Raw genomic sequence first — 288,358 nt, 5'->3', positions numbered from 1 at the left:
GATTATGATATGTGATGTTTCATCCAGGGACTACGGCATTTGGAAGCAGCCAACATCTCTGGGTGAGATACCAGGCAAAAACATGAGAGCAGAAACACAAACATCTGCATGTTATTCCCAGTAATCCCTTAATTAGGAATATTTTCTCCATTCCCGGTGCTATTGGTCTACCTGTTATGGGTAACTGTAGGAGAGCCTACAAAAGGAATACCAGGAAGAAATTGGATTAACTCAGAACAAGGGTTTATAAACGGTGTGACAGGCCATAAGCACTAAATGTAACAAAGCAAATCACAGATCAACAGGCAGTTTGTATTTAAAAAAAAGGTAAGTGGCATGATAAAAAAACATTGCAATGCTTTTTATTAAATCAAGGGAGATATTTACAAGAATTCAGGAAATAGCTTACCAGAACAGAACATCACAAGGCGCATCCGTTTCTCATATAAATAGTAGTCTTCAGTGTTTTCAATCGCAGTAAATATATATTCTGTACTTCTGATCTTGGCAAGCGGACAAAATGAAACAAACTGAAAATAACACTACGGGGAATGGTAAATGAGAAAATGATTACAGTACAAAAAACAATGTGAATAGGAAGACAAGTTTAAAGATGGTAGTGTAAGAAAGGGAGGAAAATAACACAAGGATGAGAATAAGTAAAATGATAGGCTGGAACATCTGGGAAGGTAAATACAAAGACAGAATGAGTTACATTTGAGCAGTCAAGCCAAACAAGGCAAGTTAAAGCAGTGAGAAACTAACCATTGGAAATGCCAGTTTAATGATCATGTGAACTCATCAAAGGAGCTACAGGAACGTTTGGCAACTTCACAATGAAGAGGAATAGAAAGAAATCAACATTCATTGCCGAATTTCAATATTTCATTTACTCAGAATGCAGTTATTTCACGTTTGGCACGTGTATTATTTAATGCAAAACAGTACTATGAATGTGCATTTTTCTGCACCCCAAATTTATTGTGTTTTGACCAAAATGAGGAAAAAACGAAATGACAGGCAAAGTGTTATGAATTTATAATGCCACATGGGGGTTCTGTTTCATTAATAAACCATTTTATTTTTTTTAAATATTATGTATCGTGTAAACACAGGCTCACCTGCCCTCCAAAATGGAACCCACATTTATTAAGGGTCTGCGCCGTGTCGAAGTCATGCAAAGCGAATCAAGCAAGGGTATTGTGTTCTGGGCCCCGGGTGCTGTTTGGGGCTAGGAGAATACTGCGTAGGCAGCACGATGCTTGATAGTAAATAGCACACGCACTCAAGTCAGGATCTAACGCAGACCCGCCCGTTTATTTATGGCGAAACCAAACAGGTGGCTTCGGCCGGGCTTTAATTCACAAATGTGACATCATTCTAGTGGGAAGCCAAACCATTTTTAAATAAGTTATTTAAACAATACAGAAGGGTAACCTGTGGGCAATGGTGCTACAGTTCCATATGAGATTTCTGGTGGCATTTAGTAAACTATCAGTCCATCCGCCAGAGGTTTATGTGTATGGTACACCTGCATGCATGTTACACCGACCCTCTTTTTTGTTTGCTGCATATGTTGACGTGTAACTAAACGCTCCTTTCTATTGCTGTTGAAGTTAGGTACTTTATAAGTTCTGCTATTTTTTCTTTAAGTTTTGAATTAAATATATACAAGACGGGTGTGTTAGGCAGGCACGCTTAAAATATAGAAACAAATTATCATCGTTAGGGAAGTATCCAAGGACTGACAAAAGGCAGGCAACAAAATGCCATTTTACACACAGTAAGCAGCAAGGTCAAACGAGGTTTGATGATTCACAAATTAAAAGTTCAAGATTGTAGTGTCCTTCGAGACACGTTCTAGTGTTCCGCAAGAAGCCAGACTTCCAGTCACTCCCTTGAGGGCTGGACACACTAAACCCACACACCAGGGTCGGATTGGGATCACAATTCGGCCGGGCACTGACGAAAAAAGTGGCCCACATTCAAGAGGCGTGGCCCATATTTAAGGGACGTGGCCCACATTCAAGGGGCGTGCCCTTTCATGAAACACTATTTGCACAGACAAGGAATGAAAGTTGGAGGATACTGTTCTTGCACAGGACACAGGGCAAAGGTGCCAATGGCCTACATGCTGAGCAACTAAAAAAATAGCAAGGCCCCTTTCAGTCACAAAATTATTCCAGCCCTCCAGCACAGGAGCACCTGAAAAGCAGCAAAGCCCCTGCTATTACTAACCTACTTAGCCCTCCCAAGACCTTCAGCTCAGGAGCACATGAACAGAGGTAAGGCCCCTGCAATTAGTAAATTAATCAGCCCTCCAGGCCTCGGGGAAAATGTCCTGGCAGGGGAGCATAAAACACAGCTTTCTGGGTCATCCAAGGTAGCCAGGTAGCCAGGGGGAGGCTGAGGTGAAGCTGGTGCATGGGAAGTGCCTTCCCAGTGTGTTCTGGCAGTTTGAGTGTTTACCATTTACTGTAGTATTACCCTTGTACCTGTGTATGGTACCCTTTTGTAACTTGCACACGTCACTTTTCTCTGGTATCACACTGTATGCTACCTCTCACTTTTGTTTGCTTTAGATACTTGCACAAGTGCCACCATTGCCTATGTAACGTTTGTTCTTGTGCTGGAGTGTCTGCCATTTATTGCAGTATTATACCCTAACTTGTACTTTGTACGCTTTTGTAACCTGCACACATATCACTTTTTCCTCCTGTAATGTACCGATTGCTACCTCATGTATTTTGGTTGCTCACTATTGTCACTTTTGATTCATGTAACTTAACGTTTGCTTTTGTAATTTGTCCACTTGTAATTTTTCTCCTCATGTGTTATTGCTGTTCCTTGTGTGAAGCGCTCTGACACCTTCGGGTAAAGTCCGCGCTATATAAAATTGCATAAATAAATAAATAAAATAAAAAAATTCCAAACATCACCTGGCCCCCACAGCAAGACCCATTCTTCCTCGTCCACTATGCCCTGAATGTGAAGGGCTGTGGGCGAGGTGCTAAGACTAACACCATTTCTGGGCTGCATGGGCGCCAGGGGGGCCGAGGTGAAAATGGCTCAAAGGCCTGAGAAACACCTGGCCCCCAGGGAGGCCAATTCTTGCAAACAATCACCGCTCCCCAGCCCAGCCTCAGCTTGATTGCTTGGCAGGGCAGGGGTGAAGGAGAGGCCACAGCTGACAATCGCTGTCCGGCCGCACAGCGAGGCTGCTTTCATTTTCTCTGTCTGTCTCGTGCCCTCCGTGGGCCGTTTCTTTTTCTCCCCTTCCCTAGTCCACTCTCTGTGGACTGGGACAGGGGAGAAAAAAACGTCCCACAGAGGGCACTGAGGCACCGGCCCTTCGGCCCATTCCCGAATGCCCGCCTTGCCAATCCGCCCCTGCCCACACACCCATCCATCACGGGTGTCACGAGTGACGTGACCCCGCTAATAAAGAGGCCCGGGTGTACGTGCTCGGGCCAGTTAGTGTACTCAACTATGCTGTGACACTCTCGGTCATTTACTAGTATGTGGGCCTGAGGCCCAACACCACATTGACGACGAGGCGGGAAACCTACCACGCATGCCTGTCACTTAACGCTCCCTCGTCCCTCGTAGGAGAGGAGTATGCGCTACCGGCCGCAGCTGCAGCGGGGGTCGGGCACCACGCCTGTGACACGGCCAACGCAGTACCCCGACACGGACAGCCGACCTAGGGAGACCAGCAAATCTCACGACATGGGGGGCTTGGGGGAGGGAGCCGACCGCAGGGAGGTCCCCTCCCCCGGGCGGTTTGGGAGGGCTGCGAGGGGTTTTCTAGAAATGGCTGGAATGTTCTGGCATTTGGGCTGGCCTAGTAGGACTGGCCAGCCCAATTATAAATATCCCTGTCCCCGCCTCCTAGCCACCATTTTAGGTTTGGTGACCTGGTGGCTAGGAGGGCTTTTAGCGTTTTTGTCATAGAGGGTATTGTGGTTTTGTGAGATAGTTTATTTAGGCTTTATTGTTAGGCTTATTGAATTAGCTTTTGTTCAATGGAGGATTCGCGAGTTGTCGAGGTGATGCGTCTGCTGGCTGAGGCAGGTCGCATGGATTTGCTGGCAGGAGGTGTGCAGGCGCGGCCCCAGCGCCAGGCTTCTGCTGGCGTGGTCGCTGCAGTTATGGCGTGCTCGTCGCCGAAGAAGAGACGCCCGAGCCAGGTAAGCGATAGGGGCCGGTCCCGTACGAGGAAGCCGGCCCCTCAGCGGCTGGCGCGTGTAGCTGCGGGTGAGGCGGAAGCTCCGGCGGTGCGCGGCGCTGCTGTTGAGGGCGGGAGGGGGACGCGCTTGTCTCCGGCGTCTCAGGTAGGAGTTGCGGTGGGGGCGGGGGGAGCTCCGAGCACGTTTGGCGCCATGGTGGTTCAGGCGCAGGTTGTGGGTGACGCGCTGTTTCCCCCCCCCGGTTTTGCAGTCGGGCGCGCTTTCTTTTTCGGGGCCTTTGACTGCAGGTGCCGCCTCGGCTGGAAGGCGGGGAAGGGGGGGCCGGGGAGGGACTAAGAAGCGCTCCGCTTCGGACCCGCTGGTCGAGCGGCACCCACAATTGAAAGAAGCGGTTGCTGCGCATGGAGCGCGTAGAGGCTCTGTGCAATTTGTGTTGCAAGGGGCAGGTCAGGAGCGTGTTCTGGATTCAGAGTGCTTTGTCGCCGAATCCCAGTTTTCGCATGAGGCCCCACCTAGGATTTTGTTAACCCCTTCAAGACAGGTTGGGTATGAGAGACATGCTGGGGAGAGGAGGGATTCTAGTTTTGTGGTGTCTCGTGCTGAATTGAGCTCTGGGGGCTTGGTGCCTTCTGGTGGTCAGGTATTTTGTGAACAGGATGCTGATGCTGGTATGGTGGATGTGGGGAGTAATGTGGGCAGCCCTTTATTGTTTTCCACGCCTGGTTCTTCAGTGGGCGATGTTTTGTCTGTGGGGGGGGGGGGTTCCAGGGGAGAGGGAGAATGGGCACAAATGGGTGAAGGGGGTTCTGTTTCTGTTGTGGCTTTGGAGCAAGAGGCTCCACGTTCAGGGGGTTTTGAGCCTGCTGTTTTACTAGGAGTGGATGACAGACTTCAGAGTGGAGGTAGGAGAGTGTCACTGGTGGGCCACGGAACCTTTCAACCTGATAGCAATTTCACAAGACCTGCATCTGGTGCAGGGTTGACAGTTCCTAGCATTGCAGTTGTGGATAATATGGGGGGGATTTGCCAACCTGGTGTACTGAGAGTAGGGGGTGTGGGCTCCCAGGGCACTCTGTTGGGGCGTGGAAGGGGTTTTGGACCAGTGAGTGGTGGGTTTCTGCAAGGACCTAGGGATGCAGTTCCACGTTTGACTGGTGATACAGGAGGCCCTTATTTTATGTGTGGTTCTCCTGGGTGGGAGCATTTTGGTGCGGCGGGTCTTGCGCAGCGGGGTTTTCAGAAGAATGTTGAGGGTCACGAATGGCATGCAAGGGCTCCTATGCAGACTTCTTCTTCAGCAGTGGCGGTGGATAATTTGGATTGCAGTGGGGATGAAGAGGTGATAGGTGGCTCTCCGGTTAGGGAGCGGCCTTTGAGGGGCTTTGTTAGAGGGCGCTCTGTGGATAGGTGTCCAGGGATGGTTGTTGGTTCTGATTTGCAGAGTACAAGGTCTGTTTCAGGTGCTGTATTCAGGGACCCTAGCACACCAGTCCAAACTTTTTCTTTTCAGGATAGGAATAGGTGCAGCGGTCCAGACTTGGCAGGGCGCGGTCCAGTCCACTTTCGCCAAGGAGAAGCGAGGAGAATGCCTAGCGCGGCCCTCTCTGTTCCACCGAGGGAACCCGCCGCGGCCAGCACACGAGGGTCTGGCGTGACCCCGCTGGCCCCAACGAGTAGCAGGTATAGGTGTCCTACCTTGCCGGCGGCTATGGAGCCGCAGAGTCAACGCAAGGGGAGCTACAGGCGTGTACAGTCTGCTCCCCCCCCTGGAGGTTCTTCAAAAACATTAAAATGTACCATGGTTGATACCGGGTTAGGTAAGACCCGTGGTGATGTGTTGCATACTGGTATTGATTCAGTGGTCCTAGACTATGACGAAGACAGTCCCGAGGAAGGTGAATTGCGGGACGTGGAGGGGGGGGGGGTGCCCTCTCATGTCTCTGATAGTGTTTTTCAGGCTCCAGTGGTTCAGAGTCAAGTGCCAGTGAGAAGGTCAGGGCGCCTCGCAGACAAGACACATTGACAGCGCCACGGGCGGAGCCATTGAGAGTGGTCTCTCTGTTGCCAGGTGAGCAGTTAGCTGCACAGGCCAAACCTACTATGGTGTCTGTGGGCACAGGAGATGAAACTGTTGTTGTTGTTGGTGAAGGGAGATTGTGCAAAGGTCGTTATGTGAAAGACACTGCTGTGGGCACTGATGCTGTTATGGAAGTCACAGGTAAAGTGGAGAGTGGTACTAACACTGGTGCTTCCAGTACGGTTAAAGAGCCTTTGGCCAGTAAAGAATTGAAAATCAAAAAGTTACCTTATATGGGGGTCACAAAGCCTTTGGGTGCTCATTTGATGTTAACGACAAAAGAACGTATTTGGAACGGTGAGTATGTGTAACTTCTTAAGCTGCTACACCGGGAAGTCCGGTCCAAAGAGGGGTCTAAGGAAGAGGAGTTTGAGTTGGCCAAACGTCCTAGAGTCCCCTTAAACATTGAAAACTGGACAGCTGCATTCCTTATCTATGCAAGTGTATACTGTGAAAAGTTTCCAGAGCGCAGCGTGTCTCTTTTTAAATACATGGATGTTATACGCAAGGCGCAGATTACTGGAGGGGGGTTTGCCTGGTCCCAATATGATGAGGAGTTTAGGGCCAGGATGGCGTGGGATCCGGAGGACAAATGGGGGGAGCTTGATCTTGACTTATGGCAGCATACCATGGGATCTGCGTCAGGGGGGAAGACTATTTTTACGGCAAGTGGATTTCCTTTAGTTTACCGGCCCTTTCAGGGCAAGCCCACCCGGGGAGGGGTGGGAGCTACTTCAACCACGCAGTCAGGGACTGGCACATGCTGGGAGTTTAACAAGGGATCTTGTACCAGAGAATATTGTAAGTTCAAGCATGAATGCTCTGGCTGTGGTAGGAGACACCCATTTTCCAGATGCTGGGATAACCAGCCAGCAGGCAGCCAACAGGGGAAACAGGCGAGTGCAGGTGGTTCAGGGACACCCCCACAGTTTTCAGGGGGTAGGGGAGCCAGAGGTTCTAAGGGTGTTGGGTCCAAGGGCTCATACACCGGTTAAGTTGGAGAGGTTGCGCCTTGCGCTTCAAGACTATGAGGATGAAGCAGTAAAGAAAAAATTGTTGGATGGTTTTGAATTTGGTTTCCGGCTGGGTTACATGGGCTCAAGGGAGAGGAGATGGTCTGCTAATTTAAAATCAGCATCTGAGCATGGCGCAGTGGTACAAGAAAAGCTAACTAAAGAGGTACATGAAGGAAGGATGGCTGGCCCTTTTCCTGATTGGCCGATCCTTAATTTAATTATATCACCTGTTGGAGTGGTCCTGAAGAAAGATCCGGGACAATTCAGGCTTATTCAGCACTTATCATGGCCAGAAGGGTCGTCTGTCAATGATTTTATTGACCCAGAGGCTGTTTCCGTCTCTTATTCCTCAGTTGACGTGGCCATGTCGCTTGTTGTGACCGCGGGCGCAGCTGCTGAGATGGCCAAGTGTGACATAAAGTCTGCTTTCCGGCTGTTGCCTGTCCACCCGGACGACTGGTGTCTCTTGGGTATTCATTTTGCAGGACAATGGTATGTGGACAAGGCTCTGCCGATGGGTTGCTCCATTTCATGTGCTCTTTTTGAGTGTTTTAGTACTTTTCTACAATGGTACTTTACTCAGCAGTCCTGTCACTCACTGGTAACGCACTACCTAGATGACTTTTTCTTTGTCGGATCCCCGGGCTCCACGGAGTGCCAGTCTGCTCTGGACACTTTCCAAGGGCTCATGGAGGATCTGGGAGTTCCTTTGGCTCCCGAGAAAACGATGGGTCCTGCCACTGTTTTGTCCTTTTTAGGTATTGAGATTGAGCAATGTGTGCTCGCCTGCCTGAGGATAAAAAAGTGAAAATGTTGGAGTTACTTGAGGCCATGTTATCAAAAAGGAAAGTGTTGGTGAAAGACGTTCAGGTGCTATTAGGCCATCTTAATTTTGCCTGTAGGGTGGTGAGAGCAGGCAGGACTTTTTGTAGAAGATTGGGCAGGGCTCTTGCAGGTCATCAGTTGCCTCACCATCGTGTTCGTTTGTCTGCTGGTGTCAAGGAGGATTTGAGAATGTGGAAATTTTTCCTTTATTCCTTTAATGGTGTTCCTTTGGTGCGGGACGTTGACTTCCAGTGGGATGTGCAAATGTTCTCGGATGCTGCTGGCAGTGATGGTTTTGGGCTGTATTGGAATGGAAGATGGTGTGCTGAACGTTGGCCGGATGAGTGGTTGAATGGCGGTCGCAGCATTACCTTTTTAGAGCTTTTCCCTTTGCTGGTGGCTTTGACCCTTTGGGGGAGGAATTGGCACACAAGAAGGTGCTTTTTCGTGTGGATAACATGGCTGTAGTGGAGATCGTTAACCGACAGTCTGCCAGGGATGAACAGGTATTGAAGCTCATGAGAGTCTTTGTGCTGGGTTGTTTGAAACACGACATTCATTTTCGTGCTTTGCACATCCCTGGTGTGGACAATGACATTGGGGATGCTCTTTCTTGTTCACAGTGGCGGAGATTCCGTGGACTGGCGAGGGACGCAGACAGAACACCGACCCCGATGCCGATTCATCTGTGGCACGAAGGCAAGGTCGGGTCGTACAACTGGTGGTAGGTTCTTTGTCTGTGTCTACGCGTTCTGCTTATTCCCTGGCCTGGAGGGAGTTTCTGGAATCCGGTGCTTCTAGGCGCGATGACGTTGTGCGTAGTTCTGAGGATGTGGTGAACTTCATTTTAGACCTCATGGATAGAGGGTTGACCAAGGTGACCATTGCGGGTAAATTGGCAGGGATAGCTTTCATGGGTAAGTTGTTGTGGGGTTACTCTCCGACAGCGGGGGAAATTGGCAGACGGATGCTTGAGGGTTGGTCCAGAGAGCAAGGGCATACTAGTAGACTCAGGGCTCCTTTATCTTGGCAGGTCCTGGCCAGGTTGATCACCATTCTACCTTCTGTTTGTTCAGCTGACTTTGAGTCATGTTTATTTTCAATGTTGATGGCATTCATGTTTTTTGGAGCTTTCAGGGTTTCGGAGTTGTTGGGTTCGAAATACAAGTGTGGCATATTTTGGCGGGATGTTTTTTGTTCAGATGAGGGGGTGCACGTATGGTTGGCCAGCTCTAAAACTGATCAGACGAAAAGAGGGAAAGGTGTGTGGTTGCAGGCGCGTGCTCCAAGGCTTACTTGCCCTTTACTGTTGGCGCGGCGCTGGCGTTCACTGTGTGGGGGTGGTGATGAGGCGCTTGTTTTTCAGCATATTGATGGCACCCCTGTGACAACATACCAATTCCGAATGGTTTTGCGCAAGGCTTTGCAGCACTTAGGCCTGGATGGGAACTTATATGGGACACATTCTTTCAGGATTGGTGCTGCAACTGAAGCTTTCAACAGAGGTTGGACTGACAGAGATATCATGAGATTGGGGCGTTGGTCTTCAAACTGTTTTCAGCGCTACGTGAGGAGTCCAGCGGAGGAGGTGCATGCGTCATCTTCCTTCCCATGAGCTCTAACTCTGTTTTCTTTTGTAGGATCGGTTGCTGGGCCTCGTTCTCCAGTGGTGACGGTCTGGATAGTTGGGCATTCCTTCGTGAAGTGGGCCCGAGTCCAGGCAGCACAGAGTTACTTTGGAGAGCTTCTTGGTTTTAACGCTCGTATGTTTAATGTTGTGTGGAAGGGGAAAGGTGGGATGCTCTGGAGAGAGTTAATCCCTTGTCTTAACAACAATATGGTGGGTGGGCTATGTCCTGATATTTTGGTCATCCATCTGGGGGAGAATGATCTCTGTGCTACCAAAGGTGTGGTGTTACTTCGAGCTATTAAGAGGGACTTGGGCCTTATTAAGGAGCTTTGGGCTGGGTGCCATGTCTTTTGGACTGAATTGATACCGCGTAGGATCTGGAGAGGGGCAGTCAACCCCAGGGCCGTTGACAGGGCCAGGAAGAAAGTAAACTCTGAAGTTTCTCGCTGCTGCCGTGGTCTTGGTTTTGGCAGAATTTCCCACAGGGAAATTAAATTCGAGACGGTGGAATTTTTCAGAGATGATGGTGTTCACTTGTCCAGAGTGGGAATGGACCTATACTTGTTAGAGTTACGTGAGGTTTTGGCGCGTTCGCTTGCTATGCAGCGTTAATATTGGTACGGTTCTGTTTCTAGTTTCCGTTTGGGGGGGCAGAAAGGGAGGCGGTGTAGTTTCTCCCCCCCCCCCCTACCTTTCTGGGTGGCGGGGTTCTGGTTGTATCGGTGCAGTTTATGGTAGATTGTTTGATGAGTATTGGATCGATGCTTTGATTGACAGGTTCAGGGGAATGTTGGTCATTGTTTGACCGTTCAGGTTTTGGGGGGTATTGGCAGGAGTGAAGGGTCAGGCAGGGTTTATGGTTATAGAGGGCCTGGATTTCAATATGTGATTGGGGTTTGATGAATAAAGGTTTTAAATGATGACGTAATGATTTAATTAATGACGTAATGTTTTATTGATGATGTGATGTTTATAATGTTGTTGTAATGTTGTAATGCTGTATTGTTGGGTGGGGTAGGGGCCAAAGAATGTTAGGGGGTGGGGGGCGGGGTTTGTAGTTAATTATTTATTTAGTGAGGTATAGTTTTGTAAGGCGTTGCCAAGGTTTTATATTTGTAATGTGCACCTGTTTCCTAATAAAGCGGCCTTTTACACACTCAGAACAATCTCGGTCTACTTTACTCCCACCTCTCGCCCTCCCTCCCAAGGGGGGCTTGGGGGAGGGAGCCGACCGCAGGGAGGTCCCCTCCCCCGGGCGGTTTGGGAGGGCTGCGAGGGGTTTTCTAGAAATGGCTGGAATGTTCTGGCATTTGGGCTGGCCTAGTAGGACTGGCCAGCCCAATTATAAATATCCCTGTCCCCGACTCCTAGCCACCATTTTAGGTTTGGTGACCTGGTGGCTAGGAGGGCTTTTAGCGTTTTTGTCCCTCCCTCCCTCCCATTTATTATCCCTCTTTTCTGGGTTTTTTGCTTCTCCATTTTGTTCAGCTAGGGTTTTTCTCTCTCCTTTTAAATTTTTATTTTTACTTTTTATTAAAGGCTGTTTTCTTGGATATAGATAGGTGTGCAGGGGTTTTTTCTTGTGTTTTGTATTGTCGCTAGGAACAGGTGCTGTGCGGGGTTCTGGTTGTATCGGTGCAGTTTATGGTAGATTGTTTGATGAGTATTGGATCGATGCTTTGATTGACAGGTTCAGGGGAATGTTGGTCATTGTTTGACCGTTCAGGTTTTGGGGGGTATTGGCAGGAGTGAAGGGTCAGGCAGGGTTTATGGTTATAGAGGGCCTGGATTTCAATATGTGATTGGGGTTTGATGAATAAAGGTTTTAAATGATGACGTAATGATTTAATTAATGACGTAATGTTTTATTGATGATGTGATGTTTATAATGTTGTTGTAATGTTGTAATGCTGTATTGTTGGGTGGGGGAGGGGCCAAAGAATGTTAGGGGAGGGGGTGGGGGGCGGGCTTTGTAGTTAATTATTTATTTAGTGAGGTATAGTTTTGTAAGGCGTTGCCAAGGTTTTATATTTGTAATGTGCACCTGTTTCCTAATAAAGCGGCCTTTTACACACTCAGAACAATCTCGGTCTACTTTACTCCCACCCCTCGCCCTCCCTCCCAAAGCAACCGTGAGTAACCCCGCTACCCTAGAGCGCGAGGCAGCTCTGCCGGCGGCGGTCCTGCAATCTGCCACAATAAAGAGAGGCACCGCAACAGCCCGGGCCTGCACACCCTACCGGCCCTGCAAGTGTTAACAGATGGCATGGTAACCGAGTCTATGCCGTGCCGATGGTGTTGACCATCTGGACAAGGCCCGCAGGAAGCACACCCTCGTCCACAGTGTGTAGCCAAGGCACACTAACAGCGCGAGCGTTGCAGCCGCCCGGCAAAGTGGGAAAGGGGGCCCTCGGCCCTGCAGCTGCGCCTACTCGTCCCGCAAGTGACCTGCGCACCAGTGCAATGCGGAGCCACCACAATCGCCGAGGCATCAGGAAGGAAGACCCGTCCACCAGGCGCTCCCGCCCCGGACTCATGCATGGCTGCGTCAACCACTCGGACACACCCGGACTGCGTGGGCTGCCTGCCCCCCTGACACGCATTGCCCTGCGCGATAACTCGTTGCCCCGAGGTAATGTCCAGCAAGTATCGCCAGCGGCGTGAGGGAGTAGTACCTAGGAGGCGATCTGTGAGTACGGGTACATCTGTGGGAACACTGTCTCCTGCTGTGCCTCCCTCCCTATCAGCAAACCCCCCAGCTGGCTGCTCGCTGCAGGATCAAAGAACAGAAACACCTACACTGCCCCAACAGGTCTCCGCGCAACGCGCCTCCTCACCGGCCTTCAGACGCCCGCGAGAGCGGCTCAGCAAGCAGCGTCTGGCCTCATCACAAAGTAGGGCGCCACCTGGTGGCCCGACGACGCGCCACACCAGCAGCACCGCAGTGATCGGTATTTCCCACGGGAGCTCGCAGCTCCGAGAGCAGAGACAACCATCCACGAGAAAGGACTACGGCACCTTGTGCACCACACTGTGGAAAGGACTGCTACAGGCATGCGCAAGCCCGAGCAAGTCGGCACAGCAGAAGGTATGAGCCTGGCAGCGTTACCTGCCCTGCTGAAGGGGCCTTAATACAGGAGACATAGTGTGACCACACACCTGAGGATCCAGTCTGCGTGCAACAGGTACACACCGTCTCTCTCTCGCCGCCTCCCAGAGCCAGCACACAAGGCTGATCAAGGTTGGGCTGCACAGAAATGCCCAGGACCCCTCCAGTCTTCCCAACTCCTCCACAGTGACCACCGACAGGCAGTCGCCACACAGAGCTGTACACCCTCTCGTTCAGGGTCCAAAGTCTGCAGAAATCAGGGCAAGCCACCGTGATGCCCGCAGCACCACCTAGCAGCTCCCAAGATGCAACACACAAAGGGGTAGACGGACTACCTGGCCCGAGAGGACAGCTGGCGCACCCAGCAACCGTCAATCCTAGCAGTACCGGAGGAGACACCCTGACACCACGCTGCCCCGCAGGGAGTGACAGGATCAATGAGAAGAATTGCGAAGTGCTCCAAGCAAGGGGATCTACACCAGTGCATCCAAGGTGCGGCCCAGCACACTAACTGCCCACCACAACCAGCAGCCGCACGGCACAGCATCCAGCTAACCACCCAGCGGCAGCAGCTAACAGATCCCGGAGTGTGCATCGCCACACCCAAAAAAATAAAAAGACTGCCTGCTCACACCCAGTTGCGGAGACAGACTGCACCAGGCACAGCAAGACGTGCCCTCAAAAAAGAATGCTCAGAGAGTTGACCTCTGCAACCTGCAAGTGAGAGCAGCAAGGACCCCTTCAAAGACAGCAAAGTCTCCAGGAAGCTGCCATACCTTAAGTCGCAAGGGAAACCAGTGCCAAGTGCGCACCACCGGTGGCTGCCTGGCTCTACCTCAAGCAAAAACACTACGACACAAGCCCCACTAGCAAGAGTGGACGGCCAGCCAAGACAGCAACGTCTTACAAGAGCTGCCCCGACAACAGCACAAGAAAGACTGGTGCAGAGCACGCACCACATGTGGATGTCCAATGCCACCCCCAGTGAAGAGGTCGCATCACCCGCCCCTACTGGTAAACAGACACAACCACCAACCACACCACAGGCACCCCAAGTGCCAGAAGGAAGCGCCCAAGAACGAGACAGAGCACGCAAAGCCAGAAGAGCGCAGATAGCCGCACCAGTGAACCTGACTGCACAGACAGCACCCAGAAGACCTCTCCACAAAGAAGCACTGCTGAATGCAGGTAGGAGAGCAACCACGTCTCCACCGCCCCAGAGAAGCCCGGCTGCAGGCCGAAGACCACACACGGGGTCCTCCCTCACACTGCCTCAAGACGGAGTCAGCCGCGACCCAAGATTGGCAAGAGAGGAGTCACACACCCCACGTGGCAGGCCGCCACAGCACCATGCGCTCCAACAAGCAGCGACACGAGAACGGACGTCATGTCGCCCAGCAAACAAGGAGCATGTCACAAAGTAACCAGTCCAGACAAGCACGCCGGAGCGAAGGCAGAAGCCGGCGCCATGACAGCGCCGCCTCGAGGTCCAAGCGCAACGCCCTCGAAGAAAAGAAGAAGAGTGACAGCCCTGTCACCCCGAAAACCGGATGAGCACAGGTGGGCTGAACAAACCAACAAAGCGAGAAGACCGAGGACTCACAGCAAGCCAAGAGCACACCCTGACACACCAGACAGCCACCAAGGCGGACCGACGTCCCTGGATACAGCCTCATGGGTGAACCCAAAGTAAGCCGCAGCCAGCGCCAACCGCGTCTCATCCTAATGCTTCCCCAGGTGACCGTCTGTCCCAAGCATCGTCAGTCTAAGTCAAGCGGCATCCCTGCCCCTGTCCGCAGCTGCCACGGGTGAAGATCAGCACCGAGTGTCCGTCCTCACACCGCCTCAAGATGGAGTCAGCAGTGGCCCCAAGCCAGGCAAGAGAAGATCCCCACACTCTACGTGTCAAGCCGGCACAGACACTCCACTTCAGCAAGGTGGCAGCACATGGCTGCCAAGTCCCTCCTGACATCCAATACTCCCAGCAAGTCACCACCACCTGTCATCCCGAGTCACCACATGGCTGGCAACAGCCATCACGCCAGCCATCAGCACCTGCGTCAAACAACACCACTCCCAGAACATCGGCAAACTGTAGTCCTGCACCATCGCCACACCAGCCGGCAAAAGAAACCAGAGGCCACCTGGGAACCTGGCCTACACTGGAACCGCAGCAGCGAGCGCAAGTCTTGGCCAAGACACATCCACCCGTGAGGGTTGTGCGTGCAACTAAGTAACGGCTCCTCAGCGGTCCAGCAGCTTCCCCCAGACGGCACACAAGCGGCCCCCAGTGCAGCCCTCCTACAGTCCCGCAGCAACCCCAACAACGGGCCTTCCCAGGCAGGAGAGCGGGAAGAGACGTTGCCCTACCGACAGGTTACCGGTCACAGCCAAGCAGTTTAACAAGGACAGTCGGCCCCGCAACACCTCTGTGAATTCTCACTTGGGACTCCATCCATGTTCACGATGCAACTCACTAAAAGGAACTGTTTAGAATTCACCACAGACCAGCACCGACGTCATTTCAATTGGAAGCCATGCAAGACAGCAAGACATGTCATCGTCAGCGAACCAACGGTCTGCAGAGGACGTCTCAGAGCCAGCGGTCGTGTCCTGAGCCCCTCAAGTTAAACTACGGGTGCCCGCGAGAAGGTTCTGCTGCAAGCAAAGCCACCAGCCCATGTCTGATGTTGTCCTGCCACCTGACTCGAGAAACTGATGGACCCTGTGGTATTTAGGTATCTGTTTGTTTATCCCCACAGGTTGGACTAACACTTTGTTTGTTTGTTCCTCAATAAAGTTATAGAGGAATGTAGGGTCCTGCAAGACACGTTCTAGTGTTCCGCAGGAAGCCGGACTTCCAGCCACTCCCTTGAGGGCTGGACACACTACACCCACACACCCATCCATCACGGGTGTCATGAGTGACGTGACCCCGCTAATTAAAAGGCCCAGGTGCACGTGCTCGGAGCCAGTTAGTGTACTCAACTATGCAGTGTCAGTCTCGGTAATTTACTAGTATGTGGGCCTGAGGCCCAACACCACAAATATTTGATCCTTTTTTTCTTGATAATAAAGTGCTTCTGATTCAGTCTGGTTTAAGCAAGCGAATGCACCTCGGCAAGTAGAGCAAACAAAAATATATTTTTGAAATCGTTTTCCCCAACAGTAAAACTCTCGTCCCTCTGGAAAGAAACACATTTGGATGTGCTGGAAAATAAACATAAAAGGTTTTCAAATTTACATTCGGACTTGCACAGGAACTGTGAGCAAACTCTTCTGTTTTTATAAGCAGCATAAATCTGTACGAGAAATGTAGGTAATGTATGCATGAAACTAGGGGAGATGCACGTGGATTAGCAAAAATAACGAGTTCATGCATAGATGCAAGCATAATTAATGCACGGTGGAAGTAACTCAAATTTCGATGAAACCTTTTATGAATCGGTTCCAATAATACTCATCTTTGTAAGCCCATTTCTTCCACTTAAATTCAGATGGGGTGAGGAGTAGAGGAATGCGACTAAGTGCCACTTCAGTATTTGTGCCAAACTAGGGCGTGGGCAAGGTTAGATACCATCGATTTTTACAAACAACAGATCTCATTCTACTCTGTGAAACAGCGGCATACAATACATGCCAACATATTAGAAGAGGAAAGTAGTTGATTTAAAAAAAAAAAAGAATCGAGAGAATGTTTTCCCCTATTGACTTCTATTGTAGGAGAGGTTATTTTATGCGGGAGACAGACAAATAAAGCCATTTTTGGCTACAAAAATCAGGAGTGTCCGTCCTGAATTGGGTATATTAAAATATATGTTGTAGCCCAAACCAGTAAAAACATGTGTAAGACAAGCAATGATTCACGTATTAGTCCTTTGTGACCTACTGTGACCTTTCAGAGACTTGAGCTGCTTTAAACATGAAGGTGGAACCTTGTAGAGATTGAGAATGCTGTTGTGTTGTGGGCCCTAGGCCCACATGCTAAGGAAGGACGGACGCAGACACAGGATCTGTAATCATTCAACTGGCCCGAGCACGTGCACCCGGGCCTATTTATTAGCCGGTCACGTCACTCATGACGCCGGTGGTGGATGGGTGTGTGTGCCCACTCCCATAGGGGCAGTGGTTATTAAACCAGTGCCTGTCGAGACACTAGAACGTGTCTCGCAGGACACAACATTCCTCCAAAACTTTAATGAAAATACAAACTCAATAGTTTAACCTGTAGGAATAACTAACAGTGAAATGTACACCACAGGGTCCATCAGTTTCTCGAGCCCGGCATCAGGAAGACAGTTGACAAGGGCTGGTTTGACTGTGGCAGGATGCTCTAAACAGATGTTCATCATTTAACCTGATCGGTTCAGGACACAAACTCTTGCTTGAAGATGTCATCTGCGCACTAGGAACGTGCCAGTGTAATCATGTCTTTTAGTCCCTCGTGACTTCCGTCCGCCGACCTGGATGATGGTATGTGGTGTGTAAAAATAGTTCATTTCCTGGGTGCGTCAAGATCACGGTGGGAGTCCATGGTGAAAGTTCACTGGATTGTTTCTAGATCGCCCGAAGTTTCTCTTAAGCTGTCTTGCTGTGTCCGGTGACCTGTCGGTGGGGCAATGTCTCTTTCAGCTCTCCCGCCTGGGGAGGCCCTTCTTCGGGCTTGCCACAGGACTGCTGGTATGCTGCGATTGGGGCTGCGTATGTGCCGGCTGGGGGCAGCTGCAAGCCACTGATGAGCAAGTAGCCAGTCTCTCACACAAACCTCAAGGTGTATGCGTCTTGGTCAGGACATGCTTTCTCTGCCGCAGTTCGGGTTAGCAGTTAGCCTCTGAGTTTTCTTATCGTCTGGTTTGGCACTAGTTTAGGATTCCACTCCAAGTATCTTCAAGACTGTGTTAGTGGATGCACTTGATGAGGGCTGGCATGGTAGCATTGCCAACCGTGTGTGGAATCAGGACAATGGCGGGTGACGACTTGCCTTGATGGGCGTAGGCGTCTAGTCTGGAGTTGATTGCCTGAGGCAGGGATTGGCTAGGTGCCTCCATGTCCTCTGGTGAGGTACTTGCATTCGTGAACATGGACTTCTTGGGCTGTTGGGACTTTGATGACAGAGAAGTGATGAATGTGCTGAGGAACGTACGACTTGAGACTCAGTTCGCGCAGGCTGTGCAGCTTACTCTCGGACTCCCGCTGTGCAGTTGCCAGTTCCTTCTCGGGTTATCCCCCTCTTCCCTTGCTGTCGCTGTGTCAGGACTCACTCCTGTTGTAGCTTGGGTTTTCTTCATTGTCCGGCCCTGCCACTCACGACTTCCTCTTCTGACCTCAGCTGGTTGTCCGATTCTTGGTGTAGACCCTCCGGTCACACTTCCACATTTCTTGCTGATTGGGGTGTCATGGACTTGGCACTGATGATCTAGCTGCCATTGAACCTGGACGACAGGTGGCGATGGTTAACTAAGAGAGGAAGTTTCTGGATGGACGTCGTAGCCATGTGACTGCCTCTTCTGAATCTTGTCTTGCACCTCTGGCATTTGCGGTCAGGTGCAGGGATGCCACTCGACTCTAACTGCCGACCATTGGGCTGGACGGTCTTACTGTGAAGCGATGGGAGCAACACGGTTTGCACGTGTGGCGGCTTATGTGTGGTTCTCCCTTAGTGCTGTCGGCATGGCCGTCAGTCCGCCGTGGTGGCTGTCTGGTGTCTTTGGAGGTGTTCTTGGCTTGTGGTTCTCCGAGTCCTTGTGCTCAACCTCTCGTTGTCTTTGACGCACCTGCGTTTTTCCAGCTCTTCTGGGTGACACGATTTCCACTCTTCTTCTCCGGGTGCAGTGACATACACCATGTTCTAACAAGGCCAACTGGCCTACTAACTTCAATGGTCTCCGGACCATAAAGGGCGAATCTTTAGTCGCTCTTCCCGGCTGCATGGCAAGCAGCCACTCATATCGGGTGCTCCTTCTTCAGGCAGCTTCTCAACGCTCCTACTCCGGGTGTTCCCTCACCAGGGAATGACTTCCACGGGCAGTGGTGAGCTGTGGCTGGCCACTTGTGGTGTACAACTCTCCTCTTGTCAGCCTTGTGTCACTGACGACTCCTGCGTGAGGCAGTGTGAGGGAGGACACTGTTCTGTGTTGAGCCCCTTCCGGGCTCTGTTGCTGTTGTGGAGATGTATAGGATCTCCCTGCTGGTTCCAGCAGTGCTTCTCTCCTTTGGAGAGATCTCTTTCCCTCCTGGGCGTTCCCCTCTACTGACAGTGTTCTGGGTGCACACGTCACACACTTCGGACTGTGTGCGCTTCGCCTTTCCCTCTTACGGCACTTGCCGTGACTGCTATCCGTCTTTGCAGTGGTGCTTGTTGACTGCCAGGGGCATATGAAGCTCTTCTCACGTGTGGTGGCGTTGGGCCGCCAATGATGGCTCACTTTCTACACCAGTCTTTTCTTGCACTTTTGGCAAGGGGTAGCCTTCCTTGAGCTGTTGCTTGATCAGTGATCACCTTGCTGAGACTGATTCTTGTTGGCGTGGCTACTGTGGACTTGTAGCCTCTCTTGTTTGGCTGGACGTAACCTGGCGGCGCCTGGGCAGGCTTTCTGTAGAGTGAGCAGTGCCTCTATGTCAACCTGACATGCAGTCCATGGGGCAGGTGGCACTATTCTGATCCGTCTATTGCTCTGACGTCGTGACCATTGCTCAGTGTTTCCCACTCTGTCCTCTCCTTGTGATTGGGCTGCGCAGTGACCAGTATAGTGGGTGTGGGCGCTTGTCGTTTTAGGTGCAGTGTTGTGTTACTTCATGCACTCAGTGTTGCTGCGCATGTGCTTGGCGCTGTGTTCCTGAACTCCTGGCGCCTAGCTGTGCATTATTTCTTCATCCTTAAAGCTGGGTAGTGGCTTGGCATTATGCTGCGTCGCTTTTGTGGGCACCTGGTAAACAATCAGGCTTGCCCTGTAACATTGGGTCTGGGAAGGTGCTCTTGTCTTGCTTTCTGCCTACTTGGTCTGTTTCCCCTCAAGGATTTAGCAGGCTGTTGCTTGGGCGTGTGACCACCACTTTTCTCTACCTCCCTAGACTTTCTTCTGCTGCTAGGAAACTGCTTTGAGTGCAGCAGGTATCTGGTGGAGATTGGTACAGCCTTGTGCATTCACCTATATATTGCGGTACTGCTGGGTGCTGGTGGTATTCTCTAACCTTTTTTTAAAGACGTGGATAACCTTATTCCCTGGCACTTATTCCAAGCTGCAGCAATTGGTTCCCTTTTCTTGCATGCTTGTCCATATTATTATTTTCCTTAGCCGCGGTAGCGCAAAACGGCCACTAGATGGCACTGCAGGGAAAACTATGACTGTCTGGACCCACGCTCGGTTCCCTGATGCTGCCGTTTGTCCTGTACTCTCTAGCTTTGATGGGGCAGAGGAAAGGAGGGCTGACTTCTTCTTTAGTGTGAGGACCCAGGGGCCAGGTTAGGCCTGCAGCGCCGCGCCGCCTATTAAGCGCAATAACGTGACACACACACTGTTGCTGCTCTGGTGTGGACCGGAAGTGCCGTGCCACCTCGGTCCCTTTATTTAAAGCTTTCTGGCCACGCCTGGCCAGAAAGTGATACATTGTGCGGAGTGCTTCCGGGGGCTCAACCTGAGACCCTCGGAGCACTAGAGCGCTACATTTAGAGCCCCAATGCCCACCGAGCTGCAGACACACCTGGACGTTCCTGGGCCTCAATGCACTGCACCAGCGGTCCACGTGGCTCCGCTGTCACTCTGCATACCGCTGTAAGTTTTCTCTCTCTTTTTTTTTAATTCTTCTTGGGGCCATACAGTCACACGAAATACACCTTCAGTGTTGGAGATCTTCAGTTCATATCTGTGTGGCGCCAGCCGCATACAGTCACTTAGCAGCCTCACTCACCATACGAGCTGCGCGGGGCTTGTGCTTCCGCTGCTGGCCAGCGGTGCCACACCTTGGGATTCCGGCCAACAAGGCAGCAGTAGTTGGAGCTGTGGATGGTGCTTCCACGGGGCTCGGTCAACCCTGTGATCACGGCCTGCAGCTACGGCGGCCTTTCCTCATATTCAGCCACACGTTGCTTGACGCTTCTGTTGGGACTCTGCTTCTCTTCTCTTTGCTTGCGCGGTCTTGGCAGGTCGATGGCATGGGTCACGCCACGGCTTTGCACCCTGCTTCTACTTTCGCCCGCACACAAGGTGATCGCCGAAGCCTCTTTCGCTCCACTCGCTGCGCTGGGTGGGGTTGGACCTGCTACCTGGGGACGGCGTAGCTTAGCTACAGGACAGGGTTTACTTTCTCCTCAGGGTTGAGATGGAGCGGGTCGCTGCTATGCTCTCTGTCCTCCCATCGCGACGCAGGCTCACCTTCCGGCTGATCAGCATTTCAGCTGCGCGGTGGGGTCCCGCTGACCTCTTCACCTCCTCCAGGCCTGGGGCTCTTCAGATGCCCCCTGCAGGCACTCCGGCGCGTTGCGCGCCTGCTCACCGGGGTGTGCCCTCACCACGGAAGCACTTTCCCCCCTTCTTGTGATGGCAGAGGCACAGCGTGTGGGTGCCAGTACACCCGCTGAGTGTGCGTCGTCCAATCACCGCTCGCCCAGGTCACGCAGGCATTAGGGGGCCCTGAACGGGGCCCGCTCCCCTCCCCCTCAGAGGATAGCCAGGCTGCTGCTCTGGGACACGCGGGGCAGACCCGCCTCGTCGCCAAATGTTGTGTTGTGGGCCTAGGCCCACATGCTAAGGAAGGACGGACGTGTAATGTTCATGACCGTGGGTTAGCGGTCTAGTTAGCCGCGCACCAGACGTCACGCGCTCGCCTATATAATAAATGGGGCGTGGACGGCGGAGTTAGTCCGGACCACGCGGTAACTGATTCTGGTGTCCCGAGTCTCCTTCCTGCCGCAGCGCCGGTCCCACCATGCGCATGCGGCCTAGAGACTCCATAGGACGCAGACACAGGATATGTAATCATTCAACTGGCCACAAGCATGTGCACCTGGGCCCATTTATTAGCCGGGTCACGTCACTCGTGACGCACGTGGTGGATGGGTGTGGGGTGTGTGTGCCCATTCCCATAGGGGGAGTTGTTATTAAACCAGTGCCTGTCGAGACACTAGAACGTGTCTCGCAGGACACAACAAATGCTTACACACAAATGCAGAGACTGATACAACTTTACGTAAAGGTGTAAACGTAAAGGTAGGGCCTTGCAGAGACTGTTAATACTTAAAAATAAAGGCGGCGCTTTCAGAGGCTCAGACTGCTTAAACATGAAGGTGGGGCCTGCAGAGATGGACCCCATGTAAACATGAAGGCACGGTCTGAGACTGATACTTATTAAACATGAAGTATGTTTTCAGGTACACTCCGACACACATTCAGATCCTATGCTCTGCGATACACATTACGGTCTAGCTCCCCCTTCATACGCAGCAGGTCCGCTATGAGCTTTGCTACTTGCCCTCATGATTACGTCTTTTCACACAAAATCAGGTCCAAGAGGCCATTAACGTTCCAGGGCAAAGCGCACTGTGGTCTTAACCTTTGCTCATTGCTATCTCCTCGTAGTTCTCTTGCTCCAGCAGACTCAGCTCTTAGAGGATCGTTTCCCCTTCCTAGCATGTAAAGGATATGTTAGGGTCTTCCATTCAGGGTGTTCCCATGGTTCCTACGGGGTGGCCATTCTGTTTCTGCAATCCTTTCCCCTGAGGGTCTCCCAGGAAATTCGTGACCCACAGTGTCAACTCCTTGCACTTACGGGGACAGTTGAAGGCCAACCTATTAACCTGGTGAATGTCTATGCTCTACCCACGGCTCACTTTACCTTATTTCCTGATCTGTCTAACGCCCTCTTGGACCTCCCGCAGGGTTTGAAGATAATATGCGGGGATTTTAATGTGGTCCCCATTGCCAAAACTGACGCCACCGGACCTCCCTCGGTATTCAGGCAGTCCGTTGCCTAGGCCATATTATTGGGACTCTGCGATGTGTGGAGAACCCGGCACCCAAGACGTCGCCAATTCACACACACATCAGCTGCACACCACTCACACTCCCATATAGACTCAACTGTCACGCAATCTCCCACTTCCAGCTTCTTGTTTGTGGCATATCTGATGACACTCCAATCCTTCTCCACATTGATTCTTCCAGGGAGGGTCCACGTCCTATGTGGCGTCTCAATGCCTGGTACCTGCAAGACAAAGACTACGTCCAAGCCCTAAGTAATGAACTGCAAACATATGTTCACAAAAATGAGGGTTCGGTTGCCACCACTGGTACTCTCTGGGCTGCCAGTAAAGGTACGATGCGAGGGTTTGCCAAGGCGCGAATTCGTGCACAGGAACGCGCCCGTCGCCGGCACATAACTCAATTAGAGTCCTGTGCCCTCCGCCTAGAGACGAAGTTCGAGACAGATCCTTATGGCGATACCTCCCGACTACTTTCTCTCCTCCATGAGCAGATTCGCCTCTAAACCCTAGAGGCTGCGAAACATATATGGTGTGCCACAACGGCCAGGGTATATGGATGAGGGGGACAAAATTGGGAAGCTGCTATACTGGCTGGCCTCCCACTACCTCGTGAACAGGATTGTGCCAGAGATTATTGATGAACACGGTGCTACCCTCCAATTTCTCCCTGCTACCAGGTAGGCATTTGCCCATTACTACTATCACTTATACATTGCCCCATCTGGAAGAGATACAGCATTAAACGCTCAGTTCCTCAATGACGTTTGGGTCGAGGCTAGGGCCCTAGATGAACCCTTCTCGGTTGAGGAAGTTGAAACAGTTTTATCAGCGGTGGCACCTGACAAGGCCCTCGGTCCGGATGGGTTTCCTGTGGAATATCATCTGGCACTTCCAGATATTCTGACCCAGTCACTCATAGCCCTCTAGGAGGAGGTGAGAGAACTAGGTGCCTTTTCTGCAGAGATAGATACTGCCACGATTGTGGTGCTCCCCAAAACACAACCTCCATCTACTTAATGTGCCCACAATCACCCAATATCTCCAATCAATGGGGAAGTTGAGATCTTTGCGACAATACTGACTACCTGGCTTAAGCAGGTCCTACCCACTTTGATACATCCCGTTCAGTGTGATCTTATGCCGACTCGTAGCATGTGACATAGCCTTCGGCAGCTTCACGTGGCCCTGGCCCACCGTCATCACTTATCTCCAGCTTTCGCTTTGCTCTGCTAATTACATACTTTGAAAAGGTGTTTGACACAGTGGGGACGATTGTTGCTGGCACGGGCCAGGGTTGGGCCCACCTTCAATGGCATGGTGCAAATGCTATACTTCAATCCTATGGTGTGGGTTCAAATTAACGGAGTTCTCACTCAGGCTTACCCCCTAAGCCAAGGGAAAAGGCAAGATTGTCCCCTATCCCTGCTCGCTTTTCCACTTGGGATTGAGGCTGTGGCACAACTCATCCAAGTAGATGCGCAGACCCATAGATGGAGTTGTAGCGATGGTCATGAAGATCGCATAGTCTTATCCGCTGACAATGCTCTGCTTTATTTTGGGAACCCCATGCAATGCAGGGCCTCTCTGTCTCCACCTCTTACATTGCTTTGGGGCTGCATCTAGGCTTAGAGTAAACCCCGCGAAATTGGTACAGGTGCCCCTGGCCCCCTCCAAAGGCTGTTTTGACTGGCAGGATAACATACCCATCTGTTCTCATAGCTTCAAATACCTAGGCATCTGGGTTGCACTACACCCCAAACTAACCTTATTGAGTGGCAGTCTCTCCCGCTAAATGTAATGGGACATATCACCATATATAAAATGATGATACTGCCTCGTTTTCTTTACATCTTACAAAACTTGCCACTCCCCATCACGCGGAGATTGTTCCGGACCCTGGATATGATTGTAGTTTCCTTTCTGTGGCGTGGTTATTATTATTATTAAGGGGCATTTATAGAGCGCCTGGTTACGCAGAATGCGTGTCCCCGCGCTGAACTGTAACACTCTGAAGGAGAAGTAAGGGGGGAGCCCACTTATTTTGAAAAGAGGTGAGTTTTTAGTTTCCTCCGAAAACTAGATTCGGAGGGGTCCAAACGGAGATTAAGAGGTAGAGCATTCCAGCTTTTTGCCACCAAATATCGGAAGGATCTTCCTCCCATTCGGGCCTTTTTCACTCTAGGGACCTTAAGTAAGCCTCCTTGCGAGGAGCGCAGAGCGCGAGCTGGTGCGTACCTGGTGACTAAGTTCTGGAGTGGTGCTGGCGCCTTCTTAGCGAGGATGCGATGGCAGGTACAGAGAGATTTAAATTCAACTCTGCTCCTCACTGGCAGCCAGTGGAGTGACTGGAGGGCAGCCTTAGTGTCCGATCTTTTAGGGAGATTTAAAATGAGGCGAGCTGCAGCATTCTGTAGCACCTGAAGTCGATTTATTGCTTTACAGGTAGCTCCCATATAGAGTAGGTTACCAAAGTCATCACCTTTACCCGAACACTGACCACGCCACTTACAGCCCTGATGAGTCACAGGCTTTGTCCTGTTTGATGAAACACGTGTTGGCTGGCGTCTGTATATCCGAAAAAAGAACAACATAAAGCACAAATTCTTGGATTCACCAAACCACCAGTGTCATCTTTGTTTGTCCTTGAATACCTTTATACCAAATTGTATACTTGACGTGTGCACAGTACCTGTTTGCATCCTCTCATCCATGAAGATTGGAGCGATGCACTGATGGCGCCAAGAGTGAATGCAATCTCTTCTAGGCTATGCCTGGTCCAAACGTATTACTTGTTCAGGGCTATCTCTCCCCAGCTGGGCTCAATCGAGCGAGAAAACTTCCCAAGCCCTCCTGTTCTCGGTGTGGTGATGCTCCTGCCAATTTTTGCCATGTGGTCTGGCTATGCCCCATACTTCAGAGGTTTTGGTCTGCAGTGGTGGGAGAGATATGCGAGATACTGGGATAGGAGGCTCCCCTTTCTTCCCTAATACTTCTGCTGGGTGTCCTTGAGGGCTCTGGGGCTACAAGGGCTGACCGAACACTCTTAGGGACGGCTCTAATGGTCACTAAACAAGATACCACTACCTGATGGAGGTCCCCTTCGCCTTCCAATCTTTCACAATGAGGCCGGTGGGTTGATATTGGTGTGCTGCAGGATAAACTAGCCTAAGAGGCTTGAGGTTGCCCTTAAACACGGCAGAGTGTGCAGGAGGTGGTTGGGCCAATAAATCTATGGTACTGCCAAAAGGCGGAGATGCTGCTGCTTAGTAATGATATACTGAATCGAATGAGTGTTGTTTGATCTTTGCCGCATCGCCAGCCCGCATCTTGCAAGGAGGGGGATTGCAACATCCAGAGTCCCACACGCCAGGAGAGGAGCAGACACACCTGCAAAGCGTCAGGAGGCACATAAGAGGCGGCTGGGGCTCCAGCGCGTGTTGTTTGATCTTTGCCGCATCGCCAGACCGCATCTTTGAAGAAGAGAAACTGCAACATCCAGAATCCCACGCACCAGGAGAGGAGCAGACGCACCTGCAAAGCGCCAGGAGGCGCATAAGAGTCGGCTGGGGCTCCCGCAGCACAGGAGCCCGTGTTGTTTTATCTTTGGCGCATCGCCAGCCCCCATCTTGCAAGGAGGGCAACTGCAAACATCCAGAGTCCCATGCACTAGAGGAGGAGCAAACACACCTGCAAAGCGCCAGGAGGCGCATAAGAGGTGGCTGGGGCTCCCACGTGTGTTGTTTGATTTTTGCTGCATCGCCAGACCGCATCTTGCAAGGAGAGGGACTGCAACATCCAGAATCCCACGCGCCAGGGGAGGAGCAGACACACCTGCAAAGCACCAGGAGGCGCATAAGAGTCGGCTGGGGCTCCCGCAGCGCAGGAGCCCATGTTGTTTGATCTTTGTTGCATCACCAGCCCGCATCTTGCAAGGAGGGGGACTGCAAACCTCCAGAGTCCTATGCATCGGGGGAGGAGCAGACACACCTGCAAAGCACCTGGATGTGCATAAGAGGCAGCTGGGGCGGGCTCCATCCACGCCCGTCGGAGCCTGGAAAACACTGAACTGGGCCTACCCTCTGACATTCTGGACTATATAACTCAATAAAAAGGTAATGTCACGAGATTTACAACTAATTGTAGAAATTAAATGCTGACTGTCCTTTTTACATATTGTATATCTATTAAAAATTAAGTTGGAAGTAATGGCAAAAAAGGAAGACCCGCGCCGATCAGACAGTAGGGAGTGTGGCAGGAACTTTTTTGACTAGGGCAGAATCGGTACTGATGCATGAGATTGCTTTCCTTGGACTCGTTACGCAGGGATACTCAGATAAAAGGTCTACATTATGGGATTTTCTTTCCTCGACACTCCCCAACACTGATTAGCGAGTGGACATTTTTACTGGGGAAGGGAGGACCAATTAAAACTGCTGTCCCAATGGAGGGGGGACCTAGAGAGTTAGCAACTTATAATAGATTTGCCCCCCTAAGTGACTTGAAACAGTGTGATTGACTGAAGTCACCATTATATAGAGAGCAGCAAGGGCCACCAGCTTCCCTCTCTAATGATAGCCAATCAAGTAAATTAGGGCCCGGTGATGGCAATCATTTAATAAAGATCCCACATATGGGTGGGAGGGTTAAAAATATGGCATCTGATGCAGGAGAGGAAAGGGATCAACCTGGAAATAGAGTGATATGCAAAGGGTTATCTGGTCAACATCATTGGGAAGGGTTTAGCTGGACATCGGCGCTCTGTCGCCGAGGCCGAACAAAATGGCGGCTACCCCTGGCCTGATGGCAGAATAGATCGGCGGGCAATCGGCGAGAGCTACGGGAACAGAAACGGCCTCTGATGCACATCTCCAACCGACCAGGGGGCATCCGTTCGAAGTCGCTGAGGGTGTAGCGACAAAGGGCGTCATCAGCCGCCAACAGAGGAGAGGAATGGAATCGGGAGTCCCCGATCCAAGATGGCGGAGCCCCGGAAATAAGCGCGACTGCGGAGGAAGAGCCAGCACAACTGGGAGTGGAGGAAGGGCACTGCCACGGACGGGCGGTACATCGGGCTGCCTACGGCTAAGACCGACTGCCGGACGACGAGTGGCTAGCACCGACTGAGGTGGGCTGGAAGTGCTGGCGGCAAGCAGTGCAGAGCGGAGGCACCGGCTGAAGATCGGGAGACGCCTGGCCGCCCGCTCGGGGCTGCGGAGTGGAGACGTGGCGGAGGCACTGCTGGTGGAGGAGGACACTGCCAACTGAGACCCGGTGAGTGGGGCGCGGCTGGCCTGGGCCCTCTATGGTGGTGGCAGGAGCGGAGGGCCGGCGGGTAGCGCTCTACAAACCGGGGGAAGTGAACCGGCGGTCCGGACGACCGAGCGGGAGCCCTGGTGACCAGAAGCGCCAGAACAGCAGCGGCTGAGGCTAAGGAAGGCCTACGGGGGTCCAGCGGGCACCGCACTGTACTGAGGCGAGGAGCAGAAACACATGTGCAGGCCATATTACGGCATCCCCCTTTACGAGGCTGGGGTAGCGGCAGAGGCTGCAGGCAGACGCTCAGGGGCAGCGGGCACCACTGGAATCCTGGCGCCGCACGAGGTGGCTCGATAAGGCGGACTGCTGATTGGGGTATGGTGGCCTCAGGGCTGCGCTGGATCACTGGCCTGAGTGTGGTCATCCTGAAGCAGGCGGCAGTGCGCTGCACCCCCGGAGGGGAACGAGAGAGGCAACAGTGGCGCCACGAGTTGCTGGATGGAGGAAATATCTATCGGCAAGGTGCGGTTGGGATGGTTGCTGCTGCTTGAAGTGGATACAGTCGCATAGTGACACAGGAAAGTGGATAGCAAGCTGGACATTGGCGAACGTTACCCACAGCTGGAGCATTTGGTGTGGGGAGGAATACTTGCTGTCGCGGCCTCGCACTGAAAGTTAGTACTGCTGGTGGCACTGAGGGACGGTGGCGCAAGAGTAAGGGGCGGCGGAGTGACCTGCAGATCTCTGACCTCACTAACATAGCCCCTTCTGACCGGGGCTCGGTGCAGACTCAGACCAGCATGGTTAAGACCAAGGGGAAGCAGGAGGGAACTATGGATCCCGAGACGCAGGAGCAAACTCCGCAGGGACCTGTGGACTTGCAGCAACAGCTAGATCGCATACTGGAGGCCATCTCAGCGACCCGAGAGACTTTAAGACAGGATATAGCCCAAGTGGCGACGGGACTGGGACTGTTGCGAGCGGATCATGCAAAGCTCACTGACAGGGTGAAGACCACTGAGGATACGCTGCAAGCTCTGGCCCCGGCTCAGGCGGCTCTGGGGGGCACGGTGGCGAACGCTCTGGAGTGCATACAGGCACTGGAGAAGAGGGCTGAGGAGGCGGAGGGCAGGAATAGGCGTAATAACATACGCGTGGTGGGCCTACCTGAAAAAATAGAAGGGAGCGACATGGACCCATGGCTACAAACAAAGGTGGCCCCCGAGGGCCTCTCTACCTTCTTTACGCTCGAGCGGGCGCATCGTGTCCCTGCGCGTCCCCCAAGGCCGGGCTGCCCGCCACGACCAGTGGTGGCGGGGTTACTGCATTACAAAGATAGGGACCTCTTGCTTCAGAGGGCGCGTCGAGATGGTCCATTTGAGGTGGATAACAGCAAAGTGACCATATTCCCGGACTACACATATGAGACGCAGCGACGTAAGACGTCCTTTCTGTCAGTTAAGCGGGAGCTCAGGGCTGAGGGGATACAGTACTCGCTGCTCTTTCCAGCTAAGTTACGGGTCATATTGGACGGAACTGCACACTTCTTTGGGACGCCTGACGAGGCAGGGGCGTGGCTGGAAACTTATAAAGCAGGGACTGACCGCACAGAGCACCAGGCCTTGGAGCAACAGAAGACCACTCAGGTCCGAAAGTCCCAGCGGCTACGTCGACGACGCCAAGGCTCGCAGAAACCTTCGACTTCCCAGACAGGCGAGGAAAGGCAAGCAGCACTGCAAGCAGTGAAGGCGCTCTCTGAAACGCAGAGCAGTGTGTCGCTGCAGAGCACTGAATCGGAGAGGCATAAAACATGTTCAGAAACTGAATTGCCAGAGACAGACAGTGTCCAGGGACCGAAAGTGACGCCAAGTACTGCAGACGGGGTTTTGGATGCCTGAACTGAAGCAGTCTCACTAAGTTGACGGAGGCAGAGGTTGCCGGCCAGGTTGGGTCGATGGACTCCTGATATTTGACCATGAGGCTCGGATGCTTTGGACTTCCAATATGGGGTCATGGCGACGGGGGTGGAGGGCTGGCGTAGCTAACTGTCGGGCCGGAGCTCCACCCTACTAGCCCATAAGGCACAGCTGCAGTGGCTATTGCGGAAAGTATTTGAATGTTTGTGTTGTTTGCTAGTGTTTGGATGGGGACTGATGCACTGCTGTTAGGTCCTGTTCTTGGGGGGAGGGAGGGAGGGTTGGACATGTTGGTTTGCAATGGGGAACGTCTGGTGTGGGTGGGTGCACAATATTGATTGGAGGGAGTTGGTCCTTTAGCGGTGGGGGCATTACCTGAATTACTGTGCATTTCCTGGAATGTGTGCGGCTTGCACACTATGACGAGGCGGCACAAAGTCCATGCGTACTTAGTTAGGAGGGGAGTTCAGATAGCATTCCTCCAGGAGACTCATCTCACCAAAGCGGAAGGGCAGGCGCTACAGCGTAGGTGGAGGGGCCAGGTCTTTTACACGTCATACTCGGGATTTGCGCGAGGAGCATTAATATGGGTCCGGGCTGGGGTCCCCTTTCAGGTTACACGGCAGCTGGTGGACCCGGGGGGTAGATACGTAGCGGTGGAGGGACGACTGAATGGGAGGGACATCACACTGTGTAGCCTTTATGCACCAAACACTGGCCAGGCACACTTCTTTGAGCACCTGTCGAGAGCCCTAGCACACTGTTTCATTAACCCGATCATGGTGGGCGGTGATTTTAATTCCCTGACGGATGTCGGCTTGGATAGATCTCACCCTCCGCTGACGGACTCGCCGGTGCGCCGGCTGACTCGGGCTAGGGTGGACTGGCAAGACAGGTGGGGATTGGTGGAAATCTGGCGTAATCAACACCTCCGCGACCGCAACTATTCCTTCTTTTCGGCTCTTCATGAGCTCCACGTTCGCATAGACGCGATCCTGTGTTCGGGGTCGGTGGCTCCTCTGGTGGGACGCTCAGAGTACCTTACCAGGACACTATCGGACCATAATCCATTGTTGGTCTCTCTTAAATGGGAATCAGCTACATCGTCCATTCCGACGTGGCGGTTACGTCCGGAGGCCCTGGAGGACTGAGCCTACCAAGCTGCGATACGGGAAGGAGTAGAACAGTACTTTACAGAGAATGCCGGAACGGCGTCGACTAGAGCAGTGGAATGGGACGCCTTTAAGGTCGTGGCTCGAGGGATCTGTATTAGCAAATACTCAGGGATGAGGAAGGCATTGTTGGCGGACATAGTCAAAGCCGAAGAGCAGTTGAGAGTATTGGAGCAACAGCGACCAGAACAGCTGAAGTTGCAACCGCGGCTACTGGCAGCAAGAGAGCAGGTGGAGTTGGAGGTAGATAGGTTACATAGCTTTGACCATAAAAAATATATGGAGAAGGCACATGCGGAGGGAGATAAGGCAGGGGCGCTGTTGGCATGGATGGCGGACCCGGACTCGAAGGGGGGTCCTATACTAGCGATAGAGACGGACCCTGACACCACGGTGTATACCCAGCACGAGATTATGACATGCTTCCATGATTATTATGAGGTACTATATGAGAGTGGCTTACGAGCGGACAGCAACGAGCTAGTTGAATATTTGGAGGAATATCAGACCCCACGAGTGGAGGAAGAACAGGCTGAACTACTGAGAGGGGACATAACGCTGGCCGAGGTACGAATGGCAATCAAACAAATGGCTCGGAACAAAACGCCAGAAGAGGACGGGCTCCCGGTGGAGTTCTATGCGCAATATATTGATCTTCGCGTCTCCTGGAAATATATAAGGAGGCTAGAGAACAGGGTCACCTGTCATCCTCTCTGCAGGAAGCACTGATTATCCCTCTTCTAAAACCGGGAAGGAACAGCAGGGATGTCTCGTCCTATAGGCCGTTATCCATGTTGACGACGGACTATAAGATACTGACCAAGATTTTGGCTAATAGGCTCCTGCCATACATGACCGCCCTCGTGCACCCAGATCAGGCCGGGTTTATCCCAACCAGAAAGACCTCTATGAATATATGCCGGCTCATGGGGATAATGGGTGCGGACCATCATGGACTGGACGCACCAGCGGTGCTCTCCTTTGATATAGAGAAGGCCTTTGACAGCCTGGAATGGCAGTATCTCTATGCGGTGTTGGACATGTTTGGTATGGGCCCGCAGTTTGGAGCTTGAGTCAAGGTTCTCTATTCTTCGGCGGTGGCTAGGGTACGACTGGGGCGACTGATATCTGATCCATACCCGGTCGAGAGAGGGACGAGGCAGGGGTGCTCGCTGTCCCCGCTGCTGTTTGCCTTGGCAATGGAGCCCCTAGCTATACGGGCGAGGTCGGGACAGTACTATGATGGGCTTTGGCAGAGATCCATATCGCACCGCATCCCATTATACACTGACGATCTCTTATTATACTTGGAGAACACGGGAGTGGCACTGCGGGAAGCAATTGAACTGTTGTCCCGGTTTGGAGATCTCTCTGGGCTCAGAGTAAACTGGAGGAAGACACGCCTTCTGCCGGTCCGCCCGAATGTGGAGATTCCAACTCTCCCTCAGGACATACAATGGGAACCAAGCTGCATTACATATTTAGGAGTTTGAGTGTACCATGGCGCCGCGGATGTCTTGGAAGGGAATGTTGGACGATGCATACGAGCCCTGAAGGGCAGCATGGCATTCTGGTCCACACTCCCGCTGTACGTACTGGGAAGGATAGCTTTGCTTAAAATGGTGGCGACTCTTCCGGTATGGATTCAGCCGGCAATGTTCAGGGGACTGAGGTCGATGGTCATAGGCTTTCTATGGGGTGCAGGTAGCAGACGTGTTGCCCTGGACAAGCTGATACGACCCAAACATGAGGGGGGCTGGCGGTACCGGATTTTGAAATCTACTATCTGGCGACGCAGCGACAGATTCTTACACAGGCGGTCGCTGCGGAGTTCCGGGGCCCTGACCGAGTGCAGGGTACAGGGATTCCGAGGCATGTTCTTTCGTATATAGTACTACAACAAGCGCTCCAGCCTAGGGATCTATCACTGGAAGAAACTACTTTGAGGGCATGCTGGAACCGTAGTCAGCGTAGGGCAGGAGTAATGCACCCGTACGCTCCGGAGATTCCGCTGGGGATGCTGACGGCGCTTCCCCACGGAGGCGACTGGTCTGCTCTGGAGGACTGGGAGAGGCTGGGCCTCCAGATGGTGGGAGACCTGTATGAGGAGGGTGAAATGCTGGCCTTTGAGGCCTTGCATGACAGGTATGACCTGCCACTGGGCGACTTCCTGGTCCATGCTGTAGTGGTGGCGGCGATCAAGAGACATTGGCGGCGGGGCCACGCCGAACCGCAGACGACGTTGGCATGCCAGTATGTGGTAATGGCGGCGGGGACTGTGAAGGCTGTCACCTGCCTGCACTCCAGAATATTGCGTGAAGGGCTGCAGCCCTTGACAGCTTTAAAGACCAAATGGGAAGAAGGGGTGGGTAAACCCATACCGGACACGACATGGGAGAGTATCATTCAACGGACATGGAAGGGCACAAGAAATGTGAGGCTGCAATTAATACAGTTTTTCGTCCTGCACCAGGCCTACATGACACCAGGGAAGATTCAGAAATATTTCCAGGTGCACGATGCGGCATGCCCAAGGTGCTTAGTGGAGGGGGCGGACCTAGACCACATGCTCTGGCACTGCCCGAGATTGGGAGATTATTGGGTACAGGTGGGTGACCTGTTGAACGAAGTTACAAGCAGAGAGTTAACTTATGATATGGCCACGTGCCTGCTGCTCTGGTTCCCCCACACGCCCAAAACGAAAATCCCGAGTAAGTTTATTGATCTGGGGCTCATATTAGCGAAGAGAGAGATCACCTTACATTGGAAGTCGAAGGAGGGCCCGTCATATCAGCGATGGAAGGCGGACCTTACTAAATGGGCGCAGAGTGAGGGCGCTGTTCGCCTGAGGCAGGCACAACATTCAGGCCAAGACAATATTCTGGAGCATGCCAGAGCATGGGGGGTGTTGACGCAGGCACTATCTGTTCTGCCGCAAGAAGAAGAGGATTAAGGGCAGGATTGCGCACTTACCAATTACGGCTGATAAAAAGATGCGCACTCTTCGCTGGAGACCGCTTAACACTTGAGATATCCTCACGATTACGCACACCCACACCACACAGGGAGGGAGGGGAGGGACGTATCATTGTTGGGGTAAGTTGAGGTGTTGTTGAAGGGGAATGCACCGATTGAGTGTGTCAGATATTGCAGTTTGTTGTATGCTGATGTACCTTCAATAACATGGGTTTGTGGGGAGAAAAAGAAAAGACTGTAGCATATCGTTATTGCATATCATTGTACTGGGTTGATTTGATTTTCTGCAGTCGCTAATAAACAGTTTAAAAATAAAATCATTGGGAAGGGTTTGTCTTAGCAACCTGGAATGTGAACGGGTTTAAAAATAAGGTCAAGAACATCGACTGGGTTAACTTTATTTCCCGTTATGATATTGTATGCGTTCAGGAAACCTGGTGTGTAAATTCTGTACATATTGATGGTTTTTCTTCCCATTTCCTTCCAGCAACTGGCTCGAAATCAGGCGGAGCAAAAGGGGGCTTGCAGATACTTATTTCGAATAAAATACCTTGAATGGTTAAAAAAGTTGTATTAGTGGAACCTCATGCCCAGATTTTATGGCTAAGCAAGAAGGGAGAGAAAGACCTTATCTTAGTAATTTTTTATAATAATATTTTCGACTCTGAACGTATTAACGTGGTAACAGCCCTTGATTGGCAACTAGAAACTTTTTTAGCAACAATTAGTACAGATCATACCCTACTATGGACAGGAGATTTTAATATACAGGCATGTAATGCTTCAAACCTGCAGACATGCTGCCCTATTCATGGTGACAGGAACAAAACTGACCATTTTTGCCATAGTGAGTAGGGGGAAGCCTTAAACCAGATGGTATCCAAATACGATCTCCTCTTACTCAGGGGAGACTATGGCCAAGACGGGGTGGTATTCCCAACTTTTTTAGGGAGAAATATGTACTCGGCTATTGACCACATTATTAGTGTCTACCTCGGATATATTAAGGTGTGGAAACCCCATTGTCGTCCCCTCCATTCTGAGTGACCACAACCTACTGGCTTTACCTTTCTTCCTTTGGGGCACAAAGGGCGAAGCTTTTTACCATAGCGGACAATATTACCCCATTTAGGAATAATGGAACTAGAATAAAGTGGACGGGCACTGACCACAGTAGGATGCTAAAGCAAATAATTATACAAAACCAGGGGGGAAATCGCCTATTGCCTTCAGGACGATATTTCCCCAATTGTATTATTAAGTCATTTTAACTGCAGCTCCATGTATATTAAAGCACTTTTAGCTAGGCAGCCCAGTAACGCAGCTAAAAACAAGAAGGGGTGGTTTGACAATACCTGTACCAAAGCATTCCAGGTGCTCAAATATGCACTATCCCAAACATGCGAGATGCATTGGTGATCAAATCCCTAAGACAAGAATATAAAATAGCTCTAGTAACTAGGAAAAAGGTACTACAGAAAGAAGCATGGGATAACCTGATAATCTCAACTGAAACAAGGAACAGCAAACTCTTTTGGGACACTGTAAATGCCCCTTTTTAAAAAAATTATGATGTGCCAGAGTTTGGTTCATTTATCCCGCCAGAAAAATGGGTGGCACACTTCTCTGGAATCTTCAACAACACTGAGGAGATAGTGGGAGGATTAGATAGAGATGTTCATGAAGAGAGGATTTGCATCTTAGATATCACACGTGCAGAGGTCGTACTGGCAATCCAGGAGAGTGCTGGGGGCGGGCACCAGGTCCCGACGGATTCCCAGTAGAAGTCTATAAATCGGAACCGGATTTATGGGGACCTATTCTAACTAGAGTGTTCAATTCAGCCGCAAAAGAAACACCACCACAAACATGGGGTGAGTCTATTATTGTCCCGATATATATAAAAAGGGGGACAAAACTGAACCAAAAAATTATCGCCCGATTTCCCTCCTGGATACCTCTTTAAAAGTCATGAGTAAGGTCTTACTTAAAAGGTTGGAAGGATGGGCTGAAGAGTATCACATCCTAACGCCTGTGCAGTATGGGGTCCGGAAATGTCTGGGGACAATTGAACAATGCCTTAACCTGGAGCTACTCATCGGCAAATACACTGAGGCAACGACGGGTTCCCTTTATCTATGCTTTGCCGATTTGAGTAGTGTCTTCGATTTAGTGGCCCGCAACTTACTATGGCAAACCTTGATCGACTTGGGAGCACCATGGGCAATTGTTAACTTCCTCTCACGCTTATACGAAAAACTAATTAGCGTTGTTCGTTTTGGCCCCCAGGCAGAATGTCCCGCTAAATTTAAAGTGGGACGGGGTATACGACAAGGATGCGTGCTAGCCCCAATTTTATTCTCCCTTTTTATTAATGAGGTTGATACTTATCTACAGAAAATTCAAGTTGATGTACCCAGGGTGGCTGGTCATCTGATACCTGTATTATTATATGCGGACGACGCAGTACTATTGGCACGGACCCCAGTAGGCCTCCAAAGATGGATGGATGGTTTCTTAAGTTTTATGGAACAACGGAGAATGGTAATCAACAAATCCAAAATGTTTACAATGATATGTCGGCCTAAAAAGAAACCTTGTAGAACCTTTCATATAGATGGTACCCCAATTTGTACAGTAAACTCGTTCTCCTACCTTGGTATACTGTTTTCAGATAAAAGTACATGGTCCCAACATATCATAAATACAAAAGTAAAAATGAGTGGGGCCAATCAAGGGATTTTTAAATTTGCTGCCAAATTGGTCTATCGACCAATTAAGGAGATGGTTACCATTTATAAAGCTAAAGGAGTAAGTACTACTATATATGGGGCAGGACTTTGGGGCTACACAAATAGCGCTGTGGTACAAACTGAAGAAAATTGCTTCATAAAACGCTTGTTGTCTTTACCATCCTCTGTATCAAATACCATTGCACATGATGAGGTGAGGCTGCAATTTTTAGAGGACATCTTGATGGCAGGACCCTTATTATTATGGGCACAAATCTGGAAACATGAAGAAACTGCTTTTACCAGATCCATCATTTTAGACTGCTTAAACCTGAATGATGCCCCGAAAATTTCCTGGTTGTCTTATATTAACACTACACTGGGAAATCTATATATGTCTGTGGGGACCCTGAAAAAATACTAACTATTAAAAAGAAAGAACTTAAGGCCTCCTTCCTGTCATTTAGACAAAACCGTAGAGCAAAAATGGAATTGAGTAAACCAACTGTGGCTCTATACAAAACATTTGTGTTAGAAGAGGGAATTAATGGTTACCTATTGCATGTGACTCATGCACAGCTTAGGTTTGTTTTATTGAGGCTGAGATGTGGTATTGTACATTGCAGTGTCGTTTTCCCAAAAATGAAGACACGTCTTTTAGATAAGGTACCCTGCTCATGTGATAATAAGAGTAAACAAAGCATGCTGCACTTTATGTTGTTCTGCAAATTATATTGTAATTTTAGGAATTTTTATTTGAAGCCCCTGTTTGTTAACCATGGCATCAGGTCCCATAAATTGGCTATGAAATTCCTTGTAAGTCTAGAGGATCATTTGACATGTCATAACACTGCCCTGTTTATTTTAAAAGCAATTACCACAAGGGAAAGCTTTGTGTTATAAACTAGTAATGGATGACATCAATGTCTGTATCTTTAAATATGTGCCAATTTTTATGTATTATATTGTCTGTGCTTTTATGGCTGTTTTTTAATAGTCAAATAAAGATTTTGATGATGAAGATGAGTGTCAATGCTTTGCAATCGCACTGTCATTTTCTTTCCTGAACAAAATGTGTCACATTGTTCTTCTATGCACAAAATCATTCAAACCTGTTTATAAAAAATAATGAATGCGGGGCCTTTAAAAATGCTTGCAGAATTTTTAAAATGCTATTAAGAAGTAAAGCCCACAAGGAGGGCCGACCGCCTCGGCCGATGGTGGTCAAATTGCTGCACTATAACGACCGCGATTTGTTGATACAGAGGGCACGGTCCCAGGGCCCCTTCCAAGTGGACAACAACAAAGTCACGGTCTTTCCGGATTACACGCAGGAAGTTCAGAAAAGCAGAGCATCCTTCTTATCAGTGAAAAAGGAACTGAGAGATGAGGGGATCCAATACTCCTTGCTCTTTCCTGCCAAACTGAGAGTGATCCTTGATGACAGGACCCACTTCTTTCAGACTCCTGACGAGGCATGGTCGTGGCTTGAACTGTATCGTGCAGGGACGGATCGTGCGCACAAAAGCGGAAGGGAACGGCAGAAGCCGGTCCGGATCAGAAAGTCACAGCGCATCCACTCCCGGAATAAGCTCAAAAGGGCCGAGTGAGAAGCACAAATGCCAGCTGACAGGAGGGGAGCGCTGGATGCAATGGCGACCATCACAGGATCGCAGCAGGAGAAAACATCCGGAGGATCGGAATCGGAGGAGGAGGGAGAGAAATCCGGAGGCGACGACTCAGACACAGGGAGTGCAAGGGGACCGGCGGTCACACCACAAACTTCGGATGGCTTGTTTAATGAGTGAGGCTTGAGAACATTGAACAATTCCGAGGTATCTGTTGGTACAGACTCTCCAGATCTTTATTGGACTACCAGGTATGGGGCTGTACAAGCAGTATGGGACTGTGGGCGCGGGGCGGGAGCTCTGCCTACCCTGGATCGGCGCTCCATCGACCTCCTGAGGCCCTTAAGGCCTTCTCTGGTGACGACCACAGGTTAGAATAATGTGTGGGGTGTTGGAGGTTTGGAACGGGTCTGAAGCTGGGTTATTAGGTCCTGTCCTGGGGAGAGGGGTTTGGGGTGTTGTGGGGGATGTTTTGAAGGGGGTATACAACTGCTGCAATGCGGGGGATAATTGTTGGCTAGTGCCACTGTGCAGAAAAGTACATCATGGGGACGTTACCTAATTTGAAATGTGTTACATGGAATGTCCGAGGTATTCGTACGATGGTGAAACGTCATAAGGTGCATGCCTATCTGGTGAGGCGGGGCGTACAGATAGCAATGCTTCAGGAAACTCATTTGACCAAGAAAGAGTGCGGGGCTTTACAGAAGAGGTGGAGGGGTCAGGCATTTGGCAAAACATACTCAGCATTTGCCAGAGGGGTGCTAATAAGGATAAGGGCGGGTACGCCATTCCAAGCGACGAGTCAGCGGGTGGATCCTGAGGGTAGATATGTAGCGGTTGAGGGGCGACTTTATGGCAGAGAGGTGGTCCTGTGTAATATATATGCCCCCAACTCCGACCAGGCCCACTTCTTTGAGGGTTTAACGCGCTCGCTGGCCTATTTCTTGGCGGGCCCTATCTTACTGGCGGGAGATTTCAATTCAATTACTGATGTGCAGCTGGATAGGTCGCACCCGCCACTGGTCGATTCCTCTGTGCGCAGGCTAGCAACCCACAGGAAGGAATGGCAGGAGAGGTGGGGATTGGTAGATGTGTGGAGGGAACAGCATCCTGAGATCAGGGATTACTCCTACTGTTCCACACTTCACGACTTACATGTTAGACTAGACTCAGTGTTGTGTAGTGGCCCCCTGGCGGCTGTGGTGACCCATTCTGAATATTTGACTAGGACCATTTCGGATCATAATCCCTTGTTGATCTCAATGCAGTGGCAGCAGGCGAGATCGGCGGTTCCATCATGGCGACTGCGGCCGGATACACTGGAAGATCTGGTGTTTAGCGACATGGTTCGACAGGGCATTGACTGCTACTTTAAGGAAAATGGAGGCTCAGCCACGACCAGGTCAATAGAATGGGATGCCATGAAAGTAGTGGTGAGAGGGGTATGCATGGGTAGGTTTTCGAATGCGAGAAAGACAGTCTTGAATGATCTTGCGAAAGCAGAAGAGGTGTTGAGGGGGTTGGAGCAGCGAAGGCCTGAGCGGCCGGATTTACAGGAGCAACTGATGCAGGCTAAAGAAGTGGTGGCGACTGAGACGGAACGGCTGCGGTGCTATGATTATAAGTTGTATGTTGTTAAGGTACATGAGGAACGAGATAAAGTGGGTACGCTCCTTGCCAAGCTAGCTGATCCAGAACCTAGGGGGTGCCCGGTCATGAGTATAAGAAAGGAGGATGGGGATGTAGTCTACTCTCAATCAGCGGTCCTGGCGCGCTTTCAGTCCTACTACACGGGACTGTATGAATGCCACCTAGAGGCGGAGGCCTCGGAGATAGGCGAATACCTGGATCCGATCCCACTACCGGTGATGGATAGCGAAGAGGCGAGAGAACTGGGGGGCCCCATAACATTGGCAGAGATAAGGGGGGCAATTAAACACATGGCACGGAACAAAACCCCAGGGGTGGACGGGTTACCGATAGAATTTTACGCCAAATTTGTTGATACACTAGCGCCCAGACTGCTGGTGGTGTACACGGAAGCAAAACAGGTGGGGTACTTGCCTGAATCCATGAGGGAGGCACTGGTGGTGCCGCTGCTGAAGCCGGGCAGAGATGCGTTGGATGTGACTTCTTACCGACCATTGTCTATGTTAACGGTGGACTATAAGATCTTGAGTCGCATCCTAGCTACCAGGTTACTGCCACACATGACCACTCTGGTGCATAGGGATCAAGCGGGATTTATCCCGACTAGGAGCACTTCGATGAACATATGTCGTCTGATCCGAGTCATAGATGGCGCAGAGGCATCGGCTCTTGATCCCGTGGTACTGGCGGTTGATATCGAAAAGGCCTTCGATAGCCTCGAGTGGGAATACCTGGATGGGGTGCTGTTGAAATTTGGGGTCGGAGAAGGTTTTCGGAGATGGACGAGGGTGCTTTATTCGTCGGCGAAGGCGCGAGTACGACTGGGGCCTATTGTATCTTCGGCTTACCCGGTTTGTAGGGTAACGAGACAGGGCTGCTCACTGTCCCCTCTGCTGTTTGTTTTGGCGATGGAGCCGTTGGCGGCACAGGCACGATCAGGCGCCATGTATAGTGGGATCGCGCAAGGGCCAGAGTCGCATTATATATCACTATACGCTGATGATCTGTTATTGTATCTAGCGGATCCTGGGCGGTCACTAGAGGGTGCAGTGGATATGCTGGGTAGATTCAGGCAGCTGTCAGGTCTCAGGGTGAATTGGACTAAGACCTGTGTATTCCCATTGCGGAAGAGTACGCTCTGTCCACAGCTAACGAGAGAGGTGGTGTGGGAGCCCTCCTGCTTCACCTATTTGGGGGAGCGCATTTATCATGAGGCTGTGGACCTCTTGGAGGGGAATGTGGAGCGTTGTATTCGCGCGCTGAAGGGTTGCATGGATTTCTGGGCCTCCCTCCCTCTGTCGGTGTTGGGTCGAGTGGCATGTTTGAAGATGGTGGCACTCCCGCGACTGCTCTATTATTTCCGGACGCTACCGATATGGATCCCGCAGAGGATCTTTAAATACCTGAAGACGCTGGTGACCAGCTTCCTTTGGGGCCATGGACGGCGCAGGGTGGCACTGGGTACTCTGACTAGACCCAAGTCCGAAGGGGGGATGGCCGTTCCCGACTTTGAATTATACTATCTGGCGGCACAACTCCAGGTATTAACACAAAATATTGCCAGAGAATTCAGGGGTCCTGAGTATGAATGTGGGATTGGCATCCAGAGGTGTGTTTTGTCGTATATAATAATGCAACAGAAACTGGATATGAGGGAGCTTACGATAGAGGAAAGTACGCTTAAATTATGTTGGAATAGGAGCTTAAAAAGAGCAAAAAGAGACCGGCCGTATGCACCGGAGATACCGCTGGGAATGCTGACCGCGCTGCCTCATGGGGGCGATTGGTCCCAACTATTGGCATGGGAGGAGCTGGGCTTGCAGGTGGTGGGGGATCTGTATATCGATGGGACGTTAGTCCCATATCAGACGCTACAGGAGCAATTTGGCTTGCCGGACGGAACTTTCCTACTGCATGCGGCAGTGGTGGCAGCGATGCAGCGACATTGGAGGGGAGGGTTGGCAGAGCCGGAGGTGACCATGGCATGCCAATATGTGGTGATGTCAGCGGGCACTGTCAAAGCAGTGACTTGCCTCCATAATAGAATGCTGAATGAGGGACTGGCGCCACTGCTGGCACTGAAGTCGCGATGGGAGGTCAGCATAGGCAAGCCCATACCGGACACTGTCTGGAACCAGGTGTTGCGTCGGACGTGGAAGGGAACGAGGAACGCACGATTTCAACAGGTGCACTTTTTCATTGTCCATAGGGCGTACCTGACCCCGGAGAGGTTGAAACGGTATTTCCAGGTGCTCGATGCCATGTGCCCGAGATGCTTGGCGCCTGAGGTTGATCTGGATCATCTGTTATGGGGATGCCCGAAGCTGGGGGCGTACTGGCCGGAAGTGGGGGAACTCCTGAATGCAGTAACGGATAGGGAGGTAGACTTTGATATGGCGGCATGTCTGCTCCTCTGGTTCCCTCATACTAAGAAGACAAAAATAACGAGTACATTTATTGATCTGGGAATCATGTTGGCACAAAGAGAGATAACTTGGCACTGGAAGTCTAAAGAAGGCCCATCAGTAAGGAGATGGATGAATGAGCTGTTGAAGTGGTCAGGCTTTGAAAGTGTAATCAGAATGCGACAGGCCACTAGGACTGGCAATGAGAAATGCTTGGAGCTGGCGAGGGCCTGGGAGATGGTGGTCCAAGCGCTGCGTGATTATATGACGGACGAGGAAGAGGGAGAGCAGTGATAGGACTGAGCTCCATGTAGACTAAATGATTGCGCGTGGATCCTGATGGGTGGCGTGCTTCGGTGCTAGGACGGATTATAGGTGCCCGCATTAGCAGCAGTTGAGGGGGGGTGGAGGGGGGGGGGGCGTTCTTGAGAATGGTAGTTAAGCACCGCGACATAGTTTAGAAGAACCAGATGGGCCTGGAATGATGTGGACAAGAACTGTTGAAGATGACCCAGGGTGCAATCTGGGTCTCGATGGTGCAAGGGGGGGGCGGGCTTTAGGGGGGTAAAAGCAGATACTACATGGTGCAACTGACCTGACGCCCGAGAAGGGCATACACTGAGGCATCTTCTGGAGAACAGAAACTTGGCGCGCCGCCCAGCCTCCGGGATGTGGGCTAAATGGCTGTGTAGTGTATTTATGTCACTTCAACCTTCGTGATGCCATAAGTGTAATGGTTGGTCTATTCTGAGGTCTTGTTTCTAATTCTGCAATAAAAATAAATTAAAAAAAAAAAAAAAAAGAAGTAAAGCCCACAATAATACAGTGTGGGACACCATCTCTTTATTGAGGGGCGTATAAATGACCAGAGAAACCGCTGGCTGTACAGTGCAACCTTGTGTCCTGCAGAATGTGGGAATGTGGAAGTAGCTCAGAGGTGCACAATATACTTAAATTATAGTGTTCCCACATAGAATGTTTAACTTGGCTATGTAAAAGTAACAACATAAAATTCAAAACATTATTTAATTAAACAATGCTATGCACGGTTTATGAATGCAGAGTTCCCTTTAAACTAAATTTCAACTTTAACTTAAAACTTGTCGTAAACAATTACTATTAAGAATATATATAGAGCAACCAGCCTTGTAAAACAGCATAATTTCTCTTGCAAGTTGTGCCTTCTACTAGGGGCATTTTTAAGTCTCGCAAACTGACAGCTGTAGCTGTCAGCTGACAATTGACCCATTGTATCCTGCATACCTTTGGGTCTGATCTTGCCCATGATGCAAAGGCTTTATTGTCTATCGCAGTTTCCTGCTATTGATTGGATGGCTTCCTCCCCATTCATGTGTTTGTCCAGCTGAAAAGAACATTTCTGTCTGAACATATTTTATTTTAATGCTTTGTATTCTTCCACTGCTTAAGTCAAATCTTTCATTGCAGTGCACAAGGGACTATTCCATCTCCTTGTCTCCTTTACTCTCCTTGATCTGCCTGCTCCCCTTATCCCCTGCTCTGTTTATTTAACTTTCCGCTCTCCCCCACCACTGTCCATCACTACTACAGCTGCTGGAGGCGAGCTATGCCTGTACAAAGGCTCAAGCATGCTTCCTTATAAAAAGAATTAGGAGATGACCACCCGATCTTGCAGATGCAAGTAAAGAAGCAGGCAGGTGCTGCGGAGGTGCCGCGTTTCAAATGTGCTATATTCTCGACTATGCGTCTCAGGGATAGAGGAGTCGGGTAGGTGCAGACACGCTGTCCGCATGCCGGGAATATAGCAAGTTTCAAAAGCGCCACCTCCTGATGAGTCCTGCCTACTTTAGGTCGGACCCGGAACAACACACACACAGTAGGTAGCACCAAGGTGCACCAACTCAGTGTGGGGTAGTTTATTCACTATATGTTTCTTGTTGTTTGTCCTGATGAAGTGCCCCGGATCCTTATGACCAGTTGAGGCACGAAACATGATGACACACTTGTGAAGGAGTGACCATAATTAGGTCCCTCCCTTGAGACGGAAGGAGTGTCCCCTACTTAATCTCAACATTCAGACTACTTGGGTTCCTTTTAAACCCTGAGGTAGCACTCACCTACCATAGGTTTTTATCCCTGGAAGGGCAATCCTCTCATTAAAGTATAGTGTAGGATCTCCCTTACTAGTGGTTTCCCTTAATTGACAACCCATTCACGTCATGAGCCACCTCACCCGCACTCATCACACGGCAGCCTCAAAAAGATCTCCGCCAAAGTGACCTTTCGGGGGACCCATTGGGCATTGCAAAGCTGGCCCAACGAGAAGCACTGCTCTACGATGAAGCATGACTACCTTTAGGGAATGTGTGAGGGCAACATAAACAGTCCTGCTGACTGTCCTGTTCCAATACTCTGGCCCTGGTACTCTTCACCTAAAGTTCATATTGCATCAGATCGCTAGTGAATGAGTTGTAAAACATAACCCTCCATTTTTGTTAAGCCTGCTTGTTTGCTCAATCTTTGGTGAAGCAGAATATTAATAAAATGGCTTGGTGTCTAATAAATGGAATGAAGTCAAAGCATGACATTTTTAGTATTGTTGCGGGAAGCACAAACAGAATGATATTTAAAATCTTGAAAATGATCATTTCTATTCATCAAGCCCATTTGCTCTTTTCTAGTTTTCTGCAATTTACTAAGCTCTTTGAATTGACACAAGTACCTGAATTCTCTCCAAATTTAATAGGGCTCAATTCAGTCACAATATTATTTGGAAGCCTAAGTGCGCAAAAATATAACAATAGTTGACATAATTTAGCATTTTTATGGCCAGCACAAACACGACGATAATTGAAATAGTGAATATTGCTAATTTCTATTCATCAAGTCTTCCATTTTAAACAGCCCTACAGAAAGTGTGTGTGCCTCCCTTCCCATGTATTCTTCTCTAGAGTTTTCTGCAATTTCCTAAGCTCTATTGAATTTACAAATGTATCTCACTTTTCTCCAAATGCAACAGGGCCGATTCATTCACAGTATTATTTGGACGCCAAGTACACAAAAAGTCACACCTGTTGACGCAATCTCTAGGTTTTGTTCTCAGCGCCAGGATTCAAAAAACGAGTTCATTCTTTTTAGCATGTCATATTCGGGTCAGAGTTGCAGCTCTGCACGCAATTTGTTGTCCTAAGCCAGTAAAACAGCAGACAACCCTGAAGACAATTTTAGCTCTGTGTCTGAGAATCCAAATACAGCTACTAATGTCTCCTGGAAACCTAGGCACTCTCTGTATTGTAAAGGATATTGACTCTACTATAGAGTATTGCAGACTGAAATGTATTATGTGCTGATAGCATGGGCAACGATAGGAAGTCAGACTCCATTCTCTTGAAATGCTGCTTTCACCACTGAAAGAATCTAAAACACCGTTCTTGACAGGCAGTGGAGTGATGCAGTGGGGGGGATGCTGAGACCAAGTGAAAAGCTGGGCCTGTGTAGCCTATTAAGAACGTGAAATAAAAAGTAAAAGGAAATCTCTAATATTCATATTTTCTAGGGCCAATTACATAAGCAGGAATCTTTTCTTGGTGGGGCATAATTTATAATACACTCATTCTACAAAACGAAGACCTTATTGACAGTGGCCTGCTGCTCAATGAGATAATCGTCGAACCCGACGAAATCCGACTTAAAGGTGTTCGGAACTTATCAGGTGAAATTATTTTACCTTATCACGCATTTTATTTGACTGCAATTTTTCCCCTGTCAAATTTTGAGCTGTCAAAATTTATCTGTGAAAAAATGTAGGGTTGCGATGCTAAATGCCAATCTCATAAATCTAGTATAATTGTTAACCGCATTTACTGCACAATTTATTGAGCATCAGAGATTAAGGCCTTAGTTGACAAGTGCTTTTGCTTGAAAATAGGAGGGAATATTATTGGAACACTTGAATGTTGAGAGATGTGTATGAGAAAGCGTTTTTATCAATTAAAAATAAGGCTTATTTGTGTGTGTTTAAGTTAGCATAACTAAGCCGCCAAATACATTTACTAGGCCTTTTCTTTGTCTGCTTTGACAACTGAAGTCAACATTGTTTTTTAAGTTGCATGAAAAGTTTCCTACCCGCAGAATTTTCTCTTTTCAGTGATTTTGCTTTTCCACAAAATGGTTCAAATGGGCTTTCTTACATTCATGGAGAAACTTCTTGAGCTGTAACTAACTTTGTACCTTTGAAGGAAGCCATGCTGGAGATGGTCTGTAAAGTTACAAAAATCAAGACTCATGCTGGCTGCAGTCGCAACTGTACTCCTATTCATCTTAAATGGTTTATTGTTCATTAGTCCAATGCCATTCACCCTTGTATGTATGGCAAATGGAATCATAAATTATTTAGGTGGTCTCTTGAGTAGTCTGTTACGTAATACAATTTTTGCAATGTTGATTTGCTTATGGCATGTAACATTTTTAGTTTAGCCCTATGGCACACTTTCACACTATGCTGAGTGCGTTTTTTTATTCATCTGAACCAATAAAATGTGCCTTTTAAGCAAGGTGTTCCAGACCTTTTGTTCGTTTTAATAAAGGCAGACTCTATGACAGTTTGTTGCTGGACTTTTTACATCAACTTTTCTCTTGATTCATGATCTATATTGATGCTGAATTAATGCAACTACCTTTTTGATTTCTGTAATGATTCTTAATTTTTTAATAAACTTTCATAGTTTTGACTCTGAATAGTGTCCTGCATAGGTTTTCTTTATATACCTTGGGCCATCGTCCTTCGGGACTCACACAGTCCCGATCCTGGATATCTGCCCTTTAAAATTTAATGCTGCTAATCGCTGACAGAATTTTGGGTTGAGAATGGACCCAATGGGCAAACTGATGCAAAATCAGTTCAAATTTGCTGCAAATTTGAATTAAGTTTGCACTCTAAATTTGCCAGGTGTTAAAGAATCCTGGAATTGCATTAAATAGGCTGCCATACCTGACCTTTTGAAGTTGTTGGGAGTTGCAGTATGCAAGTATAAATAGGGATTTAGTGAAGTGAGTTATCTTGCATGGCGAGTTGTCTTATGTGGATTGTAACAATCATTTTGTTTTTCTTTTGACGTGATTTGGATTGAGTTAATGGTTTTGATGTGTGCAAACTGCAGAAGTGTTATGTCTAAGGTGTATGGGGTTCTGTGTTGCTCATGCGCTGAAATCCACATTGCAGAGTGATGTTTTACACAAATTACTGACATTAGTTAAAATCATACTCTTGTTGAAAAGATATCGTGATTTTATGTGAATGATGTGCAAAGTTTTGGGATTTATGTCTAGGGTTATGGACAGACCCCCAGGACATCGCATCGTGAAATGGTTTGCCAAATTTTGAGGTCACAAAACAATAAAATAGGGGTTAAAAAAAAGCAACATTTTAGGTATTTTTGCAACAGGCACCTAATGTGCCTCTGATAAAAAATACTGTGGCCCAACCAACAAATCAGCACTGCGCAGCAAGACCGAGCTGGAAAGAGGGCTGTCTGATGCGGGAGAAAGAGCTAATTTCAGTCTAAAATTTGAGCTCTCTTTGGCACCATCCTGACATGTCTCTTACCGGCATGAAATTAATTCTGGTGAATGGAGCTGTTAATGTTGCTCCCTCCACCCAACTCCCATTTTAATGTAAGGTGGGGAGGGTGAAGGGGGCTACCCAACAGCTTCTTGCAGCAGCATGTATTTCAGGCTGCTTGGATTCATAGTGCAGGAAAGGAGGAGGCAGGGGGCTAGAATAGGTGACAAGGAGCGTAGGGAATAGTTAACTGCAGGGGAGGGGGCAGACTGAAAAAGCTGTGCCAGTGTAAGGGTGATAAAGATTTAAAACGCAAAAGGGTGGGAGCGGCGAATACCAGTCAGTGGCAGTTAATTTTAAGCTTCTTGGAGGCTGGCTTACCTCAAGGAACCTTTCACATGCCACGCCCAGCAGGAGAGAGAATGAGAACACCTTTCTCCTGCACATCTGCTTTTTACTGACCCGGAGCTGCAGTGCAGGGTCAGTCAAAGGACTTTATAAAGATTTTGAGGGGAGTTATGTAAAAATCACTGGATTTGCCCAAAGGTCCCAATTTTGAAAGATCTTTTCAAATCACGAAAATGCAAAATCCTGAAGCATCTGCATGAATTTATGAATAATCTAAGATCTTAAGTTAAATATTAAGGCTGTCTGGTAAAAAGGCGTGTGGATAAGGTTACAGGTTAACGTCCTATAGGTTACAGTTCTATGAAGCTCTTCAAAGTCTAGCTGTGTGTGAACTAATATGGGTAGTTTCGTTAGTTTATTGCTTTGTGCATGGGAATAGACACGCTGACTCTAAAGATGGTTAACTTATGGTTTTTTACCCTCTTTGTGGCGATTTCATTTTTTCCATCCCGTATTCAAGTAGGCAGACAAGGTATTTCTTTTGTTTACTTATTGCGTTGCAAGTCTTAATTTGAAATTGTATTTTGATTGGTTGTGTCAGTACTGCATACATGTGAGCTAGATCGAGACTACAGCGTGTGATCTTTTAAATAAATCTTCAATTCTAACTAATGAAGATATTCTATAACCCCGTTGATACCCACTGCAAGAGATGCTTATAGACCATGGTCTACATACATGTTTATGGTGTAAATAATCAAATATAATTGAGAAAAAGATTGAGAATTTAAGGTTTGCCATGTTTGGGATGAAACCACAGCCTAGACCGGCACAGTTCAATTCCTTGAATGAGTGGGGCTATGTAACGGATCAGAGAACACACAAGAAAATTTTAAAAGGACAAATTAATAAGACTTTTAAGCATTAAATGGGCATGAGATTGACTTTACGGAAGAAGAAATGGATACAGGAAGTGTTAGAAACTATGGGTTCCTGAGATTACTGATGAAACAGACATAAATAAAACAAAAGATGACAAAATTAGGAACAAGAAAGAGATGAGGATGAGTTTATAGACAGATTATTGATTGAAGTTAGACTACCTCCCTGTAATGAGGCTCATACACAAGCACACCCAGAAAAGATAGGAGCAGGGGAGCAGAGTGTTAGGGGAGAAGAGGCGGTGACGTTCTTCACATAATGGTACGAAAGCGGGGGGATTAACACTTGCAAACTAGGAGAACATTTGGAATTAATGGGAGAAGTTGGAATAATTAAAGACAAAAGTTGTAAGTATGTTAAAGATAAATTGGCATATTTGAGTGCAGAAGCAAGAAAAAGTGCTTATCAAGCATGTGAGAAAGTCCAGGAATTGGCTAGAGATCTTACAGTGGATTTTAGGCAAAAGAAAATTGAATTGTGAGTCATATAAAATAGAGATGTCTGTTAACGAATGAATGAATCACGATTCAAAAACATTGCTAGATACTCATAGAATTATTAGAGACTATTAACATTTGGGAAGACGTGACAGTTTTGCGAAGAATGGACAGAACCACCTGATGGGTTATCACAAAGGAGTAAAAAGAACAATGTAAGCGTGATGAATTCACAGGGTAAAGTGGTGATGGAAAAAGAGTTTCTGTTTAGAGAAGTGCGAGGAGGAGAGTAAGTGAACGTATGCTGGTCAAGAAGTGACCTCTATACATTTACAAACAATTTCCCTAAGCCAGAGAAGTGGTATACAGAGGTGGAAACGATTGGCACTATTTTAAAAGTGCTTTAGACAGATTTAGATTTTTTATTTTTGATTGTTGTGTCTCAAGATTTATGAACTGAATGTGAGACCACAGTACAGTGGCCCGTAGAAGAACCCCCGATAGAAACCGCTCAAAATAAGCCTTCTCCAGTTCTTATGGAAAAATATAAGCAGGTTAATGAGCATTTGCAGACAAAGGTTCCTCAGAAACATGAAATTGACCAAAGATTTGGGAGCAATGTAATATCCAGGTAAATCGGAGCATGCATATTTTGAGAGACTGATGCAAATTTACAGACAGTGTAGTGGAGCTGAAGACTCCATGAAAGAAGGTGTTTCTGGATTCTTTTCAACTTTTGTGTTGGGATTGCATCCGGGAATTCGTTTGCATAATCAACAAATTGTGAGGTGTTGACAGGCCAAATCATTAGATGAGATTCTAGCACACACAAAGTACTGTTGTAATTGTTGCAATGGTAAGAGGAAAATGATGAAAGACAAACTGATGGTGGATCAAATTACATTTTTCCAGGAGGGTGGTCAAGATGGGTTTCAGGTGCCTGGCTTTGGTTTTGGTGCTGGTGTGCAAAGTGTTAATGCAAAAGGTAAGGGTGCCAATTAGTGCAAAGTGGAAATTGTGGCAGAGGTTGAGGCTTTATTAAGAACATGCCTAAGCAAAATATTAACAGTGCACAGATGAGATATGGTACATGCCATATTTGTGGGAAAAGGGATCACTACAAGCTGGTTTGAAGGTTTAATCCAAATAGTTTTAAGGATGAGCCTCAAATGACTCCCCAAATGCAGCAAAAAATGAATCAGTTGTCACACAATAGGATGGACCAGTCAACCTCCCCAGCCTCATCGACCGGCATGCAAAATATGCATAATCAAAGACAGTTCAATGGGAATATGCCTTTAGCTCCAGTCATGCAACAGTGTATGCAAAATAATATGTAAGGTTTCTAACAGAGTTTTAGATTTCAGCAGAAACCTTCAGAGATTAAGGATGAGTTTTTCATAATTTTCAGGAACACTCAGAGTTTCTATAGGACCGAGTTTTGCATAATGACGGTGCCTGATGGTGAGGAGGAATGCATGCTTGGTGCACACCTAGAGATAAACAGTAAGGTAAGTAACAGTTTTGTTGAAGTAGAAGAGAATGGTCATCCATTATAATTGTTGATTGATACAGGTGCTACCCGCAGCACGGTTAGACCATTGTAGGTTCCTAACTTACCCCTCTTGGGAAAAGAAGTCCAAGTTGTAGGCATTTCAAATAGGCAAGTGACTAATAGTTTGCCAGCTAATGGGCAATAAAAATTGGTGCAATCGTGAATTACCACAAATGTATAATTAGTGCGACAAAGCCAGATAATCTGTTAGAGGACAAGACTTACTTTGTAAACTCAATTGCGTAATTTACCGTACACCGGATGGTGTTGGTATTCAGACAAAGGATGAGGACTCTGAATTTAAGACAGCATCACAAGAGTCAAGAGTTAATATAATCCCAGTTCTTACAGAACCAGACTTATTTTCAGATTATAGAAATACTGTGAACAAGGAGGTTTGGGATTTTTTAAGTAAAGAAACTGGTTTTAACGGAAGTGTAGAGCCAGTGCAAATCACTGTGATAATGGATGTGGTTTATCCAGGAATTCCTGTATACGAGCTTATTCTTGACGCAGAAGAGGGGACTGCACCTATAATTGATGCATGGCATTATAAAAGAAGTACTGGTAGCCCATGTAACTCTCCGACCATAGGAATAAGGTAGTCTAGCGGAGTATGGAGGATAGTATAGGACCATTGCAAAATTGATCATATAGTGATTTCTTGTTGCCCCATTCTACCGAATCCTGCAGTAATATTGATTCAGATTGCTGCAGAAGACCAGTGGTTTACATTGATATATTTGTGTCAAGCATTTTTCTAAATTCCTCCTCATGAGAATAGTAAATATTGTCGCATTCAGATTTCACAATAGAATTCTGGTTTGGTGTGGGATCCCAAAAGGATACAATGGCAGCCATGCCTAAAGAGTGTTCTCAAGCAAATGCATAAAGTTGGAAAATAGCGATTGGACTCATACAAATTGTGCTAGATCAACAGTCATTAGAAACACTGTTGACATGTACACATACTTAGCAGCTTACAAATAGTTGTTTGTCAAAATATTAGCAGATTATTCTAACTGCAGAGATTATTTCAATTAAATGCTGCAATACCCTGAATACTGCAATGCTGTTGCCATTATCAAGGGTGAGGCTGATGATGAAATTTATGAAGTGACCACAATTGTATTGATGTGACATAATTGTGCACTAAACTAAGACCACATATTCAATATATTCCACTTGAATAGGATAATATGATTTTATTTCTGGATTGGATTTGTCTGAGAGACCATTATAGAACTCTTTGAGCATCATATGCAGTTTGAAAAAGAATACATATTCATACTTGATACATCAGCTTTTATAATATAACGTCCTCACAAGTGGAAGAAATATTCCAATTGCAAGAGCGTGCTGCATTTCTAATTGATCGAGCGTTACAATCTATGAGGATAGTTAGTATGGTTTTGGTGTGGCTGATAATTTTGGACAATTGTGGTCACAAAGAGGTTTCATAACATTCTCTGGCACCCCCATAAGGAATGGTCCGCAAATTCTGGATTAATTAGAACCTCTACAATTCCTAAAGAAAATTGCTGTTGTAAAATGTGCAGCATCCAAGAGTGGAGTTGATAGTAGGGAATAACTTTACAAAGGAGGTTGCAAAGAACTGCTCTCTTGCAAATGGTTCATTGGGAACTAAGGAAACATCAGAATGTGAAATGTAAAATGTCTATAGTTTCTTGCCCATGGATGCTCAATCACTTGAGGAGCTGATAGAATTTGAGAATAAGTGGTTTGAGGATGAAAGGAAAACATGGGAAAAAGCAAGATATTTGACAAAGAGGAGGTCTGGTAGTCAAGTTATGGGAGGATTGTATTATGTGATTCTATTCTGTTGTAGATGGCAAGATATTTTCATGAGCCTACACATGTGATGGTATGTTCAGGAGAAAGTGATTTAATCCACATTGCAGAAAGGTTTTAGAACAATTATGTCAGACATGTGTTACTTGTCATTAAATCATTATCAGCAAAAAGATGTGTCCCTGAATTTGATAGGAAAATCAGAAGGTCCCTTCACATGATTACAAACAGATTTTGTTGAGATGCAACTATGCAATGGTATGAGGTATATTTTAGGGGTTGTTTGTCTGTTCCGCAGGTGGGTCGAGGTCTCATGAGGTGTGATGCTCTCTCAGTAGACATGCTGTTATTGTGGGATTTAATCCCTATATTTGATTTGCCAACTTATTTGAAATCAGATAGGCTGCCTAATTTTAAGAATGAGGTTGGGAGTGACTTGCATGACACTTAAGATGGAACACAAATTCATTGAGGATTTCATCCAGAAGCAACAGGAATCGTAGAGTACGACAATGGGACAATGAATGCAAAGCTAGCCAAAGTGTGTGCATCAATGACACTGAAAGGCCAGATGCCTTTCCCTTAGTGATGTTGAGTAAGAAGACCACACTCAACAAGACTACAGGCTTGTCACCTCACAAAATCTTATTGGGCTGAGCTATAGGGATTACTGGTATTCCTTCAGCAGCACTTCTGAATGTCACTGTTGATATTGTTTTGTATTATTGTAAGAGTTTGGTTGGTCTGTATGCTCTGTCTCTCACCAAGTAAATTTGGCTACACGTTCAGCAAATGAAGAACCCTACCACAACCGATCCATGACGACTGACTAGTGGTGGGGAAGCATGTTAGGAAAGAGGTCTTGAATCTCAATAGAAAGGACCTTACCAAGTGATTTTGTGACGAATGCTGCTGTGAAGTGTAGAGGTTTGCCACACTGGATCCACACATCTCACACAAAGAGTGAAGATTGTAGAATAAGAAGTGGAACCACAAACCACTAATTCACAGAATCAAACTCGAGTTTGCTACGTGGATCCAGAGGGAGAACAACAGAGAGTTCAGTGAGTACAAGCATAACAACAATGACAGAATATCACTTTAAAAAGTTACATTCTGACACCTCCAAGAGCAAGTCAATGTGTTTCAGTTGAAATTTCTGCAACTTTTGAGACAAATGAAGATGTAAAGTAGGTAAAGAGAACAGATATGAGTGAAGAGTGGAGACTGATACAACCTGATTGGTCTGAAGGTTTGAGGGAAGAAGAAAGAGTGTTGCAAAGAGTTGAGAGTCTAAAGAAAAGTGGAGAAAATAAGCTTGAACAGTAACAGATCAAAATGACGAAGATGCTGAAAAGCCTGAAATCAGGAGATCAATAGGAGCAAGAGTGACAAACCAGAAGTATGCAGTACCTGAATGGGAATATTTGTCAAACATTGATCTAGAAGAAGGGACATTCACCAGATAGACTACTGATTTCTGTTGAAGGAGCCTCCATGCACAGACCAAATTTAGAATGAACACAATAAATATTGAATAATTTCCTGATGAAGTAATAAACTGAATTTTCTTAAAAGAATTTTTTTTTTTTTTGTTTTTTGTTAGTGTTTCTGCATAATTCTTAGATAAAAAATGTAGTTAGATTTCATGCCTGCAGTTTTAATAGCAATGCCCATGTTGAGGAATTTTAATATTGTACCTTAGATATCCTGCTGAAGATAGTTTTCTTTCTTCATTGAACAGAACTTCTGACATTTTAAAAACCTTTAACTTTGACATTTATACACCTTGTTTAGAGGTTTAGCTTTTGTTTTTTAAGGCTTTAATAGAAAGAAGGTGGCTACAAGAAACAAATTCTGCTTGGGTCAAAAAAATGTTTTATGATTCTCATTTTATTAATTATTAAATAATGATTGAGCAGGCCATTCTAAAAGAAGTACTAGGAGCCTAGCAGAATATGGAGTGTAGTATAGGATCTGTGCAAAATGAATCACATTGGGCCAGATGTACGATCGTTTTTTGCAGTCACAGAGGGGCATTTTGCCCTTTAACGACTGTAAAAAACGGTAGCACAATGTACCAACCCTATTTTGCGAGTCACTAATGTAATTGCGACTCGCAAAATAGGGTTAAAGACTCACTGTTAGGAAGGGGGGTTCCAAGAGCGTCCCTTCCTAATAGCAGCTCAGAACGGGAAACAGCCATCACATCACATGCGTTGCAACGCATGGGATGACAACACGGTTGTTACGACTGCGTTATTATATCGCAGTAGTAGTACCATTACAAAGAAAGTTGTTACAACGACTTGCTCTAGGGGGGCTCTAAACTAAGGAATAGTATAATTTACTATTCCAACACCTTCCCTATTGTTGCACACACTGGAGTTGGAATAGTTAAGTATACTATTCCTAAGTCCAGAGCGCCCACTAGAGCAAGTTGTTGTAACGACTTGCATTGTAATGGTACTGCGATGCAACAATGGGGTTGCTGTAATCGCTTGCGTTGTAAATGCATGAGATGTAAAGGGATATATTCCACGGAACCCTATGTAAGAATGTTTTGAGTCCGCATTTGCGGTCGCAAAATACCTGCATTTTAACACCCTCTTGTAGAGGGTGGTAAACCATTTTTCAGAGCAGGCAGTGGTCCCAGGGACCGTTATCTGCCAATAAAAAAGTCAACAAAAACGTTTCATTTCTTTATTTTTAAAATGCATCCTGTTTTCCTTTAAGGAAAATGGGCTGCATTAAAAAAACTGCTTTGTTGACAAAGCAGTCCCAGACATTTTGGTCTGCTGACCCCAGCAGGCCACCATCCCTGGGAGTGCCAGCCATTCCCAATGGGGTTGCAAATTGTGACAGCCTCATTATTATGCAGAAGGCATGAAATTTGCAACCCCATTGGAAATCGCAAACAGCGTCTCTGACACTGTTGTACATTGATGTTTGCGACTCACAAATTGCTACTTGCAATTTAATGCAATTTGCAAACATCAATGGTCATACATCTGGCCCATAGTGATTCTTTGTTGCCCCGTGCTACCGAATCCTGTGGTAACACTGTTTCAGATTCCAGCTGAATCCCAGTGGTTTACAGTGATAGATTTGGGTCAAAGATCTTTTTCAATTCCAGTTCATGAAAATAGTCAATATCTCTTTGCATGCAGATTTCACAATAGCATTCTGGTTTTGTGAAATTTTGCATGTTTAGTGCTAGATTATAGTATGCTATTTAATTAATATATTAATTACATCATTAATGTTTCACATGAAGCTAAAACTTTGGGGGAGTCTGGTGCATGGGAACTGATTGGTTTATAGTTTAGTACAATTGCAAAAAGGAATTGCAAGTTTTGGTGAATGCCTTGGTGATGTGGTTGTTAGCTTATTAAAGTTGCTAACTCCTACTATTATTAATATTCCTAGCCTAATTGGTCTATTCTTCTACTAAAACTTTTAGGGGTTGCTTGAGGGACAAATGGATACGTCTTTGTGGAAAGAAGATATCAACCAGAAAAAGAACGAGAAAAGACATTAAAATTGATGACATCAACTCCAGGGTAAAAAATTAAATGAACGCTTTGGTGCAACGAAGTTGAAGGAACCAAAATTGATGAACGATTTGTTGAAGAGTATTGTAGTGTGGTTTGTGATGATTCAAAAATTGTCAGAGGGGGCATTTGAGAAACCTATTGTATCAATTAAAAAATATTTTGTGTGCATTGTTATTTGTGTATGTTTAAGTTAGCATTTGTAAACCCCAAAATACATTTTCTAGGCGTTTTCTCTATTTACATGGACAGCTGAAGTCAATGTGTTTTTTAAGTTGCATGAAAACCTTCCAATGTGCACATGTTGCTCTCTTATGTGTTTTTCCAGCTCCATAAAAAGTTAAGATGGGGATTATTTCATGGTGAAGATTCTTGAGCTGTATCTAATGTTGTAACTTCAAAGGAAGTCATGCCAGACATGTTCTGTATTCCTGCAATATTAGGCTCTTGCTGTCTGCAGCCACAACTGCATTCCTATTCATTTTAAATGGTTTATTGTTTAGCAGTGCAATGTAATTTCCCCTTGTATCTAGGGTAAAGAGAAACACTCCTGATTAGATATTTAGAAAGTCTCGAAACTAGCCTGTTTTACGAAAAGCAATTTTTGCAATGTTGCTTGTTTTATGTCATGTTGCGTTATTAATTAAGCACTACGCTGAGAGTGTGGACTATGAACTCATGGCTTACTTTCCTGGGTTCTGGCTTTATGTCAGTTCCTCAACATTAGTCGAACCCACTGCCCACAGTAAAGCAACTTGAGAGCGTTGATAGCTTCTAATCCCGTCTTTGTAATTGAGTTCTTTTCTGATTAACCCCTTCGAAGCTAATGACGAGCTGGGCTCGTCATGGCGCTTACCTGCCGTGCGCGGATGACAAGGCCAGCTCGTCATGATTTATGGGATTTTGGTTTTTTTAGCGCAGGACGGGAAAACGCCTAGCAGCCATGTGGTTAAAGATCTAACTGTCACCTACCTCTTGGTATTCTATTTAGTATGTATGGAGGTTTTGTCCTGTATTCATCTTTAATGCTATAATATATTTGTTTATTTGATTAATACATTTTGATTCATTATTTAATATGTGTCCGTAAACTATGAATGAAACCAATTTGGATACCTGGCTGTAATGTATTTCTTGATGGAATAGATACATTATGTTTGCTCACTGAGCAGGTTTGGGAAAATACCTATATCTATTTGAAATTTTCAATGCACATTTTTGTTTGTTCCAAGTATTGATAGACAAAATATCTTGATTTTACATGCTTTTGAATTCTCTCTCGTGTGATTTATAGCCACTAGTCCGTACAAAATCTTTAGTTTAGGGTTGGTTTAGCAAGTATGAGGTATTACGTAACAACACTTGCTCTGTAATGTTTACTGTACAGAATTTCCCTCTATGCAGCAGAACATCGTTTTAGATACCTACACTGAGTAGTGTCACTTTACAAGATTGGTATCCAATACTGACATTTGTTGCTGCTTGTTACCACCCGACTTGGTAGTCATTAAAACATCCTAGTTTTTCAGGTATCCAGTTTAAGCCATATGGCATCAAAGTTACTCTCCCTTTGACTAGATGAGCTTTCCCTACTGGGTGATTTTGGTAGCATGAATTACTAATGTCAGAATGTTTTCTTGACATGCCTCATAAATGTAGTTAATATATTTCTAGATTCAAATAGTTTGACATTGCTCACAAGGTTCACGTTAGTTCCTTATTGTCTCCGATACACTTGCAAACAAAAGCTTATTATAAATATTTCCATTCAGTCACAGAATATTCATGCCATTAACATGAAAATATGTCCTCATTTTTTAATCATGAAAAACTCACTTTTTCATGCATGTCCATTTCTCCCACAGATTTCAAAGAGAAGCCTCCTGTTGAATATTTTTAAAGTCATGAAATTCAAGATTCCGGTCAAATTATGGTTCAGTTCAAATTTTTTTCTATAGGTTTGCCTTTTTGGAGTTTGTAACTGTCTTCCATTGTTTACACTTTCAAGTTCATGTAAGGTGTAGTTTATTTTGCCATCCGTACCCTTTTTTGAACTTCACTTTTTCTGACTGCTGTAACCCAAACAAGCCCTGATAGACATCCGCAGCAGCGACCTCTGGGGAAAAGAAAAATGGGGGACTGATTTGTGTGTGGTGACTCCTGAAAGACTTTGACAAGATAAAAAGAAAATCTACTTGTAACAGAACCCTTTGACTGTACACATCAGTGTTCACACATTTATTGTCTGACATATAAATAATATACAACTGAAGACCATATTCAACACTTTCTGCACTTTGTTCCTTTTTGTTCATATCAGAAAAAAACAATTTGACATTCTCTATTTTTACCTGACAGGTGGATTTGGCAAAAAACAATTCAAAGTTCACGAGGTATGCTCATGCGTTTCTATGACGTTTGTTAAACAGAGCAAAGCCAAGTTTGTACTGTACATGGTTAGCCAAGCACTTGAAAATAGTAATAGTTCAGCCAAAACATAGATGTTTGTTTGCCTATATACAGACATTATGAGAGATTAGCACTCATTCTTACTATGTTTAGAGATGTGTGAAAATATATTTATCCAGCATTTCATTATACTGGGACTTCATTACTAGATGGATAAACACGTGTCAAGAGGAAAAATCTAAAATAATAAACACTGCTTTCAGACCCCAGGTTGCTGCAAAATACATTCATCCCAACACACAAATTACTGCTTTTCTAACTCACCTGGCTGACTGATAATGGATCATCTGCACTTTGGTCATCCGCTGACTTTGGAATTTCTAATCTGTCAATGAAGGTCTGCAGTTCTTTCCTGAATGCCTTCATCTGGGCATTAATACGATAAAGCAGCTCATGTTCTCTTATTCTGCTGCCCTCATCCTCTTCGTCCATCAGTCCAAAGAGATCTCCATTAGCCACATAAATTCTTGCCTCCGTGATGATTGTGCTGGTGTCTGAAATCAGACGATCTATCGTCTTTCCAAGACGCTCCGCCTCCGAGCGGATGTCCTTCATTTGCTGCCTGTCAGCATAATTCTTTTGCCACCCAGATGCTGGAGGATAAAAAGATCGGGTCGGAGTCAAGCAACGGATGTTACGGACCTCCTCTGAGTCGCTTTCACCACCAATTGGACCTTCTCGTTTTCTGTGTGGTGGGCGTGAATCATCATCACTTTCCTTCTTCCCTGTGTCACTATCAGCATCACTGTCCCGGGGGCTGCCACGGATACCCAGGTGGGAGGCCAGGTCATAGCGCTGCATATTGGACATGAGCACTCTGTTCTCATACTGTAGCTGCATGACCTTGCCACTCAGCTCATTGATCTGCATTCGAGCAGCTTTTAGTTCTTCTTGCAAGGCCTCAGTTTTGGCACTGTCAGTATGCCTCGAGCTCTCATGGCTTGCAGATTTGTACTTGTACTTGTTCATTTCAGCAGTAATGCGTTTATTCTGCTCCTCCATGTCAGACAGATTCCGTCTGAGCAGTTCTGCCTCATCTTCAACCAGCTGCAGGTGCTGACGCATTTCTGAGAGAGACTCATTTTGCTCCCCTAAGAGAGGGTTGGTGTTCCCTGAGTAATCATCTCCCCTTAGGTCATCAAGCTCTGCTTTCAGGCCCCTGTTTTCTACCTCCAGTTCTACTATTTTCCTGCCCAGTATGTTCGCTTCTTCTTCCACCAGCCTCAGTCGGAGTTTGAGTTCTGCTTCTCTGGTGGTTGGAGGTCCCCCAGCCTCACCTTTTGGCAGAGGGCTATCCAGGTCTCCATAGAATGACCTGTATTTCTGTAGCTCATGTTCGATTCGGTCTTTCTCTTTGTCTATCTTGGCCATTTTCTTTCTCATGAGGGTTGCTTCTTCCTTGACAAACTGAAGTTGGCATTTCAAATCGTCACTGTCCTCCTCAGAAGTAAAGGAGAAAGGCAAGATTAGGAAAATAAAATAGGAAATGGGATAGTAAAGTAAGGTTTGATTTAGAGAAGGTTGGTCATATATGTGAAAAATAATGGTAATGTAATTTCCTCTATATAGGTAACGGTAATTTCAAACAAACCAATGCATTCCGAAAGCACTAAGGTTCTTATTAAAATTATAGCACGCATCTCACTAAGCCTGTGTTACTTAGAGATACTAGCCTGCCTAGTGGGGAACTTTGAGCCTTAAGTGCGCTGACTGCTCGGGCAGATTACTTGAGATTCAAATGAAAAACAAGAGTAATGGCATTTTTTTTTATCCCACTCTGCATTAATTCTATCTTCCAAAAATCATCTGCCACAGTGAGAGCTACTCTATGGAACAAAAATGCATAAATGACTCTCAAACACAGGAAGTTTTTCTGTGTGGAGGTCAGTGGTTGCCGTTATTGCCACAATTAGGACAGAAAGTCCATCACAGTGACTAGGTGTCCCTGTGGCAGATGGGCTTCCAGAGTAAGAGTTTCTAACGGTAGAGCCAGATAAGGCCCAACCATTCAAAACCCTGCGGTTTTCCCACTTTTATGTAAAGCAGAGAAACCACAAGTTAGGCGGGGCTGGAACACCCCAATATATTGAAGTGCTCCTGATCTGCAAAACTCCAACTGATCGACCAGGCACTACATTAGAGAATTCTGGACTGGTGAAAAATCTTTCAGTGCTGACTCCTTTGACAAAGGTAGTTCTGTGAGTGGGAGCTCCATCAATGGGGAATAGGATGACAAAGAATTTACAGTTTCCTTCACAAAATGGCAAGATCACTAACAGCATTACTCTGCCACTTTTATTCTGTAACAGGGTGCAGAAACTTTCACTGGCAGAAGAATTTGTTGTTGGAAATAAAACCGGTGCAGAAAATCTTACAACCTTTGCTTTTCAGAGGATTATATGTTACTGCAATTATCCAAATCAGACTATTATTGTTTCACATTTCTGAGATAACTTAGCACAATAGTACACATTTGCTTGAAAAAGAAACCAATTTCAGTCTTCTAGAGAGGTGAAGAAAAATACATGAAATAAATGTTTTCTTATAAAATGTTTTGAGCACATATATATCAAAATTTACACACATGTTTTCTGCGCAATTTTCACATTTAAGCTGATTCTAGTTGATGTATACCTGAAGTTTTAAGAAAAAAGCCTCATATTAGTTGTTACTTTGCTTGTAAAACATGAGCTTTTATTTTTGTCGAAAAGCTGAAGCAACATTGAAAACGTGTTATGATAACTTTTTTCGTTTCACATGCAGAAAATAATTTTTCTTTGAGATTGTGGTGGAATAGCATCTCGTATCTCTTATCTTCTAGCTTCAAGGTAAAAGTAGTGCTTGAGAGAAAGTCTTCTATATTTTTATGAGACTGCACCTGTATATTTGCTACCTTCTCTTCATTGGTTGGCTGACTGAGAAATGATGTCTTACTGATAATTTTAGAATTCTGTCGTTTTATGAATGTGTTGGCAGCATTTTAGATTCAAATTCCCTTCTAGCTTCCTTTAGACCAGGTTCCCTTCTAGCTTCCTTTAGAGGAGATGCCTTTCCAGCTCACTGTATAGGAGAGGGTTTTGTGCAGCTTATAGAGCAGATTTCCATTCAGACTTTCTCTCTCTCACACACTAGAGATTTGGATGACTTTTTCAATTGCAGGAAGGAGTTTAATTTGACTCGTGGGCTTTCCACAATGACACCTTCTGCATGACTTTTTACCAAATTTCCAACTTTTTCCTAGATAAGCGGACTACGGTTTTCCCTTCATGGGAAACTGAATCTTTTTTTACATTTAATTTGAGACAACTTTTTAAAAGTTAGTCTTTGCATTTATGATTTTTGAATTGGCTTGAAATATATTGATTAATGCATTCATGCATTGGCAATTAAATTTCAACTAATTTGATGATCTATCTTTGCTAATCTTTCAATCAAGCCGTATGGTTTGCAAATCCAATACACTCTGTCAATCTTTGTGGGGCCACACGTGCTTCACGTTATTGAAAGTATTGATTGTTGTGACAGCCTCGGTCCAGAACAAAAGATCAGTTGGAGTACAGCATGAACCTGAATTTGCACCTGATAGTTTGTAAAGTACTGTATTAAAACACATGACTAGGGATTTAAAATAATAGCTAATGAAGACTTTGATACCGGACATACCTCTGGTGGTGTCTGCTGTGACTTTTTTTCCGACTTTTGAGAGTCTTTACTTCCTCTTCTTTTCAGAGAAAGCTACAAAGCAAATACATAAAATGTCATTATGCTGAATGGAGTTGGTAAACTTTACATTTAATTTAAACATATGACCTTTTGAGATAGCCAGATATCTTGGTTCCCAACAGACTACAATTACTTTAATTCATGTGTGTTAGTTACAAATTCTGGAGTGGTAGTTGAAGTGACATCCTGAAACCATCATGACATCACAACACGTGGTATGACACAACACTCTCCTCTGGTACGAAATAACTTCAAAATGTCATAGAAACCAATAAAAGGCAATTGCTACAGCAGAGGGGTTTGCATTGGAATCACTTAAGTGACAGCCTGCCACTTGCTCCTCACAGACAAACATGTGATCATCAGTTTCTGGCTAGTTGATGGTGTAGAAAAGCCCTCACACGTCCATTCCCTTGGTTAGGAAAGATGCCATAGGGGATCACGTTTTAGAATGGTGGCAATACTTAAACAAGTATTAGCAAAGTGGTCTGCCTTGCGTTTTGAGTCCTGAATTAACCATTAAAACAGACTCCTGCAGTGGAAAATAGAACAAACATTACCAACGTCAGTAGGTCTAGCTTGCATTTTCATTCTGGTCTAAAGTACAGTAAAAAAAAGTGTACTGCAATAAACAAAACAGAACAAAAAAACAGCCAATGATTGTTTTCTTATACAATGCATCTAAGAGATAACAAATATGTGCATGAGGACTCGATGTATTTTTGAGCTAGAAAATAGGACCCCTGCGTTGCAATGCAAGTGCTACATAGGAGGTACAATTATCCAAGAATCAGCCACTAGCATGCTGTGAGAGTTTAATACTCCTCCGGGATGGAGCCAAATCCAAATCTATGTATATTTTAAAACCTGATAAAAATAGGACTGCAGAGAGCTCAAGCTCGACCTATACGTGTAATGTGTGACAATTAAGTGTACTCTTGAGGAAAAAAACCGTGTCTATTGCATAGCAAAAAAAAACTTCATGAAAGGTGCAACGATGTACCAAACAGCCAACAGTGTGTAGGGAGAGATAGATACTCCTCTGGGAGGAGCCAGAGACCAGTCTGTGTTTTTTTAAGAAATTGATAATAATAGGTCTTGCAAATAAGTCCGCTGTCATGCCATAAAGGATGGAGAAACAACAAGTGCAGATAAGAGGGATGATTTCGCCAAAAAGGGGGCCAAGAGAGCAGAAGATAAGAGAGGAAACAAAAAAAGGAGAAAGGGAACGCCATAAAAGGGGTCCAGAAAAGTAAAATGGGGAACAGAATGATTAAATGGAGAGCTTTAAAGGTAGGAGGCGGAAAAAGGCTGTGATGGGGCGCTATAGTGTCCTACTGGACATTTCATGAGGAAGACCCTCCGTAGGGGCTGTGCTTATGTCTGTGTAGGAGTATTTATAAAGCACACTGTTACTCAGAGAGTGTCCTGGCGCTGACTGACTGGTAGCAAGACACCCACTCCACACCCATCCAACACAGGCATCATCAATCAGGTGACTCTGCTAATAGCTAATAACAGGGGCCGGGCGCATGTGCTCCGGACAGTTATACCCACAAAGTAATGGTGTCCGTTGTAATGTTGCACTTTCTTCCCCCAATAACTCTCGGAGTCAGGTCTCTGTAATACTCTGTTTATTCAAGTCGTATGATACAAGGAGCGCCAAGCATGTCCTCTCTCCAGCCAGCTCGCGCGCTAATGCCTCGCTGCGCACGCCGCCTCCCTACGTCACCGCACGTCACGTGGCTACGTGACGTGCAACGTTAGAGCGCTCACTACATCCGTGTCATTCGTAATTCACCATGTGAGCCTAGGGCCCCTGACACTGGCGATGCGGATGGTCGGTCCCACTGTGCCTGGATACTGCCTCTTTATCCTTGTTGTGCGTATCCAGCAGTGACAGGGAGGTGAAAGTGAGAGATGCGCCCTCCAGAGAGGACATCAGGAAGAGGAACAGACAAGGAAGGCAGCCTGTGGAGATGCAGGGCACTGGATACGCCGGAGAGTAAGAGAGTCCCTGGTGCGCCTGCCCCTTCTCGTCAGTCTTACCGGGGACGTGGCAGTTGTCGCTTCATTTTCATTACCACTTCCTAGCGCAGCCGCACTAGGCTCACTCCGGCTTCTATCCTCTTCAATCAGCTGCTCCCCACTCGCTTCTTGGTCCTCTTGCCTTGTCTCACCAATGTCCAGATCCTCTCCCCCATACTCACAGGGGTTATCGCTGCTGTTCTCACCATCTCCATCATTTCTGTTGCCTCTCCAGCAGAGTATTTTGTTGCACCTGGCCATGCGGTCCTGCGACCACACGTTACCGTCGCTCAGCAAGGCCGCCCTGCCTTTGACTTCCACTACCTGCAGAGGCTTGCTGTACTTGCTTTCTCCCTTTTTCTGCAATGTGGCCAGTCTTACTCTCACCCATTCTCCTTTTTCTAAAACGGTGTCCTTTACATTCCTCCGCGCATCATAGTGTTTGGTGTACACCGCTTGGGCTCTCTCCAGATTGGCCTGCACCACCGCCGGTGACCACTCACTCTTGATGACTCTTTCTTTCCATATTCTGTTGTCCTGAGTGAAGGGCTCACGGCCTCTGAGAATCTGGAAGGGACTATAGCCGGTGCTCGTGGGTGTTATCCTATATGCCCATACCATGTGCCAAATCTCTGCTTCCCAGTCTTTGTTGTCTGAGATCGCTGCCTGTATCGAACCCATCACTACTCTATTGAAACGTTCCACCAGGCCATTACCCGCAGGATGGTATATGGATGTGTGTTTTGCCATGATGCCATTTCTCTGCATGAACTGGGACCCTTTTTCAGAACGGAATTGGGGCCCATTGTCACTGAGAACACACTTTGGGATGCCCTCTCTCACAAAAGTTTCAGCCATGAAGCTCACTATCATCTCCGTGTCCATGGTTTCTTCAATCCTCAATTCCGGCCATTTGGAATATCGATCCACCATTACACAGATGTACTTCTGTATTCCTTGGGCATTTAATACTGGACCCAAAATGTCTATGGACAGTTCCTCCCACGGATTCTTTGGAGGATCAAATTTCCCTAGGGCTGGGCGCAACGGTTTGAGTGTTTTGTCCGCGCCCTGGCACCTCGGGCATTCCCTAACGTGTCTTTCCGCTCTTATGTCCATTCCCGGCCACCAATAATTCTGCTTGGCCCTTAGTTTCAACTTCCCCGCTCCCAGGTGGCCCTCGTGCAACATGTCCATCAACAGGGGAATCATCTTTGCCGGAGGTATGACTCTCTCTCCTCTGTATACGAAGATGCCTTGGTCATCAATTGATAGTTCCTCTCTAACTTCAAAATATGGAATGAGGCCTCGCCCTGTCTTGTTTTTGTCTGGCCAACCCCTAACTATATGGGCTTTCACTTCTTCCAGGACGGGGTCATCCTCATACGCTAGTTTCCATTCCTGCCTGCTTATGGTCGTTTCTTGGTCTTCGGTGAGTGCGACCCACTCTTCCGCCTCCTCACTGCGTTCTGTGCTGGGCTCCATTGCTGCCGCCCTGCTCAGGTAATCAGCCACTTTGTTCTTATTCCCTGGGATATGTTCCACATCGTATCGAAACTCCATCAGTTTGAGTGACATTTTTGAGATCCTCGGCGTTGCGTCCGCATGTCCACTGGATGTGAGTACCTTGAGCAGTGGCTTGTGGTCCGTCCTCAACCGGAACCTGGTGCCCCACAGAAATTGCCGGAACCGAGACATGGCCCACACTACTGCCAACATTTCTTTTTCGACCACACTGTACTTTTTCTCAGTGTCGTTCAGGGTGCGGGACGCAAAGCATATGGTTTCCACTCTTCCTTGGCCACGGTCTTGCATGAGGACTGCTCCCAGTCCTTTGTCGCTGGCATCCGTTGTGAGTATTGTACTTCCTTGGGGGTCGAATCCTTGTAGTGGAACAGCCCCTGCCACCTCTATTTTTACCTTCTCAAATTCTTGCTGGGCTTCTTCCGACCACCGGAATTCGCTGTTTTCTCTTGTTAGCAGTCTCATATGATGGGTCTTCGAGGCGAAGTGTTCTATGAACTTCCCGTAGTACTCTGCCATCCCCAGGAAGGATCGGACCTCCTCCTTGCTGGCCGGTGGGGGTGCGTCGCAGATCGCTTTCACATTTTCCCTTTTGGGGGTTACTCCTCGTGCACTTATCTCATGGCCCAAGTACGTCACCTTTTCCATTCCTATGCGGCACTTAGCCCATTCTGCCGTGAGGCCCTTCCTTTCCAGGATTCCCAATACCACATCCAGTTTCTTGTCATGGTCGGCTCTGTCACGACCCATCACCAAGATATCGTCCTGGAAGTATTGGACCCCTTGAATGTCCTTGAACAACTGGTGCATGAGTTTCTGGAACACCGCAGCCGCCGAGGCTAGCCCGAACGGCATACGGCGGAATTGATAGCACCCGAAGGGGGTTATGAACGAGGTCAATCTGCGGCTCTCCGGGTGTAATGCAATCTGGTGATAAGCCGATGTTAAGTCTATGGTGGAGTACCACTGAACGCCCCTCGTGCTGGCCAACATCTCCTCTATCCGGGGAAGGGGGAACTTCTCTACCACTATGTTTTTGTTCAACTCACGCAGGTCCACGCATAGACGGACCTTGCCATTGGGTTTCTTCACCACCACCAATGGCGCCAACCATTCAGCGCAGGTAATCGGCTCAATGATCCCTCTTTTCTCTAGCTGCCGTAGCTCCTCCTTTACGTCGTCCCTCACAGCCAACGGGATGTTTCTCACCTTGTGGGCCACCGGTACTGCTCCTTCTCTGAGTATGATCTTGTGCGCGAATCTGTCGAGCTTTCCTACTGTGCCCCCAAAGACCGTTGGGAACTCCTTCTTCCATCTGGCCGTGTCCAGCCCTTCTTCTTGCTCCGTCAGCAGTATTTGCTCCTTGCCACCTGGATCCAACTTGATCCCCAAGTCTCCTTGGTCGAGCCACCCCAGGACGGATGGGCCTTTCTCGGAGACATACAGCTTGCACCTGGCAGACCTGCCCCTGAACTCGAAGTTCAGCTTCCTGCATCCAGCCATGGGGATTCGGTCTCCATTGTATGTAACGGGACGTATGTCCAGCCTATCCAATTCGGGGCCCAGTTGTGGAGCAAATTTCTCCTCCCATACGTTTCTCGGAATTATGGTGTACGGTGATCCTGTGTCTGCCACTACTTGGATTTCCACACCTCCTATCATCATATCCATGATTGGCTTCATCGTTCTCCTTCCGTCGGCTCCACGGACGTGGTCATCCACGCTCAAGATCTCTTCGTAGATGCAGAGGACCGTGACCACCTCTTCTTCAGCCACCTCGTCTGGTTCCTCCGCTTCTTGGCCCACGTACTTCACTGCGTTCTTGGAAGCCTTCTTCCTGCACACTTTTTCGTAATGGCCGACAATTCCGCAAAACATGCATTTGGCGCGAAGCGCGGGGCACTTCCGGTCGTGCGCCTCGTGCGCCCAACTTCCGCACCTGTAGCAAGACCGTTTATTACTTCTGGCCGGTTTGCCGGAGGGGCCTGGGTTGCTTTGCCATTTGCTCGGGCCCTTTTCTGGCGGTTTCCGCGCTTGGTGTTCCTTGTGGTGCTCTTCATTGTCCACTTTGTTCACTACACCGCTGGGCACACTCTCTTTCTTCGTGGCCGCTGCACACCTTCGCGCCAGTTCGGCTCTCTTGACTATCACAAGTACGTCCTTGAGCGAGGTGTCTCCTGCAGCCCATAGCTTGTCCTGTACGTTCGTGCACGTGGTGTGCATCACCACTTGGTCTTTTATAAATTCACTTTCCCAGTTGGCGTACTTGCATGAGGACGCCAGTTTCCTCAACGCCGCCACATACTCTTCCACGGTTTCCCCTGGTCGTTGTTTCCTTTGTTGGAAGTTAAACCTGTCCACTGAGACACATACCGATGGTTTGAAGTGTTCCTCCAGGTCTTCCATTGCGTGTGCGTACACATCGTCGTCATCCGCCTCTCTCTTCTTAGGAACCAAGCTTTTGTAGATCCTCAGGCCTTCCGGGCCCAGGTTTAGCAGCAGGATGCGTTTCTTTCTCGGTGGCTTGAATTTCTCCTCACTTTTGTCTTCCAGTACTTCTATGAAGTTATCTATGTACTCCTTCCAGTCCTCCCATTTCATAAGCGGTTCCCCTGGTCTGGGAAGGAACTGGACTGGTGCTATCGCGAACCCCGCTTGCGCGCTCATCTTCCCGCCCTTGGATGTGGGCGGCGCACTTTCCAGGCTTCTCGGGCTCCCCGGCGCGCTGTTTTGTTCCTCCTCACTGAGTAAGAGTGGAGGGCTGCTCCTTTCAGCCCCTTCCTGCTCAGGTGGGGTAGCCAGTGCGGTTACCTGTGGGCCTAGATCGTGACTGGCTTCCTGCTTTAGTTGTGTCGCAGTTCCCAACAGGTTGCTCGCTGCGCGCCTGCGGTGCTCTGTTCCACGTGCTGTTGGCTGCGTTGCGCTCCTTGTGGTGCCCGGTCAGGGTGCGGTCGCTGTGCGTTCCCTCGGGCCCTCCTTGCTCTCCGCTCCGCGACTCCGCTCCGTTCCGCCGTTCTTCGCGTAGTCCGCGTCGTGGGGGTCGTGGGTCGCTTATCCCACCCTCGTCGCCACTGTAATGTTGCACTTTCTTCCCCCAATAACTCTCGGAGTCAGGTCTCTGTAATACTCTGTTTATTCAAGTCGTATGATACAAGGAGCGCCAAGCATGTCCTCTCTCCAGCCAGCTCGCGCGCTAATGCCTCGCTGCGCACGCCGCCTCCCTACGTCACCGCACGTCACGTGGCTACGTGACGTGCAACGTTAGAGCGCTCACTACATCCGTGTCATTCGTAATTCACCATGTGAGCCTAGGGCCCCTGACACTGGCGATGCGGATGGTCGGTCCCACTGTGCCTGGATACTGTCTCTTTATCCTTGTTGTGCGTATCCAGCAGTGACAGGGAGGTGAAAGTGAGAGATGCGCCCTCCAGAGAGGACATCAGGAAGAGGAACAGACAAGGAAGGCAGCCTGTGGAGATGCAGGGCACTGGATACGCCGGAGAGTAAGAGAGTCCCTGGTGCGCCAGTGCACCATGCCTGCAAAGACAGTGAAGGTGCAGGGTTGATCAGGCTCAGCAGAAGGCCACTGACTCATGCCTCATGGCAGAGTGGCTAACAATAATAAATAAGAACCCCCAGATCTGCAGCTCCCACACAACTTACCTGAGTGTCGTATACCCTTGCATCCCTCAATGTGGTGGTGACCGAGGTCTTGGAGGAGAAACTGAGACGGGCACAGTGAGCACTGAACACCCCCAGTGGCTACATGCCACCGCCGTGGGGAAGAGTGAAGACTGATCATTCCCTGCGGTGGCCCAAGAGCCAACACTCAATTGCAGGAGAAAGAGAGGCTGTGCGAGGGTAGTGGCATGAGCTTGCTGTCGGATCAGCGCTGCTACATGGGGACACAAAACGACCCCTCACCTTGAGTAGCCTGATGCTTCTGCAGCAGCCCTGCTGCACCAGCAAATCGCTGCCTGAACACAAAAGGAAGCGCGATGTACTGGAGCCAGTAAAATTCACCCAAAGACACCTTGTGTCTTGGTTCTATCAGCATTGGGAAGGAGAGGTGTGTGCCTGCCTACCGTTCTCTGCAGGAGGTCTCCAAGTCGAATACACCGAGGAGAGAAGAGGCAGCGCAGAGTCTACGAGGTGAGCACTGTGATGGGGGAGCGGCCGCTCGCGCACGTGTCACCAGCGCTGCGGCTGCAATAAACACTAGGGACACCTTCTTATAGTTGTTGTGTGGCACCGACTGCTTTCCGCGGGCCATGCCCCTTTATTTATAGCTGGCGCGTGACGACACACGCCAGCGCTAGCGTAACACCTCCGATGTGGGTAGACTGCACCGCTACCCCACGTCGGAGAACACTACATTCCTTTCAACCTTTATTAAGCAACAAACAAACAATGAACATGTAGATCTGTTACCAGTCACAATAATTCCAGTCCAAGGTCCGTCACACCATGAAGGCCATATCTGGAGTGCTCTCTCCGCGATGATGGCAATGATGGGGTCATCCCCTGCGAAACTTTGCTCTCAGGGGATCTCACAGTGGAACTAGGCATACTTCCAAATTGTGTTCCCGGATGTGAAGGGGTGCCCTGGTCGGATCGGTTCTCATCTTCAGTGGGGGTCGTCCCGTGATCACCAACTGGGACTTCCTCCACCGGCGATTGACGTGGTCTGGCGTCCGTGTTTTCTGACACTTGCAGGTCCGGAGTTCCGGCGTGCACCTTTTTGAAGAAAGAGATGTTGCGTGTGACTTCCTCTCTTCCTCTTCTGGCTGTTATCATGGTGCCGGTTCGGTGGATGACTGTCCAGGGCCTATGTTCAAATGGGAGCCGGAACCTGCTCCCAGGGTATCTGTCCTTGATATAGACTCTGTCTCTCACTTGAATGACAGACATCCAGGCCCGTCGGTCGACACTGGCCTGGTCATTGGAGCTGGTCCACTGGTCCTGTTGACTCGGACCTTTCCAGCGTCAATCTGAGACGGGGTCCAGCTTGAGTGATGCTGGATGGTGTCTCGCACTACTCGGCCCATGCTTGCCGGTCCCAGAGCTTCCTCGGTTGTGAGATGGGACGTGAAACTGTATTCTCTCAGGAAACTGTATATGGCCCTCTCGAGCGGTAATCCATCTGCATGCGCGATACGTATTACTTTGTTGAGAGTACGCATGAACCTCTCTACTTCCCCATTTGCTTGAGGCCAGCACGGGATCACTTTCCGGTGCTGAATTCCCCAGGCTTTGAGATAGTCTGCGAACTCTTGTCCACGGAAGGGTGGACCGTTGTCTGTCTTCACCACTTCGCATATTCCGTGGGTAGCAATGGTCTTCTCAAATTTTGTAACGACCTCCGTGGCTGTCTGACTTCCCACAATCTCAACTTCAGGGTACTTTGTGTAATCATCGATGATCACCAGTGCATAGCGTCCATCTGGGAGGTGTCCAAAGTCCACACTCACGCACTCCCATGGCCGTTGGGGGTTTTCTTCCGTGATGACAGGGTGAGGGCGATCCAGTTGGCCCGATGCTTGGCACCATGAGCACGTTCTGACTGTTTGTTCAACCAGTGGGTCCATCCCTGGGAATCACACCTTGGCTCTCAGCCGACTCTTGGTCTTTACCATGCCTTGATGTCCCCGGTGTGCGAGGTCTACTGCTTGTTGAGCCAGACTTGATGGGATCAACAGTCGCGGGCCTCGGAGCAGAAAACCACTGCTGTCGACCGAAAGTTCATCCTTGACCTGCACAATAGACTCCAGGACGGTCTATGCTTGCGGCGTCCGTCTGGTCATGGTGGACTGAATGGGGCGCCAGTCATTCGATTGGACTGTACTTATGGCCAGTTGTAGGCATTCATCACTCCGGGTGGCTACTACAATGGTCTTGAGACTCATGGGCAGTGGTCGGGATCTTTCCGATACAAGTCGGACATATTCTTCAGTGTCTTTGGCATCCTCTTCTTCCGCCTTGGTGGCCGCCCTGAGATGCCTCGAAAGGTTGTCCGCTGGATTGGACGAGCCCGGTTTGTATCCTACTCAATAGTCATATCCCTGCAGTTGAAGGATCAATTTTTCAAGATCTTGAAATTGAGGCATCAGTATCTCCTGAGACCGACGTGCATAGAGAAGGTGGTGATGTATCGGGAGTCCGGGTGTAGTGGTAGTTGGTGATAGCCGGACCGGAGGTCCATCTTCGAAAACCACCTTGCGCCGTTCAGTTCTCCCAGTATGTCGTCGATGGTGAGGGTTAGGTGATGTTCCCTTTTTACCGTGGTGTTTGGGAGGCGCATGTCAATGGAGATGCGGACTTGCCCCGGCTGTTCCGGTTTCCATGCCACTATGATCGGGGACACCCACGGGGTGGGCCGGCTGACCTTTTCGATAATCCATTGCTTCTCGAGTGTCTCCAGCTCTTCTTCAACCTTCTTTCGCAGGTGGAACGCAATGCGCCTGTGCCTCAGCGCCACCAGTAGGACTGACGGGTCGATATGGAGAGAGACTTCTTTTCCTTTCAGGCCTCCGATACCTTTGAATAAGTCTTCAAACTCCTCCATGATGGCCTCTAGTTCCTCATCTTGTACCGCCATGGCAAATGATATTAGCCTCAGCTCTTTTGCTGATTGTCCACTTATCAGCATACTGCTTCCTTCCTTGGTCACGTACACTGTGGTGGGGGACTTGAGGTCCTAGTGTTGCAGCTCAGTCTTGAAGCATCCCAGGAGTGGGATGGGTGTCTTCTGTCCGTAAGCAAATACTCTGATCCTTGCCTCGCGTAATGGTGGGCTCGGACTTAGTTGATTATATACATTGGCAGCCATTAGTTCAATCGAGGCCTCAGTGTCAATAGTGGCTCTTACCTCCTGGTGGTGGATCTTTATTCTGCACCTTGGAAGTCGTCATCTCTTCCATCGTGGCTGATCAACTGCGAATACATAGTGGACCGGGTAGTCTCCCGCATCGTCATCCATGTCCTCACTGCCTGCGCTTCAGCTACTGTCTGTGCTGTTTCCTTGCATGATTTTGCAGACCGGAAACCACCACAAAGTGGTTCATCCACCCGCATGCACTGCACTTTTTCCCTCTCGCTGGGCAGTCTTGCATGCGATGGGGTGTGCCTCCGCAGTAACCACATTCCATTGTCTTGTCTTGCTGTTGTCTCCCTGCGTTTTGGCGCGCTTTGGGCCTCACCACGTTCGCCTTATCCACCACGTTGACTTGTTCCGTCTTGATGGGTCGGTGGAGGGCCGCTTCCATGTGGGATGCTCTGACTTGCAACAGTTTCTTTGACTGGCCCAGGATGAGGATATCCGCTAGAGGCTTGCCATCCTCCTGAAGAATGTTTACTCTGAGTTTGGACGAGTAGCGCCCTTGTATTATTTGACCTCGGATTTCTTCCTGTTCTTCGCGAAATCTGCACGTTCTTTTAAGCGCCCCTGGAACGCGTCTAAAGATTCCTCCACTTCTTCCTTGGCCTGGCGATAAATGCCCGCCCCTTCAAAGTAGATCTGGAGGCGATCGGTCCAGTCTTTCCATCGCGGGGCAAGGGATGAGGGGTCCCATGCACCACAAAGGGCTCAATGGCGGGGATCTACGACATCTTGGCGCAGACGCAGTCACACCTCGCGGCACGTGCACTGTTTACCTCCTGGGCGCCCTAGCAGCCGCCTGGCCGAGGGCGATGATAATGCTGCCAGGGTCCTCTCCTGGGCCTGTATGTCCTAGGCTTCACCGTCGTTTCCTTCCTTTCCAGGATGCTGGGGCACACTCATGCGTGGGCTCTACCGGGTGTGCAGGAAGGGCCTCCCTTTCATCCAGGCACTCTCAGGGGCTGCAGGGTTTCCTTGGATGCAGCACACTCGCCTGGGGACACACAGCAGGCCAGCACAGGCCAGGCAGCACTTCGTGGGCCGAGGGCCTTGATCAAAGGCTCACTAATCACCAGCTGATCAGGCTCATTAACCTGCACTGCACAGGGTCGTTTCAGCCCCTCGTCGCCAGTGTGATGGGGGAGGGGCCGCTCGCGCAGGTGTCACCAGCGCTGCGGTTGCAATAAACACTAGGGACACCTTCATATAGTTACTGCGTGGTCCCGACTGCTTTCCGTGGGCCACGCCCCTTTATTTATAGCTGGTGCGTGATGACACGCGCCAGAGCTAGCGAAACACCTCCGGCCCGGGTAGACTGCACCGCTACCCCGCGTCGGAGAACACTACAAGCACCTTCACCCCTGGATGAAGCGGCCACAGTTTACCAGTGCTGAGGCAGCAAACTGTCGAGAGCACGAGAAGTGCTGCACGCCTCTTTGTGATTGCCTGCTGCCGCCACCACCTAGAGGAAAAGAGGCTCTCTCCCACAAGTGGACAGCATCAGGGGAAACCAAATTAAAGGAGAGCAGTGGAGCGTCCACTCCTAACAGTGACGGCATGAAACATAGAGAGCAGTTGCAAGAAAGCATGAGCCTCCAGTGAAATGCGGCCCTGCTGAGCCGTACCCAAACAACCAGCCTGGCAGCACTGCCTAGGTGACACTGAAAGATGCGCAGAAGAGCAGCAGTACCGTGACAAGTCCCGGATTTAGGGGACGCACGTGTCCAAAACGGCTCAGCTGCAGCAGACACTCATCCAGCCCAGAAATTACTTGATCACAACACTCAATGAGGAGCCTGCACCATCACAGGCCATACTACCTCCAGCACATCCTTTTAGCGCCATGCTGGCCATTCATGGGGAAGTCCCTGTTGGCTGCATCACTGTCACATTAGTAGTGGTACTACACCAGTTCATCAGCACGGACAGAGGCACTGTCAGGAGAAAGGCCTTAGAGGGAGAGATCAGGTAGAACAAAAGCAAAGAACAGAGGAGGCATCCAAATGCTAACCTGTTGGCCCCTGGAGCACAATCAGGCACTGCACACTGCAAACCTTGCAAGCCAGGAAGCACAACGGACAGTAACAAGTTGGTGATAGTCAGCCAGGCCAGACAGGTTAACCAGAGGAGCAAAGCCTACAGCACCACCCAGCAAAGAACAGAACACAGCTGCTGGTCACATAACTTACAGATATGGTCTAACGGGTATACAACCTTTAGCACGCATCTTTTAGCACGCACTACCATAACCACGCATCTGTTACAACGCATACCATTACAACGCATAGCGCTTTGAGGTGATCTGACTTAGGGAATGGCTAGTGAATAGGTTAATTTACTATCCAATAACCTTCCCTAGTGTCCACGGGGACTGGTGTTGGAATAGTAAATTAAACTATTCACTATCCAGCACCCAAAGCACTATGCGTTGTAAAGGTATCGCATTGTAAGAAATGCGTGGTAATGGTATGCGTGGTAAAAGTGTGCGTGCTAACATCATACATCCGGTCTAACCAACAAGAAGAGGCCCTGTCCGATGCTGCACTCAGAGTGCTGCGGCAGAGCTCAAAGACAGTATTTGCTGCACAGCATGGATGACGTCCCAGCAGGAGGCCAAAGGTACTGGACGGTCACCGCCAGCCCTGCCACAAACCTGCTCGAAGGCTGTTGCCCTTGAAGTGAGAAGGGGATGGAAGGAGAACAGTGAAAAGGAGGAGAGCACTGTGACCCTGCCTCCGGTTTGAGGAGCAGAGACTTCACAAGAAGACACCTGGAACACGAGGTGCAACCGACCTAGTGCAACCCACTAAAGAGACTGAATTTTCATACCCCAGAGCCACCATTGTGACCATCCCTATCTGCTAGGTGACCCTCGGAGGGGGGGATGCCCAAGGAAAGCAATGTCAGACTAGAAGATGGATGGAAGCATGCGAAGCCGAAACTTTGGTCCCAACACTAGGACCGTAATCAACCATGACTGAAGCCAGCGGAGTCTCAAGGCACAAGTCATGTTCCACCCAGAGAAGAGTGGGCAGAACCATGGCTTGGAGTGATTTCCCCGAATAAGTCCTGGAAGACGTAAAAGGTCAGGCCAGGCACCACACAGCACTCAAGGAGACAAGGAGACCCCACACTTGAAGTTGGTGGCTGAACTACAGTGACAGTTATTGACTATCAAGAGTCCCTGTTGGCTAACGACATAGAACAGCAATTAGTCACCCTAGGCTCCACACTGGTGAAGAGAGCAATCATTATGAAGTGGGGAGCAGCAGATCGGCCATTGACAATAGGCTGGGTAGCGGAAATGGATAGATGTATGATTGCTGAAAAAGATGTCTATAAATCTAGAGGCTGTCCCAAAAAATGAGACAAAAAATGGGGAGGATGGAAGATTTATTGGGGGGAAATGTGTATATCTCCAACGGTGAAAATGGAAATGTCAAAAAGGGGGCCACACAAACAAGAATAGATGAGCTACTACAATGTATATGATAAATGTTGACATATAAATACCTTCTGTATCACAGAATGTACCCATCTGTAAATTTGAATCTGACAAGTTTGGCTTTAATTAGAAATGTTAAACAAAAAAAAAGAGTCCCTGTTGGCCATTCCTGACTAAAATGTGCACTGCTGCATCAAGAGAACAAGAGCTGCTGGTTCACACTGGGAAACCGGACAACCGACCAACACCAGAAGGAGGAAAGATCAAGAGTAACCAAGCCTAAAAGGCATGCTTGAAAAGACTTGAGCTGCTGACAAAGCACATCTATACACATGATGAGCCACAGTGGTGAAACAAGGAAAACCTGGCAACAGCATAGTGGAAGAACTGAGAGTGAGCCACACGCACACACGAATCGAGTCTCTGTCCCATCCTTCCCAGTACAACCATCCAGACACAGTAATCGACGGCTCACAGACAAAAGGCATCTAGGTTGAAGGATATAGATACCTCTACAAAGGAAGGATGTAGACACATGCTGACCATCACTCCAAGTTGTTGTTGATGACCCAAGAAAGAAGGCCTGCAACCGTGAAGGCAAGTCGTTGTCATCTATCATACAAGTTCATCAAGCGGCTGGCAAACCCATCATGCAAGCCCCTGTCTCGTGCAGCATCACTACCACCCCAGGAGCATCGAACAACCAGAGTGGAGTCCAAAACCATCATTTTACCAACATTCAAGAAGCACCAGTGACACTCTGAAGAACAAGTCAACCAACGACTACCTGATCACCCCACCTGCATCATGATCCCAGTGGCAACAGCATGCCTCAGCCATGACCCATCTACCCCAGCCGTTGCATGAGTGATACACAGTTGCTCCTCAGGAGTCTTGCAATCGCCCAGATGCGGCACAGATGTAGCACCAGTGCCGACCTCACATAGTCCCATGGCAACGTATCCAAAGGGTATCCACAAGCATGAGAGATAGACCTCACACCAAAAGATGGCAGGAAATAGTGAGACCTTAGACCGGAGACTTCAACAGGCAGAAACATGTCCCGGCGGTCTTCAACGAGTCAAGCAACACCACCATTTCAAGCTTTGCTATTGACTCCACCAATGCGTTTGAAGTACCCTGTTTTCTGAATTGTTGACCAACTCCCGACTAGGGGCATGGTTCCATCTGGTATACTTCCAGAAGGGCCCAGACTTGTATGAACCAGTGTTCTTGTCCTGATCCCCTCAGGTTACACTATTAATTAAAGGTGCAGATATCCAGTGGCAGCCAGTATCATCAGTCCATATATTCCCTGCTATCCTTTTGATTGACTCTAGGGAATAATGGACTACAGTTTATCCAGTTTGTTTTGTTTTTTCTTTTAATGGTTAGACTCGTCCTTACTATTGGATTTTGGAAGAAATGTACTGTCCTGCTGGACACGTCATAAGACAATCCCTCCCTAGGGACTTTGCTACATCCCCCAACAGCCATCCCACTTGGCTTTCAGATCTACTGGCGTTTCCAATACTTTTTTTACAATGCTATAAAGCATTGGTAAAAAGTCATTTTCAGTGATGCTGTGAAGCTTCTGCAAAACAAATAAAAAGGAAAAATGTGTTATAACGTAACGCACACACAGCGCATGCACATCATGATGCTACTGGAGCCCCCGCCATTCAGTAAGCACGCATGTGCATGATGACTTATGTGCGCACCTGCATCACCACGCAAGGGAATGCCTACTGAAAGACACAGGTGCTATTTAAAAAAATATTTCTTTATCATTCCAAAATAGCTAAAGCACATTTTGGCAAGCAGAAGGGTCCAGCAGCTACATGGAGCTTCCAGGCCCTCCACAAAATGTAAAAAATGTGTACACTAAATTTTGAAAGGAGCGCAAAAGGGAGAATAGGTGGAGGTGCAGGTATGGGGAGTGGCTGGAAGAATAAACGGAAATAAAAATAAACCTGCATGGTAGAGAAGGAATATAGGAATTATAAAGCAGCACATGAGGGAGACAGCAACACGGAGTGCAGGGTGAGTTTGGTGGAGAGGCACGCGAAAGAGGATCACATGAGGGAGGGAGCAGCAGAGATCATGGTGAGGGTATCTGACGGGGAGAGAACCGCACGTGGGAATGACAACACATGCACTCTCTTAAAGTGCTTACTGAAAAATAATAGTTTAGTTCCCTAAAAGTGAGCAGTTAAAAGATACAAATCAGCCAATCAAAAGGATCCCTGTTAGAACCCTTTTTCAGAAAACCATGAGGCAAGCAGGATCTACTGAGCCCAACTGTGGGTGTTGAGGCCTTTTACTCCTGATGTCCCAGAGCTCGACTCACAATGGGTCCTGAGCAAGTGCACTAAGTACCCTTCCAGCACTTGACTGTCAGTAGTAGTGTAGGTCGAGCGATCCAAGGCTTCTCTGGGAGGAGGTAGATGCAGGGAGTGAACACAGGCTCACAAGTCAAAATAGGTTTAGGGCAGCAATAAATGATTCTCCAGTCAAATACTTGCCTTCATGAAAAAGGAGTATTTATGCATGACCACAAAATAAAATCTGGCATACACAAACAATACACAGTTCTCCGAGGTCAAGGAACTAGTGTTCGACAGGCAGTTCCCTGAGAACCATATCCCTCTTACTACTGGTAGTGGTTATTCTACATTCACTATAGGTGATATTCAAGTTAAGTCCCACTAGTAGTCCAAGTCTCAGGAGTCCCACTCTGACTTTTCCAAAAGTCAAAGTGCACTATATGGTAGAACAAGTTCCCCCAGGACCTGTGGGCCCTGCCATCAGTCTTACTCACTTCTGCAGCGGTTGCAGGATGGTGTCCCTGGGACCGTTCCTCTCTTAGACATTGTAGAGAACTGCAGAGGCTGCTGACGGTGAGTAGCACCCACAGCTCTACAGGGGCAGTGGCTGGGTGTCCTTCCACTTCTTATGGTGAGACGGTAAGTTCCTCTGAACTTACTTACTTCTCATAGGTGGGAGAAGATCCTTTAGGTTCCAATCCTCACCATGGTCTTCTCTCCTCTTAACAACGACTGAACCAGGTAAAATTCCTTGTTCTTCACTGTGGCTCCCTCTGGCATACAGGGTCACTGACCTTACTCTATACATGAGCGATGGCCCAATCAGCACTGCAGTAACTTCCTCTCCACGACGGCGCCAACTAGCATATGGTGTTGCTGACTTTACACTGCACACAGGCTAGGGCCCAATGGCACAGCAGCAATCTTCACGGCAGCCTACTCTTGCAAACAGGGTTGTACACTTCACTCTGAGCAGGGGCTACAGCCCGATTATAGTGGCGTGATAGAGGCAGGGGAAACCAAATAAACCCTTTTAGGCTTGGGCACTGAATATTTAAAGTCACAATATGCTACAAGAGACTTATTTTTGAAGCCAATTAATCTTAGTTATGAGTCGTACATATGTAACACACTCAAGTGTATCAACAGAATATCACACTTTGTCATTGACTAGAATCAATCAAAGGAAGGAGAAAAGAACACACGGAGATAGTAAGTTATATTTCTGAAAAGATTTTTGTATTTAGTGCTGAGACAACAAATTTACATCTTGGGAGACGGATACACAGAAATGAATACAAGCAAACGCTGAGAACAGAGATATAGATGACATTGACTCTTCAGTGTTATCAGCAACAGTATTCTGTAATTTTTTTGGACCCTTTGATCATACCAAAAATGTACATTTGACCACTGATGTATAGCAGACCTCACATATAGGAACAACCTTTTACTCTTTGATAGTTTTCACCCACAAGCTCTCAGAGAAAACCTGCTTTTTCAACAATTCTGATGAATGCAGCGTAACCGCACAAGAGCAGATTTTGAGAAACCACCTGGTCAACTATCTAAGAATTATAATATAAAAAAAGATCATCCAGAAGGCTATAAAATGTGCCCTTAACAAATAAATAACTCCCAGAGAGCTAGAAAATGTGCCCTTAATTATAATCATGAAGCCCTTCTTATGACATGCTCATGTTATATAAGTGATTGCCTTGCATGTGTTACCAATATCTAATCAGGTTAAGAAGATTATCAACATGTATTAGCAAGTTAGCAGGGGACATTTGACATTAAAAACATCCTTTAAAAGATGCTGAAACTTTAATAGCATTCTAGTACATACATATCTTAAAATAAAAAGGATGTGAACCTATATTCTGCAGTTAGCGGGGAGTTTGACTGGTCATCAGGCTATTTCCTCAAGGAAAATCTAGCGTCTGTCTGCCTAAACAAAATGTTACACTATTGAATTGGTACTTCATAATCCATAGAGCCTTACTAATCATATCAAATTGAATTCTGAGAATGTGGTCAACTTAATAACCTGCCCTTGTAAACTCAGAGACTTTCAGATGAGGACCAGAAAGATCTGAATAATTATCAATGAGCATCGCAATACTGTTCAACACAGATGACTGGTCATCATCATGGGAAGGGCTACAAAGTTTGTGACATGGAATGTTTAAGCAAGTGGGTTGTTGATTGAGGTGGATGGAAGTACACCACAAGAGGTCCAGGCAAAGGTTTAAGTAATTTCAACCTGCGATCAACCCCTAGTAGGTATGGCACAGAGCAAACAGGCTTAACAGTTAAAAAGTCAAAACACAACAGAATAAACATCACTCTCCAATTTATAAACAGAGAAAAATATATTAAACAAAAGGACTCAAAATTACAAAAATCTAATTAAAGGAACCAGAGAAATTAATTTAAAAAGATTTAAGGGGAAAAGATCCAATAAAAATAAAAGCGCCAACCAGGAGTCACTGTTCGCAGTTGACCTCAACCCACGAGCAATTTTAAACTGACCATGATGTAGCATAGGTTGGCTACACCAAGCAGGTTCATCTTTGGCATAATTCTCTTGAGTGTGGTTGAAGGGTGAGTATATACCAGGTTGAATGTGAGCCGTAGATGAATGGTATATGAAAGTTTGTTATAGGACCCAAAGGATACTTTCCTTTTTTCACTAAGGTCCCGCTGAAGCCATTGGTTTTACACCCAGCACATCCATCCAAACCAATGTAGGGTAAGGGTGAGTTAAGCCCAAAGCAGCGGAACTTAAAATAAGTGAGCCTATAGGCCTCCCTCCAGTGACACAGGTAAAGAGGCCTGTTTCCTCCTACTGGTCACTACAGTGTATGCTGTAAACCACCCTTGTGCTGCTTCACTCCTGGCAAAGGAAGTAGTCTTTCACCACTATGAGGGTAGAGTTTTGGGTGCCCCTCCGGGTCCAAAACAACAACAACCAGTGAGACAGGCCTATATCATGGCACACATGCATGATCTGTATTCACCAATAACAGCAAAAATCAGCCTCAGGGATCCAGACATCATTACAGTTGCGGCACTCAGGGCAGGGTTGCACATCCATCACCATGTGAGGGACGTTTCTGTCCCAACAAGGAAAGATACCCCCATAACCCCGATAACCAGTTTTGATTGCTCACAAAGGAGGAGACTACTCATTTCCTTAGGCACACAACAGGCCGGGTATAAAGGGTATGCACAAGGGAGAAAAGTTTTCCACATTTTGGATTGCCAGAGTAAGGGCCACTGTAGGATGTTTTGAGAAGGGCAAACAGGAACTGCTGCAAAAGTGGGCAGGATTGCCCCTGAAAACCTTCACCCCATTGGTTCAGGAGGAACCCAAAGTCACCCCGCCCATTAGCTACTGTCAACTAAAAATAGGGTACCCCAAGGCACCCTCCTTAGAATATTTGCTGGGCCTGGGGAAGAACAAACTAATGACTGCACTTGTGGTTTGAAACTTGTGCGGAGATTCGAAGGGCAGAACCTGCTCCCACTTGTACCCAGGACAAAAAGTGGACTCCAAGGGTCACTTGGCTTACCTCCTGTGTGTGTGTGAATGCAGGTGTACAACCAGCAGCAAGAGGTCTTTTTCCTGTAGTGAACAGCGACCAGTTGCAGCTGGACTAGGACTTCATAAAACTAGTGGCATCTGCTGGAGTGAGTCCTGATCCCTAAGTGCTGTCCCTGAAGACCTGGGAGCCTTAGTGGTGTGCAGAAGATTTTACTCTGAAATCTCTGAAAAATATAAACTTAGATGCATTTTGGATTTCCAGACCTGCAGAAGACTGGGACAAACCACCCAAGTCAAGTCCCCGAAGGCTCGACCTCACAGAATAAGAAAATCAAGTTGGGCCTTCTTGAAGCTGCTCCAAAGCAGCAAATAAATTTCATCAGGCTATCGGCAAGAAGATATCCGGTTTTGTGAAAATTAATGTTGGATATAGCCTGCAGAGTTTTCCCGCTTGAGGATGCTTAGCTTCAAAAATGAGACTAAATCTGAACATAGAAATCTTGACTGAACAAAGGTGCAGAAAGTATCCGGCAATAAGAGAGCTTTCCATGTAGTGTATATAGAGTTTTACTGGACCGCTGCAACCAGGCACATGTCTCAGCTTGTATTATTGTACAATTACAGATCTCAAATCAAACTATTGTGGAAAAAGGCATTTTCCCAGGTGTCAGATGGTTTTTGACCCCATAAAAGTAGTTTTGGGGCATAATCACTGAACTTTTTTTATGTGCCTCCACTCAGAATCTTGGTTTTGGACATTAGAAATGATAAGCGTTTCAATCAAAATGTGTGTCTTTTAACAAGCCAGTCGAAAAGACATGGATGCAGCACCCTATATGATATGGAAGCAGGTTTAAATGTCTTTCCCATCATATTTAATTGCCAAAATAAATGCATAGCTCCTAACATCCCGAGTGGCATTGACACGCTAGATATCACTAATGGCCTGCCATTTTACTTTTACCCCTATTTTGATAACAGTGTGGGATTACTACCAAACCCACCTCAATGGGCCAAATGACCTACATTTATGGGGTTTGATAGAAATACTGACGGATATGTGATAACCTTTGTGTGTTTTTTATTTCCATCTATTTTACAAAGGCATATTAACACTACCTATGATGATACTGCAAATAAACCCATAAATGTTGTCTATATATCCCTTCTTTCTCTGCCTTTGCGTATTCAAAATTAAATACATTACGATAGGGACAGCGCTAGGGATCCCGGGCCTCGCAAATGCCATTGACCCATGTTGGGCTTCATTCATGGCTGAAACATGTTGACCACCAGATGTCGGAATGACAGGTATTTCTAACATCACTTTTTGTATTTAGCCTGTCAGTGGCTCCTATATGAAAGTTATTGGGCATACCATTATATAATAATAAAGTTTCACAAGACCTGTGAAATATTCCTTTTACTTCCTGACTTGTGCTTTCTACATGGTTGATCTAGCTCTTGTGCAATGTTTTGTATTGTGCACAGGAGGGATTTCTATGATGAAGCATGCCACCATTGGTGGGTAAGGATTTTATGTCCTAAATAAAATACATGACGATAATATAATTGGTTCACAATACTCTTTAGGTTCTAGTATACTTTGATGGAAGGACGCATCTTGTGAGTCACATTCATCTCTTAGTCCCAATCTTCTTGGCTATGTTTCTAGTTTGCTTTTCTTCACTTCCTATCCAGGATTCAAAAGTGAGTTTAGGACGTAGACGTCCATTAACTCGCCTCAAGAAGCATTCTTCTGTCTCTGCAGGAAGACCAGCCCTTCACATGGGGTAGGAGCTCAGTGGCATGCAAATAAACTATCCAAAGCACTACCAAACCATATGTGCTGTCACATGATAATGAAGCAGGAACTCTCAGTTACATTCTATAAAACAAACATTTTCTTGAAGAAAAGTCTGGTGGAAATAAAGATTTTGCACAGGTTTACGAGTCTGATACTTATTTATATAACAGTCAAATTGTTTACCAAATCAAGTTAGATATATTCTAATTTTATAAAATATTGGTCCAGGAATAAATCAATGTATGCTTTATATCTCTCATAAATATTGGTTATAGAACTTGACGTGTGAAGAGATGCCACTTATTGTTCATCAATTCATATGAATGCTTACTTTGCTTTGCCATATCAAGCTTTCTTACGTTCATCTGTATAACTTTAAAAGGAACTCCTGTAAGCTCAGACCACCTTCTGGTTTAATTCTTAATACTCTCTTTTAAACTACACTGTGGATATACAATTCTTTGTGGACATATTTTGCTCTTTGTCCTCCTTCTGCTTGTTAGCATATTCCTCACAACTATGCAATTTATTTCACTGTAAGAAAATAAGAAGTTGGGTAAATGCAATATTAATTCTCACTATTATTACATGTTGGGATGGGAATGTCCCCTGCAGTGTACAGTCAAGTCCCCTGTCCTGCGTACCTTAATAGCGAGTATCTGTTAGCTTGTTTTTGGGGGGATTTTGGCCACAGCCTCACACTGTTCCATTTTATGGGTGAAAACCTATGCTGACTCTTGATTTATGATGGGTTCTGGAATTGTTCTGGTGTGAAGAGCTTGGCCCCCCTTATGATGGGTTCTGGACTTGTACTGGACCTTGAGGGGTAAACCAAGAGAACCCTCATAGTGATAGCGAATGAAAGTAGGGCTACTGTTCTTGTCTCGGGTTCCATGTATGTAGTGCAGTGGTGGCAGCATTCATGGTTTGTAGTAATTATAGTCTAACCAGGATTTTTTACCAGCACATGCAAGTGAGAGCCACCTGACCCATTCACCACTAGTTCTACAGCACATGCAAATGACAGCCACCTGACCCATTCACCCCTAGTTCCGCTACTAACGGTGGACCTGAAAACTTGTCGCTGAGATCCACTGCGCATGGACTTGTGTTTTTTTTTTTTCAACAAACTTTATCGATTTTGAAATTTTTGGAATACATACATGTGAAAGGCATTGATTGACATTGTTATTCATGAATTCGCAAGTATTTGTATTATACTTCTTATAATTGCATTTATCTTATACATTAGGTTATAAATCCCATATAGTTCCTCGTTTTCAACCGTCTTGTTGTGTGGTATGTGCTATTCTATCATTTAACTTATAACTGCCTGAGCATGGACGTATGTATCTATGCTAGTGGAGTTGGCATTCAATAGATGAGTGCCTGAGTGCACCAAAGTGATATGGCCTTGTGCATTCCATTCTGGAAGACCCAGAACTATTCATGTTCAGGCTCTTTCTGATAAAGAGAGCTGATTTTTAGTCTTCCGAGTCTGCTGTTTGTTGAATGGTAGAGGTGGTAGGAGTGAAAAGGGGAACAGCTACATCTGCATAAGGGTGTGAAAGGATATTTAACCCGTTTACCGCGCCGAACATTCTGCTGCGGTGCGGTCGTTCTAAAGGGTGGGCGGGGCTGCATCGGCCAACGGTCGTGCACAGCACCAGGAGGGAGTGCTTGCGTCGGCCGCTGGCCGACACGAGCACGGAAGGGGTTAAAAGAGGAGCAGCCCGTTGTCTATCTTCCTGATCATTGTCAGATGTGGCTGTTGGTAGTCAAGGTGCAAACTGCTCACACCTCTATGAGCCTCTATTGTGGGTGCTCCTAAATGTAGGAAGCCCTTCTGTAAAGAGCATCAAGAAAGACAAGGCCGAGTCTGGAAGAAATGTTGAGAAGGACATGTGAAAGGGGAAATTACTTAAACCAGTTCTGCAAAGGCTGATGGAAACTCAACATCCCCTGTCTGCCAATTTTGTGAAAAAGTGGGGGCTGTTGGCCCACTTATTTTTCCAGTTCCAAGTTTTCTTCAAAGGTGGAACAAGGCTAACACCTTAAGGCACTTAGAACCTTAACACCGAATAATTCAGTGCACAATAGGATCACTACCAACATGCCCCATTACGGTCAGAGTCCCACACCTGGAGCAGAGAACTGCCAACCACCTCTACTCATGAAGGCCCAAGCATGACTGACAGAAACGCACTGGAGTGATGGAACCGGGCTCGTCAAACCTATGAGGCCCACCAGTGATGAACAACTACCAGAGCCTCGAAGAGAGCCAACACTAGAAGCATCCACTTCTGCTGCGGCCCTTCAGAGACTTGACATGTAGTTGGCAGTGGGACAGCTGAATGCTGTGCACACCAGTTTCATCCAGGACTGCTAAAACAACCAAGGGAAGGTCTTAAGTGGTGCAGCGGCCCAAAAGAAGGAAACAGTTGACAGACTATCTGGGCTCTAAGAGTGGTGGGGAGGGCACTGCATCTCAATCTAGAGACTGAACCACAAGAACCATAAGAACTTGGGGATAGAAGGAATAAAGACCGATGGTGGTGGTTAAAGTGCTTAGAAGGGGACCTTACTCGGAAGCACATGGGACTTGCACCCACAAGTTGGGTATCCAATGCGATTCTAGTGTGTAGTATTTTGCTTTTTGGTCTAATAAAGCACTTGTCTTTTTCTAAAGAGAAGCACTGGGCTGGACAATCATCTTGAGTTGTTGAGTGTAGTGCTGAATGCTAACCCTGAGTATCCCTGCACTTACCTCCCACAGAAGCCTCTGACTGCTGGCACTACTAACATTGAGGATCAAGTGCTGAAAGGGTTGTACACGGCCTAGTCTGCATAGTTATAGTGCCAGGGGTCCTAGGAGAGGCAAACAAACCCAGCCCCTACAGCTGTGACCCAGTACCCCATGGCTGTCTTGTGCCACCGTTAGAAAATGCATTACACTGAACATCAAACTAGAGAATAGACCTTTGTATTCAACATTTTGTATGCCATCCCTACTGTAGGAAGAGAGTTTTGTTTTCTGATAAGATAACTCCTTAAAAAGAGAGAGACATTTAACATGCTGTTCTTTTCTGCAAAGTTCTTGTTCAACAGATAACATTCTTAATTGCTGAGAAGTTGAACCACAGCAGGGCTGCAGTGGCATATTGCAGGAATAATTTTGGAAAAAATTCAGAGCTGCATAGAGGGTATGAGCCATGGTAACTGTCAGTTCTGCATTGGCACAACACCATTTTGTAACGTAAAAATAGCATTTGATATCTTGCCTCATTTGTGTAACACAAATATGCCTATACAAGCCTCATTGTCTACACAAGTTTGTAATGTCAACGGAGCTGCACAGTACCCAAAGTCGACAACAATTAATTTGTATTTGCCGTAACAAGTACATTGCAGGAGGAAACAGAGGCATGGATGCATTCTCACTTTTACAACATTGCATTCTGAGCTATATAGTTTCAGGCACATAGTTGATACCCACCTCATGAACATTAATGGGAACTGCGATGTGTAACTGACTCTGAACAGCTGGTCTATTCAGTGCTAATATGTGCTTGTTGCTGTACAACAGGAAAAAGTCTGACCAAACAACAAAGCACTCACCGAGTTGTGCTGCCGCCAGCAACAATCTGGTCAGAAGTAATTTAACACAAACTATCAATAGCAGCCACATACCCTTGGGTATATTTATGCAAAAATGTTTACAGACTGCAAGTAGTCACTATAGCCGGATAGCTATTAACAGAAATCTTCTACCCAGTGGTGGCTGCTATAATTTTAGGGTGGCGGGGAAATGCGGGAAACACTTACCTGTCCCTGCACCCGCCACCTAGGTGCTCCTCTCAAGACTCTGATCACGCTGCATAGACTCCCATGAGAGCAGCGCCATGATTGGTCTGAGTGGGCTGAGCTGATGCTCGCTCAGGCCCGGGATCCTGGGGCTTTTCTCCAAAATGGCTGTTGCAACACAGCTAGGTTGGAGAAACATGAGTACGCATGTCAGTCTGGCTGGTCTAAGATGGCCGGCCAAACAGACATGCACACTTACAAGTGCCCAACACTCCTCCCTAAAGCGTGATGCTCTGCAGAATGACCCCGCCCCTGCCCTAACCTCCGCTTGCAGAATTGAAAAATATAATGATAATAAAATGCGTTTATTATCATTTTATTTTACCGTGGGGCGATGCTCCCCCGCCATAACGGAGCAACTTGCTTTGATCTCAATTGGATTACAAGAGAAACTTGTGGCATTTTTATTTCTTAAGTAAGCAAAGCACTTTGATAGACTAGTCAAATCTTAATTATAGCACAACAGAAACATAATGAAAGACCGTAGCTATTAAAGACTAATAGGATTTGAAGGCTTCTCAAAACAAGCAATTGGTGTTGGCGGTCCTTCCAGCTAGTTTAGAAACAATGGATGTTTTGCTACAGTATGCATGAAACAAAGACACTAGATGGGTGAAGATTAATGCTTCCGAAATGGTCTAATTATGTTTTTAAACAGCAAAATAATAGATTAGATTCTACATTCTGGCACCATTTTATGCTAAAACACAAGGGGCCGGATTCACAAAGGTGAACTTAAACGTTTGGTCTAAACTCAGACCAAAAGTCCAAGTTTTCAATTTTGGGAATCGGGCCGATGGTTGTTAATAACAGTGACAGCATGTTAAGACATACACAAAATTAGCAACTGCCCAGCAACTCCCCTCCCCCCCCCCCCCAAAAAAAACCCTCTATTTTACAAGACCCCCTCTTGGGAAAGTGGTTAGGACAGTGTTTTTTATTTTAAAAAGTTTGGTCTTCTTTTGCTTTATTTTTTTGCAAGCATTGCGACCTGGATTTGAGTGAAAACTTTATAAATATCTAGTGTTACACTTTGCCTTAAAACAATTTTTTAGACAAGTTAGCTACTTTAAACAGTCACTCTCATGATACGAAATGCAACATAAATGTGAAGGTTTCAAAATGAGTCAACTCTTGGAGTCGTGATACAACTTGTGATTAGGTAAGGAGAGATTTGTTTAGGGTTATTGGTGCAGTTTCCCATGAACCAACACAAAGTGCTTAGTTAAGGAGTTTTTGCACACCCTCTGTTGTCCCACCTGCTCCCAGATATCCAGAGTCCCATTGCTGAGACCATAGCCTGGCGTCAGCATCACTCTGTGAGGGAACAGAACGCCTGGGTCGTTCTGGCTGCTGTTTTCAATCACAATCAGGTAGGTGCGGCCAATCGCTGGCGTTGGAACTATTTTTACAGTGGGGTGCTAGCCAATAATATCACCTCAGTAAAGTATAGGGGATATATGACAGTCTGACTTTGAAAACACAATAAATACTGTCAGAATTTAAAGGGAACCTTATTATTCATTCTGTAGCTAATCTCTTTCATGTTGTATGGGGTGCTGCAGCACCTCCAGCACCCCTAGTTTCAGAGACACTGCTTCCCTGGGTCTTCTGGATCTTTGCTTTCCTGGTCAGGGAAGGTGCGGCTTTGTCTCCTCCTGCATATCCATGGGGTCAGATGGCCCTTTTCCAGTTACAGTGCTCCCTGGCCGGAAGTGGTCGTTGGCCTCCGAGGTTTCTTTTCCGTGTGGACGTTTCTTTGTATTTTTAAATGGTCTTTTGATGGTGTTCCTGGCTAAAAATATCAAGTGGTTGACCACATGTACATTTCTCTTACGCTAGCTGGCTATCTATTTCATAGCTCGTGCCGGGAGTGTAAACTGGATCAAGATATTCCTTATGGTAAAGACATTATAGGTGTAAAGACACAGACAGTAGGATCTTTTTTCACTCTCTTTTCAATTAAAGCTGATTATTGAAAACCATGTCTATTTGTAAAGAAAGTTAGTCCTCTGTGTCAATTTCCGTATGTATCACTATCATATTTTAGATTGGAGACAGGCTTGTGTACTCCTTTCGCACCATCTACAAGTTGCCTTGGCATCATTTACTATTCTTCTAGATTTTAGAGACACTTGTATGAGCTGTGCCAATGTAAGGGTCAATATACAATCCATAGCGAAAACCAGGACACAAATTGCATCTATTTCTGCCTTTGGTTGTCCTTCCTTCTCAGGGCTGGCACTGCTCTCCGCAATCTGCAACGTAAAGATGCACTGCAGCAGTAAATGTGCAAGTTCTTCTCTGAAGTTGTTGTCCAATGTGAATGCTTCGCAGTGGGCTTGTCTCCATTTCTTTGAGATGCTACAGATGGATTGGATATTGGGCCTTGTTCTGTGAAGAATCTCCTCCCCCCGTCACAAGGAAGTGAGAAGATGCATTTTGTAATATCGATAAAGATGGAAGGGCAGAAATGAACTTCGGATTTTGGATTCATCATTGGTGTTGTAGGTATATTTTCCTGTATTTCCAATGTGATTGAAAACACACAAAGCTGTTGCATTTGGAAACTCCCTGATGTTTCTCTGTTCAGCGCTCATGCTCTGTTGTATTGGGTTCTGTATTCAGTGCTTTTAGAGTGGTAGCAATCAGTATGGAATTGTCTTACCATTGTTCTGAGTGAGCTGCTGAGCCACCACCCTCGCTCTGCGTAGCCACCCCCTCGGAATTGTTAAGATGTCACCAGAAAATATAATTATGCTCACGTTCTTAGAAAAAGGCACTAGTCAAGGAATACCATTATCTTGACTTGTTGAGTGAGGGTCGGCTATTAATGGAAAATCTTCGGACGCCTAGAAAATTCATGGCTAAAGCCATCCTGAACACCAAGGGGAGGGGGGGAGGGGCAGCTGAAATGTAGTGCATTAGAGAGAATGTCCTTAGAGCCCTTCCATTTCATGTAGAGTACAAAAGGCATTCCCTGTGTATTAGTATCTGCAATGAGTAACAAAACTATTAGCTTGGCTTGAATTGATGGAAGGTCCAATGCTGACATTCCGCTTCATGTCTTTGGATAAGATGCGGCAATCGTTCCAAGACCTTCTGACGTTGAGATAGAGCCTCAGCTCTTACTATGGGACACTCTGAATAACACCACCATCAACAGTTCTGTAAAAAATACTTAAAAGCTGTTCGGATGTGGTTGCATAATGTCAATATCAGTATGAGAGCCTTGAACGCAAGCTTTTGGTAATGATGCAATTTTTCATGAACATATTACTGTAAACGTACATGGACCCTGAACTGAAGAGACTACCCACTAGTGAATCAGCTTCCTTTTCAGTCTTTGGAAGGCAGATTCCAGGACCTCTTCACGCTACAATGTTGTTTGCGTTTACGCTTCCAGGTGCAGAATGCTGAGAACGCTGAAGGTGAGGACGCGGGGATGCTGTAAGGTTACTGGAGTACAAGGCCCAGTACACATGATCTGATCGGCTAACATTCGGTGAATAGGCCCGTAGTCTAGTGGCTCCCATTGTCAACCTCTAGGGCTTAATGCAACACGCTCCAGACCGTACCGCAGGCCCAGCTGAAGACTGCTGCATATCGGAGCCATGTAGGGGGGCCACCAGGTTTCTAGTCGCAGTAAGTGAGGCACTCTGCTGGAAGGAGTAAAGGCAGGGGACTCTCATAATGCCTCTGGGTCTATGGGCAGGCTCCCCTAGACAGAGTCCCCCACCTAAAAATCTCAATTTAAATCCCATATTTGTAAAGCTCAACTTATCACCCCTAAGGGTACCCAGGCGCTGGGGTCTATTCGGAAGATTAAGTTAGCTGTTGCCTAGAGTCACATGATGCTGAGCTGAGCTGTCGCCAGGGATTGCACTGCGAGCTATGGCCATTGCGCCACACAAGCGATAAGTATTATTTAACTAAACAGCGCAGTACTGGGGAAAAAACATAGTCTGCTGTGCTAAATATGGTCTCATATGCAAGCGGGGCTTCACAAAAGGACTTTAGCATTGTAGGACTAACATGAGGCGGTTTCATTATTGTGGAGCGATAACTACAGCCACAGGCTCGTTGCCTCTCCTGCAGAAAGTCAAGAGACCCGCTGCATAAACACGTCTTGCTGCAGTCCACAAAGAGAAAAATCTGGTGTATAGAGGCAGCGTGCCTAGTGCAATTATGAAGAAAAATGCCATGATGGATGCTTTAGAGCTTCCAACCCAACAAGGAAAAACCGTGAAATGCCACTAAGTGCTTCCCCCAATTTATGGCAAACGGGGGGGGGGGGGTGCATCGTCAGCCAGGGATCATTAGCCCCAGGAGTGTAGTGTCCAGTAACAGCTCTATGGAAGAGGGAGAAAGCAGTTCAGGAGAGAACTATGTAACTCTATAGCAGGCTGGCCCTAATTTGGAGAATACAAAAAGGATGGCTAAAGGGCTAATTTGCAAGGCATCAAAAGGGCAACACACTCTCCCAGGGCCTGCAGTTGTGTCAACATGCAAGTAAGAATCTAGGGCTATCCTTGATCAGTTTCCCACTCGGGTCCTATTAAGAGATTCCTCGAATGTAGTGAGTCAGGTCTAGGAACAGACCTCTTTGCTGCAGCCAACTACCTCACAGGTAACTAAGGGGGTGCAGTTTTGTGATCAGGGAAAAGAAGTGGGAGATCAACACTTTTTACTGTCGAGTTTTGGCTCTGTTTCAACTACTGGGCCTATAAGCTCCATTAATTTGAACCAACCAATCTTGCTTCAGCCCCTCTTATGTAGAAATTTGTGATCTCAGGGCAATCTAAGCCCAAGAAGATGCAGTGCGTAATCAAAGTTAAATAAATCAGAGGAAATTGTGCTGCAAATACCAGAACGATTGCAGGACATCGACAAAGATTGTCAGAACTTGAGGATCACTCCCTTACTTGGGATTGGAACATTAGCAATATTTTTTAAAAGCTACTGGACTCACAGGATGAGATCAGTGAGATGGAAAAATATGTTAGAAGATTCAATCTGTGCTTCGTGGGGGTGTCAAAAGGAGCAGAAAATACAGGGAGTCACCAGAATGCTCTCCAGTTAATGGAATCCCTGATTCAATCAAGTATTTTTGAAGATGCTCCATCAGATCTCTCCATCATGAGGGTCCTTTGGGTCCACATTCAGCTTCCTGCAAACTCAAAGTTTCCTCGTACCATCATTGTGAATTTTGAAGACTTTTATATAAAGGAGTGTATTCTCTCAATGGCTATTCAGAAAATAATATTTATGATGGATTACAAGGTGCAGATATGAGTCTTCTCAGACATGTCCACTGTAGCTGCGCGCACGCGGAGGGACTTAGCAAGGCTGCTGGGCCAATTTAAAGCTGCTGGTGCTCGAAGCTCAATAGCTCAACAGTCAAAACTGAAAGCCCTGTTTAAAGGTCACTTTCATTTGTGCACCACTCAAAAAGGGGCCACGGTCTACTGCAAAGAGTACAAGGTTGATTTGACTCTGCTTGTTTTCTGTCACTAATGTGGTTCTTTTATGATTTCTTTGCTTTTGTTTTGTTTTTATGCGGGGTGGGCATTTCAGGAGTGCAGCCAGGTGTGCAACATGGCACCAAAAAAGAGGCAAGGGGAGAGAGGGAGCATGGTGGGCAATTCTCCCTTTCAGGACTGGTCGGTTATGCTGCATGCAGAATGCACTAGGGGTTTGAGTTTCTGTGAGGGGAGACGATGGGTCGCGGGGTGCAATTTATAAGAAAAAGAGCAGATACATCAGGAAGAGCATAGACCTAGGTATATCGAAGGCTGGAGGTGAATGCCAGCTCGGAGATTTGTATTGATCAGGGTTTCCAGTAGAGGCTGTGAGATTTTTTGGGGATTCTCAGATTGTTAGGTTAAATGGGGGAGTTATTTCAAGAATTGTTTAATGGTCTGTAATGTTAGAATAATTTCTTGCTATACCAATGATGTTCTAAATAAACAGAAATAAGAGGCCATTTTGAACTGGCTGTCTTTGTTTAATCCAGATTTTTTTTTTTTTTTACAGGAGACACAACTCAAAGATAATAGCCCTAAGCTTGTCATACCTAAGAAATATTCACGTGCGTATTTTGCACCGTCTGGACTAGCTATGCATGGGTGGCAAAATACTGAGATAGGTCCATAGACGGGCTGGTGCGTGACATGATAAGGGATACGCATGGGAAGATTAAAGGTGTTAGTCCAATATCTTGCCCTGAATCTTGTGAATTATTATGATCCAATATTAGAAGATGTGAGCACTTTAAAGCAAGGGCAGGTGAAAATGCTGGGATAAAAGAGCAGCTCATATCAGCTCAGCGTAATATCAAGGACTGCTTTCTGTTAGAGGAAATTAATAACTCTAGGGCTAGCAAAAACAGTATGAGGACAGTCAGTTAATAGGAAGACCTCTTCCCTCATCCACGCAGATCAAGCAGGACACACAGCACATTTTTAAAATTGAAAATCCCACTCCTCATAAAGTTCAGACAGATAATAATAAAATTGTAGAAGTGTTGCTGCAATATTATAGGAATTTACATGAGAGGGCCCATTCAGTCCAAATACTGAGTTTTGAGCAATTTTTCAGTTTAATTAGACTCCCTCAACTATCTGAGGACCAAAAAGATAGCTTACTGGAGCATATTTCAGTACAGGAGATGGCAGCTGCCCTTCAGAAAATACCCAATGCCAAAGCAAGTGGTAGCGATGGAATACCAACAGAGGTGTACAAGGTTTTTGCGAAAGATTGGCTTCCATTCCTGATGGATTTATTTAATTTTATTAGGGAAGGTGGGGATGCACCATCTACCTTAAGGAGTTGAGATAGTTATAAATCTGAAAAAAGTTAAATCCTCCTAAAATGTGAATTCATATTGTCCAATAAGTCTCCTTAATGCAGACTACAAGCTGTTTGCCAAGGTATGGGCATCTCAAGTTACTATTTCAGGCCAAACCTTTGCTCATAAAGATCAGAATGGTTTATTGCCTGAACAGCTGATGGCTGCGAATACTTATTTTCTGATTCAAACTATAGAATATTTTCTAGCCATCAAGAGGGAGCAACAATGGTAATGCTAGAGGCCAAGAAGGCATTTCATCTGATTAATTGGGATGACTTGTTTTTCATATTGAGCAAGTCTGGGTTTCCAATCCTATTATTAAAATGCTCCGGAATCTACATCAAGATGCAGAGAAATTAATCATTATAAATACCAAAATAGGTGGCTCGGTTAAAATCAATGGAGGCACCCGCCAAGGATGCACAATGTCACCTATACTCTTCACTCTCTTTATTGAACTGCTGACGGCCAGAATTCGCAGCGCTTCCTTTAGAAGGGATGCTTAAGATCAAATTGGTTGCAAATTATAAGATTTTATATTTAAAGGCCAATATTGAAGGGGCTATAAGTATAATTCAAGGGTATAAAAATGTACCTGGTTACAAGATCAACCAAGGCAAAACAGAGTCCCTCTTGTTGAATGCCCCACCTACAGTACTGCCTCTAGACCTTCAGCTTCAGTATAATGTCCAGCATCCAATACGCTATCTAGGAGTATTTGTAACAAATAAGTATTCAGAACTATTTTAGATGAACTATAAAATTATGCTTGGTAAGGGAAACTTTATTAACAAGATGAGCTCTTCTCCGGCTGACACTGATTGGCAGAGTTTTTCTAATTAAGATGTCCATCTTACCTGTACTTCATTTTCTCTTTTCTAATCTCCCTGTTAAACTAAATGAGGCATTTTTCAGGAATTACATTCAGTTATTATCTGATTTGTGGGGAATGGCAAAGCTTTGTGGGTTAAATATTCGATTCTCCAGCTAGATAAGAACCAGGGCAGGCTTGCTTTACTCAATGTTTTTTCTTATCATCAGACAACGCTGCTGGATATCACAGTCCGCAGAGGCAATGACTAATTATTTTTTATTAAGCAGAAAAGTGCAAGTATCGGAAATCGATCTTATGGCATTTTTAAAGATGGCCAAATTACCAAAAAAGACAAAGTACAAAGGGGCACATGTATCAAGCAAAGGAATAGCGATTCCTTAATAGCGATTTTTAAGGAACCGCTTTTAAGGAATCGCAATTCCTAATGCATGTAGGTTTTGCTAAAATATTAGCGATTCCTACACATTCCCAAATAGCGAATATTAGGGAATGCTTTCCTATTCATTCCTATGGGCCTAGAGGCCCATAGGAATGAATGAGAAAGCATTCGCAATCTGCGATTACCAAATAGGTAATTGCAAATTGCGAATGCAATTTGAAGGGTGAAAGGGGGCCATAATGCCCCCCTGATGCACCTCCAAAAATGGTATGTGTGCACATATGGCGCCACATGACACTTAAAAAAATGCACAAAATTGCATTTTTATAAGAATTTGCAATTTAACATCATCTTGAAGTTGTTGTTAATTTGCGATTCCTTAATGCAAAGTTGCATTTTGAAAATACTTCTTGCATTGCATTTAGGAAATCGCAAATTGCAATTCTTAAATGCATTCGCAAAATAGGTAATCGCAAAAATTGCAATTAACTATTTTGCGAATGCATTTTGGTTGATGCAACGCAAGTGGCTTTTTACCGGTCGCAAATGGGCCACGACCGGTAAATAGCTTAATGCATGTGCCCCAAAGTGCTTGTTGAAACTGAAAATGTTTTATTTTTTAAGGCAAGACAGAAGCTGACTGCTATAAGTTTGTTTGGTTGACGGATTGCAAAGTACAGGATTTACATCTCTCTAAGTCAGTGCTCAAATTTTGGAAATCTTTGGGGTTTTGAGTAATGGGGAATTTTTAATGGTGGAAACAGATTGATGACTCGGGAGGAACTGGTGCGTCACTTTGGGATAGTTTGCCAGCGCTACTGGCACAGTTTATTGCAGATTGCTGGAATCTTGAAAGCCAATTATCCGCAGATGAGTGAGGCAACCTGGGCTCTCATTCAGCTATTAGCAAAAAACTGAGCTAACAGGGTTTGGTAACTGGTTTAGGGCCTGGAGGAGAGACTCTGGTACGACTTTAATGTCTAAATAGTTAAACAAGTTAGATAATAGCACCAGATGCATGGTATGTATTGGAGAATGGGAACATATTACTGTGTTGGGTTGGAAGGCCCTCAGGGTGACTAATTTTAAATAAATTGCCTTTCTTTCGAGATGAATGACATACTACAGCCTATATGTGGTGCACAAGATGTTTCTGAACATCTCAAACCAGTGCTTTCGAAGCTTGTAAAATGAAAAGGGGGATTGGTGGCATATCTTTTTCCTTTGCCCTAGAATGTCTCAATTCTGGGATGAATAGTTTCTAGTTTTAAGCAAATGTTTGCAAACTACGATTACGCCTGAAGCCATGCTGGTCTTATTTGGGGCAACCTCCGCTACCCGGAAAATGAGCAATAATTTTTATTGGCAGCCTTATCGGTGGCTGGTTCTTTGATACTTCAGTATTGGAAGTTATCTATTATCCTCACTGTTAAAATCTGGCTTGCAAATGAGGAGAACCAAGGCCTTTGAGGGGGCATATTCTAAACGGGTTGGTAACGTCAGTGGATTTGCAGCTGGTTGGGAACCGCTTACAGCCCTTGAGAATAACATGGCCTAGACGAGCACCCTACTATGTTTATTAAGCAGGATACTGCCAAAATGTTAAATATGGGCATACATTCTAACTTTTTAATGTCGTTTGTAGATAATCAATGTTGGGTCTTTTTAAGTATGTGATTATTTACACTTTTGCAATGAATTCACATTGACTAGCTTAGCACGTTTGCACTTGACCTGTTTCAATGCTGCTGTTTTTTAAATGAAACGTCTTGTCAGTTTTTATTGAGGCGATATGGGCTAACCATTGCAGTGATCTAGATATAAGAAATAGCTGTGCCAGGAATTGACAAGAGAATGTATCATTAAAGAGCTCCTCCCTCTATTTCTCGGACAGTTCAATCTCGATATGATCGTTTGCACTTTTGTACTGTATGCACTTTGAATAGCTTAGCACTCTACACTTAAACAGTTTCAATGCAGCTGATTTTTACATGATATGTCTTGCCAGCTTCTATAAAGGTGATATGGGTTAGACACTGCTATGCTTTAGATCTAAGAAATAGCTAAGCCAGGAATTGTTATAAGAATGTACCATGAGTGAGGCCTTCGAAGAAAGCTTAATCTCGATGTTATCCCAAGAACTGCAGTTACTGTCTATGAGGTGTAGAAAGGTCAAACTAATATTGAACCCAATTGTAACAATTATATATATTTTTTTCTTATATGGCAGAATTTATTTCAATATCCACTATTGCACTTCATTGTACTTTGTCACTTTATGGATAGATATTGCTGCTGTGTATATTGTACAATACAGCCTTTTGGTTTTTCCATATGTAATTTGATATAACCTGAGGCAAATGGCTGTATCTGCTCAATTAATAAAAAAACGTTTTAAAAAAGGAGAATCATGACAGCAAAACCGAAATTTGCACATGCAGAAATCAGTTGTATCAAATTGCGCACAATTGAAAACGGTCATTTCACACTCTGCCTATATGGATTTGGAAAGGCAAATTTAGGTGGTCCGCGTGAACTTTAAAAATTTCTCTCTGCCAAGGTGCCTGTATCTGCTTTAATAATGACCCAATATTTCAACTGTTAAAGAATTTGAAAGGAATGCAATGCACCATCATACAATGCTAAATCTCTGGTCGCAGATCACTTAAGACTCTGCTGTTAAACACATAGATGATGAGGTGAATGTGAATGTATGTCAGGCGGTGGCCATGCTGTTCGTGTTCCCAGCTATGGGGCCATTTTCAATGCTGGACTTGTTCAGGTGATCATTTGTGGAAAGAGACATGAAGCAACCTCCACATAGACATGTGAGCTTTGTCCACTGTGCGGCACATGAGGAGAAAACCATAACTTCAAATTTGGTGATGATGCAGATGTTAAGATAGCTCAGTGGGCCAAGGCACCAGTTGTAGAATTATTTACATAACCTGAAGGTAGCAAGCTCTCATCCCAGTAGGACCACTCAACCTGCTATATTTCTGAGATCGATCAAATTAGTACTGAGTTAGGTAGCTTCGCATGTTCTTACTTTGTAGAGAGCAAAAAAAATTAAAGGATGAAAGGCCCCCAAAGAGGACCAGCAACAATGGCTCAGAAGTGCAGTGCCTCTTCCTGGCACTACATATTTTAAATACAAATAGATAGGGTTGGGGCCTAAAATGTGAAACTGTATCAAGAGCCTTTAAAACAATTTTTATTTGGATTTTGTAAAATAATGGAGTAAACCTCTATTTTTTTTTAAAGAAAGACACATGTTTTGCAACATAGAGGACTATTCAGTCACTTTATCAGCACTTTTCATTCAAGTAATACATACAGAGAAGAGCATAGTAGAAATTAGAATTGAACATTTGACAAGTTGATAAATAATTTTTAGAGACAAGGCAAAAAGAAAAGTATAAAGAAACAACACTGAAAGAGAATTATAATTAAAAACTATTAACAATCTTAAAAGTTTACCACATAAGACTAGACATGTATCCTGATAACATAATACACATAGTGAGGCCTGAGCTTAATAGTATCCTGCCATCATAAATATTCAAGCAATTGTATTCACTTTGGTAAGTGTATAGTTACATTTTCTGAAATTAACTGCCCAACTATTATATTTCTTGCCTTCAATATATAATTTTGTATTTTGTTATGAAGGGGGTGCGTGGCGGGGGCAGCAGTGCAGAAAAGTGAGATAAATTGTGGAGAGAAATTTTTTTTTTCCAGACCCCAACCGTAATACATAGGGGAGGAGAAGAAGGCCCTGAAAGGGCATCAAACAATCCATGGTAGCTAAGGATCTATGGATTTCACATTGAAACTGCAATTAAACTAAGGCGGAAGAAATATATGTTTGCTCAGGTGGATTTGGCAAAAGCCTTCATGGACGATTTTATTTCCGCTATGGGTTGAAGTTGGACAGGGGCAGGGAGGATGTCTGGGTCGGGCCATTTTCACATTCCTGTGATTTGCGGTATGGGGTTTCTCAGCAGTTATGAGTGGCAGAGTTGTTAAGCTCTTGGTTTACATTTTTGTTGATCTTCTGTCACTCTGCTGTCCTTTTCACCTGGGCTGTTAAAGAAGCAGCTGAAATCTTTTCACTATACTTAGACCAGCCTGAGCCTGAGCCAAATAAATGTTTCTGCATTTTGAACTTTGTGGTTGTTTTTCAACCTTATTGACAGGGTAGAGAAGTCTGTCTGGTGGTATTGTAGTACTCTCTGTTTGGTCGCTGTTTTCGTTTGTTTAGTATGCATTTATAAACCTAAAAATGCCAGACCTATTGTAGCCTGTCTAGAAATGAATAGCCAGGTGCTTCTGTTGAAGGGGTACTACCTGTTGCTGACTACCAAGAGGGGTAGATTCATATGTTACAAAAGTAGAAGAAAATCGTGAACTTTTCGAGGTTCAGAAGAAAGCAGACTACCTTATTTACCACTTATCTATAGGTCATGCAGACAGGCAATTTGCAACTGCATTCTGACCTGGTCAGGCCTTTAAATGTTGTCTTTAACATTCGTTTGGCCAGGAAGGCAGCAATGCCACCATCAAGACAAAGAGATTAAACTTCACAATGCAAATGATCCTGATGTGTGACTCGTGTCACTTAACTTGTCATTTCACTATTACTGCAAGAGTCATTTTTACTCAAGGCTGTTTGTTATGTATTTCACCTTCTGTTGATTGTCAGTATGTATCTGGGAGGCTGGCAAGCCAGGAGAAGATTTATTTCCATTTGCCATATTCTCTTTTATACCCAAGATTATGAATCTTTGCATTAAAGTCAATTGGCCCCATTGGACAAGGTGAGACACAGAAAGTAGCGCAAAATAAGCTTTGTTAAAACCTCAGCTAATGGAACAGAAAACTGAACTCTGAGCACCAAAATACTTACTGATGCACACCCTCAGTAGTTTCTGATCAACATAACTTTGTGCCTGTTCGCTAAATAATCTATTGACGTTAGCACATGAGCTAACTCTGGGAGGGACGCTGGAGACAATGCAGACAACCCTCCACTCTGCATTTCTTTACAGGAGGCTCCGAGACTGTGAAGGTTTGCCCTTAAATGCTCCAGGAGACTGGGGCAGTCAACAACTGTATCTACCATTATGGCGGCCACATGGCCATTCTCAGAGGCTATGGTCTAAGACGCTGCTGCAGAAGAAAAACCAACAGCACTGCTTGTGCCCACTGTAAATGTCTTAGCAGGTGCACTGGTGGCCTCCCTTCGGTAGGAGAGGCAATCCTCACCGGGGAATGCAGTCAGGGATTGCACTTGTGCATAGAGGTTTCTCTGGAATGTTGGTTACCACCTTCGTGTCCCCTGCCAAAAGATGTTTCTGGGGCACGCTAATACTCCCCCACCTGCCGTAAGCCCAACAAATGTGTTTGCATTTGTATTATGGTGTAGGCACACAGGCAAGATACTCTCAGGGACATAGGTAGCACTGGTACAGCCGGTGCAATGCATCAGCGCCCAGAGGTGGGATCTGGCCCAACTACAGGAGCACCCTGAGCTCTGAGGGGGCACCTCTAACATAGAGGCTGGAAGTAGGAGTGCTGCAGCACCCCTCTAAAATGACCATGCTGGAGTGCTGAAGGTGAATGACTATTAAAGATGACTACACATTTTGCTTTATCTTATCACATTTGGTGTTTGTTCAAAGACAAAGGTCAAATTTCAGTCTAGCCTTCTGATAAACTACTGCTTATTCTTTAAACTTGGAGACTGGTGTTTACTTGTCTTTCTGTTACTGTAAAGTGGGCTAATTTTATAAAGTGAACTACGTGTCAATCACGTGGATTATGAAAGGAAAGGTTGTAGGATGTCGTTTTCTTCTAACACACAGCACAATTTAAATGCCTATAAATAGACTGTTCAAATATTTCAAAATAATAAAACTGGTAGGAAAGCACAAATAGATTGCTTTTTACCTAATTCTGAAGTGTGATGGAAACCAAGATTTTAATAGGTTCAAAACAAATCAAGAAACTTTTCATAGTGATGCGCAAATTACAAATATTAGCTGAAACCAAAAATTATCTTTTTTGTGCTACAAAGTTTTATCAGTAAATCTGTATGGCTGTGCAGATATAGTGGTTAGTTCAATGGAAAATGTGCTGTGCTGTCAGTAAATAACTGAGTGCTACCACACCTTGCTTTAGTACTATATTTGTGACACTGTGCTCCTAAATGCAACAGCTACATACTATATAACCTTACCACTAACCTGCTGAATGGGCGTGGCTCATTTGTGACACTTGTTCTGTGTGTGATGCTTGGATTTTTCAGAATCCCTAGGAGTTAAGTGATGCAACATAGATGCCAGAACCCCAATCTGAAAATTGCTTCAGCATCACTCTCTACTATGCACACAGGAATTCTTGCAGCACCAAGAACTTGCTGTTAGCTCCGTCCAATTCACTAAGCTGCACATGTCAGACTTCGAGCAGCAGAATCCACTGAATCACCAGTGCGCACCTTTGAAAATGCAGAATATGACATACATGACGCAAGCAGAGGTCAAAGAAGAAGTTATGCCTAAGCTGCTGCATGGCCTCTGAAGACAAGGCAGTCAGCGTCAGTAATCACTGCGATCGGCTTGGTGGGTGGAGGGCACATGATGGTGGCTAGTAAAAGAACAAAGACTTACTTAAGAAACAGCTCTGGAACTAGGCAAATGAATTATTTGAGCATTGCTTGTTTCATTTTATGGTAATGTTGGTACGGAAAGGTTGTCAGCGTTATAATGGACATACACCCCTGCCCTAAGTGCCCCAACTGTATGGATGTCTGGATCCTTATTGCTGATTTTTGTTGTCAGAGGCAAACACGGATCATAAAAATGCGTCATCACAGATTACAGTCTGGCTGGACTGGGAGAAGCTCCCAAAACGCTACTCTCATAGTGATAAAAGGCGACTGACTTTACCAGGAGTGAAGCAGCACAAGTGTGGTTGTGGCAGAATACCAGGTAGTGATTAGTAGAAGTGAACAGGTCCTTTTTAACATGTGTCACTGGAGTGAGGACTACAGCTCACTCATTTAACGTCCTGCTGCTGTGTGCTTAACACACTCTTTGGCCTACATCGGTTAGGTGTGGAGTTTATGCAGCACATGAGCGGTGTACCTGTGCTGGGTGTATTTGTGCCCAGAAAGGGTAAAATACAAGGGTAAAGCAGTATTGTGCCATGAGTGCAAGTGAAACACATGTACTGGGTGTATGTGTGCCTAGTTCAAAACACGAAGGATGTAGTGCTGTGCAGTGTGTGCATGTTAAATGCATGCGCTGGGTCTATGTGTGCCTGTGAGTGGCACAATACATAAAGGTGTAGTGCTGTGCAGTACATTTAAATTTAATACATGTGCTGGGTTTATTTATGCCGCTGAGTGGTGCAGTACATGAAGGATACAGTGCTGGGCAGGGCGTGTAAATGGAATAGATATGCTAGGTGTAAGTGTACTTGTAAAGGGGACAATACATGAAGAACTCTGGATTCCATTTTAGGATACCCAGGGCTGAATGGTGAAGAATGAGGAGTGAAGATAGAGGAATCCCCCGACAGATATGCATATTGCTGCATTCCTGTCAGCTGGGTGGGAAACGCTGGTGAAGTGAGTCAGGCTCCCCTGTATGCTACAAAAGCTGCTCTTTGATTCAAAGAGAGGTCACATGGCAGGGGCCTAGGCACAGTAAGGAAGGACATAGGGCTGATAATAAAATCAAAAAGGGCAGGAGAGAGCCCCCCTGGCTAACATTTTGATACACAACACTGCAGCTGATACACAGGTGTGAACTCTAGTCAATCCCAGGGCCTGTGTTGCTGGTCTATCAGCTGTGCAGTCGCTTCTGCTGTGACAGACTGCTTTCAAGAGAGGGCAGAGGAGTAGGTACTTAAAAAAAAGCAGACCCCAACATACATTTCGAAGACACAGACTCTAAAACACATCAGGTGTTTAGAAATTGACTATATAAAGGGGAGGATGAGACCCCAAAAATTGTCAACTGTCAAGCATCTAGTTGGCTGTACAAGGAGGAAAAGCTCTGTAAGACTTCTGTCTGAAACCAGTACTTGGGCCTTAGGCCTGCTAGTCTCCCAGCTGGGTGAAGAGACATCACCCGTGGAATCTGCAGAACTGGGCAACCGCCCAATAGCCTGTCTGGATCACGTTCAATGAACTCATCCGAACTAGCCGCTGCTGCTCCAGTGCCTGCAGAGGGTACACGCTCAGGAACTCCAGTCGCTCTGATCCAGCAGGTGTGGGTAACCTAATTTCGGGCCAGTCAGCCACAGGGAAACTTGCTTGCTTCGGTGCTGGAATATCTTTGACCTTATACAGAGTTGGACTGGACTCTTGAAACTCTGACTACTAGTGGGGCTTGCACTGGATGTTGCCTATAGTGAATGAAGAATAACCATTATCACTAGAGCGAGGAGGGAATGGGAAATAGGAGACTACCCATAAAACACTAAAGCTGTGACCTCAGGTGGACTGTGTAGTTTTTGTGGGTGTGGTATTTTCTTTTGTGTTTTCAGCAGTAAAAATAAAATACTTATTTTATTGAAAAGTGAGCATTTGGCACGTGAATAATTTATTCCTGCTAATGTGCATATTTTGAGTTGTGAGTCTGTGTTCACCACCCTGGCACCATCTCGCCCCCTCATCCTTCTCCTGAGGGAGCCTTGGACTGCTCAGACCATACTATTTCTGATAGTCAAGTGCTGAAGCGGTACTTAGCCCAGTTGCTCAGGATCCATAGTAGTTTGTGCCCCAGGGTACAGGAGTAAAAGGCCTCAACTCCCCAAAGTTTTGCCCAGGAGCTCCTGCTTGTCCCATGGCATGCTGAACTGGGTTCTGAAAGCTAAAACTTTAAAACAACTTCTTAGCTTACTGTGAGAAGTTGGCCTGATATATGATGTCTCCAATTCTGGGGGCACCTTGTATCAGTCTTAACAACCCTTATGGTGTCTGGTTGTAAGTCAACCTTATTAGACAAGCTATCCTAATGGTAGCATGGACTAAGCAGCCTTAAAGGCTAAACTCAAGAGGTCGTGTTAGGCGAGCTGTTTTACCAATCACAATCCTGTAATATCAAATGAAAGGACACCACACAAGTTATATATAAAAATATATGTATTTATTTCTAAAATAATCCTCTATACTCTTTATGAATGCAGAGGCACAAGCGTTTAAACAAAAGCACAGTTAAACATATAAAAGTTGCACAATTATGGATGAGGCCGGGGGGCCACGCAAACCATATATTAAAAAAGTGGTATAGAGATACCAATCGAACAGTGGTTAGGCCTAGGGCCTAGGGAATCGCTGGGAGCAGTCGGGACTAGCAATGCTGAAGTCGGGAAAAGCCTGCGGGATTGGGGTGCAGCGCTTAAAGCACAGGCATGCACCAATGTAAAGTCAATGGTGCGTAAAAGTTATAAAGTTACAGTTTAAGAATACTTCTGCTCAACCTAGAAGGACGAAACTTAAGACACATACACTAGAGGTGTGTACCAGTGTGGGAACACCGGCATTGCTGAGTTACCTCACCCACAGGAAGCGGGTGCACAGGTGCGAAGTAGTGTCGGGTTTTGTCACGCAGGTTGCTGGTTCTTGGAGCTGAAGATGCTGCAGGCGTCAAGACGAGAAGTGTCCGGTGTGATCCAAGGGTGGATCGAAGTTAAGGATGATCTGAAAGCAGAGGGGACAGAGTCTGGGTCACTTAGCAGTGACCAGGGTGGAACCAGAAGGAACCAAGCAATGTCGGGCGCTTTCAGGTCGCTGACGGGTCGCTTCTCTCCGCTGCCACGTGGACTCTGGGGCACCGAGGATGTCCAGGAGTGGATCACGAGCTGTCCCATGCAGGCTCTTGCTGTCGGCGGTGTTGGCTTCCGAATTGGAGCAAACAACCCTTGGCAAGGGCAACCCACGCAGTATTCGAAGATGGCGTTACACTCGGACCAGGAGGGTCAGAGCGGGTGCTCCTTTTCAGAGGAGCGAGTGCAAGTCTGGAGCAACCAGAATCACAAGTTGGTTTTCAAGGTTCGTCGGCACAGGGGCCACAAGCCAACGGGCAAGTGACCGGGCCAACGCGTTGAGCCAAAAGATGCAGAAGGGCCCCACGCAACACTCGGTGAGTGTAGAGGGGTGAGCTTCGGTGCAAGAGAGGCTCAGGGCGGGGGCTTCTCAAACCCCAATGCACAGCTTCGAGGGTCACTTGTGGGCAGCACGGTCAGCGTCTCGTGGTCTTTCCAAGATGGAGGGCCCCACGCTTCAGGTCGCCTCCACGGGTCTCAGCTCTGCAGGGACTGTGGATCGGGCTGTTGAAAGGCAGGCACGCTTGGTCTTGTCGAACTCTGTTGCTTGAGTTCCGGCGGGAACTGCAACAAAGCAAACGTCGAGGTGCTGGATGGTGCCTGTTTGCACAGGGTGGTCACTCCTTGATCACAAGGGAGATTCTTCAGTCTTCTACGTCGAGTAGGATGTCGAAGGGTCCAGAGTTTTGTTTCACAAGTTTCAGTCAGGACAATCTGAGTGCTTTGGCACTGCTCCCATTCTTATACCAATCTAGGGGGCTGGATTACCTGCTAGGTCCCCTCCTATGGGTGGGACCCAGGAAGGGGGTGGTTACACCCCTTTCCCTTTGTACAGGTCGCGCTGGGACTGGGGCTGGTGCGCCCCAGAACCGGTTTGACCGGATTATGCAAGGGGAAGCCTTGTGCGCCCCAGGCACTGTCTGGTTTCTTTCAAACCTCCCTGCTACAATCCCCTATCTCCTGTCTGGGGAGGTGTGACACCTCCCCGCGACAGGAAAGCCTTTGTCCAGGCCTCCTCGGCTGAGTTTCGGTCAGCAGCAGGAGGTCAGACTTGTGTCTGTGGCAGAAGCGTCCATTTTGTGATGCTGAGGGTCTTTTAAAATCAACCGCGTTTCAGTAAAGTAACATGTCTTCTCCCTCTAGAGGGGTGGAATGCTATCCCCGTCGACAGGACTGTCGAGGGGATAGTATTCCAAATCGTATGACCCTTACACGACATGTTTTGATAAAGCCAAACCAAAGTTAACATATAACAGCGATGGATTATAATGCACTTAATAGTATATGGTATGGCATTATCCCGGAACAGCTTAGGGAGTTGTTCCCGACAGCTGCAGACAGGCTCAGCTCATGCTCGAGCTCCATCTCACATTAAACCACGCACTCTGCCTCCAGGATTGATAAGGCCTTCCATAGGAGTGACTCACAGGTTTATAAGTGTCCAGATATAGGTTTAGATATAGGTATACTATATCTAAGCAAGAGGTGATTACACCAACTTGCCCCAGCTGAGTGATCAGCCAGTTGTGTCAATTTAAGAACCAGCCAGGGGTGGCAAAAGCTATGCTGCAGCCCCTGGTAGGCCTTGGTGGCACCTTTGCCCTGAGCACCTATAGTGCATTGTACAGGGGCTGACAAGGAGTCCAGTTCCAATTGGGTTATGTACCTATAGTACATGTATGTGAATTTAGAGAGAGAACAGCAGGCTGTGGGTCTGATTAGCAGGCCCACAGCCACATTAAGTCAAAAACCAGTGAAGCAAAAAGCAAAAATTGGGGTGACCATAGGATAGCAGACCCTACTCTCCTACACAACCCCCCCCCCCCAAATGCAGGGACATTAAACTTAACCTTGACCAGATAAGTCTTCATGTTCTAAGTGGAAGTACCTGGAGAGACCATCTGCATTACCATGGTCAGTCCCTGGGCGGTGCTCCACTGTAAAGTCCATCCCCTGTAGGGAAATGGACCACCTGAGTAGTTTGGGGTTTTCACCCTTCATCGGATTTAGCCACAAGAGGGGCTTATGGTCTGTCTGAATTAGGAAGTGAGTTCCAAACAAGTATGGCCTCAACTTCTTCAGGGCCCAAACCACAGCAAAGGCCTCCCTCTCAATAGCTGACCAACGTTTCTCCCTGGGGGTCAGCCTTCTGCTAATAAAAGCAATGGGCTGGTCATGACCATCTATATTAAGTTGTGAAAGCACAGCTCCCACCCCCAACTCAGAAGCATCTGTCTGTACAATGTACTGTTTGGAGTAGTCAGGACTCTTCAGGATAGGTGCAGAGCACATGCCTTCTTCAGGTCATCAAATGCCTTTTGACAGCTAACTGTCCACTGAACCTTTTTTGGCATCTTCTTGGATGTCAAGTCATTTAATGGTGTCACAATGGACTCATAGTGCTACACAAACTTTCTGTAATACCCAGTCAGGCCCAAGAAGGCTCTGACTTGTGTCTGGGTAGTTGGAGGAGCCCAGTCCTTTATGGTCTGGATCTTGCTCTCCAATGGTTGAACCTGACCCCCACCTACTAGGTGGCCCAGGTACACAACCTTGCTCTGCCCTATCTGGCACTTAGTAGCCTTGATAGTCAGGCCTGCCTTTTGCAGGGCCTCCAGAACCTTGTTCAGGTGGATCAGGTGATCCTCCCAGGTGGAGCTAAAGACAGCAATATCATCTAGATATGCTGCACAAAAGTCATCCAACCCAGCAAGGACTTGATTCACCAACCTTTGGAAGGTGGCAGGTGCATTCTTCAAACCAAAGGGCATTACTACAAATTGATAATGTCCACTGGGGTAGAGAATGCTGTTTTGGCTTTTGACTCTTCAGCTAACCTGATCTGTCAGTAGCAAGCTGTCAAATCAAATGTGCTCAGAAACTTAGCAGAAGCCAATTTATCAATGAGCTCATCTGCTCTTGGAATGGGATGTGCATCTGTCCTAGTGACAGCATTGAGACCTCTGTAGTCCACACAAAACCTCATTTCTCTCTTTCCATCTTTGGTATGAGGTTTTGGCACCAGGACTACTGGGCTGGCCCATGGGCTCTCTGATGGCTTAATCACTCCAAGCTCAAGCATCTTTTGCACCTCAGCCTTTATACAATCCCTGACGTGGTCAGGTTGCCTGTAGATTTTATTCTTCACAGGCATACTGTCACCAGTGTCTACCTCATGGGTGCACCAGTTAGTTTGACTGGGTGTGAGTGAAAACATATGCCTGTGGGCCTGCAACACCTGTCTGCAGTCCACCTGTTCCTGCTCAGTGAGACTGCCTGCCAAGGCTACTCCATCAACTGAACCATCATCAGGGTTCTGGGAAAGCAGGTCTGGGAGAGGGTCACTCTCTTCCTCCTGTTCCCCATCTGTGGCCATGAGCAGGCTCATGTCCTCCCTGTCAACAAATGCTTTCAAACGATTTACATGGAGCACCCGGTGGGGGCTCCTAGGGGTTCCAAAGTCAACCACATAGGTGACTTCTCCCTTCTTTTCAACAATAGGGTAGGGTCCAGTCCATTCGTCCTGGAGTGCTGCTGGGGCCACTGGCTCCAACACCCACACCTTCTGCCCTGGCTGGAACTCAACCAGAACAGCCTTTTGGCCATGCCAAGCTTTCTGTAAGTCTTGACTGGTCTCCAGGTTTTTGGATGCTCTCTCCATGTATTCAGCCATCCTGGAGCGGAGACCAAGTACATAGTCCACAACATCTAGCTTAGGCTTTTTGAGAGGTAACTCCCATCCTTCCTTCACCAAACATAGTGGACCCCTCACAGGGTGGCCAAACAAAAGTTCAAAAGGGCTGTAGCCAACCCCCTTCTGTGGGACCTCTCTGTAAGCCAAGAGCAAGCAGGGTAAAAGGGTGTCCCATTTTCGTCTAAGCTTCTCTGGTAATCCTTTTATCATTCCCTTGAGGGTCTTGTTGAACCTTTCAACAAGCCCATTGCACTGTGGGTGATAGGGTGTGGTAAACGTGTAGTTTACTCCACACTCCTTCCACATTGCCTTTAAGTATCCAGACATGAAGTTGGTACCTCTGTCTGAAAGAACCTCCTTTGGAAAACCCACTCTTGAGAAAACTGCAAGAAGGGCCTTTGCCACAACAGGTGCTGTTGTGGTCCTCAGGGGAATTGCCTCTGGATACCTGGTGGCATGATCCACTACCACTAGTATAAATCTGTGCCCAGATGCTGTTCGAGGATCCATGGGACCCACAATGTCTATTCCAACTCTTTCAAAGGGTACCCCCACCACAGGTAGTGGTATCAGGGGGGCCTTTGTTGTGCCACCTGACTTACCACTGGCTTGGCAAGTGACACAGGAGCGACAAAACTCCTTGACATTTTCTGACATATGAGGCCAGTGAAAGTGAGGGGCAAGCCTGTCCCAAGTCTTGTTCTGGCCTAAGTGTCCTGCAAGGGGAATATCATGGGCCAAGGTAAGAAGGAAGCCCCTAAATTTCAAAGGTATGACCAACCTCCTGGTGGCACCAGGCTTGGGGTCTCTAGCCTCTGAATAAAGGAGCCCATCATCCCAATACACTTTATGGGTACCTTGTGCATTCCCTGCAGCCTCAGCAGCAGCTTGCTGTCTGAGGGGTTCAAGGGAAGGGCAATCTAATTAGGCCTGCCCCAGGTCTGCCCTTGAGGGTCCCCCTGTCCCCAGAAACTCAACCTGATCAGGTTCAAGCTCCTCAGAGACAGTCTCCTCTTGGACTGTAGAATCAGCTTCCTGTGAAGTCTGATCCTCAACCTGGGGCAAGTGGGAAGGCACAGCCTTAACCCTCTTGCTCTTCTTCTTGGGTTGTGGTTGGTCTATTGTTCCAAGATCCACCATAGGTTCTGGAAGGCACTTCTTAGCCTGAGTCCTTGTCACTGCAAGGACATGTGCTGAAATCCCTAGCATTTCTGCATGAGTCCTGTACTCCACTTCTGACCAAACTGAGTTTCAAGATCATTGCCTAACAGACAGTCTACTGGGAGGTCTGCACTCACAACAACTTTCTTTAGGCCAGTTACCCCTCCCCAGGAGAAGTTCACAACAGCCACACTATGTGTAGTAGTGGCATTGCTTGCATTGGTCACTAGGTAATTCTCACCTAGCACAATCTGCCCAGGGTCCACAAAGTTAGGTGTCACCATAGTGACACTGGCACAAGTGTCCCTGTAGGCCTGAGCCAGTTTCTCATTAATCAAAGGCGTCTGCCTATACTTGCCCAGGTTACTGGGACTCATAGTAGTGGGCATGGATATGTCCACATCATAGAGGGAACTGCCTGAGTAGGGATTCTGACTAGGCCAGACTCCATCTCAGTACCCAGGGTTAACCCTACTATACCCTTTGGTTGTGTACTACCACTGCTGACTGTACTAGGGGGTGCAGGTGCTTTAGGAGCTGCAGTGGTAGGGACTGGATTTTTCTTGGTGCATTCACTCCCCCAATGGGAAATTTTTGTTACCATTTTGGGAACCACCCTCCTTATTAGAATTTTGTGGGCCTGAAGAAGACTTCTGGTCTTTTTATCTTTCTTATCCCCACCCTTCTGGTCTGTTTTCTTCTGGTCACCACCATGGTTCTGGGGTTTCTGCTTAATCCTTGTTCTGACCCATTTGTCCGCCTTCTTTCCCAATTCTTGGGGAGAGGTCAGATCAGAATCAATGAGGTATTGATGCAACAGCTGGTTCTGACAGTTATTAAGGATCTGCTCTCTCATTATAAGATTGTACAATCCTGTATAGTCTGAGACTTTACTTCCCTGCAGCCAACCCTCCAGAGCCTTAGTGGCACAATCAACAAACTCAGTCCAGTCCTGAGTCTGTGCTTTTTGGGTGTCTCTGAACAACAACCTGTATTGCTCAGTGGTTAGGCCAAACCCTTCAATAAGAGCACTCTTCACAACAGAGTAGTTTTTGGCATCCTCAGGTCTAACTGTGAGGAGCCTATCCCTCCCTTTCTCAGAAAAGGAGTACCATAAAATTGCAGCCCACTGATCTTGAGGAACCTGCTGTACCATGCAGGCTCTCTCCAGAGCAGTCATCCATTTGTGGATGTCATCCCCTTCCTTGTAGGGGGGCACAATTTTTGTCAGGTTTCTATTATCATAGGCCCTGTCTTTCTCTCTAGGAATATTGCTGCCACCAGTGGAGTCTAATCCACACAACTTTTGTTCTCTTGCTAAAGCAAGTTTAGCTTGAGCCAAGGCTATCTCTTCCCTCTCTATCTGAAGTTGGACAGCCCTCATCCTGGCCCTATGCTCTTTCCTCTGGGGGGAAGTCATTCCCCTTTGAGATTCCCTGGAGGCACCAGAAATGTGAGAGTCCCTGGAAGGTGATCCCACTCTCCTATTACCCACGGGAATTATGTTATAGGATCTGGGGAGGTGCTGGCCCTCTCCATTTCAATGTAGGTCTAAGTTGGTCTGGTTAAGCCTGCCAACTACGACCTGGTTACCCCTCTGATTCTGAACTGACTCATCTACTTCTGAGTCCTCCTCCTCCTCTTCTTCCTCTTCTTCTTTGTCCACCACTGGGGTGTCCTCATTCTCAGGGGGGTTCACTCCATCGCCTGTATCTAAGGGAACTGCACTCGCCTTATCTAAGTCATGCTTTTCCAGGATGGCTATCAGGGAAGGAATGGTGGGGTTGTGACCCCTTTTTAGCCCTCTTGCAATGCATAAGGCACTCAAGTCTTTATGGCTAAGTTTGTCATAGCTGGAAGTTGCCTTGGTAAGGTCAACTGTCACAGGCTGAGAGCCAGGAGCTCCCTCTGTGCCAGACATGACTGCTAGTGAGGTGCAAGTGGTGCACTTACCTACACTAAGTGTTTTCCTACTGTACCTTGCTAGTGAGTTGTAGGCAGGGTGTGCTAAGCCCTTTGATCTACAACTACTAAGTTCAGTAGAACTTAAATATGCTAAGCTTTTGTTTATATGTACCTAAGGTACTTGATATGATCTTTCAATTTGATAAAAAGATTGCAATGGTAAAACAACAGCAAGCTCAAATCCGCACAGCTGCACACCAATGTGAGAAGTTGGCCTGATATATGATGTCTCCAATTCTGGGGGCACTTTGTATCAGTCCAAACAACCCTTATGGTGTCTGGTTGTAAGTCAACCTTATTAGACAAGCTATCCTAATGGTAGCATGGACTAAGCAGCCTTAAAGGCTAAACTCAAGAGGTCGTGTTAAGCGAGCTGTTTTACCAATCACAATCCTGTAATATCAAATGAAAGGACACCACACAAGTTATATATAAAAATATATGTATTTATTTCTAAAATAATCCTCTGTACTCTTTATGAGTGCAGAGGCACAAGCGTTTAAACAAAAGCACAGTTAAACATATAAAAGTTGCACAATTATGGATGAGGCCGGGGGGCCACGCAAACCATATATTAAAAAAGTGGTATAAGAGATACCAATCGAACAGTGGTTAGGCCTAGGGCCTAGGGAATCGCTGGGAGCAGTCGGGACTAGCAATGCTGAAGTCGGGAAAAGCCCGCGGGATTCGGGTGCAGGGCTTAAAGCACAGGCATGCACTAATGTAAAGTCAATGGTGCGTAAAAGTTATAAAGTTACAGTTTAAGAATACTTCCGCTCAACCTAGAAGGATGAAACTTAAGACACATACACTAGAGGTGTGTACCAGTGTGGGAACACCGGCGTTGCTGAGTTACTTCACCCACAGGAAGCGGGTGCACAGGTGCGAAGTAGTGTCGGGTTTTGTCACGCAGGTTGCTGGTGCTTGGAGCTGAAGATGCTGCAGGCATCGAGACGAGAAGTGTCTGGTGTGATCCAAGGGTGGATCGAAGTTAAAGATGATCTGAAAGCAGAGGGGACAGAGTCTGGGTCACTTAGCAGTGACCAGGGTGGAACCAGAAGGAACCAGGCAATGTCGGGCACTTTCAGGTCGCTGACGGGTCGCTTCTCTCCGCTGCCACGTGGACTCTGGGGCACCGAGGATGTCCAGGAGTGGATCACGAGCTGTCCCACGCAGGCTCTCGCTGTCGGCGGTGTCGGCTTCCGAATCGGAGCAAACAACCCTTGGCAAGGGCAACCCACGCAGTATTCGAAGATGGCGTTATACTCGGACCAGGAGGGTCAGAGAGGGTGCTCCTTTTCAGAGGAGCGAGTGCAATTCTGGAGCAACCAGAATCACAAGTTGGTTTTCAAGGTTCATCGGCACAGGGGCCACAAGCCAACGGGCAAGTGACCGGGCCAACGCGTTGAGCCAAAAGAGGCAGAAGGGCACCACGCAACACTCGGTGACTGTAGAGGGGTGAGCTTCAGTGCAAGAGAGGCTCAGGGCTGGGGCTTCTCAAACCCCAATGCACAGCTTCGAGGGTCACTCGAGGGCTGCACGGTCAGCGTCTCGTGGTCTTTCCAAGATGGCGGGCCCCACGCTTCAGGTCGCCTCCACGGGTCTCAGCTCTGCAGGGACTGTGGATCGGGCTGTTGGAAGGCAGGCACGCTTGGTCTTGTCGAAATCTGTCGCTCGAGTTCCGGCGGGAACTGCAACAAAGCAAACGTCGAGGTGCTGTGTGGTGCCTGTTTGCACAGGGTGGTCACTCCTTGACCACAAGGGAGATTCTTCAGTCTTCTACGTCGAGTAGGATGTCGAAGGGTCCAGAGTTTCATTTCATAAGTTTCAGTCAGGATAATCTGAGTGCTTTGGCACTGCTCCCATTCTTATACCAATCTAGGGGGCTGGATTACCTGCTAGGTCCCCTCCTATGGGTGGGACCCAGGAAGGGGGTGGTTACACCCCTTTCCCTTTGTCCAGGTCACGCTGGGACTGGGGCTGGTGTGCCCCAGAACCGGTTTGACCGGATTATGCAAGGGGAAGCCTTGTGCGCCCCAGGCACTGTCTGGTTTCTTTCAAACCTCCCTGCTACAATCCACTATCTCCTGTCTGGGGTGGTGTGACACCTCCCCGCAACAGGAAAGCCTTTGTCCAGGCCTTCTCGGCTGAGTTTCAGTCAGCAGCAGGAGGTCAGACTTGTGTCTGTGGCAGAAGCGTCCATTTTGTGATGCTGAGGCTCTTTTAAAATCAACCGCGTTTCAGTAAAGTAACATGTCTTCTCCCTCTAGAGGGGTGGAATGCTATCCCCGTCGACAGGACTGTCGAGGGGATAGTATTCCAAATCGTATGACACCTTACACGACATGTTTTGATAAAGCCAAACCAAAGTTAACATATAACCGCAATGGATTATAATGGACTTAATAGTATATGGTATGGCATTATCCCGGAACAGCTTAGTGAGTTGTTCCCGACAGCTGCAGACAGGCTCAGCTCATGCTCGAGCTCCATCTCACGTTAAACCACGCACTCTGCCTCCAGGATTGATAAGGCCTTCCATAGGAGTGACTCACAGGTTTATAAGTGTCCAGATATAGGTTTAGATATAGGTATACTATATCTAAGCAAGAGGTGATTACACCAACTTGCCCCAGCTGAGTGATCAGCCAGTTGTGTCAATTTAAGAACCAGCCAGGGGTGGCAAAAGCTATGCTGCAGCCCCTGGTAGGCCTTGGTGGCACCTATGCCCTGAGCACCTATAGTGCATGGTACAGGGGCTGACAAGGAGTCCAGTTCCAATTTGAATATGTACCTATAGTACATGTATGTGAATTTAGAGAGAGAACAGCAGGCTGTGGGTCTGATTAGCAGGCCCACTGCCACATTAAGTCGAAAACCAGTGAAGCAAAAAGCAAAAATTGGGGTGACCATAGGATAGCAGACCCTACTCTCCTACACTTACTAATGCACAATTCTTCCTTATTAAAACCAGAAGTCGGAATAGTTACCCTTTTGAGAACCTTAGAAACCGCTCAGAATCTCTGAAAAGAAGATGTTGCTCCTGAGAGCGAGACACTGAGAGAGGGGGAACTCAAGTAACTGTTATACACTATACCGAATTAGCGGTGAGCAAGTTAATAAGTTAACAAGGAGTGCTGAGCCAAGGGTCTGTTTTTGCTTCAAGAGCCCAATTTGCCTGTAACAGCCCAGTCACAAGCTGTGCCATGGGAACATTTGGCATAAAAATCCTGCAACAAATATTATGTAAAAATATGATACAGTGTCTTCATAATTCAAACAACTATAGATTTTTTAACAAGCATTTCACCTAAGTAAAATACATCACTGAACTGAGAGGAATGTATTAAAAGTGATACTTTTCAAACATGAACTGTTGGACTTGGTCCTTTTTGCAGGGTCATCCCTGAACTTTATGCCTTCCTCCTAGACTTTTTTCTGACCTGGTGTTGGTGGGTTTAGGACTCTGGGCACTTTCACTGCTGTCCAGTGTAAAGTGTGTGTGCTCTCTGTGGTAAACATGGTAAGATTGGTCTACACCTGTTTGGCGTATTTAATTTACCTGTCAGTCCCTTGTAAAGTGGTTTCTCAGAAACCCAGGGCCAGTAAATTAAATGTTACTGGTGGGCTTGTAGCGCTGCTTGCGCCACCCACCAAAATAGCCGTTCAAAACTGTCTCAGGCCTCTGCCACTGCGCACAGTGTTACTGCGCTGTGACGTGGCACATAAAGTGGGTGCCACACCTGTGACTACCATTTATACTACATATCAGTCACCCCTAAGGTAGGCCCTAGCTAGCCCTATGGGCAGGATGCATTGTAGGTAAAAGGTAGGACATGTACCTTAATTGTGTGGCATGTCCTGGTAATGACAAACAGACATTTTGGTTTCTCACAGCTGTGAGGCTGCCCTCTCATAGGAATGCATTAGGATAATTTCTGATATGAGAGGAGCAGCGTGGTAAAGTTTGGTATGCTTGGAATAGTAATAATAAATGCTGCATACTGGTGTGGGCAGATTTATTATCACTATTTTAGAAATGGCACTTTTAGAAGTTGGCATTTCTGTGTGCCTTGTGTCTTTGTGCCTCCCTGATGTGTATTGCATGTTTGTATCTAGAGTGACAGGGACTGGTGAGCTGCAGTGGCTCCAGAGGGGCTGGGTGAGTCAGCACTAGGCTGAATAGGAAGATCTGCATTAGGGGTAGTGGGAGGAGTAGCCCCTGTCCCTGAATAGGTCTGTGCCAGCCTTGTACAATGCTGGCTCCGCCCCCCTGTGGTGTGTCTGGGGCCGGGACCTGCCATGTCAAGGGGGACTGTTGAGCACTGTATAGAAATGCTCGAGTACTCCCCAGAACTGATTTAGACTAGGTCCAGAGCTCTGTACAGGAGGAAGAACAAAGACAATCTTGGTATAAATATTGGGGCTGTGACCCCATGTTTTCACAGCTACTTTGGACATGTTGTGGAACTGGTGGCCGGCAGGCTGCTGGGCTGCCAGGACGAACCGCCGTGGGACCCAGCTGCTGCTTCCTGGGGGTCCCTAGGTGCTGGTCTGCCTGTGCCCAGCTCTGCCCCATATGACTTTGGAGTAAGTGCCCTGAAGAGCGCCCTCGGCGCGAGGAAGGCACTGCCCAGACTGGAGGGGGGTGATTGGCAGGGAGCGCGTGCTGAGCGCTTTTGCCTCTTTACCTTTGAGCCCTAGTGAGGGGGGTGATTGGCAGAGAGCGCGTGCTGAGCGCTTTTGCATCTTTACCTTTGAGCCCTAGAAGTGGGCTCAATATTCCTAAATGCGGCAGGTGCCGTGGCCCGAAAACGTCAAATTCGTCTGAGACTTTCGCTCCATGACATTGCGGCGTCCGGGAAGCAAAGTGGGGTGCCTGGTTGTGGGCGGAGACGCGCCACACACTGGAAGCCAAGCGGAGCCAAACTGGCATGGATAATGTTGGGGCTCTGTGTGAAGGCGAGAGCCCCGTATGTAGTGCCCAGGAGGAGGCTTGCTCCGTGTTGCCCAAGGAAGAGCCCAGCGGCAGGAAATCCCGGTCGGGGATAGCCCGAGCGATGACGAGGGTGGAAGTTAGTCAAGTTTGCACCTGACCACGGGCGGGGCTCCTTTGAGGAGAGGGGGAGCCCCGCATGTTGCCCGGATATCTGCAGAGAGAGGAAATCAGGCGAAGAGCACCGGGTTCTGGGGGAGGGCCTGGCCAAAATGAGAGCCGGCGCCTCGTGGGTGCCCAAAGTGAGAGATGCCACCGAGCCTGAAATCCAGGCGGGAGCATCCCCCACGCTGGTGGGTGCCAAAGGACAATGGAGACTTCGCTCCATGGCAAAAGAGCCTGAATCCAGGCGGGAGACTACCCCGCCTTCGTGTGTGAAAACGGAGGGGACCGGGCGAAGAGAGAAGAGGTTCCGTTAGCGTGGGCCTTCCAGGCACACTGTTGGTGCCTGATTTCTGCACAAGAGGAGCCCCGGTGAGTGGGGCTGTAGGGGAGCACTCAGGGTGCCTAAGTGTTGGGTGCCTGATTTCTCCCCAAAGAGGAGCCCCGGGAAGGAGGGGCTCCCAAGGCACCTTGTTGCAGGTTTTCACAGCTGCACTGCCAGAGGGCAGGCAGCTGCAACTTGGGGGCAGTCTTTTTAGGAGACCGGGGTGAGTTGCACCCCCACCCCTTTGCCATTGCGCACATTTGTTGTGGCTGCATCGGCAAATGTAACAAGGCGTGTTGTGATTTATGCCTAATGTGAGGATGCATAATGTGTTTATGCCCATTGTTTAGTACAGTATTGTACCAGTAGTTACTGGTTGTTTTATATTCACTACTTGCATTCTGATGGCTCTGACAGTGACCTGATTGGCCCTGTCAGGTATATAATTCCCTGTGAAGTATAACCTAATGCCAGATGGCACAGTGTACATGTGTGATTATGTTCTAATGTGTTAACAATAATACAAAGGCTATTTTTTATCTAACCTTGTGTGGAGTTTCTTTTGTGGAGTGCCTAGTGTGTCGCTGCTCTGTGTGTGTTGTACTAATGCTTTACATGTTGCCTTTGGGATAAGCCTGACTGCTCGTGCCGAGCTACCAAGGGGGTGAGCAGGGGTTATCTTTAGCATGTAACTCCTTTGCCCTGACTAGAGTGGTGATTTCTGCCTGGCTTAGGCACATGCCCTAGCCAACCAGAAATCCCATTTCTAACATGAACTTACAAACGTTCATGTCCCCACCCAGATAACAATAACATTAGTCAACTACGAGGCAAGTCAGTTGTCATATGCACCTTATAAGTGGGCTACATTCTTAATTATAAGGAAGCATGATGAAATAATTGCCTTGGATCACACAGTTTGATGAAGTTTCCAGGCTGCAATTGATCCTAGGTTTTCTGATTTCACATTGTGGTATTCAGTCACTAGATTAATATCCCTTTCTTGCTCCAATTTGACATCAAAAGTTAATGCTTTGTCTTTCATTCTTGGTGCATTAGGTGGCAGTGTCGGTTGCAGGCATAAGCCATAGTAAAGCTCAGCTCATTTTGGGTTTGAGGGCTCAGTAGGGCATTTGGCTCATAACCTCTATAATTTACGGCTGCTGCCAGTATGATATCTGTTTTGTATCTGAGGATATCTTAGCTTACACTCCTTTTTAGTATCTTGTATCTGCGCTGTGTGTGAGGGTAACTCACACTGCTGCCAAATGCTGCATATAGTGTGTGTGAGCTTACATGCAGGATTGGATTGCTGCTACAGATGCTATCCATGCTCTGTGCATGCAAGGGAAGCTATTCATTTATTCACGAGACAGAGTGTCATTCACATATTGGTTCAGTGCTTCAGAAGAGAATACATACCATTGGGCAGTGCATCAGCCCCCTTCACCCATTGGCTTTGTTGCCAATGTTTGTCTCTGCCAAGCAGACTGTTTTTTAGGATGTTAGATGGTCTTGAGTAACAGTAGGTTGCCTTCTTTGTCTGTGTTATTATGCATCTAGAAGAGTACAACTTCAGGAGATATTTCCTTTAGGTCAATCCCTAGCACTTCTTTCTCCTACAACTGCAGACTATTGCGAATTGTGGAATGATTAAGCCACAGCTTCCCTGCCATTGACACTGGACTACAGCGTTCTTATGCAGAGCATCAGGCATCTCTGTCGTAAGCTTCAAAACCATGCCACTCTGTGGAAACAGTATTCTGCATCCGCTATAATTTTTCACGGGTTCGTGGTGAGAGGCCAGTTGCAAGTTTTACTTTGTCATTTTTTTATTTTTAGCACCTGCCCTCCACATATGTTTGGCATATTTTATTTTTTTGTTTTTCTTTATTCCTGTATTTGAGCATATGCTTGCACTACAAAGAAAACAACCACCTTGTTTTTTAGAAGGCAAGAGGAAAATAAATTCTGCCAAGACTCTTATCCGCAGAAGGCCACAAAGATATGGTTCATGTAGTCTACAGTGCTGGTCCAAATGTAGCTAATGGGAGGTTATATAATCTCAGTGGACATTCAGTGTAGCTTACCTCAACAGCTTTGAATTGCACTAGTGGACCGATGACCAGATACCCAACCTGTGCCTCCTAGGCCACCATCTGGAACAACTCTGCTCGTTCCAAATGAGAGCTGTACCTGTAAGTGAACGTTGTGCTTGTGTGAGTGCAGTATAGTCATCATGTTTAATGTGTGCATTGTGAGGGGTGTACCTGCATGAATGCAGATTAACATTATCTTTTGTGAGTGCTTGGTAAGTGGACTACAGGTTGAAAGCTATGCCTGTGAAAGTGCGGAGTGAGGCATATGCCTGTGAGAGTGCAGCATGAAGGGTTTATTTATCTGAGGACAGTATTTTGAGTGTGGGTGTTCCTGTATATAATAACTTAGTGTGTATGCACTTTACAAGGCCAACCCTATTAGCTTTGGTAATGTGTTATAGGGATATGGTTTGACTTGCAGAATTGCAACAGGAGTGAAAATACAAAAGTGCAGGTATGAGAATGTTAGAGAATTTTATTTGGCAGATGCAGACTATGTTAAAGAAGATGGAGGAGTCTCGGGGCAGCTAACAGACAGATATGTCAACCTAGTGTGGGAGCCAGTTACTTTGCTAGCACTAGGGCCCATGGCAAGGTAGCTACGCTACTCGATGTACCGTTATTTGCTTGGGGCGAAGCTGAAAGAGAGAATGAGACCCTGGAATACAAAAGTATGTAATGTCCCACCCTGAAAGATCAGTAACGTCGCTCAAACTCCAAGTTACAACAATGCAGGCCAAAGTGACAGTCCTCCCTCAATCTCCAGGTTACAGCAATACAGTCCAAAATTACAGACACCATGGACCTACCTTTCAGAATCAGAGGGCTTTTGTTGCTGTCACTTCAAACCACAAAATGTTTTTGCCTTAAAAGCACTTTATCAACAATTGCAGCATGAACAGGTTCTTGCAGAGAAAGTGTCCACAACACCTAGATGCATGCTACTGATCGTGTTCCTCGACTATATCAGATTATTTTTATAATTTTGCAGTAATATTGTACTTGAATATCGACAATCTACTATATCATCAAGGGAAGCATGTGTAGGGAAGTACAGATTTTCTGTTTTTAACTCCACATCTAATTAGCCTATAAGAATTTGTTAAGTCAGTGTTAAAAAGTAAGCTACTGGGCACAGAGCATGACCAGCAACCATGCCGTGTGGCCAATCAGAAGCCATATTCATCCAAGTTGCACCCAAAGACCAACCCTTCTTCAGTGTCTACTGAGCTCAGAAGCAGGTTGCTATTTAAAAGACACTGAGCTCAGGAGTAATGGGGAAAAGGTGTTCAGTGCCCACTGGTCTCAGCAATGGCTATACTCAGTGTGTACTAAGTAAGGGCAGAGGTATTGGGAAAGTACATGTCCTTGTGATCAGCATTAATCGTTTGTTTCGATCTGGGAGCAGGCTTGGGAAATGCGAAAGAGGCACCATCTGCAGGGTTACTGGATACACAAGTGAGCATTGGACATTGAATAATACACACTAGCCATTCACTGAAAAAAATTGAAATTAATCAATTTTTCAGTGCTCACAAAGCTATACGCGTAGCTGAGCACATACCACAAGCATGAGTCTGCGCACACAATAGTTCTGTGACTATTATCAACTAAAGGCTGTGGTACTGGTCTGGAAAGACAATGTTTGAAGGCCTTGCCATGGGCCCGGGGCCATGGTACAATGAAGGAGGGGGCACAAACAGAGGCACAATGTTGGGGGAGACATCAGGGAACAATTATGGGAAAGTGGACAGAAATGGTGCCCGGGAGATAATACAGGGCAAAATTAGCGACTCTACCATGGCAGAAGTGGACAGGAACATAAGTGCAAGCAGACACCGACATCATAGCTTGGACAATCCAAGTGAGTGTGCTTAATATGAGACACCGGGGAATACACCACAACAAAGGGTTTATCAGGTGTGCTTAGGATTTCCATTGATGGAGGTGTAGATTGCCTTGCAACATTAGTAGGTCTTCGCCTTTCATTGTGGCATGTCTTTATGGAAGGTGCTTACAACAAACATACATGCCCCCTTGGGTTTCCGTCTGCAATTGTGTCAGCATATGGATCTCGCAGCCGAACACCAACACTATCATCTATGGCAGATCTGTAAAAACTGTTGAACTCACTCATCTGCATCTGGTTCCTGTACCCGTTTCATGTATTCCTCTGTGCTGCCATACCATACTGACATACCTCCCTACTTTATGCCTTTTACTGTGTGATTGAGAGACTCCCATGACTTTCCAAAGACTCTCAACTTCCATGTGAAAGAACATCAGTGTAGGTGTCACTATGGCTCTCATGGCAGTAAAAGGAGAAAAGGAAATCGGAGAGAATGGTAGGACAATTTACGATCATCTCAGATTAATACAGAAGTAAATTACTATATCCGAGTGAAGCAGCGGGAAGACGAAAATGAGAGCTGAAGAAGGAATGAATGTATCCTGGGATAAGTCCTGTAGGAAATACATGATTTGGAAATGCAATGGAAAGTAAGGGGTGGAAAAACGAGGGAATTTAGGAAATTCCCTCATAATGGGGTGTAGGTATCAATTCTGCAGCAAATGTAGCAGCACCGAGTCTCGGAAGGTTGGTGAGACCCACTGTGTCTCTTTTATGTCTGTTTTTAACATTGCAGCCATGGTATTTGTTGCTCCTGCATGCCTTAGGGTCCATGGCATCCTTGATATGTCACCATACTCAAAAAGAAAACAAATTAAATTGAGAAAGGTATCTGTGTTCTGCTATGACATATAAACAGTAAAAATGGTATAACAGAGAGTCAGTTAATGCATCAGACTGAAGGATTTGGGGAACTGGATTCATCACCAAAGGAGCTTATTTTTTCAGGATAGTTTTTCATGGCCATCACATACAACTTTTTTCCCCCTGCTGTTGTCGAACAGCAGTTCATTTTCACCTTCTTGGAAGAATATAATCAGTAGTGGACAGTTCAAACAAAACTATAATTTACAGATTTAAATTATAGGACAATCTCCCTTTTACCCTATGTATCAAACATTTTGGAAGCCCATGTCTCCACTTGCTTGTCCAAGTTTATTGAAAAATCAGAATATCTTGAACCAAACCAGGCTGGTTTTCGTCCCTGTCATTCGACAGAAGCCGTGATCCTTGCTGTCCAAAATACTTTAAGATCCAATGCTGACAGAGGCATACATCAGGCCCTTGTGCTCCTTGACTTGTCGGCTGCCTTCGACACGGTTGATTATACCATCCTTATCAACCGTGTCGAACAGGCCGGCCTCAGGGGCCCCGCCTTAAGCTGGGTCACCTCCTTTATTACAGGACGCACGCAATCAGTGAGACTTGGCACCTTCACAGCTCCCAGAATTCCCACCACATGTGGGGTCCCTCAAGGATCTTCTTTATCACCTTTATTATTTAATCTTTATCTTCGCCCACTACTATATTCCTTAAGGAACGCTAAAGTTACTATTTATAATTATGCGGACGAACTCCAACTTGTCTTCCCCCTTAATACTGCAGACTCGGTGATAGAATTCCAGAACACCATGACACACATACAGAGGTGGATGAACCTTAACCATCTACAACTTAACCCAGGCAAGACAGAATTGATCTTGCCTGGGAAAAGCGAATTAAGCTGGGGCCCATGTTTTTGGCTACCTAGTATGGGAGCCCCACCCACTAAATCCCTCTCGGTTAAAAGTTTGGGGGTCACGCTCAGCGCAGACCTCTCACTGAAAGGACAAGTTGGAACAGTAGTCTCTGCCAGTTTTTTTCAACTTAAGAAAATAAAGAAAATAGCCCAGTTCCTAATGCAATCTGCACTTATCCAGGTTATTATTGCCCTCGTTCTGTCCCGACTGGATTTTTCTAACAGTCTCTATCTGGGACTTCCAGCAGGCCTGTTAAAAAGACTTCAACTTGTTCAAAACCAAGCAGCCAGGCTTATTTGTAAACAACCGAAATGGCAGCCTATCAGACCTGGCCTGGAAAGACTACATTGGCTACCTGTGGTGCAGAGGATTGCGTTTAAAACCGGATGTATTACCTTTAAAGCCCTACAGAATACAGGCCCAACATTTATCAAAAAACTTGTCTCTAGGTATAATCCCTCATTAAATCTCCGCTCTGCTCACAAAGCTCTTTTAGTCGTTCCGACTTTTAAGAAAAAACGCCTTGGTGGTTGCTGCTTTGACCATCTTGCAGCCACCTTTTGGAATTCCCTACCACTGCCGGTAAGGCAGAGTCTAGACCTCCTTACCTTCAGACACTCTCTTAAGACGTGGCTTTTCAAACAGGCTTACTTTTAGAGTATGATCTTTGTGTTATGTTCCCTTCCGACAGCGCCATGAAGCCTACGGGCGTATGAGCGCTTAATAAATAAATAGTAACATAACATAACATAACAGATCCTTCAATAAACAGATACCACTTCTGTTGGCTAAGAGAATATATCAGATCTAACATAAGGGTGACCTCTGGATTCAAGCTGTAAAAAGGCTTTGCACTCGCTTGTAACACCTACTGTTTAGTCATTTAAAGAACGCAAGAACTCGTTAAACATACCATTTTGTACAATCCAAAACTAGCCATTTTAAAACCTAACGGGAAGTAGGAAAAAACACAGCATTAAATATGACCCTGTTGGTCAAAAGTGGATCTTTTCTAAGCAAGGTCACTATTCAAATGTCCACCTGGTTGTTAAAAGTGTACTCATACATGGATTGAAATGGTAGGATAAATAGTGAAAAAAAGTACAAATATTCTTAAACAAGTCTCATACGTGAAAATGCCTCTTACCTCTTTCACCCGTTCCAGTTCATTTTGCAAAGCTTGCTTAGTTATTTCCACCTCGATAAGCTGCTGCCTCAGCTTCTCATTTTCCTCTTCTGTCTTTGTGCGCTTTTCTTCTACATTTTCAAGTTCATGGTGAAGTCTCACGGACACATCCTTTGCAACCTATGGGAATGAAATATATTATAAAATAAGCCACTGCTTGCGTAAAATAGTGTTATTATTTAGATACAGTATTCAATGATTCCATATTCAAGTTGATAAGAAATATCTATCTTGAACTATACACTCTGGGGTCTTATTCAAATGAAAAGGTAACAATGTTTTAAGAGTAGCTTCGCCCATTATTGGCTAATGCAGTAATAAAGCCCCCCACCAGCTCAACGCACACATATAAATGACCAAAACGGTGATTTCTAACATGGAGTACATTAATATGATAATACGGAGTTGAGCACATGGAAAGAGTGACAAATAGACAGTTTTCACGTTCCCTCCTGTACATTGTCAGAAGACACATGCACAGATTTAGAGGTGTGTTGGAATGGGAAGGTCCCTGCATATTGAACAGTATTATCCCCTGCCCTGCATGCTAGAACTGCATACCTTTGATCCAGGTTTATTGATTTTTTTAAACGGAACACACAAACCCTGCGTCTGTGTAGTGAACTAGTCCCAGTCTGATGACAATGCTAAGTTCCAGACCTACTGCTGAACCAAGGGCATCCTCATAGTGATAAGAGTACTACCGTTGCTGTCAAAGGTTTCATATATGTAGGGCGGTGGTGGCAACATACTGTTCTAGTAAATCATAATGACAGGCTTTTTACCTGTGAGATTTGAATACTCGCCTGCTCTCCCATTCATCTAATGTTCTGTTACTTGGAATGAACCCATAATCCTAAATGTGACATCATGTGAACTGTTTGTGCGTGTATGCTTGAAGTAGTAGTGTTCCATGCACTATGTTCTGCATGGGCATGTATGCTAAAAGCAGTAGTGTGCAAGCAGGAGTGCTGCAGGCCTGTGGGTTCCATTTCTGAAGCGCCTAACCTGGACCAGAATACAAGATGGAGAAGAGGTTGCTTTTCTCCAGACAGAATATGTATATTGCTGGGATCTCCTTGCTGGGAGTGGTGCACTAACAGAATGGTGAGGAAAGAGGAGACAGGAATTCCTTAGAAGTGCCAGGAGCCTTCCTGATACATGGGTCTGGACATGACTCTAGCTGCATCTTCCATTGGGTGGATAGGAGGATATACAGGGTGAGGGGTGGTTGGATAAAAAAATCAAATTAAAAATATCGGGAGACATAAATATTAGAAATTAAATATCGGGACACACAAATATTGTGGTTCCCAAATAATATTGACAAGAATATCGTTTATTGAGGTAAGTAATATTGTTGCAAATAATATTTTTTTTTATATAAACAGATTTTATTGATTTTGACATAATACAGCCCATGAAGGTAAATATGAAAATAACAGAAATATAAACAAACCCCTGTGCTCTCATTTTCCCAACCCGTAATCAACCAAAATAGAACAAAGAATATCTAGAAACCGCATCAAGTGTCCCGTTCCCCCTCCCGACTCACTCTTTACACCTCTGAATTTCAGCGTTCAATACTTGGCACATAGAGCATACAGGCTTTAACACAATGCCCCTGCTATCTGTCAATATAGATGCTTTTATCATTTTCATTATTATTGTGGTAAAAAAAAATAGTTTTTAAATTATTTTATTATGTTTTAGTTTATGTATTGATTTTATGTATTACTATTGTTTAGATATAAATGTTATTAACTCTTTACAAAATATAGCTTGTCATTTTAAGTGATTCAGAATGTATTATTAATTTGTAATAGCTATTTATAGTGTCGTAGTGGGTTGTTGGGTTAGTAGGGGGATAGGGTGGGAATCTAATTAGGTAACAATTTATTAGAAACATTTAATACATTTTAGACACTTATAAGATTGATATTTATTATGTCATTTATGTAATACTTATTTATTTTACTTATATTTTAGTTGTGGGCTGCTAAGTTTGTAGGACTATAGGGTGGGAAGTTAAATAATGAATAAATAATAATGTATTAATAATTGTTAGTTCTTTATTTAATTGATTTTAAATTATGTAAAATATGGAATACGGATTTCTTTAACTTAGATTTTAGTTGTGGGAAGCTATATTTGTAGAGACATAGGGTGGGATGTTAAGTAATACATATTTAACTATTAATGAGTATTTGCAAATAAATTATTAAATGTAATACTAAATATGTATATTGGGATTACATATTTATTTTAATTTTATTTCCTTTGCAGGATGCTAGGTTTGTAGTGGTCTACAGTGGAAAGTTAAATAAGTAATAATTAATTAACCATTAATAATAACAATTATTAATTAACTGATAATGTATTTACTTATTGAATAGTAATTGTGTTAATTGATTCATTGTTTTTATTTTATTTTAATACAGATATATATATTTATGTTAATTAATATTTTGTTTTATTAAGAGGTAAATATTTTTTCTGCATTCATAGGGTTACTAATATATGTCATGTGTTTGAAGTGAAGTATTTTCCCTACTTAAACTGCAGTAGGAATAGTAAAATGAACCTCTTTGCAGTTCAACACTTTCCTATCTGTTGAGCTGTTTGGAGTAGGAGTAGTACATTTCACCCCTTCAAATTCCAACACTTTCCCTACTGTTGCAGGGACAAGAGGCGGAATAGTACATTTTATTCCTCTAAAGTCCAACACTTTCCCTCCTGTTGCACAGACTGGCAAGGTAATAGTAATTGTACCCCTCCAAAGTTCAACACTTTCCCTGCTGTTGTGCTGTTTGGAATGGGAATAGTAAATTCCCCCCTGAAATCCAATGTTTTCCCTACTTTTGCTCTGTTTGGGTGAACATACTAAATGGCACTCCTCCAAAATCAAATGCTTTCCCATACTGTTGCACACACTGGAGTGGAAATAGTAAATGTCACCCCTCCGATGTCCAACGCTTTCCCTACTGTTGCTCAGATTGGAGTGGGAATAGTACATTTTACCCCTCCAAATTCCAATATTTCCGTACTGTTGCACTGTTTGGAGTAGATATGATACATTTTACCTCTCAGAAATCCATTGCTTTCCCTAATGTTCTGCGATTTGGAGTGGAAATATTAAATTTACCCCTCCAACGTCCATCACTTTCACTACTGTTGTGTGGACTGGAGTGTGAATAGTAAATTTCATTATTAGGAAGTCCAATGCTTTCCCTACTGTTGCACTGACTGGAGTTGGAATAGTTCAGTTCAGTTCAAAAAGCTTTATTTGGTTAATGTCAAACCATAAACTCATACACACAAAATAGGAGCATAAAATCAAAGATAAGAACATTTAATATAAAAGCACATCAAAAATATAAAATCTTCAAAAGGATACATAAGATGTCTGTGTGTTTGAACAGGCAGAGCAGTCCATTTTGAATCTTCCACTTATAGTACATAATACATAGCTTTTGTACCATGGCAATATAGTGTGGGCAAAGAAAGGGCTTCAGACTTAAACTGGGAAGGTGAATACAGAATTATGCATTTTGTGCACTTTCATTTCCCAACAAGTATCCTGAGTGTGACTGCAGTGACAAGAAATCTGTAAATAGTATGAGACACATTATCTATCAGACTGCAACAATTGCATTATTTTTTCGAATATTTAAACTTCACAGTAAAGGCCTCAGAATGCAGGTTTGTTCTTCTCTATAAAATTCACAAAAAAATAACAAACAGAGTTATGACTGCGATGCTTTTAAATTGTATGGGCAAGGAAGAAGATCATAATACATAACACTGATCTTTTTCCTTGCCCATGCAATTCAAAAGCTCACAGTCATAACTCCATTTGTGGAGGGATACGATGCTAAAAAATAGGCCATTCCCAGCCTAAATCTTGTAAGGTAAAGCCTTTGATTGCGTGGGTTTTTAAGCAGGTATGGCTCAATAGATGGGGTTGTGCTTAAGAAGGAATGACTCAACAAACATCTTAATTTCAGCCTCCCACCTCTTGATTTTATGATTGATTGCTGATGGATTGTCAAATAAATCCCTTCTGGTATTTAGGTGGAGATCTTCCCTAATATGAGTTAGCCAATTGATATTGCTATTGTAAATCCTGTCTGTTTGAGACAGTGACTACAACCTACATCATAGCAGCTTCTGGCATGGCCCATGCTGATAACTATAGCAGGGTGAGTGCCAACTTCAGTATATCCCCCAGGTACTGAAGACCTAAGGCCTGATTACGAATCTGGCGGTCTTGTGACGGCCAGACTCGTGGTGGTGCAGGCGTGGCAGTCGACAAGTTTTACCGATTATGACTTTGTAAGTCGTATCAGCGGTGGATCGCCAGCTCCGCCAGGGAACAGCTGTTCTCTGGCGGTGGCGCAGGAGCGCCACAACGCATTATGCGGAGCAGGGACTGGCGCAGTCCCATTCAGCATATTTTGAGTTCCTGGCCCGCCAGCCTATTCATGGCGGAGTCCCGCCATGAAAAGGCTGGAGGGGCCAGGAATAAAGGGTTCCCTAGAGAGCCCCCATGTCTCCCCGGCATGGGAATACATTCAGGAGACACAGCATGTGCCCCCTGTCTGTATTCTCCCCAGGTCCAGTACAGCATAGACGTTACCGTCCATGCTGTGCTTGAACTTTTTGGCCGTTACCATTGCAGTGCCTGTTTTCAAGGCACCGTCATTGGTAAGGCCAAAGGACTGCCAACCGTCTTTTGAGTTGTACTTTTGCAAATTAATGCAGTGGCGTTGAGCCAGCGCCACTGCATTAATTCCTAATCAGGCCCCTAGTTCTTCGTGTGCTAAAGAGAAATGGTAAGTGACAATATTTTACGAAGAAATCTATTTTCACTTATTTGCGATTGGCAGTTATCAATGAATCCCCACACTCCTGTCCCATAGGTGACAATCTGCGCAGGTCTCGCTTTATTAATAGTAATAGCAGATTTAAGAGGTATAGACCTTAACCTAGCAACAATTTGAACAAGGATGCAGTGGCTACTGGGTTACTTTCAAACTTCTCTGGTTCCCCCGAGTGTTTCTTATTGTTGAACAGGATCCCCAAATAGTTAGAGAAGTTTACACACTTATGTGTGTTCCCGTCAACCCGAGAATGCATCAATCTGCTCTGGGTTGACCACAGACCATGGCGTATGATTTGGATGTATTTGTTGTTAGACCCAGGTCAGACATAAAGTTTACAAAATTGTCTAGGAGTTTTTGGAGTCCCAGGCCCGCCCTGGCCATAAGGACGCAATCATCTGCATACATATGAAGGTACAAGGGGGGTGAAATTCAAGAAAAGAAAGATGAAACAAGTGATAGTGACTCCATTGATGACTTTATGGATGGTCTATGAGCTTCCCGACCCTCTCCATACAATGTTGTTCATTACAATGGAGGAAATCAGCAAGTAGGATTCGAGCTCCCCTGCTGATCAAGGTCTCCCTGTACGAGGTTTGCACTTTGTTGTACTAGCTCCACAATCAGGAGCTCCAAGTACTCCTGTAACTACCCCAGCCCCATTTCCATCCACAATTACAACTGTCCAAGCCCTGATACTACTTTAGATCAAGGATGAGAAACCAAATTAAATCAACTCCCATTGTAATGTAATGTAATGTAAATTTAATGTAATGTAAATTGCATTTTATATAGCGCATAAATCACCCTAAGGTCTCAGAGCGCTGGCAGGTCCACGGAGCAGAGAAAAAAGGGCAGGTAGTTGGTAGAGCCAAGTTTTCAGTTTTTTACGAAATCTCATATGATTGGGTTCTGTCCTTAGACAGAGAGGGAGGGCATTCCAAGCCTCAGGAGCGGTTTTACTAAAGGCCCTGTCTCCATTTCTGACGGTTCGAACCTTGGGGATCGTTAGAAGTACCTGGTTGGAGGATCTGAGAGTTCGGACCCCGCTGTGGAATTTAAGTTTGTTTTCCAGATATAATGGTCCTTGACCGTGGGTAGTTTTGTGGACTAAGCAGCATATTTTAATGCTTTTTTTGACCGGAAGCCAATGTAGAGTTTTAAGACATGGCAGAGAAGGCGATCGGGAAGGAAGGTTGAGCACCAATCTGGCCGCGGCATTTTGTAACACCTGGAGTTTCGCCAAAAGATTTTCATTAATAGAGGCTAACAGGGCATTCCCGTAATCGATCCGGCTTATGATGAGACCTTGAACTAGAGGCATACGGGAAGAGAGGGGGATCCATTTGGAGATCTTTTTTAGGCTTCTCATGATTCCAAAGCAGGTGCTAGCTACTTTATTAACATGTTCAGCCACGGTCAACCTGTTGTCAACTGTGACCCCTAAGTTCCTGACTGACGTCTTAGGAGCGGGGCACACACCAAGGGTGGTTGGCCACCAGTCATCTCCAAATCCTGTCTGCCTTTCCAAAGAGTACAATCTCAGTTTTACTAGCATTTATCATCAGAAAATTGCTGGACATCCAATCGTGTATTGCAATCATGCATCTTCGGAATCTTAGATTGGTTTCAGCAGGATCTGTACCGATTGTAACCAATAGCTAGGTGTCATCAGCATATGATACAGTTCCGAAGCCGTATTACTTTGGTCAAAGGGGACACATATAGATTAAAAAGCGTAGGGCTCAATACTGATCCCTGAGGTACGCCTTTGTCATTTTCTTGATAGACCGAGGAATATTTTCCCATCCGGACCATGAGCGTCTTTAGACAGATAGCTTTTAAGCCAACACAGTGCAGGGCCCACGACACCAATCTCTGCAAGACGTTCTATCAAGATGTGACATTCTATCAAGACGTTCTATCAAGATTGTAAGTAGAGGTTGAGAAAATCACAGCGATGGAGATCGTGAGAGAGGATGCTCCATTACGACTGATGGATGTTTTAAGGCCAAAGACAGAATTTAAAGGAAATATTACAGGAAGTATGGAGCTGGAGTTTATAAATGGGTACAAAAAGGAGAAACCATTGGTTCTGTGCAAAGACGCGCTCTGCTAGGCATAAATATGAGGCTCATGAGGTTCTAGAGAGAATAGCAGCAGAGTTTGGGGATCATTTGTCCAAGAGCCAGAATCAGAAGAAGAATTTTAAGATGTTCATGAGTTGGTAACATACAAAGGTGGAGTGATATTCAAAAGATTAGAGATCGGTGGGCTTCGAAAGAATGGTAAAAAGAAAAAGACAGACAGTACTGGAGGACCAGATGATGAAAACAGCAAAAGGTGAGTCAAGGCCTAAGGCTTAGCCATTGAGAAAACTGAACGGGGGTGGATATGTGCTTGTACATTAGAGTTACAGTGATCATTTGACATTTACATACCAATTTTACAAAAACTGAGCGAGAATCCTGTCCTTTGGTACACACAGGTTAGGGAAAATTTCAAAAGTGCTTAGGGAAGATTTAAACATATTCATATTGTCATTCCAAATTACCTGTATGCTGAGTGTAAATGGTCAGTGCAGCAGCCAACTGAGGAACCGCTGAGAGTGGCTCAAACAAATGTCCCTTCTCCTACTGTTATGATCAAGCACAATCAAGTGATTACATTTTTTAAATGTAAGGTTCTCCAGAGAGAGACTGGTTGGTTGAAAATATCAAACTACCAAAGTCTTAAGAATCTGGGCATGCTTATTATGAATGCAGGCTTTCCGTCAGCATAGTAGTATCAAAAAACCTGAATGAGGAAAGCTGGGTTATTTTGTGTCTCAGTATATTCTTGCCTTGTACCAGGACTTTAGCTCACATAGTCAGCAGAATGTGATTTGTTTGCAATCAAAGCCTTTGGATGAAATATTGCATAATTCAAAGTACTGTAATGATGATTTGGAAGCGAGACTGAAAAAGGTCAGAGATAAATTTATGTTGGCTGAGATGAAGTTAGCACAGAAAGGATTTGGCAAACTTTGGTTATGGTCCTAGTGATGATGCAGAAATGTAGGCAGTTGGATACCAAGATGGTGGTCATATGATGCATAATGGAAATGGTGTTAAACACAATGTAGGGGAAGAGGAATGCCAGTGGACCCAATTCAGGGAAGGACATAAAGTTGAAAAATACTACTCAATGTCATTATTGTAACAAGGTAGGTTAGTGGAAACCTGAATGTAGGTTGAATCCAAATTGAATTCAAATTGTGGACCAAGTGCCAAAATGAACAGGATGCCAACTCAAAATATGCGAATACAAAGACCTCATAACCTTATCTAGCCCAGTTAATGCAGCACAGTATGAATGGCCCGAGGTTTAATATGAACCTGAACCCCAGAGTTCATCAAAATCCGTCCACCAGTTCTGACAATCTACAGCAGTTCCCAGGCTTCGACAGTTTCGGAGGTCCAGGTTCTGATCAATCACAAAGACGGTGCCTGAGATTGGAGCGACCCTTGACCTTGCCTTGTATGTCGCCCCCCCCCCCCCGCTGCAGCTCCGCCTGCACTCCTGTGCCGCCGCTGAAGTCGAGGCCCTCCACCACCGCAGGCTACCACCTGCGCCTCATCCCTGGTGGCCAGTGGTGGCGTTAGGTTTGGATCTGCTCTCTGTTGTGCCTGTACTCTGTCTGCCCGTCTCTCTCCTGTACTCCGCTGCCCTAGTTCTGTTCTTCCGTTCCTCTTTTGTGCCTGTACTCTGTCTGCCCGTCTCTCTCCTGTACTCCGCTTCCCTCGTTCTGTTCACCTGTTCCTCTTTTGTGCCTGTACTCTGTCTGACCGTCTCTCTCCTGTACTCCGCTGCCCTCGTTCTGTACACCCGCTCTCCTTTTGTTCCCCTCTGCCCCCCGCTCACAGGCGCAAACTAATTTACTTCTGTGCTCCCACTGCTCGGTCTGCTCTGTACCCCTTTTGCCTGTTTCCTACCCACAACCACTCCGCTTCCCTGCTCCCATTCCCTGACGCTGCTTCCCCTGCGGCCCGCCCCCTCCGGGCCCATTCGCTGCCCCTGCCACCCGCCTCCCAGCTTCCAGCTGCTCCTCTCTCCCAACCTCCCCATATAAGGCAGCCGCTGCGTGCTGAAGGCGCGCCTAAGGCAAGCCCGTCTGCGCCCGTCCGTGCCTGGACCGCGCCCAGCGCCAGAACCCCTGACCGCCTCACCAGCCACAAAGACCAACTCTGCAACGACGCCAGCACCCTCGTCGCTCTCAACCCAGGACGGACCCACACCTGTTGCAAGGCCGCCCCGAAGCGCACCAACCGTCCCTTCGCCTGCCGGAACTGCAGCTTTTCCTGCCTCGAAGCAGCCGAGACACCCGCCACGACGGAACCCAACCAGCTCAGATGCATCCTGATCAACACTCGCTCCGCACGCAAACACGCCGTCGAGCTCTGGGACCTACTCGACACCGCATTCCCGGACGTCGCCTTCATGACCGAGACCTGGATGAACGAAGCCTCCTCTCCGGACATTGCCATAGCCATCCCCGGCGGGTACAAGATCACCCGCTGAGACCGCATCAACGGAGCCGGAGGAGGAATCGCCATCGTCCACAAGAACACCATCAGGGTCTCAACAAACACCAACGACACTCTCAGCACCACAGAACACATGCACTTCCAGATCCACACGGACCCCAAGACCACCCTTAGAGGCACCCTCGTCTACAGACTGCCCGGACCCCGACCACAATTCTGCAACTCCATCGCCGACCTCATCAGCATGCACGCACTGACCTCCACCAACTACATCCTCCTCGGAGACCTGAACTATCACCTGGAAAACAACAACGACCACAACACCTCCACCCTGATCGACAAACGCAGACTAAAACAGCTCGTCACGACGCCGACCCACATCGCCGGGCACACGCTTGATGCCATCTTCTCCTCGTACCCCCACGTCGCCTTCAGCCACGCCTCCGAACTCACCTGGACAGACCACCATTGCATCCACTTCACCTTCCGTAAACCCCTCACACACCACTGCACCCAACAGATTCCCCGCTGATGCTGGGGCAAAGTCACCGAAGAACAACTACAGACAAACCTCGCACTCAACCCACCGAATAACCCCACCAACCCAGACGATGGTGCACGCACCCTCAGACACTGGATGGAAGACTGTGCCAACACCTTAGCACCGCTGAAAAAGCCAACCAACAGAGACACCAGCAAGAGAGCCAGTTGGTTCACCCCGGAACTCCTAGCATCAAACCGCACCTGCCGGAAATTGGAGAACAAATGGTACAGCGACAAGACGCCGGACAGCCGGGCTGTCCACAAAGATGCCATCCGCAAACAGCACCACCTCATCTGGACCGCCAAAAGAACCTCCTTGAAGGACCGCCTTGACAACAACGCACACTACAGCAAGGAGCTCTTCAACATCGTGAAGGAACTCTCCAACCCCAGCTCCAGCGCCAACGACGTCCCGCCATTGCAAGCCCTGTGCAACTCCCTCACCACCTTCTTTCACCACAAGATCACTGACATCCATGACAGCTTCAACCCCTGCCCGACCCCTACAGGCCTCGACACGCTGGACCTACCGCACACCATCGACCATGACTCCCTGACAACCTGGGCCAACGTGAGCATCGAGGACACAATCAAGACCATGGACACAATCCACTCCGGCTCCCCGTCTGACCCTCTCCCACACCACATCTTCAACAAAGCCGGCAGCTCCATCGCACCCCACCTGCGAAGCATCATCAACCTCTCCTTCGAGACCGCTACCTTCCCTGAGAGCTGGAAGCACGCTGAGATCAACGCCCTACTGAAGAAACCTCAAGAACGTCCGACCCATCTCCCTGCTTCCGTTCCCAGCAAAGGTCATCGAGAAGATAGTTAACACCCAGCTCACCCGTCACCTCGAAGACAACAGCATCCTGGACCCATCCCAATCAGGATTCCGAGGCAACCACAGCACTGAGACCGCCCTCATTGCCGCCACAGACGACATCGGGATCCTGCTAGACAACGGCGAGACAGTGGCCCTCATCCTTCTGGACCTCTCCGCCGCCTTCGACACCGTCTGCCACCGCACATTACGCACGCGCCTCCACGATGCAGGGATCCGAGACAAGGCCTTGGACTGGACCACCTCCTTCCTCTCTGGCAGTACTCAGAGAGTCCGCCTCCCCCCGTTCCGGTCCGAAGACTCCGAGATCATCTGCGGCGTCCCACAGGAATCCTCCCTCAGCCCGACGCTGTTCAACGTCTACATGGCTCCACTCGCACGCATTGCCCGACAGCAGGACCTCAACATAATCTCCTACGCCGACGACACGCAGCTGATCCTCTCCCTCAACAAGGACCACCAAATCCAACCTCCACCAGGGAATGAAGGCTGTCGTCGACTGGATGAAGGAAAGCCGACTTAAGCTGAACTCGGACAAGACAGAGATCCTCCTTCTCGGGCCCAACCCCTCAGCATGGGTCGACTCCTGGTGGCCCGCATCACTGGGGACACCCAAAAGAACACTCCTACCAACCACGCACACAACCTGGGAGTCATCCTCGACTCGAAACTCACAATGACCAAACAAGTCAACGCAGTCTCCTCTACCTGCTTCAACACCCTCCGTATGCTCCACAAGATCTACAGATGGATCCCGACAGACACGAGGAAAACAGTCACCCAGGCCCTAGTCAGCAGCAGTCTCGACTACGGAAACGCCCTCTACGCCGGAGTCGCGTCCAAGCTCATCAACAGACTGCAAAGAATCCAGAACGCCTCTGCATGCCTGATCCTCGACGTTCCGCGCCGCCACCACATCACCCCCCACCTGAGGAACCTGCACTGGCTCCCCATCGACAGAAGAATCTCCTTCAAGCTCCTGATCCACACACACAAGGCACTCCACAAAACCGGCCGAGCCTATCTCAACAGTCGACTCTCCTTCAACGTACCCAACGCTGACCACGCCCTGGCCACGGTCCCGCGCATCCATAGAACCACTTCCAGAGGCAGGTCCTACTCCCACCGCGCTGCCAAGACCTGGAACACCCCCCCCCCCTCAACCTATGACAAACCAAAGACCTGCTTACTTTCAGGAGATGACTCAAGACCTGGCTTTTCGACCAGTAGCAGCAGCAACCCCCCCCCCCCCCCCCCCCCCCCCCAGTGCCTTGAAACCCTTACGGGTAAGTAGTGCGCTTTACAAATTAACTGATTGATTGATTGATTGATTGGAGGTAGATTGTATGCTTGGTGCAGTTTTTGAGGTATATCCGAGTGGCCCATATATGGGTAGAGAAGTGAATGGCCATCCTGTGTCATTTCTTATCGACACAGGGGCTAACCGCGCTAGTGTAAAATCTGTAGTAGTCCCAAACCTACCTCTTTCAGGACCGCAAGTTCAAGTAGTAAGCATTTTAAGCAAGCAGATCCAGGTTCAGCTACAATCCTTGTAAAGAAAGGTCCCCTTGAAGAGGAATATCAGTATGTAATATGTGATTCGAGCCCAGTCAATCTGTTGGGCATGGATCTTCTTGCAAATTAAATTATGTGATCTATTGTACACCAGATCGTGTCGATCTTCAGACACACAATGAGGATGCAGGCTTTAAACAGAGGACACAATAGTCAGCCATTGGATTGTTCCTGGTTTTGACAAAAGAAGACTTAACCCCTGACTTGCAGCACTCTATTAAGAAGAAGACTAGGGTTATACTGGTAAAGACATTGGCCAGATCAGAGGTGCTAAATCTGAGAGAATAACCATCAAACAGAATGCAGAGTATTCATGAATGCCTAAATACAACCTCTCACCAGAGGCGTTAGCTGGAATAACTCCTGGAATTGGGATGATATTAGAGCAAGGCATCTTAAAAGAGATACTAGGGAGTTACTGAAATTCTCTAGCAATGGGCTGCCGGAACTCAAATAAAAAGTGGTGGATTGTGCAGGACCTGTAAAAGGTCAAAAATAATGCTGTCTCGAGCTGTGGTACCAACTCCCTTGTGATGCTGAATGGTACACGGTCATTGACCTGTGCCACACATTCTTTTCTTTTCCATTGCATGAATACAACCAGTTGCTCTTTGCATTTCACTTCGATAATAAAGTTGTTTCAGGGTACCGAGTTCCACAGAGGTATACAGAAAGCCCTTCAATCTTCAATCAGGTGCTGTATATGAATTTGGAGACCTTGCCTTAGCTATGCAACTTCAATCCTGGTCTAGTACATCGACGACCTTTGGCATTTACAGCCAAGATGCATGCAAGACACCGTTGCGATGTTGAACCATTTGCCCGGAAAAGGACATGAAGTGCCTCCATAAAGTGTGATACTTTCAGAAAGGCGTCTTGTATCAAGAACACAATATTGATAAAGGAGGTAAGAACGTTTATCAAGAGAGAATCTCTGGCATTCTAAGAAGTATCCCTCCCGCAAGGCAAATAGAAGGCAGAATGTTTCTGGGAATGGTGGGCTACTGCCACCAGTGGATTCCTACTATTTCCCTAGTAGCAAAGCCTTTACAGATGCTTACACACAAAGATGTGTCTGGTCCTCTATCATGGGACAGCAACTGCATAAGTGCCTTCCTCAAATTGAGAGAAAGTGTATGCTACGTCCCACCGCTAGGAATGCCAGACTAAAAAACAACGTACATTTTTACTGCAATGAAACAGATGTGTGCTCCCTCCTGGAGTTCACACAGACCCATGGCAATTTCTTAAAGACCGGTCAACTATTTCTCTGCCACTTTGACCCAGTAGCGAGAGCATTTCCGAATTTCTCAAAGGCGGTGCTTGCAGTTAGTGTCATCATTTAGTAGTGTGAAGGGATATTCAGATAATCATGGGCTATGACTTCACTGTTATGGTTCCCCATTCAGGTAAGATCGTGCTCATTCCTGCTCTAACAGAACACATTACAAACAGTAGACCAGCCAGTTATGAGCAGGGGATCCTATCTTTGGAGAACATTACTCTGAGGAAGTGCTCCTGTCTCAATCCTTCCACACTGTTGCCTTTGCCTGTGACTGATGAGAAAGAGAATAGGGTCGACCATTACCCTTTGGAGATTACTGAATTGTGTACAAAGCCAAGCCCTGACATACAAGCCGTAACTCTGGATGAGCCCGATTATATGTTGTTTGTGGATGGCTGTTGTTTAAGAGATGAGAGAGTGATTTTGAAAGCAGCCTATGCCATATGCCTCTCTGAGTGTGTAGTGGAAGCATCCTGTTTGCACACTATAACCTCTGCACAGGTGAACTGAGTGATTTTACTAGAACCTGTTGTGTACCTAACAATCTGAGAGTCAGCATGTACATTGATAGTCAATATGGTTTTAGCGTGGTCGATGTTTTCAGACAGTTGTGGTCCGAGAAGGATTTAATCACTTCCTCTGGCTCCGCCATCTGAAATGGAAATTATGTATGAACCTACTTGAAGCTTTGCCGTTGCCCACTGAAAAAGTTGTTGTGAAATGTGCAGCACACACAAGAAGATGTGATTGAGACTGCTGGCAACCGCTATCCGGACGGAGTAGCTAGATACTGAGTTTTTGCACATTCAGTGGAGACTATTCAAATGATTCTGAAATTCACGTTGCTGCGAGCCTCTTGTTGACTTGCTGATACATGGGGAGAGTTCAGGCATCCACAGGAGGGAGTCCCTGAAAGTGAACAGTAGGTATGGGTCAAAGCAGGGTGTATGAAGAATCAGGATGAGATCTGAGTTCCAGCAGACGGAAGACCTGTCTTGCCAGATGCCATATTGTCCCCCTATGTCCAAACATTGTCATGGCCCAACCCACATAGGGAGAGATTAAATGGTGCACTTGTTTAAGATGTACTGGTTCAATCCTTGTGTCTATCCTTGCTGAGAACCTGTGCCACATAAGTGTCACCTGTAAGTAGTTAAATGTGAGCAGGAGGACTGTGGTCACCATGAGCCATATAGTGAGATCAAGTGGCCCTGTCAACAGCATGCAACTAGATTTTGTTGTCAAAATGCCTGCGTGATATGGGCTCCGCTACATCGAGTGTATTTTCTCAAGCTGGGTGGAACCGACTAGGAGGAATGACAGTCTCACTGTGGCCAAACTTTTGTTGTTGAGGCAGTTGGTCCCTCGGTTCAGCCTTACAGTTTCTCTGGAGTCAGATTTTGGGAGTCATTTCAACAAAGCATTTATGTGCATGTTGTGTGTAGCCCTTCAAGCGTATCAGAGACTTCACTGTAGTTATCATCCTGTAGTATCCAACATCGTTGAACAGCCAAAGGAACACTGAAGTCCCGACTTGCCAAAGTGAGTGCATCCACATCTTTTAAGTGGCCTGATTCCCTTCCCTTGATGCTGATGAGCCTTCAAAGCACTCCTGATCAGATGACAGGACTGTCTCTCCATGAAATCTTTATGGAGGGAGCCATGAGACTTCCTGCTGTGCCTGCATCTTTGCTTGTGAATATTACAGATAAAATAGTTGTTGACTACTGCAAGAGATTGGCTGATGTGGTGCATTCTGTAACTCAAAGGGTCTAAGCGGTGACTCCCCTTCCGAGCCAAGTGCTGTGCTACAACCTTAGCATGGAGATTGGGTCCTGATGAGGAAATACAACAGAAAGTCGTGTTTTGAGGACCGCTGGTGTGGCCCTTTTTAAGTCATCCTGGTGACCAACACTGTTGTGAAGTGCAGTGACCTTCAAAACTGGGTACAATCTTCTCACACACGAAGAGTGAGACAAGCTGGTAAAGAAGTGGCGACTGAAACTACTAATTTGCATAGTCACACTCCAGAGCACCCCGAATGAGCAGAGGGAGGGGGGGGGGGGGGGGGGTTGAGAGTGCCCGAGTGTCTCAAAGACAACCTGAGACAAGTGCTGAGTCTGTGGTGAATGAGCTAATATTAGTCACAACGAGCTACGCTGAACAAATTGCAAATGATAAACTTTGATCCTGAAGAAGGGCCAACCAGTGTAGCCAGAGGGGCACAGTGATAAGAAAAGTGGTGAGGGGAGGATGAAAGACTGAGACCATTTGTGCCAGAGGAGCGCAGCCCACAAACCATTAACGAAGAAACAGAGACAAGTGAGCAAAGTGCCAGTGATGAAAAAAGGCCAGTGCATAGGAGATCAAAGTCAACATGAGTGCCTAGTCAGAGGTACTCTGCTCAGATTGGACATACTTTGCTGAGAGTGGCTTTGACTCAAGAACACAAGATTAAGGCTCAACAACAAAGTGCTTGGAAACTCTCCATGAATAGAGCTACAATAGTGAAGATTGACTGATTCTCCTATGGCATTCCATATGGAGAAGAGATACAGTGAACCTCACCCAACAGTTTACTGAGGACTGACTGGCACTAGAACACGCACAGAGGATGCCATGGATAACGTATGTCAAAAACACCCTATACGCACTGGACCTGGGGACTCGAAAACCCAGAAAAATGTTCGAAAACCCAGAATTTTTTGGGATTATATCGAAAAAAGCTCTAAAAAACAGCTTCCTAAAAATTACAGCCGAAACTAGACTCACTGCCCAGATCAATAAAGTAACAGTCCGAGAGTATCTTGAGGGCCCAATCCATGGTGAGGGGGTACAATCGTTTTGTCTCCGTTTCGTGGGCCCTTGAGAATGAGCGAGCGTGGAGAGTACACAAGAGCAGCTTCGGAGAATGAGGCACGAGGAGGGCACGCGGACAAGGCAACAATTTGCTTGTGTCACTTCACAGAAACTATTATTATTCTATTAATGTTATTATTATTATTGTGATTATTATTGTTATTATTATTGTTTAATATTGTTATTATTATTAGTATTATTAACAGTAATAATAGCAATGCAGCTGGTAATAAGCTCCAGTATGGATGAGCCCCTCTGCCTGATGCTTTAAGCGGTAACAAGTTGTGAGAATTTTTGGAAATGGTCAGTGGCTACGCCCAAGAGAGGGGTGAAGGGGTAGTTAATGCCATAAGGGTGTCTTGCTGCAGGGTTAGCATTGTTTTTGGGAAGAGGGGGGGGGGGGGGGAGTATCTTTCAGCATCGTTTCACTGTAGCGCTTTATGATATGTCTTCATGCAGCGCTTTAAATCACGGTGCGGGGTCCTAAGCGCGTGGGCTGTAGCGGCTATTACTTGTGCGCCTGGTGAAGGGCCAAGAGCTGTGCTTCCAGCACTCAGATGGCAGGAGTGGGGGATGGCGCTATCCAGTGGAGTGAACAAACAACCGTACCCCCACATGGTTCCCTTTGACGCATATGTGCCCCCAGTGGGGGCGGAAAAATAACACTTCGGAAGGCAGATAATGTTCGTCCCTCTCACCCCTGAAGACCCCCAGCCTCCTGATTCAATCATTAGTCCTATTAAAAGGGGGCGCCCCAGGAGGGACTGGTTGCCCCTTTCTCCTTGTGAAGAAAAACAAAGGGACTGAACAATGACGCCATCCGTCCGAGGCACATGTCCAAAATAAACCCCCCTCCCCCATGCACTTCACTACAAAGGTCCAGCCTGCACCCTCTCTAGGAAGCCTTGTGCATTGGAGCACATGTACCTCACAGGCCGCATGCATTACTGTAGCATTGTGCTTTAACAGCCGTACAGGCAAGGAATGCACATCGGTTGCTAAAGCCAGCTGGCTTGGCTTGCTTCTTGAGCTTCGAATATAACATGAAAGTAGCTTGCTGAAGTGAAGAAGAAAGAAACACAGAGTACTTTCTGCAAAGCATCCATGAAATAAAACCTTTCATGGGTCATGAGTATTTCTTAGATGTAAAACAGTGTCTCTTGCAATTGAAATAATCCTTAGACTGCGGAATGACACGGCAAATAACATAAGGTGGGAGAGTTACACACAGGGCCACTGGAATTATGCGGCAACTGAGGGTCTAGTTATGCGGTAGAGTTGAAGGAATTATGCAGCAAGAGAAGGCACATCATGCATATTTGGTGTTACTTCATTATTTTGTCATTTTAAGCTTGTTAACACTATATGGGCATTAGTTGTACGTCATTAGTACCAGTTTAACACCCAAATATAGAAATAGGTTATAGAAAGGTGACCAGTTAACCTTTGCAGAGGGCCTTTCACTACGCTGCAACACGTGTCGCTGGGTTTTTACAAACTTTGGAACCGTTTGAGCTAGAAACACTTTTTTCTTAAAATCTGCAAATCATGCAGCGAGGATGCATTATGTGGCAAATATACAATTATGCAAAAATTGCTGCAGCCGCACAATCGCATATTTCCAGTGGCCCTGTTTATACTCCTCTACCAGGAGCTAAACCCCACTCTGTACTACTAAAAAGTAACTACTGGTAAAACAAGAAAGGAAAGAAAAGATGAAAGAGTGAGTGAAAAGGAATACAAATAACCTGAAGAGAAGCCACCTAGGCCAAAATAAATAAAAAACATTTGTCCAATAAAACAAAAAGGGCACGTTCAACCTATTGTTCCCAAAAACGTCTGTCTGTCAAAAAACCATCTAAGAATATTGGATGGCTATTTTGGTGAAGCATTGGGGCTACTGATGCAGGTGGTTAGGAGGTAAGGAGAATGGACATGAGCGTTAATGTGTTATCAGACAGGGATGAGAATAAGTAGCAGTTCTCAGCAACATTCAGCAGACCCTTACTACAGCTCTCTCTTTCTTCCTGCAGCCCTTTTGCCACTCTAGTACCAAGGCAGAATGATGAATGGTCTGCTGATTAAATATTGTTTTTTGTGTTCGTTTTTGGATATTCAAACTCGTTTTTAGTTCAAGACAAGCAGACAACAAAGCGGTCTGGTTGCGAAACACCAAATATCAGCTTACCAGATCTTACAGTGGGTTTAAAGCCCATTCATTGCTCACCACGTGTTATTAGCAGTCTCATTCGCTTATTTCTTATTCAATGGTTTGCCTTTTCCAACTTTTGATTGTACCTCCCCTGGAGCATAACCCCTTTTTTTGTGCCCTTCCACTGTTCACTTTTAGAGAACTACTTCTTAGGTTTTGCCTATGCAGCGCGCAGGCTTTTCTTGAAACTTGTGCATGTTTGGCACTGTTTCCTATTAGTCCTCCTGCATGTCTGGCGTTTACCTTGCAGGAGCGAGCAGCAGTGCCATCTGTTAGCAATTATCGCTCCTGCTGCTGCTCGCTCCCGCAAGGTAAACGCCAGGCATGCCTTCAGCATTTGGGATGTCTTTACAGTCACAGTGTATTTTGTGGCTCTGCGGTGTGTTAGAGGCGGAAAGCACTTTGAACTACCCCCGAAGCCCAGACGTTTTGAATCAACGACGAGAAACATTGTGACTGCCCTTCGGTGTGGTTCCACCAACACTCGATTTAAGGCGAGCGCTCCCGAGTTTGAAAGCTCGACTGTGCCTGCCTGTTTTATTTGGGCCATTGGACTCCCAACAAAACCGAATACCAGACTCGCCCAGAAGATTTTTTTTTTCCAAAGTAACTTCCTTCCAGCGTTGACAGCTAAAAGTACACCCTTGCCGCCACCCTTCTCCATCCATTATCACATTTGTACGTGCCCCCTAAAAGGAGCAAAGTGATATTTAACTGCTCATTTGCGGCAAAATTTCTACTTTCTCGCTTCATACTTGTTTTTGTTACCCGTGGTTGGTGTTTAGAGTAGCATTTGTTTATACTTCTCCTAGGCAATTCACTCTGAGACAATGTACAGATCCCCGTAAACACAATCCTCAGAGATATTTAGCAATCACAGACGGAGCAATAACGACAGACTGGAGGTACAGGTGACACGCAACACACTGCAACACTTACAGTACCTCTGGCTTTTGTGGGAAACAAGTCACAGAAGGTAAAGTGCCACGTTTTAAATGTCAGGACTGGCAGAAATAGTCAGAGGCACAGGACATGCCCACACAGACATTGGCTACTTTAAACTACCACAGTTGTCTCGGGTAAGAGGGGGCACCAGAGAGGCCAGAGGTGCACAAGATGGCTACGAGGATTAAACCGCGCCTGGCGACGAGGCCTGAACCCCGGCCTGGTGACAAGGCTTGGACCACGGCCTAGCTGTGCTGTTTCCTCCGTGCACGGCTGGAAGGTTGCACTCGCTGACTTACTCCGTTAATTGGAATTTAGAAGTTGCGGCACAAGGAGGACACACAAACCCAATTAAAACATCGAGTTGTTGACCTTGTTTGCTGTAATGCAAACGGCTCTGACAGGAAAGTTATATCGGTCATTTAACCTGAGCTCCACTCCAAGGTAACCCAATAGCCGACGCCTGAGGTTGCGGTGATGATGTTTCATGGCTGTCACTGTTAAGAGACCTGAGGAAAGAGAGTTGGGCTCTCCAGTAACGAGCAGGCCGGATCCTACACACTTAGCCTCAGGGGTGAAGCGAGCTCGGGGTCGCAACTTAGCGTGTACCACAAATAGACACTTGAGGGGTATGCGAATAGTGTGCAAGGAAGTCAAGGGGGATGAACAGGTGTGAGCTTGTGCAAGGCCAGCTAGGGTTGCTAATGGCCCCTGGCTCCATCACTCAATCTCTGAATCGTATAAGGTGTCAAGTGTTTCACACCTTTAGGAGTCAGTCATTGGCGCAGACCGGTGGAGGTCCATCGCAGGGCGGCCAGAGCTCTGGCCACGACTTTAGCATTAAGGGCATTTTGTTCCTACCCCAACCCTGTTCCCTGGTGATTCCCATTTGCTGTATCTGGGGAGAGTATGTCCCCACTAGAAGCAGGACTCTTCGTGGCCCACCTAACTTTGCCACACTGCTAGCCCTGGTCGCTGTTCTAAGGTGGTGACCAGCTTGTGCCTGCTGCAAACACTCCAAAATCCCACCAGTTTCAAACAATGTCAGTGTTTTGGGGAAGGAACAAAGGAAAGAGGTGGACCTGACACCCTAATTTTTCTGCCACAGTAAATCAGACGCGCAGTGGACACGTTCAACAGCAGTTGCAATGAAAGGCCAGTGTTACTTTTTGTTTGCTTGTCGGTCCTAGCATGAAGACACCCCTTGGCGTAAAATAGCGCTGCACATATATATCAGAATCCACTGTGATGGCAGATACCCACAATGCTATAGGGAATGTCAACTGCCTCCAAACTAACGCGAGTGAATCAGGGACTTCCTTGACAGTCTACACCACTGCTTCAGGGGTGCTCCCAGGCCGGGGTACCTCTTGCCACCATGAACACCAGAGTCACATTTTACACCCAAATCTAGCACTCAGAGGGAAATAAAGGGCCCTAGTCATGACAGACTTACCACAGAGGGCCAGTTAAACAGTGTTTTCAACTTCGGGTGGCAGAAGATGCCCTGGTTATATACTTGCTCTAGTGATTACCCCTTGCAAGTATGTGCTGGTATGTCAATGAGCTCACCCACATTGTTGCCACTATGCCACTGTGACCCTTCCTTCCTTGTAGCTAATATCTCACAGGGATTCAAAGCCCTTCATAATATGTCCGTGTTGGTAATATTGGGCAGTGTAATTTTTGCCACATCAGTGACAGAAATGATTTTAAACCATATTTGTGTAGGTATAACTTTCTAAAAGCTGTCAGTCTAACCAGTAACTATATTAGAACCAATATGACACAGATACCCTTTGCATTCTAGCCAACAAATACATGTGCAAAAAGGTATACCTATTTCTTGCAAGGAAAATCCTACTTTTTCAACTGGCTTTGTGAATGGCAAAAATCGTAATTGTATAGCTTTCAATCCCTGGCGGCACACCACCCAGGATTATATGCTGCTTAGCTAAGCACTTATAAGGTCCCAAAGGCGAGACCTATTGGCTATGCCAATGCTTGTTATGTCTGTCGTTGAAAGCAAGGAAATTGCACAATTGTTGAAATTGATTGTTTTTAAATGCTTTTTAACTGGTTTTATTTGGTGTTTTATTGTATATATATATAGCTGTGATTTACATATGAACTTTTATGATACATTTTTATTCATCGAATAAAGTAATTTTGACTGGACTGATTTTTATATTAATCTAACTAAAGTGTTACAAAAGAACTGAACCCTTCCTGAAACATGTAAAACGTCTTATGACCCAGGCTCTAGATAAAGAGCAGGGTTGTCATATTAGAGGAAGCTGGTGTAAGAATAGGGATAATTTCTGAAGATACTCAAACTCATATACTCATCTTTAAACTAATTAACAGCTTGCTGATTTGCAGATGACAAATAGAGTTTGCTTTGTTTTAGATGCTTGTGTTCTTTGTAGTCTGACTCTGAAGAAGCCATGGTGTCTAATTCACCAAAAACATGTAGGGTGATACTAACTGTAGCAGCAATTGCAATAGTCTTTCTCATGATTTGGTTATTAGTGGGCTTAAATTCTCCAGTTGAGCATGCTCCACGGTAGCTAAGCCTAATTCAACTAACCTCGATAAACAGTATAGATTTAATATGATGATTTTAAATAGAGATGGAACTATACCAAAAAAGTTTTCTTTAACCTATTGCATGAATACTTGAATCATGCACACACATGATTGTTATGTCTGCACTTACTTGCCTGCATCTACTGAGGGAGGGATCTACCATTATTTACCGATTACACTCCTTGTCTTTAGTATATGACATAGTCTTCTTTATCATCAGGGTTGTTTTGAATATTATTTCTCAAAATGTGATAAGTCCTTGAACAGGTACTAATGTACAAATATATGAAACCTTACTATATCGCTAGATGCATGGATTCAGTATGGCTTTCCATTAGGTCTCTGGCAAAGATTGATGCTTCTGTGCAAAGAAAGACGGGTTGGCATGTAAGACGACTAAATCTAGGAAAGAGTTTATTGAAGAAATGGGGAACAGAAGGCAAGGACTTGAATACTAGACAAAGAGGGTGAGTGCGAAAAGAAAGAAGAACAATCAAAAGATGCTGGCGTACACCCAACATTGAGTTTGGATTGGCAAAAGCAAAGAAAACTTTGTTTTATGAGAAAAAGGGAAAAGATTATAAATCCTCAGATTACGGGTTAGAGTGAATACCCTCAGAGATTTGAAGTCCTGAGAGAACAAGTGTTTGGTAGATGGGGTCCAGTCATTGGTGGAGTTTATTATGTGTGGGAAGAATGCTGATTTTCAGGTACTGTGTATCGGATATGCAGCTGTATTCTAGCTTTAGTGTTTCCTAAGGTGCATCATAAGGATGATAAGGAAATGGTGTTTCATGGAGGACATAAGCGTAGTGCTTTGTAAACATAAGGGGACATGTTTAGAACTATTATTCCTTCTCTAGAAGTAATTTTGAATGGCTTGAAGACTAGAAAGCTATCTACATTGGTTGGCCATCTAGCATCCAACACAGCAGGAGCAATGGCTGTTATTAATTCAGAACCAGTAGCTATTAGGCCCATGAATGTACAGAACAGGCTTGCTTTAGGCATGTTACTAAAAAAACAGGACGGAATCTGTTGGTGTTATGCATCCAGCAGTGCTGCTTGTACGTGCCTGACAAGAATTGACAAGTTTGCAAATAACATGACTGGTGTTTGTAAGGATTTGAAACCGTTGTAAGCAACAGGTCCTTGGGAGGAAATTGGGAAAGGTGTCATTGCAGCTGATAGCTGCCTTCATGGCACTGGGAGTGGGATATTGGGGTTCATTTTGACACCCCTTTAAATAAATTTCTTAGCTAGTTGCTCATTATTATGTGTGAGGTGGATTGGAGGAATGACTGGAAGTTTGAGTCAAAGTGTAAAGAAAGTCAAAAAGTGATGAAGGGAGATGGGAGAAAGCGAAAGATGGAAGAGATGTAGCTTGAGGAGTTGCAGAATCATCTTTATGGTGAGACTAAAGGACTAGAGAAGTTTAGACGTAAACAGCAGAAGTGAACAACTGGCATTTGAAATAAAGTCATGAGGGGAATTTATGAATGTTTTAAATGATTACTTTGTGAGTCATTAGAGTGGGGAATTGGTGACGTCATGTCATTATTTTTTTCAAGTAAAAATGCATATTAAACTACATATCATTTTTCATATATAAAGTGTGATTTCCATGTTAAGTTGACCTTTGTTAGTAATCCTAACATTATAGTTGGTAATAGTTAAAGTTTGTTCACTTTAAGTTAGCCAAAGTTAATGTAGGCCTCAGTTAAAAAAATGAATGCTAACATTAAAAATGTATATTGGCTGCTGTGGTTCTAATTTTTTGCTCGTTTCTGGAGCCAGCTATAGTAGTTTCAATTCAATATGTTGTTTCAAATGTTTAGTTTATATGAGAACCTTTTTTCTTTGTAAGATTCAATGTCCTGAATAATGAGTTTCTTGCACCTGAGCTGGGAACGGAATGACCATGATGTACCATCCTTTACGAGATCTCTCCTGAAGGTTCTGCAGCTGTAGGCTTCCTTTGTGCTAGCCCTGTGAAGGAGAGCAAAGTCAACCTATGTGAAAATGGTGAATTTCTATTGGTCCCTATCTCTTGGGAACCATAGGGAGCTGTCCTGCATTGAAGAAACTGTACGTTTAATCATGCAGAGTAAGTTAGATTCAGATAAGGTTTCCCACTTGCATGAAAGCATATGCTCCTTTCCATGCTCCGGAGACTTACTCGATTCTATCCCTGCTCACAGAGTTAACCTCTTGAGCAAATTCTTTATCATTTATCCATCTGAACCTTCAATTTGTTCTGCTTTAGAGGTGTTACTTGCTGACACCTGCAGCTTAACTTTCTCGACCTCATTTGAATCTTTAAATTGGCATTGGAGAATTTCTTTTCAGGGAAAACTGAATCTTACTTGATTTGCTTATAAAAACCTTGAAATAACCTGCCTTTGTATTTGCTATGTTTGATTTGTTTTGGATTATGTCGAATAACACTTTATAGTGTGAATATTGATTTATGACTAACTTGAATGATTTGAGTTTGTAACTTTGCTAATCTGCTAATACACCTTGATAGTTTGTAAATCTACTACACTCTGTAGGCGTTATGGTGCCAAATGGGCTTCACTGTTATTAATGCATCACTGAGTTGTTAAAGTTAAGCTTCAATTCAAGACACTGAACTCTCCAGTCGAGTGTAGCTTGCATTTGAATTTACACTCAGAATTTGCATGGTGCAAACTCCTTCCTATACTGCTTCCACAGCACAAACGAATACTGTGTGCCTGTATGAGTACGGGGAACACGTATGTACCTGTCAGGAGAATGCCTTTATGTGCAATTGGTGAGAAGAGTGCTTATGTGAATGCAGGCTGTGGAGTGTGGCTCTTACTAGAGGTGCAGAATGTGGCTCTGAATGCAGGATCATGAGCATGCCTCTGTGAGTGCAGGCTACTGATTGTGCCTCTGCGCGTGCAGATTGAAGAGCATTCCTCCACAAGTAAAGGGTGAGAAGAAACCTCCAACTGTATGTTAAGCTGTAGGTCAGTGTGAGGTCAGGGTCAGTCAGCATTGTTCCTCTGTGGTTGCAGGATGAGAGGTATACCTGTGTGAAAGCAGAGTTAGGAGTGTGAACTGTGAGTGAGGGGTGTGTCGATGTGTGTGCAGGTTAAGAGTTGTGCCTGTATGGGTGTACAGTAAAAGGTGAGGGGTGTCTACAAGGGATTTCGTTTGTCAGAAAAGGTAATTTATTTCTTTAGCTTATATCATTGAGTATGTTGTCACCAGTCTAACTCAAGCGTGTCCACAGGGCAACAGCAATATGTATCGACATCAATCGGAAAAGGAAAGAAAAGAAAAGAGCACACAGAAGATCCTAGTTATATGAAAATATATAATATTTTATATATCAGAAATCAATTCAAGGGGAAACAATCAAATAATTTGATCACAAGCAAATTGTCATGAACTGATATAAAAAACAAATCAGCAAATCAATTCATAACAAACATCAACTCCTTTATATTAAACAAGGGCAACTCAAACCAACAATGGGAAAAGGAGCTCTTGAGAACATAAGTGTCTTGGGAGATGATGAAAAGGTCGACGTTTCGGTCTTTGTTGCAGTTGTCTATAAGACCATCATCAGGGCAAATTTATAATGCTGAGGAAGCCCCCTGTTTAGATACAATATGAATATATTATCAATCAGTCCTACACATAAAGATAACTAAAACATCACATAAACATCTTTAAACTAGAGAAAACTGTGTGTGTAACACCAAAGTAGTGTTACTTAGCATTTTGGGACAATGTATCATTGATCTTAACATATGTATAAGTTCATTATTACATCAAAACAGGGATAAGAGAGTCACCGTCACCCATTATACCCATAGGAAAAAGCACAAACTTACTTTAAGATAATTTGCGGTGGAGAACAGGTTTATTTAATTCGGGCACTTAATGGTGAAGAAACGTGACTGTATGAATCTGTCAAAGTGCAAGACAACACATTATATTAACTGTATCATAAGAGTGCCAACTGGCATTATAACTAAGTCAGGAGACTTCATACCTGCAAGTCTCAAGGCGGCAATGTAAATTGATTCAGACTGATTGTCCAGCAGCAATGAAGGATGACTCTTGTAGAGCAGGGTTGTCCGTATTACTAGGAACAAACCATAACATAACTAAAGGATTCTCAGTAGAATTTCAAGTGCAGTTAAATGGAAATCATTAAGAGCTGGTATTAACGGCCCATGTAACCTGGCACTAAATTAGGAGGGGGATATTCAAAACCAAGGATCGAAAACCGTGTGACCAACGTAAGGTACTTCTTCGACACGGCTTGGCTGCGGAAAAGTCAGCTAAGTGACATATTTATTCCCAATATTCTAGCATATCTGTAACAGAGCCAACGTATTACTGCAGGCACCACATAAAAAAACAGGGATGTGACCTCCTAGGTCTTACACGCCGTTATAAGCGTGCTAGTTAACAAAATGCAAATGCGTATATTAATACGGAATTTTGAGCATAGATATAGAAAAAATATTGCTCACAGCGTATATTAGATATAAACAGCCATGAAATGTCGATTTAAATGCCCAGTATATGTTTATCTGTTCTAAAATGTGACACATACCGATCGAAAATGCGGAAGGTGGAAAAGAAACAAATCACATCAGTTGCACATTTGAAAAGCTAACTTTCAAAACATTATTAAATGGTCTTCAAAGGGTTAACCCCTGGGCGCATGACACAAGATCAACTTTTCTAGAGAGTAAGACGGACGATAATCTAGAACTTACAGTCACGGCTCAAACGTCTCACCAGCAAAGATCCGGCAACGGGGAAGTTCACGGAGTATGTGTGATGACAGCAGCCCTTGCTTTTAAATACATTACTCCGGAAGTGGTAAAGCCAAAGGTCAAAACCGAAAACAGACTCCTAAATCAGTCTTCTATTAAAACAAAGGGCAGACTGCAATAGCAGCCGTCTAGAGTTGTGTATAGCAACTATTCAAATATATATTTTGAGGGCCATCTTGAAAGGTCGATGTGTCTACAGCCAGTAAAGCTAAAACAATACATTACACGATAGTAATGCTTGACACCAGTTGTAAAACGTTAATAATGTCATTAGGGACATAACGTAAGACATTATAAATGAGGCATGTAGACTCAAATATATATATACGATGATAGTATATCGTGTGTGTTTGACTCACCTCGACTGGCAAAAATTAAACAATCTTAGTTGAAGGGATCATATCATATAGCTGATGAAATCCTTCAAAGATAGAAGGCAAATATATATAATCAGTGAAGTGACAGCTTTATCGCTATAGCTAATGGAGGGCTTTGTAGACGTGTGTGAGCAGTTTGAAGGTTATTCTTCTTTCGACGGGAGCCAGTGGAGGACGCGGAGGTGCTTGGTGATGTGATTATGTCGTGGGATGTCGAGGATAAGTTTGGCTGCGGCGTTCTAGACAGTCTGGAGTTTTCAGAGGAGTTTTTGTTGATTCTAGCTTAGAGGGCATTTCCATAGTCCAGTCTGCTGGTTATGAGTGTGTAGGTGATGGTCTTCCATGGTGTCGGAGGGGCGATCCATTTGAAGATCTTGCAAAGTATGCAGAGGGTGTTGAAGCAAGTGGAGGACAAAGCGTTTATCTGGCGGTGGGTGTTGAAGCAAGTGGAGGACACAGCGTTTATCTGGCGGTTCATGGTGAGTGAAGAGTCAAGTATAATTCCAAGGCTGTGAGCGTGGTCCGTTGGGGTGGGTGGGTTTCCGTGGGCGGGGGGGTGGGGGGGGGGGGCACCAGGTGTTTTTCCATGTAAGGGGGGTGAAGTCAAGGACGAGGACTTCTGTTTTCTCTGAGTTGAGCTTCAGGTAGCTGCTGCTCATCCAGGTTACAACGTCTTTCATCCCTTCTTGGAAACTGCACTTGGTGATCTCTGGTTCCTTGGTGAGGTAGAGGATAAGCTGGGTGTCGTCAGTGTATGAAACTATGTTGAGTCCGTGTTTTCTGACGATGGATGCAAGGGGGGCCATGTAGACGTTGAAGAGTGTGGGGTTGAGGGAGGATCCTTGGGGTACTCTGCATCTGATCTGTGTTGGTTCGTAGAGAAAGGGCAAGAGTCTTATACTTTGTGTTCAGCCTAGGAGGAAAGATCAAATCCAGTCTAAGGCTGTTCCCTGGATACCAGCGTCTTGCAGTCTGGTGGCTAGTGTGTGGTGGGAGATGGTGTCGATGGCTGCTGAAAGTTCCAGGAGGAAGAGGGCTGCTGAGTGGCCTTGGTCAAGGAGGGTGAGTATGTCGTTGGTGGTGGCCATGAGGCAGTCTCGATGCTGTGGTTGCTGCGGAATCAGGATTGATAGGTGTCTAGGATGTTGTTGGTGTCTATGAAGTGTGCTAGCTGGGTGTTGACGACTTTCTCAATGACTTTGGTGGCGAATGGGCGAAGTGAGACGGGTCTGAAATTCTTTAGATCCGTCGGGTCTGCGGAGGTCTTGTTGAGGAGGAGTTTGACTTCAGAATGTTTCCAGTCGTCAGGAAATGTGGCGGTCTCGAGGGAGAAATTGATATTTTTGCGTAGTTTGGGTGCAATGGTGGTGGCGGACCTGTGGAAGATATGTGGCGGGCAGGGGTCAGTAGGTGCACTTCCGGAAGCCTGGCGCCAATACATGAAACCTTGTGCCACAGTGCAAGGGTGCTTCTTTATGGGCAGGATTGTTTTTGCGCAGTATGAGATACCTTCCTGCACAAACACACTCCTTTGATCTCTTTCTATGTGTGCTGCTGAAGGAAAATGAAGATATTTCTCCTTGTTATGTTTCTCTTAGGTAGGCCCACCATTTTGGTGCAAACCCAGCTTTACTGCCTTTATTAAATCTGGCTGTGTGTTAAAATACATGGGTGTACGCATGGCAAAGCCCATGATCCACCCATGTGACACCAACCCGGTATGCAGTGTAAAGCAACGCAGTACATGCCATCCTGTTGTATTACTGTTTTGTATAAAGCCCACAAAAAGCTAAACAAATTAGCCATTGCATAGCTTTGTACATCTGAACTAGTATTTTGCATCATGGCTGCACAAAGAAATTGGTGCAACTACAATGCAAAATGTTAGTAAACCTAGACCTCCGTCTCTTATTGCTATATGCTTTCAACTGTTCACATAAAATGGCTAGGCAGAGTTAAGATTAAGTTACTACCTTAGCTAGACCTATCTCCTGACTTTTTAGGATTTGACATGTAGTCAACCTAAACTAAACCTTAAACAAATTCCCAGTAAATTGTGTTGCTTTATGTGGTTGAAATCCCAATATCTCTGCATTAGTTGACGCAGGTCTTAATAAGAATCACTAACTCCCAACAGGAATGCATATTAAAGGCCATATACTTTAATATGCACTAATTGTCTCTGTAAGTAATGGCAAGGAACAATCCTTGTCATGTTTATCTAAAGGCTAGGTATGTAAGGAACACCCATATCCACGCTATTATTAGGCACTTATGATCCTAGCTTGAAGGAGCTTTATGGGCCAAATGCATCCATTTGCATCAACGACCCTAGACTGCAATACAAAATAAACATTTCAGTAACAAACATCAGTGTTTACAGGAAATGTTCCCATGAAGAGCCATGAATCAGTAATGGATCTAAATAAGCAATGTTCTCAGGCAGTAATGAACATCAATTACTTTCTCCAGTATACAGTATGTATGTTCCAAGTCAGTGATGAGCATCAACGTTAGCCCCAGGAAATAAAGAACATAACTACTCTCAATCGGTAAAAAAAAAAGAGTATGATTTTTCATGGTTGATGGAAAGTCCTGCTATATGTTCAAACTGCATAAACTTTTTTGCCAATGTGTGTAAGTTTTTCAGTAAGTCTTTTTTATACCAAATGATATCATCTGCATGGAGCAATATCGCATGGAGTGTGCGGTTAATTTCAATTCCCCAATTGGTGGAGTCGGTGCAAGTTTCTGAGCTAAAGGTTAGAGCGCTGGTAAAAATAGCAAGGGCGAAAAGGGGGCAACTCTGTCTCGTTCCTTGCTGAATAGAATATGCTGATGATACTTGTGTCCCAGTGTGCACATGGGCACAGGGGTATTTTAGGGTTCAGGGGTAGGTTTGGGTTTTGGGGTACAGGGGTATTTTTAGGGTTCAGGGCTAGGTTTGGGTTTTGGGGTACAGGGGTATTTTTAGGGTTATGGTGTAGGTTTGGGTTTTGAGGTACAGGGGTATTTATAGGGTTCAGGGCTAAGTTTTGGTTTTGGGGTACAGGGGTATTTTTAGGGTTTAGGGATAGGTTTGGGTTTTGGGGTACAGGGTATATTTATAGGGTTAAGATGGGTTAGTGTTTAAGGGTGTTGGGGTATTTTAAGGAGTAAGGGTGGGTTATGATTATGGGGTTCAGAGCTGGAACATAAAGAACCTGGGAAGAAAAAACAATGAAATATTGGGCACAACGCTCACTTTTTTTCTGTAATCCTGCGCCCCGCACATGCCCACACCCCCAGCACACGCCCACAGCACACGATATGAGACATAGCATGAAGGGCGGAACGTACCACACGCCCCCAGCGTTTGTCACGACCCCAGCACACGCCCACAGCACAACGCAGACATGCCCACAAGGGACTACTTTGCTGGCACAGTTCTTTTACCTTTTAAATGTATATGGTAGGCGTCTGCATAGCCTATGTCCTTCTGCTGCAACTGCCCTTTCCAACGCTGTATTGGGTGTTGTGATTGGTGCTGTGGTTCCGGAGATTACCCGCCTCAAAGGTGTGGGCTCTCTCTTTACTATATTAGTATAGACGATATATATATATATATATATATATATATATATATATATATATATATATATAACACAATTCACTCTTTACAGAGTGAATAAACAAGACGAACTCGCGTGCTCCGAATTTTTGTACTTTTTATTATTTTTAAACCTTCAGATGGATATTGTGGCAGGCAGACACAGATCAACGCGTTTCGGGAGCCCTCTCCCTTGCTCACAATCAACCTGGCCCCATGGTTCAAACACATATACATTCAAATGATAATTACATCATTTCCTGTTTGCTGTTCGTGTTGGCCCTGAGCTTTCTGGAGGATGTCGTTTTTGTTACCCATATATACAAATCAACCCCGTGATTTCCAGTGTGGAACAAACTAAATGTGATATTTAATTAGTGTCTCACGTGTCCTTCTTTAGCAGTTGATGCTCATTTCAATGTTATCCTTTATTCACTCTTTCTTGCTTGTAAATTTCTCCACGTTTTAGTTTTACCCTTCAGTGGGTCTTAGAGTGTTATTCTGGTATCAGTGACAACTCGTTTTCACTATATTTTGTCTTTCGCCATTATTTCTTCCGCTTAAGATATTCCACCTTTTAGTACCCGCTGGTGGGTGTGTTCCAAATTCTTCCTTTTAAGCTCTTAGCGCCATTGTTATTTTTATTTCGCTTGAGATGTTCCACCTTTTAGTACGCGCTGGTGGGTGTATTCCAGATTCTTCCTTTTAAGCTCTTATGAGTGTCACTCCCGTTTTTTCTCTACACCACATTTGCAGTTATTACTTTTTTGTATTGTTCATTGTTTTTCGCTCCCTCCGTTCTTCTTTTATTTTTTGCTTTTCTGTGATGGTTTTCTTTTTTCTTTTGTTTTTTGCTTTTCTTCTCTCTTTTTTTCTTCTTTATTCCTCACTGTTATCATGTTTCATTATAGGGACGCTCTTTTGTTATAGATGAATGTAAAATTTTTCTGATTGGTTAAGACCAAATGGGTGCAGTGTTCTTAGTTTCAGGATGTAGCAAGATTCTTTTTGGTGCAACTGTCTCTCTCGATCCCCACCTCGCTCCTTTTTCAGGATTGTGTCAATACCATAGAACCTCAGTTGTTTCCAGTCTCCCTGGTGATGGAGCTCCATGTGCTTGGCCACTGCGTTGGCTCAGTTCTTGTGTATTGTGCCCTAACGTGTCCAGAATTTGTTTTTTCTACTCAAAGATGGTACTTCCCACATACTTTAATGGGCAAGGACACTCCACTATGTATATTGTGTATTGTGTCTTGCACGTTATCAGCTGAAGGATTTCCCTATCTCTGTTGTCGTTTATTTTGATCTCCTTTGTTTGTTTGGCAATTTGGCAGACTTTGCACATGTGACATTTCACAAAGCCTTTTGTGTTAAGCCCTGTTCCTTCCTTCTTCTTTGGTTTCAAGTGGCTGTGAATTAGATGGTCTTTCAAGTTCTTAGATCTTCTGTATGTTATAATAGGGGGTTTTCCTACTACTTGTTTTACCGTTTTGTCCAGTTGCAGTATTTTCCAATTCTTTCTCAAGCTCCCCACTACTTTTTTCCTTTCAAGTGAGTAATCTGTTATCAGACGAATCAGTTCTTTTTCCGTCATGTTCCCCTTTCCTTTCACAGTTAGCCACTCATCTCTTGATTTTTTGTTGGTTCTCGCCCAACTTTTCAACACTGTTTTCTTGTTGTATTTTCTTTCTTTTGAAACGTTCAGCTGTATGTGCCCCACCATTCATCCATTCAGTGTCCTCGCTACATATCCTTTATTTTTCAATAGTGCATACACATCATATGAATGCATCCCTGGGTAGGGCACACCATGGGTTCTTCTGAAGAAGACTCCTTACAAATTGTCTTAGAATTTTTCACTTATTTATTGTCAATAAAGTGCAGGTTCTTTTAATTTGATATTCTCATCATATCAATTTACTGATCTCTTCAATTGAATTCCAATGTACTCATCATCGTATATACACATATTCCTAAATGCTCCGATGCATTTCGGGCTCACTAGCCCTTTCTCTAGGAGCTCTAAAAACAAAAGGATATAGCTGTCAGCTATACTCACGTAATGTATTCAACATGTCACAGAGTCAAAAAACCAATGTTCAACCAATAACTGTGTTGTGGTGCATTAGCATGCAAACAAATCGAATTCGAAAAGTGAACGGGTGAGTAAGTGAGCAGTGAAAAATCAAACTAAGACACGACCGGTAAAACAACTAAAACAGCACTCACATGTCTGAGCGTCCAAGATACTCGGGTGCAATTCGCTGTGGACACAAAAAAGGAAAGGGTAAAACCTCTGGCAGTCCCAAGAACGGGACCACTTTTCATTAAAGTAACGCAGCGGCACAATACCGACTTACTGCATATTGGGAGTAAAATTCGTATTCGATTCCGGGCTTCCGCACACAGACGTGCGTGCATATTGGTAACCGCGATAAAATGTCAACTACCGTGAGAGGTTAAATAAGAACGTGAATGGCTAGAGTGCTCACATGAGGTTAGACACTAACATAAACGAAGGGCTCGACACGACCGGCGGCCATCTTAGGGAGGACTCATTCTGTGTTAGGAGTGTGTTATGTGAACAATAAAATATAAACAAAGCGCAGTGACATGTAAAAAACACAGACCACATACAAAAAAGAGAGTAACAACATCAATAAACCACTAAACTCGTTGCTAAATACATTCAAAGAAAACAACTAAATTCAATCCTGTCGTTAAGCCCATAGGACTTCATAGCCTGTGATAAATCCATGCCATTTCACGTTGTAACAAATGTTTGTTATTGTCTCTCCCTTCATGTTTCTGGATGATTTCAAGTACAATGTACTTTAATTGAGCAATGTTATGTTTATACTCCATGAAGTGTACAGCAATGTTGGATTCTTCATTCCTGGTCCTTATGTTCGATTTGTGTTCATTTATACAAACTTTTACTTTCCTTTCAGTTTTACCTATGTAGATTTTTCCACATGGGCATTTTAACAAGTATATCAAGTTCGCTGAATCACAAGTCGCATTAACTTTTAACTTGATATCATATACTTTCATAGGATGAGTGATTATATTGCCTTTGATGACATTATTGCAGTTCATACAGGGGCGTGTACCTCTCGCTTCACATGGTTCAACTGATTCCTTTGTCAGTATTTCTCTGATGTTAGAATTCCGTGTGTAGGCAAAGATAGGAGGATTTTTACACAAATTATTGAAATCAGGCTCCATACTTAAAATTGGCCAATGTTTCAATATAATTTTCTTGTATGTTGTGCTGAGCGTAGAAAATTTAGACACGAGCACCAACCTGGTGTCTTTAGGTTTTGTCGTTCGCTTCAGTGCCTCTTCTCTAGAGATTAAAGCCACCCGGGCTTCAGCTTCTTCAATAATTCAGTTGGGGTAACCTCTTTCACTGAATCTTGAGTCCATTTCTTTGATGTGTTGTTTAGCTAGCTTCATGTTGGATGTGATTCGTTTGGCACGCAACATTTGCGAGAAAGGTAAATGACGCTTCAATGACCCCTGGTGAAAACTAGAATAATGGAGGGTATTATTACGGTCAGTTTGTTTACGATATAAGTCGGTTTCAAACCCCATCGGGGTTCTAGTGATTTGTACATCCAGGAATGTAATTGATTCTTCACTCATTTGCCATGTACGTTGAATTCTGTCATCCATAGTGTTTAGAGTTGTTAGGGATTGTTGCAAGTTCTCTTTAGTGTCTTTCCAAATAATAAATAAATCATCAATGTATCTAACATAAAGTTTAGTATTGTTGGTCCAATTAGTGTCTCCATAAATGTAAGTGTCTTCGAATTCTTTCATGTAGGTGTTAGCGTACATGGGTGCCGCACAATTACCCATGGAAGTACCGGACAGTTGCAGATACCATCCTTTGTCATATTCAAAATAACTATGATACAGAGTGAAAATCATAAGTTCCATAAGAAACTGTTGCATGGAAGGTTCACTATCACTATTCAAAATTGCTTTTTCAATGGCTTCAATGCCTCCTGCGTGGGGGATTGAAGTGTATAATGACTTAACGTCAGCGGTACATAGGATCAAGTGTTCCTCAGCATATGTAGTGACTTCTGATAATTTGACTAGAAACTCTGTGGTGTCCTTGACGTAACTCCTCATCTTTTTGACCAAAGGTTGTAAGTGTCTATCTAGGAATTTCCCTACCGGTTCATGTAGGGAACCTCTAGTAGACACTATGGGTCTAAACTGTGGATCTTCGATGCTTTTGTGTATTTTAGGCGTCATATAAATGGACGGGCTTCTGGGGTTTTCTTGAAGTAAGAATTTCTTAGTTCTGTCATCGATAGTTCCTGTTTCATTTGCTCTGGTTAATATGTCGGTGAGAATTTCTTTGAATTGATTAGTGGGATTTCCGTCTAACTTCATGTAAGTTTTGTCATCCGAGATGTGTTCAGCTATCTTTTTCTTGTACATTTCTGTATTCAAAACGACCAGGGCTCCGCCTTTGTCTGCTTTTATACATTTAATGTTTTTGTTATCGGCAATTCTCCTTGGAGTATCTTGATCTTTCGGTGTAATGTTTTTCTTGATTTTCTTTTTATAGTTGATTTGGGTCAGATCTTGCTTTACTAAGGTTTAAAATAAGTCAATGCACTTATGGCTGCAAGGTGCCTGATATGAGCTATGTGGACGTAAGCCCATGAGTTGATCAGGTTTTTGTTGTGTGGATGGTGGTAGCACGTTGTCAAAGAAGTGGCGTAGTCTCAATTTACGGGTACATTTAAAAGTGCTAACTTCCAGTTCAAGTAGATTGGTTTGTGCTGTAGGAATAAATGATCTCCCTTTTAGCAAATTTCATTTCGTATGGCTTAAGGATGGTGTCTGAGATATTAATCACTAGGTGTTTATTTTCTTGTTGACCTTCTTTTGATTCGTGCTTCGTGTATTTGGATGTCCCTTCCCTTTTTCTTTTGCCCCGCCGGGGTCTCCTCTGTCGTCTAGGCCTTGCTCTAAAAAAGGTCCTGAAGTAGATGTACTGCCTTCTTGTTCTGTGGGTTTATCGGTCTCTACAGTTGACTCATTGGGTCAGCAATTGCAGGATTGAATGTACCACTTTTTTTAGGTAGACGGGTTGAGGACTCACTGCCAGATGAAGATGTGTCAGTTTGCTGACTATACGGCTTGTTTCTTCTTCTTTGGGCATACACCTCTGCCCACGTATAGACCTCCCCCAGTTTGTAGTCCAGGGTGTCTCTCCTGAACTGTCTAATTTTCCTGTCATTAATTTCTCTTGTGTGCTTGTCCAATTGTATTTTAATGTCATCTAAAATTTTAGACCATTCTTCAGATGGAACTGCTTCTACTAGCTCTTTCTCAATTTCTTTGATCTCTTTGTTAAGATCCATAAGTATATGAGACAGTTCTTCTACGATAAGCAAAATTAAATCAAGGCTGCATTTGTTGAGGATAGCATTCCATTTTTCTTGAAATACTTTAGAATTTTTGCACAAAGAAGGCTTCAACGCTATCCGTAACCCTCGAGGAATCCGCAAGGCTCTATGATATTTAATGAGCGTATTCGCATGTAGCTTCTGATTAATTTCTCGTTTCGATAAATATAATAACTGTCTGATGCATTGCTCTTTTGTGCGGCCTGAAGTATCATGAGCTATATCCTCGTTGATTAATGCGTAAATATGTGCTGTTTCTTCATCGCCGAAGGCGAGTGTGTTAGCTCTGCCTTCAGTGGATTTGGTAATTTCATCAAATTGCATTGTAAAATGTGCGTGCTACCTTCCACGTGGGCGGTAAATACAGTTCTGACAGAAAGGAAACTGAAGAGGTCCACAGCAACAGAAATAATGAACGATGTTTTCAGAAAACTTAAATCTGTTAACTTTGGTAGGGTGCTCCTGCAGGAGGCATATCCATCCTGGCACGTCAATCACTTATTTTTCAATAGTGCATACACATCATATGAATGCATCCCTGGGTAGGGCACACCATGGGTTCTTCTGAAGAAGACTCCTTACAAATTGTCTTTGAATTTTTCACCTATTTATTGTCAATAAAGTGCAGGTTCTTTTAATTTGATATTCTCATCATATCAATTTACTGATTTCTTCAATTGAATTCCAATGTACTCATCATCGTATATACACATATTCCGAAATGCTCCGATGCATTTCGGGCTCACTAGCCCTTTCTCTAGGAGCTCTAAAAACAAAAGGATATAGCTGTCAGCTATACTCACGTAATGTATTCAACATGTCACAGATTCAAAAAACCAATGTTCAACAAATCACCGTGTTGTGGTGCATTAGCATGCAAACAAATCGAATTCGAAAAGTGAACCGGTGAGTAAGTGAGCAGTGAAAAATCAAACTAAAACACGACCGGTAAAACAACTAAAACGGCACTCACATGTCTGAGCGTCCAAGATACTCGGGTGCAATACGCTGTGGACACAAAAAAGGAAAGGGTAAAACCTCTGGCAGTCCCAAGAATGGGACCACTTTTCATTAAAGTAACGCAGCGGCACAATACCGACTTACTGCATATTGGGAGTAAAACTCGTTTTGTCAATTCAGTAAATTGTATAATGAGAATATCAAATTAAAAGAACTTGCACTTTATTGACAATAAATAAGTGAAAACTGCAAAGACAATTTGTAAGGAGTCTTCTTCAGAAGAACCCGTGGTGTGCCCTACCCAGGGATGCATTCATATGATGTGTATGCACTATTGAAAAATAAGTGATTGACGTGCCAGGACGGACACGCCTCCTGCAGGAGCACCCTATCGAAGTTAACAGATTTAAGTTTTCTGAAAACATTGTTCATTATTCTGTTGCTGTGCACCCCCCCAGTTTCCTTTTTCTCGCTACATATCCGCCTGATCCTCAGAAATTCCCCGTATGGGATGCTTGAAATCAGAGAATCCTGATTTAAGCTGGTAGCCTCCAAAGTTGAGTTGGTAGCAGTACTCTTTCTGTGTAGAGTTGTATGAATCTGATTATTTCTAATGTAGATTTCTGTGTCCAGGAACACCACACGTTCATTACTTATTTCATAAGTGAATTTAAGTTGTGTTGCGCTGTTGTTCAGTACTTCAAAGTATTCCTTGAAGTCTTCTGCTGTTCCGTCCCATATGATCAAGAGAGCATCAATGAATCGCTTCCAACTTAAAATCTTGTTCAGAAATATATATATATATACACACACACATATATATATGTATATATATATATATATATATATATATATATATATATATATATATATATATATATATATATCTATATCTAAAAATACATATATTTACATATATATTTATTTCTCTAGTTTTTATTATGTTTTCCCATTATTTACTATGTCTTTTGTATGTTTCAATATATGTACAATGTTTTCATTAAAATAATATTAATTATGCGTTTTAACTTTAAGATAAATTACTAATTAAGGAGGCGTGGCCAGAGACCATTGGTGACAGATGTGCCTCAGTGAGCTCTCAGCCGCCAAAGAACTCTGATACAATAATTAGTAGCCATCGAGGACCAGTGAAACGATGGAAGACACAGTGGGAGGGATGCTGCGATGAAGCTCCCCTGGGGTGTAATAGGTGCTATTGCAACAAAAAACAAGAATTGCGGCAGAGGAGATAACTCAGCCTTGGGACAATGATGATGACAATGCAGGCAGGAGCAGTATACTCTTCAATCCCTATGACCAGAATTAACAACGGTGGCTGGGCACCGTGGGGCACTGGAAGGGAGCCATTTCAGAAAAGACTAAACACCAGCAACCTGAGATTTGGGACGAGTCTGGCTCAGTAAAAAGTTCACTGAGCAAGGACCTGACACACAGAAGAAGAATCCTAGAGTACACTTCATAAGGGAAGAAGGGAGGTGAGCTACACAGGCAACATGAGCCTACAAAGGAGGACACAGACCTTGAATATCATGGGGGTGTCAGATTTAGGCCTAGAAGCCACAATGGTGTTGGTCCCTTTTGCTCCCCTTTCAATGAGGACATTACATGAAACTCCACTGGGAAAATCAGAAGAGTTTTTGCACTGATTCTTTTTTTTTTAAGTGAGTCTGGAGGGATGAGACTGAGTGAATGGAAAGGTGGATGTGTGAATCTGAACAGGTGCTTTCCATGTCACACTGACTGAGCGAAGGTTTGCAGGGTCTGTGTGTTCTGGGGTCATATAGAGGTGGCATAGAAAGGAGACATTACAGATGTTCTGAGGTATGGGAAAAGTGCAGTTTAACAAAAAACTACCCAGCAAAGGGCCAAAACGAACATGTTGAGTGCAGGTCACCCAGTCCTGTAGTGAAGCATGATTTGCAATAAAGAGAAGGAGTAAAGTGAACCAGGGGGCAATGTGGGTGTGCAAAGGAAGTCACAGATGTTGAAAATTGGGAGTCAATTTGAAACATGGGAGTACACAGAGTTCTGGTCACTTCATGCCCTTCCCTTTTTTCCTCCTGCCCCAAGATCATTAAAGAAACAGCAGATGATTAAAGAAACCCAGCTGTAATAAGATAATATGATAGGGAGCGGAAGCAGCTCTGACTCAGTTTGCTCTATGATAGAGACATCAGTCTCCAAGGCACAAGTTGATATACCTCAAGATTAATCAGCCTAAGTAATACTGAGGAAGTGGGGTGGAAGATTGCTGTGATACCTAGGTGATACCTAGGTGAACAGACTTTTAAGAAGTAAAGCATCTTGCCAGTAATGACCCATCCAGGCACACCTAAGCTCTCTACAGTGTGTGTATGTCTCTGGAATATACACAAAGCCCAACTGCCAACTACAGCTGGTCATGTGACCCAAAGATAGTCTGCAGGCACTTAATGGGTGGGGCAGGAAAGTACCAACTTTTTTAAAGTGGCATTTCCAACTTCCCATGAGCCAGAATGTGTCATTACATTTACCCGGGGTTGTAGCATGCGTGAATGGCTAATAAAAAAAAGAGAGAGCTGTGAACACAGGAATAACTAAGGCTGATATTTGTAAGCAATGCAGAGATTTTAAAGCAGATTCACTAATGCAGATCTTTTAAAGTGGTGCGTGCGTGTATGTGTGCGCGCGAAGTCTGCTCTTTTTCAAAGCACACACTTGTGCTTATGGCACGCCGCTGCGCACTCCCGCAAGCTGTATGCCGCCACAAGCACGAGTATGTGCTTGGAAAAAGAGCTGAATGCCGGCTAAAGGTCTTCTATGTAGAGCATGCACGCTGCGTAGGCGAGACCTAAAAATTACAGTTGGTTAGTTTTGTGGGGATGGGAGGGGAGAACACTAATACTAATTTGCAACGATCAGATAGACTGCCTTCAATATAAGACATCTGGAAGAGGTAGCCTATCTCTGCTGGCACACTCCTCACTCAGTATCTCGACACTGAGCGGAATCAGAGATATTTTCTTTCAGTCTAGTTGTGTTATTACTCAGTATATGGCTGTAGATAGTAGAATGCTAGGCACTGTGGCGAATTGAGAGTTGCAGGTAATTATGTCAGTCACAAAACAGACGTCAACACTAATCAGAATTCCTATGGCTGAAGCAGCAACATTGGGACGGGCACAATACAATCAGGTAATGGGTGGGATGACTACAGGTGAAAGACGCCATTTTGATGAAAATGATGTGCAAATACTGTACAAGGAATGTAAGAGGGTTCTTTGGCCAGACAAACAGACACAAAGTTTACACACATAAAAGGAAGGAAAGTATCTGTGTTTCTCCCGGAAATACATTTGACACAGGAGGATATGGAGAATTCAAAGAGAAAGTGAATATATCACCTGCATCACACAAGCTACTCTTCAAACACAAGAAGATGTCCATGTGGTTATCTCCAGGCACGACAGATTGACTCAGGAAGTAGGATAAATGGCCCAGCAGGAAGGTATTCAATACTTGAGGGCTGGCTTGATGGTGATCCACTGAAGTTGGTAAATATGTTCCCAATATGGCTCAAGATGAACTAGTAGATAAAGTGGCAATTATATTAGTCGACCAAGACATTCCAACAATTTAGGGAGGTGACAGTAACTATTTAACAGCACCCACTGTTGCTGGAAACTGCAACTGGACAGGCTTCCAAAAAAATGTAAGCAAGTCTGAGGAACAGGGGACTTCATGACACTAGGAGAGGGGTGAATCCTGGAGAGAGGAACTTACTCATTACTTGTGTACCTACACTACATACTAGAATATACCACATGCTTAATATCTCACTGACGGGTGAATTTATTAATGACGCAGAACACTTCAGTAAATCACTGTCTGACCAGAACCCACTTCAGCTTACTTTACCCTGGTGGAAACATAATTCAAGAATATTAACATGGAACCTTCAACCAATTACATGTTTGAAACTCCATAGAGACAACCACTAAGAAGCTCAATTACACAGTTTTTACAAAGAACGTGGTACAGTATAATATCCGAGAACATAGGAGGCTTTCAAAGTTAACTTATGAAGGCTGTGGCAGGGATGTTATATGGGGTTAGAAAACAGTGGAGTTGGATGTTACCAAACTTATGATAAACGATTAAAGAATTAGAAATTGCTGCAATATCCTCAATGGACAATTGCTCACAACTGACACATTCAAGCAAAGAGTGTAGGGAATGACTGAAAATGCCCGGTAAGCCAGCCTATAGGAAATACATAGCCTGAAAGTCCGCGAAGGGGACAAGGTTGGTCATATATTAGCCTGGTTGGTAAAAATTGACAATTCATGCATCTAGATAAAGGCAATCTGAAATGTAGATGGAACTTAACACAGTGATTAGAGCATTTTAACAATCACTGTATTAGGGGAATACAGACCACATACACAAAGCCCATTTGAAGAAATTCAGTGAAGATGTAAAAGCCTGACTGGTTATGCATCTAAATCTAGAGGTAATGAAAGTGGCAATAGAAGAACTGTCCAGGGAGAAAATTCCTGGTAACAATGGGATGCCAGTGGACTTTTATAACACATTTAAAGGTATATTGCACAACATCTGCTGGAGTTGTGCTTGGCACCCAGAAAAAGAGGAGCACTGCCACAGTCAACCAAAGAGGCTTTATAGTAGTCCTCCCAAAACTGAGTAAGGAACCACAGACATGGTGTTCCTACTGGCTGTTATCAATGTTACATTTTTATTAGTAGATATTGGCCAAAAGTTTGGCACAGAGAATATATGGTATTATCCCAGAATCTATTCAGATCAATCAGGAATTGAGGCTGACAGAAATACTTCACCTAACATTAGACAGCTAAATCCCTAAATTATAAGCTATTGAGAGGAATTGTAGTCTATAGAAATGGAGAAAGCCTTTGTTTCTAGTCTTGGAAGTTATGGGATTTGGAGGTGAAATCGTAATGTGGATAAAGCGGCTTTACTTCAGCCCAATGGCGTGTGTTCACAGTGATAAAATAATGACAGAGGCATAGGAAGTACGCAGAGGAACAGCCCTATTGTTTGCACTGGCTGGGGATCTTTTAGTGTCCAAAATTAGAAGGGAAAAAAAGAAAGAGAAATTTCTACATATGATCATAAGCATATCAGTTCACTATAAGCTGATGATGTTTTATTATACCTTGGAAACCTGTAAGAGTGCCTGGACTTAAACTCAACAGGGATAAGTCATGCTTATTTCTGCTTATCAACTGGGCGCAGTAGGAACAAGTGGTGTGACAAAACTTGAGGCAGTCCCCCTGAAAAGTACATGGAGGGGACGCCCAACAATCTGAGGCTAGTCACGAATTCTCAGGCCAGGTGCCTGCAGCCTGTGCACTGTGCCAGAAGGGGCCCCCTGGAGATCACCCCCCCCCCCTGCACCATAGGGTCTCAGGGGCTATTGTTACGCTACTGGGAGGATCTGTTACCAGTACTGCCAGTACAAAAGGCAGATGGAACTTAGAGATACTTAGATATTCAAGTGTTCCAAGATGATGATGTCACTAATGAGGCAGGATTAGGTAAGATCATAAAACCAACAAGAACATCTATACAATTTTGGAATAAATTGCATCTATTGGGTATGGGTAGGGTAGCGTAATAAATGGTGACCATATCACCCTGACTACTTTATATCTTGCAGATCTACTACCTGTAATATCTGAATACATATTTAAAACGTTAAACACTTTACTGCTAGAACAGGCATGGGTGGTGGGGGAGGTGTTCTATAGGGCTGCAGAATTTGCCACTGGATATATTAGAGGGACACCTCAAAACGCCAAATTATGAGAATTACTACATGGCCACACGCCTTCAGTGGGCTGCTTGATGGATTGTTAATCCTAGAGCTGGAGAATCTAAATACAGGGAGGGCACTGCTAGTAGAGGGCCTCTTATCTCAGAGGGATTGAGTGATGGAAGTCGTGAAATACAGCCGGCCCAGACTCTTGATGGTGACCAGGCATTGTTGGAAGAAATGTCTACTCCAAACAAAACCACTAGTCGCATATGTCCTCAAAAACCCAGTGTGGCTTTTGCCAGAGTTGCTGAACATATGTTACTGATATCTGATAAGCAGAATGGTGTTTGTGATCTACCCATAAGTCAGAAACTGACCTACGGTACCATCACTCAACCAATGAGAAAAATCTAGAAAGGTGGGGATACTGAACCAGAAATGCATAAAACACTGCATGCAATCTGGAAACATGGAAAAGACTGGAAAGCTATCACTATATGGTATTTGCTGTAGCAGACCAGACTAAAGCCAGCCTCAGCACATAAAGGGAGATACAATTAACATAACATAACATAACATGGGAAATGGTCATGAAAAGAAAATTCAATGTCAAGAAATGGCCATTAATACTTAAGTTTCCTCAAAAACCTACAGAAATGCAAGGTTTGGTTAATTCAATATAACAAACTTCATAGAGCTTACTTAATCCCCATCAACCACATAAAATGTACCTAGGGTTGGTAGCAAATGTCTGAGATTACTTTGGTGTAACAGAGGACTTAATGCACATGTTTTGGAGCTCCCTAACTTTGAGCACAAAATGGGCCAAAGTTACAGATTTGGTAAGAGGGATCACTGGGAAATCTAGATTATTAAAACCAGAAAGCTGTATTCAGGGGTTCTGACAGAGACCTAAATAGGAGAAATAAGAGACTAGGTTTATAGAACTAGTGCTACTGATGACCACCACCATCTGCTATGAACAGGAAATTTTCACATTCTGCCTAGTTAGATTAAATGGACAGATCCAGAAAGTGAAGCATTAAGACAAATGTAAAAAAAAAAAACGATTAGAGGGACCAATCAACATAACAGGGTAGAATTAATAAGTAATGGTGGTGAAGAGGAAAAGCAGAAAGGGACCGCTGTAGGCTGACATTACTACAAAGCACTACTATTAGTTCAGCAGTGGATCCTTTCAGTCTGAAAGGATGATGAACTCAACATATGTAGATTGTAATAAAACGTGTGAAATAGAGAAGGCATGTTAGACAAATGGTGGAATTGATATGGCCCAACCTAACTATACCCCACATGGGAAGATACATTATTATTACATCTGTGAAACTTGGGCCTGCCAGGCCAATAATAAAAAAAGAACATTTATCACTTATGATGTTGAATGCAATCTGGCATATGCTTTGTTTTATCTTTAAGTTTCTATTTGATTAGTTGGGTGGTCATGGAACTATGTGATGTGAACAAGTAACAATGAAACTTTGAAACGTGAAAATGGATAGGTAAATAAATATGTGAGTTAAGTGACTCATTAAAAAACAATTATTTTTATTTATATTATCCATTTATTATAATGTATAATTTAAGTGTATTTCTTTTTAATTGAATAATGTTACTTAAAGTCATCTGTATTTCTTTTTAAATGTAATGTTTTTGTTACTTTCTTGCGATATAGTTTTATTTTAGTAACATAAAAAATTATTAATTTTTTTTATTTTAAATTATAATAATGTCAATTATGACTATATACATATTCTTGCCACTACAATGTTGATATTTTGGAACATAATATTTTGGTAATTCATATTTTTGCACATTTGTGATTGATGTTTTGATGGTGATATTTTTGTATCATGATATTTTATTGGTTGATATTTTGTCATACAATAAAGCAGTCATCCCAAAAGAGCTTTCTGTGGGATTTTCCTTTTAGTTCCAGGCCATTCAACAGCTGCCCTGATGCCCTGTTCATCGCTGCTGTCATCTGGCTGGCATCTATTTATCCCACATAAAGCATAGGGCTTGGAGGAGCAAATAAAGATAATCAACTGTGAACAGGTCAATGAGGCAGTTATGAATTGGCCTGCTCCTCCTTCACCTTCATTGTTTAGGGTGTGAAGAAGAACGAGGACCAGACATTTTCCCTGGTGTCCTGTACACAACTACTATCCGATGGCTATCATTTAATTATCCTGAAGAGCGTGATGGCATGGTGACGATCACTGACAGAATATTGATAACAAAAATACAGTAATATTGAGGACCTAAATATCGAGAAGGTAATTGCTAATAGGTAAGTTGAGATTTACTATTCTTAAATCCAAATCTACATAATGGAGTTACATACGGTAAACCTTTGCATACCTAAAAAACCTTACCTTCACTATTTTGTTTGTCCCCAATATTCTTGACACAATATTTTGTCCAGACTGTATTTTTTCCGTGATATTTTGTCTAAACACCCATGGTGGGCAGGACCGCTAACAGATTCGACACATTTCACCTCGTTCGCAATTCTAAACAGTGTACCAGGGTAGATGTCAACTATCTTGCTCCTTCTTAATTAGCACTTTTGTAAGGTACAAAGTGGGCCTCAACAGGTTAACAGTACTGCTCTACCCTCACCCATTTTGGTTTGCCTCAGAAAACAGAGGTGGCCAAAACTGCAGCATCTGATTCGGATAAGGCATATAAAGTTGACTTAAAGCATCCTTAAGTACAAAAAAAGATTATGAGGTTTTGTTTTTAAAGTAGAAGTAAATAATTATTTTCTGCATAGAATGAAGTTCCAAGATATTCTCAAAAGTATCCACCTAATTAAGATGCTAGACGGACCACCACCAACAGCCTGTCTGTGACAGTTCATCTGACATCTGGTGCAATGGTCTGACCACCGCATTATAATGCACGGCGGTCGGAGGCAACCGGCGGGCTGACCGACACTTCCAACGGGCTCCAGGAGCCCTTCTGATCATTGGTCGGAACATAATACCCTACAATAATGATGGTGCCTGCTCAGGCACCGCCATACGGATTACGATGGCCCATTCCAGTTGCCTTTCCATGGCAGTCCCACTGCCATGAAAAGTCAGCCGGAATGGGTATTTGGGGGCGCGACGCAGGGCCCCTGTCCCCCGGGGGCCTCAGCTATGGGCCCAGAGGGGCACCTATGGTCCCCCTCAAACATCCATGCCCTGTGTGCCAGGCACCAAATGGTGCCTAGCACACGGGCATGGATGTTTGAAAACATCAGTTTTTCCATTGTGGCTTGTGCTGTGGCCTATTTCGGGCCGAATCACAAGCCGCAATGGAAAAAGTTATGATTCTGACCTCCTACACCGCAGGCACATCATAATTTGGCATGTGGGGCCTCCAACTACTTGTCAGTCAGTCCCAATTCCGCTGCAATGTCGGCCGGACACTCATCCGACCAGCATCGTAATGAAGCTCTATGCGTAAAGTCAAGAATGCACAGGGAGTAACTTGATTATCAAATTTCAGTGCTCTCAAAACACCAGTCATAAAAAAAAGTGCCCATCATTTACACAAGACGATAAGAGGCTTTGTAAATGGTGATGATTTTGTTGTACTTTTCCCAGATACTGAAGATACAGATCTTAAATGGTGACCGGCATAATACACAAGATGCAAGTTGTAAAAATGTAGCAATGCTTGTAGGTAATCACATAGTTAGACTTTAAGTACTTCAAACAATAACCTCTTCTGTCACTTCAGTACCTATTGTTCTGTATTTCATATGATGGATGATAATCATATCAAAAAGAAAAACTTAATTTTTTCAATCCCTGAAAATATCCCCTGGCCTTGGAAAAGGGATGTGGCTATGGCTGTTGCATCTTTTCAGGTACCGGTTTGATTAAAGTTGACCAAGAGACTCCTAATGGACAACATCAGATTTTGGCATCTTGGTGTTAATGTAAAAATAAAAGTTCCCTTCTAAATCCCATTGTTACCATATACTGCCTGCAGTTTTCTAGCAAAGTATATAATAGATGCTACATGTGGCTAACACAGTTAATGCACTAACTAAATCAACTCTGGAGGAGCCCATGGCTGAGCCAACCAGATGACATTCAAACTACTGATTATCATTTGCACATCAATCTCTGTAACTGTAACAGTGGCCTATTGATTCCGTGCATCATCTTGTGCTATGCTTAGAAGCAGTTCTTACCTGTCATAGGCAGCTTTAGAGTTTAAGAGTGAATTTTCGCTTGCCATTGCAGCAGATTCCTCTCCTCTACCAAGGTGGCAGATTAGCATCCATCATATTTTGAAAATTATGCCAGAGAGGAGCCACAGTACAGGGTACGTCTGTGACAAAAGGTGCAATGTAAGCAACCCAATGATAGCCCTGGAAATGTACTCTCAAACTGAGCGTGCATTGTCAGTGCCCACATATTTAGGATCCAGAAACACCCTAGGGTGTTTCCCAGCATGTTAAGGACACAAACCCTTTAAAGCTCTGCCATCCTTTCCATTAGTACTTTCACTTACACTTTGAGGAAGTCAACTTTAAAATATGGTTGGAATGGCTCTCCTTTTTGAGAGGGGCGGACAATCCAGCACTGCAATCAGCCACATGGAAGCCTTCTAACAGGAAATTGTGGTCCTCCCTAGATGTGTCATCCTCCCACTTTGAACCTCCATGATTTGAACTTCCATGATACAAACTTCAACAGATTGGCTGTCTTTATGTACATCAGTATCTCTGTTTGACCCCATATATTCCATGTTTAAATACTTTACTGTATACTTAATGTCTCCTATACTGCGACCCATGTTTCTGTATGCCGATTGCTAATGATATATTGATACATCTGTCCTTTTCTCTTACTCCTCCTTTCCTCTCTACTCTCCCTATTTTTTCTCTATTCCTTTGACTTTTGGTACGCGTCATTATGGCTAATAATGCATTTATCTATGTATTGGATGATTTATTGTATTGTCTTTGCTTTCATTTTCTTCAATCTTCAATAAAAAAGATTTGAATTAAAAAAAAGTACTTTCACTTACACCTATCCGCCAGACATAGTAAGCAGCATGTTAGCTTCTCTAGAGATGGATCATTGTTTGCAGAGTTGCACTGGTACCCCACCAGATAAAATGGCAGAGTTTGAACATTTCTTCTCATTGGGACCTCAAAATGTAGCAGACATAGAGAGAGATGCAGATGGTTAATCAGCTGTTTGGCTGACTTGCTGTTACCTCGACTTCTCTAAATCAAGGTCTTCCTTCGGAGAATGTTTTGGAACCAGTGTTCATGGATTTTATTGTTTTAAAAGTTGTAGTATGTTAAGACTGTGATATAGAGTTTAGGTTGTAGCATTCTTTGGATCTTACTGAAGAAGAAAACAGCTGCTAGGTAGCAGCAGAACCACGGTCTTTCATGTGAAAATGCCATCTTTTGCCATTCAGGATCTATTAGAGGAAATATTAAGTGGCATTGTTATTGAGTTAGTCTCCTTTATCTTTTATCCTTTTGTACTGTTCCATTATCTTTGGTTTGAGCTTTTACTTTTTAGGACTGCCTTCCCTACTGTATGTGTGAAGTCTTTAGGACTTATTTGCAGCCGGCGCATTGTTTCTGCAGACAACTGAGCAGGTGCCATTAGTGGGTCCTGAACGAAACTGTACCTCAAGACAGAAAGAAGAATTAGGTAATAGGGTAAGCCTGGCCTGACTTTAGAATCTGTCTTGGTGTCAATAGAAAGGTAATACATGTGATTACGGTTACATAAATGTTTTTGTGTAAAAGATTAAAGTTGTATTAGACTGACTTGTGTTGTATTTTTAAGTACCCCTGGAAGATGGCATCTGCTTCCTTATTTCGGCATTATATTATGTTGTTTTGACCTACTGCTAAGATGCTGCCTAGGTGGTTGATGGCCTATTGATGCGGTCTGCCAACACCCGAGGTAAGACTCAAATAGGCATGTGTTGTCATGAGGGTGGATGATTTAGAGTTGTGATGCTTCTCCCCTGCGGGCCTGAACTGCACACCTGTGTGAGTGTGAAAATGTAGGGGATTACGGGGATTTGGACATCTGTCCTGAGCTGTTGTGTGAGGCCGACGGTTGGAGCCCATTACATCATATTTTAATATGGAGGTGGTTTTGCAAGTTTGAACCTTGATATGTCTGTTTGGCAGCCCTATGCGATATCAGAGAGATATGCGTTGGTGTGGTCCCTTGTATAAAACCAATCAATCAAAATGTTTATTTCGGATCCACAGATCCACAATACACAACACAGCAGATAAAATGTAAAACAATGATTTAACCTAATTTAAACCAATAAGTACCAGATAAGCAGAACAATAACACAGTCACTACAAATGTATCATAAAATTAGAAAAGTTTAACCCCAGCAGAAACATAACAGCAAGTAGCATGGACAGCAAATGAAAATGCACTGATAAAAGTTAATGCTTGCATATTGCGCATACGGATAAACTAAGCAGCATTAATATATTCCGTCATCACAACAACAATTACTTCACTCGTATCCGATTGTAGGGTGCGTAGTGGATACTCATCAGATGCCCCAGAATCAAGCGAAAGAAGAGTTTCTGGGATGTATCAATAAGACTGATGGTCGGATAATTTCCCGGGTCCCCTGTAGACCCTTTTTTGTGAATAGGGACAATCTCTGCAGTCTGCCAAGAGGCAGGAATCATGTCACCTGCTAAAATAGATCAGAACAAAAACTAGAAATATGTGGCCCAAATCAAAGGCTCTGATCTAAAAAGGTCCCCTGGGATGGAATCAGGACCATGCGCTTTATGTGCCGGGAGTGCTATAACGGTTGCCAAGATATCTTCATGCTGGAAAAATAGAAGGGGCCTTCAACCGAAGGGAGACCAGGAACTTTGCTAAGGTGGGTATTCTCAGGGTCAGACTTGAGTGCATAGATTTATAAAAAAATAATCCACCCAGGTCTGTGATTGTAAATAATAATCAAGACTAGTAGTGGCAGTTCGCTGGCCATGGGCCACTATTCCGCAGAAAGACTTGGGATCTTGGAAGCCCTGACAGCTGCTGTCAATCATTCCCACATATCATGCTTCCAGTTGATTTTGGCCTGGCAGAGCGCCTCTTTGTACTCCAACCTTATATTAACAAGATCATACCTGACTCCAGATTTTAAACTCTTCATAAGAACACCCCACAAATTCCTGCACTTAGTATTAAACCATGCACAACTGGACTTCACACTAGAGACCTTGCTAACATCTCTACAAATTGTGATTTTGAGAGATCTAAAAAGAGTTTCAATGGAAATGACAATAAAATCCAGGTCTTAAATTTGAGGCCCGCAGTAACTAATGTATCAGTGTGTCAGCCACCAACCCATAAATCCGAGCCACAAGATAGGGATCTCTGCTTACAGACTCCCATTTTAGAGCCTGTTTATTGTTCGATAATGACAGGGCAGCCCCAGGATTCAGGGTATCCCTCTGATGGACAATGGGCCCCAGATCACTAAGGGACAGATGGAAAGCATTTTGGTTGCTATCAAAGAGTTCTACAACCACTATATCTATGAGAGATGGCCACAGCAGTAATGACAAAGATATATAATCAATGCAACTCTTCTTAGTGGTGCTCGTATGTTTTAAGTGTGTGTCACAGGTCTGAAGGGGACCTGCTATTACAGGCCCTGAGGCCAGAGAGGAGAAGCGCTCATCAATTGATCAGCAGTGGGAGCATATCTCATAAGGGGGCTCAAATCTAATTGAGGGATACCCCAAACAGCATCCTCCCCTTCTGTAAGCTTAAGGGCCCCAGGGCATATCGTTCAAAAGTGACACTAAAGTCACCAGCAACAATCATCTTATCAGTACATGCGAGGGCATCCAAGGCATTTGCTAGAACATGCAGCGAATCAGATGTCCTTCTTGCCCCCAATGGCCTGGTATAAACATTAAAAACATAACATGAAATTCCATCCCCAACAATAGACAGCCTCAAAACATACAGAGAGCTTATAGTAATGTTTGTAATACAAAAAGCAAGTGTATTTTTGATCCGGACAATTAAACCTCCAGCCGCCTGGCAAATGTCACCTTGAGATTCTGGACAGAAATAAGTGGTAAACCCTGAACAATATGCTGGCTCCACACACCATGTTACCTGAAACAAACAGATATCAAATAGATAAATAAAACCTGATTCATATATTGTTATTCCCAGTCACATTGCATGTGTCTTTTTTAAGCGACCACAACTCATGTCCCAAAACTGTTTCCTATGGCCTACTGGTAGGCATTAACCCAGTGGTCATATAGTAAATATATTTTTAAGGACAATAAAGTAGGTTACGATGAATTTGGACCCATCTTAATGTTTGTGCGTGTGTTTTGTTCCACTCCTTGCTTTTTATCCACTTCTTTTGCAGGCCCGGTGCACAAATGGGTGAATCTTGTCCTCATGCTCTGATGAATTGGCCAGTACGTTTTTGCTTGGTGATAAAACATATTGGCCGTTCACAACAAAATGTTCTAAACATCTAATTTTGTTTTTAATCATGAGCATAAGCAAAGAGTAAAGATGAATGTGATATGCCATATGTGACTTATTGTTATTGTTTTTTAGAGGAAGATATTATTTTATTTTTTTCCTTGATGAGGACCGACAGGAGGTTGATTTTTTTCGTTTGTTGAACATTAGTAACTATACACATTGAGCACCATTAGTGTTGTACATGGTGCATTGTCCTCCAGTTAATCTAGGAAAGTTGCCAATGATGAAAGAGCGAGCAGGTGGTTAGCAACAGCCAACTAACTCATTGGTGGTCGCTTACGTGAGGCACATCATATAAATTTCCGATAAATGTTGATGTGTAGTCTGTGTAGGTCCCTAGGCACCAGTTTTTCAAAGTATCACACCTGGACATAAGGTCTGACTCTGAGCTGTTATTGGAGCACGACCTAACCATACCTGCCTATATATATATATATATATATATATATATATATATATATATATATATTTCTTTGGGGTAGACAAGTACTAAGGGAATTTCTTGTGGTAGTGGCTGACAGAATGGTGACTCGCTGTGCTCCCATAGGGAACTGGTTGTGTTGTGATCATGAATGCTCTGTAAGACTCAAGGGAGCAGAGTTTTTACAGAGTGCTCTACTTGCAGGCAGTCTACAAGCAGAGCAACCCTAAGGAATCTTGGCCCCAACAAGCAGGTATGGAATTTGGTTGAAAGATCTTTTGGGAGGAACCTCGATAATGGATATCAACACTCTATGAGGGCACACAGCACACTAGGGACCCCAAGGGCTGGCTGGTTTGGTTCCGACAAGGTCAGAACCAATAGCAAACATATTATCTGAGGCCATTATAGCCCCAACAATCAAAAAACGGGGGGAGGTAGAGGTTAAGGTTAGGGTCACCCTCCCTACTGAATGCAGTTCCACATAATCCAGAATACCGGAATTAGAAAGCTAACCATAGGAAGAACAGGGATTCCACTGAACATGTGTGAAAAACCCTCTGTCCAGAAAGAAGAATTCTCACCCACCAGGGTTACCCTTAGGTGGCACGCTTCATCATTGGGGTCCTCTCAATCCACTGCAGATTGAGACGTGCTGCTACTTATGAACTACGCAGAAGAACTTCGTTTTTGGAAAAAATGTGTGGTGCAGTGATGTGGAGTCGGAAAAATAGATTAAAAATACCTAGCTAGTCAGCTAATATTTTGTTCCTGCTCCAAGTCGGTATGTTTTAAAATCAGGGGTTAATACTAGGGAAAGACTTAACTGTAATGAGTATGGAGTCCCTAGTACTGGGTCGACATGTTTTGAACTTTCCCCTAAAGCTCTTCTTCAGGACCACACGAGGGCCAGCCCCGTGCGTAGCACTCCTAAAGAATCCTGTGAATAGGACAATGGGGTGCACACCTAATGTGTGTTCACCTGATACTTAATACATACGGTTGTTTACTGACACGCTGTATCTGTAGGAAATAAAGCAAAAGGAAAATTTAAAAAGCCTGCCTACCAGCCATGACAGAAATATATATATGCGGCGTTGTATCTCGATCAGTGTACTCCTCTATAGTGGCAGTACTTAACTTTTGTGCGATCATCTGTGGTGGAAGAAATCTATCACACACAATGTCTTTGTGAAGAAAAGTGGTTATGTACATATTGCAGTTTAAAAGCACTTCTGAAAAAAGACACCACGTGACATACAACATATAACAAAAAATAGAATTACACATCAATAAAACATACTTTTGTTTAGGCAGAAATATGCCTCATGATCTGCAGGGGTAGAGGGGCTTATAGTCACACCCTAAAATGGTAATAGGGACATAGAGATGGTCATTAGAGATTCCTAAAGTTAAAAGAGATAGAAACCGGGGAGAAAATTCCCAGTGCCTTAGCTTATCCTGGAAAGAAAATAGAAACATTATTATTTCCTTGGAAAATTGAGAAATAAAGGCAAAACTGGTCTGGCTGGACATACTTCGTCAAAGCACTCCTCTCGGAAAATGACCTGATGGCACCCCTGGAGAAAGCATCTTACCACGTCTGTCTCCCAGTGGCCAATAAATAGACCTGGAACAGCTTAGTAATGCTTACTTAAAAAAACTAGACTGTGTCTCTCACAAAATGGCCGCTGTGACGGTCAATGGAGCGTGGCCATATTCGGTAAATGAAATAGACCTGGATCAGCCTAGTCGTGCTTACTTCAAAAACTAGACCGTGTCTCTCACAAAATTGCGGCTGTGACTGACAATGGATAACAGGCAACAGTGTCTCAAGCAAGGGTGCTAATTGGCGAACAGTTATATATGGTACAGTTAAATTACATGGGAATAGATCCAGGGAGAAGGAAGCCAAGGAGACAACAAATCAACAAGAAAGCAGTGTATTTCAAATGTTACTTGTGTTAGACATATTGTAATTCATATGTAAAATCACAAGGAGAGGAAGCACTGTTACATTAAATGGCATGTAACCAACAATATACAGTGTGTCAGTGCTCGTGAAATTCTGGTGCCGACACAGGTGACACCTGAGTGGGTATATAGAGCGATCGTGGTGGGCGCAAAGCAAACAGTAAGTGAACTTAAAAAGGTCTTTACACAGTTTGAGATACCCCAACAATTAATGTTTTATAAATACAAGAAATAGGACAGGGTATCCACAATAGAGAAGCGCCAGGAATTCCGCTGTGGAAGTTGACGGCGTTTCTGGCCAGTAAAAAAGTTAGGCCAGCATCAGGACTTGGTTACTGACATTTACATAATTACGGAAACAGTGCTGGGGAAAAAGGAAAAAGCGAATGTACAAAGGTCTATTACAATGGACCTGAAGAAGACAGAAAAGGAAAGAGGTGGCACTACCAAGGTCCAAGACTGAAAGGGGCGCGCGATTAAAAATTACCGCGTGACTGGGTAAAGGCAGAAGAGTGAGTATGCTCAGAGAGCGAAATTACTGGGTAAGTAGACTCACTCATGGATCAGAACCGGGCTGTATCCAAAGGGGCAAGAAATGTCCAAGGTAAGTATGAGAAGGGGGTAACTGGCAGTTCCAGGATACCCGCAATGGATCTAAAAGGAGAGAGAAAGCGAAGGTCTGATCAGTGGTCTGTGACACAATGAATCATTGGGGGGCCGGTAGTGTTGGAGATCAACCCTGGTGGGGCCTCGGGTCAGGGAGTATGCACAACGCTGTCTACTGTGTGGGGGAGGAGAGGGAACAAGACATGCATGGTGCGGGGCGAGTAGGGTGTCGGAAGGAGTGGATCAAAGGGTGCCGCATGGAAGGGGACGCAGTGAGAGTAAGGGGCTTGTGGGGCCCTGTGAAGGGGAGGTATCGGGACAATGGGCTTGGGGGGGAAATTTAAATTAAAAGGTCGCTACCCAGACTAGGCGGTAAGTGGAGGGGTGATGATCTGGGATCGGGGGCATGCCGGTATGAGTGGATCGGGCGGCGGGGGCAGGGAATGAGGACATCATGGTGTGTGTCCTGTGGGGAGAAAATAGGCGAGACAGCGAATGCCGTAGTGGGAAGGGACGCGGAAGGGCAACGCGTGAGGCAACCTTGGACCCATAGGTCAGAAACCTCGAGAGTGACGGCTCCGAGGGAGTATGCCTCAAAGGGCGTCTCTGCTCCGGCCGGGTACTAATTTGCGGGGTGATGGGGCGGGTTCGGGGGCAAGCGGACCTGTATGATACGGGCGGCTGGGAGTGAAGAGCGTGGACCATGCGGAGGCACTTACTTGAATTCTGGAGCTCGACTGCAACGGAGGCAGAATCAATCTTGCGCCAGGATTAGTCAGGCTGTGTGGAAGTGTCGAGGTGGCCCGGAACTAAAAGTGCACTGGCACGGTCACGTGGGCGGGGCCTGCTTTATGAACAACTAGAGCGCGTGTTGTATGAGAAAGGAGGGGGAAAGAAGAAAGACTAGGAGAGCGCAACCCCTATAGAGATGCAAGTGGATTGAAGCCACTGATCCAGATGAATATTCACATTGGAAATTATTGTATAGGTCATACATACATAAGCAGAATAAATCAATAAACCACATTGTACAGAAATATTAGTTGCTCCAAACAAGTGAAGTATTCACAAAGGAAATTAGTTATGGCCACAGATTCATATGCCGAATATAAAAATAAGGTACATTGTGTCTGGGTGAAATGTGGAAACGGTTTTGGCATATGTTGGTGTAGTGTGGCCAAATATGGCAGTGTTCAAGGACAATGGTGATCAATCTGGCTGAGTGATATAAGCCGGAGGTGAAAATACGGTTGGGTCAATGTACAGAAATATATATATATGAAAATCTGATGTGAGAGACTGGAGTATCTATGTGAGGGTGGTATTCCATTCATCCAGAGTGTTGAGGCCGCGCTCAATAGTGTTACATCGGGAAATCCAGCGGCACTCACAACGAGTCAGTAGTCTCTGGATGTTCCCACCTCTGATTGGTAAGGCTGGTTGGTCAATCACCATCCAAGTAAATTCAGTTTCAGAATGGTTATTGTCTTTGAAGTGTGCAGCCAGGGGTGTGGTCAGCACCTCACACCTGATGCGACTCCGATGTTGTGAGATGCGGTCTTTGACCATCTGAGTGGTTTGTCCTATGTATAATAGGTCACAGGGGCAGCGGATTGCATAAATTACATTCCTGGATCTGCAGTTTGTGAATGATTTGAGGTCATGTTTCATTCCATTATGTTCAAAACATTTGGTGTTCAATGTGGTGGAGCATGCAGCTAATTTCTGGCATTTGTAGTTCAATGTGGTGGAGCATGCAGCAAATTTCTGGCATTTCTAATGTCCCAAGAGTGGCGGAAGGCCCCATAAACTGCAAACAGATCCTGCACTGGTGTCATTTTGTGGCCACGTGATAGCATGTACCGGATGGTCAGAGAGGTTTTTCCCCTGCGGTATGAGAACAGGGGAGGATCATTAAAGATGTTGAGGGGTGCCAGTGTGTTCAAAAGTGACTGACAATGGAGCGGGCCATCTTCGGCAAAAGACCTAATTGTCGGGTATTGTGGACAAAAGGCTAAAAATGAAATAAAACTAGCATGGGGATAAATGTATAAAGGGGATAAATATAGACACTCAAAAATGATGTAGAGTAGTGATTATGTTACGAGTGGAAAGGTACATCTGATTGATGCGCAAGACCCTTGGCCATAACAGTTCATCTGTTTTCAGAATAGCTTGTATGTGCATTATGAAATTACTCAACCTCACGTCGTGTTAGGGGAAGTCAGAAAAATGCCAGATTCCTGGATAATGCTGTACACCAGAATGATGCGCAAGACCTCTTAGACTTAACAGCTGGACTGCGCTCTTCTCAGAATAGCTTGTACGTACATCATGTAATGACTAAACCTCATGTCTTGTTAGGTGGAAGTCACTCATAATGCCTGATTACTGGTTAATGTAAGATATCAAGTATGGAATAGTAGACTCGTAGTTGTCAGTTTGACTCTGAATGCCATCGTCAGGCAGTCCGCAGTTCACAAAAGAGCTGCTGCTAGTGGAATGGTGATGTGGCCTTCCTGGGTAATTGGGCATTCTAGATGAAGTGGTACCCATGTGTTTATTGGCGTTACGATTCATGTTAGTGTGAGTATCACATGCAGTATGACCTTTACTTCTGTTACATTGTGAGAAGAGTGGTGTTCTCAAACAATCTACTAAGTCTGGCAGAAGGTGTATTCCTGATTCATTTAGCGAACTGCCCCCACAGGATATCCTCATTCAATCCTTCAGTGTCCGGGTGCAAATTATACACCCACCGCTGCTCTTTCTCTAGCAATCTTTTTTCTAGATTGGCAATGTGTTTCAGGTGTTCCAACACTACCCAGTGTATATCGTTAGGGGTATGTTTCACCTCATTGAAATGTGACACCATTTTTGTGGTGACCCGGTGGCACCTGATGTTGCAGCTGTGTTCTCCTATCCTGGTGCTGACCTTTCTGGTGGTCATACCCACATAATGTAGGTTACATGTGCATGTGATCAAGTACACAACCCCTGTGGTATCGCAATTAGTGAATTTGTGTAACTCCCAACTCATCTTGTTGTTAAAAGTTACTTTTTTGTAGTGAAGGTCAAGTGACACACACTGCAGTTCCTGTAAGGATGGTGGCCCATCGGTAGGGTACTCAGTACTTGTTGGGTCTAATCGTTTCTGGTTTGGGGCTGGTGTGTACCAAGATGTCTCTTAGGTTCTTTCCTTTTCTGTAAGAGAACATGAGTGTGGGGATGTTCTGTTTCCCACTGTTAAGGGTGCGCCACTGTTTCTTGATTATTTTTGCAACACGGCCGGACGCTATGTTGAAGGTTGTGATGCATATAGGTCTTTTTTATTTCTCAGTGATTTCTTTTTGATATGTCTCCAGGAGCACCTCTCAGTTGTTGTTTTCAGCTCTCTTTTTGGCTTTGGATATCAGTTTTTTGGGGTATTTCCTTGTGAGAAGTTTCTCAGCTAGCCCTTTGGCTTGTGCTTTGAAGTCCTTAGACCCAGAGAAGTTTCTCCTAAGTCTGAAAAACTGTTTTGGTTGGAAGCTGTCATATAGGAGTAAATAGTTTTTTGCAGTGGGTTTTACGTGTGTGGTTGTCTTTAGTAACCCATCAAAAGCATAGATGTTAAGGTCCAGAAATACCAGTTGGGATCTACTCGTGATATGTGTGAACTTTAGGAAAGGGTCCTGGTGGTTCAGACACTCGATTACCTCATTGGCGTTGGACTCATCTGACAGGATTTTGTGCTTTTCAAGGTTTATGCATGTATAATCCCGACACACTTGGGGTAAAAGTACTGTCCATACTGGTCCCATGCTGTTGTCGGAAAAGGATATCTTCAAAACTGAATAAGTTTTCCATCAGGGCCCACTTGCAGCACTCTAATACCAGATGTCTTGGTGTAAGAAAGGTCCATTCTTCTTCATAGAGGACCTCTTCAATGATGTCCAGGGTCTCCTCGTGGGGTAGGCTGGCATAAAGGATCACCACATCCAAACCAATAAGGATGCTAGTTGTTGAGTCAAATTGTAGGTCTTGAAGGAGACCAAGTACTGCCTTGGTGTCTTTTAGGTACGTGCATGTTCCTTGTATCAAGGTGCCTAAAAAGGTGTCCACAAATTTTGCGAGTGGTTCTAGTATGGACCCTATGCCGGAATCAATAGGTCGTCCAGGCGGGTCTTCTAATGACTTGTGTATCTTGGGTATAGTATAAAAATAGGGGGTAACTGGATGGGTATTAGCCACAGCGGCCATTTTGTGAGAGACGCGGTTTAGTTTTTTAAGTAAGCATGACTAAGCTGTTCCGGGTCTATTTAATGGCCACCGGGAGACAGACGCAGTAAGATGCAGTCTCCAAAGGTGCCATCAGGTCATATTCCAAGAGGAGTGCTATGATGAAGTATGTCGGGTCAGAACCGTTCTGACCTTATTTCTCAATTTTCGAAGAAAATAATAAGGTTTCTATTTTCCTTCCACGATAAGCTAAGGCACAAGGAATTTTCTCCCTGGTTCCTATCTCTTTTACATTCAGGAAACTCTAATAATCATCTCTATGTCCCCATTACCATTTGTATTGTGTGACTACAAGCCCCTCTACCCCTGCGGATCATGAGGCATATTTCTGCCTAAACAAAAGTATGTGTCATTAATATGCAATACTATTTTTTTGTTATATGTTGTATGTCACGTGGTGTTTTTTTTCACGACTGCAATTTGTACGTAACCACTTTTCTTCACAAAGACATCATGTGTGATTGATTTCTTCCACCACAGATGATCACACAAAATAGCTGTTAAGTAGACCCACTATAGAGGAGTACATTGATCGAGATACGACGACGCATATATATAAGGCCTGCCAGCTTGGCTGATAGGCAGGCTTTTTAAATTTTTCTTTTGCCTTATTTCCTACAGATACAGCGTGTCAGTGTATAACTGTATGTATTAAGTATCAGGTGAACACACATTAGGTGTGCACCCCATTGTTTCCTATTCACAGGATCTTTAGGAGTGTTATGCATGGGGCTGGCCCTTGTGTGGTCCTGAAGAAGAACTTTAGGGGAAAGCTCGAAACATGTCGACCCAGTACTAGAGACTCCATACTCATTACATTTAGGTCTTTCCCTAGTATTAACCCCTGATTTTAAAACATACCGACTAGGAGCAGGAATAAAATATTAGCTCACTAGCAAGGTATTTTTAATCTACTTTTCCCACTCAACATCACTGCACAACACACATTTTCCAAAAACAAAGTGCTCCTACGTAGTTTGCTAGTCGCAGCACGCCTCAATCTGCAGCGGATTGAGAGGACCCCAATGATGAAGCATGCCACTAGGGGTAACCCTAGTGGGTGAGCAGACTCTAGAAAATAAGTTGTTTTCTGGAAATTGGGTTTTTCGTACATTTTCAGTGGAATCCCTGTTTTTCCTATGGTTAGGTTTCTAATTCCGGTATTCTGAATGTTGTGGAACTGCCATTATAGTCCCAGCAGTCTTTCTGCACAAGGTGCAAGGCACCGAAGATGGAGAAGTGCTTAAGACATTTGGACTTAACGACTTCTGGCGAAATGGTTTGTGGTCAATGTACTGCGAGTCATCACTGATACGATTATCACCACTGTGGATGAGTAAGGGCACTAAGTCGGACTCTGCTGTACTGTCCACCTGTGGGCCTTGCTTTACCTCAGCCTACAGAGTAGTCTGTAAGTCATTGGTCTCAGAACCAGAGAATCCAGTGTTAAATTAAAATTATACTGACTGTTAGGAGTATAACCTCCTGTAGGGATCGTTGTTACACTATTAACCAGAAGATCTTGTTTTGCAGCTGGACAGATTGCTAACTTGGCACAGGGAGCGTAATGTTCAAATATGGATGGTTGTGTTTGTGGAAGTCTCATACCCATGTAGACACTTCTGAACACCACTTGCTCCGTGTTTGTTTCACATCTGTGCCCTGTTGTTTATTTCTCAGATGAGTAGTGACATGTAGCAGGTTACACAGTGACAAAGCATGAATAGTCTGAACATAGTTACATGTCTGTGTTTGCATGTGTTAATACATTAAAGCTACACCAGTTGCCTTTGCAAATAAATGCTCATCTTTGTTTGCTGTGTAACATTCATGGCTGTCTTTCTCTTGTATTTTTGTTTCTCTTAACTACTTATCTTTTATCCTTCACCATTTTCACTCTTCCTTACTCCCTACTGTTCTCCCTGCTATTTCTTTCTAAACCCTCTTACAGGCATCTCCATTTTTTGTGGCTGAAAGTATATATCAGGGGATAGTCTGTGTAGTGCTGAGATATATGAGAAACATGAAAGTGGCAGGTTGAAAGCTCAGTGAGTTGCTACAGCCTTTCATCCTGCTGAGGTTCATGAACATGACAAAGCAACAGTAATTGTAAAAGATCTTCATACAAGCTACAAGCAAGTGGCGTCATTCTTGTTACAAAGATCACAATCCATGTACACTGATCACAATCCATGTATACAGCCTTGTCAGCTCAAGTGGGGGCCTTCTTACCTTGAGGTCCTGCTCGATGCTCCTGAGCAGCTCGCCGTCGATCTCCCCTGTCTGGGCGTAGCGCAGCCTCTTGCGCTCTGCCTTCCGCAGGCGGTACTGAAGGATCCGGCAGTTCTTGTTTGCTCTCTCCAGATCATGACGCATCTCTTGTAGCTGGCAGGCGTCTTCCTCGAAAAAACTGTCCCTCATCTCGTCCATTTCAGTCCTCATCTCTTCAATTTCACACTGAAGTTCGAGGGAAAAATTAATGTGAAACACAGTTGCAGAGAAAGTTGCGGAGAAACATTTGAGGTACTTGTTTACAACTCTATCAATTGTCCATACTGTAATTGATGCATATAACATTCTTCAGATTTAAAAAAATACACAAAATCTCTCAAAGGATACCTTTATTAGTCATATCCACCATTTTAGGTCGAGCCTGGGAAGCACACGTGCTGCTCTGCGAGGCATGCTGTATTTAAATATGGAGTTGAAGCACGGCCCACTCTCCTCCCATATTTTTCATTGGCCTGTGTCACTGTCCTTCGTAAATGCTGGTATCTATTTCTTTAATAGGATTGTTAGTCCCTCTTTAGTACTGCCTTGTCTTCATTTGTAACCTTCCATGAACACTGGTCTTTTACTTCTGTTGTTACACTGTATTTCTTTTTTAGTCTGCAAGCACTGTTTTCTTTAATGTGTCTCCTACTACAGGCACGACATGCTTTCCCTGCAACATTCAGTGAGCAATGTGAGCTTTCACTTTCCAAGTAGCCCGGAACAATGGTGGCCGCTTCTTTGAAATGAAATAGGTCTCGCATTTACAAGAGTTTCAGCTATTGGCACTGCAAATGACAGTGCCCTTTATTTATGTGCTAATTATCAGAACAAATAAATAAAAGGAATTGTCATTAACAATGCCAATAGCTTATACTCTCGCAAGTTCGAGACCTATTGGATTGCAAATGTTTGGTGCTACCAGCTTTCAATGCCAAATAGGCCCTTGCTCAGTTATCAGTCAGACATTTTGTAATTTAGGAGCAATGCTAAAGCGCAGAGCAAGAGGCACCAGGCAGTGCGTTGAGGGATGTCCCTCTTGCGCCACTGTACCGAATTACTGAACCAGCACGGGCCCCACTGCTGGGACATCTTGTTGCATCACCGACAGTGGACAAGTCCTCCCAGTCGCTAGCCACAGCACCGCCTGACCTTTGTGAGCAGCATCGCATTGCAGGCCTCCCCTCCCCTTTTTCGCAGACATCATTTCCCAGGGATGAAATCCTGAGTCATGAACAGACAAAAGAGCAGCTCGCAAAGCCGCGGCCTCACAAGTCGCACACCCAGTCGGCGTTTGAAGCCCCTACAGCTCCCAGGAGTTTCTCTTTCCCCAAATAAGATAGGCGTTTCTTTTTTTTTTTAACCGTACTGAACAACAGCCGGAATGATATAGGCCAGGTTAACACTTTTCTCAAATATGGCAGAATAAAAACCGTTGTGGCAAAAGCGGGGTGCACATTCTAATAAAAATATGCGCATGTAAATGGAATAGGGCTATCGGGTGAACGCGCTCCTTTCATCCATCGCATCGTGACCCTACCGGCCTCCACCGTTCACCCTGCCTCCGCTTACCTTGAGATTGTCATTTTCCTCCTGCAGCTTCTCCACTTCTTCCTGCAGCTGGAGCTCTTGCTGGCTCGGGCTGGAGGTTTCCGGCGGGGCCCCGGCGGGTGCCGCCGCGCCCTCTGGGGGCTCGGGCCCAGCTCCCTTGGGGAGCATGCCTCCGACCGCCAGCCCCTTCTTCAGGTGGAACTGTATAAGCTCAGACTGCAGACATCCCTCCTTCCAGTATCCTCCGCCCACGGCAGCCTGCTGCTGCGGGGTCCCTTTCCCCGCCGAGCCCCCCTCTCCCTGCGTCCAGGCGTTACCCCGCTGCTTCCAAGCTTTCGGAGAAGCGCCGCTCCCCGCGGCCTCGCCCTTCGCCTCCTCCACCGGTCCCTCTTGAGACTGCCCCCGTGGGTCTGGGCGGCGGGGGTCCGCCCGAGAAGGGGAGGCCACCACCGGGTCGGGGTGTGCAGGCTGCCCCTCCAGCTCTGCCCCGATGCTGCCCTGAGCTTCAGAACCACCGCGGCCCTGGACAGCTCCCTGCGTGTGGGGCGGCCTCGGACTTGCTCCTTGCTGCGGCTGGCCTGGGAGAGCGCGGCTGTGCCGGGAGGACGAGGAGAGCGCCTGCTGCTGCTTGCCTCCGCCCCGAGGGATGGTCAGGGGTCTGCTGCTTGCCGTCGCTTGCCTACGGGAAGGGCCCTCTCTGCTGCCGAGGCTGGTCTTCGCCGGTGACGAGGCTCGTTGTTTTCTGCTGCTGCTGCCCTCGGGATGCAGGCGGGGCTCGGCAGCACCGCCACCTGCAGGCGGCAGGCTCATGGTGCGGTCCAGAGCTGTGACTGATGGGCGAGGGAGGGAGGAAAGCAGGGGTCACCCATCTCACAGAGCAGCCAATCTTGCGCAGCTGGAACGTCTGCAAAAGAAAGAAAACACATTTTAGAGGCATCCCTGCCAAATATATCCTTTCTTTAAACCGAGGTCAACTCATATACCTCATTTCTATATCACATCTTTCTCACCTATTTCTGACATGACTTCATGTTCGTCTTTCGCCTTCATAAGACGCAATCGCATTGCTATCCGAAGAAAAATTCGTTTGAACACATTTATATCGCACCCTACAAGACTACGCTGCTAAATTCCTCCTACACAAACAGCCCACGTGCTGTCATCTCAGAATAATGGAATTACAGTTCGTGCGTCTATCCTGCCTTCCCCATCTTCTGATAGCTCCCTCGCTCTTGACGTGTGAGTGAGCCAACGACTCAGAAGTGAGTTTTTTAGAGCAGAACTGTTTGTGCATGAGGTGCCTGTCCAGGAATACTGCTAAGCCCAGTCAATAATAACATAGCTGCCAAGGTTTCAGATTGCTATGTGTGACATTTTCCTAATTTCAGTGTAATTATGAGTGACATTTCAATGACTATGAGTGACACTATCTCGCGAGCAAAATCAAATAATGCAGACAAGGGAAACATATAAATATCAGAAATTGCATCTATTTGAGCAATGAGAAACTCTAAGAAGATCTTAAAACATCTGCAAAGCTTCAGAAATGAAAGGGCACTACCCTAGTGCCCTGGTTTTGGGGGGGGGTGGGGAGTGTTTTCTACTTATTCACTGTGTCTCACCTTGGTCTGTTTTTTATCTTTTTGCATTTTGGTACGGATAATAACAAACATCACAATGCAGAGAAAATTCAAAGCCACGGTGAAACACTTATAACCAACAATAAATATTTAGCGGTCTCTTGTGCACTGTTTCTCCCACAACAGACATTCGATGAAGTGAGTATATTTTATTGGAGAGCTACACATAATTTCTGGGTACCACCGTTAGATTCCTAGTGGCAGCTCCTAGATTATGGAATTCCCTGCCAGCTTCTATCAAAGACAGTTCGTCCTTGATGCATTTCCGTAGAAAGATAAAGACCTGGCTGTTTGATCAGGAATAGTTATCGGCCCAGCCTTGGGAATACATGCACAGTTTCTAGCGCCGAGACGCCCACGGGCAATTGTTCGCGCTGTACAAATTACAAAAATAAATAAATAAATAAATATAAACAGATGTTTTAATTCAAACAGGCATGTCAAACGTCCATTGCAAACTAAAAAGACCCCCGGGCCTGCAAATGTGCACTTGTCCCTACTTATGTAGCACAAACACACCCTCATTAGTCTTAGTCTTGAGCTAGACTACCCTACCCCATATAGCTTTTTAGGAGTTCCATACCTTACAAAATTCAATTTTTCTTTAGCCATCACTTTTTACGTTTGTACATTTCGAAACTCATTGCCGGCAGTGTCTCGCGTCATCACTAACACTAACCCTGCCTGCACTCACACCATCAAGGATTGCCATCCCGCCTGCACAAATGGCCTAGACCTCTATACCTCGCCTGTCGCGCTTCCCACCCCCAGAATGGATCTCCATCCTCCTATGCTATCCCAGTCTGAACAACCTTCATGTGCCCTCGCTGGTATGGGGATACCTCCTCTTCTTGGGCAATGCCCAGTCTGCCTCTTCTCTGCCACCAGCCTCCTTCCAGTCTGTGTAGGTGCCACAAAGGGTGGGGAACCCCACTGCTGATCAGCTAATTGTAGCTGCCATCACTTCCTTGTGTTCACCCACTCTCAATTCACCCCTCCCTGGAACCTCGATAGCCCATACTTCATATTTGGCCCTCCTTCACCTTGGAAAGGTTTTCCGAGTCAGTGAAGAACTGTGTATGGTGCCCTACCTTTCTAGAGCCCTCTCGTGCAGGTTCTGTTCTGTGGAGAGTTGCTCTGTACACAGGATGCACCTTCTGTAGAGGTGCCCTAGCTGTAGAGGTGCCCTAGCTGTAGAGAGGCGCTGTGCACAGATGGTGTGCCACCTGTGAATAAGTGCTGTGTACAGAGCATGCTTTTATGCAGATGACTGCAATGTCCAAGATTCCATCTGGAAATTCGATTTGTACAATGTGTCCCCACCTATGAATTACAAAAGGTCCCCGGGAACTCGTTACAAAGAGAATGTTCCTCACTTTCCCTTTATAAAGGGTGCTGTGGACATACAGTGTCCATCAACAGAGGAGCGTTCTCTATACGCAAGGTGTCAATCTGAAAAAAACATGCATACAGAGGCAATGTGTGCAGAGCTCAGCTGTTCACCTCCAAAGGAGTGATGGGTGCACACGCGCCACCTATGGATACATAATGCCCACCTTCAGATAAGTGCAGGTTCAATAGACGCATACAGCTCACATCCCTACCTGGAAATAAGGTTGGATACTCAGTGCGCCATCTGGAGAGAACCTCTGTAGGTGTCTGCAGTGGTTTCAAGCAAAAGCCACCCAGTCTAGCACAGGTAAACGCCAGAACCACTATAATGGCCATGTGACCCTACGGCGCGGCACAGACAGTGACATAATCTCAAAAGCAGACATCGATTTGGGATAAAGTGCGTGAAACCCCGATGCAGCACAGTCACATACCACTGGTTCTACCAGACACAGCCCTCACTACTGTACTGGTGAAGATGACCCTTCTGCAACCGTTTCCACAAATTCGGCAACAGCATTTCACCACGTGTGGCACTTATGTGCATGCCCTTACTGGAAAATGCACCAATTTCCCCTTACCTGAAACTTCCAAGAATCCCTTGAAGCACAATTCCTGACGGTCAACCCCAATCCTCTCTGCTTGTTCTGTTCTTATTCTGCCCCCATACTTTGCGCCGGCGTGACTCTCTAGTACCAGTGAGGACCGTCCCTCTCACCGGACCGCGGTCTCATGATCGCATGATGCAGCAGGACCCTCTCCCTCACCCATTTCCCTCGAGTCGACCGGCCTGGGCTGCTCTGAAAAAAAATTGCTGGTAGGCGGCATGGCCAATAATTTAGTTCCGGGAGTCAGCCGGACCGAGCTGTTCTGAAATAAAATTGCCGGCGGGCAGCATGGCTAATAATTTAGTTCCTGGGCCTGTCCGGCCCCAGCGTGGGGGCCAGTGGCTGAAGGGCAGGACAGGTCTGAGGTGCGAACAGTGATGTGCGAGCGAGTGGCCAGGCTCGCAATACAGTCAGGCTGTGCAAGATGACGACGAGCCAGTTAGTAACAGAGAGGCCTCATCAAAAATAACTCAGCGCGATGCTAGCAGGACGTGACGTCACATCCTTGCGGCGCTACTGCCAGTCTGAGACTGTCACTCAGCCCCGCGGCACTGCAGAAATCAGATAGATACATTGTTGTAGCAGCACTGACTGACTGCTACTTTGAGGCGAAGTGAGCCTGCTCAGCTGCTGGAACTGCCCGCAGCCTGTGGGAGCAGCCAGCGCAGGCACTGGAGGGGGCAGCAGCTGCCACGCCTTTGTTTGTAGTGTGCTTTCTGTGAAAGCTGAAACTACGGCATTATGCGTGACAATGCATTTCAATGCGATGATGCGGAGCACCACACTGAAATGCGTTAGTCTAACGCCTAATGCGTGATACTTGGCAGGACTGTGTCCTGCTAACATCGCTCAGAGTTATTTTTGATGAGGCCTCTCTGTTACTAACTGGCTTGTAAGGTATTGAACTCCTAAAAAGCTATATGAGGTAGGGTAGTCTAGCTAAAAACGAAGACTAATGAGGGTGTGTTCGTGCTACATAAGTAGGGACAAGTGCACCTTTTTTAGGCCCGGGTATCTTTTTAGTTTGCAATGGACGTTTGACATGCCGGTTTGAATTAAAACATCAGTTTATAAATCTAACAGTGGTACCCAGAAATTATGTGTAGCTCTTCAATAAAATATACTCACTTCATCGAATGTCTGTTGTGGGAGAAACAGTGCACAAGAGATTGCTATATATTCATTGTCGGCTATGAGTGATTCACCCTGGCTTTGAATTTTCTTTGCATTGTGATTTATCCGTACCAAAATGCAAAAAGGAAAAATACAGACCAAGGTGAGACACAGTGAATAAGTACAAAACACTCCCCCCCCCGCCCCAATACCAGGGCACTAGGGTAGTGCCCTTTTATTTCTGAAGCTTTGCAGATGTTTTAAGATCTTCTTAGAGTTTCTCATTGCTCAAATGGGTGCAATTTCTGATATTCAATCAATCAATCAATCAAAGACATTTATAGAGCGCACTACTTACCCATAGGGTCTCAAGGCGCTTAGGGGGGGGGGTGCCGTTACTGCTCGAACAGCCAGGTCTTGAGCTTCTTCCTGAAGGAGAGGTGGTCTTGGGTCAGGCGCAGGTCGGTCGGGAGGGAGTTCCAGGTCTTGGCGGCCAGGTAGGAGAAGGACCTTCCTCCTGTTGTCGCTCTACGGATGCGTGGGACGGCGGCGAGGGCGTGGCTGGCTGATCGGAGGTGGCGTTTGGGAGCGTAGAAGTTGATTCGGTTGTTGAGGTAGCTCGGGCCTTGATCGTGTAGGGCTTTGTGTGCGTGGGTGAGGAGACGGAAGGTGATTCTTTTGTTGACGGGGAGCCAGTGCAGGTCTCTCAGGTGTCTGGAGATGTGGCTGTTACGTGGGATGTCGAGGATGAGTCTGGCCGAGGCGTTCTGGATCCGCTGAAGTCTCTTCTGGAGCTTGGCGGTGGTTCCGGCGTAGAGGGCGTTTCCCATGTCTGCACTGTTTGATTTTGCTCCCGAGAAAGTGTCACTCATAGTCGTTGAAATGTCACTCATAATTACACTGAAATTATGAAAATGTCACACATAGCAATCTGAAACCGAGGCAGCTATAGTGATGTTGAATCCTGTTGCTGAAGTTTTGAGATGAGCATGGTCAATACACTCGTCGACACTAGTCTATAAGAACGGCGTTGAAAACAAGTTTTCCAAGTTGAGACTTTCATACCAGATGGTGATGAGTGTGGTCTCTGAAATGCTTTCTGTGTAACCCCTAACAATGATTAACGATGGGTAGTCATTAAAGAATTGTTGATGAATAAAAAATCTGTTTCGAGAACATATGTCTAGTGGGTTCCATAGTTGTCATGGACGTGTTTCCTTAAGAGTGGTATGCAGGTTCCTCTTTATTTTTTAAAGGCCAGTGCTGACATATTTGAAAGAGTGAAGAGTTTTATGCAGGTGATAGGTGTGAGAAGTTGGCCCGATATGCAACGTTCGCTATTCTAGCGACCGCTATGTATCGTTCCAACGACCCTTATGGTGTTTGGTTGTAAGTCAACCTATAGACCAGCTATCCTAGTAGCGTGGATACGAGCAGTCTAAGGCTAAAGACTCGAGAGGGCGCGTTAAGCCAGCTGTTTTACCATCACATACCCCTTGAACACCCAGTGAAAGGACACCACACAAGTGTTATGAAAATAAACAGTATATTTATTAAGAATCACAACAGCCCTGTACTCTTTATGAGGACAGGGTACTAAGCACAAACCAAATCTCTTAGGAAAATACTTCAAGTGCACAATTAAAACAAGTGTCCGAGGACACGGAAAGTTTAAGGTCTCGGGCGGACCCGATAAGGCAAGTCGGAAGCGAGGGACTCGGGACCCTAGAGTAAAGAGGCTATGCAGGCACCGAAATGCCGAGTTACCTAGCCACGAGGGCTGCGGCTGCACAAGTCTTACAGGCGTCGGGGTCTTCGCTGACGAGCCAGGAGCCGGAAGAAAAGGAGTTGCTGGCCGGCGACCAGTGATGAATAGTTCGTAGAGATCCAAGCCTGGATCAGAGATTGATGATACCTGAAAGCAGAGGGGACCAAGTTCGTACTACTAGCCAGTAGTCAGAGGGTACCAGGAAGGCACCGGTTGGCCGTCACCTCGACTAGGTGAGTGGGCGACACTAGGCTCTGCAGTCTCACGGACCAGGAGGCGTTGTCGGCGACCACGGTGGAGGTGCGAGCTGTCCCACGAAGGATGATGCTGTCGGCGTCGCTGGGCCCAGGATGGGGCAACAAGCCTTGGCAGATCTCAGGGCCACGTGGTGGGCCTAAGATGGCGTCTTGAGTGGACCAGGAGGGCCCGGGGTGCTTCTCGCAAAGATGGAAGCAAGGGCCAGTCTGGAGCAACCAGACTAGCAGTGTTGATTGTCGGATGTCGTCACAGAAGGGCACAAGCCAGCGGCTAGTGACCAGACAACGTGCTGAGCAGCGAGCAGAAGGGCCCCACGCAGATCGTGGAGATGCTGGGAGACTGCACTTCGGTGCTGGAGCGGCTCAGGGTCGGGGCTTCTCGGACCCCAGAGCACTCACCAGAGAATTGCTTCGATGGTCGTGCTGGTTAAGAGCGTGCAGGTTCTGATGATGGCCGGTCCCTCGAGGTCTCGTCGCACCCACAGATCACAGCTGAGCTGATGACGTGGGTAGAGGTCAGAGGTGCCAGGGAAGCCGGTTCTCGTCGAGCTGGGCCGTCGGATTCCTTGAGGAAGGACTTACAGCAAACCGCAGAGTTCTTAGATGGTGCCCGCTGATGCAGGGTGACTACTCCTTAGTCACAAGGGAGAAATCTTGAGAAGAGTCTTGAGTGTCCTTTCGTAGAAAGTAGTTCTTGATTCAAAGATGATCTAATTTGGAAGGGTCCCCGCTCCGGCCTTTATTCTAAAGAAAGGGGTGGGTACATGACTAGGTCCTGCCCTAAGGGTGGGACCAGGAAGGGGGGTAGTTACACCCCTCTCCCCCTGCCGGACTTTCCCCAGGCCAGGGCTGGCGCCCCTGGAACTGGTTCTGACCGGCAGATGCGTAGTGAGCACCGGGGTGCCACTCCGCAGTCACCTTCTCGCAAAATCCCTACCTACCCAGAATACACAAACCCTGTCTGGGACGGTGTGAACACCGCCCTCGACAGGAAACCCTTTGTCCAAGCTCTCCTCGCTGGAAGGACTCCCAGCAGCAGGAGGTCAGACTCGTGTCTGTGGTGGCAGCATCCATTTTGTGGAGCTGAGGCTTTAGTTAACTTTAACCGGGGTTCACAGTTACGTACATGTCGTGTCCCTCTAGAAGGGCGGAATGCTAACCTCGTCGCCAGAATTGGTGAGGGGGCAGCATCCCGATTCGTATGACACCTTACTCGACATGCCTTGATAACGCGACACCGAAGTTACCGATGTGGTACGCGTTATCATGGAACAGCCATTGGGTCTTGATTCCGCAAGCTGCAACCGGCTCGGCTCGGGCCAGAACCTAGTTCACACGAGCCCACGCACTCTGCCTTCAGGATTGTCAAGGCCTGCCATAGGAGTGACTGATAGGAACTCGGGTGTCCATTGTATGGTTAGATATAGAGCTACTATACCTAAAGCAAAGGGTGATTACACGACTTTGCCCCAGCTGTCATGCAGCCAGTTGTGTCAAATTTAGGAGGCCAGCCAGGGGTGGCATAATACATGCTGCAGCCCCTGGCGGCCCTGGGTACACCTATGCCCTGCGTTACGGGGTCTGATAAGGTGGCCCAGTACCAATTGGTAAATGCACCTAGGGTACATATCGTAATTTAGAAAGAGAACAGCCAGGCTGTGGGTCTGATTGGCAGGCCCACAGCCAGAGAAAGTCGTAAACCAGTGAAACAAAAGCAAAAAATCTGGGTGATCATAGGATTGCAGACCCTACTCTCCTACATGACCCCCCCCAAACGTCGGAACAATAAGCTAACCTTGACCAGGTGAGTCTTCTTGTTCTAAGTGGAAATATCTGGAGAGCCCATCGGCATTGCCATGATCCGTACCAGGTCTATGTTCCACTGTAAAGTCCATCCCCTGTAGGGAAATGGACCACCTAAGCAGTTTGGGGTTTTCACCCTTCATCTGATTTAGCCATAAGAGGGGCTTATGGTCGGTCTGAATCTTGAAGTGAGTGCCAAACAAGTATGGCCTCAGCTTCTTCAGGGCCCAAACCACAGCAAAGGCCTCCCTCTCAATAGCTGACCAATTCTTCTCTCTAGGGGTCAGCCTTCTGCTTATAAAAGCAATGGGCTGGTCTTGACCATCAAAATTCAGCTGAGAAAGAACAGCTCCCACACCCAACTCAGAAGCATCTGTTTGGACAATGAATGGTTTGGAGTAGTCCGGACTCTTGAGGATAGGCGCCGTGCACATTGCCTGCTTTAGGTCATCGAATGCTTTTTGACAGCTCGCTGTCCACTGAACCTTTTTTGGCATTTTCTTACTTGTCAGTTCATTTAATGGTGTCACGATGGAACCATAGTTCCTGACAAACTTCCTATAGTAACCAGTCAGGCCCAAGAAAGCTCGAACCTGAGTCTGGGTGGTTGGAGGAGCCCAGTCCCTGATTGACTGTATCTTGCTCTCCAGTGGCTGAACCTGGCCTCCACCTACAAGGTGGCCCAGGTATACAACCTGTGTCTGCCCTATCTGGCACTTGGTGGCCTTGATAGTGAGGCCTGCTGCTTGCAGAGCCTCTAACGCTTTCCGCAGGTGGACCAGGTGATCCTCCCAGGTGGAGCTAAAGACAGCAATATCGTCAAGATACGCCGCACAGAAGTCATCCAGCCCAGTAAGGACTTGGTTCACCAACCTTTGGAAGGTGGCAGGTGCATTTTTCAGACCAAAGGGCATCACCACGAACTGATAATGCCCACCAGGGGTTGAAAATGCGGTTTTAGGCTTGGCGTCCTCAGCTAACCTGATTTGCCAATACCCAGCTGTCAGGTCAAACGTACTTAAGTAGTTGGCCGAAGCCAATCTATCGATAAGCTCGTCTGCCCTTGGTATTGGGTGGGCGTCAGTCTTAGTGACTGCATTGAGACCCCTGTAGTCTACGCAGAACCTCATCTCTTTCTTACCGCCCGGGGTGTGAGGTTTCGGCACTAGAACTACGGGACTAGCCCAAGGGCTATCCGAGGGTTCAATGACTCCCAGCTCCAACATTTTCTGCACTTCACTCTTGATGCAGTCTCTAACGTGATCAGGCTGCCGGTAGATTTTACTCTTAACGGGCAAGCTGTCACCAGTGTCAACCTCATGGGTGCACCAATCGGTCTGACTGGGTGTTAGAGAAAACATATGTCTGAACGACTGAAGAACCTGTTTACAGTCGCTCTGTTGATGTTCGGAGAGGCTGCCACAAAAGACAACACCATCTACCGATCCATCGTCAGGATTCTGAGTGAGCAGGTCGGGGAGAGGGTCACTCTCCTCCTCCTGTCCCTAATCTAGGGCCATGAGCAAACTCATGTCCTTCCTGTCGACATATGCCTTGAGCCTGTTGACATGAAGCACCCTGTGGGGGCTCCGGGGAGTTCCCAGGTCGACCAGGTAGGTGACCTCTCCCTTTTTCTCCAGGATGGTGTAGGGCCCGGACCATTTGTCCTTGAGTGCTGCTGGGGCCACTGGCTCCAACACCCACACCTTCTGTCCGGGCTGGTAAACAGTCAAGACAGCCTTTTGGTCATGCCAAGCTTTTTGGAGTTCTTGGCTGGCCTTAAGGTTTTCAGATGCCTTCTCCATGTATTCAGCCATCCGCGAGCGGAGGCCAAGCACATAGTCCACTATGTTGGCTGCAGGCTTTTTGAGAGGTCTCTCCCATCCTTCCTTCACCAAACATAGGGGTCCTCTCACAGGATGCCCGTACAAAAGTTCAAAAGGGCTGTAGCCAACCCCCTTCTGTGGGACTTCTCTGTAAGCGAATAAAAGGCAGGGGATCAGGACGTCCCATCTACGCCGAAGCTTTTCAGGTAGTCCATGAATCATCCCTTTAAGGGTCCTGTTGAATCTCTCAACAAGCCCATTGCATTGTGGATGATAGGGTGTAGTGAACTTGTAGTTGACACCACATTCCTTCCACATAGCAGTTAAGTAGCTCGACATAAAGTTTGCACCTCTGTCGGAGACGACCTCCTTAGGGAAGCCCACTCTGGAGAATACTCCAACTAGGGCTCTTGCCACAACAGGTGCTGTAGTGGTCCTAAGGGGAATAGCTTCAGGATACCTGGTGGCATGATCCACTACCACCAGTATAAACTTGTGCCCTGATGCTGTTGGTGGTTCCATGGGACCGACGATGTCGATCCCCACCCGTTCAAAGGGCACCCCCACCACAGGCATTGGTATAAGGGGGGCCTTTGTCGTGCCACCTGACTTACCACTGGCTTGGCAAGTGACACAGGAGCGGCAAAACTCCTTGGTATCTTCGTTCATATGAGGCCAGTGAAAGTGTGAGACCAGCCTGTCTCACGTTTTCGTCTGGCCTAAGTGACCTGCTAAGGGAATCTCGTGGGCCAAGGTAAGTAGGAAACCACGCTGAGACAAGGGTACAATCAGCCTCCTGGTCATGCCAGGCTTGGGGTCTCTTGACTCAGTGTACAGGAGTCCATCTTCCCAGTATACCTTGTGGGTACCTGTGGCGTTCCCAGCAGCCTCAGCAGCAGCCTGCTGTCTGAGGGGTTCAAGAGAAGGGCAGTCTAACTGGTCCTTCCCCAGGTCTTCCCTTGAGGGTCCCCCTGAACCCAAGAATTCAACTTGATCAAGTTCGAACTCCCTAGGCTCAGTTTCCCTCAATTCCTGTAGGTCAGCCTCCTCTGAGACTTGATCCACGACCTGGGGCAAGGGGGAAGGCGCAGCCTTAACCCTACCGCTCTTTTTCTTGGGAGGTGTCTGGTCCGTTGTTCCAGGATCCAGCACCTGTTCAGTGGGGCATTTCCTGACCTGTGACCTGGTCACAGCGAACACATGTGCTGGCAAGCCTAACATTTCCATGTGAGTCCGGTGCTCCACTTCTGACCATTGTGATGACTCCAAATCATTGCCCAACAAACAATCCACTGGGAGGTCTGAACTAACTACAACCTTCTTTTGGCCAGTTACCCCTCCCCAGGAGAAAGCTACAATTGCCATACTGTGATTGGTAGTGACATTGCTTGCATTGGTCACCAGGAATTCCGTACCTGGCATGATCTGTCCAGGGTCCACAAAGTTAGGCGTCACCATGGTGACGCTGGCACAAGTGTCCCTATAGGCCTGAGCCATCTTACCATTTATGAAAGGCGTCTGTCGGTATTTGCCCAAAGTATTGGGACTTACGTCAGGGGACACGTCCACGTCCCCTGTACTGACAAGGACAGCCTGAGTGAGTGTGCCAACTAAGTTGTCACGCCCCTCAGAACCCAGGGTTAACCCTACTAAACCCTTGGGAGGTGCACTACCACTGCTGGCTGTACTAGGGGGCACAGGTGCCTTAGGGGCTGCAGTGGCAGGAGCCTGCCCTCCTCCTTTCTTGGTGCACTCACTAAACCAGTGAGATTTACTTTTGCAGTACTGGCACCATCTTTTGGATTGGCCTTCTTTCTTCTTTTGGGGAGCCTGACCCCCACCCTCTTTGGGTTGTTGGGGACCTGTCGAAGACTTCTGGTCATTTTGTTCCCCCTTAGAATCTTTACCCTTCTGGTCTGCTTTCTTCTGACCACCTTGATTCTGGCCCTGGTTCTGTTTAACTCTTGTACGAACCCATCTGTCTGCCTTCTTTCCCAATTCTTGGGGAGAGGTCAGATCCGAGTCGACAAGATGCTGATGCAACAACTGGTTCTGACAATTGTTTAAAATTTGTTCTCTCATCATCAAATTATACAATCCTTTGTAATCAGTAACCTTACTGCCCAGCAACCAGCCCTCAAAAGCCTTAGTGGCACAATCGACAAAGTCAGACCAATCTTGAGACAGCGTTTTCTGGGTATCCCTGAACAGCACCCTGTACTGCTCAGTGGTTAGGCCGAACCCTTCAACGAGTGTATTTTTCAAGACTTGGTAATCGTTAGCGTCCTCTACCCTTGTGGTGAGGAGCTTGTCTCTTCCTTTTCCTTCAAAGGAGAGCCACAAGATAGCTGCCCACTGACTCTGGGGAACACCCTGCACAGTGCAGGCCCTCTCCAAAGCAGTAATCCATTTGTGGATGTCGTCCCCTTGTTTAAAGGGGGGCACTATCTTACCAAGGTGTTTCGTATCGAAACTCTTTTCCCTATTGCTAGGTACATTGCTGCCACCAGTGGGGACTACCCCACTTAACTGTTGCTCTCTAGCAAAGGCAAGCCTTTCTTTGGCCAGGGCAAGTTCTTCCCTTTCAATCCTCAGATTAGCTGCCCTTTCCTTAGCTTCGTACACTCTCCTCTGAGGGGACGTCATCCCTCTTTGAGAAGAGTTGTGAGAGCCATTGGTTTGAAGGGATCTGCCAGAGTCTCTTGACAGAGATCGGGCTCGTCCATTCCCAATGTTAAGCTGACCTGATAGTGGCCCCAGGGGTCCCCCAGTACCACTGTCATGCTTGCTTAAGTTGGACCTGCTTAGTCTAACGACTTCTACCTGTCCCTTATCTGCCTCATCCCCAGAGGGATCCTCATCCTCATCATCCTCCACATCTTCGTTCTCAGTTGCGAGGTGGATGAGGTCAGGATCGTCTCTGGTTCCCTCGAGGGGAGGCATGTCTCCTTCTGGATTAGAAGAGCTGGGAAGGATCTCAGCTTTTCTGGCATCATAAGTCTCCAAGAGACCAATCAGAAAGGACGTGGTGGGGTTAGACCCCTGCTTGATCTTCCGGGAGTGACACACCTGTCTTAACTCCTTGAAGCTCAGCACAGTATATCTCGAAGGGATGACCTGTGGAGGGTCAACTGACACAAGGGGCGACTCAGAGTTTCCTCCTTTGTCCGACATACTGTTTCTAGTGTGGTGTAAGTGATGCACCTACCTACACTATGTGTTTACCTACTGTTCCCTTGCTAAGAGTTGCAGCCAAGGTGTGCTAAGCCTTGAGGAGCTGCAACAGCTGGTTCAGTAGAACTCAGAGTATTCTAAGCTTTAGTTATATGTACTAACAGTACTTATGTGATCTTTCAACAAGATATTCTTAGGATACGTGTGGTAAAACAACAGCAAGCTCAAATCCCAACCGCTGCTCACCAATGTGAGAAGTTGGCCCGATATGCAACGTTCGCTATTCTAGCGACCGCTATGTATCGTTCCAACGACCCTTATGGTGTTTGGTTGTAAGTCAACCTATAGACCAGCTATCCTAGTAGCGTGGATACGAGCAGTCTAAGGCTAAAGACTCGAGAGGGCGCGTTAAGCCAGCTGTTTTACCATCACATACCCCTTGAACACCCAGTGAAAGGACACCACACAAGTGTTATGAAAATAAACAGTATATTTATTAAGAATCACAACAGCCCTGTACTCTTTATGAGGACAGGGTACTAAGCACAAACCAAATCTCTTAGGAAAATACTTCAAGTGCACAATTAAAACAAGTGTCCGAGGACACGGAAAGTTTAAGGTCTCGGGCGGACCCGATAAGGCAAGTCGGAAGCGAGGGACTCGGGACCCTAGAGTAAAGAGGCTATGCAGGCACCGAAATGCCGAGTTACCTAGCCACGAGGGCTGCGGCTGCACAAGTCTTACAGGCGTCGGGGTCTTCGCTGACGAGCCAGGAGCCGGAAGAAAAGGAGTTGCTGGCCGGCGACCAGTGATGAATAGTTCGTAGAGATCCAAGCCTGGATCAGAGATTGATGATACCTGAAAGCAGAGGGGACCAAGTTCGTACTACTAGCCAGTAGTCAGAGGGTACCAGGAAGGCACCGGTTGGCCGTCACCTCGACTAGGTGAGTGGGCGACGCTAGGCTCTGCAGTCTCACGGACCAGGAGGCGTTGTCGGCGACCACGGTGGAGGTACGAGCTGTCCCACGAAGGATGATGCTGTCGGCGTCGCTGGGCCCAGGATGGGGCAACAAGCCTTGGCAGATCTCAGGGCCACGTGGTGGGCCTAAGATGGCGTCTTGAGTGGACCAGGAGGGCCCGGGGTGCTTCTCGCAAAGATGGAAGCAAGGGCCAGTCTGGAGCAACCAGACTAGCAGTGTTGATTGTCGGATGTCGTCACAGAAGGGCACAAGCCAGCGGCTAGTGACCAGACAACGTGCTGAGCAGCGAGCAGAAGGGCCCCACGCAGATCGTGGAGATGCTGGGAGACTGCACTTCGGTGCTGGAGCGGCTCAGGGTCGGGGCTTCTCGGACCCCAGAGCACTCACCAGAGAATTGCTTCGATGGTCGTGCTGGTTAAGAGCGTGCAGGTTCTGATGATGGCCGGTCCCTCGAGGTCTCGTCGCACCCACAGATCACAGCTGAGCTGATGACGTGGGTAGAGGTCAGAGGTGCCAGGGAAGCCGGTTCTCGTCGAGCTGGGCCGTCGGATTCCTTGAGGAAGGACTTACAGCAAACCGCAGAGTTCTTAGATGGTGCCCGCTGATGCAGGGTGACTACTCCTTAGTCACAAGGGAGAAATCTTGAGAAGAGTCTTGAGTGTCCTTTCGTAGAAAGTAGTTCTTGATTCAAAGATGATCTAATTTGGAAGGGTCCCCGCTCCGGCCTTTATTCTAAAGAAAGGGGTGAGTACATGACTAGGTCCTGCCCTAAGGGTGGGACCAGGAAGGGGGGTAGTTACACCCCTCTCCCCCTGCCGGACTTTACCCAGGCCAGGGCTGGCGCCCCTGGAACTGGTTCTGACCGGCAGATGCGTAGTGAGCACCGGGGTGCCACTCCGCAGTCACCTTCTCGCAAAAGCCCTACCTACCCAGAATACACAAACCCTGTCTGGGACGGTGTGAACACCGCCCTCGACAGGAAACCCTTTGTCCAAGCTCTCCTCGCTGGAAGGACTCCCAGCAGCAGGAGGTCAGACTCGTGTCTGTGGTGGCAGCATCCATTTTGTGGAGCTGAGGCTTTAGTTAACTTTAACCGGGGTTCACAGTTACGTACATGTCGTGTCCCTCTAGAAGGGCGGAATGCTAACCTCGTCGCCAGAATTGGTGAGGGGGCAGCATCCCGATTCGTATGACACCTTACTCGACATGCCTTGATAACGCGACACCGAAGTTACTGATGTGGTACGCGTTATCATGGAACAGCCATTGGGTCTTGATTCCGCAAGCTGCAACCGGCTTGGCTCGGGCCAGAACCTAGTTCACACGAGCCCACGCACTCTGCCTTCAGGATTGTCAAAGCCTGCCATAGGAGTGACTGATAGGAACTCGGGTGTCCATTGTATGGTTAGATATAGAGCTACTATACCTAAAGCAAAGGGTGATTACACGACTTTGCCCCAGCTGTCATGCAGCCAGTTGTGTCAAATTTAGGAGGCCAGCCAGGGGTGGCATAATACATGCTGCAGCCCCTGGCGGCCCTGGGTACACCTATGCCCTGCGTTACGGGGTCTGATAAGGTGGCCCAGTACCAATTGGTAAATGCACCTAGGGTACATATCGTAATTTAGAAAGAGAACAGCCAGGCTGTGGGTCTGATTGGCAGGCCCACAGCCAGAGAAAGTCGTAAACCAGTGAAACAAAAGCAAAAAATCTTGGTGATCATAGGATTGCAGACCCTACTCTCCTACAATAGGTTTGGTGGAGATGCACTTATATGCTTTGATGAGGAGGAGTTCAAAGTGTCACAGAGAGCCTGGACAGCAGCTATGTGCTTGAGATACCAGATTTTGAATGGTACTATCTAGCAGCCCAACTACAAATATTGACACAGGCAGTAGCAAGGGAAATTAGAGGCCCTGAACATTGGAGGGGAAAGGGGCTACCGCGCCATGTTATATCCTTTATAGTTATACAGCAAAAACTAGACCTCAAAGAACTCTCTATAGAGGAAAAAACATTGAGATTGTGCTGGAATAGATCACAGCGTAAGGCAGGAGTAGTACACCCGTATGCTCCTGAAATCCTATTGGGCATGGCGACTGCGCTACCCCATGGAGGCGACTGGTCATCTCTTCAGGACTGGGAACAAGCGGGGATACAGGTGATTGGAGATTTGTATGAGGACGGGGAATTGATACCTTACCAGGCATTACAAGAAAGGTATGAACTGCCCAGGGGGGAAATCCTGATCCACATGGCCCTGATCCGTGCCTTAAAGATGCACTGGAAATGAGGAATAGCGGAACCCAAGACGACACTGGCGTGCCAATATACAATGATGGCGGCCGGGACTTTTAAGGCGGTCACATGTTTGTATTCCAGAATGTTGAATGAAGGACTAGCACCATTGGATACTTTGAGATTAAAATGGGAAGTAGGGATAGGGAAACCCATACCGGAGACAGTGTGGGAACAAATAGTATGCAGGGCTTGGAAAAGCACGAGGAACACCAGGTTTCAATTAATACATTTCTACATACTCCATAGGGCATACCTAACACCGGGCAAGATCAGGAAGTATTTCAAAGTGGAAGAAGCGGCCTGCCCTAGATGTACGAGAGCAGGGGTAGAGCTTGAGCATATGCTATGGGAGTGCCCCAAATTAGGGGACTATTGGGAGGAGGTAGGAGACACTTTGGGATCCATCACTGAGAGGCGATTGACCTTCGACCTAGCAACATGTGTACTGCACTGGTTCCCTCATACCCCTAAAACTAAGATTTCCAGTAAATTTATAGACATGGGGTTAATATTGGCAAAAAGAGAGATAACGAGGCACTGGAAATGAAATGACAGTCCCAGTAGCATGAGGTGGCAGGCTGAATTTATAAAATGGGCGCAAAGTGAGAGTACGTTCAGGTACCAGCAAGCAAGAAGATTTAATAATGATAAGGCACTGGACACCGCAAATGCATGGGAAACATTGGTCCAAGCGTTAATGGATTACCATGTTGATGAGGACTCAGAGCACGACACCGAGGTTTGAGGGAGGCTTCCACATCCACAGGTATACAGAGAAATATGACTGATGATAACTGTACTAGGAACTGAAACTGGAATGAGGCCTGCAGTGATGCACACGGGTGAGAAGGGGGGGGGGTAGCTTGAAGGGAGTTGGGAATGATTTGTTTATGATTGCAGTTTGTGAGACGAAATATATGATATGGAAATATGTAGATCATCTGGACATCCTGTGGAAACACCACCACTGGTAGCTCGGAAGGGGTACTGAGGGGATATAGGGACATATGAGTACAGATGTTGATAAAGTGATATTGTTTTCCTTTAGATGCATGTATGAAACTAATAAAATATGTTAAAAAAAAAATGAAGCACTTCTGTAGAGTACGATTGCTTTCAAGCCGTCTTCCTAGTGTACGTCTCACCCCTTGCACTTAATGTTGCTCTGTTACCCAACTGATTTTTTTTGCCCTCCTCTCTCTTACACTCGCCCATGTGCTTCTGCACATTACTTTCCTCCACCCATGCATTCCATGTTGCTTCCCCCAAACCTCCCTTGTTGCTTTTACACCTGCCCTCCCCTGTTGCGTCTGCATACTTTACAGCCACCCCCATAAACGGTTTGACGTTCCCTTGTGCTGCTTCAACATTTCCAACCACTATGCCCTGTGTTGTTTCGCCGTAAGCCCCCCACAATCCTTACATTGTTTTAACTGTCTCACCCACCCTCCCCCAAATTCCGTCTGCTTCCACCACCCACTTTAAAAAAAACTTTTGCTAGTTTTATTTTCTTCTTGGTTACCAATTCAACAAGGCTTGATAACTAAAAAGAAAAAAAAGTGCTAGTCTTATTTTGTCTTTGCCCACATGTGGCATGTGGCCGAGTCAAAGGGTTTTTTGTTTTTTAACTTTAGCCATGAACAACACTTGCACATGGTGGGCATTGTATGGGGAAACCTTTGCCAATAGATCACAAAGGTGATACCTATACGCTATGCCAATGCTTGTTAACAAGACTATGCTGTCTTTTTCAACTTTCATTAGCAAATTCAAAAAGAGGGGGGTAGAGGGATATGCTAGGTTCATCCTCCTATTCTAGTAGTAGACACAAAAAATCAGAGATCACGGATAAATAACCTAGCTGTAGAGGTACATTATCATCAATGTGATGAATGTAATCTACAAAAGAAAAAAGTCCTTTCTTGAGTCCCCTCACCCACCGGTGTTTCCCCATGGTGATATGCTTCATCATAGGGGCCATCCCAACCCTTTGCAGGTTGAGGCGTGCTGCGACTTGCGAGGATACGAAGGAGCACTGTAGTGAGGAACTATGTGTAGTTCAGTGGTGTATGTGGAGTGGAGTGATTTAAAAATACCTAACTAGTGGGAAAAAATATTTTTATTTTTGCTCCTAGTTGATACATAAAAACGGGGTGGGTCTCTAGGTTAGCCTGGTTTGCAATGAGTCAGGGGTTCTAGTAGAGGCTCAACATGTTTCAAGCTTTCCCCAAAGCTCTTCTTCAGGACGCCACAGAGTTCAGCCCTGCGTGTACCATTCCAAAGGTGCAGTGATAAAGTGATATTACAAATGCTGTCTAATAAGCATTAGCTCAAAAATATACATACAACATTTAATAATGTTCAGTAGGTATCTGAAATGAAGGAAAACAACAATGTTAAGAATAAACATCCTGCCTATAGCAGGTCCGATAAGAAATACTTCAGATCCCCAATTGTAGTGCCTAGAAGGGACAACAAATGTGTCATGCGCCAAGCTGTACATGTACTGTAGAAATGCCTGTTGAAACAAAACACCCACCGCCTGCAAGCCTGAATAGGAAAAAGCGCTGTGATTCAGTGCACGGTGTCTCAGTAGTTGTTTAAAAGTAAGCGTTTTTAGCAAAAGATCGATCCTCGTGATAGTGCCACACAATAAATACAAGACATTAACAAACATCAAACATGACAAACATACTTTTCAAAAGGCAGTGCTATGCCTCATGGTCGAAAGAGGGGGCAAGAGAGTTCCACTGGAATTCTAAAAAAAACAGAAGAGAAAGGCTGATTACCATTCCGTAGGTAGTGGGCTCCTCTCATGTGTCAGCCCAGGCAGTACTGTGTTTGGGAAGACACAGTTTGCCCCGGGTCTGTTTTCCTGAAAAGGAACGGACTTACTTGAATAGTTTCTCTCTTGGCTGGATACCTGCTTGGGTTCCCTCGAGACCGCATGTTAGCGTCTCACTGACGGGAATCGGTATAAGAGGAAGTGCTACGGCTTAGTCATGTTAGAATGACTAGAGCGGTGACTTCACAAAATGGCCGCCGCTAACTGGGCTAATGGAGTGTCCCTGTTGGGGGTCTCGTTTGTGAAACAAAAATCAACAACAGACAGCATACATAACTAAACAGTGAATGAGTGATTTAAAAACGGAGAAGGCAATACCTGAGATATATGTGGGAAATAAAATCAATCTGTAGTCATGAAAAGGGTGCTGTTTACCCTGCAGATGGAATTTGCACAGGTCACTTATTGGGGTTTTGTGACAGCAATAAAAAGTTAAATAGTTATCTTTGTTTTAAGCACAATGTATATTTGCTATGTTGCTACCTGTGGTGACAGATCAGTAGCTTATGGTTTGCGCAGACCCTAATCAATGTTAATATCTCAAAATTGAGATTTAAAAAGGGGTCATCCAAACTGAGAGGACAAGGTGTGCCCTCTGGTTGTCAAAGGGTGCTGTTTACCCTACAGAGGGAATGCACAGGTCACTTATTGGGGTTTCTGACCGCTACAAAAAGTTTTTGGAGCGTGTTTGGTTTGTACTGAAAAGGTTTCATTTAGGGAAGTGTCCCCATGAAATAGTATCATTAAGACCCTGGCTGTCATTGCGCAAATTGAACACCCAACATTGCTCCTTTTCCAGGAGTCGTTTTTCAAGGTTGTCAATGTTCTTTATATGTTCAAGGATCACCCATTTCATGTCATTTGGAGTGTGTTGTTTTTCAATTAAATGTGATGTCATTTTGGTGGTGTTCCTTTTGCACCTAATGTTGCTGCGATGTTCGACAATTCTCGTGCTTGCTTTTCTTGTGGTCATCCCTATGTAATGTAGGTTACAGGTACACGTGATCATGTATACCACCCCCGATGTATTGCAATTGGTGAAGATGCAAATTTCCCAAGTCAGGGGTAGTGTTCGTGTGGCAAAGTTTGTAGGGTTCTTTGTCCATTTCCTTTCGGTTCATTCTTGGGGCGAGTGTGAACCAGGTAGTCCCTTAGGTTTTTCCCTTTCCTGTGGCTGAACATTGGCTTCGAAATGTCTAGGTTACCGCTGTTCAGAGTTTACCAATGTTTCTTTATGATCTTTGTTACTTTGTCAGATGCGATGTTGTAGGTGGTGATACATATTGGTCTTTTTTCTGTTATCATCCCTTGTTTATTCTTAGGTTCTAAGAGAGCCTCTTTGTGATTGTTGGTAGCTCTTTTTGGGCTTTGGAGACTAGCTGTTTGGGATAGTGCTGAGCTATAGGTTTCTCTGAGAGGTCTTTAGCTTGGATGTTGTAGTCTTCTCTTGCTGTGCAGTTGCGTCTCAATCGCAAGAATTGGCCGAACAGCAGATTTTCTTTCAGTTGTCTGGGGTGGAAGCTGTTGTAGATTAGTAGACAGTTCCTGGCTGTTGGTTTAAAATGAGTGGTTGTACTCAACATGCCATCAGTGGCTGTGATGTTGAGGTCCAAGAAGACCAATAGGGACCTACTCATAGTGTAAGTGAATTTGAGAAAGGGGTCTTGGAGGTTTAACCAATCAATGACGTTTTTGGCTTCTTTTTCAGTCCCTTCCAAGATCATCAGTTGAAAACCCATGGGTGTATCATACACCAAGACATGTGATACTTGAATGCTGCCGCCTGGCCCTGACTGAAAATTATTTCAAATTTGAAGACACACTGTTCCGCCAAGTGCATGGTACCAGCATGGGCAGCACTTTCGCGCCGAGTGTAGCGGGACTTTATGTCCACCACTTGGAAAAACAGAAAATCCTCAATGAGTCCAACCACACAGTAAATATCTGAGACTCTGGAAACGATACACCGATGATGTATTACTGATCTGGGAAAGGACTGAAATAGAAGCCAAAAACGTCATTGTTTGGTTAAACCTCCAAGGCCTCTTTCTCAAATTCATTTGCACTATGAGTAGGTCCCAATTGGTCTTCTTGGACCTCAACATCACAGCCACTGATGCCATGTTGAGTACAAGCACTCATTTTAAACCAACAGCCAGGAACTGTCTACTAATCTACGACAGCTTCCACCCCAGACAACTGAAAGAAAATCTGCCTTTCGGCCGATTCTTGAGACTGGTACGCAACTGCACAGCAAGAGAAGACTACAAAATCCAAGCTAAAGACCTCTCAGAGAAACTTATAGCAAGACACTATCTCAAACAGCTAGTCTCCAAAGCCAAAAAAAGAGCTGCCAACAATCACAGAGAGGCTCTCTTAGAACCTAAGAATAAACAAGGGGTGATAACAGAAAAAAAGACCAATATGTTTAACCACCTACAGCATTGCATCTGACAAAGTAACAAAGATCATAAAGAAACATTGGCGGACTCTGAACAGCGGCAACCTAGACATTCCGAAGCCAATGTTCAGCCACAAGAAAGGGAAAAACCTAAGGGACTAGCTAGTTCACACTCGACCCAAGAATGAACCAAAAGGAAATGGATAAAGAACCCTCCAAACTTTGCCAAACGGACAATACCCCTGCAGAAACTGCAGTATTTGCCACCTGACTACAGCCACAAAGAAAGTTGAATTCAATAACAAAAGGACTTGGGAAATTTGCAACTTCACCAATTACAATACATCATGGTGGTATACATGATCATGTGTACCTGCAACCTACATTACATAGGGATGACCACAAGAAAAGCAAGCACGAGGATTGTCAAACACTGCAGCAACATTAGGAGCAAAAGGAACACCACCAAAATGACATCACATTTCATTGAAAAACAACACACTCCAAATGACATGAAATGGGTGATTCTCGAACATATAAAGAACATTGATAACTTTGAACAACGACTCCTGGAAAAGGAGCAACGTTGGGTGTTCAATTGAGCTCTGACAGCCAGGGTCTTAATGATACCATTCCATGGGGACACTTCTCTAAATGAAACCTTTTCAATACAAACCAAACATGCTCCAAAAACATTTTGTAGCTGTCAGAAACCCCAATAAGTGACCTATGCATTCCATCTGTAGGGTAAACAGCACAGTTTGAAAACTAGAGGGCACACCTTTTCCTCTCAGTTTTAATTACCCCCTTTTTAATTTCAATTTTGAGATATTAACATTGAGTAGGGTCTGCGCAACATATCAGCTACTGATCTGTCACCACGGGTAGCAACATAGCAAATATACATTGCGCTTAAAACAAAGATAACTATTTAACTTCTTATTGCGGTCACAAAACACCAATAAGTGACCTGTGCAAATTCCATCTGCAGGGTAAACAGCACCCTTTTCATGACAACGTATTGATTTTATTTCCCACATATATCTCAGGTATTGCCTTCTCCCTTTTTACATCACTCATTCACTGTTTAGTTATGTCTGGTGTCTGTTGTTTTTTGTTTCACAAACGAGACCCCCGACAGGGACTCTCCATTAGCCCATTTAGCGGCGGCCAATTTGTGAAGTCACCGCTCTAGTCATTCTAACATGACTAAGCAGTAGCACTTCCTCTTATACCGCTTCCCGTCAGAGAGACGCTAACATGCGGTCTCGAGGGAACCCAAGCAGGAATCCAGCCAGGGGAGAAACTATTCAAGTGAATCTGTTCCTTTTCAGGAAAACAGACCCAAGGCAAACTGTGTCTTCCCAAACACAGTACTGCCCGGGCTGAAACACGAGAGGAGCCCACTACCTACGGAATGGTAATCAGCCTTTCTCTTCTGTTTTTTTTAGAATTCCAGTGGAACTCTCTTGCCCCCTCTTTCGACCGTGAGGCATAGCACTGCTTTTTGAAAAGTATGTTTGTCATGTTTGATGTTTGTTAATATCTTGTATTTATTGTGTGGCACTATCACGAGGATCGATCTTTTGCTAAAACGCTTACTTTTAAACAACTAGTGGGACATTGTGCACTGAATCACAGCACTTTTTCCTATTCAGGATTACAGGCGTACAGTGTTTTGTTTCAACAGGCATTTCTACAGTTCATGTACATCCTGGCGCATGACACGTTTTTTGTCCCTTCTAGGCACTACAATTGGGGAACTGAAGTATTTCTCATGGGACCTGCTATAGGCAGGATTTTTATTTTAACATTGTTGTTTTTCTTCATTTCAGATACCTACTGAACATTATTAAATGTTGTATGTATATTTTTCAGCTAATGCTTGTTAGACAGCATTTGTATTATCACTTTATCACTGCACCTTTGGAGTGGTACACGCAGTGCTGGTCCCTGTGGCGTCCTGAAGAAGAGCTTTGGGGAAAGCTTGAAACATGTTGACCCTCTACTAGGACCCCTGACTCATTGCAAACCAGGCTAACCTAGCGACCCACCCGGTTTTTATGTATCAACTAGGAGCAAGAATAAAAATAATTTTGCCCACTAGTTAGGTATTTTTAAATCACTCCACTCCACATACACCACTGCACTACACATAGTTCCTCACTACAGTGCTCGTATGTACCTCGCAAGTCGCAGCACGACTCAACCCGCAGCGGGTTGGTATGGCCCCTATGATGAAGCATGTCACAGTGGGGAAACACCGGTGAGCGAGGGGAGTCAAGAAAGGACATTGTTCCATTCTAGATACATTCATTACATTCATGATAATCTACCTCTACAGCTAGGTTCTTTATCCATGATCCCAACTTTAATTAGCAGTCATTAATCACTAAGGCAGCTGTAGAAAACATTTTTAAAAACTTCTATTTTATATTGCTTTTTTAAGAATGTACGGAAAAAAAGGAAAGAAATACTGACTTTATGTGATTTTCCTACATTTTCACAAAAAAACAGGTCATGCCGGTACAAAATGGCTAGGTGTCATGTCAACCCTACTCAGGAATGAAAAGGGGGCTTGTAAACCTGGGGTTGCTCCGCTGAAACAAAATCAGAGATCTGTAACATGTGTCCATTTTACATTGTGGTTGACTGACCAATTGAGGCTGGGTCATCAAGACTACTGGTCTGAAGAAGGTCAAAGTTTGGGACTTTCAGGTAACTTTTGGCAGAGGTCATATTTAATCTGCGAATGGTCAACGGAAAGGTACCTGGCAACCTTCCATGCTGCATTGGTCTTTTACTTGTCATTACAGTTGCTTTACTGTTGCTTCGTTCCTCAACTGTATTACTTTCTTCCCCTTCAAGTTCCTCAGGTATTTGACTTCTGGCCTGCCTTTCACTCTGATTCTTGGTCCTGTTTTGGCTTTGATGCTTTCTCTGTGCCTTGTTCCTGTTTATATTAATTCCAGAAGAGTCCCTAAAAGAGCTAATGAAACCTTTGACCCAGCTTCGACTTGTGTTGTCTTAGGTTCACAGTGGAACACTATTTTGCAGTCGATAAGCAACATCTCTAGTAACATCCAACCGCTATGGACATAATGATGTTTAATGCTAAATATATCTGTGCTTTATTTATACTTAGTGCACGTCTAACCTGCCTGAAAGTCTGTGACCACACTACTGTGAAAGATCTTTACCCTGTGAGAGTTTTGCTTGAGAAGACTGAAGTAATGCCTGTCTCTTCTCTCCCTCTTTCCCATCCCCCCTCCTGTCCACTTTTTCGTTCTGTTCTCCATAATCTCATTCTTACAGGGAGAAACATATTCTGCTTGTTGTTATCAAAATCTGCATTTGCAAATGCTGATAAGGAGTGCGTTTGATGGGCTCAATTCCTGCTTGTTGTTCATTTTCTTGTGCTGCTCGTGGCCCCTCCTAATAACTTCTTTTGGGCATTTAGTGTCAGATGTATTTGGCAGGGCAAGTGGTATGCGTTCTGTGATGTAATCAATCCGGAAACTTTATAGCTTTCAATATCTTTAAGATTTGGTTTTGTGTTCTGCTTCACTTGGATGGGGTTGACCCTTGTGCATTTGTTAGGGTGCTTAATAACCAAGACAGGAGAAGGGTTCCACAAGAATCTATTTATCATGAAGAGAAGCTAGTTGCAAGGAATCTTTATTCTTTTCTTGATAACCCAATATCAAAATCTGCACGGAAGGCAGTGCCATCAAAATTTAAGTCAATTGCTTCCGAAATTGGCACCTTATTAGCTACAAGTTATATCAGATACTTTAACTTAGACTTTTAGAGGTAGAGGGACATGTCATTTGCATGAAACCTCGTGATGAGCAGGAGAGGTTTGGCAAATAATGTCAGACAACTTTAGTCTGCACACATTGTTAAGTACATGACCAAACTAAAGAATGTCTCTCTTGCACAGTCTCCTTCCAACTGATCTCTGAGTCAGTCTTTGTGATGGCCAGAGACTCTCAGTTGCCGCATGAGTTTGACCATAGGTCAAGTGAGTGGTACCCTAATTCGAATATATTGAGTGGAGCAAGGCAACGCCCAGCCGTGTTCCTGAGTGAACAATATTCTGATGATGATGAATTGATGATGATGATAACAAGGGCTAAGACCCATCCTTTGATATTGACACCAAGTTTGATTTGGTCTGAAAGGAATTTCACCCTGGTGGTTGGTCCCATCCCCCTAAAAGGCAGGTATTCTATATTTCATAGAGAAAGAGAAAAAGTCAGTGAAATTCAGGTGGAAATACTTGATGCAAATGGTCGGCCAATATTTGATCTTATCATTGCTTCAATATCTCAATTCATCTGAATGGGATTATCTGGAATATGTGATATCCATAGTAAACATGAGGTTGGCTTCACAGAAAAGTATATAAGTTAAATTGGTAGCTGAATGCCTTTTGCCTTTAATTCTAGACAAGGTAGCAGTTGCCCAGCCCTAGACCCCAAGATGACCTCCTACTTATCCACAAATAGATAGGCATGGGTGTCCTCTCCAGACCGGATCTTCTACACTGTGAGTCTCCTGCTTAAATCCTTACTTAGACATCACAATTCGTGACCTTGCCAGAAAATACAGGTTTCCTAGCCAGAATAGTGAATTAAAATCTTGCTTTTGTTAACCCCTTCAGTGCTGCGCGAATTCCGCTGCGGTGCTGAAGGTTCTAAAGAACCTATGGACTCATGACGGAACGGTTCCGTCATGAGCACAGGCCAACCGACGCTCATGACGGAACCGTTCCGTCATGAGCACCGAAGGGGTTAAAGAAACAAAGGTGAATATTATCCATCCTCTTTTGCTGTGTTCCCCCATCCATGTTTAAAAGTATATGAGTAAATGTTTCATTTGTTTTTTCCTAGTCCCTGTTTCCAAGACTCTGAATGCCTCCTAAGGACTTCGCAGTAGATCACGGAGAATCTTGCAGGATGATTTATTGTACAGATAGATGTAGAGAATTCAGCCTAAATACATGAAGCTGTTTTCTCCAATTTTGTTTATAGTTGGATCCAAAATGTGCATTACAAATACATATATTCAAGTAATGTTAGCTGTTTTCTCCTTGTTGAGATTCGCGTTATTATTTGTTTTCTTCACAGACTATGATTATGCTTCTGCATCAAGAAAAGAGGAAGTGAATACAATAAAACTGTTTGAAATGCATACTGTGTAAAACTGATTGGTTGCCTCTTTCATATTTGCCCGCAAGAGTTATAGGATATGCAGTTTTGTGTTGCATATTGCTGCTATTAATGAAATAGCAACTTAAGAGAAAATATACTATTCTTCTCTGCGTCTTTCATAAAACCAGGATATCCTTTGCTACTCTAGCTACGAATATATTTTTATTTCAAATACATCAGTAACTAAATATAATAAATATGCGAATCAGTGCACCTTAAAAGTCATTAGCAATATTTTCCTGCTTTTTTTAATACATTAATTATGCTCCGTGTGTCACTGGTTTACAGGGCTCCTGCCAAGGTCAGAAGAGCCATCTTGAAAGGGTAGTGTGTGCCGGTTTTTTGGTACTATGACCTGGGATGGGACCAGAAAACCCAGCCTGCACACACTGACCCTTTCAAACCGGGCCACCAGGCATTGCCCAGGTGTCTAACAGGCCAGACAACACAGATAATTCTAGGGAGAAAAATTCAACGTCCACAATATTCAGTTATCAGAAGACACTTATAAAGTAAGAATTGGGCAACCTATCGTTTGAGCAAACGTTCTTATCTGTGCAATACAAACAAGTTATGTCATATACATGCTCCCCACTTTGTAGAGTCCGTTCTCTAATAAAAGTGGAATAAATCTTTTTGTGTGTGTGTGTTTTATATAGCGCGAACTAGACCCGGAGGTATGAGAGCGCTGTACCTGATCAACAGTTACCTTACATACAGACGCGCATATTTTTTAGGTTTCGCCTGGCGTCCACTGCGCAGCAGTGTTCGCGCAGGTGAAATCTTATGTTAGACAGTAAGGGCTTTGTCCCGCCTCTCTCTTCCATTGGCTAGCTCCATAAATGGAGGCTAGCCATTGCAAGAGATGGTTGTCAATCACTCTTTCCCCCGTCACGACGCGATTCGTGGGCGTTTCTGTCTCTTTTTTTAAGTCCCGCCCCCACACCCTCCCTCTCGCTGAGGAGTTATCCCGCCCTCCTCGCGCCGTCAGCGATCCATTTGTTCCCGCCTCCTCCCTGTTGTCCATGTTCTCTATCCTCCCCTTCCCGTTGTTGTGCCTTGTTTATCCCCCGCCCTCCCTCCCGTTGTCCGTGCCTTCTTCCTCCTGCCCGCCCGCTTACTGACCACACCCTCCCTCTCGCCGAGGAGTTATCTCGCCCTCCTCGCGCCGTCAGCGATCCATTTGTTCCCGCCTCCTCCCTGTTGTCCATGTTCTCTATCCTCCCCTTCCCGTTGTTGTGCCTTGTTTATCCCCTGCCCTCCCTCCCGTTGTCCGTGCCTTCTCCCTCCCGCCCGCCCGCTTACTGACCATGCCTCCTCCCTCCCGCCTGCCCACTGTCCGTGCCTCCTCCCTCCCGCCCGCTGTCCGTGGCTTTGTTTTTTTTCCTACGTTGTTCGTGGTGTCCCCCCTCCAACCAATGTGGTTGGCTCTCCCGACTGGCGAACGATCTCCTTCCTGCCCGGACCCTTGCTCCAGCTTTGTGCGAGCTGGGAGGTGCGTGCCACTCCTGGGTAGTCAAAGGGAGCTAAGGGGGTGCTCGAGAGAAGAGGCGGAGCACTAGAGCGTCCGAGCAGGGGGCAGTGTAGATACCGCTCATTGAATGGGCCTCCTGCACTATCTGTGCAGTACAGGCGGGAGTGCCTGGTTCGGGAAGGGAGGCAGGGCAGCCACAGCTGTAACAGCCCCTATTGGGTCTGAACTGACGTGTTGAATGGGGCTGCGCGTATGAGAGAGGCTGGGGCCCAGTTTCTCCACGAAAAGAGGGGAGGGGTGCAGCAATAGCTGTGTACCTCCTTATCAGCCCATGTCGGATCCGATATTATGAATGCGGCTGCGTGGGTGGAAGAGCCAGGACCAGGTTATTGTCCCATGAGCCTTAGGAAAATGGGTGACTTCGTATCTGACATGTGGCTGACCGTCCCCCAACCCCGCTTGTTCATTGTGAAATGTTTACTCGCCATTGTCCAGCTCGTGGCCTCCCTGCACAGCATGTCGTGCTGGTCGCCACTCTGAGACACCGGCCCCCGGCGTACCTTTACCGTGGCGGCTATATTAAATGAAGCGAGCTGATCGCACGTGTTAACGTAAAGTCTTGTCCAGGCTTCACGTTTTACTCCAAGCTTCTAGAAGTCGAGTGACTTTTCCATTCCATGTCTGCTACTGCTGTGTTGAGCACGTCTTGAACACCTCATCCAGTACTATCGGGTGTGCTGCAGGGAACTAGTGCACCATATATTGCACCAGCTGAACAGGACGTGCTCTCACCAAATGCGTCTCTCTCTCTCTCTCCCTCGCTTGCCTGCCCAAGGTGTACTTCGCAAGCCCTTTCCCATAATTTGATTTTATGCAGGAGAACGAGCAGGGGAAAATTGTAAAGCCACAGTCCTGCAAGGTCACTGGGCTTAAACGGAGGCTTTGATTTGGATCTGTGTGGCGTGTAGGATTTGCAATAAGACATCTGTTTACGCTACGCGGGGCGATGTCTAACTTCCATTTCTGTGTCCGTGTGCCCCTCTGGGTTTGATGACACGCACACACACCTCTCTGAATAGAAGACATCTGTCACCTGCGTCATTCGCATACGCCAAGTGTCAGCAGGCCTTTAACTCCACAAGAATGCTGACCAGATAAATGAACAACCTTGTCCGTCTCGAGGACAGGGTTGGCGTGCAGTGGCCGTGGTAAGAGAGCATGTACCGGAAAACTTCAGGGCCCATGAAGAAATCCACAGAGTACTCCAAAGGGAATTTGAGGTGCTGTCTAGAATAGACTGTGTACTTGCTATGTTTGTATATTGAATTACCATGGCCAGGTGGAATTTAGAGAATATTGCCCATGAAGGAATAACATTGTGGAGACTGCGACACCCAGTGCTTGCTTGACCCCCCTTGTATAACTAACGTGACTCGTTATTCTGGATGGTTATGTCCCATACTGGGAGCAGGGCAAGGCAGTTGGCTGTAGCGAACTACTTACTGGGAAGTTTCACAGTTATCGTTCTGCCGAATTTGCTTGTTGGATGTGATCTTTAGGGTACAGGCAAATTTTTGTAAATTTTTTTTATTCTTACTATATGTAGTTTGTACTGCAATTGAGGGACTGAATCAGGGCCCGTATTGCAACCCCTGCACCGGAGACCCGCTCAGGGTTCACCGCAAACATGACGTCTCCTAGGACTCCGCTGGCCACCGTGAGCGAGAAGGATACCCCAGAGCAGGTGAGCTGGGAGCGAGATTGACTTCCGGGCAGGAAAGGGTGCACCTTCCGACCTGCCCCCTCCCCCTTGTGCTCTCTGCCTCTTTCTGTACCTCAGTCCTGACGAACCTTATGGTTGTTAGTCCACCTTCAAATCCCGGGCTTTGACCAGTCGTGTACCTACCTGCCTCTTCAGACCTCCTCCCTTGACAGTGGTGTCACTATTTGCGGATTTTAGGATGGTACGAACTGAATCACAGATAAACAGTGTGTGTGTGTGGGGGAGCTCTGTGTGTGGGGGGGCTCTGTGTGTGGGGGGGCTCTGTGTGTGGGGGGGCTCTGTGTGTGTGGGGGGGGCTCTGTGTGTGTGTGGGGGGGCTGTGTGTGAGGGGGGCTGTGTGTGTGTGGGGGGCTCTGTGTGTGTGGGGGGGCTCTGTGTGTGTGGGGGGCTCTGTGTGTGGGGGGGGCTCTGTGTGTGTGGGTGGGCTCTGTGTGTGTGTGAAGGGGCTCTGTGTGTGGGGGGCTCTGTGTGTGTATGGGGGGCTCTGTGTGGGTGGACTCTGTGTGGGGGGGCTCTGTGTGTGTATGTGAGGGGCTCTGTGTGTGTGGGGGGCTTTGTGCATGTGGGGCTCTGTGTGTATGGGGGGCTCTGTGAGGGGGGCTCTGTGTGTGTGGCTGTGTGTGTGTGTGTGGGTGCAAATGCAATAGGTCTCGCATTTGCGAGAGATTAAGCTATTGTCATTGTAAATGACAATGCCATTTATTTATCTGTTTTCAAAACCAACACATAAATAAAAATGTTGTCATTTACAATGCCAATAGCTCTAACTTTGGCAAAGGCGAGACCGTTGCATTGTAAATGCTTGTTTTACTAGGTACAGGGAGATTAAGTGACTTGTCCAGAACCACAGAATGTTGAGCGCCCCTGCCGAGACTCGAGCCCTGTTCCCCACCTCTGAGATCTGCCACCCTGGCCGTTACGCCACATTCTCTCCCAATATATAGGTTATAGGAAATTATTTTTTTCTATCATTATGAACAATATCTCCCTTCCGGGACACAGCCTGTGCACTACCCCTCATCCCCCCACACTCAACGTTCTACTCTATTAACCTGCCAAGCTACTTCTATTTGCATAGCTCACTTCTTTCACTGAGGTAGCTTCTTAGCGCAAGCAGGCTGCTCAGGCTGCTCAGGCTGCACGTGTGACACCTGGAGTGTGGCCTCAATCGGAGAAAGTAAAATGCAGAAAAACAACCAGTTCAGCAGTCAGGCGAGCAACGCCCATTGGGCTGAAAGGGCATTAGAAATCCCCCCCTCCCCACCCCCCACCATGTGTGGCAGCCCGGGATGAGACAGCTTCCCGGGCACATACACAGCCGCACCCGAGCACTTCACAGGTCTTTAAAAGACCATTTGCTTGCTAATGAGACTTGTTGTTCTTTCACCCCCCCCCCCCTGAAATTTGGCTCTAGTGCTAATATATACCTGAATTAGTCAAGTAAAGCTGCCGTTCCCAGAATCCGGATCAACACGTTCTTTGACTCTTTAATGGCGTAAAAGAAACGGCCAGAAATAAAATCTGCGGTCGCTACTACTCCTACGCCGACGTTTCCATCTCTAAGTGGCAGCGTTTGCAAGCATCGGCCCTAGATCTCTGGTCTCTGCAGCTGCTCCCACTGGGTCACGTGGCCTCGCCGTGGGACAGGACGCCGCATCCCGACACCGACTCCTGAGCAGATTGCTGTCCGAGCAGAAAATAATCATCACATGCGAAGCGCGCCGCCTCGCGCCGGTCTGACCGAGCAGCAGCTGCGGCAATCCTGCTTCATTTTACCGTTGAAATCAAGTTTACCACCGCTGGCTGCGAGGAGAGAGGGAGGGGTGGGCTGAGCTGAGCAGCACCCGTACCACATGCACCTTGCACCCGCTGGCGCCCTATTCGAGTGCAGAGGGACTCGCCTTTCCCTGCATCAACATTGCAGAGCTGCGGTGCATGCTAGCGGCAGTGAGACGTATTTGTTTCACTTCTGCAGACGACGGACAAATGGCAGCAGTCCCCGCTTCACAGGAGCACGCGCTGAGCGGGAGGCAGGCCGTCCCACAGAGGTGCCATTGTGTGACTGTGTTATCAAGTTAACACTTGACGCATATCAATTAGCTGGCGAGGCGCTGTTCTATGACGAGGAAGCACGGTGTAGCTTTAAGAGTCTGCCACAGTTTAGATGTTGGTTTACACAATTGCTGTTCCCCGACCGGTGATGTAGATAGTAAAGCCCTGTACTCACCCCATCCTTGTACTTGGTGCCGCCCTGCCGCCGCCGCTGCTCACTGTGCGAGGTCCCGGCCGGGAGCGGCTGGCCCGCGTGAGTGAGAGATCAGCACAGCACCGACGTATATTATTCATGAGCTGACCTCATTAGCCTGGGAGGAGGTCCCGGGTAGCTCGAGGGGGCAGCCGGGGTCAGGAAACAGAAAGGATCGAGTCTGGGAGACTGGCGGCTCCGGTGCCACCCCCTTGAGACCAGAGCGGGTAAGCGGCATTATGCAAGCAGGCAGGAATGCTGCGACTGAGAAGCCCGGCCTCACTTGGGACCTATGAGCAACGATTGCCTAAAATGTAATAATGGCAGGTCCCTCGTTTTAACTTGCATTGCCTTTTGCTTCAATTGTACTGCTAGAAGCGGCAGTCTAGGGGCAGGTGCATGTATGTATATACATTTGTGTGATAAAAACATGTTTCTATGGCCCTCTTTCACATCAAGGCCAAACAATAAAGAAAAGGGACACACATTCAGGACATGCATTATTAGTAGTACTATTTAACAACAAGGGGTGGTGATGGACAGAGTTTCTTAATTAAGCAGAATACTCTCACCCAGTCAAGAGATCAGGGCTAGATCCAACACCGTTTTTTAGCTCACTGCACCATCCCAGCTCAGAACCTGGCTATATGCAAATTAGTCTGTTCCTGTCCCAGTGCATGATGGGAACAGGGCAAACCAAACTACCAAGCCAATTCTTACACTGGGAAGGAAACAAGCTTCCGGGGACCGGTTTCTGGCATTTCAGCCGTCGTCGGCCCGACTTGCTTGAATCCTGATGGTGCAATGAGCAAGGGACTCACATCTGAGTATACCCTTCCACACTTAGGGTGGACAAAATATTTAACAACAAGGGGTGGTGATGGACAGAGTTTCTGAATTAAACAGAATACTCTCACCCAGGGTGTGGCAGGGTATACTCAGACATGAGTCCCTTTCTCACTGCACCATCAGGATTCAAGCAAGCCGGGCCGAAGAAGGCTGAAATGCCAGAAACCGGTCCCCGGTAGCTTGTCTCCTTTCTGGTGAAGAATTGGCTTGGTAGTTTAGTCTGCCCTGTTCCCATGATGCACTGGGCCAGGGACAGACTGATTTGCATATAGCCAGGTTCTGAGCTGGGATGGTGCAGTGAGATAAATAACGGTGATGGATCAAGCCCTGATCTTTGGACTGGGTAAGAGTGGTCTGCTTAATTCAGACACTCTGTTCATCACCACCCCCTTTTCTGAATCGTTTTTGGCCACTATAGGTGTGGCAGGGTATACTCAGACATGAGTCCCTTTCTCACTGCACCATCAGGATTCAAGCAAGCCGGGCCGAAGAAGGCTGAAATGCCAGAAACCGGTCCCCGGTAGCTTGTCTCCTTTCTGGTGAAGAATTGGCTTGGTAGTTTAGTCTGCCCTGTTCCCATGATGCACTGGGCCAGGGACAGACTGATTTGCATATAGCCAGGTTCTGAGCTGGGATGGTGCAGTGAGATAAATAACGGTGATGGATCAAGCCCTGATCTTTGGACTGGGTAAGAGTGGTCTGCTTAATTCAGACACTCTTTTCATCACCACCCCCTTTTCTGAATCGTTTTTGACCACTATAGGTGTGGCAGGGTATACTCAGACATGAGTCCCTTTCTCACTGCACCATCAGGATTCAAGCAAGCCGGGCCGAAGAAGGCTGAAATGCCAGAAACCGGTCCCCGGTAGCTTGTCTCCTTTCTGGTGAAGAATTGGCTTGGTAGTTTAGTCTGCCCTGTTCCCATGATGCACTGGGCCAGGGACAGACTGATTTGCATATAGCCAGGTTCTGAGCTGGGATGGTGCAGTGAGATAAATAACGGTGATGGATCAAGCCCTGATCTTTGGACTGGGTAAGAGTGGTCTGCTTAATTCAGACACTCTGTTCATCACCACCCCCTTTTCTGAATCGTTTTTGGCCACTATAGGTGTGGCAGGGTATACTCAGACATGAGTCCCTTTCTCACTGCACCATCAGGATTCAAGCAAGCCGGGCCGAAGAAGGCTGAAATGCCAGAAACCGGTCCCCGGTAGCTTGTCTCCTTTCTGGTGAAGAATTGGCTTGGTAGTTTAGTCTGCCCTGTTCCCATGATGCACTGGGCCAGGGACAGACTGATTTGCATATAGCCAGGTTCTGAGCTGGGATGGTGCAGTGAGATAAATAACGGTGATGGATCAAGCCCTGATCTTTGGACTGGGTAAGAGTGGTCTGCTTAATTCAGACACTCTGTTCATCACCACCCCCTTTTCTGAATCGTTTTTGGCCACTATAGGTGTGGCAGGGTATACTCAGACATGAGTCCCTTTCTCACTGCACCATCAGGATTCAAGCAAGCCAGGCCGAAGAAGGCTGAAATGCCAGAAACCGGTCCCCGGTAGCTTGTCTCCTTTCTGGTGAAGAATTGGCTTGGTAGTTTAGTCTGCCCTGTTCCCATGATGCACTGGGCCAGGGACAAACTGATTTGCATATAGCCAGGTTCTGAGCTGGGATGGTGCAGTGAGATAAATAACGGTGATGGATCAAGCCCTGATCTTTGGACTGGGTAAGAGTGGTCTGCTTAATTCAGACACTCTGTTCATCACCACCCCCTTTTCTGAATCGTTTTTGGCCACTATAGGTGTGGCAGGGTATACTCAGACATGAGTCCCTTTCTCACTGCACCATCAGGATTCAAGCAAGCCGGGCCGAAGAAGGCTGAAATGCCAGAAACCAGTCCCCGGTAGCTTGTCTCCTTTCTGGTGAAGAATTGGCTTGGTAGTTTAGTCTGCCCTGTTCCCATGATGCACTGGGCCAGGGACAGACTGATTTGCATATAGCCAGGTTCTGAGCTGGGATGGTGCAGTGAGATAAATAACGGTGATGGATCAAGCCCTGATCTTTGGACTGGGTAAGAGTGGTCTGCTTAATTCAGACACACTGTTCATCACCACCCCCTTTTATGAATCATTTTTGGCCACTATAGGTGTGGCAGGGTATACTCAGACATGAGTCCCTTTCTCACTGCACCATCAGGATTCAAGCAAGCCGGGCCGAAGAAGGCTGAAATGCCAGAAACCGGTCCCCGGTAGCTTGTCTCCTTTCTGGTGAAGAATTGGCTTGGTAGTTTAGTCTGCCCTGTTCCCATGATGCACTGGGCCAGGGACAGACTGATTTGCATATAGCCAGGTTCTGAGCTGGGATGGTGCAGTGAGATAAATAACGGTGATGGATCAAGCCCTGATCTTTGGACTGGGTAAGAGTGGTCTGCTTAATTCAGACACACTGTTCATCACCACCCCCTTTTCTGAATCGTTTTTGGTCACTATAGGTGTGGCAGGGTATACTCAGACATGAGTCCCTTTCTCACTGCACCATCAGGATTCAAGCAAGCTGGGCCGAAGAAGGCTGAAATGCCAGAAACCGGTCCCCGGTAGCTTGTCTCCTTTCTGGTGAAGAATTGGCTTGGTAGTTTAGTCTGCCCTGTTCCCATGATGCACTGGGCCAGGGACAGACTGATTTGCATATAGCCAGGTTCTGAGCTGGGATGGTGCAGTGAGATAAATAACAGTGATGGATCAAGCCCTGATCTTTGGACTGGGTAAGAGTGGTCTGCTTAATTCAGACACTCTGTTCATCACCACCCCCTTTTCTGAATCGTTTTTGGTCACTATAGGTGTGGCAGGGTATACTCAGACATGAGTCCCTTTCTCACTGCACCATCAGGATTCAAGCAAGCCGGGCCGAAGAAGGCTGAAATGCCAGAAACCGGTCCCCGGTAGCTTGTCTCCTTTCTGGTGAAGAATTGGCTTGGTAGTTTAGTCTGCCCTGTTCCCATGATGCACTGGTCCAGGGACAGACTGATTTGCATATAGCCAGGTTCTGAGCTGGGATGGTGCAGTGAGATAAATAACGGTGATGGATCAAGCCCTGATCTTTGGACTGGGTAAGAGTGGTCTGCTTAATTCAAACACTCTGTTCATCACCACCCCCTTTTCTGAATCGTTTTTGGCCACTATAGGTGTGGCAGGGTATACTCAGACATGAGTCCCTTTCTCACTGCACCATCAGGATTCAAGCAAGCTGGGTCGAAGAAGGCTGAAATGCCAGAAACCGGTCCCTGGTAGCTTGTCTCCTTTCTGGTGAAGAATTGGCTTGGTAGTTTAGTCTGCCCTGTTCCATGATGCACTGGGCCAGGGACAGACTGATTTGCATATAGCCAGGTTCTGAGCTGGGATGGTGCAGTGAGATAAATAACGGTGATGGATCAAGCCCTGATCTTTGGACTGGGTAAGAGTGGTCTGCTTAATTCAGACACTCTGTTCATCACCACCCCCTTTTCTGAATCGTTTTTGGCCACTATAGGTGTGGCAGGGTATACTCAGACATGAGTCCCTTTCTCACTGCACCATCAGGATTCAAGCAAGCCGGGCCGAAGAAGGCTGAAATGCCAGAAACCGGTCCCCGGTAGCTTGTCTCCTTTCTGGTGAAGAATTGGCTTGGTAGTTTAGTCTGCCCTGTTCCCATGATGCACTGGGCCAGGGACAGACTGATTTGCATATAGCCAGGTTCTGAGCTGGGATGGTGCAGTGAGATAAATAACGGTGATGGATCAAGCCCTGATCTTTGGACTGGGTAAGAGTGGTCTGCTTAATTCAGACACACTGTTCATCACCACCCCCTTTTATGAATCATTTTTGGCCACTATAGGTGTGGCAGGGTATACTCAGACATGAGTCCCTTTCTCACTGCACCATCAGGATTCAAGCAAGCCGGGCCGAAGAAGGCTGAAATGCCAGAAACCGGTCCCCGGTAGCTTGTCTCCTTTCTGGTGAAGAATTGGCTTGGTAGTTTAGTCTGCCCTGTTCCCATGATGCACTGGGCCAGGGACAGACTGATTTGCATATAGCCAGGTTCTGAGCTGGGATGGTGCAGTGAGATAAATAACGGTGATGGATCAAGCCCTGATCTTTGGACTGGGTAAGAGTGGTCTGCTTAATTCAGACACACTGTTCATCACCACCCCCTTTTCTGAATCGTTTTTGGTCACTATAGGTGTGGCAGGGTATACTCAGACATGAGTCCCTTTCTCACTGCACCATCAGGATTCAAGCAAGCCGGGCCGAAGAAGGCTGAAATGCCAGAAACCGGTCCCCGGTAGCTTGTCTCCTTTCTGGTGAAGAATTGGCTTGGTAGTTTAGTCTGCCCTGTTCCCATGATGCACTGGGCCAGGGACAGACTGATTTGCATATAGCCAGGTTCTGAGCTGGGATGGTGCAGTGAGATAAATAACGGTGATGGATCAAGCCCTGATCTTTGGACTGGGTAAGAGTGGTCTGCTTAATTCAGACACTCTGTTCATCACCACCCCCTTTTCTGAATCGTTTTTGGTCACTATAGGTGTGGCAGGGTATACTCAGACATGAGTCCCTTTCTCACTGCACCATCAGGATTCAAGCAAGCCGGGCCGAAGAAGGCTGAAATGCCAGAAACCGGTCCCCGGTAGCTTGTCTCCTTTCTGGTGAAGAATTGGCTTGGTAGTTTAGTCTGCCCTGTTCCCATGATGCACTGGGCCAGGGACAGACTGATTTGCATATAGCCAGGTTCTGAGCTGGGATGGTGCAGTGAGATAAATAACGGTGATGGATCAAGCCCTGATCTTTGGACTGGGTAAGAGTGGTCTGCTTAATTCAAACACTCTGTTCATCACCACCCCCTTTTCTGAATCGTTTTTGGCCACTATAGGTGTGGCAGGGTATACTCAGACATGAGTCCCTTTCTCACTGCACCATCAGGATTCAAGCAAGCTGGGTCGAAGAAGGCTGAAATGCCAGAAACCGGTCCCTGGTAGCTTGTCTCCTTTCTGGTGAAGAATTGGCTTGGTAGTTTAGTCTGCCCTGTTCCATGATGCACTGGGCCAGGGACAGACTGATTTGCATATAGCCAGGTTCTGAGCTGGGATGGTGCAGTGAGATAAATAACGGTGATGGATCAAGCCCTGATCTTTGGACTGGGTAAGAGTGGTCTGCTTAATTCAGACACTCTGTTCATCACCACCCCCTTTTCTGAATCGTTTTTGGCCACTATAGGTGTGGCAGGGTATACTCAGACATGAGTCCCTTTCTCACTGCACCATCAGGATTCAAGCAAGCCGGGCCGAAGAAGGCTGAAATGCCAGAAACCGGTCCCCGGTAGCTTGTCTCCTTTCTGGTGAAGAATTGGCTTGGTAGTTTAGTCTGCACTGTTCCCATGATGCACTGGGCCAGGGACAGACTGATTTGCATATAGCCAGGTTCTGAGCTGGGATGGTGCAGTGAGATAAATAACGGTGATGGATCAAGCCCTGATCTTTGGACTGGGTAAGAGTGGTCTGCTTAATTCAGACACTCTGTTCATCACCACCCCCTTTTCTGAATCGTTTTTGGCCACTATAGGTGTGGCAGGGTATACTCAGACATGAGTCCCTTTCTCACTGCACCATCAGGATTCAAGCAAGCCGGGCCGAAGAAGGCTGAAATGCCAGAAACCGGTCCCCGGTAGCTTGTCTCCTTTCTGGTGAAGAATTGGCTTGGTAGTTTAGTCTGCCCTGTTCCCATGATGCACTGGGCCAGGGACAGACTGATTTGCATATAGCCAGGTTCTGAGCTGGGATGGTGCAGTGAGATAAATAACGGTGATGGATCAAGCCCTGATCTTTGGACTGGGTAAGAGTGGTCTGCTTAATTCAGGCACACTGTTCATCACCACCCCCTTTTCTGAATCATTTTTGGCCACTATAGGTGTGGCAGGGTATACTCAGACATGAGTCCATTTCTCACTGCACCATCAGGGTTCAAGCAAGCCGGACCGAAGAAGGCTGAAATGCCAGAAACCGGTCCCCGGTAGCTTGTCTCCTTTCTGGTGAAGAATTGGCTTGGTAGTTTAGTCTGCCCTGTTCCCATGATGCACTGGGCCAGGGACAGACTGATTTGCATATAGCCAGGTTCTGAGCTGGGATGGTGCAGTGAGATAAATAACGGTGATGGATCAAGCCCTGATCTTTGGACTGGGTAAGAGTGGTCTGCTTAATTCAGACACTCTGTTCATCACCACCCCCTTTTCTGAATCGTTTTTGGTCACTATAGGTGTGGCAGGGTATACTCAGACATGAGTCCCTTTCTCACTGCACCATCAGGATTCAAGCAAGTCGGGCCGAAGAAGGCTGAAATGCCAGAAACCGGTCCCCGGTAGCTTGTCTCCTTTCTGGTGAAGAATTGGCTTGGTAGTTTAGTCTGCCCTGTTCCCATGATGCACTGGGCCAGGGACAGACTGATTTGCATATAGCCAGGTTCTGAGCTGGGATGGTGCAGTGAGATAAATAACGGTGATGGATCAAGCCCTGATCTTTGGACTGGGTAAGAGTGGTCTGCTTAATTCAGACACTCTGTTCATCACCACCCCCTTTTCTGAATCGTTTTTGGCCACTATAGGTGTGGCAGGGTATACTCAGACATGAGTCCCTTTCTCACTGCACCATCAGGATTCAAGCAAGCCGGGCCGAAGAAGGCTGAAATGCCAGAAACCGGTCCCCGGTAGCTTGTCTCCTTTCTGGTGAAGAATTGGCTTGGTAGTTTAGTCTGCCCTGTTCCCATGATGCACTGGGCCAGGGACAGACTGATTTGCATATAGCCAGGTTCTGAGCTGGGATGGTGCAGTGAGATAAATAACGGTGATGGATCAAGCCCTGATCTTTGGACTGGGTAAGAGTGGTCTGCTTAATTCAATTACTCTGTTCATCACCACCCCCTTTTCTGAATCGTTTTTGGCCACTATAGGTGTGGCAGGGTATACTCAGACATGAGTCCCTTTCTCACTGCACCATCAGGATTCAAGCAAGCTGGGTCGAAGAAGGCTGAAATGCCAGAAACCGGTCCCTGGTAGCTTGTCTCCTTTCTGGTGAAGAATTGGCTTGGTAGTTTAGTCTGCCCTGTTCCCATGATGCACTGGGCCAGGGACAGACTGATTTGCATATAGCCAGGTTCTGAGCTGGGATGGTGCAGTGAGATAAATAACGGTGATGGATCAAGCCCTGATCTTTGGACTGGGTAAGAGTGGTCTGCTTAATTCAGACATTCTGTTCATCACCACCCCCTTTTCTGAATCGTTTTTGGCCACTATAGGTGTGGCAGGGTATACTCAGACATGAGTCCCTTTCTCACTGTACCATCAGGATTCAAGCAAGCCGGGCCGAAGAAGGCTGAAATGCCAGAAACCGGTCCCCGGTAGCTTGTCTCCTTTCTGGTGAAGAATTGGCTTGGTAGTTTAGTCTGCACTGTTCCCATGATGCACTGGGCCAGGGACAGACTGATTTGCATATAGCCAGGTTCTGAGCTGGGATGGTGCAGTGAGATAAATAACGGTGATGGATCAAGCCCTGATCTTTGGACTGGGTGAGAGTGGTCTGCTTAATTCAGACACTCTGTTCATCACCACCCCCTTTTCTGAATCGTTTTTGGCCACTATAGGTGTGGCAGGGTATACTCAGACATGAGTCCCTTTCTCACTGCACCATCAGGATTCAAGCAAGCCGGGCCGAAGAAGGCTGAAATGCCAGAAACCGGTCCCCGGTAGCTTGTCTCCTTTCTGGTGAAGAATTGGCTTGGTAGTTTAGTCTGCCCTGTTCCCATGATGCACTGGGCCAGGGACAGACTGATTTGCATATAGCCAGGTTCTGAGCTGGGATGGTGCAGTGAGATAAATAACGGTGATGGATCAAGCCCTGATCTTTGGACTGGGTAAGAGTAGTCTGCTTAATTCAGACACTCTGTTCATCACCACCCCCTTTTCTGAATCGTTTTTGGCCACTATAGGTGTGGCAGGGTATACTCAGACATGAGTCTCTTTCTCACTGCACCATCAGGATTCAAGCAAGCCGGGCCGAAGAAGGCTGAAATGCCAGAAACCGGTCCCCGGTAGCTTGTCTCCTTTCTGGTGAAGAATTGGCTTGGTAGTTTAGTCTGCCCTGTTCCCATGATGCACTGGGCCAGGGACAGACTGATTTGCATATAGCCAGGTTCTGAGCTGGGATGGTGCAGTGAGATAAATAACGGTGATGGATCAAGCCCTGATCTTTGGACTGGGTAAGAGTGGTCTGCTTAATTCAGACACTCTGTTCATCACCACCCCCTTTTCTGAATCGTTTTTGGCCACTATAGGTGTGGCAGGGTATACTCAGACATGAGTCTCTTTCTCACTGCACCATCAGGATTCAAGCAAGCCGGGCCGAAGAAGGCTGAAATGCCAGAAACCGGTCCCCGGTAGCTTGTCTCCTTTCTGGTGAAGAATTGGCTTGGTAGTTTAGTCTGCCCTGTTCCCATGATGCACTGGGCCAGGGACAGACTGATTTGCATATAGCCAGGTTCTGAGCTGGGATGGTGCAGTGAGATAAATAACGGTGATGGATCAAGCCCTGATCTTTGGACTGGGTAAGAGTGGTCTGCTTAATTCAGACACTCTGTTCATCACCACCCCCTTTTCTGAATCGTTTTTGGCCACTATAGGTGTGGCAGGGTATACTCAGACATGAGTCCCTTTCTCACTGCACCATCAGGATTCAAGCAAGCCGGGCCGAAGAAGGCTGAAATGCCAGAAACCGGTCCCCGGTATCTTGTCTCCTTTCTGGTGAAGAATTGGCTTGGTAGTTTAGTCTGCCCTGTTCCCATGATGCACTGGGCCAGGGACAGACTGATTTGCATATAGCCAGGTTCTGAGCTGGGATGGTGCAGTGAGATAAATAACGGTGATGGATCAAGCCCTGATCTTTGGACTGGGTAAGAGTTGTCTGCTTAATTCAGACACTCTGTTCATCACCACCCCCTTTTCTGAATCGTTTTTGGCCACTATAGGTGTGGCAGGGTATACTCAGACATGAGTCCCTTTCTCACTGCACCATCAGGATTCAAGCAAGCCGGGCCGAAGAAGGCTGAAATGCCAGAAACCGGTCCCCGGTAGCTTGTCTCCTTTCTGGTGAAGAATTGGCTTGGTAGTTTAGTCTGCCCTGTTCCCATGATGTACTGGGCCAGGGACAGACTGATTTGCATATAGCCAGGTTCTGAGCTGGGATGGTGCAGTGAGATAAATAACGGTGATGGATCAAGCCCTGATCTTTGGACTGGGTAAGAGTGGTCTGCTTAATTCAAACACTCTGTTCATCACCACCCCCTTTTCTGAATCGTTTTTGGCCACTATAGGTGTGGCAGGGTATACTCAGACATGAGTCCCTTTCTCACTGCACCATCAGGATTCAAGCAAGCTGGGTCGAAGAAGGCTGAAATGCCAGAAACCGGTCCCTGGTAGCTTGTCTCCTTTCTGGTGAAGAATTGGCTTGGTAGTTTAGTCTGCCCTGTTCCCATGATGCACTGGGCCAGGGACAGACTGATTTGCATATAGCCAGGTTCTGAGCTGGGATGGTGCAGTGAGATAAATAACGGTGATGGATCAAGCCCTGATCTTTGGACTGGGTAAGAGTGGTCTGCTTAATTCAGACACTCTGTTCATCACCACCCCCTTTTCTGAATCGTTTTTGGCCACTATAGGTGTGGCAGGGTATACTCAGACATGAGTCCCTTTCTCACTGTACCATCAGGATTCAAGCAAGCCGGGCCGAAGAAGGCTGAAATGCCAGAAACCGGTCCCCGGTAGCTTGTCTCCTTTCTGGTGAAGAATTGGCTTGGTAGTTTAGTCTGCACTGTTCCCATGATGCACTGGGCCAGGGACAGACTGATTTGCATATAGCCAGGTTCTGAGCTGGGATGGTGCAGTGAGATAAATAACGGTGATGGATCAAGCCCTGATCTTTGGACTGAGTGAGAGTGGTCTGCTTAATTCAGACACTCTGTTCATCACCACCCCCTTTTCTGAATCGTTTTTGGCCACTGTAGGTGTGGCAGGGTATACTCAGACATGAGTCCCTTTCTCACTGCACCATCAGGATTCAAGCAAGCCGGGCCGAAGAAGGCTGAAATGCCAGAAACCGGTCCCCGGTAGCTTGTCTCCTTTCTGGTGAAGAATTGGCTTGGTAGTTTAGTCTGCCCTGTTCCCATGATGCACTGGGCCAGGGACAGACTGATTTGCATATAGCCAGGTTCTGAGCTGGGATGGTGCAGTGAGATAAATAACGGTGATGGATCAAGCCCTGATCTTTGGACTGGGTAAGAGTGGTCTGCTTAATTCAGACACTCTGTTCATCACCACCCCCTTTTCTGAATCGTTTTTGGCCACTATAGGTGTGGCAGGGTATACTCAGACATGAGTCTCTTTCTCACTGCACCATCAGGATTCAAGCAAGCCGGGCCGAAGAAGGCTGAAATGCCAGAAACCGGTCCCCGGTAGCTTGTCTCCTTTCTGGTGAAGAATTGGCTTGGTAGTTTAGTCTGCCCTGTTCCCATGATGCACTGGGCCAGGGACAGACTGATTTGCATATAGCCAGGTTCTGAGCTGGGATGGTGCAGTGAGATAAATAACGGTGATGGATCAAGCCCTGATCTTTGGACTGGGTAAGAGTGGTCTGCTTAATTCAGACACTCTGTTCATCACCACCCCCTTTTCTGAATCGTTTTTGGCCACTATAGGTGTGGCAGGGTATACTCAGACATGAGTCCCTTTCTCACTGCACCATCAGGATTCAAGCAAGCCGGGCCGAAGAAGGCTGAAATGCCAGAAACCGGTCCCCGGTATCTTGTCTCCTTTCTGGTGAAGAATTGGCTTGGTAGTTTAGTCTGCCCTGTTCCCATGATGCACTGGGCCAGGGACAGACTGATTTGCATATAGCCAGGTTCTGAGCTGGGATGGTGCAGTGAGATAAATAACGGTGATGGATCAAGCCCTGATCTTTGGACTGGGTAAGAGTGGTCTGCTTAATTCAGGCACACTGTTCATCACCACCCCCTTTTCTGAATCATTTTTGGCCACTATAGGTGTGGCAGGGTATACTCAGACATGAGTCCATTTCTCACTGCACCATCAGGGTTCAAGCAAGCCGGACCGAAGAAGGCTGAAATGCCAGAAACCGGTCCCCGGTAGCTTGTCTCCTTTCTGGTGAAGAATTGGCTTGGTAGTTTAGTCTGCCCTGTTCCCATGATGCACTGGGCCAGGGACAGACTGATTTGCATATAGCCAGGTTCTGAGCTGGGATGGTGCAGTGAGATAAATAACGGTGATGGATCAAGCCCTGATCTTTGGACTGGGTAAGAGTGGTCTGCTTAATTCAGACACTCTGTTCATCACCACCCCCTTTTCTGAATCGTTTTTGGTCACTATAGGTGTGGCAGGGTATACTCAGACATGAGTCCCTTTCTCACTGCACCATCAGGATTCAAGCAAGTCGGGCCGAAGAAGGCTGAAATGCCAGAAACCGGTCCCCGGTAGCTTGTCTCCTTTCTGGTGAAGAATTGGCTTGGTAGTTTAGTCTGCCCTGTTCCCATGATGCACTGGGCCAGGGACAGACTGATTTGCATATAGCCAGGTTCTGAGCTGGGATGGTGCAGTGAGATAAATAACGGTGATGGATCAAGCCCTGATCTTTGGACTGGGTAAGAGTGGTCTGCTTAATTCAGACACTCTGTTCATCACCACCCCCTTTTCTGAATCGTTTTTGGCCACTATAGGTGTGGCAGGGTATACTCAGACATGAGTCCCTTTCTCACTGCACCATCAGGATTCAAGCAAGCCGGGCCGAAGAAGGCTGAAATGCCAGAAACCGGTCCCCGGTAGCTTGTCTCCTTTCTGGTGAAGAATTGGCTTGGTAGTTTAGTCTGCCCTGTTCCCATGATGCACTGGGCCAGGGACAGACTGATTTGCATATAGCCAGGTTCTGAGCTGGGATGGTGCAGTGAGATAAATAACGGTGATGGATCAAGCCCTGATCTTTGGACTGGGTAAGAGTGGTCTGCTTAATTCAATTACTCTGTTCATCACCACCCCCTTTTCTGAATCGTTTTTGGCCACTATAGGTGTGGCAGGGTATACTCAGACATGAGTCCCTTTCTCACTGCACCATCAGGATTCAAGCAAGCTGGGTCGAAGAAGGCTGAAATGCCAGAAACCGGTCCCTGGTAGCTTGTCTCCTTTCTGGTGAAGAATTGGCTTGGTAGTTTAGTCTGCCCTGTTCCCATGATGCACTGGGCCAGGGACAGACTGATTTGCATATAGCCAGGTTCTGAGCTGGGATGGTGCAGTGAGATAAATAACGGTGATGGATCAAGCCCTGATCTTTGGACTGGGTAAGAGTGGTCTGCTTAATTCAGACATTCTGTTCATCACCACCCCCTTTTCTGAATCGTTTTTGGCCACTATAGGTGTGGCAGGGTATACTCAGACATGAGTCCCTTTCTCACTGTACCATCAGGATTCAAGCAAGCCGGGCCGAAGAAGGCTGAAATGCCAGAAACCGGTCCCCGGTAGCTTGTCTCCTTTCTGGTGAAGAATTGGCTTGGTAGTTTAGTCTGCACTGTTCCCATGATGCACTGGGCCAGGGACAGACTGATTTGCATATAGCCAGGTTCTGAGCTGGGATGGTGCAGTGAGATAAATAACGGTGATGGATCAAGCCCTGATCTTTGGACTGGGTGAGAGTGGTCTGCTTAATTCAGACACTCTGTTCATCACCACCCCCTTTTCTGAATCGTTTTTGGCCACTATAGGTGTGGCAGGGTATACTCAGACATGAGTCCCTTTCTCACTGCACCATCAGGATTCAAGCAAGCCGGGCCGAAGAAGGCTGAAATGCCAGAAACCGGTCCCCGGTAGCTTGTCTCCTTTCTGGTGAAGAATTGGCTTGGTAGTTTAGTCTGCCCTGTTCCCATGATGCACTGGGCCAGGGACAGACTGATTTGCATATAGCCAGGTTCTGAGCTGGGATGGTGCAGTGAGATAAATAACGGTGATGGATCAAGCCCTGATCTTTGGACTGGGTAAGAGTAGTCTGCTTAATTCAGACACTCTGTTCATCACCACCCCCTTTTCTGAATCGTTTTTGGCCACTATAGGTGTGGCAGGGTATACTCAGACATGAGTCTCTTTCTCACTGCACCATCAGGATTCAAGCAAGCCGGGCCGAAGAAGGCTGAAATGCCAGAAACCGGTCCCCGGTAGCTTGTCTCCTTTCTGGTGAAGAATTGGCTTGGTAGTTTAGTCTGCCCTGTTCCCATGATGCACTGGGCCAGGGACAGACTGATTTGCATATAGCCAGGTTCTGAGCTGGGATGGTGCAGTGAGATAAATAACGGTGATGGATCAAGCCCTGATCTTTGGACTGGGTAAGAGTGGTCTGCTTAATTCAGACACTCTGTTCATCACCACCCCCTTTTCTGAATCGTTTTTGGCCACTATAGGTGTGGCAGGGTATACTCAGACATGAGTCTCTTTCTCACTGCACCATCAGGATTCAAGCAAGCCGGGCCGAAGAAGGCTGAAATGCCAGAAACCGGTCCCCGGTAGCTTGTCTCCTTTCTGGTGAAGAATTGGCTTGGTAGTTTAGTCTGCCCTGTTCCCATGATGCACTGGGCCAGGGACAGACTGATTTGCATATAGCCAGGTTCTGAGCTGGGATGGTGCAGTGAGATAAATAACGGTGATGGATCAAGCCCTGATCTTTGGACTGGGTAAGAGTGGTCTGCTTAATTCAGACACTCTGTTCATCACCACCCCCTTTTCTGAATCGTTTTTGGCCACTATAGGTGTGGCAGGGTATACTCAGACATGAGTCCCTTTCTCACTGCACCATCAGGATTCAAGCAAGCCGGGCCGAAGAAGGCTGAAATGCCAGAAACCGGTCCCCGGTATCTTGTCTCCTTTCTGGTGAAGAATTGGCTTGGTAGTTTAGTCTGCCCTGTTCCCATGATGCACTGGGCCAGGGACAGACTGATTTGCATATAGCCAGGTTCTGAGCTGGGATGGTGCAGTGAGATAAATAACGGTGATGGATCAAGCCCTGATCTTTGGACTGGGTAAGAGTTGTCTGCTTAATTCAGACACTCTGTTCATCACCACCCCCTTTTCTGAATCGTTTTTGGCCACTATAGGTGTGGCAGGGTATACTCAGACATGAGTCCCTTTCTCACTGCACCATCAGGATTCAAGCAAGCCGGGCCGAAGAAGGCTGAAATGCCAGAAACCGGTCCCCGGTAGCTTGTCTCCTTTCTGGTGAAGAATTGGCTTGGTAGTTTAGTCTGCCCTGTTCCCATGATGTACTGGGCCAGGGACAGACTGATTTGCATATAGCCAGGTTCTGAGCTGGGATGGTGCAGTGAGATAAATAACGGTGATGGATCAAGCCCTGATCTTTGGACTGGGTAAGAGTGGTCTGCTTAATTCAAACACTCTGTTCATCACCACCCCCTTTTCTGAATCGTTTTTGGCCACTATAGGTGTGGCAGGGTATACTCAGACATGAGTCCCTTTCTCACTGCACCATCAGGATTCAAGCAAGCTGGGTCGAAGAAGGCTGAAATGCCAGAAACCGGTCCCTGGTAGCTTGTCTCCTTTCTGGTGAAGAATTGGCTTGGTAGTTTAGTCTGCCCTGTTCCCATGATGCACTGGGCCAGGGACAGACTGATTTGCATATAGCCAGGTTCTGAGCTGGGATGGTGCAGTGAGATAAATAACGGTGATGGATCAAGCCCTGATCTTTGGACTGGGTAAGAGTGGTCTGCTTAATTCAGACACTCTGTTCATCACCACCCCCTTTTCTGAATCGTTTTTGGCCACTATAGGTGTGGCAGGGTATACTCAGACATGAGTCCCTTTCTCACTGTACCATCAGGATTCAAGCAAGCCGGGCCGAAGAAGGCTGAAATGCCAGAAACCGGTCCCCGGTAGCTTGTCTCCTTTCTGGTGAAGAATTGGCTTGGTAGTTTAGTCTGCACTGTTCCCATGATGCACTGGGCCAGGGACAGACTGATTTGCATATAGCCAGGTTCTGAGCTGGGATGGTGCAGTGAGATAAATAACGGTGATGGATCAAGCCCTGATCTTTGGACTGAGTGAGAGTGGTCTGCTTAATTCAGACACTCTGTTCATCACCACCCCCTTTTCTGAATCGTTTTTGGCCACTGTAGGTGTGGCAGGGTATACTCAGACATGAGTCCCTTTCTCACTGCACCATCAGGATTCAAGCAAGCCGGGCCGAAGAAGGCTGAAATGCCAGAAACCGGTCCCCGGTAGCTTGTCTCCTTTCTGGTGAAGAATTGGCTTGGTAGTTTAGTCTGCCCTGTTCCCATGATGCACTGGGCCAGGGACAGACTGATTTGCATATAGCCAGGTTCTGAGCTGGGATGGTGCAGTGAGATAAATAACGGTGATGGATCAAGCCCTGATCTTTGGACTGGGTAAGAGTGGTCTGCTTAATTCAGACACTCTGTTCATCACCACCCCCTTTTCTGAATCGTTTTTGGCCACTATAGGTGTGGCAGGGTATACTCAGACATGAGTCTCTTTCTCACTGCACCATCAGGATTCAAGCAAGCCGGGCCGAAGAAGGCTGAAATGCCAGAAACCGGTCCCCGGTAGCTTGTCTCCTTTCTGGTGAAGAATTGGCTTGGTAGTTTAGTCTGCCCTGTTCCCATGATGCACTGGGCCAGGGACAGACTGATTTGCATATAGCCAGGTTCTGAGCTGGGATGGTGCAGTGAGATAAATAACGGTGATGGATCAAGCCCTGATCTTTGGACTGGGTAAGAGTGGTCTGCTTAATTCAGACACTCTGTTCATCACCACCCCCTTTTCTGAATCGTTTTTGGCCACTATAGGTGTGGCAGGGTATACTCAGACATGAGTCCCTTTCTCACTGCACCATCAGGATTCAAGCAAGCCGGGCCGAAGAAGGCTGAAATGCCAGAAACCGGTCCCCGGTATCTTGTCTCCTTTCTGGTGAAGAATTGGCTTGGTAGTTTAGTCTGCCCTGTTCCCATGATGCACTGGGCCAGGGACAGACTGATTTGCATATAGCCAGGTTCTGAGCTGGGATGGTGCAGTGAGATAAATAACGGTGATGGATCAAGCCCTGATCTTTGGACTGGGTAAGAGTTGTCTGCTTAATTCAGACACTCTGTTCATCACCACCCCCTTTTCTGAATCGTTTTTGGCCACTATAGGTGTGGCAGGGTATACTCAGACATGAGTCCCTTTCTCACTGCACCATCAGGATTCAAGCAAGCCGGGCCGAAGAAGGCTGAAATGCCAGAAACCGGTCCCCGGTAGCTTGTCTCCTTTCTGGTGAAGAATTGGCTTGGTAGTTTAGTCTGCCCTGTTCCCATGATGCACTGGGCCAGGGACAGACTGATTTGCATATAGCCAGGTTCTGAGCTGGGATGGTGCAGTGAGATAAATAACGGTGATGGATCAAGCCCTGATCTTTGGACTGGGTAAGAGTGGTCTGCTTAATTCAGACACACTGTTCATCACCACCCCCTTTTCTGAATCATTTTTGGCCACTATAGGTGTGGCAGGGTATACTCAGACATGAGTCCCTTTCTCACTGCACCATCAGGATTCAAGCAAGCCGGGCCGAAGAAGGCTGAAATGCCAGAAACCGGTCCCCGGTAGCTTGTCTCCTTTCTGGTGAAGAATTGGCTTGGTAGTTTAGTCTGCCCTGTTCCCATGATGCACTGGGCCAGGGACAGACTGATTTGCATATAGCCAGGTTCTGAGCTGGGATGGTGCAGTGAGATAAATAATGGTGATGGATCAAGCCCTGATATTTGGACTGGGTAAGAGTGGTCTGCTTAATTCAGACACTCTGTTCATCACCACCCCCTTTTCTGAATCGTTTTTGGTCACTATAGGTGTGGCAGGGTATACTCAGACATGAGTCCCTTTCTCACTGCACCATCAGGATTCAAGCAAGTCGGGCCGAAGAAGGCTGAAATGCCAGAAACCGGTCCCCAGTAGCTTGTCTCCTTTCTAGTGAAGAATTGGCTTGGTAGTTTAGTCTGCCCTGTTCCCATGATGCACTGGGCCAGGGACAGACTGATTTGCATATAGCCAGGTTCTGAGCTGGGATGGTGCAGTGAGATAAATAACGGTGATGGATCAAGCCCTGATCTTTGGACTGGGTAAGAGTGGTCTGCTTAATTCAGACACTCTGTTCATCACCACCCCCTTTTCTGAATCGTTTTTGGCCACTATAGGTGTGGCAGGGTATACTCAGACATGAGTCCCTTTCTCACTGCACCATCAGGATTCAAGCAAGCCGGGCCGAAGAAGGCTGAAATGCCAGAAACCGGTCCCTGGTAGCTTGTCTCCTTTCTGGTGAAGAATTGGCTTGGTAGTTTAGTCTGCCCTGTTCCCATGATGCACTGGGCCAGGGACAGACTGATTTGCATATAGCCAGGTTCTGAGCTGGGATGGTGCAGTGAGATAAATAACGGTGATGGATCAAGCCCTGATATTTGGACTGGGTAAGAGTGGTCTGCTTAATTCAGACACTCTGTTCATCACCACCCCCTTTTCTGAATCGTTTTTGGCCACTATAGGTGTGGCAGGGTATACTCAGACATGAGTCCCTTTCTCACTGCACCATCAGGATTCAAGCAAGCCGGGCCGAAGAAGGCTGAAATGCCAGAAACCGGTCCCCGGTAGCTTGTCTCCTTTCTGGTGAAGAATTGGCTTGGTAGTTTAGTCTGCACTGTTCCCATGATGCACTGTGCCAGGGACAGACTGATTTGCATATAGCCAGGTTCTGAGCTGGGATGGTGCAGTGAGATAAATAACGGTGATGGATCAAGCCCTGATCTTTGGACTGGGTGAGAGTGGTCTGCTTAATTCAGACACTCTGTTCATCACCACCCCCTTTTCTGAATCGTTTTTGGCCACTATAGGTGTGGCAGGGTATACTCAGACATGAGTCCCTTTCTCACTGCACCATCAGGATTCAAGCAAGCCGGGCCGAAGAAGGCTGAAATGCCAGAAACCGGTCCCTGGTAGCTTGTCTCCTTTCTGGTGAAGAATTGGCTTGGTAGTTTAGTCTGCCCTGTTCCCATGATGCACTGGGCCAGGGACAGACTGATTTGCATATAGCCAGGTTCTGAGCTGGGATGGTGCAGTGAGATAAATAACGGTGATGGATCAAGCCCTGATCTTTGGACTGGGTAAGAGTGGTCTGCTTAATTCAGACACTCTGTTCATCACCACCCCCTTTTCTAAATCGTTTTTGGCCACTATAGGTGTGGCAGGGTATACTCAGACATGAGTCCCTTTCTCACTGCACCATCAGGATTCAAGCAAGCCGGGCCGAAGAAGGCTGAAATGCCAGAAACCGGTCCCCGGTAGCTTGTCTCCTTTCTGGTGAAGAATTGGATTGGTAGTTTAGTCTGCCCTGTTCCCATGATGCACTGGGCCAGGGACAGACTGATTTGCATATAGCCAGGTTCTGAGCTGGGATGGTGCAGTGAGATAAATAATGGTGATGGATCAAGCCCTGATCTTTGGACTGGGTAAGAGTGGTCTGCTTAATTCAGACACTCTGTTCATCACCACCCCCTTTTCTGAATCGTTTTTGGCCACTATAGGTGTGGCAGGGTATACTCAGACATGAGTCCCTTTCTCACTGCACCATCAGGATTCAAGCAAGCCGGGCCGGAGAAGGCTGAAATGCCAGAAACCGGTCCCCGGTAGCTTGTCTCCTTTCTGTTGAAGAATTGGCTTGGTAATTTAGTCTGCCCTGTTCCTATGATGCACTGGGCCAGGGACAGACTGATTTGCATATAGCCAGGTTCTGAGCTGGGATGGTGCAGTGAGATAAATAACGGTGATGGATCAAGCCCTGATCTTTGGACTGGGTAAGAGTGGTCTGCTTAATTCAGACACTCTGTTCATCACCACCCCCTTTTCTGAATCGTTTTTGGCCACCATAGGTGTGGCAGAGTATACTCAGACATGAGTCCCTTTCTCACTGCACCATCAGGATTCAAGCAAGCCGGGCCGAAGAAGGCTGAAATGCCAGAAACCGGTCCCCGGTAGCTTGTCTCCTTTCTTGTCAAGAATTGGCTTGGTAGTTTAGTCTGCCCTGTTCCCATGATGCACTGGGCCAGGGACAGACTGATTTGCATATAGCCAGGTTCTGAGCTGGGATGGTGCAGTGAGATAAATAACGGTGATGGATCAAGCCCTGATCTTTGGACTGGGTAAGTGTTGTCTGCTTAATTCAGACACTCTGTTCATCACCACCCCCTTTTCTGAATCGTTTTTGGCCACTATAGGTGTGGCAGGGTATACTCAGACATGAGTCCCTTTCTCACTGCACCATCAGGATTCAAGCAAGCCGGGCCGAAGAAGGCTGAAATGCCAGAAACCGGTCCCCGGTAGCTTGTCTCCTTTCTGGTGAAGAATTGGCTTGGTAGTTTAGTCTGCCCTGTTCCCATGATGCACTGGGCCAGGGACAGACTGATTTGCATATAGCCAGGTTCTGAGCTGGGATGGTGCAGTGAGATAAATAACGGTGATGGATCAAGCCCTGATCTTTGGACTGGGTAAGAGTGGTCTGCTTAATTCTGGCACTCTGTTCATCACCACCCCCTTTTCTGAATCGTTTTTGGCCACTATAGGTGTGGCAGGGTATACTCAGACATGAGTCCCTTTCTCACTGCACCATCAGGATTCAAGCAAGCCGGGCCGAAGAAGGCTGAAATGCCAGAAACCGGTCCCCGGTAGCTTGTCTCCTTTCTGGTGAAGAATTGGCTTGGTAGTTTAGTCTGCCCTGTTCCCATGATGCACTGGGCCAGGGACAGACTGATTTTCATATAGCCAGGTTCTGAGCTGGGATGGTGCAGTGAGATAAATAACGGTGATGGATCAAGCCCTGATCTTTGGACTGGGTAAGAGTGGTGTGCTTAATTCAGACACTCTGTTCATCACCACCCCCTTTTCTGAATCGTTATGGGTAGTACTAGGCGGCACTATCTTTGAAAAGAAAAAATGGTGCGAAATGCATCTTAAAGCATGGTGGGCCGAGAACAATGTTTAAATATGCACATAATTTAAAGGTCACATTCAAGGGGTATCTGTTTTTCTCTAGGAATTTTGGCTAAGTTAGTAGCAAATCAAATATGATCTATGTGAGTTCTCTGACATCCTATTAGGTTAACTGCACAGTCAGAGTTTTTGTGCATTTTTAAATTTGTGCATTATTAGCAAGGTGCAGAATGTGGATCTGCACTCGAATCTACTTGTTTACACTTATCTGATGTTATTGCTTTTGCTATGAGTTTGCTGTGACAAGGTAAAGACCCTTTTCCTGGCTTATGCTAACTAGGCCGCAGTTAAGCAACAAAACCATCTTGTTGAAAATGGATATCTCACCCTGTGCGTTCACTGTTTATTATTTCTGCTGCACACAGTCAAGCAGAGTCATGTTTGTTTATTTCCATTGACGTTTTTCTTGCTGCTATCAAAGAAAACATTCCAACATATGCACAGCAATGTTGCAGATGTTCAATGTATCTTCCACTACCTTCTATATTGCATTAATTTACTATGATACAATGTTCTTTTGGTAACTATTGTTTTCTGCCATCTCCGGGTGACTTCAGCTTCTCTACTTGATATTCATGTAGTGGGATAGTGCTTAGATTTAGAGGCAATATGACATTTAATAAAACAGTGCTCTGATTTCCTGACAGAATACATCTTTTGCTCAGACAATGATGAGGTTACAGCTTTTGTTATGTTCTATGAAAAGATTTCTTATATAAACCCTCACACTTTTGAGTGAGCCAGAAACACTCTTTTAAACTTTTCTGATGCTATAGCGGTGCTGTCGGATTTCTTATGATTTTTCTGCTCATTTGGGACTTAAAATAGTTTTTGACTTTGCCTATTTTTCTGTAATACCTTATTACTGAGAGTCTTCATGCCAATGATATATTACATCTGCATTTATAATTTCTGTCTCGTACCTTTTGCATTTTTGTAATAAATCCTCCTAAATTTTTTGCCCTAGAACTCATTTATTGTGTCTGTCCTTACTTCATTGACTGTATTTTATATGCTACGTGATGCCTTATCTGGGGAACACATTACATCATGAATAGGGTGCCAAAGAGCGGGCTCTCAAGGGAGACTCCGGCGCTTGGAGAAAACAATCTGATATCATCCTGCCCTGCCACTGGCTGGTGACTCGCCAATGCTGTGGGGGGCTGCTCACGTACAGACACCCCTTTTGGTTTCGCTGATGCCCTGGGGGACGCCAGTGATTATCATCTGGGATACAATATTGTAGTAAGCTGGCTCTATATATACTATATATTCATACACAGACCCTGCTATAAATCGGGATAAACATCATGAGCATACCAAAAACCTAATCTTGGTTCAACTGCTTAGGTACCAGCTAATGATTTCTGTACACACTGGGTGCTCCTATCCCTTACTTAAAAGAATTCTCATGTGTGTCTATCTCCCGTAAAAATTAAGTTGTGTACGCTTCTCACACCCAACACTTTTGCACATCATATCCAACAAAAAATGTATGAAGGAAGTGAAGGTACCTCACGGAAACACCAACATGGGAGCTACTGATAGGTTCTCATCAGTGTGCTCTGATTATCATCATTGGCAACCTCCACTACCAAAAGAAAAAATGTGCACAAATGAATTGAAATTAAAGTGTGAAAAAGGTAAAGTGCCTATCAACCCTGACCCACTACTGTCAAAGCAAGGAAAGAACGTTTTTCTTGTTTCTACAAAGTAAAAACGAGCTAAACAGTCACTGGCACTACTACAAATTTAAATGACTGCTGTGTGTTTGCTCACTTTAAAATCAAGACCTACTGTCGCACTCCATCAGTTCGTTATGAGAAGCCAACATGTTTCATTGCCTTTTAAAACTGTTATCAGATAGATGCACAGCAGTGTTTTGTTCTGGATTGAACGTTCATTAGTTGAGTGATGTTTGATAGATATTTTGTGGTGCTCTGCAAGGAGGCGTCGAGGGCCCAACGACGTCAAACAAAATGCTTAAGAACGTGAGGCTAGAGGGTCTCTAGTCTCATCCCTTCGCTGGCACACACATGGTTGTCATTCCTTAGGTCAAGAAAACGACTTTCATTCAATGTTCATTGTTGTTCGTTTTTTTATTTCATGATTAAATTCTTGTTTTAGGAGATCAGTTCAAATTTCTTCAAAATCATTATCAACAATATGAAAATCAGGCACTGTCTTTTAAACGTGTCCAATGCATTTCGGGCATTAATGACATGCCCTTCGTCAGGGAATTGACACGTCTCGTTATTTTCTTTGTAGTTGTGTTCAACGAAATGTCTGCCTCCTGCCACCCGTTTTCTTGACCTAAGGAATGACAACCATGTGTGTGCCAGCGAAGGGATGAGACTAGAGACCCTCTAGCCTCATTGCCTTTTAACACATTTCCGGCAATTTCTTCAGGGCTAGGGCTCAATACTCGCCACACTGTAAGTTCAATAGTGTACTCTGTGGTTGCCCACACATTGCATACCAGCAGCCACCTTTCCTGGATATGTGTAGGCGTCCACAATACCCCGGTGTACTTATTACGGTAGCTTTTTGTCAGCTGTTCTTTAGTTAGCGTCAAAGAACGGCTGACAAAGAGCAACCGTAATAAGTACACTGGGGTATTGTGGACGCGTACACATATCCAGGTAAGGTGGCTGCTGATATGCAATGTGTGGGCAACCACTGGGTACACTACTGAACTTACAGTGTGGTGAGTATTGACCCCTAGCCCTGAAGAAATTGCCGGAAATTTGTTAAAAGGCAATAAAACATGTTGGCTTCTCATAACGAACTGATGGAGTCCGACAGTAAGTCTTGATTTTAAAGTGAGCACACAGTAGTGATTAAAATTGATTGTAGTGCCAGTGACTGTTTAGCTAGTTTTTACTTTGTAAAAGCAAGAAAAACTTCCTTTCCTTGCTTTGCCAATAGGGGGTCAGGTTTGATAGGCACACAAACATTTTTCAGGGTGCATATTTTACCTTTTTCCCGCTTTCATTTCAATTCATTTGTGCACATCTTTTCACATTTTTTCTTTTGGTTGTGGAGGTTGCCAATGATGATAATCGGAGCACCTTGATGAGAACCTATCAGTAGCTCCCATGGTGGTGTTTCCTAGAGGTGCCTTCACTTCCTTCACACATTTTTTGTTGGATATGATGTGCAAAAATTTTGGGTGTGAGAAACGTACACAACTTAATTTTTACAGGAGATAGACACACGTGAGAATTCTTTTAAGTAAGGGATCGGAGCACCCAGTGTGTACAGCATTCATTAGCTGGTACCTAAGCAGTTGAACCAAGATTAGGTTTTGGGTATGCTCATGATGTTTATCCCGATTTATAGCAGGTTCTGTTTATAATTATAGAGTTTCGAGTGGAGGGCGACCTGCGTTGTTTCCCTCTGTAGCTCCTTTTGTGAAGGGTCTGTGTATACTATGCCAAAATGAAGTATAGTGTGTACATAGTTCAGTGGAACCCCAAAGGTAGGCAGAAATAAAAGATGATAGCAGATTACTCTTTATTTGTAGTAGTGTGGGAGAGCAGTAAGGCTTTATCAGAGGGTGGTGTTAAAACATTTTGCACACATTCAGGAAGCAAATGATGTCACACAGTCAAAGACTGAACTCAGACCAATTTGTTTGTATCCAACATATTATTTAGTTATTTTATTTATAGAACCAAGACAAGCCTGGTGCAGGTGAGTGAAATAAATGCTTTGCAAAATCTTTTGCAGTGCTTTGCAATTGAATGCAGGTTCAAATGCAGTTGGTTGAAATACAGGTAAGTTAATACGTCGAAATTACTTTCCAGATTACTTTGTACGTTACTTTTTAGATAACTTTTTAAGTTACTTGTTCTACTCAGTGTTGTATGCCTAGATATCACACTGGGACATTTTCCAGAGAAAGGGTAAGTAAATCAGTTTTTGAACATTTGCAGTTTTTCAGTGTTTCATACAAACTAACCCCACACTTAGGACAATTTTCAAGGAAAAACAGTTCATGTATTCCTATGGAGAGTGTGAGAAGTTGGCCTGGTATATGATGTTCACTATTCTAGTGAACACCTTGCACCAGTCCAAACCACCCTCATGGTGATGGTTGTAAAGTCAACCTTATAGACCAGCTATCCTAGAGGTAGCGTGGACAGAACAGTCTTAGGCTAAAAGACTCTTGAGGGCGTGTAAAGCCAGCTGTTTTACCATATGTAACCCCTTGAATATCAAATGAAAGGACACCACACAGGATTTACCATATGTAACCCCTTGAATATCAAATGAAAGGACACCACACAGGATATATATAAAATATATGTATTTATTTACTAACACACTCCTCTGGACTCTTTATGAGATCAGAGGCAAAAGCACATCACAAGATACTTAGTCAGAATACGTTAAGTTGCACTATTTACAGTTAGGCCCTAGGGGCGAAGCAAACCATATATTAAGAAAGTGGTATAAGTACCACGTCACGAGAAAAGGAAAGGCCTAGAGCCTAGAGAATCGCTGGGGCTACACTATCTGAACCTTAGGTTAGGAGTAGGAGGCCCACAAGCGGCGCGTGCAGTGTCTTTACACACACGCGTGAGTCAATACAAAGTCAATAGGAACTTAGAAGTTAGATAAAGAAGGATTTAGGACATTTCCGGTTTAGCTAGGAGGATACAACTAAAAACCTAGACACTTGAATAGTCAATACCCTTGGGAGCACCGAAGTACTCGCGTTACCTCACCCACAGGAAGCGGGTGCATAGGTGTGAAGATGTGTCGGGTTTCACCGTTAGAGCTTTCGGAGCCTTGGAGAAAAGATGCTACAGGCGACCAGGAGGAAGATGTCCAGGTGGATCCAAGGGTGGATCAAGGATGAAGAGGACCTGAAAGCAGAGGGAACAGAGTCTGGGTCACTAGCCAGTGACCGGGTGGAACTAGGAAGGAACCAGACGATGTCGAGGAGCAATCAGGTGCTGTCTTGAAGCTTGTCTTTGCAGCCACGCCGACCAGGAGGCGTCCACGACGACCAGGTGCTGGAGAGGAGCGGTCCCGCAAAGGTTCTCGCAGATGGAGGGGTCGACTGCCGTATTGGAGTCAACAAGCCTTGGCAAAGGCAACCCACGCAGGATTCAAAGAAAGCTTCTGGTGCAGACCAGCAAGGTCTGAGGCGCATCACCTTTGCAGGGAGGCAAGGGCCAGTCTAGAGCAACCAGACCAGCGAGGTGATTCAAAAGGATTGTCGTCACAGAGGCCACTAGCCAACGGGCCAGCAACCGGACAACGCGTCTAGCAGAACACAAGCAGAAGGGCCCCACGCAGAACTCGTGGAGTGTGGAGGGCTGATCTTCGGTGCAGGTGGAGCTCGGGTTCGGGGTTTCTCAGTTCCCAGTGTACAGCTTCGTTGAGGCCTCAGGAGCTGCACGGGTAGCAAGTTGCAGGCTTTTCAAGATGTCCGGTCTCACGTGTCTCGTCGCCTCCACGGATCTCAGCTATGCTGCAGACGTGAAGAGAGGGTCGGAGAGGTCTGGAAGTCTGAGTCTTGTCAGGCTCTGTGCTCGGGTTCCGGCGGGAACGTCGACAAAGCAAGCCGTTGATTTGCTGGATGGTGCCTGGTTGCCCAGGGTGGTCACTCCTTGGCCACAAGGGAGATTCTTCAGTCTTCAGCATCAGCAGAATGTCGAATGTCCAGAGTTTCGTGTCAAGTTTCAGGCAGGATCTAATCTAAAGTCTCAGGACTCAGCTCCTACCTTTATACAACTAAAAGGGGCTGGATTACTGACTAGGTCCCTCCTGTGGGTGGGACCAGGAAGGGGGGGGGGTGGTTACACCCCCTCTCCTTTGTCCAGTTTTGCGCCAGAGCTGGGGCTGGAGTGCCCCAGCAACCGGTTTGAACTGGGGTATGCACGGAGCACCTAGTGTGCCCCAGGCAGTGTCTCAATCTATTCAGCCCTCCCTGTCCCAATACACAAAGTCCTGTCTGGGGTGGTGCTCGCACCTCTCCAGGCAGGGAACCTATTGTCCAAACCTCCGTGACTGGAAGGACTCCCATCAGCAGGAGATCAGACTTGTGTCTGTGGCAGCAGCATCCATTTTGTGATGCTGGGGCTCTGGTTAACCTTAACCGGGTACAGTAGTTTCAACATGTCTTCTCCCTGTAGAAGGGTGGAATGCTACCCCCGTCGCCAGAATTGGCAAGGGGGTAGTATTCCAAAGCGTATGACAACTTACACAACATGTTTGGATAAAGCCAAACCAAAGTTAGCATCTAACCGCGAGGATTACAATGCACTTAAGAGTATATGGTTTAGCGATATCCTAGAACAGCTATAAGGACATGGTTCCGAAAGCTGCAGACAGGCTCAGCTCATGCTAGAGCACCATCTCACACATAACCAAGCACTCTGCCTCCAGGATTGTTAAGGCCTGCCATAGGAGTGACTTATAGGTTACTACGTGTCTATATATAAGTAGATATAGGAATACTATACCTAAGCAAGGGGTGATTGTGAGAAGTTGGCCTGGTATATGATGTTCACAATTCTAGTGAGCACCTTGCACCAGTCCAAACAACCCTGATGGTGATGGTTGTAAAGTCAGCCTTATAGACCAGCTATCCTAGAGGTAGCATGGACAGAGCAGTCATAGGCTAAACTCAAGAGGGCATGTGAAGCCAGCTGTTTTACCAGATGCAATCCCTTTAATACCAATGAAAGGACACCACACAGGATATATATTGAAAATATATATGTCTTTTATTTCTAAACAAACTCCTGAACTCTTTATGAGCACAGAAGCACAAGCGCAAAACAAGTTACTTAATAGAATATACAAAAGTTGCACAAAATATGGGTAGGCCGGGTGGCCCGCTAAACCATATACTAGGAAAGTGGTATAAGTAACACGTCACGAACAATGGTAAGGCCTAGGGCCTTGGGAATCGCTGGGGCTACACTGGACTAACAACAGTTAGGGAGCAGGAGGCCCACGGGATGCGTGTGCAGAGTCTAAAGTCACATGTGTGCACACATTGAAGGCAATGGGTGCGTAAAAGTTACAAAGTTGAAGATTTAGGAACCTTCCGACTGGAATAGAACTTAGCCACTTGAAACTAGGACACTAGGGATGTAAACCTCTACAGGAGCACCGTAGTACTCGCGTTAACTAACCCACAGGAAGCGGGTGCATAGGTCCAAAAGTGTGTCGGGTTTCGTCGTGGAGATCTATGGAGCCTTGTAGTAAAGATGCTGCAGGCGGCCAGAAGAGGAGAGTCCGGGTGGATCCAAGGGTGGATCGAAGATGTAGAGGACCTGAAAGCAGAGGGGACAGAGTCTGGGTCACTAGCCAGTGATCAGGCCGGAACCAGGAAGGAACCAGGCGATGTCGGGAGGCGATCAGGTGCTGATGGGAAGCTTGTCTCTGCAGCCACGTGGACCAGGAGGCGTCGACGATGACCAGGATGGAGGCACGAGCTGTCCCATGAAGGCTCTCGCTGTCGGCGGTGTCGGCTTCAAGATTGGAGGCAACAAGCCTTGGCAAGGGCAACCCACGCAGGAATCGATGTAGTCTTCTTACTCAGACAGCAAGGTCTGAGGGGCCGCTTCTTTGGAGGGAAGCAAGGGCCAGTCTGGAGCAACCAGACCAGCGGTGTATTTTCTCGGTTTCGTCGCCAAGATGGCCACTAGCCAACGGGCAAGTGACCAGGCAGATGCGTCGAGCAGGAAAATGCAGAAGGGCCCCACGCAGAACGCGTGGAGGGTGCAGGGCTGATCTTCGGTGAAGATGCTGCTCGGGGCTGGGGCTTCTCAATCCCCAATGCACAGCTTCGAGGGGACCTCGGGGGCTGCACAGTTAGCAGGTCGCAGACTTTTCAAGATGGCCGGTCCCACGTCTCACGTCGCCTTCACGGGTCTCAGCTTTGCAGGGACTGTGGATCGGGCTGATGGATGTCTGGGAATCCGGTTCTTGTCAGGCTCTGGGCTCGGGCTCCGGCGGGAGGCGGTGGCAAAGCAAGTCACTGATCGCTGGATGGTGCCTGCTAGTGCAGGGTGGTCACTCCTTGACCACAAGGGAGGTTCTTCAATCGTCGTCTTTCAAAGTAGAGTGATGAAGGTCCAGAGTTTCATTTAAAAGTTTCAGTCAGGATAATCTAAACTCCTATTGACTCAGCTCCTACCTATATACTGATATTAGGGGCTGGATTACCTGCTAGGTCCCTCCTATGGGAGGGACCAGGGAAGGGGGCGGTTACACCCCTTTCCCTTTGTCCAGTTTCGCGCCAGAGCTGGGTCAGGAAAGCCCCAGCACCGGTTTGAACTGGACTATGCATGGGACACCTTGTGTGCCCCAGGCAGTGTTTCAATCCTTTCAGCCCTCCCTGTCCCAATATACAAAATCCTGTCTGGGGTGGTGCTAGCACCTCCCAAGGCAGGAAACCTATTGTCCAAGCCTCCCTCGCCTTGATGGACTCCCAGCAGCAGGAGGTCAGACTTGTGTCTGTGGCAGCAGCATCCATTTTGTGATGCTGAGGCTCTGGTTAACTTTAACCGGGAATAGTTAGAACAACATGTCTTCACCCTCTAGAAGGGTGGAATGCTACCCCAGTCGCCAGAACTGGCGAGGGGGTAGTATTCCAAATCGTATGACACCTTACTCGACATGCTTTGATAAAGCCAAACCATAGTTAGCATTTAGCCGCGAGGTACATAATGCACTTAAGAGTATATGGTATGGCAATATCCAAGAACAGTGGAAGGGGGGAAAGATGGCGGCCGGTCTGTGAGCCCGGTCGGGAGCTCCGTGCTGACCTCCAGTAAACTATGGCGCTTTCAACCTACGGACCCAAGAAAATGTAAGAAGCCTAAGCAGCCTTAGCCTATTCCCTCTGAATTTATCGGCGCATCGGAAACTTGCATAAAAAATTGCCCAAAACTGCCAACATGCCTGTTTGATTCCAACTCAGCAGTTCCTTTCTATGTGGCGGTATTCTGCCTGGATCCAATATTACCGCGTCTGACTCGGACTCTAGCCACACGTCGAAACACACTCCGAATCTCCTCTCTCCTCTCTCCCTCTCCCTCCTCCTCTCAGCTCTCTCGGATATGATTAATGGGACCGGGGGTATCCGAGCAGAGACGCTGTTTTCTTTACCTGTCGACTCGCGTGTGAGCCGGGCGCCACTGCTGCAGTCGAGCTCTGTGTTCCAGTCCCTCCTTAGCCGGTGGGAGGCGGCCTCTGAGGCTACTAAGAACTGCCGGAGGGCTGCAAGGAGAATCACCGTCTTCTTCCGGGGCAAGGGAGGTGGAGGCAACACACTCTATGCTAATGCCACTGGTCTCCGCAATGGTCCTGGGATTGGGTGCACAGCAGTGAGGCTTGGTCTGACTTCAGTGGGTCGCGACTCGGAGCGCCCTGTGGAATCCATCCTGATTGTGGACACGGAGGGAAAAGACACAGAGACTTCTTCCTTACAACACATGATCCGGGTAAGCGAGGAGGGGATTTTGAAGGCAGGGTGCAGCGCAAAAGAGCCCGGTAGGGCACAGACAATAAGCAGCGAATGTGAAAGGGAGAGCTCTGAAAAGATATGCAAGTGGGGTAGTTCTCCTGATACAGGTACCGCAGCGCCCCCCTGTGTTTCAATCAAAGGGGGGGGGGTCAAGTGGCTGCAGAAAAATCACCTGAGACCCCGGAGGTCCCGGAGGTGACGGGGCAAACTTCTGATTGCATAGGAAAATCAACATACTGCCTAAGGAACAGGCAATTTTTAAAATCTAACCCTGTCACTAGTACAAAACCCCTTGTTCCTCCTTCTCCTCGAAGCACTAAAAAGAAAACCAGGAAAGCCTGTAAAGTACAGGCCAAGGGTGGGAAGATACTCAAAAAACCCGGGGGTCCCACTGACTTACGAGAGGGGGTTGACGCCCTAAAAATTAAAGTAACTCCCTCATTAAGATCCTTCTTTAAAATTCAAGAGCAGAAACAGGAAAAAAAGAAAAAGAAGGATTGTGAGCTTAACTTCACCCAAGTGTCTAGTGGCGCCGAACCCAAAGCTGGAGGCCCCCCTAATACCAACCATAGCTCCTCCCAAACCTTAGACGGCCCAACGATGTCTACACTGCCTCCGTCTCTAACGGAAGATGGATCTCTAAATTCCCAAGGCCCTCTCTCCATTCAGACTGAAACTCAATCGGGGACCCTTAATTCAACTTTAGACCAGTCTCACTCTGAGATCCTGACAAAATCCCCCACTGAAATCTTTTTAGAGAAAATGATGGTTGAAATGAGGTCCAGATTTGAGATCTCGGAGGGGAATCAAGGCAAGATACAGGAAGCCTGTGATCTCTTAGACACGAAATTAAACGCCCTTGGAGACAGAGTCACGGCAGTGGAGGCTGAGGTAGTCTCATTAAGTAGGAGAGTGGATTCCAATCAAAGGGAAATAAGAAAGCTAAGGGAAGCTGATAAAATCTTTGCAGATAAGCTGGAAACGCTGGAAAACCATTCCAGACGCAACAATCTGAGAATTCTAAATGTTCCGGAAGGCAGAGAAGGTACGGACATTAAAAAATTCATTATCGCACTTCTAGAGGAGTATTTCCCTTGGTGCAAAGACCTAGGACTGGAGGAGGATATACAGCGGGTTCACAGAGACCCCTTTGGTAGAAGTAAGGAGAGGAAGAACCCGAGAAAAATTTTGATTAACTTTCAAACATACTCCATTAAAGAAAGACTACTAAGTGAAGCAATAAAAAGTGGCTCTTACAACAAAGACGATTGGTCCTTTAGGATTAGATCAGATATCTCCAAGGCTACCCAAGACAGGCAGTGGGAGCTGGGGCAGCTGATGCCGGAGCTGAAAGCTCTGGGCGCTTCAGTCCAGATGAAATTTCCGGCATCTCTACGCATAATGTGGAAAAACAAAATGCATAACATAAAAGACACCAAGGAAGCCGAAACTTTCTTAGAACAACTGCGAGATCAGATGAGAAACTAGTTGGCGCCTTATGTTTCTTTTCACGTTTGTCAGACACGGAGCTCAAAGAGGGCTTTTAGTAAGCCCAAAGAAGAAGAAAGGGAGGTTTCCCCAGGGGGGGGGGGTCTCTTTTAATATACCTCGTTTTTATAGGTACACTATTGAATCAATGAAACAAAAAAATCTAAAAATTACGCACGGGATACGGGAGCAAATTAGGGAAAAAAAAGAAAAAATGGTCCTCAGCAGTAACAGAATGAACAGAAGGAGAACTCGGAGTGCCCCAAAGACAAAAAAAAAGAAAAAAAAACATATAAAATGAATAAAGATAATTCTCAAGTTAAAATTATTTCCTGGAACGTCAATGGACTAAGAATTAAGAGTAGAAGAAGGAGAATACTAGAGTATTTAAAAACGGTAGACAGTGAGATAATAATACTTCAAGAAACTCACTTATTAAAAAAAGAGTGGGTAGACATTGTGAAAAAGCTTCACTGGGTTGATTCATATATCTGCACCAACCAGGAGTGCGTTATCAAAGGCATTGCCATCCTCTTTAAAAAATCTCTGAATGCCAAAGTGGAAGCTTCTGAAGCGGACCCAAAGGGGAGATGGGCCCTGGCCAAAGTAAGGATTCGAAACAATGCCCTAACAGTGGTGGGGTATTATGGCCCTAACTCGGATGATCCGGTCCCCCTACAATCTCTATACTCTCACTTACTCTCGGTTCCTGCCCCAATAGTCTTAGGGGGAGACTTTAATATAATCCCTGATCCAAAAACAGACCGACTCCCCATAAGAAGACAAACAACTTTGCCAAAAATGAGAGACTGGTTGGGGGTATATAAAAGAGATTTGAAGTTAGTTGATATCTGGAAATTAAAAGGGGACAATCAGAACAACTTTACTTTTAAAAATAAAAAACTTGGAGTTCAATCAAGAATTGACTTTTTTCTTGTAGACCATAGTCTGATTGAGAAAACAGTCAACGTAGAACACATCCCCGCCCATCTTTCAGATCACTCAGCAGTCCAGATCACCGTGAAACTAGAGCCGAATAATGACATCACTAGATGGACTTTGGATCGTACAATCCTCTTAGACCCCCAGATCATTGACCAGCTAAAATCACGGACTAACATTTTCTTTGAGGAAAATAAAGAAGGTACTTCGGCACAGATCACTTGGGATGCGTATAAAGCCGTAATAGGAGGATATATCCTTAATTTGGCGGTGCATAAATCGAAGGGCCTAAAACAATCGATATCAATCTTGGAAGATAAGATTAAAAATTTGGATATACAAATAGATGCAGCTACTTCCTCCGCTCGTAAAGAACATCTAGAGGCGATCAGAATGAACCAAAAAGAAAATCTAGCTGAAATTTTAGAAAATAAAGTGAGAGAAAAATGGGAAGCTAGCAAACTAGCCCATTACGAATATGGAGAAGGATGTGGCAAACTTCTTGCCTGGAAAACGAAGACTGAACAAACCAGGAATAAAGTCGTTTGTGTTGTCCCTAGAAACATTGTAGAAAATGGGACTGATGATACGGTAATAAAACAAGAATTCTTCTCCTTTTTTTCTGATCTATACAATGAAGATTGCCATCCAAATTTGGAAGAAATTGATCACTTCCTAGACCCCCTAAATCTTCCCAGTTTACCGCCTGAAATGAGAAAGGAACTAAATGCGGAAGTCTCAACTCAGGAAGTGGAGGAAGTATTAAAAAACCTTAAGAATGGTAAAGCAGCTGGGCCAGACGCCCTTCCCAATGAATTCTACTCAAAATTAAGAGAGGTCTTGATCCCACCTATAACATCATTGCTGAATAAAATATTCGTAGACAAATCTAATCTTCCCGATTCTTGGAATGAAGCCATAATTACCATCCTTTTAAAACAGGGCAAAAATCCAAGAAAATGTGAGTCATATCGTCCTATCTCGATCCTTAATTGCGATTATAAAATTTTCACGCAGATTATGGCGAAGAGACTGGGAAAAATAGCAGGGCTCTTAATAAACAATAATCAGAAGGGTTTCATTCCGGGAAGACAACTGCAAGACTTAACGCAGGAGTTGCTTGCCACCATAGATATTGCTTCCAATGAGAAAATCCCTCTATCAATAATTACCATCGACGCCGCAAAGGCGTTCGATAGAGTTAACTGGCTATACCTAAACAGAGTCTTGGAAAGGTTTAATTTAGGGGGAAATATACTAAATGCGGTCTCTAAAATATATACTTCTCCTAGAGCCCAAATCCTGATAAATGGCAGTCTGACCCCTAACATACAGATAAAGAGAGGAACTAGGCAGGGATGCCCCCTTTCGCCTCTCCTTTTTAATTTTTTTATAGAACCGATGGCGGAACTTCTCAGATCAGACCCCTTAATCTCTCCTTTCACTTTTCAAGACTGGTCTAAAAAAATCGCGCTGTACGCAGATGATCTTATGATCTTTACAGATAACCTTAGGGGGACACTAACTATAGCTGAGGAGGCATTGATCAGGTTCGGGAGTATTTCTGGCTATCAAGTCAATCAAGATAAGACTGAAACCATGAGTTGGAACGACAACTTTACTAGCCCCCATAATAAAGATAAAATCAGATACCTTGGCATAGACCTAGTTAAAGACTTAGACAAAGTCACCCATATAAATCTCCAAAGAATAGACAAGGATGTTAAAAGATTGTTGAAAGTTTGGGGGGGTCTCTCTTTGTCGTTTCAAGGCAAATCAAACTTAATTAAAATGTCAATCCTGCCAAAATTTACCTTTGTCTTTGGGGCTATACCTCTTGAATTTAATTAAAAAACTTTACAAAAAATCCAGAGTGAGATCACAAGTTTCATATGGTCTTCAAAAAATCCCAGAATTGCCTGGAACAAGTTAAGAAGGAAAAAAATCCAGGGGGGCATTGCAAGCCCTGATCTCTATGAATATTGTAGAGCTTTCCAATTTAAATCTAATAGAAAGCTTCTAAATGTTTTTGACTGCTACCCTTTGTACTTCCAAACTATGACCCGTAAAACTAGCCACTTTCTATATAAATTCGGACACCCTAAGTACTTTAAAAAAATTAAACTAAAGATGTTGAAATCCGCGGCCAAACTGTGGTTTAGCATAAGACGCACTCTAAACATTCCCTATTATAGCGACCTAGCCCCCATTTGGGACTCTCCTGGCACCCCTGAGTGTCTTAAAGATAAACTAGCTCTCCCTATAAAAGCAGCTGGACTAACCACGTGGGGTCAACTGATGTCTGGAAACAACCTTTTGGAGTGGAATACCTTATCCTCCAAGACTATGGGCTCACTTTCTAAATTCAAGTTCTATCAACTCTCTGGTTGGTCGAAATCACTAAAAGAATCTGGAACTGGGAACCCTTCTCTAGAAAGTGAAATGCAGAAAAGAGACACTATTCATAAAGAAATCGCACTTTGGTATTGGGCGTTGATTCTGGGAGGAGAGGAAGATTTCAGGATTCCGGAGAGAGTATGGGGGAAAGATCTGCCGACGCTGGAGTTAAACAACCAATGGCAAGTATCTATGAGTAAATGCTGGACAATTTTGTCTTCAGCTGCCTTAAGGAGAAACCATCTTTTCACCTCTCATAGAGCCTACTGGACTCCTAAAAAGTTATCGAAGTTTGCTGGGTCAACAGTGAAGGCCTGCCCCAAATGTGGACTGGAAAGAGCCGACGATCTACACATGTTTCGGCAGTGCCCCCTTCTCGACGGCTTCTGGAATGATGTCGGTAAGACTTTGGATGGGGTATTAGGAAGACATCTAAATGTAAGTATCGACCTAATTATCTTTGGGGTAAGGAGTTCAAATGCATTAGACAAGCTTTCTACTTTTCAGGAACATCTCCTTTTTTTATTAATTTTGCTTGCAAGGAGAGAAATATGTATAAAATGGGTAAGCTCTGCTCCTCCAACTCATAGTGATTGGTTAACTTCCATACTAAGAATTTATAGACTTGATAAAAGAAAGGCCCCAAAAAAAAACCTCAAGTTCTGGGAAATCTGGGAAAACTACCAGCAAGGTGCAAATTAAATCAGGGAAGTATCCTAGACTTAAATCTGTCTTAGTGATTGGCACGACAACCGTTTACAAAAGTCCAATGATTATGTGTAAGCAATGGAAAGGCAGGAGAAGGCCTGCATGAGTAGCCATAATGGCTAGCTCCACCCCCCGTACTCAATCCTTCTATAAAGTATTGGAAACAAGGGGACCCTCCTCTCGCTTAATGACGCTCCAGGGGAACTGTCCAGTTACACACGCTTTATGTCAGGACAGTGAAGTTTAAGAATCAATGAGAGAAAGGGGCCCCGATAACTCCTTCCTTTTAATATTGCACTTATGAGGACTAAAAAAAAATAAAAAAAAATATCCAAGAACACCTAAAGGACATGGTTCCGAAAGCTGCAGACAGGCTCAGCTCATGCTAGAGCACCATCTCACATAAAACCAAGCACTCTGCTTCCAGGATTGTTAAGGCCAGCCAGCCATAGGAGTGACTTATAGGTGTATATGTGTCCAGATATAAGGTTAGATATAGGTATACTATATCTAAGCAAGGGGTGATTACACCACCTTACCCCAGCTGAGTGTTCAGCCAGTTGTGTCAATTTGAAGGGCCAGCAAGGGGTGGCAAAAGGTATGCTGCAGCCCCTGGTAGGCCTTGGATGCACCTATGCCCTGGGTACCTATGGTCCACTGTACAGGGGCTCACAGGGTGATCCAGTATCCAATTGGTAATGTACCTAGGGTACATGGAGTCCATTTTAAAGAGAGAGCAGATAGCCTGGGGCCCTGATTAGCAGGATCCCAGGCCAACTAAGTCAAAAACCAGCTAAACACTAGGCACAAAATCTAGGGTAACCATAGTCAGGTATCCATCTTCCTACAGTGATTACACAACCTTGCCCCAGCTAAGTGATCAGCCAGTTGTGTCTATTTGAGTGGCCAGCCAGGGGTGGCATAATACATGCTGCAGCCCCTGGTAGGCCTTGGTTACACCTATGCCCTGAGTACCTAGGGTACACTTCTACAGGGGCTGACAAGGTGAACCAATTCCCAATTGTGGATGTACCTAGAGTACATGGTGCAATTTTAGAGAGAGTGCATCTGTGCTGTGGGTATGATTAGCAGGTCTACAGCCACATCTAAGTCGAAAACCAGTAAAGCAAAGCAAATAGTGGGGGTGACTATAGGAAGCAGACCCTACTCTCCTACACCCCCCCCCCAAACTTAGGGACATTAGAGTAACCTTGAACAGTTGTGTCTTCATGTTCTAAGTGATAATATATGGAGAGTCCATCTGCATTTGCATGGTCAGTCCCAGGTCTCTGTTCCACTGTAAAGTCCATCCCCTGTAGGGAAATGGACCACCTAAGAAGTTTCGGGTTTTCACCCTTCATCTGATTTAGCCATAGGAGGGGCTTGTGGTCGGTCTAAATCTTGAAGTGAGTGCCAAACAAGTATGGCCTCAGCTTCTTCAGGGCCCAAACCACAGCAAAGGCCTCCCTTTCAATAGCTGACCAACGTTACTCTCTAGGGGTCACCCTTCTGCTTATGAAAGCAATGGGCTGGTCTTGACCATCCATATTCAGTTGTGAAAGTACAGCTCCCACACCCAACTCAGAAGCATCTGTTTGGACTATGAACTCTGTGGAGTAATCTGGACTTTTCAGAATAGGTGCAGTACACATGACCTGCTTCAGGTCATCAAATGCCCTTTGACAGCTAACTGTCCACTGAACCTTCTTTGGCATCTTTTGGTAGGTTAAATCATTCCGGGGTGTCACAATGGACCCATAGTTTTTAACAAACTTCCTGTAGTATCCAGACAGGCCCAAGAAAGCTGTGACCTGTGCCTGGGTGATTGGAGGAGTCCAGTCTCTGATGGTCTGGATCTTGCTCTCCAGAGGCTTAACCTGACCCCCACCTACCAGGTGGCCCAGGTACACAACCTTGCCCTGCCCTATCTGGCACTTTGTAGCCTTGATAGTGAGGCCTGCCTTTTGTAAGACTGCCCTTAGAACTGCATTGATTACAGGCCCTATTGATAAGTTCATATCTACCACCACTGAGGCTATTAACCACAATATTTCCCTCTTAGAACGCAGGGTATCCCAGGACCTTGCGATCACCAGGAGATCTTCATTGGGCCTTATAGCAGCGGCTCAAACCCCGCTCCCAACAGCTGCTCCTATTCCAATCTTAATTCAGTCCGGAACTGCAGCAGCACAAGTACATTCAATTCCTAATGCCGTTGATTTGTCAGCTACAAACCTGTCACTGGAACTGGATACGACAGGGAACCTTGAGATCACCCCGGACCTTGAGCAGATTGTGGCTGAAGATTCTGCACAAGTAACGCGGTTTAAGGGGGTGAGAGAAGGTGCCATACCCAAGCAGCCAGTACTCTCAAATAAAGGGACTAACGCCAACCAACTTTCCAAAACTAAGAAAAAGAAAGGTTCAACTACGATTGCTACCCCTAGTATTAATTCTGTTTCATCTGGGTTACCTAACTTATATTGTCCCACTTTGGTTAATGTTCAGGAGGGTGGCCTTTGTCAGACGGATTGCGATTTTTCCCAGCTTTTTGTAAGATTTAGGGACCTACTTATACATCATCTCCAGCCGCTGGAACGGAGTATTATGGCAATTGAAAAACAGCTTGCCATACTTCTTGTTAAAAACCCCAGCCAGCCCAGGGCAGCAACTGCCAAACCCGGGGGGGTATCCTCAGCGGTCTGTTCGGGGGTTCCCTCAGTTAACTCCGACAGACCGTCTGTTACGTTTAATGTACAACCTAAAACAAACGAGTCCACAACTCCTTTATCACTTGCTCAAAATACCTGTGTAAATTGCACAAAATCCAAGCCCAAAGTCAAATCCTTACCCCAGACACCATCATCCAGTCAGCAAATCCCCCCTGCTCCTACCCCTTTAGTTATGCCAACCAACGCTAATCATATTACGACCAATGTGTCCTCACAGCAATCCAACAGTAAACCTCTGGCCCCCCCTAAAACTCATTCTAATGAAGGCAAGAGGGGGACCAGATCTAAACGTCCAGTTCATCTGGCTCCTGAGGCAGCTCCATTTACCGTAATTCTAACAGGAGTACCTGAACTTACTGCAGGAACAGATGAACCTCACTGGTCCCTCCGGAATAAAATCCTTCAGTGGCTCAGTATTAATAGACCATTGAAGCCTCCCAACACCAGCAGAATATCATCTGTACGTAGGGTACCTTGGGTGGGGAAGAGCCCCAAGTGTATTCAGGGGGACTGCGTCATCGTTACATGCGAGGATGCATCTACTGTGAACCATATTTGTTCATGGCCAGATCTGGAGAAGAAAGGGGGCATCGACACGCATCGACTCTCCTTTTTTTACCCCCCTACATTTAACTATCACTACCCAATTCCACCGCCAAACTGGGCCATGCCCCAAGAACATCCATGGGATTATGGAGACCCATGGCGAACCCAACAGAATAGGGGCAGGGAATGGGTACCTCGTCCCTGGTATCCCAACAAAAGCCATTTTGTAGACAGCGGGTGGCAAGGTATTCAGACAACCAATAGATTTGACTGCCTGGAGATGGTTGACTGACATTATGTCCCACCACCGACAAATCAGCCTGACAATAGGCAGTCAGGATCTGGTTTCAGTGTTCAATCTGTCCTTGTCAGTACACCAGCAGTACCTACTGTGGCTCCCGCATCTCTTAGCGGACATGTGGTTTCACAGAAGGTTTCTGCACCGGAAGGTACTTCCATCCAATCCCTCTCTTCCAGTCACCATTCTACCAACACTCAGTCCCCCACTAGGAGGTCAGCAATTGGGCATCCCAGGATAATAGTCCAGGCAACTAAGTCTGCAGATCTTACCCTGATCTCCTGGAATATTGCAGGAATAGCAGGGAAATTAAACACCCCTTTTTGGACCAGGTTTATTGGAGAAGGATTCGATATAGTCCTCCTCCAGGAGACCTGGAGCCAGGAGTACATTAATATAGAAGGCTACTCTTCCTATTGTCTCAATGCCACTAAATCCAGCTCAGGCAGGGCTAAGGGGGGCCTTTTGATACTCCTATCCAACAGATTGAGTAATTACAAAGTCAGAAGCAGTACGACTGTGGGAGTACATAGCCAGGTACTGAGGATTGAATGTGGTAAGGGAAAAGATCTGGTCCTTGTTAATTTTTATAATAACATCTTTGATGCCACCAGAGGGAATATTTTGTTCCCTTTGGAAAAAGAATTGCAAAGGTCCTGGGCATCTCAAATAAGAGGACGGACATCCTATGGGCTGGGGATTTTAACCTGCAGCAATGCCACCTATCAAAAGGGAATGCATGTGGTTTTGGAATGGAGCTGGATAACCTTAGAGGGGGTGTGGGCAAGAGCGAGGATTTTCCTCATTTTCCACATTGCCACTATGGCTCCATTTTAAATAAACTGTTGTTTAAATTAGATCTTTACTTGTTAAACTGTAACAAAAACAATCTGAATGCCATCTGCCCCACTTTCACAGGGAGGGATGCTGGGACATTTATTGATCACATCCTGTTCTCTAGTAACGGTGACTACTTAAACCTGCATGTCAGAGAAGAAAGTCTTAGTGACCATAATAGCATTTGTGTCACCCTTCCCGGAAGAGGTGCCAAACTAGAGACCGGAGAAACCTGCACCACCGATATAGTTCCAAGCAGACCTAATGGCCCGAGGATCAAATGGACCGGGGCCAATTCTGCGGCCAAACAAAGGGAGGTCATAGTTAGTTGTAAAACTGAGATCAGTTATTGCTTAAAAGACGTTATTAATTCTGACCTCTTGTTGTTACATTTTATTAATATCAACATTGCTATCGAGGGTATTTTTAGTAAGAAATCATCAATTAATAAAACTGTCAAATTGGGATGGTTTGATAACCCCTGTACAGTAGCTTTACGGGAACTGAAGCTTGCCTTAGGGTCCAAACCCCGAGATAGCAACAGAATTAAACAAACTAGGGCCAATTATAAAATGGCTATTATTAATAGGAAAAAGGTCCTACAGAGAGAAGCCTGGGACAAGCTGAATGAAGCAGTTGAGACTAAAAATAGTAAACTCTACTGGGAAACAGTCAATAGCCCATTTTTAAATACCGAGGGCATTCCGGAAATCACCTCCCATGTTGCATGCGAGGAGTGGATTATCCACTTTTCCAAAATCTTTAATCCAGAAGGGATACCATTAACCTTACCTCCCGCTGTATCGTCCACATGGTCACCTTTACCCTTGGGGATAACCCTGGAAGAGGGACATGAAGGACTTGCTAACAGCAAGGGGGGGAAGGCCCCGGGCCCTGATGGGGTTCCTATTGATTTATTAAAAGCCAAAACTAACCTGTGGGCCCCCATTCTGGTGAGGACTTTCAACTGTGCAGCCGAAGGCAATATTCCCCCCTCCTGGGGCCAATCGGTCATCATCCCCTTATTTAAAAAAGGTAGCAAATCCGAGGCCTCCAATTATCGACCCATTTCTTTATTGGACGCCTCAGTAAAGGTCATGAGCAGAATTCTGCTCAAAAGACTAGAAACTTGGGCTGAAGATGTGAACATTTTAACTAAGGTGCAATATGGTTTTAGGAAAGGCATGGGTACACTTGAGCAATGTGTACATTTGGATCTTTTAATTAATAAATACACAGTAGCTAAAAAGGGCAACCTTTTCTTATGTTTTGCTGACTTGAGCAGCGCATTTGATTTAGTTGACCACGGTATTCTTTGGCAGGTCTTATTGGAGTTAGGGGCACCGAAAGAAATAGTTCATTTTTTGGCAAGGCTCTACGAGAAACTTTCTTGTAAAGTCCGATACGGTACCCTAGGCGAATGTACACCGTTTCTTAAAGTTTCAAGGGGCATCCGCCAGGGATGCGTGTTAGCCCCTCTTTTATTTTCCATTTTTATCGACTGTATTGACCGCACTTTGGCCGCTATACCAGCAGACGCTCCGCTGATTGGAGGCAAACCTGTCACAATCCTACTATATGCGGATGACGCTGTCCTTTTATCCCGCACTTAGATAGGTTTACAGCGTCTCATTGACAGCTTCATGCAGTTCATTCAAAATAGGAGACTCTGCGTGAATAAATCCAAGACGTATGTAATGTTATGTGGCCAGTCAGCTAACAAATTGAAGTCCAGTTTTTATCTAGATAGTGATAAAATGTTACAAGTTAAATCATTCTGTTACTTGGGAATCACCTATGCCAATGACGGGTCTTGGAAACCTGAACTTGACAATATCAGGATGAAAATGTTGCGAACCACCAGCAGCGTATTTCGATTTGCTTCCAAGCTCGGATCGAGAAGCATCCGAGATATGATTAACATATACAACATACGCTGTGTTCCCTCTGCACTGTATGGGGCGGGTGTGTGGGGTCACATCGATGGCACTTCCTTACAAAAAGATGAAAATAAGTTTTTAAAAAGAGTTTTATGTGTCCCCCATTCTGCTTCCGTTCAAATAATCCATGATGAGGTCGGGATCGAGTTTATTTCTGACTTAGCAGCCGTTCGTCCACTCTTATTGTGGCGCTCTATTTGGGCTAAGTCAGAGACTCGATTCACTCAAGAAATTATTCTTGACTGTATAGGATTGGACTTCTCACCCCGTATTCTGTGGTTGAAATACATTCACTTCTGGTATAAAACTTTATTTGATATTGACGTTCTTCTTGACCCCGAATTGGCGGTTGAAATCCCCAAAAAAGAAATCAAACAAACTTTTTAAAGTATAAAAAGAAAGCGCGAGATGAGGTTTATGGCAAGTTGGCCACTGTGAAGTTCTATAAGGAACTAAATCTACCATCGGGGTTCCAAGCCTACCTTCAGAAAGTTTCCCGTCCCTCTCATCAATTTGTCCTAACCCGTGTTAGGCTGGGTATTGTACATCATCTGGTTGCGTTCCCAGTACAGAAACTTAAATCTGAAACTCCTTGCCCTTGTGACAACATTTCACGCCAGAGTTGCTGTCATTTTCTACTTTTCTGCAAATTTTATCACTTTTTAAGAATAAGGTACCTAAAACCCATTTTTATTAAATATAACATACGTCTTTTAAGAATGCCCTAGCGCTTCTATCATCCCTTGAGAATGTGGACATTTGTTTTTTTGTTGCCACTTTTATCTTGAAATGTACAGCTGCCAGGAAATGTATTGTATTGCCATAATTTCATATACTCCTGTCTGTACTTATCTGTCCTTAACAGTACTTTGCAACTAAAGACGCAACATGCCTTTTTACTCTGGGTCTGATTCAAAATGTATAGCTGCCAGGAAGAGCACTTTATGCGATAATTACTTCAAATTCCTGTCTGTACAAGTATCCTCCCATGCTTTTTAGCCTTTTAAACGTTCTTATTATTATAAAATGTTGATATTTGTCATTGTAGATACTTTATTTGAATTGTACAGCTGCCAGGAAGTGTCTAGTGCTGCTATAATTCTACACTTTCCTGTCTGTACTTTTTGTTCTTTAATTTTCTTTAATTTTACTTTGCAATTCACAATGTTCCATCTTTTGGCTTGGTGTTTACTTTAAAATGTACAGCTGCCAGGATAAGCACTATATGTGATAACTATTTTTATTCCTGTCTGTACATGTATGATCTTCTCACCTTTTAGCTTTTTATCGTATCCTCAATCATGTATTGATGCCCAGTGCCTGTCTATATATGTCACCTCCCTTAGGAAATATTCCAGAGTTCACTTGAATAACTTTGTTTCTTAAAAATGATTTTAAATGTAATGAATTGTTTATAAGTTTATGCTTGTATGATTTGTACTTTCAAATCGAATAAAAGCTTATGACATGAGAGGTAAATCCCATCCTTCCTTCACAAGACATAGGGGGTCCCCTTACAGGATGCCCAAACAAAAGCTCAAAAGGGCTGTAGCCAACCCCCTTTCGTGGGACCTCTCTGTAAGCAAACAGAAGGCAGGGCAGAAGGATGTCCCATCTTCGCCTCAGACAAGAACAGCCTGAGTTGGTACTCTGACTAGGCCAGAGTCCATCTCAGTTCCCAGGGTCAACCCTACTATACCCTTTTGATGGGAACCACCACTAACAGCTGGACTAGGGGGAACAGTTGCCTTAGGGGCAATGGTGGTTGGTGCTGTGCCCTTTTTGGTGCACTCACTAAACCAGTGAGAAACAGATTTACAGTATCCACACCAGGGCTTCTTTTGGCCTTCTTGTTTCTGTTTGTTCTTTTTGGAGCCACCCTCCCCCTGTGCCTTTTGGGGTACTGGTGAAGACTTCTGGTCTTTTGGTTTCTGCTCATTACCCTTCTGGTCTGCCTTTTTCTGATCACCCCCCTGGTTCTGGTTTTTCTGCTTAATCCTGGTTCTGACCCATTTGTCTGCCTTCTTTCCCAATTCTTGGAGAGAGGTCAGATCAGAGTCAATCAGGTATTGATGCAATAACTGGTTATGACAATTGTTAAGTATTTGCTCTCTCATGATCAAATTATACAATCCTGTATAGTCCTTAACTTGACTTCCCAATAACCAGCCTTCCAGAGCCTTAGTGGCACAATCAACAAAATCAGTCCAGTCCTGAGTCTGTGTCTTCTGGGTATCCCTGAACAACAACCTATATTGTTCAGTGGTTAGGCCAAACCCATCAATCAGAGCACTCTTCAGGACAGAGTAGTTGTTAGCATCCCCATCACTAACTGTGAGGAGCTTATCTCTACCTTTTTCTGCAAAGGAGAGCCATAAGATTGCTGCCCACTAACTTTGGGGTACCTGCTGCACTTTGCAGGCCCTCTCCAAAGCAGTTATCCACTTGTGGATGTCATCCCCTTCTTTGTAAGGGGGGGCACAATCTTGATTAGGTTTCTATTATCACAGGACCTATCTTTATCCTTAGGGATGTTGCTGCCACCAGTGGGTTCTAACCCACTTTCTCTGTGCTCTCTAGCACGAGCAAGCTTCTCTTTGGCCAAGGCAACTTCTAATTATTGCCTCTCAATCATTGAAGCAGCCTCTCTCATTCTGGCCTCATGTTCCCTTCTCTGAGGAGAGGTCATCTCTCTCTGAGCAGGGCCACGAGAGCACTGTGAAGCATCAGAGTGGCGAGATTCCCTGGAGTGGGATCTTCCTCTCCTCTGCCTCTGGTTAAGCCCACTTGGGGGTCTGTATGGGGCTGCCCAAACTGACTCCCATGTATGCTTAGGTTAGCCTGGCTAAGTCTTCTGACTGGAAGCTGGCTGTCTACCTCATGGTAAGAATCTTCCTCCTCCTCCTCCTCTGGGACTATATTTTCAGGGGTATCATCTGTGGAGGACAGGACTTCATCTACACTACCTGAGGCCCCTGTTCCAGGGGCTGGTTGAGCATCATACTCTTCTAAGAGCTCAATCAGGAACCTGAGGGTAGGGTTGGAACCCTGTTTTAGCCTTCTAGAAGTACACAATTGCCTCAATTCTTGGAAGACTAAGGCTTCATATCTCGAAGCAGTCCTCATGGGATCTACCTCTGCAGGCAGAGAACCACGGGGGTTCCCTGTCTGAGACATGGTTTCTAATGAGGTGGGGTGTTGCACCTACCTACACTATTTGTTTTCCTACAGAACCTTTCTAGGAGTTGTAGTCAGGGTGTGCTAGGCCCAGGCTCTACAACAGCTAAGTTCAGTAGAACTTAAGTATACTAAGACTTGCTTTTATATGTACCTACAGGTACCTATGTGATCTTTCAAATGATATCTCAAGATTACAAGTGGTAAAACAACAGCAAGCTCTAATCCCAACCGCTGCACACCAATGTGAGAAGTTGGCCTGGTATATGACGTTCACTATTTTAGTGAACACCTTGCACCAGTCCAAACAACCCTTATGGTGATGGTTGTAAATTCAACCTTATAGACCAGCTATCCTAGAGGTAGCATGGACAGAACAGTCTTAGGCTAAAAGACTCTTGAGTTGAGGGCATGTAAAGACAGCTGTTTTACCATATGTAACCCCTTGAATATCAAATGAAAGGACACCACACAGGACATATATATAAAATATATGTATTTATTTACTAACACACTCCTCTGAACTCTTTATGAGATCAGTGGCAAAAGCACATCACAAGATACTTAGTCAGAATACGTTAAGTTGCACAATTTGCAGTTAGGCCCTAGGGGCGATGCAAACCATATATTAAGAAAGTGGTATAAGTACCATGTCACGAGAAAAGGAAAGACCTAGGGCCTAGAGAATCGCTGGGGCTACACTATCTGAACCTTAGGTTAAGAGTAGGAGGCCCACAGGTGGCGCGTGCAGTGTCTTTACACACACGCGTGAGTCAATACAAAGTCAATGGGAATTTAGAAGTTAGATAAAGAAGGATTTAGGGCACTTCCGGTTTAGCTAGGAGGAAACAACTAAAAACCTAGACACTTGGATAGTCAATACTGTAATGCAGAGCTTTGTATGCCTTTCTCTCCATATCCTGTTCTCTCTAGAATATAGAACTTGCTCACTGTTGTGTTCTGACTAGGAATGTTCTGCCGGGATTCCTGGCAGTTGAGCCTGTGCTTCCTGTGGATGAGGTTTAATAAAACTTACCTCGTGAAATTACTATAATTGTACCTTTTTATTTGTGTGGTAAACACCACATATTTTTGCGACGATCGGAAAAGAACCCCTTCATACCTCAACACGAAGCCTGAAGCCTGAAGCCTGCACTCGTATCGCCTTTTCACTCCTCCAGCGGCTGCATATTAAAATGGAAGCGTAGTCTTCCCAGCGGCAGTTCTTTTGAAGTATTACGGTGAGGAGTGTGGCGGGAGGCCTTAAAGTGGGTTAAAATTGACTTTAATGGAAAAGTTGGGAGAAGCCGTTCCGAACGCAGTTTAAACGCCTTGCGTTTCAGTGACGCTGTGTTCACTCGCGTCTGCGTTCAATTGAGAGCAGCGTGCGCTCCATGCGTTGCGTTTCAGTGATGCTCTGCTCATCTGTGCCTGCGTTCTTTTCAGAGCAGCGTGCCCTTAAACAGCGTGTGTGTGTCAGTGACGCACAACGTTAGGAACTCTCCCTCTGCCTTTGTGATTGGATACCTCACACCAGCATTCGGATAAGAAGCTTTATGACGCACAACAATTGGCTCTAGTGAAAATATAAGTAAGAGAAAGACAACGTTCTTCTCGCAACAATTGCCTGTTCTGTCTTAAAAAAAAAAATAAACAGCCCTATTTTACAATAAGTAAAATACATGGATTTCGTTTGAATATATTATTTAAAGAATAAACAGCTCAAGGAAGATATTGTTTTTTGCACACATTTCTCTCTGGATTGTATAGGTCTTCAAAAAAAAAATACATAAAAAATTATCTCAAAATAAATATATATAATTATTTATTTTCAAGGAGAAATATTTTTTTAAAAAAGATAACTGTTTGTGATAAAAAAAAGGGAAAATGCAAAATGTAACTCAGCCAGCCTTCTTTCTAACGAGTCCAGGAGAACCTAACGTAAAATGGCAAAAATGGAAGAAAATATTTGCTAACTATGCGAGAGTGTGCGGAACTAATTTAAATGCTGAAAGGAAACATTCATTATTGCTCCATTGTTTAGGAGGCGAAGGTCAAGATGTATTAGAACATTTACCGGAATTAAGTGCATCTGAACAGAGAAACTTAAATGAATATGAAATAGCAATTGAGCAATTGGATAGACATTATCTTCCAAGATTGAGTACCATTATGGAAAGATATCATTTTGGTTTGAGAGGTCAAAAAAAAGATGAATCCGTCGAAGAATATGTTTCTGCGTTAAGAAAGTTGGCCTCCTCTTGTAAATTTGGTCAAAACTTTGGAGGAAAGAATAAGAGACCAGTTTGTTTTAAAAATGTGCACATGACAGTATCCTGAAAGAACTCTGGTTAAAAGATGAACCTCCTTTGGAAGAAGTTTTGGCGATTGCGAAACAAGTTGAACACATGACTAAATGCGTAGATGAATTGAAAGGAGAGAAAGAAAGAACATCAGAAACAGAAAAAAAAGTGAATTAAAAGTTGAGGAAGTAATTTGTCAAGTAAAAAAAGAAGATAAAGTAACTATGGACAAAAGTGATTCTACGTTGGTTAGCACTAATCCTAATGTTACGAACGTTAATAACAAGTTTTCATGTTTTAGATGTGGAAATGTAGGTCATTTGGCAAATTCTCCTATATGTCCTGCTTTAAAATCTATGTGTAATACCTGTGGAAAAAGGGGGCATTTTTCAAAATGCTGTAGAACTAAAATTAACAAAAGAGAGAATATTAATAGAAGATGGTCTCAGCCTCAGGTAAAGACTGTGACTTTTCAAGTTAATGGTGGACATTTAGAACACCCTTCCCATGTGGTAAAAGTTGATGATGCTTTAATTGAGTTCAAATTTGATTCTTGTTCGCAAATTACAATGATTGATGAGCCATTATTACACAAAAGTTTTGGGAAAAATGTAAAACTCCTAAGAAGTGACATTTTACCTTTGGGATATGGGAACAAACCTATCAAGTTGTTGGGTTATTTTATGGCTACCATTGAATTGGGAAGTCGGATTATTCCTGGAAAGGTTTATGTAGCCAAGCATGGGGATGCTCTGATTAGTTGGAGACATCAACGTGATCTAGGTGTTAAACGTAATCCAAATGCTTCACCTCAGGTACAGATACAAGAGTTGGAGGATTTGTCTTCAATGTTTGCAGAAAAGTTTCCTCGTGTATTCAATGGATGTTTAAAGGGTTACAAACATTGTATAAAACTAAAGAAAGATGCAATTCCCGTTGTAGCAAAAGTAAGGAGGATTCCTCTAGGAGAACAAGAAAAGGTACAGAAAGAAATTGATAAACTTATTGAGAATCAAATTATTGAGCCTGTAGAGGCCACAGAATGGTTGGCACCCATTGTTACAGCTAAGAAACCTACTGGCGATATTCGCTTATACATAGATTTACGTGCGTTGAACAAGGAAGTCATTGTTGACAGATTTCCTTTACCAGACATTGATGAAATTGTAGGAACATTGGAAGGTGCAAGGTACTTTACCACCTTAGATTTAGCTTCTGCCTACCACCAGGTAGAGTTAGATGTGTCATGTCAGGATTTGACTGCTTTTGTTACTCCTATGGGCACATTTAAATTTTAAAGGATGCCCTTTGGGCTGATTTCAGCTGCTTCAGTTTTCCAACGTATAATGGCACGTATCCTTAAAGGTCTGCATGGCGTAAAATGTTATCAAGATGATTTGTTGATTTATGGAGCTGATATGTCCGAGCACAATGGTCGTGTGTGTGCAGTTTTAGATAGATTGAGCAAAGCTGGGTTGTCACTTCAAAGAGAAAAGTGTAAGGTTGGATTCGAAGAGGTGAATTATCTTGGACATTGTATAAAGAGAGAAGGTGTTTTTCCCAAATCTGAGTTAGTTGGATCCATTGACGACATGGTTGAACCTGTAAATAAGGAGGAGCTCCTTTCCTTTCTTGGTATGGTGGAATTTTATGGGAAATTCATTTTACATTTTGCTGATAAGACGAAGAACATGAGAAGGCTTACTGCGAAGAGTGTGGTTTTTGAATGGTCAGTTGAATGTAAGAAAGAATTTGTTGAGATAAAAGAGGAATTAAAGAAAGCGCCTTGTCTTCATGCTTTTGTTCCAGGATTTCCAACTTATTTATTCACTGATGCTAGTGATAAAGGTCTTGGTGCGGTTTTAGTCCAAAATAAACAGGGTAATGATTCTCTAATTGCTTGTGCTTCAAGGTGTCTTAAAGGGCCTGAGTTAAATTACTCTGTTATAGAGAAGGAGTCGTTGGCGATTTTCTGGGCTTTGAGGAAGTTTAAAAATTAAATTTGGGGTACTAAGATCTTTGTCATGTCGGATCACAAGCCTTTGAAAGAGGTATTTTGCAAAAAGGGTTTAGATTCCATCTCGTCTAGGATCAAGAGATGGATCATTTCTTTGCAAGAGTTTGACTTTGAGGTACAGTACATACCTGGTGTTTCTAATAAATCTGCAGATTGCTTTTCGAGATTGGTGAAAAGAGATAATTTGTTTGCTGAGGATATATGTGAGGAAGATGATGATGTTGTCAATGTATGTGAAGTAACGGAAGGTGTTGTTGAGGGAAATGAGTGGAAGAATGAACTGGGAAAGGATGACGATCTTGTTAAGGTTATGGGTATGCTAAAAGAGAAAAAATGTTTAGAGAAACCTTGGTCTCTTGTCTCTGATGAATTGTCTATTAGTAATGGCTTGTTGACACGTGGTGTGAGACTTATTCCTCCTTCTGTCTTGAGGAAAAAATTGTTGTTGCATGCACACTGTGGTCACCTGGGTATTGTGAAGACTAAGGAGATGTTACGTACACAATTTTGGTGGCCTGGAATGGATTTGGAGATAGAGAGAATGGTTCGAGAATGTGTTGAGTGTTGCGCAAGCGATAAAATTCTTAAGACTAAACAAATGCCTATGGTTTGTAGGAATTTACCCAATCATCCGTGGGACGAGATTGCCATTGATATTCTTGGGCCTCTCCCTGGTGTGTCAGATACTCCTTATCTGATTGTGGCAATTGATTTGTATTCTAGATGGATCGAGGTGTGTGCTGTTAATGATGTTACGTCTCATTCTGTTATTAAGTTTCTGTAGGAAATTTTCAAAAGGGAAAGTTTTCCTAATAGTATATTGTCGGACAATGGTCCCCAATTCTGTTCTTCTGTTTTTAGCGATTATTTGGATCATCGTGGTGTTTGTCATAAGAAATCCTCATTGTATCATCCCGAGACCAATGGTGCTGTTGAAAGGGTGAACAAGACGTTGAAAGAATGCATTCAGCTTGCAAGGGCTAATGGTTTAAATTGGAAAGTGGCTCTCAAAGAAAGGATAGATGCCTATCGCTGTTCACCTCACTCCACCACTGGAAGATCTCCTTTTGAGTTATTTAAAGGCAGAATTCCCAATACGATGTGGTGTCCTGGTTGGATGAAGTTGAATAAAGGTTTGGTGGATAATCGCATTGGTCCTTGGAGGGAGAAGGAGTTGGAGAAGCAAGCCAATAGGAAATTGTATTTTGATGATAAAAAATGTGTTCATTTTCAAGAGGTCAATATAGGTGATTTAGTTAAAATAAAGGCACCTGTTGGACGTCAATCTTGGTCTAAGTACACAAATATAAGATCTGTAGTAAAAGTTTTTAGGAATGCTATCAAAACTAATGATGGAAGAATTTGGAACAAAAGTCGTGTAGTCGTGGTAAAGTCCAGGTGTGGTGAACAGGATGATCCTGTTCCTGATAAACATTTGTTTGGTCCCATCGTTGTTCCTCCTCTTAGTTCTAGCAATACTCCTGGTTTACGTGCTAGGAGCCAAAGATTACGCAAGGCTCCTGCTTACATGAATGACTATTTATGAACTTGTTTTCCTTGTCTTTTGTTTATTTCCATAGTGATGTTCATTTTTCACATTTATCTTGCCCGATTGTTTTCCTTTGCTTTGTTAAGAAGGGAGATGTGTAATGCCGAGCTTTGTATGCCTTTCTCTCCATATCCTGTTCTCTCTAGAATATAGAACTTGCTCACTGTTGTGTTCTGACTAGGAATGTTCTGCCGGGATTCCTGGCAGTTGAGCCTGTGCTTCCTGTGGATGAGGTTTAATAAAACTTACCTCATGAAATTACTATAATTGTACCTTTTTATTTGTGTGGTAAACACCACAAATACCCTTGGGAGCACCGAAGTACTCGCGTTACCTCACCCACAGGCATCAGGTGCATAGGTGTGAAGATGTGTCGGCTTTCGCCGTTGGAGCCTATGGAGCCTTGGAGAAAAGATGCTGCAGGCGACCAGGAGGAAGATGTCCGGGTGGATCCAAGGGTGGATCGAGGATGAAGAGGACCTGAAAGCAGAGGGGACAGAGTTTGGGTCACTAGCCAGTGACCGGGTGGAACCAGGAAGGAACCAGACGATGTCGAGGAGCAATCAGGTGCTGTCTTGAAGCTTGGCTTTGCAGCCACGCGGACCAGGAGGCTTCAACGACAACGAGGTGCTGGAGAGGAGCGGTCCCACAAAGGTTCTCCCAGATGGAGGGGTCGACTGCCGGATCGGAGTCAACGAGCCTTGGCAAAGGCAACCCACGCAGGATTCAAAGAAGGCTTCTGGTGCAGACCAGCAAGGTCTGAGGCGCCTCAACTTTGCAGGGAGGCAAGGGCCAGTCTGGAGCAACCAGACCAGTGAGGTGATTCAAAAGGATTGTCGTCACAGAGGCCACCAGCCAATGGGCCAGCAACCGGACAACGCGTAGAGCAGAACACAAGCAGAAGGGCCCCACGCAGAACTCGTGGAGTGTGGAGGGCTGATCTTCGGTGCAGGTGGAGCTCGCGTTCAGAGTTTCTCAGTCCCCAGTGTACAGCTTCGAGGAGGCCTCAGGAGCTGCACGGGTAGCAAGCTGCTGGCTTTTCAAGATGTCCGGTCCCATGTGTCTCGTCGCCTCCACGGATCTCAGCTATGCTGCAGACGTGAAGAGAGGGTCAGAGAGGTCTGGAAGTCTGGGTCTTGTCAGGCTCTGTGCTCGGGTTCCGGCAGGAACGTCAACAAAGCAAGCCTTTGATTTCCTGGATGGTGCTTGGTTGCCCAGGGTGGTCACTCCTTGGCCACAAGGGAGATTCTTCAGTCTTCAGCGTCAGCAGAATGTCGAAGGTCCAGAGTTTCATGTCAAGTTTCAATCAGGATCTAATCTAAAGTCTCAGGACTCAGCTCCTACCTTTATGCAACTAAAAGGGGCTGGATTACTGACTAGGTCCCTCCTGTGGGTGGGACCAGGAAGGGCGGTGGTTACACCCCCTCTCCTTTGTCCAGTTTTGCGCCAGAGCTGGGGCTGGAGTGCCCCAGCAACCGGTTTGAACTGGGGTATGCACGGAGCACCTAGTGTGCCCCAGGCAGTGTCTCAATCTATTCAGCCCACTCTGTCCCAATACACAAAGTCCTGTCTGGGGTAGTGCTCGCACCTCTCCAGGCAGGAAACCTATTGGCCAAACCTCCGTGACTGGAAGGACTCCCAGCAGCAGGAGGTCAGACTTGTGTCTGTGGAGGCAGCATCCATTTTATGATGCTGGGGCTCTGGTTAACTTTAACCGGGTACAGTAGTTTCAACATGTCTTCTCCCTCTAGAAGGGTGGAATGCTCCCCCCCGTCGCTAGAATTGGCAAGGGGGTAGTATTCCAAAGCGTATGACACCTTACACGACATGTTTGAATAAAGCCAAACCAAAGTTAGCATCTAACCGCGAGGATTATAATGCACTTAAGAGTAATTTTAATGGTATGGCGATATCATAGAACAGCTGTAAGGACATGGTTCCGAAAGCTGCAGACAGGCTCAGCTCATGCTAGAGCACCATCTCACACATAACCAAGCACTCTGCCTCCAGGATTGTTAAGGCCTACTGGAAAGGCGGGAAACTTAATCTAGAATTTGAAATAGATCTCTAGATTCCCGTCACAGGTCGATTAGACCTTTGTACCTGTCATAAAGTGTAGAAGGCAATCTTTTCCAACAAATCAATTCGGATCACTTCCATCTCTTTCCCCAAAGAACCACTGAATAAAAAAAAGTTTGAAAATGTATTATAAAGCCAAAAGCAATTGTGCATATAAACACCTCAGTAAAAGGTTCAGCAAATACACAGGTACTAATACAAACATAATCCTACGGAAAAGTCTCAAACGACTTAGAAACAGCACTAATATAATTTCCAAGACCACTAAGCTTGCAAGAATTGCTATGATCTGGGTCTTGGTAGGCATGGAAGAAAAGAAGAAATACATCAGGATAAGTCTATCCCTGCACTATACTAAGTGTCATCCCTACAGCCAGATTCTCTCCTAACAAAAGGTGTCAGCCGTGGTGACTTCCAAAGAAGTACACTCACTTAGTTCGAACTTAGCCTCTTGAGTTCCTCTCGCACAGCAGCTCTCTGCCTACCCAGCATCTTTCTTCGCCCTTGTGCGCTTCTACTCTGCTCTCCTCCCGGGGTACTGTCCCTAATACGAAACCCACAATTCGGTTGACACGCCCCAAGGGACGCCCCTCTCGGAGTGTTAGTTTTCAAAGGGTCTTCTCCTTGATGTCTTCATCCTTGTTCGTTGATAAACGGCCTTGGGTCCCACAGTCGTCTCCGCTTGAAGTTGCTTCCCTAAAATTCCACAACCACTCCTCCGGGTCTGTAACTATCTTTCTAACTCTCATATACAATGGGCACTTCTTTACTATCTTCGGCTAACCTTCCACCTGCAAAGGAACGCACATAAATCGGTTCGCAACAACATGCTACTTGCAATTAATTCTTTAAGGCAACCTTCTAGGAAAAAAGGCAGTTCCATGATTTAAAGTTAGCAGACACATTCCTAACTCGGCCTACACAATCCGTTGTCCCCACCTGGGCCTCTGCACGTTTCGAGATGTCACCCCCTAACTTTTGGCAAACAGTTTTACTCGTTAGGCCTACATCATTATAGCAAAAAGAAAAGAATACATTTCCCAACTAAACACTTCTATGTCGTTACATGAATACAATAATGAATTACTAAACAGGCATTGAATACATGATGCCTCTTTAAACACGCTTTAACTGAACTAGCATTACTTTCACAAATACATTTCTAGGTTACATGGCATTAGTATTTCAAAAGCACGTTATGTTGCAGCTATGGAAAATTCTGGTACATGAGTTCATAGCTTTGTGTCACACTTAAACATGATTATAAGCCTCTATATATGCGGGTGCGGATTACTTGTGAATATGATGCACCCCTATAATTTCTAACACAGTTTTGCGCTCTCTCACTGCCATGGAGTGACTTATAGGTTACTATGTTTCTATATATAAGTAGATATAGGAATACTATACCTAAGCAAGGGGTGGTTACACGACCTTGCCCCAGCTGAGTGATCAGCCAGTTGTGTCTATTTGAGTGGCCAGCCAGGGGTGGCATAATACATGCTGCAGCCCCGGGTAGGCCTTGGTTACACCTATGCCCTGAGTATCTAGGGTACACTACTACAGGGGCTGACAAGGTGAACCAATTCCCAATTGTGGATGTACCTAGAGTACATGGTGTAATTTTAGAGAGAGTGCATCTGTGCTGTGGGTCTGATTAGGAGGCCCTCAGCCACATCTAAGTCGAAAACCAGTAAAGCAAAGCAAAAAGTGGGGGTGACCATAGGAAGCAGACCCTACTCTCCTACAGAGAGTAATTAATTAAACGGTTTGCAGGTAAGTACATATTTGAGGGAGTTGGTATTCTGGGGTTAGAGCCAGGGCTCCCTCAGGATCAAAGATGCAGTCTCAAACCACCCTCAGCAGCACTAGGGCGGCCGGGTGCAAAGTGCTGGGACCCTAAGTTATCCAATGGGGGATAGAGGGCCTCCAGTTGGTGGCTGCTCATGAACAGGCCACAGGGTTGTGGGAGCCAAGCTCCTGGTGTAAGGCTCAGGGCAAAGGTGGATCCGAGTTAGCACCCAAGGTACACCCACAGAGGCGCAGAGGTGGCTGAGTGCAGGGTGCTCTGTTGGCATCGGGTGCCCTGTATTCAATGAGGATCCTCCGGTTGCAACAAAGACTGCAGGCTCTGGGACAAAGATCTTCTGGAGGTGACCACGAGTTGGAGAGGTAAGTTGGGATACGGGGCCACCATCGGCTGGGCCACCCAAGGTCATGGGACGTCGGGTGCAGGGGTGTCTTTAGACATCAGGTCTTCTTACCAGCTCCCGTCACGGTCGTGGGGTTCTCCAGAAACAGACTGCAGGCATTGTTTGGAGTGTCGTGGCAGGTCAGAGATCACCAGATCTCAGGCCAGGATTGCAGGGGAGACCTCTTCGTGTTGTTGGGCCTTTCGAACTCAGGCCGTAGGCGCCGGGTGCAGAATGGTGCAAAATCAGGGTTTTGACTGGGGCCAGAGTCTGTTGGTGAGCAAATCCGGTGCTCACTGGAGACAAAGTCTTGGGCTTAGAAGGTCCTTCAGGTTCTTGAGGCTGCAGGACACACTGAGATTTTGCTGTTGCAGGTTCGAGGTGGGGACAGACCAGTAGAGCTGAGGCCAAGTCAGTGGGTGTCCTCCTATTCTTAGCTTCAGCATGGCTGTTTCGGTCCTTGTTCTTTGTTTCTTCTTGGTCAGTTCTTGTCTGAGGAGGCAAGGTTCGTGGTTGCCCCAAAATACTAGATTTAGGGGCGTTACAGGTAAGTTAAGGTTGGGACCAATTGGTCCCTTCCTTGGGGTGGTCACACCTCCTATTATGCCACCCTACAGTGGGAGGGGGGCATATGCCTCTCTGGTTGGCTGGGTGTCCCCATCTGCAAGATGGCAGTGACTGAGGGTTCTGCTTCACATTACCCCCCCCCCCCGAGCGGTGGGGTTGGACACACCTCCCTTCCTCACTTGGTTTACCGCCGGTTCTCCCACCCAAAGTGGGGGTCAGAACCAGTGGGAGCCACTTGCTGGATGCAGCAAAGGGCTGGGGTAGCTCACAAAGACTGCAAGCATTTGAAGCTTCCCTTTCGTGGATCCTGCCCATCCCGGGAAGGAGGCTTGTTACCTCGTCCCAGGATGTGCATTGTTTCAAACCCCGAGCGCAGCAGGCTCTCAACTCAGCGGTCCAGAAACATGTCTGGTGGTAGCAGCTGGTGAGCAGCCACTCAGCCAGGACACTAGTGTTAGGTCATTTTTCGGAGGGCATCTCTAAGATGCCCTCTGTGTGCATTTTCCATTAAATGCCACACTGGCATCAGTGTGGGTTTAAGGTACTGAGAAGTTTGATATCAAACTTCCCAGTTGTCAGACAAAGCCATTATGGTGCTGTGGAGTTCGGAATGACAAACTCCCAGTACCCTATACTCTTAATGGCATTACTGCACTTACAATGCCTAAGAATTGGCCCAGATAGTGTAGGGGTACAGGGCTCCTGCACCCTCACCACTAATATAGTGGACCCAGCTAGATGGGTGGCTGACCTGTGCCAGGGCAGTAGGTTGTATGCATGGCACACATGTTGACTCTTTACTTTGTTCTGCACCAAAAAACGCAGCCTGCAAAAGCAGTGTGTGTGTGTTTGTGTGTGTGTGTAAAGGTATAGGGCCTCTAAGGGTGGCACAATGAGTGCTGTAGCCCTTAGAGGCTTACCCTGGCCACAGTGCCCTTGGTACCTATGGTGCCAATTGCAAGGGACAGACCTGTGGCCAAATAGTGCCAATTGGGGTTTGTCTCAATGCAGTTTAGGGAAAGAACATAGGCCCTGGGCACCTGTTTGGCAGGAACCCAGGGCACACTCAGTCAAAGCACATCAGCAGTTTGGCAAGAAGTGTGAGCAACCATGCATAATGAGGGCACTTTCCTACAAATATCCCCTGCAGCCTCCTACCACCACTGGTGGCCTAACATGGTTGGAATCTGGGCGTTGTAGCTGAGGGGAAGATGGGTTCACAGTGTTGCGTACGGAATCATCCTTGGTAGCAGATGGTGTGGCTGAGGAGACTATGTGAAGATATCCAAGCCTGCTGCCCTGCAATGCCATGCTAACATGAGGGTCCGTGGCCACATTGCAACCTAATATAGTACCACTGCCTCCGGATGGTGGGAAGTTGTCCCAAGTGCTAGACCTTATATTAATGGACTATATGAACATAAGACTGCCCTGGTTGATCATCGTCTAAGCATATTTTTTTTGAGGAGGTGGTTTTGCTCATGCCACCCACTCTCTGCAGTGTATATTTTGGGGTGAGGCGGGACCTGCATCAATCTCAGGGGACTGTTGTATCCCCTCCTATGGACTCCGCTGGCCTTTCAGGGAGGCTGAACACTACATTTCCAACATGGAAGATGACCTTGCAACCAAAAGCAAATCACTTCTAAAAATGGAAAATGTGCTTAGAGTGATTGCTGCAAAAAATGAAGACTTTGAGGCAATAATAGTAATATACTGGAGTACAGAAATCCACAATCACCAGCAGATTGTCCTTCACTACATTGAAGCTGGCGACGAGGATGGGATCAAGAGCCACCATTCAAGGCTGATCACCAGAGGCACGTCCTCGTACCTCCCACCTAGTGTTGTGTGGGACGTACTTCACCTTTTTGTTCCGCCTCAGCGCAACGCCCATTAACCCCTCAGCCTCATAGCATTTGATGTCACTCATCCCTGTCAGCCCCGGGGAGGAGCTGCAACGAAACGTGAGTGAAAGTGAAGTGGCATATCTTTCAACAATAATTATTTATACCGTAAACGGCCACCGGAGAGAGCCACACGCCATCTAATATTTACTCCAAACAATTTAAGAGCTCATCCCTAACTATTAACTACGCTGTGTCAAAATGACTGGTATAATGAATGCGGTGGCAATGCCTAGCACCTTCCTAGAAGTCCCTGGGCCACCTACGGAAATTTGGGCACAGTGGGTAAAGTGTTTTGAGAAGCATTTGGAGGCAATTGATGGGACTGAATATAATGCCACAAGAAAACAAGCAATGATGTACAATTGTTTGGGTGCAGAAGGAAGGAGGTTATTTGACCACATAACTCCAATTGAAAAAGAGGAAGGGGATGAAGAGTGGGATGAATTTAAGGAGGCCAAATTGAGAATGAAATACTACTTTGACACCACCATGAGTGTGATAATGGAGAAATATAATTTTTACTACAGGTACCAAGCACCAGGTGAGGCGATTGAGTCTTACTTCGCAACTTGAAGGACATGTAGGAATGACAGGCACCAAACAGAGGTTGAGGGAAGGATATTGGTGGCCCTCCATGGATCGTGACGTTGATATCTTTGTTACTCACTGCTCAATGTGCAATGAAGCTGACAAAACTTTAACGACACGCCATTGTCCCATGACTTCAGTTGAACTACCAGAAGGTCTGTGGATCAAAGTCGGCATCAACTTCATTGGTCCCATGAATGCATTGAGTCTAGAACTACGTTATGCCATAGTGTTGATTGATTATTTTAGCAAGTGGGTGGAAGTCAAGTTTGTGTCTCAACCCACCACACTAGAGGTAATAAACTTCCTGAAGGAGTTATTTTGCAGGGAAGGCTTTCCCCATCAACTGGTCTCCGACAACGGAGTGCAGTTTGTATCCTCTGAGTTAGTCTCATTCTTAAAAAAAATGGCACAGAACATGTAAAATCCTCGTTATATCATCCACAGGGCAATGGCCAAGTGGAATGGGCAAACCGCCTGATTAAAGAAACAATCCAAATGGCCTTGAAGTCTCACATTCCTGTTGAGGCAGCTCTGCGCACCAGGTTGTGGTCATACCGAACTACCCCTCACAGTACCACTGGTAGAATCCCATTTGAACTCATCAGGGGTAGAACAGCGATCACACGTCTGCACCCACATTGGTCATTGGCTTGGAAAAAATGGGAAAATGAAAACCGTAAAGATAGTGAGAGTAAGATGAGAAGTCTGGTTGATGAGCGCCAAAAGCACATGCGCACTAATTATGACACTAGTAATGCTGTGCGAAAGATATCAGTTGAAGAAGGTGACATAGTGAGAGTGAAGTATCCCAGGAAGGGGGCCAACATGAGTAAGTATAGTGAACCTAGGCGTGTGGTCAGAACAAAGGGTACTGCAGTTCTTCTTGACAATGGTCAATGGTGGAATGGGTCGAAAGTTGCTAGAAGCAGGATCTCCGAGCCTGTGAGCAGGCCCAGTGGCTCTCATGACGATGGTCCGATGTCCTCTGCTGAGTCACACAAGGGTGGAGCGTGTGGGGATAAAACTACTCCTGTATCAAATTATGGTATTCCCAGAGTGTCTCTTCCAGATGTGACATCCGATCCTATTGATGCCAATCGTGATAGGAGAACAATTGTTCCGCCCATAAGGTTCTAGGATTATGCCATGTATTAACCATCCTTGCGAAAGCAGAGCATGTTTTCCCTTTGCTTGTTTTGAAACTATGTATTCCGGAGTTGTTTTGAAAAACGGGAGAAGATGTAATGACTGCGTCCTTTCCCTATCTTGTCCCTTCCCTGCCCCCGTCCTACCTCGTGTGTCTGTGCTCGTGCCTCCCGGCGCGCTGTTTAGAACATTGACGCTATTGCCTTGGGGAGACCGTTAACCACGGCATTCCGTTTCTGGCAGTTAATAAAGCTGGCTGCTCTTATGACCTCTCCTGTCGTCCTTCACCACACTGCCTTTGGAGATTGGGGGCCTAGTGGGCCCCTCTGCATGGCGGGAATATTCCCTCTGAAGCACCCAGCATGCAGGGATACACCATGGGGGCAACAGATCTCTGACACCTGACCTCAAGATGGCGGCTGGTGCTGCCGTCCCCTTCCAGCAGGAATGAAACTGAGGTCCAATGGTGGATAACAGGAGGTGGTCTGCCTCCAGATATATATATACAGAGGGACATCTCATTAGCGGCCCACCATATGAGAAGTGTAGCGTGGATGACTGGACACCAAAGTCCCCTTACAAAACGCCCAGAGATCCTTGGGAGAGCCAGAGGAGCCATAATCATACATTGTAGGGTGGAATCAGCGAGTGGACCACGTGGCCAGTAGGGCGCAACAGCACAAGGTTCCCCCCAATCCAGAGAACAAAAGGTCTCTAGCCAGAAGCAGTGCCTAGAACTAGGCCTTCTGCGGAGGGGGATGGGGGGCTGGTCAGCACCAATGCCCCCCAAAAAGGGGCCAGTCAAGGTGTCAAACTACTTCCCTGCATTAGAGAAAAAGCAAGCGCAGGAGCCAGGGACCAGCACAGACACGATAGCCCTTACAATAGAAGAGCTCCTATCGTCCCTCAGGGAGTTCAAATCAGAACTCAGAGCTGAATTGAAAGGAGATATTAAGACTTCCCTGGACCAGCTGAAAGAGGACCTGATGCAGTAGATGACGGCGCTCCAGCAATATGTGCACTCAGTGGGTGCGCGCGTCCTAGAGGTAGAATCTCAGGCCCAAGAACTAGAGAAAAAATTTGAAGCCACGCAAGATAACATACTAGACTTACAAACTCAGATACAGGCGGCCCTATTGTAGACAGAAGACCTGGAAAATAGATCATGAATAAGGCTCCCGGTTTTATGGTATTTATTTTCTTAACATTTCCGTCTGTATTTATTCATATTTTCTTTTATGTAACATTATCTGTATATATCTGTATTTATTTTTGACGCAAGCAAAAAAAGACGTTGCAGCTAGTATTTTTTCACATTTATTTAAATAGACAGAGCAAATGGTTGTTATAGGTTTAGCTATATGTATATATGCGCCAAATATGTTTCCTGCAACATTCACCCAAAAACTTTTCTGTTAGATCAAAACAGGAACTCACATAGGAGAAATGGGAGTGGTGTCACAGAGATTACTTGCAGTAATATTAGTGATCTCATGCTGTGTTACAATATTGAAAACACTGTCACTAGCCATTTCTATTAAATGTAAACACATTTAGAATTTAGACAAGTGCACCTGTGCACTTTCAGTGACCTGGCCAAAGACGGCAGTAGGCTCTCAATTCAGAATATAAAGGCCCTTGCATTAGTCCTGCCAGGTTCTATTTCCCTCACAATCCTGAAGCATGAAGCCTAAAATATCTAACAACACCCACGTGAGCTGGAAGCTTGTGGTTCAAATTTTTTAAACTAAGTCCATCGCTAATGCAAAACCCTTTTTCCATAAGTTAACCAGTCTCCGCTTTGAAGACGGGCGTGTATCACTTCCCTTTTACTTTGTACAGCCACGTAGCAATTGAACAATTTACTTTAATGCTGTAATCCCACACAGTGTAGCTGCAGCTACAGTTCTTCCTCACACGTGGAGAAAAAAAACAATTTAACTTGAAAAGTGGCTTACAGATATGCCCCGGCTGTCTCTGTCTCTGAGGAATGTTGCTGCACCAAGTCACGGAGGAAAGTTTCAATTTAAGGCCTGATAGTGAATGCAACCTAATTTTCTTAATGTGTTTATACTACCGGTCTATCTGACCTCTTTGGGTCACACATTTCTGCCGGTCTTACATTAGCTCCAAGTATTCGCGCTACTAACAACGCCCCATCCTCCTCAAATTTTAACACCTGTAGTAGTGCAAACAGTAAAAAACTAGTCACCCCCAACCTTTCATTAACCTGTGACCTAAAACTCACTGGGGTGCAGGCTCAGCACCGGAGCTCTGGAGATGTCAAAGGAACAGCTGAAGGAATTTCCCGCGCCTACCATAGATTAATGGCCCAGCAGGTGCTAATGTAGGCAGCCATACATGGCATTCAGGAAGAGGGTTGTGGCAAGCAACCCTGGCTGGAGCACGGATTGCCAAACAATTCTCGGAATCCGCGAATCCAATTTGGTTGTATTTTTCTGCTTCTATTTATGAATACAGACGGAAGAAAAATATTTTTCCGTCTGTATTTATATGTAACAATCAGTTTAAACGGAAAACCTGGAGCCTTAATCATGAAGCAAGATCATTAGAATTAGGGACCTTGAAGAGGGTGCAGAAGGACAGGACCTGGAGGCATTCATCGAGGGGCTCTTTGCCGAGGTTCTGGGGTCAAACCAGACGAAGGTCAAGATTGCGAGAGTGCATTGTATGGGGGCACAGCAAGGAGGAGAACGGCAACGGACCTACGATATCCCTGTCAAAATGCACTCATTTAAAGCTAAAGAGGCAATCCTCCAGGCAGCTAGAAAGAAAAATTAGGATAGCTTCCAGGGATTTTGTTGCAGCCTTTTCCAAGATCTGGCACCGGCGACACTTCTCAGGTGACAGCAATCCCGGTCCATCACCACAAATTAGGAGGAGATAAAATTAAATATAGGTGGACATTTCCCTTTGGCCTGGCCTTCGAACTGAGCAATAAAACAAAACATATTACGGACTTGAAAGAAGGTGTGAGACAGCTGAGCCTGCCCCAAACGAGGAGGACAGAGAAGAGTCGTTCTCAAGTGGGAAATACAGAGAAAACACTTCGCGATGGCATACAGGTACAAAGGGAAGACAGTCCAAAGAATGAGTTTGACCCACAATGAGAGACACGACTATAACGGGCTCTTCTGCTGAACTGACGTGCATAAGGCCACAAGATTCGATATGGGGGGCAGAGGTGCCCCGAGTCTCCTTTCGCTAAGCGGGGAATTGATTTCTGTTTGATCACTTGAGTTCCAACTTTAGACACTGCGATTGACTGTCTAGCTGATGCGATGATCATATAGAAAAGACAGGGGAAGAAGCGGATCTGTGCCGTTCTCCCCACACCACACTTTCTCTTGCATGAGGATATTGCCGGGAGCGCTGGAGCACACCGGCAAAAGTTATGTTTCTACAATTTTCTTTACTGTTAGGGGGGTGCAGGAGGTTCCAGGGGGTGGTTTCTACACCAGTGATATTATGAATATATATTGCTGATGGCTCAAAATTAGCTTAAGAACGCTGTTGGGGCTGGTGGTTCGCTTGGGGTGGTCGGTCTCGATGGGAGAGCATTGGGCGCCACTCCGGGGCTAATGCAGAGGTTTAATGGTAACGACCTTTCTCCCAGCCCTGCTAAACATGATTGGAGGATTCATAGAAGGCCCGATGATATTAATGGGTAATCTTAACCTCGCATGGGATGGGAATATGGATAGTACACATTCTCACCAGTCCACCACAGGTAGTTTCCTAAGGAGCTTTAAACAATCGTCACAAACTTTGCGCCTGGTTGATACATGGTGGCATATGTACCCAACACTAAGGATTATACATTCTTTTCCCACGTCCATTAAACATATTCAACGCTCAATTATATTTTATGAGTCAAAGTCTTCTAGGGTCTCTCCAGGAAGCAAAAATCCTCCCAATCTTCATCTCAGATCACAGTTTGATTATGATTTGTCTCACCTGGGTGGGGGGCTTCTCTAAGATGGCCAGGTGGCACTTCCCGGTTGCCCTAACAAGAGATAGAGTACCAAGGGAGGAACTCCGGGGGCCATCACTGAGTTATTTTGATTAAACTGCCTCAGGATATGTCACCCCTGAATAACTGGGATACGTTTAAAGCAATCATCAGGGGCAAATGTACAGAACTCAACTCTACTCTAAATAAACAAAGTGCCAAGGAGAGGAAATCGTTAGAAACATCTTTAGGGGACATTGAAAGGGACCATAAAAAGAACCCCTCTCGCACAGTGCAGCGCCAGATGAGAGCAATCAAGGAAAAACTTTCAGCGACATACACTAACAGAGCAGAACACGCCCTGCTTTGTTTACGCCAAATCTCTTGCGCGCAGGGGAATAAGATTTGCTCATATCTAGCTAGACAGCTACGGGAAAAGAGGGATAGAGAATTTATTGGGGACATAGTAGATGCAGCGGGACACACCCCTCATGAGGATGCCGCAAAGGCAACTGCCTTTGGGGATTTTTACACAAGTCTTTACTCTAGGGACTACTTAGACTGCGCTGTTCCTATTAGACCTTAGCGCAGCGTTTGATACAGTGTCACATAAGATGCTTATACACCGACTTAGGAGAGGAGGTTTGGGGGGAGCTGCGTTGGACTTGATGGTATCTTACCTTCAGGGACGTAGCTTCCAAGTGGCACAATCTGCACACACCTCAAAAACCATCACTCTAGCACAGGGGGTGCCGCAGGGTTCAGTTTTGAGTCCAACTCTTTCTTATTTGTACGTAGCCCCCTTAGCTGATATTAGAAAAACATGGAGTATCAATTGTGTCCTATGCTGACGATACCCAGCTGGTGGTCAAGCTGACACCCAACTCACTGCAAACAGCCAGCAGCTTTGCAGCCTGCCTTAATGATCTGGCTGGGTTGTTGTCAGATAATTGCTTACGTCTAAATGGCAACAAGACGGAGGTGATGATAGTAGGAAATGCTCCATCAATATGGTCGCCGGCATGGTGACCAACTATGCTTGACCCTGTTCCAACCCCAAGTCGGAGGTAAAAAACCTGGGAATATGGATGGATTCAAAACTATCCTTTGATGCACAGATCAATAGAACAAGAGGGAAATGTTTCTGAATCTTTAAAATTCTCAGGAAAATCTTAGACATTCTTCCTATATCATCAAGAAAAACCCTGATCCGTGCTCTGGTTACAGCAATACTGGATTATGGGAATGTGCTGTTGCTGGGAGCAACAAAAAGAGGATTGCAAAAGTTGCAGTCCATCCAGAATGCAGCTGCACGTCTAACCCTGAACCTGCCAAGACGGGCACCCTCAGAAAACGCACTAAAGACACTACACTGGCTACCTGTTCAAAAACGTATCACATTTAAGGCACTATGTTTTAGCCAACGTATCTTGCAAGGGAAGGCCCTACCTATTTGCATAACCTACTCTCTATATATGAACCAGAACGTCAGTTAAGATCTACCAGAACAATTCTGGTAAAAGTCCCTAGAATAAAAAGAGCTCGTATGGGCGCAAGATCATATAGCTATCTGCCAGCTAAGAGCTGGAATGAGCTACCCATGTCCCTCCGGAAAGAACCTTTAGAGAAGATCTTCCGTAAGAAGCTGAAAACATGTCTCTTTTCACAATAGATACACAACTACCTATGAACTGCAGATCAATATTTGTTCTGAGAATTATCAGTGGAAATCAACAGCTGATGTAACCAGGTGCTCTATAAATCTAAAATAAACTAAATAAACTATAAACTAGATCCTGCAATACAGCACAACCTATAGAACTCCCTCAGGTCCCGATGGAATAGAACGAGAGTTTAAACGCTCACATTTCGGAGGAAGAGGTGAGGAGGGCAATCACGGCTCTCAAATCGAACAAGTCGCTGGGTCCCGATAGCTTGACAGCCTACTTTTATAAAACCTTTGCTCCAGATATCACCCCACACCCTAACAACTCTTTTTAACGTGCTAGCGGAAGGCCAGACACTCTCCCAATCAATGGCGGAGGCCATTATCACGGTTATTCACAAACCTGGGGAAAATCCCTGAGAATGTGCCTCTTACAGGCCTATCGCGCTTATGAATTTGGATGCTAAACTCTATTCCTCAATCCTGGCAAAGCGGCTGGAGGATCTAATGCCAAACCTAATTCACCCTGATCAATCGGGCTTCTTTAAAAGCAGACAGGTCCACAACAACAACATCCATAGAACCATTCAGAAAGCCACCAAATTTATGATTCCAGCGATACTGGTGGGCCTCGACGCTGAAAAGGCTTTTGACAGGGTTGATTCGGCATTCCTTTTCAGCACTCTCAAACACTTTGGTTTTGGAAAGCCATTTATAGAAATGATTAAAGCTAACTATGCATGCCTGCGTTCTACAGTTCAGGTTAACGGAACCAGCTCCACCTTCTTTCTCTTATAGAGAGGCACTAGGCAGGGTTGCCTGCTCTCCCCACTAATTGTCACCTCAAGCATTGAGCCATTGTAGGCCAGTCTTTGTTCTGATGTATCATTCGAACCAGACAAGGTGTGCTTTAGGAAATGATGGAGGGCTGCGCACTTCCCGCTTACTAAAGAAACTGTAACTTCATTAGATAAAGTGTACCTTTTCACCCACTAGCCTCTATTATAGATAATCTGGGCGTTATTCAGTGGCCTGGGGAGATAGGGATCATTGAAAATCACATTTGTGAACTGCAATGGACCCAATGTAGATGACCTGTTTTTTTATTATTTGTGGCGTAAGGTTCTCTCCTCTAACCCACATGTTAAAAACATATTATTATTCGTTATTTTGAACATCAGTTCTTTCATTAGTATTCTCCTGAGCTATTGAATCATAAACTTTGGTGCCTTTCTGACGTGTTTCAAGTCAGCACAAACAGACTTGTTCTTCTCATGTCTCCACACACACCTGGTGTTGATATAGCGGCTCCTTGCCGGTTTGAGGATAACCTAGCAATGTTTGTACTTGATTGTCCAATTGTCTGCAGTTATAAAAGAAGGAACAAGAACACTCAACTTGTAATGTTTATGACAGTTTGATTCTCTGTCAATGTATTAAGGAACAAGCAATGTCCACTAATAATGTTTGTTCTTGTTTGTTCGATTTGAGGACCTGAAACAAACCTTAACCTTATTAACTAGTTAGGGATTGTTCCTTCTGTAAATATTGTGCACAGCCCCAGCTTGTGTCACATGTATAAATAACCTCACAGATCTATGTATG

General features: G+C 45.9%; 1 protein-coding gene across 1 annotated transcript; it reads right to left on the bottom strand.

Moving 5' to 3' along the window:
• Positions 1-58,700: 58,700 nt before the first annotated feature.
• On the bottom strand, positions 58,701-221,238 carry MTCL3 (MTCL family member 3). Its single transcript, XM_086927014.1, has 7 exons — positions 221,170-221,238; positions 188,383-189,265; positions 186,772-186,996; positions 125,407-125,565; positions 62,884-62,955; positions 59,485-60,660; positions 58,701-58,867 (listed from the first exon to the last, which is right to left on the bottom strand). The coding sequence occupies exons 2-7, from the start codon at positions 189,169-189,171 to the stop codon at positions 58,808-58,810; spliced, it is 2,481 nt and encodes an 826-aa protein (XP_086783140.1). The 5' UTR covers positions 189,172-189,265; positions 221,170-221,238; the 3' UTR covers positions 58,701-58,807.
• Positions 221,239-288,358: the final 67,120 nt, after the last annotated feature.

Source organism: Lissotriton vulgaris, chromosome 6 (genome assembly GCF_964263255.1).
Source record: "Lissotriton vulgaris chromosome 6, aLisVul1.2, whole genome shotgun sequence".
Taxonomy (NCBI): Eukaryota; Metazoa; Chordata; class Amphibia; order Caudata; family Salamandridae; genus Lissotriton; species Lissotriton vulgaris.
This window is presented reverse-complemented; position numbering and strand designations above follow the sequence as displayed.

What these genes read in the sequence shown, in the direction of transcription:
- MTCL3 (XM_086927014.1), bottom strand. Translation starts at nt 189,171, where the DNA reads ATGAGCCTGCCGCCTGCAGGTGGCGGTGCTGCCGAGCCCCGCCTGCAT. An exon ending in GCATCGAGCAGGACCTCAAG is followed by an intron (nt 125,566 to 186,771) that starts GTAAGAAGGCCC and finishes TCATTCCCATAG; the next exon opens with GTTGCAAAGGATGTGTCCGT. An exon ending in ATCCATTATCAGTCAGCCAG is followed by an intron (nt 58,868 to 59,484) that starts GTGAGTTAGAAA and finishes TCTTTTCCCCAG; the next exon opens with AGGTCGCTGCTGCGGATGTC.